Raw genomic sequence first — 247,979 nt, forward strand, 5'->3', positions numbered from 1 at the left:
GAAATTACACACTGTCTTCCAAGAGAGCTCACCCTGAGGGATTTATCCACCTCTGGTTTTCTGAGCAATTTAGACCAGGATAAAGTAACAGCTTTCCCTACTGCCTAAAAGTTGCTTTATTCTCATCCGCAACGTGCATAGATGGCCTTGCTCGCCCCCCTGCACGTATACACACACCTTCATCACAATGTCTTGTCCCTTCCCCTGTCCCCTCCACACACGGGGATGTTAAGAGCGGGCTCCATTTGGTTGTAGCTCCTGGGAAGGATGCAAAATGTAGCCAAATTTGCATAGCATGCCAGACAAAGCCCTCCGGCCCCTGAAACTTCACACCTGTCTCCTGCCAGTATCCGAAATGCCATCTGCTTCTCTGGGAAAGCCAGACACAAGGCCCCCTCTTTATGCCTTTGGTAGATGATGAGAAAATCTGGCATGGGGAGCCTTAATTGCTCAAAAATAACTCCATGGTACGTAACATACAGTTACATGAAGATCCGAAGAAAAAAGCCTTGGCAGCCGTTTTACAAACATTCAGGATAATGGTTGGGGCATGCAAAAGGGAAACTATTTAAGGACCCAACCTAGGCCCAAATTCTTTCCACTGCCAAGAACTCTACAAGTGAGGAGTTTCGCGTGTGGCAGGAAAGTCCCACAACAAAAGGAGTATGAGGCACGGAGGCAGGATCATGTGTTTCCATCTAGGCCACTCTGGGTTTGAGATGCTCTCCGCAAGACACAGAAACGTAAAGTGAATGTCACTCACGAATGCCACTTTCAAAGTACAGTCCTACCCCCAGTTAGGAGAGCAGGCCAGAGGGAAATTGCAGCCGCACGAAACAGGAGGATTTGAAAGAAGCAGGAGGGTTTTCGGCCTGGTTCAAGCACGGGACTGGCGCGAGGCAGGACAATACCAGTTTGCCATCCGTGGCACTACGGACGTTCGGGGCTGGAAAATTCTTTGTTGTGGGGGCTCTCCTGTGGATTGTGGGATGCTGCGCGGCATCCCCTGGCCTCTGGCCACGGCGTGCCAGTAACACCCCCTCCCCCCGGGGGAGACAACCAGCAATGTCAAAGGACCCCTGGGGAGCAAACTCACCTCTTTCAAGAACTATTCAACCAGAGGATCTCTTGGTTGGGGTATGTGGGTACCAGAGAGGGTTCGGATAGCATAGCACTTATCACAGGGAATGATGCTTGCTTCATGACCAGTCTGTCTCCCAGCTGATTGTAGTTTTCTGAGGACAGGGACCTTTTCCATCGGAGCTCTGTTGTTTCTCCAGCCCATAGTCTGGAGTGTTGAAGTGTTATGTTAAAAGAAAGAATCAGGGGCGGAATGAATGGCAGGCTGGATCCCAGGCTCCTTTCCCAATCCCGTGTTCCCTATGCTGAGTGCTGAGTCCTTGCGTTGGGGTTGGGGGGGGGGGGTATGGCGGGGTGGGGGCATATCTTCAGAAAACTAATAAAATAAATGACTAAATAAATGGAACCTCTTGTCTAAAGAACACAGAGATAAGATAAATCATTTTGAGTCCTGGGAAAATTATCTCCACCATCCTGCCCTGGTTTCTCCGTTCAGCCAGAAAACACTTTAATTTATCTTGTGAAATTTTTCATTCGCTAGACGAACATTAAGTATTTCTTTCCTCTTTTTTTTTTTTTTAAATATTCTTTTCTCTACAAAGGTGGGTTGGCTCTCAACTCATTGGAATAAAAGCTCCATTAGCCTCAGTGCACGTAAGTCTTGTGAAGTTGGCCTGGATTCAGGGCCGGCAGAAGGATAAAGAAACCTGACACTCATTCTTCACGTAATTAGAGTTGGTAAAATAAACTGTGTGCATTTCATTAAAGGAATGGATCCATCAGGCCCAAGACAGGGCGGGAATCTCATGCTCACAGCATCAGTCTTTTGTTTCAAATTAACCCCTAGCTGATAAAAAAAATTTCCCGTGGAGTCATTGGGGAACATGCCTGTCCCCTTCCCCGTGTGTAATTTAGTCTCCGAGCCCACATAATTTCTCAGCTGGCTGAAACCCAGCAAACACTGCAGTTATCCTCTTACCCATGACACATGTTCTCTGACTCCCCCCGAGGTCACTGACGGGATGCTTCCCTCCCTCGGTAGCATGATGGCATCTGCAAACCCACCCTTTGCTAAGAAGGCATTGCTTCTCCATGCTTGCCAGTAACCAGGATGAGGTTGCCCCGAGAAACCCACGTTTTTGACCAGACTTGCGACAAGTAGCAACACGAAGAAGAAGACTGATTAGAAAGCAATAGAATAATCGGTGCTTATGAAATCAATTCTCTTTGAAAAGCAAGCAGCCCCTTCCTGAATTCCGACTGTGGTTCTTAGTTATGCTAGCACCCTCTTCTATAAACCTGATCTAACCAAACGCAGCCCAGCTTTCAGAAAGCCAAGAAGATCTTCGAAACTCCAACCAGATGCCGCAGTCATAGTGAGGGATGGTCTTCCTCTCTGTCATAGCTCTCTCTCTCTCTCCTGCCCTCACTGTGGCTAACCTAGAATCACGGTCCATCTTCTCTGATGGTCCTCTGCCCCCTCCTCACCTAGTAAATGCTCCTTTTTTTTCATCTTTGATCTATAAAACAGAGAGGAAGGTAGGTGGGGAAATAAGGCAGGTGTCGGTGACAGACAAGTGAGCTCTCTACTAACCATGGAAGAACATCCCAAGCAAGAGGCAAGAAGAGGAGCCATAAGAAGAGAACAGGGCTGTCAGGAAGGGAAGACAGTCCTTGAAGTAGACAGGCTGAGGAAGAGGTGATGGAAAGAGGTGTTGTCTTGTCTGGAGATACTAGCGGGCAGCCTGGCAGTTTTCCTTACCAAGTATGGGCAGAGCTCTGAGGGACCGGCACTGTGCAGTGACGCCCGATCATGGCAGAGACGAGGAAAACGGCCAAGGCTACAGCATCAGCCAATGAGAGGGCTTCCCTGATCGCACAGGCTGTGAAACCTGGCCTTCCCCATTTCTGGACGTCTTTACGCTGAGGAGAGACAGCCCTCTATCCAGGAGAAGCAATACTGAGCTAGCCTGGATGAATTCTAGGAGTATCCGTAACTCTGAAAAACTATGGAACTCTAGGAAGTATATACGCAGGGCAGAACGTAGCTCCAGAGCGGGTTTGGGGCTGGGGACCACGGCACTAGCAGGAACCTGGCTCTGTCCAGGGGCTCAGCTGTTCAACCCAGCCTGGGTGTCGTCTGGTTTAGACACGTTCTGAGTGGCTGATGTATTCCCCCATGATCCTGGTAGGTATATTTTGTGTGTTTCCACTTTCCGTTATCTCACTAATAGAGGAGTGTGTGTGTACGTGCGCGTATCCGTTCGCCTGGCCATTTGTGTCACGAGGAGGCTTCCAGAGACGTTTCTCTGGGCATGGAAGCTTCAGCAGACTCAGGGAGCGGACAGAGACGGGTTTAGGGGCTGGGAGGGGGTCTGTTCGTGCCTGTGCCTTCCCTTCTCCGTGAACTCAGCTATTTGGCATCCATGACGTGTCTCCCATTAAGCTCCCTGGAGGGGTTGAGGGCAGCCCCTCTTCCCTGCTGTTCTTTGTACGCTGTCCTCCCTCTCTCCCTCCTCACCCCCTTCTATTTTCTACTCCCCTTCTCCCCTCTGGTTTCTTCAATTTCAATGAGTTTATTGGCATGACGAATGTTGCCAAAGCCAATAGCACTGAGTCTCAGTGTCTAGGGATGGATTTCACAGTGGGAAGGGGGTGAGCGGGGCCTCGGACCGCATTCCCACTGTGGGTTTCTGCTTCAGTCTGAGATGGTGGCAGGCTGCCAGGGACCTTGTTCACTTGGGTTTCCAGTCTCAGCTGAACTCACCAGCCTTGTCTCCAGACACAGAGAAAGTTCTTATTATGGCAGAGGTCATGTCTGGAGCCTCAGTCCTGGGAGGTATGGGGGTTTCAAGCTTATGTTTTCAAGACACAGTTTCATAAACAAGTCCCACACTGTCCTGTACAAACAGCGCTGTTAAAACTCCAGCCTCCCAGTGACACTGCTGGGGCCAAGGTGACAAAGACCAGCAGGGCTCAGGCCGGGCGTTTATAGGAGATTGAAAATGGTCCTTGACCGTCTTCTGAATAAGCGAGAGTCTTACCTTTTTTCGTAACCACCCCCACGCCCCAAACACACACACACACACACACACACACAAGTAGAACAATTTGGAGAACTGGAGATAGGCAGGAGAAAATAGATATTGTTACAACTAGAGCCTCAAACATCCATTTCAAGTGAGTTCCAGCTAAGGAAGTCTCCTTCCTAATGAACGAGTCTTATGAGGCCTTATCAAGCTCCTATTTTGCCTCTCTCTCTCTCTGTCTGTCTCTCTCTTGTCCGTCAGCCGACGGAAATTTCTATTTGCAATGAAAATCAACTTTGGAAAACGTCACAGCAAGGGACTTTTTTTCCTGGCTGCCCCAAGATTGATCTGGTCCATAGGATGCCCCAGATCATTGCATTCGGTAATTTCATTCTGCTTATGATCTATTTCTTATACGATCAATATGATAAATGCGATGGAGAGCAAAGTGGGTTACGCCAACGCTGGTGAAGGGGAGAGGGGAGCGCTGGGCTGGCACGCTGTGTGTCTCGTGAAGCAGAAAAGCAATTCAGTCAGACTAAAGGCTACAGACAAGGCGGTATATTCTCCGTGATAAATGCAAATGATGTGACTACATTTCCCCCCAGCACAAATGGGGAGGAGGGCGGGGGAGGGGAGAAAAGCCCCGCTGTCTGGGAGCCCAGCATCCCCCTAGGAACCCACGCGCAGTCTGCACGCGGCAAGCGTATCGGGTGGGGGAGAGGAGGGGCACTGGGAAAGGAGAATTCAAGTTTGCTTAAATAATCAGGGCTAATGGCCAGCCATTCCTGACCCAGCCAGGCCTCCGGGCACTGCCGGTTTTAAAGCACCAAACAACAGAATCAGGCATCCGGCGAGCGGAGAGCCACGGGGAAATGTCGCACAGGGCACTGAACCATGAGAACACCATCATCTTCTCTGAGCATCAGAGTTCCCTTGGCTACAGGTCTTGTTAGGTAACGATCAGTTTCATTGCCTGCGTGGTGATTTTGCGCCGACGTCTTCTGTTTTCCCACGTGAGCCGCCGTGTCTGGATGTCCTCAGACAAGCCGTTGAATTCCCTGCGCCGAAGTTTCGTCACGTGACACAGGGGAGCAATTAACGCGCTGTTGCTGTTGGGGAGTGTCTTCGCGAAGGCGGAATGAAATTATGTCGTATGTCATGTGCCCACAGTGTGCGGTATTGGCTGTGGGGTCACCGCGAAGCCTCTCGAGTGAGAAAGAGAGGTGATTGCCCTCAGCAAGTTTAGAGACCAATGGGGAAGTGGCCAAATGCATGAAGAAAAAACAAAAAAAGAAGAAGAAGAAGCAAGACAGGTTCATACAGAATACGGAGTCCTCGACCAGGAGGTGTGCACTCTGAATTGTAACCAGGGCTCTATCAGTGTCTCGTTTCATGATTGCACAAGTTCCTTCCCCACTCTGGGCCTCAGTTTCCCCAAAGGAACATGAGACAGCTGGGACAGTCTTAGAGATTTCTAAGGCCACCCGGCTCTGACATTTTATGATGCGGTGACAAATGGAGCCTTGCAGACGTGCAAGAGTGATGCAAGCTCCGGAAGGCAGTGAAACAGGGCTAGATTTTTGAACAGAGAAGGGCAGGTTTTCCAGAATGGAATGGCAGGGCCATTCCAAATGTGGAAATCAACTTCGCTAAGTCCTCAGTGTGGAGGAGAGCAAGTCCCAGTCAAGCGGACGGTTGGAGAAGCCGGAACCTAGAGAAGAAGAGTAAAGAGAAAGGTAGAGGTATGGACGATGCCCTTGGCCTCTGAGCTTGTGTCTGAGGGGAGGGAGACGGGGACGAAGGAGTGGACAGTGCTGCGGGGATGGGTGGGCTCCTCACACTGGAGTTGAGAAGAACCTGCCCCGTTGCCCTCTCAGCCTCCCATCTGTATCAGAAGGACCGCAGCCTTACGGATCTGTCCTAGGAAGAGTGCTTTGTCACAACAAGGCTCTTTTTTGTGTCCTTTTTTCAGGAAATGAAATTGGAAGTTGCCCAACCCTGCCAGTGTTTGATCCCTAACAGACACATTCTCTCCGTGCTGCAGAAAGCCCGAGGCAGGCTGGGGAAGGTAAGTGAGGGAGGGAGGGCTGTGGATGCAGCTGCCATGATAATATGGAGTCCAGCAACTCGGCATTGGTGATTCTCTGCCCTCCCACACCTCCCTCCACGTGAAAGGCTGGTCTCGGGCGAGGGGCCAGCAGAAGGCCCCTTCCATTTTCTCATCTAGGTGGCAGAGGCTGTGAGGGGACCTTCACTTGGAGATGTTGATTAAGCGGCCACTGCCCCAAGGGAAGAGTGGAGAACTGTGATCCAACTGGTAACCAAGCCATTCATGGCCCGTGTCAAAGTGGTCAGGACAACTCACCCAAATGTCTCCATTTGCAAAGGGACCGGGAGAATTGTATTCTAATAGGTATGCATCTATCAAAGGTGTATCTAGGATTTTACTCAAGATGACCATTCATTTGTTCATGTGGCATATTTTCACCTACTGGGAAAAGCAGGGAGGAGCTGCACCCCTTCTCTGTAACTGAGATGGTTGAGGCCCGGCCAGGGTCAAATAGATGCTAATGCGAAGACCCACAGGGCTAGACCAGTGTGGGAGTTCGGTGACATTTTGGAGGAGACGGGGGCCTGGGTGGGGAAAAGGCCACCCAAGGGCACATGTTGAGCCACACGCAGCCGTTTGCAAATTAAGAAAAGAAAATAAAACTCTAAAAGGTGGGAATGACTGATTTTAGTCAACGCTTCCTCGTTTCATCCCTATCCAAATACCTCAGCAAATGTCACATCCAGAAAGGAGCGCAGAGTGGTGTCAAGGATCAAAAGGCAAGGTGGGCCCTCTTTGACCTGTATGAAGTGAGTTGTCTAGACCAACGGCATCAGCTTCCTTATCAGGGACTGGGGATCATCAGCCAAGCCCCGCAAAGACGTCACGGGCTTGCCATCCAAAAAGAGCCATCTATCGTTCTTCCCCACCCTTCCCCCCTTCTGAGTTCATTTTCTGTTGACTTGACTTAAGCTTCTTCGGGCTCTTGGCCTTAGAGAGATTTTTGACCTGCTCTGCCAGCAACCCTGGCTGGGCCTCTTTTGTTGGTAATGAGTTCAATTCACACGAGGATCCGGAGCTTGGTTCTGAGGCATTCGGGCAAGTCCCGGGCGACACATCTGCGAGTGCCACTCGTCCCAGAATTCCTCTCTCGTCCTCGAACAACTTAGATTTCGCTGTCTCCAGAACTCTCCGGACGCTCGATGCTCCAGAATAAGCCAAACACCAAAAATCAACAGGACTTTTCCAATGGGAAGACTTCCAAAATCACCAAAGACTTGAATTACCTTCCCATAATTGGGAAAGTCCACCAAACAGCAGAGAAATGGTCTCTCTCTCTCTCTTTTTCCTCCGGCTTGCTAATCAAAATACTGTCTGCTCCCAATCCAAGGAATGTCATGAGGCCTATTCCCAACGAGCTCAACCCCAGTAATTGGAAGCAGCCCTGCCTTGCCTTTGGTCTTGGGTATTTTCATCATTGGACTGTTTGAGCCAAGACATACGTTTTGCCAAGGAAAACTTTCCTTTGAAACCTCCATCTTATCCAAACAGAGAGTTGGAATTGACTCTTGGCAGTTCCAAAGATAGTTCTGACTTATGAAAAAATAGTACATGTGTGTCAGCCAATCCATGAGATTGTCCCCGATCTGAGGGGGGAAAAAAAAAACAGCTTTGCCTATGAACCCATCTTTCCTTCCTGTAAACTGATAAAGCCAATGCACCTGTAACAGTTCCTTTGAACATGACCCCCAAATCCTTCTACTCAAAGAGGTTTGCGAGGCAACAGAGCAGGGGGCGCTCCTATGAAAGGGAAGAGCTGGGGTATGGAAGAAATTTGGTTACATTCTTCAAGGGGAGACGTTGGAATTCCAGCTCTTGGCAAGAGTACAATTTGGGGAAGGTCTGGTGGAATCTGGGGAAGGACTTGGAGGGCTTGCAATGTTGGAAATCACAGTGCTGGCAGGCATTATTTCCTTGGGGAGTGGAGCAGGTATTCGCAAAGGGAACCGTGTTTGTACCCAGAAGCTGATGAAAACATTTTGCAAATATTTGAACCAATTGTCTTACCTGGAAAACAGAGGGCACGTGATCGGCAAGCTGCCTTCTGTAGGGGAGGGGCCAGGCGAGGGAGAGATGGGCCCTGATGGAGGAATTTCAGCCTCTGTGAGTTCCCGGCCCTGCTGCTGTCTTATCCTGGGTTCTTGGTTTCTCTTCTAGCTGCTTTCATAGCTCCTGGAGGTGAAGTATATCACACTCAGGACAGTCACTTCAGCAGGGACGAAAACTACCTGGAGTCATAGAAGGTCATAATGAGACATGACCTTAAAGCCCATGCAGTCAGATGGCACATCTCATGTGCCTAGAATGTGGCTAGAAGGCCCACACAGCACAGCGCACACCAATGACGGGAAAGTCACTGCCAAGAGCACAGCTCGGCGTGCAGGACTGCACAGGGCCTCATCCTCCCAAGTAGTAACCACACACCAAGGCACCCGAACCACTCTGCCTGTGTAGGGGCTGCGTAGTGCATCAGATCATGGGCTCAGAATGCTTGGGGCTCAACTCCCTGAGTTCAATCCCTGGTTCCGCCGCTTACTCCTAGGGGACCTTGGGCAACCTCCCCGACCTGCCTTGCCCCGGTTCCTCATCTGTACAACAGGGATAAAGATAATACCCGCTCCGGGTGGTATTTGTGAAATGAAAATGAATTCCTATAGGGACACACCTAGACTCCTGCTGTCCCACTGAATCAACCAACAGAGATGTGTTTCTTTTATAAAAAAAAAAGCACATTTTATGATAAATAACTCTGTGTATATGCAAAAACATAAATATCAGTATAATAAACACTCATGTATCAAACTAGTCCAATGAATGCCTCACCTAGATTCAATAACTACCAATACAGTCATTCTTGCACTATCTACCCTCCACCCACCTCACCCCCATCCCAATTATTTTGAAGCGAATCATATTTAATCTTAAATTATTTCAGCGTGTATCTCTAAAAAGGGGCACTTTCTGAAAAATTAATAACCATAAGGGCATTATCATGCTCCCCCCAAAATATAAAAATAATTCTATAATGCTAAAAGTCAATCTTTATCTATGTCTCTGTCTCTCTGTCTCTGTCTTTGTCTTTCTCTGTGGCAGATGGTATGAAAAAAGGTCCACGCATTACAATCGGTTGATATGTCCGTTAAGTCTCTTCTAATTTATAGGTTCCCCTTCAATTTTCCTTTCTACTGTTTTCCCCTTGTAACTTTTTAGTCTTGAGATTAGATCATTTGCTGTATAATGTTTCTGACAGTCTGGATTTTGCTGATTGCATATCATTTAACATGTTCCTCTGTCCCTCTGTATTTCCTGTAAATTGATAGTTAGATCTGCAGGCTTGATTGATTCAGGTTCAATAATTTGACAAAATTACTTCACGGGCCGCGGTATGTATTTCTATGAGGAGGTTCGCAGCGTCTGGCTGGTTCTTTTGTTGTGATGTTAGGAGTATCAACGATCATCGTCTAGATTTGTTAACTCAATGTCAGCTTGGCAAATAAAATGTAGGATTCCCAGGTACATTTCAATTTCAGATAAACAGCAAACTAGTGTTTAGTGGAAGTATATCCCAAATATACCTGTACTAAGCAATTATTTGTTGTTCATCTGAAATGTGTAGTTAACTGGGAGCCCTATCTGTTTATTTGCTAAACCTGGAAACCCCAATTAGGGGCTGAAAATGTGTCCTTGTTTGTTGTCTGTAATACTTTTATAAAGAGACGCTTCCCCTCATCATAGACCTGAAATGCAGACTACATATGAGAAGCAGGGTAAATGCTTGCTTTGTTTCCCTTTTATTTATTAATTCAAAAATAATGAGGTGGTTCCTCCAATCACCAACAGAGGTATCCTTATAAACTCACGAATGTGAATATATCTGTTGTGAATTTCAGTCTTTTGGAGTTATTATCCATTCGGTGCTTGAACTCTCCCATCTCCAGTCAGAGAGAATCTAATTTAGTAGGATCCTGAGTCCTTCTGGCATGACACTAGTAGGGTTTAATATTTAGCTTGCTTTCCGGTACAACAAGATATTTCAAGCTCATCTTGTATATTTCCCGAGCTGGATCTGGACTAGGCCTTTCTGTGAGAAATCTTGTTCCCTTTTAAGAGAAAATGGTATTTAGAAAATATAATCTGGGAGCCAGGGCTGTTCCAGGCTACTGAACTGTTCATTATTTTTAGGTCTTTTCCATACAGAGAGCCAGTAAACATGCATTTTTCAAAGGATAATATAGATCGTGATCTCATAATAACATTTCCGATACAAATGCAGAGCCACAGGTGTTTCTTCGCCTCAATCATCTCACATCTGTATGTCCTTTCTCCCTTAATAAAAATCCCTGTTCTCAATAACATTCATGTAATTGTGTTTATACCAACAGAGACACACAAAACTATGTGTGTATACAACGTACAGGTTTACGGACCCTGCAAATTCAAAACAACAACAATATGGTTGCTAAAAACAGCTCGAGGGTTTCTTTCCTTTTGGAGTTCTTTTCGTTCTTAGGGCATATCCCACTAGGGATACAAAAAAATATATCGTGTGTGTGTGTGTGTGTGTGTGTGTGTGTGTGTGTGTGTGTGTTAAGTTACTTGAAATACTTCCTTGGTGTGGTTATGCTCCAACTGGATATACATTTAAATTCTTTTTTTTTTTCCTTTCATTTTACTTTCTAAATTTTCAGGGGTTGCTTTTCTCATATTCTGTGTTTTAAAATTATGCAGAAATATTTACACAATTCCGAAGACAAGTCTATAAAACATGGTTTATTCGAAGAATCCTCGTGCCTGCCTTGGCCTCCTCTCTTCTGTTCTGTCCTTCCCTCTAAAGGTTAACGTGGTATTTTTACGATCTGTCATTTATCGGTTTATCCTTCTATAATTACTTTCATCTAAACAAATACAAAGATACATTTGTATCCTCATTTTTCTAGATTCCACTCCAGTATTATTCCCCAGAGGCCGTACCACCAGAATAGAGCACTCATCAAATTGATTGCAGCCAGAAATATATCCTGCCTGACAATACACCGGTGTGGTCACATTAATTGTTTACAGCTAGCCTCCTTTCTGATTCTTCATTGCTCTATTCTGATTCTGAGTTTTACCTGATTACAGTTTATAGCATTTATGTCTGCCTCCCTTTGTAGTAAAAGTTGCTAGGATTTCCTAGAAAGCCAAGGCCAGAGCAGCCCTTATGCATTTTCTTTTTTTTTTTTAATATTCCATGCAGCCACAGCCTTAAAGAAAATTTGTTGGATTGGATGCATACATCAGTGCTTATTAGCCCTGGATAAGCACCCAAATTACCCATTCCGCTTTTTCAGTTTTTTTTAAAAGTATAGATTGTCAAGTTGTGCCCAAGACCCACTAGATCAGAAACTCCAATGGGGCGCCTGGGTGGCTCAGTTGGTTGAGTGTCTGACTTCTGTTCAGGTTATGATGTCATGGTTCGTGAGTTCGAGCCCCACTGTCAGCGCAGAGCTTGCTTCGGATCCTCTGTCCCTCTCTCTGCCACTCCCCTGCTTGCATTATCTCTCTCTCTCAAAAATAAATATTTTTTGAAATTTTTTTCATGTTTTTTGAGAGAAAGATACAGAGCATGAGGGGGAGAGGGACAGAGAGAGAGGGAGACACAGAATCGGAAGCGGGCTCCAGGCTCCGAGCCGTCAGCCCAGAGCCCGACGCGGGGCTCGAACTCACAAACTGGGAGATCATGACCTGAGCTGAAGTCGGACGCTCAACCCACTGAGCCGCCCAGGCGCCCCTCAAAAATGTTTTTAAAAATTAAAAAAAAAAAAAAAAAAAAAAAAAGGGTCTCCAAAAGTGATCACCAAGAATCTGGAATCTGGATTAAATAATACACCATGATTCTGTTATCCAGCCTGTTGGAGAGCCATTGACCAAACGCCACTCTACATACATATCCCAGTAGAGCCCATACGAGTGCTTACAAGGGATGTTTCTTCACAGATCCTTTCCTCCGCCGTTTGAGACGGTGCAATTCTGCGTTGGTAAGGCCGAAAAGAAAACTTAGCAAGTCAGTTCATTTACCTTGATTTTATTCAGAGAAAACCTGAAGGAGACTGGAGGGTGGGTTCACGCCTTCAAAAGAGAATTGGTTGCATCTAAAGGTTAATTACTTTTGAAGGTCACTCAGTTTGTCAACACTTAGGATGAGACTGGCTTTGTGATCTTCTGGCCCAGAGCTCTTGTCACTATTAGCAAAACAGCTGCTTCCCGCCCTCCTCCCCGCCCCCCCCCCACCCGCCAATCCTAGGATTACCCGAGGGCAGAGATGCCACAAATCTTCTCATCCCTCCACTAGGGACTTCCATCCCCAGGCGGGACTTGAGAGCCAGAGGGGATCTGAGGGATCTAGTCCAATCCTTAAGGTAAGAAAACCGTGGCCTGCGTCAGAAAGGCAGCTAAAGGCAGCACTAGGCCTAGAATCCTAGTTTCCTGCCTTCCTGGCAGATCAGGCTTTTTCGTTCCCAGGCGGCATCTCCGCTCTCATCTGCTCTCGGGCCATCACTGCTAACAGTCCAAGCTCGGGTGCCCGGTGGTATGAACGAAGCTATGTCAGAGTCGCTGACATCTCGTTCAGCCACATGGCCTAGTATCACATTTCTGCAACTATGAAGAAGGCAAGAATCAGACCCTGGCCCACTTGTCTAAGCTCCAGTGACGAAAGCCATTGCCAGGCCCGTGTCTAGAGAGTGACAACCAACGTGGGCTGAGAGGAGGAAGCAGGTAGGCTGAGAAAATCCCGTCCTCTTTCAATAAGTTTAAATGAGCTCTCCCATTTGATTTTCCTTGATCATCTAGCGGTGGGTGCGTGGGATGGCCAGGGGCAGGGGGCCACTTTCTCCAGGTCTGCTTTGTCACTTTTATCCCCAGGGCTCTCTAGGCCAGAGATAGCCTAATTGGTGTCCTGCGTGGAAGGAGCTGGCAGCTGAGCTCTATAGAAGCAAGGCTTAAGGGTTTCTTCCATTGTGCCAGCCTACGTAACCCTCACTATTCCCTGTCCCCAGCCCGCAGTTTGAACCAAAGGCAAAAACTGGAGGGGGTCCGCTTGGTACATCTGGCTGTTTGGGAAAGTTCCAGGGAGGCAGTCATCATGGTAATCGAATACATCCGTTAAACCCAACAAATTCTTTTCAATCATGGGAAATACGTGCACACACACACGCACGTGTGCGCACATACACGTGCAAACACGCACGCACACACGCACACACATGCACACAGCACGGATACCATCGCCCGTCTCCATGTACTATCCAGGGCTCGCTCTGGCCCCTCTGGCTTCTACAGTGTGAGGCAAGGCAAAAAATTTATTCAGTCCACAAGAATGAGGTTATGGGGGATGAAGGAAACCAGAGGGGGTGGACAAGCATGCTGGTGAACTTGAATGTGTGCCAGAGAAGGGGGCAGAAGGGCTTTGAAGGCAAGAGTCCTATAGGGATGCTAATCGGGAGTATTTTTTTGTGATTATTCTGGGTCTCTTTCTCTCACTGGGACGCACACAAAACTGTGACGTGGGATGGGAGCCTCCCGGCTGTTCACATATTGCCTTTGGAAAAGAGGTCAGTGGTAGAGAAAAGCTTTCTGCCCAAGCCTTTCAGAGAAATCATCGCTTGCACTGGATTAAGGTTCAAAGGGAAAATTTAGGCTAGAATTTAAGAATCTTTCAGGCTAAAAGTACTATAAAATTATAACAGGTGCTAAGAGTATTAGTAATATATTCTAGGCCTCTTAAAATTTATAAGATGGTAAATGCCTTATCATTAGATGGACTCAAAGAGATAAAGAATGACCACCTGCGTGGTCAAGACTTTGTTTGGAAATAAGATCTTTGCAGCTGTAATCAAGTTCAAACGAGGTCATACTGGACTAGGGCGGCCCCAAATCCAATGAGTGGCATCCTTCTAAGGAGGCCATGTGAACACACACATGCACACACACGCACGTGCACGGAGAAAAGATGGTTATGTGAAGACAGAGACAGAAATTGGCATGATGCAGCTACAAACTAAGGGGGCACAACCAGGAGCTGGCAGAAGCAAGGGAATCTTCTTCCCTGGAGACTTCAGACAGAGCAGGGCTCTGCCGATCCCAGATTTCCAACTTTTAGCCTCCAGCGCTGTGAGAGAAGAAATTATTGTTTTCAGTCACCCAGCTCCTGGTTGTTCTGAAAATCTTAGGAAATTAACACAGGGTAAGACCAAATGGCCCTGGAGGGTCTCTTTCCCCTGCAATAGCTATGGTCCGAAATTTGTGAGGGTTTTTCTTTGTTGGGAGGTGATAAGGCAACATCACTCTGGACTGATTGCCATGTGGTCTGATCATAGGAGAGAAGGAAGCATGGCTGCAGATGACAGGTGGGGAAGTGTGAAAGCCACCGTGGTCCCGTACGGAAAGCGCCAACTGGACTCGCCTCTCCCCAGGAAAGGGTACGGTTTTGTCATGCTATGAAATTCTCTTGCACAGCCGCTTCCTTCCTCCTCCTCCTCGTCCATGAAAGTGGGAAACAACGGCGTACTTTTTGCTTGCTCTAGGGGAAGGGAACCAGACCCCAGTCCCCAAGGCTGTCAACTGGGATTCCTGACTCAGGAGCGCCATTCATTCCCAAACAATTAAGATAATCCAATCAACATCGCAGACGACACACACTAATGCCATTAGAGGCAAAATCTCTCTGGGCGATGTAGGGAGGGGGAGATAGGGTCATAAAGCATAGTGGCTCAGCCTCAAGGTCACTGTGTTCTCCTAGACAGAGTTACCCAAGACAGGTAGTTCTAAGGTAATGCCAGTGCCCTTAAGAGGCAGACACCAGTGGGAGACCGTGGCCAAAGGTAAGGATGGAATATGTTCAAAGGAAATAGAACCATCCAGAGACTTGAAGGACAACCCAGGCAACGCCATGAACAGTGCATGGGGCTAGACTCAGGAGACCTGGTTTTGATCCTGGCTTCTCCATTGCTCAGCTGCATCCCCTTGGGCAAGGCACTTAATCTCCTAAACCTCAGTGTTTCATTTGAAAACAGGGACAATTACCCAACCTCCTCTCTCGTTATGTTCTTCTGAAGACCAAAACGTATCAGGATGCAATGCTGCCCACTTTGCAGAGGAGGAAAAAGAGGCCACCTGACTTCCCCAAGGCCACGCCACCAGTGAGTGAGTGACAGACAGGGGCTGTCAGAGTAACTGCCCTGTAAATAGCACTTTCGCTTGTGCCAAACACCGTGGTTTACGAGACTCTCGTTTCACGCTCATGACGACACCATGATGTTCACATTCTTTTCCTGCTTTACCACTGGGGGAGACTGAAGTTAGCAAGAAGTTAAGTAATTTTGCTGAGACCACAGAGGAATCAGTACCAGAGCAGCCAGGAATCAAACTCACTCTGAAATCAATACTCTCAGCAACTGCAATTGAACCCGGAAATCTTTTTGGTATATATCTACCTGCTTCTAACGTACATGAAAACTTTGCCCAGGGTAACTGGCGATACATATTATTATATTAATTATTGATATTAACTGTTAAATATTATTGCGGTAAGACAAGTGAACCTTAGTCTGAGTTTGAAACTCATCAAAAGCACAGAGGTGATTCTCAAGTCCTGGGATGAGGTGGATACAGAAATTGCAAAGTAATTTAGCATGGTCTTCTATCAGGTTTTTTCCTGAGTACATCAGTCAACAAGGAAGAGAGGATAGTACTTTGTTTAAATAAGGCTAGAGGTAAAGGCGCCTGGGTGGCTCAGTCAGTTAAGTGTCTGACTTCAGCTCAGGTCATGATCTCGTGGTCCGTGAGTTCGAGCCCAACATCAGGCTCTGTGCCGACAGCTCGGAGCTCAGAGCCTGGAGCCTGCTTCAGATTCTGTGTCTTCCTTTCTCTCTGCCCCTTCCTCACTCATGCTCTCTCTCTCTCTCAAAAATAAATAAGCATTGCAAAAAATAAGGCTATGGTAGAACAGGTAACAGTGAAACTAAAGGCGTCTCTAATGCCTCAAAGGAGGAGACCTTGGGCCTCCTGCCATTTCCTGTGTCATCATGCTCTGTGAAAGTCCCAGGTCAGTGGGGCAGTGCTGGATGGCTCTTGGGGTAAGCCTTATAGAGGAACATCCATGAGGATGTTTGTCAATCCATGTACACAGGAAACCCCAGCATCGGAACCAAGATCTTCCAACGTTTGGCTTTGGGCAGACTGAAGAAAATTTGGGGTGAAGTGGTTATCGATGGTAAAGAACTTTCACCTCCAGGGTAAGACACAAGAGAAACATATACTTCGTTCCTTGCCCGGAAGGAATTTGCAATCCGATGAGAAAAACCAAATGCTGAAGTTAAGCACGCAGATTCATACCAGGAGAGATCAGAGAGGATTGCAACAGAAATGCAGCACAGCAGAACAGGAAAGGACCCAGGACCCGGAATTAAAACATCTGAGTTCTAGTATCTCCTCTGCCACTCCCCAGACGTGTGATTGACGCATTACTTAACCTCTCTGAGATAAGGTTACCTTTAACATCTCTAAAGTGGGTTAAAAAAAAAAAAAATGGCAGATCCATTAGGGAAGGAATTGAGCAAACATTGATTAAGTGGCTTTTCTATACCAAGCTTTCAGAACGTAGGAACAAGATTGCAAATTCTTATGCTCTGTGTGAGCATAAAGTGCCCTTAGCAAAGGTTGGCAAAGAGATTGTAAAAGAGATGGGTCTTGAGAAGGTCCTGGAGATTGCTGAGGCATTGGATGGCTGGGGGAACATGAAGGGGAATGACACATTCCAGACTGCAGCGACAACAACACAGGCAGAAGTTCGGGGCATAAAATGAGCTTAGCGATTTCAAGGAACTGACGGAGAACCCGAATGCCTGCAGCAGGTGGGTAGGAGAAGTTGGAAATAGGTTGTGCACAGAGGGTAGGGCAAGACTCTGAAAAACCTTGAAAGATGGCCTCCATATCCTCTGATATTATGGTTATGGGTGTTATTTTTATTCAAGGGAAGGAGAAAAGGAAAGAAATGCATGCTGTTCACCCAAACATCAGGACATTCTGTTCCTCTGTGATTGTGCTTCGTGAAAATGCTCTCCAGCAAAAAAGAAAAAGAATGATTAAGGGAAAAAATATAACTAGAGCCACATTCATTTCAACTCCACTGAAAGCACAGCAGGAGGAAGTCGCTGTGTTTGCCAAACTCCAGAAAGAGACACAATTGATGGGGGGTGGGGGTGGGGGGACGGGGGAGAGGGAGGGGGGGGGGAGGGGATGGGCGATGAGGAGGTCCAGCTTTGTTTTATGTTTTATCCTCCCAAGATGTTGTAAATAATGGCAAGGTATAGTGCACCGAAGGGGAAATTACTCTGACAGGGCCCTTTTAGGGAGGAAAATGGAACTAAATGTACATTCTGTTATTCCTGATCTTTCATGCAACCCCCCATTTACGTGGGGGCTCCCCGGAGCCGATGTTTCCCCTTTGCTGTCACACGTAGTCACTGACTGGAGCCCATCATTTCAAAATAACGGCCTGCAAGTCTTCCCCTGTCGTGATTAATACGGGGTAATAATCATTAGCCACACTGAAAACTGCAGCGAGGTACCTCCGCCAGGCTGCCCAGCTTTATGGAAGCCAGGAAAGTTCCCCGTCACTCCACCAGGGGGGGGTGATGTTCCCCGTGAAACCTAAGAAGGCTTTCTGCTCTCAGCTTCTCCAGGAGGCCAGGACCTGGGGCTCCTCACCCCAGGCGACAGCCTGGGCTGGGACTCGCCCTGAAGCCAGGACTTTGTGCAGAACCGTGCAAAATAGGAATCCCGTGGGTAAGACAGGAGGCTGGAGCTCCAGGGGGGTGGGGGAAGAAGAGAGAAGGTGAATATATGATACCTGATCCTCCCCTACTCTCCACCTTTGAAACATCAGGAAATATTGTCAGCTGAATGGATCGAAGGGGCTGGAGCCACCCGTGACTCAGGAAGATTCATAACACCAGAGCCTCGAACAGAAGAGTTTATCAAAGGCAGGCGGAGAGAGAAATCATCGCACTCGAGACAATTCAAAGGCAAAACCCTGTTTCTCAGCTCTGTCCCTGTATTGCACTCCCTCGTCAATGTTTTGGGCACTGGGCTTTCTTAGCCATTACAAGGGGGCTTTCTGTGTGTCCCCATCCTTCCTCTCTTCTCCAGGGAGAGAGGTGGAGTGACAGTACAGCTGTGCTAGGAGAGGGGAGAGCATGAGGTCTAATTCTTGCTTCTTCCGGAGGGGGGCACCGGGGCCAGAGAGGGAGGGGACTCACGCAAGGTCAGGGGAATGGCAGAGGCAGGATCGGAACCCAGATCGCCTGACTCCCGAGGGAGGGGGCTCCAACCTCTGGCTTTTGCTGGAAATAACAGTCTTTTCATTTAGATCTCGTAAATAGAAGCCATTTCAGAAAGCCTAAACAAATAAAAACCAAAAACCGTGCTGTGACCCCAGAGGGAAGGAGGAGGAAAGTCAGAAGAGAAAGATAGACACAGAGCATTGCTCTTGCCTTCTTTCCTTCCCATGTCACACTCTACCTGGGACATCCGGCGAGAGGCTGTTTCACAAAAGGGGTAATAACAAGCGTGGGTCTTTCCTGCTAGGAATTCAAAACTCGGAAGACAGGAAGCAATGTGAAAGGGTCTCATTCCAGTGCCTGTTCCCTGTCTGGTGAAGTCGGTGAGGATGCTGGCCAAGAGCTTGCGCCACTTCTGGATTTTTCTTTTCAGACCTCGATGGTTCACACCCTGTCCTAAATCTATGGCGTTGAAGCAGGCACTGGGATCTGCGCCTGGCTGGCAGGGTATTGGAGTCACTTAAGCAGTGGGTTTCTTTATTTTTGCATCAGGGCAACGCATCTGACCCTCCGACAGCCTCCTCTCCGGGTGAGGTCCCACCTACCCACCCCTGCAGGGCCCTGGAGCAGCCCCCCGCGTGTCTGGCTTGAGTCCTCCCAGACTGCCCCCACCAGCTGCTGCTCTGCCCTGCCTGACAGCAACCCAGAGACAGGCCCCCAGGGCCAGCGTTAGCACACCCGGGCTCCGGACCCGTGGCGGGGCTGGCCGCTATGTTAGGGACCCCACATACCAGTCGGGAAAGAGAAGCCGGAGGCTGGGGGCAGACGGAGGGAGAGTAAAATGTTCTGTCCCTGAAGAGCCTGCCGTTAGAGGCGAGAAGAAATTCTTCTGCTATCATTCTTGTCTTTCTTTCTCCCCTAATTAGGAAGAGATGTAAGTTCAACTCTGTTGGGGTTTGTAGGGCACAGGTGCAATCAAGAGAAGGCAGACACCGGTGTTTTTCTCACCCTGCTGCCTGTGGGTTCCCACAAAGACGGTCTGGCAGGCCCTCTCTAAGGGGCGGGGGCGACACCCGTGGCACCCGATTATCCCACTACTTTGAAAGGCAGGCGTGGCCACCTACGTGGTGTTGTGCAGGGCAGAGGTGACAGAAGCTAGCGGGGATTTGCACGTGCCGGCAACTTGGTTCCCCCGGGCCGGCTCTCATTGTGAAACACACACACCCTGGAACATGGGGGAAGAATTGAGCTCATTAGTATGATTGTTTATACTAATCACGAGAACAGCCACAACATGCTCTCCTGTGCAAGAGACAATGACACTCCCGACCCTCAGTCGGGCTGACGCTTTCTGTGACTCAGCGTGAAACTGCAGGAGCCCCCCCTGCTGCAGGGACTCCCAGCCCCTGGTGGGCAGGGCGTTGGGCGCAAAGAAGCCCGGCGGCTCCCACTTCCCGGCCTTGGAGGTACGGACTGTCACGTCTTCGTCACCTTCGCCTCCTCGCCAGACAACAAAACTGGAGAAGATGGGTGTCCGGCCAACCGAGGTTCAGGCTCTGATCACACCATGTGCTACCCGGGTGGCCTCGGGACCCGCGGCTTGACTTGCAGGTCGCCAGGTTCTGCGTCTGTAAAATGGGCCAATAGTACTCACCTGGAAAGATTTCTGAGGATGATGCCGCACGTGGGTGTTCTGCCAAGCACCGTGGTGGGAACAGGGCGGGCACCCGCCCAAGCCGGCCCTTCCCATTCTACTTGGGTGACCGTAAGCAACGAGGGAAGGTATCATTTAATCTAAATAAAGAAACCTGAGTGAAATGATCACTTGCTATCGGTTCTGGGAGTTTCGGATCTCAAAGGAACCAACCGCGCTGGCCTCATCCAGCCTCACTCCCACGGCCCCGGGCGTGCCCGCCGCCATCAGACTGAATCCCTCAGAGAGCCTGGCCAGCTCAGTTCCAGCCGAAGCTCTGAGAGCGACTGTCGCCTGAACCATCCTGGGCCACCGAAGCCAGGGAGGGCAGTGCGGGGCTTCCTGGCTAGCAAGCAGGGAAGGACCCCCCCAAAACGTAACTTTGTAATACATCTCCGGCCACCAGGGTCCATGCCTTTCTAATTCCTACACAGTAGAGGAGTGTTCACGGGGGCACCCTGGCCACTCCCGCTCTTCTCTGCCCGCCTGGAAGGTGCGGGTGTGTGTGCACTGCCCTGCAGTGAGTGCCAACTCCAATGTGGGTGTGTCTTGTGACTCCCTGGGGGAAGGTAAGTGGGAGGGCCTCTTTTGATCTGTAGCATTTCCCAGCAGAGACATGGGAGGGAAAGAGCCCCAAAGTGATAGGGAGACCATGCAGCCACCCCGTAAGCAAAAGGGTACTTCTAAGGAGCCCAGTTCTTTTCCCTGGAAAACCAAACAAGAGAATGAACTACAGTTAACAGCAGTGGAGAAGTAAGTTTGGCTCTGGAAGAAACTTCTAGATTTTAAGACAACGTCCCCATATGCTTGCATGACTCTCCCGGATTCACAGCCAGTATCTTATTTGATTCTTGTAAAGCAGAGGATACAAGGCACGGGATATTGTTTCCACTTTCTGGATGAGGAAAGGGAGGCACCGAGAGGCTTCGCCAGGGATTATGTGACCCAATCGATGGTATCTCCTCTTTTTTGGAATCTCTTAGAAAGAATAGAGGAGGAAGGCCGTTTGTCAGACTCTCAGTGCCAGGCACAGAGCAGCAGCCAAAGTCACGAGCAGAGGACCTCACCCAGCCCTCACCCTCCGCGCTCGATGCCCAGCAACGGTCCACACTCCTGCCCTGACCCCTTACCTTGCCCATTCGCAGGATTCTTGCAGACTGTTCCAGGGAATCATTAGGTAGGTGTAGGCTGCGATTGGTTGGGCCTCACAGAGAATATTCTCCTCTCAGAGCAGCATACTCGATGCGTGGGGGCGGGGAGGGGGCTTAGGGAAAGAGGGCGAGGTATACAGGACATAAGCTCAGCTTGTGCGAGGTTTAGCGAGAAAAAGAGTGAAATCCTGCCTTGTTTGATCTGGAGCCTTAACAGGCTCGCTACTGTTTAAAGTACACAGGAAAGCAGGATTTGTGAAGAGATGAGAGGGGAGGCGAGAGGGGGGTGACATCTTTATGAATGGTACTGAGGATCCCGGAGCAGGTGCCCTGCTGCTGCGTCCTGGGCCCATGTCCCCACCGCCCAGCCCGGGGCTCAGCACTCTGGCACCCCGGCGGCCTCTCCTCCATTCACCGGACTTGGCCCACACACTCCGGTTTGGCCCGTCAGACCAATCCCTTTGTTCCCAACAATGTGGGGGGCAGAGGAGGCTGCTGCTTCTGCACTGTGGCCGCCCCACAGCGTCTGCCGAGCGAAGGTGAAGCACAGCGTGGGAGACAGAGCAGCCCCCCCCCAACAAGGGAAGTGTGTCCCTGCCTTGAAATGGGAAGTCTCAAGGGTCAGGGCAGGTGAAAGATGATGCTGGAGTAGAGACAGCTCGAGTTGGTGGCGGCATCGGGGACCTCAACTTTGGGAGCTACGTGCAACCCTGGCTACAGACCATGCACCGCCCAAGCGTCACCCGTTGGCAAGCATGAGCCCCTGACCTCTGACCACCGGTGTCCTCCGGTCACGCAGCGTCCCAGACCCAGCCCCCATCACACTCAAGGCACCCTAAATATATGCGCACACACACTGGCGGGCAGCGTTCCCATGCAAAACGCTGATGGCTTGCCACCCCCCTCCCACCTCTGAAAGGGAGCCGACTTCATGCTGAAAGCCTGCCAAAGTGTGGCTGGCTTCCAGCACCAAAAATACCTCCCGTGATTCGAGGGGCTACCGCCCTGGCATCTATTTGTGGGGCTGGAGCTGGTGCTGCGGCAGAGACAGGACTCCCTCTGGGGGTCGGCTGGTGGCCCATTTGGGTTCATTCTCCCCAAAGTCGGCGGCCCGCCTTCAAGGGCCTGAGGAGGCCTGCTCAGCCAGACTTGCCCTCTGCAGGAGAAAGACTGACTCACTTCTCCCAGAGAAAACTCAGCTCCATTTCTAGAATGCTGTTGCCCGGTCCTTTACCACTTATCTGATCTTCCTCCCCAAGTCACCCATCTAGTGACAAGAGAAGAAGAGTCCTAGGGCCTGGAATGATAATGCAGCAGCCACAGATGACTTTGTAGGGGTGAGTTTCCAGGAGCACTGTGGCCATGGCAGGGGTGGGTGGGTCTTGGTGGAGGAGAACCCTGTTGAACTTAAAAGGATTTTCTAAAGATGACGATTTGGCATAAGACAAACAGGTGCCCATCCATCCATCCATCGATTCATCCATTCATTTGGTAAATATTTATTAAGCACCCACGACTTGCCCGGAACTGTGCTAGGCTGTGACTATCTGTCCTTGTGGAAGTAAGGATGGGCCACAAGGCATTGGCAAAGGCTCTGTGAGTCCCCAAGGGCTATGGGTTTGACATCGGCTGGACAGGATGGGAAGAAGACATTAAGGGCCAGATAGATATCAGGAAACTTGAGTTCCTGAAAGACACAGATCTGAGGGTATGGAACGTATTGGCACGATTATTAGCACGATTTCTTAAAAAAAAAAAAAATACGTGTGGAAGAGATCATCATGCACGGTATACAATTCCATTAAAGGAAGAAATCTCATAAACTTATTGTTGATAAATAGTATTTGTAGAATGTATGAATGAATACCCAGTGATCAAAGGGATGTGCTTACTGGAGCACCTTTAAAGACCAAAGGCTCATGTATATTGTCATTGCCGCATGGGGTGTTATATTTAAATACAAACTTGAACTCGAGTTGTCCTTTTTTTAATTCCCGAGATATATTGTCATAATTACGTGCTTCACTAATAAGACCCATGTTTGTTCTAGCCTATTGGGACTAAAAATATGGACAAATCTTTCCATTTTAATGATACGATGAATTCTTCTGGCACTTTTACATGGATCTATTTTAAGTCCACCAAATATCTGAAGATTGAAGGTAGAAATTCCCATCTTACAGGTGGACGTACTGAGGCCCAGAAGTGTTAAGTATGCTTCATCCAGGGCACCGCCCAGTGGACCGGGTTAGCGTTCTTCTGTTATGCTGACCACAAGTACTCCCATCACCTCACAGGACTCAGATCTTAGACCAAGTCCAGTGACAATGAGGAACCTTGGTGACACTGTGTCACGCTGCCCTACCTGTCTTCTCTCTCTCTTCTTTCTGTCTTCCTCTGTCTTCATTCAGGAAGCATAGGGGAGACTAAGGATGAAGGATAGAGTGAGTGGAGGGGTCTGTTTCATTTTATTCTTTCTTACTCTTCATTCTAGGATTTATTTCTGGACTGTGGATGGGGGACATAGTATTAAACAATTATTTAAATTGTATATTAATCTTCCCAAGATGTGATTAAATTGAAGCATGGGGAAGAGATGTGACCCACCCCCCCACCCCCCCCCCCCGCCTTCCAGGGTCACACAGCATTTGATTTAAAACCAGAAGGTCCTCATTTTCAGCCTCAAGCTTTATCAGCTGGATATTTTCAACCCTACCTCTGGCTCTCTTGGGTGTAGTGGCCAGACTGATGTTCCATGTATGCAACAAATGGGAGAAATGTTGCTCCAAAATCTTCCACCATCTTCTTCAAATCATATTCTTTACTAAATTGTGGTTTACATACAGCCTGCTCAGAGATAAGAGGGTAGACCAGACGGTCTGGATGGGGAGACAAGATCTACTTATAAAGAGAAATAAATAATAATACAGGGTAACTTATGATAATTGCCTGGAGGGGTGCCAACAATAAATGCTAAAGAAGTTCAAAGAAAAAAGCAGGTATGGATCAGGGAAAACAGCTTAGACAGATTCTGGGTGGCTCCCCAGGACACAACCAGGAGACACTGGTGAAAGTCACAGGGACACAAATTTCAGCTAATTACAACGGTGAAAGAACTTTTGAAGCATTAGCTAATTTCTGTAGATGAAGTAACGTCTAAATATTCCTGCACACACACCCTATACTGTGTTGAATGGACGATTTGCACGACCACCTGTGAGTCTAAATTTCTAACCACCACCAACCCCTTTTTCTAAGCTCCTGCTCTAAGAATTTCAAGCGGTTTCCCTCCAGGGTTTCCGGGAGTGATTTTTTCTTTTTTTTTTTTTTTTTCCTATTTATACCACTGAGGACTGTGGCCACGAGAGGGCAGTAGATGGAGCTTATCAGAATACTTGAACATGTTGAGTAAACTTGAGTGTGCTCTAATGACGAGCAGGGACTACGCAGATCCTGCGAACTCACTGGGGTCCAGCTTGCAGGCCTCTTTTGGAAAGCAGAGTCCAGGCCCTGCAGACTTACTGAGACTATATGGCACGGAATCAATAGTCGTAAAAGCACCGAGGCATTGCCATCCGGAATCCAGAAACCTCTCACCTTAGGTTATTAAAATAAGTTATCTTACCTCCACCTCTCTGATTCCCCTACCAGGCAAGCTCCCAGAGCCTGAATCTGGAAAGCGCCTCTCTGGTCCGTCCCACCGCCCCCCCCCCCCACCACTCACCCACGCATGCCAGATGCCCAGGATCCCTAACAGAGCTGGAAGCTCGAGCTTCAGAGCAAGGCTCATCTTTGCATTATGAAAATAATAATTAATAACAACAACTTCAAACCTCATTTGACAGCTCGTTGGCTTTTTGAAATTCACCAGCAGAGGAAATTTGCTCCCACCAATTCCGAGACCTTCTTCTCAACCTCATTAGCCAAGGCCCTTTCCTCCCCACTCACCCCTCACTTATATTAAAGATGAAGAAGCGGGGTGTGTGTGTGTGCAGGAATGGGGGGGGGGTGACAGGTGATGCTGGGGGGGGGAAGCACATCCTCACTGCCCTCACCTATTCTGCTTGAGTCCTGAGCTCCTCACACCCGGGGCTAAACCACCTGAGCTCTCAAGGCCTCCACCCGAATCCCCAGGCCCTGGCAGATTTTCCTTGCCCCCTTGGCCACTTAAGGTGGCCGGCGGGTCCGGGCTGAGCTGGGCGCAGGGCGGGCAGCCTGGCGGCCTCCCCGCGCCAAACCTGATTCTCCTTTGTTGACAGCTGGAGGAGGAGGAGGCAGTCCCGGCGGGCGGGGGCAGGGGCGAGGGGGGTTGGGGCGGGGGGCTGGCGGGCGCGGCGGTGCCAGCGGCGGGCGCGGCCCCGGCCCGGCGGGCGCGGCCGGCAGGGAGAGGGTTAACGCGCGCGGCCTCTATGATAATGAGCTGCATGGTAATATAGGGAGGCCGGCGCTGAGGGCTCAGCCGCCGCCGCCGCCGCCGCCGCCGCCGCCGCCGCCGCCGCCGCCACCGCGGGAGCCGGAGCTGCCGGGCGCAGCGGCGTCCGCGCCAGACTGGAGCGGGAGGGTGGCCGAGCGCAGTTGCTGGGAATTTGTCAGCCGGGAGGGCGAGCGGTCGGGAGAGAGACCCCGCGAGCTGGGGAGCGGTGGGGAGCGCGAGCGCCGGAGCGAGCCGAGCCAGCCCCGAAATAGCTCTAGAAAGCCAGGTTCCCGGAGGAAATGGGACTGTGACCGAACCGGGGAGCAAGAAGGGAAGGAAGCGCCGGGCTTGCTGATGTCAGAGGAGCCCGTAAAGTCGCGCTGGAAAAATCTGAAGGCAGCCGGGGCTCTGCTGCTTCCCCAGGAGAGACACCGCCAGCCACCCCCACACGCCCCCTCGGCGCCTCCGGGTTCCCCCCGCGAGCCGGCGACAGCGCGCCGCGGGGCTGCTGCGGGGCGACGGGGGACTGAGGGGCGCGCGGACCGGAGACCGAGGGGCCACTTCAGGAATACAGATAAGTGGCTGGCGGCTGGACGTGGATTTTAATGAATTTGGACTCCATGTGGATTTGGTCGTCCCCGTGATTGGGAGCTGCGGGCAGCGAAAGGGGCAGCGCGCCACCCTCGGCAGCCGGCGGCCGAGGCGGACGGGCCGAGAGCGGAAGGACAGACCGACGTCGCCGAGCTGGGTAAGCGGCGCCTGGGGCCGGGCGCTCCGAGTCGCCGGCGTCCTCCGCCCCTCTCCCCCGAGCGCGCGCCGCTGCCGCGGCCGTCTGCCTGGTCGGGGTCCCGGGCCCGAGCCCCGGGGCTCGGCTGCGGCGCGCGAGTCCCCGCGCGGGCTCGGCCACTTTCGCGGGCCGGAACGCGGCGTGCGCGCGGGTGCGGGCGGACTCGGAGCCGCCGCCTCCAGCCCCCGGCTTCCCCGCCGGCCACCGGCTCCTGGCGGCGAGGGCGCTCCGCGGCGCGGCTCAGGCACGCACCTGCTGGCACTCTGCGGCTTTCGGGAGCACGGAGGCGGCGGGGCTGTCCCGAGAGCTGGCGCCCAAAGCGGGCCTCGGTGGCAGGAGCAAAGGGAGCCCGAGGCCACTGTGGCCAACGCTCCATTTGGGGGCGTTCACTCTGGTGCCGGAGTCCCTGGCGGCCGCTGGCTGTTCCTTCCGATCGGGGGACTCGGGAATGGAAGGGGAATGCATCCTCTGCGTGGGGTCCCCGAGGTTCAGGGAGCGATTTCAAGGCACTGAGTGGGGAGAAGTGCTCCACGACCCTCTCCGTGCTCCCTCGTGGTCAAGCACCCATCCGCACCATCCTCTGGTTTGAGCAGCCCGAGAGGATTGGGGGCTGAGGTAGGAGCTTGCCCAGGGTGGGAGAAGCTCCTTACAAACCATTTGAAAAGATTTCCCTCCAAGTGTTCCTTCTTGCCCCACCCCACAAGTGATGTAGGGATCTTAGAACATTCTAGCTCTCTTTCTCCATCCCACAGGTAGTCTCTATAAATGGTACTCATGGTCTGGATGGGCCAAGAAGAGAGTCGCCAGAAACTGCCATTCCAGGACCGTGGCAAATGTCCACCTGTTTGGCATGACCCTTGCTTTAGCAGGAGCTGCCTGCTCAAACTCAGCTCTGAGTGATAGATCATGGGGGATGGGGTGGGTAAAAGACTTGGAAGCAGTTAAGTCAGTTAAGAGGCTAGGAATGAGAGCCCCATGAAATGGGCAGTGGAATCTGATCAGGTCTCCTGTAGGAATGTAAGATCCTAGGGTAACAGTGGCATGCCAGAAGCGCCTATGGAAGGGAGATAGCAGGGACAAGACCAGTTTGAAGTCGGGGGGGGGGGGCTGCCAGCTGGAGCTCGCGGCAGTGGCGTGGGGGCCTGGCAGATCACAGGAACCCACAAAAATTGTGAGATCCATTCATTCCCTTCCTGCTATTCCTAAGCTCGGTGGACAGGGTCTAAGACCCGCTGAGTAAGATAGGTATCTGGGCTGGGCTGGGCTTTTAGGACTAGGAGTCAGGTTTAGCCCTCCCCTCCCCACACAGTAGCAGGCTCCTGTCTTGCTGGGCTTCTTTCCCAGACCTTGAAACTTCATTCTTCCCTCTGGGCAGGCCTTGGATTCTGGGGCCTTCAACAGAGCAACAGAGCCCCGGAAGAGATAGCTGTGGCTGGAGGAATTCAGCCATTCCTAATTGAAATGCACAACTTTTGTGCAATCACCCCGGAAAGCTCTTGGAGTTGCTCGCAGCAGCCCTCTCTCCTCTGACCTCCTGGCAAGAGAGGAGAATTCATTAACTTCCCCTTCACCTCGCACAACACCGTTTGAACTAATTACCTGTGATCTCTCCTCCTTGGCCCGGGGGGGGGGGGGGGGGGGGGGTCTGGACGGGGGGTGGGGGGGGAGTGGAATGAGGAGAGGGGGTAGGGAACCAAGAGCAATCTGTCAAGATGCCTTAGCAAGGTATTACCTGAAAGAGCCTTTCCCCTCTGTCCGCCCAGCGACCCTCTTCAGGGACCCGCTGATAAAGGGAGGGCACTGCAGGCTGCCCTCTCCGCTCCCTCACTGTCCTCAGCAAATTGCATTAGGACAGGGCAAATTGGCTTGCAAAGCAGTTAAATGGAAATGATATGTGGAGCAATGTGCATTGGGGGTGAGGATTAGCAGGATCCGAAGGGGTAAAGTACCGGAAGGTCTCCTCTGCTGGGGAGTCCCCCCGAAACCCTTCTCTTTAACAGGACGGGAGGATTGGGGTATCCCACTGTCCCGAGCAGGGCAGAGGGGCTGGTTGGCCTTTGAACCCAAGTCCCCATGAAGAGCAAAGGGTGTTGCCCCATATCCGTCCCCTAAAAGAAACCATGTCAGTGCAAGGCTGGCGACTCCCCTTTCAGAGTTGGGCCGAGCACCTATCCCCATCCCCAAAGAGGCGGGAACCATCCACCCCCCAACACACTTGACCATCAAAAGCCGTAGGTGTGCTGAATGTAAAAGTTCACCGTCTGTTAGGCTGGAGTCTGCTTAAAACGAGGTTAAAAAGAAAACCCTCAAAGGGTTTTCTCCAGTAGGCCCCTTTCCCATTTGCAAATACTTGCGATGAGTCCGTTCATCTTTATTTCATGGGCATGTTACAAGAAAACCCACGAGCAGGAGGGGAAACCGGTGACACAGTTAAACAGACTAGGCGCCGGCTGGCGGCAGGCTAAACTCCCCAGCTCAGGTACTATGGAATATTTACACCATTTGGGGGTGTATAGTCTCTGGCCTGCCTCCTTTGCTACAGCTGCCTCCCCAAAATGTGAGCTTTGTTGTGGGGGCAGACGATTCCTGTCCCCAGCAACCACAGCCCCCCCCCCCCACTCCCCAGCTGTCTCTCTGCATTGCCACACAGCTGTCTCCACGCACACAGACTGGGGCCCGATATACTTCCGTCTATCATGGCAAGTGGAGAGGTAGGGAGCAAGCCAACCAAACCAAGCCAACCCCCCCCCCACCCCATTCTGATCATAAAGAGACGAGAGCATTGTGTTACAGTCTGTTAACTACAAATAATTCAGGGCTGTCCCCAGGAAACTGCTGGAAACAGGCTCTGAGGTGCTGTCGTTTTGCAGCTTATCTGCACACCCACCCCCATCGCTGCCACCCTCACCCAGGGGCAGTCTATTATCAATTCATTAGACGTGAATATTCTGTTTCTCCCCCTTCACATATGCTCTGTTCCAACAATGATGAATGGAACCGATTCCCTTATGGGAAACAGTTTTTTCACTTAGTTACAAAGATTTCATGCCTGATTAGAGTAAATGAAGGCTGGGTGTGCGTCCACTTCTTTTTTGGTCATTTCTAAAGGTGAGCCCTGTGGAGAAAAAGAAAGACAGTTCTTCCCGGGGTCAAACGGCCGGTTCCAAGGCACCCTGGGAGGGGTGGATGGTAAGAACGAGACACCCCTTTTCTCCTCGGCTTAGCCCTCGGGCTCTCTGGGGCCCCATTCCCTGGCACTGGGGCATATGGAACTTCTTTATCTAGCTCCGCACTGTTCCATCTGGAATTCGAGGGCAGAAATAGAGGCGAGAAAGTTCTTTGTTGGGGGGCAGGGTCCCTACCGGGTAAGAGTGTCAAGGAAGAGGAGGAAGGGAGGGTGAGAGCTGAATGAAAAGGCTCAGGCCTGAGCAGTGCAGAAGTTCCCTGCTCCTATGGTTGGTTAACCATTAACCCCCTGCCCTGCCCTGGCCAGATCTCCAGCTTGGGGGAAAGGATATGTCTCAGAAGCCCAGGAGCCCGGCAGGTGTTCTGTGACCCCCTCTGGCTCAGCAGAACATTTGTTCTGTCTCCTCTTCCTGCTCCAGCCGGAGGCACAGTCCTGGCCTCCGCCCACCCTCTCCCCTCCTCTTCCCTGGCAAGGGCACCCTCTGCCCACCCCCTGCCAGCTGTCCCTTCACCAGGCATCCCCTGTTGTTCGCGTGGCAGCACGCGTGTGTGACCGGGAAGCAGGGGGGATGGTGGGGCGAACTGATGGAGGGGAGCCAACTGGTTCCGCTCAAGACCCCAAAGCCAGAGCTCTAAACTCGGGTTATACAAGGTTTCGAGCATATGTATCAACCCGGGCCGCCCAAGTTCGCTTGGGGCATGGGGTCAGGGGGGAGTTTCTGTCCAAGTTCTCCAGGAACACTGGACTGTCCTAGTGCCTCTGGGATCTGGCTGGCGGGTCCCTATGTGGGCTCTTGGAGTAGGCCATTTGATCCCAGGCCACGTCAGAGCTTTTCCAGTTCATCAGACCTGGCGTCTTGAACTTCAGGAAAACAAACAAACAAACAAAACAAACAGCAGATGAACCAAGCACGCAGACCAGGAGTCAGGTGCACAGGGACAGACCCAAGTCCTGGTGTAGAAACAGTCACAGATACACAGAGAAGCAGGGTGACAGCACAGGAAGATAAGGACAGAGACACTGACAGTGTGAACGGAGCACCAAGAGCTGAGAGCAAACACACAAAACAAGTGGGAAAGACCCGTCCAGTTGAGGCAGAAGGGATTTCTTCTGTCTTCCCAGGCAAGGGGAGGCTCTGTCTGGGCAGCCATGGGAAGCTGAAGTAGCAGGTTATGTCCACTAGAGGGGGCGCTTGAAAACCAGGCTTGGCCCTAAACAGTGGTTTTTGTGCCTTTCTTTCTTTTCTTTTCTTTCCTTTTTTTTTTTTTTTTTTGAGAAGAAAAAATTAGATATATTAGAGACTCCCAGCTGTCACTACCCAGAGACTACAGCTGGTAGGGTCCTATTGCCAGTGGGACCTCTGGGCCACCATCATTACGTGGAGGTGGCCCATCACTGTGTACAGCAAGGGAGAGATCTGGCCCACAGGGTGTGGGGGGGGAGGGGCAGGGGAAGGGGATGCCCTCTCAAGTTAGCAGGCAGTCCGGTCTGCTGGCTTGCCCGACAAGAGGCTCTTGCCTTTCTTTATCAGCAGTAGAAGTTCTTGGCCCAAGCCTTCACCTGCCTTTCCCACCCCCCTCCCAAAGTCCCCCCGCCCCCATCCTTCTTCCAGCTCCCTAAATGTGGATTTGCGAGATCCTTACAGATGATGGCAAAGCTGCTCCTTGAGGAGACTTTTTTTAAAAAGACTTTTCAGGAAATGAACGCATGTCAATGCCGTATCGCTGATTTAAACTTAGTCTTCATGTTCTCGGTGGGAACCTTTCTCTGAACCATAATTGCCCCCCCCCTTTTATTTCAGCAGAGGACAATATGGAGAGGGAGCAGAGTGCAGAGGCTTTGAGATAATAACTGTCTAACAGGAGTATGGAAAAATATTGAAGTTGGAGGATGGGCAGAGGGCCAGGAAGTAGCATCTCTTCAGATCTGATACCAGCCTCTGATATTCCTTCTGGGCTTCCCATTGGCTTCTGTTTACCTGGGGTCAAAGCAGAGGGAGGGAAGGGAGGAGAGAGAAAAGAAAAAAGAAAAACCAGATAAATGTATCAGGTTATGAAAGTTTAATCCTGCTTTTCCTTGGCTAAAATTACCTTCAGTATGGGAGATAAAAGGCAACGGAGTTGCCCTCGGAAAGTTCAACTTGTCTTTGAGAAGGGAGGGGTTGGAGGGATCCTGGGGCTCAGCATTACTAGCCCTTGAATGAACCTCTTTCCTCTGTGCCCCCCACAACAACATTCTCTCTGAAGCTGAGCAAGAGTGAGAGAGAGAGAGAGAGAAGGAGAGAGGAAGGAGGCTTCGGACAGAGGTACCTCCAGCACTCTTCTGCGTGGTCAGGGAGCTCACCTCCCAGGTTCTCTCTTCCTATGTTTAAGCACCCTCCCTTCCCTCTGGCTTGTTTAGGGATGGGGATGGGAGGGGGGTGAGAGAGAACCCCGGGAGAACCCCTCCAACTTTAGCCTTGGTTTTTGAATTGTTATGCCACCAGTCTCGCCCTTGCACTGAACCAAATAGGACACCGAAAGCAGGAATTGGAATCCATTTACGTTTAGACAAATAGAAATCTGTCGCTTGTGCAGTGGTAGGAATGTAGTACCAACAAGTTTGAAAAAGTAATAGATCCTCCCTTCTAGAAACAGTATCCTGCGGGGAGGGGGAATTAACATCAGCCAAGTATCCTCCAAGGAAACTTCAGTATAAGTCAGGATGGAGTTAACAGCGGGGCAGGGGCGGGGGTGGAGGGCGCATCAGGGGAAGTGAAGGCACAGACGCCCGTGGTGGAAGCTTTGGCTCCAGTCCGTGGAAGGTGCAGATTTCCAGGAGAGACTCACGTCCCTGAGAACTGTGGTTTCCTGTCAAGCATGACTGTCTGACATTCTGTCATTCCTCAGCTGCTCAGAACTACCCCTCATTCTCCTCCACGGATTTTAAAACTGACAACGCCATAGTTTTCTGTTAGTCAACATCCGAGAGCATGATCTCGGAGGCCCCACACTCCCGAGGGGTTTTCACCTTGCATTCTATGCAAATTGCAGCCCTTTCCTGCCTCTAGAGCTGGCAGCATGATGCCGCTGTGGTTCATCAGGAAATGTTATTACTCATCGGTATTCACATGTAAGTGTCCAGAATCCTGCTGTTCCCTCGCCCACTCTTGCCTGAATGAACTCATTAAGTGGATCAGACCCCAGAGGAAAAAACTCGGATTTTATCCCTCCACCTCGGCTGGGCAAGAGAGCCATCTCTGGCCTGTTGGCTACCTGGAGGAAGAGCCCATCTCTTTTAAGGTTTCTGTCCAGAAAGAAATCAGGGAGGATAAATGAAAGGTGGTTAAAGGGAGATTTCGGCTCTAAGTAAAAACTTTATCCAGTCCTGTGTTGGAGGGTTGTGGTCTCCTTGCACCTTAAAATTGTTCGCGTAAGATCTGGGGTGGGCAGACCCTGAACTGGGATGGAGGGAACAAGGGGGCGTCCTTGGGTTCTAAGAGGCCTTTGATCTAGGTATGCATATGTAAACATATATATATATATTTGTATGTGTATATGATGTGTGTGTGTATGAAGAGAGGAGTTTATGCCCCCAGCCCCCCCAAATGTGAAGAACCACTAGACCCTAGTGCCTGTGGTCTTTGTCTGTCATCAGTTTCTACTTTCAGCTCTGGTTGTGGAAGGGGGTTTTCAGAACTAACCCCGGTACCTGCCCCATGTCCCAAAGTCGTAGGCCACTCACTCTCAGAGTGAACAAGTAATCCAGGGACAAGGCAGGCTGAGAATGTCAGGGGAACCCGAGTGTCACTGCTCTGGAACTCTGGACACGCCGTTGAACTTCTCTGAGCCGGAGGCAAAGCAGATGTTCCTCCCATTAAGGGAGAGAGGGAAGGTTCAGGAGGAGAGGAAAAGGAGGTAAACAAAACAACAACAACAACAACACACAAAACAAAACAAAAAAACCCACAAAAACCAAAAAAGCCTGCCTGCCCTGTAAAGGCAGGGGGACCAGAGAGCAGACAGAAGTGACAAGAGGGGATGTTGCTGCTTTGAAGTGGTTTCCTGCTTCATAAAAGCGAAAGCCCTCGGCTGGGCTGGGTAAATATTACGTTGGCCTCTGACCTCCCACCTCCCTTGACTGCTCCCCAGGCTTCCCATTTTTTTTTTTTCTCCTGAGCAACAGAGATACCTGAGGGAGAAGAGCCTGCTTCCTCAACTTCAGGGTCCCCAGCAGGAACCTTGGTCAAAGCCCGATGGGAAGACCAGGCTCCTTCCCTGTCCCCAGACACGAGAACCCTCTCTTGGGTCAGCGAGCCCTACCTGGTCTCCACTCCGTGTTGGCGGGTAGCAGTGTGTTCCAAGAGAGAGGCGGTCAGGATTTCACAGTCACCTGACAAGACTGACCCCCACCCTCACCCCAGCCACCTAGACTTTCCCGACAAGTCCTTTGACATCCTGTGGAATTAAACCCCATACCACCGGGGTTTCTGTTGGGCAAACACTCCTCTGAGTTTTCTCTAGAAGTAAACAAAATTCAATCCCGCCACCCCACTAAGAGTGACCCCCCAGGGTGTGGAGCCCTTCACTTCTCCGGGCCGGAGAACCCCTCTGGGAGACACTGAGGAAAATGTTGTGAGCTGCACGTGACATGGGGAAGCCACACCTGGCACCCTTGCATAGGAGGTTTGGACCCTACCGAGAGGGGTGTCGGAACAGATGGCCAGGAAGGATCTGGTGTCGGAAGAAGGTCCTGATGCACAGGAACAAAGGGCCTTCCTTCACACTTGTCACTTTTCCCTCCTCCTATAAGATTTCTCACCTGCCCACTGGGGCCCACCCACCATTTGCTCTCTGATTACAGGAGGGAGGCAAGGAGAGCCACAGGAAACTCTCTGAGAATTGGCTCCTGCCCCTTACCCTGCACCTCAGTTTCTCCATTTGTATGGCGGAAATGAGCGCTTTTCATGACTATCCAAGCACCCCCATTTGCCTTTGTTTCTGGAGCCAGGCATAGGAAGATGGTGAGGGGACTTGGAAAAATGACAGTTGTTGCAAATGTGCAAAACTATTCTAAAATTTAGAGCAGGAATAAAGCCAAGCTGGGGACATTTTTCTTCCCTCCCTCTCTCTCTCTCTGAATTTGTTTGGAACTTTCTGAGAAAATAAGATTTTATTTAAAGAAAATGTATATGCTAAAGGTTCTTCTATATAAAAGTAGTTAAAAGACTCAATGGAGACTGGAAACTGACAGGCAAGCCACGTGTATGGCTCATGGTTAACATTTAACCAGTGGGGCTGGAATTTGAATTCTGAATTTGCTACTGCTGGGGTTTTGGTGCCTGCAGCTTTAAGAGTAGAACCGAGAGATAGTATCATAGAACTGGTAAGTTGGCATTTTTCTGGGCGTCAGCCTCCCATGGCAGGACAAGGGGAGATCTCACGGGCCCCTGGCCACCTGCCTGCAATGAGGCTTACATCTCTCCTGCGTGCAAGGGACAGTCTGTCCTGTCGTGGGACAGACTCAGTATGAAGGACCCTGGCGGGAGCGGGGACCCAGAGCCCAAGCTGGACCATGAGCCTCAGGGATTAGGTCCTTGGCTGGTGCTGATCACTGGACAAAGCAGCAGGGTGTCTACTGAGATACATCGGCTGTCTTTTCTTAGCCCATGAAGCTCCCCTACATCCAGCCGAGGCACAAGGAGCCGTGGCCCTCGTTGGAAGCACAGAGCACGGGAAGACGGCTCTGAGAGGACAGGGTCCTGTGCGTTGCCAGCCCTGTCCAGGAGCCTGCTGTGGAAAGTGAGTCCGACAAAGCACCTAGATTTTCTTCTGTAAATCACTTTGGAGAACACAGCTTGAATGACAATAGAAATGGGTGTTCTGTGTAGAATACCTGAGAAACGCTTCTGAGCGTTTGATAGCTTTCACCCAGGCTCACGTCATAGGTGTGATGCCCGAGTCCACACTGGGTGAGTAGATTGCCCTGAGGCACACAGCGAGTGGCCTTGCACTGGCCTGCACGTTCGTGGGGGCTCCTCTGTCCCAGCCCACCCCAGCACTCTTGAACTGCCCGCTTAGCCACGTTCTCTTCCCATCTCTCAGTCCCCAGCTGTGCCCAGCGACCTCCCCACTCTGTCTTGGGTTGGAGCAGGCAGGTGCCTCACGGTGCAGCTCTAGTCCCTGAGAACCCACGTCTGCCCTCCTCTGCTGGTCCCGGGACACCCGGACCACCTCTCCGGGGTGCTGCGCCATGTGGTGTATGTAGAAAGGCCCCCCCCTCTTCGGTGGCTCCGACCGGCTTTCTTCCATCCACCGCAAGCCTTGCTATTTGCACAGTCAATGGCTCTGGCAAGGCCGAGCCGCCCCTCCCTCCCCGAGAGGCACTGTGGGCACTGTTTGTGTCTCAGTCTCTATAGACTCAGCATTGACAACTTGAAGAGGGTGAGACAATGACCAAAGCAGCTGCCCGCAGACTGTGCTGGCTGGGACGCGGCCGGGGAGCGTCAGGCCGGCCAGAGTTTGTGTACCCTGCACCTGTGAGCTTTCTCAGGCAGCCACGGCCAACGCACAGGGGGAACTGGGATCCAGAGGCCCTGGTCCAGGCCACCTGATTGGCTCCCACCGCATGCCCACAGCTTTCTTGGCCAAGCTTTCCCCCAGCTGTGTAGTCCCTCAGGGCCTGGAGGAAAAAGCAGGGTCCTGGCCCCGGGAAGCAGCCGTTTAGAACCTCCGGACAGGGAGAGGCAGAATGCCCGTCCAGGTTAGAGAAAGACAGGAAGCTTCGCCAGAAGCCTGCCCAGGTAGAAGAAAGGTACATCACTTGCAGAGATTGAAGTTATTGTAATATGATTTAATTTGATTTGAACATGCATTTATTGAATATCTACCACGTGCCAAGAGTAATGGGAGGAATGTCACCGTCCGGGCTCTTGACAGGCTTGCAATATGGCAAGAGAGGCAGAGGGATGCAAATAAATGATGCTCAGACAGGTTGAGTGTAAGTATTGCAGGAGGGTGGCAGAGAGGGAGATTAACCAGAGCCATCTGACCCGGAAGGGGCCGCCGAGGGAGGGGATGAGCCCTACTTCATTTAGGGAATTTAAACACAGAGGTTGGAAGGTGACAGCCAGGTCTCCAGAAGGGATTCCTCTGTGGAGCAGAAAGGTATAATGGGTGACGGCTGAGATCCCCACCCACTGGAGTCCCTGTTTGCTGCTCAGTAAATACGATGGAGGAAGAGGCTCCATTGGAAGTGAAGTTGACTGTTGGCCCTGGCTCGGGCTCGTGAGAACGACCCAGAGCTGCTGGCCTTCCTTCCATAGTAAATCAATCTGGTTCTCACTCCTTCGCCCCCACGACTCCCCTCAGAGCAGCGTGCCAGGAAGGCTAGGCTGGGCTAAGCCCTGGTCTCCCCTGGAGCCAGAATTCTCCGTAATCACGTTCAAATGAGTACTCCATCTCCAAGCAGGGGCAGACCGGTAGGAAGCGAATCTTGGTCAGCTCTCTGCCTGCACAGCTCCGACTTCTAATCGTTGTCATAAGCGGGACGGAAACAGCTGCTCACTCCAGTCTATTATCAGCTTGGTTGGAGACAGAGAAATTTAAATGACAGTACGATGCTTAGCGAAGAAACGAAAGTCTGTGTTAAAAATAAAGAAAACAAGACAGCTTGTTTCATCGAAATGGAAGGGTTATTAAACAGCCCTGAATTAATCAGTGATCTGCCAGGGCTGGGAATTGCAGAGCAGCAGAGGGCCAGGGGAGAGACCTAGGAGAGGGTGGGTGGGTGGGAGAGCAGTCCCAGAGGGGGCAGGAGATGCCTTTGTCTTTGGGCTGGCTGCGGGGACGCGGGAAACATGCTGGTCTTCAGAGGGGGAGGCGGCAGCTAATTCTCTGCCCCACAGATACGAACAGATAGGGGGCCCCCAGCTACTCCCCTTACAAAGCCCTGCTTCTGGAATCTTGCCATCAGCCACCACCTGCACCAGCCCTGGGGGTTCTCTACCCTGTGCCTTCCCACCAGCCAGGACCGAGGGGGAGCCAAATGGCTTTGTGTGGATGGCCAGATGCCCCCCACCAGGCCTTTTCCTCTTTCATGGGGGTGGGTCCCCAAGAACTCAAGCGTGAGTTAGGCTCCTGATGCCCCACGCCCCATTCCGCAGCACATCCCTGAGGATGACCAGAGTCTTGCCCACCTGGAGGCAGAGAGCGATCCCTGGAGCAGGTGATCTCTCCTTGGAGATCTCAGCTGGTGGCTCTTCCCTCCAACCCCAGGCAGCAGGGTGACATGTTTGACCCCGGGAGCCCGAAGTCCCCCCCTCAACACATCTAGTTCCTTTGCCAAAATATTCCACCCCAGATATACCTGTCTTCTCACCTGTGAGGGGGTCCTGCTGTGGCCGCTGTCCCTCACAGGCTGCGGGAGGGGTAGGTCAATGACATAGCATATGGGAAATGCTCAATGAACCCTCAAATCACTGCACACATGGCTGTTTGCATTATGGGGGAGGGGGGAACCGGGTCCTGAGAACTAAATGGCAGAAGAAAGGATTTCCAGAGGGCACAAGATGGGTCTGGTAGAGAAACAGACTTGCTCACCCCTTGGCAGGGGCACGCGAGGAGAGGCGGTGGCCAAGCACACCCGCAAGCACACCCGTGTGCACGTGTGCACCCATCCGGGTGTGCAACATGTTGGATCTTGAATCAATCACTCCAAGAGCATTTTCTCTGCTCTTTGACCTCAACATTCTTTCTCCTCACCCCTCCCTCCCCCCTGCTTCCCTCCTGGCTGTTTACCCTTTTCCAGGCTCCTCTCTCACACCCCATTCATCATCCGGGCCAGATTCTCACTCAGGGAGTTCTTTTCATCTCCTGCCCCAGGTCCCCCAGCGCTGCACCAGCCTGCATTCCCCCTGCTTTCCCTCCAGCACATTCTTCTCCCCACGTCAGCCTCTCTGATAATTGTGCACTTCACTTTCCCTCAAAGTTAGAGCGGGGGTCCTCGATGTCCCGAGGGTCTCAGGAAGTCTCTCTTCTCCCCTGTCTACTCATCAAGGGGCTTAATGCCACTCCAGGTGTTAAGGGTCCTGCAGACCGCGTGCTTGTGCATCTCAGCTCAGACAAGCCCCGTAAGCAGACAGATCTCTTTCGGGAATGCCAACCACCTCCCAGCCCTACATGGCTCCCTTTTATCCGGCTCCAGAGCACTTCCCCTGCTCGGTGTGCATGAGTGTGAATGTGCCTGTTACTTAAGAGAGGCTGCCTGGCAGCTCAGGATCTTTTCTGCAGGAGCTCAGCGTCTCAGACAAAGAGAGGAAAATAATAGAAACAGAAGGTGGGAAGGTACAGGGTGGGGACCCAGCCTGCTTAAGAAGCTTCCCCTTAAAAAGGAGTTACAACTTTGTATTCGAAGGCGGGCTGTCAGTTCAGAAAAGCACTGGAGAGGAGGAGATGCGGGGGAGGATCGGGGAGGGGAGTTTCACCCTACATGCTGGCCAGAGCCGGTCTGGGAAGAGCCCGGAGAACACTGAGCTCCAGCTCAGGGACTGTCTTCAGCATCGTCTCCTCCTCCTCCTATGGGCCAGCTTTCCTCTCTCCTCCTTCCCTCCCTCTTTCCTGCCAAGGGCACCTGGATGAATCACCAAGAGCAGCAGAAGTGGCCCTTAAATCACCCTCAAGGTGAGAGGAAGTGGGGGTTGAGGTGGAAAGCCTGGGGCTCAGGGGACTGGGGAGAAGGGCTACAGGGACCCGCGACACCCAGTTCCTCCCGAGAGGCCAGGACCCTCAGGAGGTTCCGCGGCATAAGAATCACCTGGCTGAAACGGAGCCTCCAGCCTTCATCCCCAGCACACACAGGGCAGCCCTTGCTGCCGAGGAGGTGGTGTCCTTGCACAGTGTTTCTCCAAAAACAGAAACCAGAGTAATTGATGTTTATTCAAAGCTTGTGGGGTTAGCAGAACGCTTTCACATTCACTATCTCGTTGAGCCTCACCAACAGCCCTGTGAGGTGTCCTTCAGCAGATGGAGGCTCCAAAAGGTTAAATAACATGTTCAAGGTCACCGAACTAGGAAGTGGTTGAGCGAGACCCGAGCCCAGGTCTCCTCTCTGCACCTGCTGCCTGGCTACAGGCACTGCAGTGAGCTTGACCCCCTGACGGAAGAACCCTGTTCTGAAGCCTCCCTAGGGGAATCGCAGCCCACCCCACTCTACTCTTGATCCCTCTCGCTGTCAGTTGGCCGCTTACTATTATAGACATGTCGTGTGATCTGTGAACTTGTGCAGGTTGTGGCTTTGGAGCCCTCTTGCCAAGACTTTTCCTGCATGAAAAGTTGTGCATCCTGTGCTGTGCATTCTTCACCGGCAGAGCTGGCGCCCCGCCCCCCCGCCCCCACACACACCCCAGCTGATCCTTCTTCATCCTTCTCCCCACCTCATTCACCTCCCAGTGACACTTGCTCTTTCCCTAGCGGGTTCAAGATGAACGCCAGCCAGGGTCCTTCACTACCTCCACCCGTTATGACAAATGGTTGAGCCCCGTGTGTTAGTCCACACCATGTCTAAGGGCAGACTAGTCGCTGAGAAATGCAAAGGGGCATCCCCGTCTCCCCTCTCCCCTGCGCTCCGTGATTCAGACTGAGCACAGAACGGAGCGAAAGGCATCCTGCTACCCCTGCACGAGATGCTGAAGAGCACGAGGGATTATTCCTGCACTCCAAGAGCCTCTGATTCAATGGATAGGACACAGTCGCATAGCGAGAGAGCCACCTTGGCAATGCAGTGTGTGCTAAAAACAACAGTTGCTGAATGACTTTGGAGGAGAGACAGGCGATTGGGGCAGGGAGGTCCTAGAGGTTTCCTGAAGCTTTGAAGGATGGATGGGGTTTGGATAGGCAAAGAAGAAAGTGGAGACAGGTGTTCCAGGCAGAGGCAGCTGCAGAGGTGAAATTCTGCAAGGTGTCCTGGGGACTCCACACGTGAACCAGTTTGTTGGGAGTGGAGTGCCTTTAGGAGAGGTGGAAAGGGAAGCTGGACAAAGAAGAGCCAGCTTGAGGAGAACTTGAACTTGGGTGCTTGGCCGTCCAGCCTCAAGCCCCTCTGGGCAACCGAGGGGGTTTCCATGGGTGGATGTCACACTCTGGCCATGTGCCTGGCAAAGTGAGACAAGGAATTTGAGGCACGAGGCACACTGGGCAGGGTGTCTGTGGCTGAATTAGCTGCCAGTGGCTTTCAGGGTCCGTGTCTGCAAATAGTCTCCGGGACAGACTGACATGTGCCTTTTTCGGGGAGACGCTACCAGGCTTGCTGGTCAGGAGGCCCACTCTCGAACTTTGGGGAAGCCTGAGTTTTGGGAAAGGACAGTATTAAAAAATGCATCTCGATCTGGCACGAATGGCTCCTTTTCCTGCAGGGAGGGTAAAGCAGCAATGATGGGGAGAGCTCCTTGTTTCTAGAGCACTTCCGTGACCGGCCTTGGGAGCCACCAGGGAGGAGAGAGGCAGGGGCTTCTGCAGGAGAAGCAGGAAGTGCCGGGGACTCAGGCAGGGTGGGGGTGGGCCATTACAGTTTTCCTTCAAGAGGAGAACGACTGGGCAATTTATGGAGAAAGTAAGTGGGATTGAGGGCCAATCCATTGCCTGAGAGCTGAGATGAATGCCTGGGGTTTTGTTTGGATTTTTTCTTCCCTCTCCTTTTCTTTCCCTTTCCCTCCCACTGCTGTGAATCGGAGCTGTGTCATTATTCTTTGAAAACATTACGGTTAATGGCAGCATAATATGCCATTATATGGAGTAACTGTAATTTATTTAACAATTTAGTCAGGCACTTTCTACCCTGTGTCCTGCTCTCCTGCCCCATTTCAACCTCAGAGTTCGTGGCTCTCCTGCCTACAGTAAGGATGGGGTGAGAAGGTAGGAGACACATCTCCAGGCTTCTTGGAAAGGTCATTTGAAATGCCCCTGAAAAGAGAGGTCGCCAGCTAGCAAACCTCTTGCCACAAAACAGCCCCAGAATCCACCTTGTAACTGATATCTCGACCCATGCCGCCCTACCCCAGCCTGCTCCATTACTGAAATAAAATGGGAGCCTCAGGTTTTGACCTTTAAAATAAAGTACTTGCCTGATCTTACTGATCATTCTACTCATTTTTTTTTTTTCCCAGACCAGCGATAAGAGGGTTTGGTCAAAAAAGTAACATCTAAATAGGTAGGCAGGGTGTAAGGGTGAGGACAACATGGGCATCAAAAAGTCCTGCTTCCTAGCAAAATGACACTGGCCTAGTTAGTCATCCTTCCTGAGATTCAGGTTTTTCATCTGTGAAATGGGTAGGATAATACCCATCTTGCAAGATAATCACAGAATTCTCCATCGCATATGGAAAGGATATAGCACAGGGTGCCACGTAGCAAGTGGGTAATAAACGCTAATAATAACGTTAGCCCCCTTTTATTATTATTGTTCTAGGAAACAAATGGCACTTGCTGTTTTATGAAACTCATGGCCCTCAGGTTATGAAGTCTCCTAGTATGAATCTGACTCGACTTAGCAAAGCCGTAGCCCCCCTTTTATGCCTAGTCTGCCTTTGGAAGGAGCCTGAGAAGTCCTTTTTCTATCCTTTAAGCCCATAATGTTGACCAGAACAGTAACCCCACTTCTACGATGGTTGAAGCAGGGTCCGGCTTAGAGTCACGGGAAAAGCGGGGTGACCTTTCTAGGCCCCACGCAGTGCAGAGGGCAGTCTTGCTCCGGGGCCTGATGCTCAGAGTCCTGCTAATTCGCAGAAATTCTTTCTGCCCCAGGGGTGAGGTGGCCATGGCAAGGCGTGTTCCTCCCTGGCCATCCCCCAGAGGGGGTTGAAGAGGGCAGAGCCCACGGAAGGGGGAGGAGGAGGGGGGAAGGGGTGGCGGGGAAGGCAGCTGCTTGAAATTGATTGCTCCTGTAGTTTAGTTTAGACCATGGGCTCTCTCAGCGCTGCCCGGGTGGCGACCTTTAGATAATAAAGGGAATTCTGGGAGCTTTCTGACAGGCCCATGACATATGGGGCAGGTCTGCGGGGTCAGGCGGTGTATCTCCCTGCTCCCGGCCCCAGGGTAATGAATCTTGTTTTGACTTTGCAAAGCCAGCCAGGCAGTGCCCCGGAAAGGAGCCGGGCCCCCTCCCCTCCACCACCCCTCAAGTGAGTGTGCGTCTTTGGAACCCTTCATAATTCAGGGAGACAACGCCAAGCTTTTACAGCCTGTGAGGGGACAGGACAAACACTGCATGTTTTGCTAAGGCCCTGGGAGAGCTGGTGTGGTTTCCAGGGCCCCGTCAGATCCCACTGGGAGAGCTGGGGAAAAAAAAAAAAAAAGCAACAGAAAACCCTCGCCTGGCAGTGGTTCCCTGGGGCAGGGCCAAAGGAAGAGCCGGAGTGGGGTGGAGGGAGTCGCAGCTTCTCCCATAGGGCTCTGGGGGCCTGCAGGTGACATACCAACTGTCCCGGGCGGGAGCAAGCAGACGGGATAGGAAACACGCTGCAGGAAGAGCCAGACTGGTGAGACATGGCAGATGCCGATTCTGACCCCGCTGGTGCTAAAGCAGTGGAAGGCAGCGCAGCGGAGTTCTCCGGGTGAAAGGGTGTGCACCCTTGCTGCCCTCAGTTCCCACACAGATGTGAAGAACCCGATGTCTCTGATGCCTCGGCCCTGCGATGGCTTCTGCAAATGCGCGCGTGCATGGGCACGCGCGCACACCCATTTTCTTTAAAAGAACGACCCCCCCCCCCAGCCAAGATGGTAGAGTATCTTATCCACCCCCTGCTGTGTTAGCTGGCTAGGGCTGCTGTGACCAAGTGCCCCGAACTGGGCGGCTACAGCAGCAGAAATGTGTTGGCTCACAGTTCCGGAGGCTACAAGGCAAGATGTCTGCAAGGCTGGCTCCTTCCAAGGGCCATGAGGGAAGGGTCTGTTCCAGGACGTTCTCCCTGCCCCATCGCTGGCCGTCTTCTCTCCGTGTCTCTCCACTCGATCCTTCCTCTGTGCCTGTCGGCCTCTGTGTCCGAGTCTCTCCTTTCTGTAAGGACACCAGGCATTTGGATTAGGGCCCAACCTAATGACCTCATTTTAATTAATTACGTCTATAAAGTCACCGTCTCCAAATACAGTCACATAACTGGAGGTCGGGACTTGGATAGACAAATTTGGGGGGTTCGTGATTGAATCCCTGATGCCTGCCTGCCCGCCTTTCTTGCCAGCACCCCCAGCGTCTGCACTCTGCCCCATCACTCTGCCTCTGCCCACTGTGACATCTGAGACATAGGGTCCATGGCCGTCACGTCGTCATGTGGGATCCAGAGCGGAGAACCACCCACAGCTCTGGTCACCAAGCCTCACTGCCTCACTGCCCGGAATATGGGTTCCTCTTGCACCGCTGATGAGGATTGGTAGAGCCTCCTCAGATTTCCTTCTCTTACTCCTTGGTTCTCGGACGTTGGCCCTGGCTTCCCCACCTGTGACAGGAGTCCCCCACACTGACTGGTAGGGCATCTCCCCTCTCACAGTGCGAGAAGGTGGCTGGATAGAAACCGTCACCAAAAGTCGTCTTCACGCCCAGGGGCAGGCCACAGTATCATCGATTTCACCTTCTCAGGGAAGGATGCCAGGAGGGCATGTAGGCAGAGGCCCGTTTTCTCCCTCACTTTCTTCCTCTGGCTCTGGGGCGAGATGTAGCCACTTTGCCTCACATAACAGCACAGAGTCTGGGGAAAAAATGACATTCGATTAATGAAGCAAATGCAGCTGGTATAGCAGTGACATCTAAATTGTTCCTTTGGTCCCTTTATTTTCTGTAGGAAATTCTCCCTCTCCCCACAACCCCCCCCCCACCTTTTCCCTTTAAATCGCGTGCATAAAATACGCTAATAACAATCTTCGGTGTCTGTGCATGAGTGACAGCTGAAATAAGAAAAAGACTAATCGTACCTCCTGCAGCCCTGTCACATGGAGATTAAATGAGCCTCCCTCCCGCCCCTCCATGTTCCCCGCCCCCTCCCCCACTCTCTCCTCTCTCTCTGGGTCTCTCCTCAATGAGAATCATGGGCATTTGAATAATAATATTATAGACGCCATCAGGGTGACAGTGGGGAAAAAATCAGCCCAAACCCATGATTATTCCTTCAATCTAATAATTATTTAAATACCAGATAGCTCCTTTTACTCTAATTGAGGCCTTTCAGCTGTCGGCATTACCCGGGGCCTTTGCGCTCGCCCTCTCGCTCACCTTGTGCTACCCAACGTGCCTGGACTACCTCCGAGGTCCGTGTTAGACAGAGTGACGCTCAGGATGTTTGCATGTATGACTGTGCGGATGACATTATGACGGGTCCTTCAAGATCGTGCCGCCACAGGGAACGAGCCAGGGCCCCAGAATCTCACACGTAGGCCTTTTATCTTCGTAGACCTGAATTCATAGAAGTCTTAAACCCAAAGGAGCCTTCTGAGGTCACTGGGACCAGTCCCCTGCCTCTGGGTAAACGTATTCCTGGACAGCGGTGGGGAAAATTCACTGTTAGAAAAGTCCAGGCTCCTTGGCAGGAAGCCCAGGAGTCCTCTCCAGATGGGATGTCCCCCTGAATATCTAACTTCAGTCTCTCCTGTTCCAGTTCTAACTCTTTGGGAAGAAGGGGCTTCCTGGGCTGAGACTACATCTGACCCGTCTGTGAGGTCACCTACCCCCCAGAGGGATGTGGCATGGGATACCACAGCCCCCAAGTCACAATGTGGGTGCCCTTCCTGCATGTGATGACTGCTGAGGCTTAGAATAGGTCAGAAGAGGTCATTCTCCCGACACAGAAAGGAGCCATGGGCGGTGGCTTTCTCACCCCCCACGGCCCTCAATCCCTGGCCTCCTTGAGCCTGCCCCCTGTACCCGCTCCTCGCCCAGGCCCGGCTCAGGCCAGCCCCTCACGGGACTGCCACCAGCAGAGTCACCTTCTCTCCCCCAAACTGGGCGGTCTCCAGGCAGAACACAACTGACCCCCAGGACCCTTTCACCTGCAGCAGAGGAAGCACTAGACTTTTTGTCACCAGGTCCAGCCTGTCCCTGACTCATCTGGGGTCACAGTGGACAATTTGTCTTCTTTCCGTGGGCTTTTGTTTCTTTGTTAAAAAAGAAGAAGAAGGAGAAGAAAGAAAAGTAGTGGATTGAAGCAATCTTACAATCCCCTTTAGCACAGGCCCCGCTCCCTGCGTGTCGGGCCCTCCTCCTCAGAAGGGAGAGCTGGCAGAGAGGACGGACTTTGCTCTGCCGCGGGCGAGGAACGAGCTGGAAGGGCAGCCCGGGAACAGCGGCTGACTCCTTCTCTGACTGCACGGCCTCCATTGCCACGTGTGCCTTCTCTCTGTCCCCATCCTGGCTGTGTGAGCCACCTGCTCGGTGCAGTTGTAATTACGGGCACCTTTTGCCATTATTGTTAGGAACGATGTCACGGGCAGGATGATGCCGGTGATGCCGATGTGGTGGTCCCAAAGTGGTGGCCGTGCCAGTAAAATGGAGATAGTGGCGGTGGTGTTGCTGCAGAGGGGTCCCAGGGGTGAGATTTTCTACCAGGAAGGTTGACGCAGTTCGGCAAAAAAAAAGGTATCCCGACTGTAAGCCCTCTTCCCACTGGCTCCTTCAGCAATAAGGGAGGCGGAATGAGCCCACAGAGGCGTGAGCACCCAGGTGTCCCAAAAAAGGCAACGGGGCAGGGAGGCAGGGAGGAGGGAGTCTGCCCTGAGCTGAGCAGCGAGTGTCTGATTGTCATCTCCTCCCTGCTTTGCCCTTGGCACCGACAGCAACGGGTCTGGGAGGTATTAGATGCCTCGACTGCCTGTCACCAACACCTGCCTCCTGAATCCTGATCGGGACGGGGGGGGGGCGTCATCAAGCCCTCCAAATAAAATATTTAGTGGCACTTGCTTCCCAAAGAGGCAAGTGTGCCTCTCCTTGGCGTCAGGAGTGCTCTGAGTAAGGTGTCTCCGCGGGCTTGGCTGATAGAACGCGCATCCTGGTTGGGACTAGGGTTGGGGAGAAGACAGAATAAGCAAGTTTCGCCTCTTGAGAATGCATGTGGCAAAGTGACTTCACAAACAGTCACAGAGAGAGAGAGAGAAACAGACAGAGAGGAAGAGAGAGAGAGAGAGAGAGGTGACAGGAAGAAGGAGGCATCATGGAGAGAAAACTCCCGAGGTTGACATCAGACAATTGGGGTTAGGAAGAAATGCTAGGGTCCCCAAGTCATAGGCACATGCTCACTGGTTTCTACCAAACCGAGGATGGAAACTTCATTCTAAGACCGATCATGGAATGATGGCGTTCAAGAAGAGCTGGAAATATTGACAAATAAATTATTAATAGCATGGGCTGATGTATCTCGAACTTTTCCAACGGGCTGGACGTCATTCCAAGCGCTTTATCTGTGTTAACGGACTTCATCGTAATAATCCGATGAGGTAGATGCCGCTACTAATCCCATGTTATGTAGATAGTGACATAGCATCACAGAATGGCTGAGGACCTTGACCAGGTTTACACAGCTGTCAGCTCTGTTTGAATCCAAGCATCTTGAGTTCAGAGCTCACGCATTTAACCATTAGAGCACACTGCCCGTCACCAGAGGCACAACCGTCTGCTTTCCGCTGAACTCAGGAGACTCAATCCTTGCAAGCGGGGCCCCGCTTTGGGATGGCTACCTGGTAATAACCAGCCTTGGCATGGAGAGACGGAAGCTCTCAACTTGGCTGTTAAGTCTGTTGTCCTTGTGAAAGCCACACTCCCAACGTGGACTGTGAGCGTCCCCTGGCCACCCCTGCACGGCAGATCGTGCCTCCTCTTAACCCCAGCCTACCAGGGCCCACGGCTGCCAGATCACAGGCCCTAGGGGCCGTCTGTCCCAGAGCAGATGCTGACTGAGGGACGGGAGGGAAAAGCCCACTGTGGCGGTCTGGTGAGAACTCCTGGCCTAAGCAGCCTTACCAGGGAGCCTGGAAGGACCTCAGTCTCAATTACACATTCTAGGAGCAAAAGGAAAGAAGCTCAAGGTATCACTTCACCTGAAAGAAGAGATCTTACAAACTGGTTAATTCAAGCCCCCTTAATTTTAAGATGAAGAAACAGGCTCAGGGAGATGTCAAACAAGATTAATGCCATAGTACTCCTGGGTGACACAGGCAGGATTTGAATCCCTGGCTCTTCCTCCTGCCCCATGACTTCATACCTTCTAGGCATCGGGCCAGTTTTCCCATTCATAGTTCATAGCTCCCAGGATTCTGCACCTCCACCAGCCTCCCTGCAGGCTGCAGAGAGCTATGTTGGGACTTGTGCAATAGTATGATAGAGAAGATCACCGTGGATCCATTCCCTTCCCGCGATTCAGGCTTCACTGGGTCAGAGAGAGCCAGGGTTCAGAGGTCTACCCGCAATGTTTGTTGTCATGGAAAGGAAGAATATGAACAAATAACGGAGCTCAAGAGCTCTGGCAGGATTCCTGAAACACAGTCTCCTCGAGAGGCTTCCGTGATAATAATCACGGCTGACACCGGTTGAGCACTCACCGTGCGCCGGGCGCCGTGCTCAGAGGTCCCCGTGCCATCTCATTCACTCTCATGACAACCTTAGAGGTAGATTCTATAATCGCCCCCAGTCTGCCAGAAAGAGACGGGAGACTTGACTTGCCCCGGGGCCCAGATGTGTCCCCCAAGTCTGCCTAACAACAAAAGCCACCCCCTATTCACACTGCCTCACGTGGATAGTGGGCAGGGGGCTGAGGTGGTTGATCTTAACCTCACACCGTGTCCTTTGAAGTTATCTCTGCTCCCAGAACCTTCTTCCTCCTGCCACGGGCTGACCGTGTATGTGCGGGCGTGTTGTGGAGAAGGCAAGAGCATCACGCCCACCAGCTCGGTGCCCGGGTGTCTCAGAGCACGCTTTCTAAAAGACCAAACCCCATGTGCAGGGCGGTGACACTTAACCACCCTCCTCACAGCTCCTGGTGGGAGACCGCACTCCGCCTGAAACCAAAGGAGCTTTTCTACCCAGAGACGGGGACATGCTCGGAATGGTCTCGCGTAGTTTCCGGGGGCCGGCTGGAGAACGTGAGCATTCTGTTATTTCCTTTCCACAGCTCCTCTTGAGGAATTCACGTCCTGCTACCGGCCCCAGGACGCAGCTAAAAATAACCTCTGGTTTTCAAACCGAAAGCTCTGTCTGTCAGGAGGCTTTGCCGGTGCGCGCGTGGGGCCGGAAGGGCTGTGTCAGAGTCGCTGAGGTCAGCCTGGGCCTCATGCCGCTGTTGCCTTCCTCTTTCCAAGGAAGCCTGGGGCCTCATGAGTCACCCCAGAGCACCCCAGTGGAGCCTGGTTGGAAGAGGGCCGTCAGGTGGGGCCTCCCTCTGGCACCATGGTGGCTGTCGGGCCTTGAGGAGGGGCCTTTCTAAAGATACAGAGCGAACGCTGTGCGGATTTCCAAGGTGGCGCCTGTTCTGATTCTAACCCGTTCCGGCCAGAGTAAGGGGGCCGAAGGGGACGTGACGCTCCTAAGCTGCCGTGGAGCAAAGTCTCCATCCTTGGTACGGGTGTTTCCATTCCTGCCGCCCCCTGAGCCCAGAGTTCCGTCTGGACTTGCCTGAGAAGGTTGCTGGACAGTCTGTCCAGCTGGAGAACAGATTTGTCTGCCAGACAGCTCGCTGCCTCCTCCTGCTGCTGCCACCTGCTGCTTCAGCCACTGTCCCTGTCCCTAGAAGTCAGAGACGGTGCTTAGAGATGGGACAGGCTCTACTCTCTCATCCTCTGCCCGGGAGTCTAGAAGCTCTCCACAGGAGCCCCACCGTGCCCTTCTGGGCAGCTTCCGTAGAATACAGAAAAAGCTTTAGAGCTTGGGGATCAGAGAAAAAGGAGCAAAGGAGTCAGGACAGGAGGGCGACTGGGCTTCAGACAGGACAGGCTGAGGCCTGGCGTTGACTTCGCGAATCCTTAAACAGTCACGGGGCCCCAGCAGTGGCTGAATGAGGCTGATCCTCAACTCGCCTCCCTTTGCGCCCACATTTTCCAAACCCAGAGCTCTTGCCCAGGCAGGTAACGCGGGACTCAGGTAGCCAGTCCCCCTCCGCAAGGAGGCCTGGCTCCTCCCGTGCTGCTCCTGCAGAGAAGCAGAAGTTGAAGTAAGTTCCACCCGACCCGGCCACCTGCTCACCGGAGAGGCAGAGCGACCCCCCCCCCATCCCCCCCCCCACCATCCCAAAGCAGGGTGGAAGGGATCCACCCTGCTCCCTGGGGCTCCTCAGGCTCCCGAATGGTCCATGTGGAAACCCCAGTCCTGACAGTGTCTGTGTGGTTCATTTTTCTAACAAGTTCTAACAGCTAACCATCAGGGCTTCTTTCTGGAGAGGACGAGGCTGAGGGGCAGTGGCAAGCAGTTTTTCAGGATGAGCATCTCTTCTATTTCCCTGTAGAGCACAGAGCACGAGAAGGTAATGAAATGCAGCGTGTGAGGGGCTGGAAGTCTGAAATAAGAAGGAATTTTATTTGCGGTATCAGACTCTGGGAGTAGTTGACCTGGAGAGCCTGGAAGAGGGCCTTCTAAACAAGCTTTTAAAAAACAGGCGAGATTTCCACTCGACAGGGAGAGGACAGCCGTGACATCTGGGTAGGGAAGACTGGCCTTAGTGCCCATGCCGGGATCGACCGGCTGGGTGAACTTAAGCAGTCTTTTAACCTCTCTGAGATAAAAAACGATGTCTTAAGAAGACAGAAATAGAGATGCTTTGTAAAGTAAAAAAAAAAAAAAAAAAAAAAAATGTATTTTACAGCGTAAAAGCTGGAGACCAAAATAGATAACAGGATTCCCTGAACATCCCAAAGAGGGGGGAAAGTATATTAAAAATAGAAAAACCAAAATACAGAAGGAAGAGACTCAGAGCTAGTCGGGATTGGGACCCTGGGTCAAGCCATCCTATTCCCTCTTCCCAGGATTTATTTTCGGTCTGACCACCCTGCCTTGTGTTTTCCAGAATCATGTGAGGGCCGGCCGGGAAGGTGGAGTAGATGAGAACCCAGAGGATCTGTGTCCTCGTCCCCGCCCCACTCAGAATGGAACAGAGGAGGCCCTGGCCACGGGCTGCAGAGGTTGACGGCTGGTCTGTGGTCCTGCTCTCTGTGGTCTGGGTGCTGCTGGCCCCCGGGGCGGCCGGCATGCCTCAGTTCAGCACCTTCCACTCGGAGAACCGGGACTGGACCTTCAACCACCTGACCGTCCACCGAGGCACGGGCGCGGTGTACGTGGGGGCCATCAACCGGGTGTACAAGCTGACGGGCAACCTGACCATCCAGGTGGCTCACAAGACGGGGCCGGAAGAGGACAACAAGTCCTGTTACCCACCCCTCATCGTGCAGCCCTGCAGCGAGGTGCTGACCCTCACCAACAACGTCAACAAGCTGCTGATCATCGACTACTCGGAGAACCGCCTGCTGGCCTGCGGGAGCCTCTACCAGGGCGTGTGCAAGCTGCTGCGGCTGGACGACCTCTTCATCCTGGTGGAGCCCTCGCACAAGAAGGAGCACTACCTGTCCAGCGTCAACAAGACCGGCACGATGTACGGCGTGATCGTGCGCTCCGACGGCGAGGACGGCAAGCTGTTCATCGGCACGGCCGTGGACGGCAAGCAGGATTACTTCCCGACCCTGTCCAGCAGGAAGCTGCCCCGAGACCCCGAGTCCTCCGCCATGCTCGACTACGAGCTGCACAGCGACTTCGTCTCCTCCCTCATCAAGATCCCCTCCGACACCCTGGCCCTGGTCTCCCACTTTGACATCTTCTACATCTACGGCTTCGCCAGCGGGGGCTTCGTCTACTTCCTCACGGTGCAGCCGGAGACCCCCGAGGGCGTGGCCATCAACTCGGCGGGGGACCTGTTCTACACGTCCCGCATCGTGCGCCTCTGCAAGGACGACCCCAAGTTCCACTCCTACGTGTCCCTGCCCTTCGGCTGCACGCGGGCCGGGGTGGAGTACCGCCTCCTGCAGGCCGCTTACCTCGCCAAGCCCGGGGACTCCCTGGCCCAGGCCTTCAACATCAGCGGCCAGGATGACGTGCTCTTTGCCATCTTCTCCAAAGGCCAGAAGCAGTATCACCACCCGCCCGACGACTCTGCCCTCTGTGCCTTCCCCATCCGGGCCATCAACCGGCAGATCAAGGAGCGCTTGCAGTCCTGCTACCAGGGCGAGGGCAACCTGGAGCTCAACTGGCTGCTGGGGAAGGATGTCCAGTGCACCAAGGCGGTAAGGAGGCGCTCGCCTCACTCTCGTCCCCATCCGTGGTCCCGGCAGCCTCTTTCCTGCCGGCGCGCCGTTGCACACCCTGTTGTACCCAGCAGGAGTCTGAAATGAGAGAGGTTTTCAAGTTCCTGTTATCTGGTTGTGACCAGTAACACGGAGTCTGACCTATACCAGACACTTGGGGCATGTTTGTTGATCCATTGAGTCATTAGATTGATATGTATATATGTGTGTGTATATGTGTGTGTGTGTATATATATATATATATATGTATGTGTGTATATGTATATGTCCATATATATGTGTGTGTATATATATGCGTGTGTATATCTATATATGTGTGTGTGTATATGTATGTGTACATATATGTGTGTGTACATATATATATGTATGTGTGTATATGTATATGTACATATATATGTGTGTGTATATATATGTGTGTGTATATGTGTGTGTGTATCTATATATGTATGTGTGTATATGTATATATACATATATGTGTGTGTGTATATATATATGTGTGTGTGTGTGTGTGTGTGTGTGTATATATATATATATATATATATACATACACATATGTACGTGTGTATGTGTGTATGTGTGTATGTGTGTATATGTATAGTGCCTGCATCATACCTGGCACACCGTTGTAGGCACTGCAGGCTTCAGTGGTGAACCAGACAGCAAAGTTCCCTGCCTTCGTGGATCTTTCATGAGCGCAGTGAGATAAATAAATACATAAGGTGTGTTGTCTGTCAGAGGTCAGTAATTACTGTCGAGAAAAATAAAGTAGGGAAGAAGGAGAGGCAATACCCAAGAAGGTTGATTCATTGGAAAAGTGGCATTTGAGCAAAGACTGAGGAAGGTAAGGAAGTGAGTCATGTTGATATCTAGGGAAAACATTCCAGAGAAGGAGCAGCAAGAACAAAGAATTCAAGGCATGCTGGGAGTGTGTGAGGAGCAGTAGAGAGCATTCGGGAGAAAGAGTGGTAGGGGATGAGGCCAGCCAGTGGTGACGGGGACCAGATCGTCCACATGCAGGGCTCTGTGAGCCACTGGGAAGACAAGTGAGGGAGCCGAGGAGGCAAATGGATATGTAAGTTAGAGGAGCAGGAAAGGAGTCAAGCTTGACTGGTAGATTGAAGACTGGGGAAGAAGAATCAGGAGTCTGGACAAAGGGAAAAGAAGAGAGTAAGGGAGGCTCAGGATCCAGACCTGAGGACAACATATGTAAAAACATCAGTGGCAAACACTGTCCTGACAGAGGGTCAAGATGCCATCTAAGCGGTCACCACCGTGATCCATCCATCCATCCATCATCCATCTGCCTACCCATTCCTCCCTCCATCCATTCAGCACCCACCCATCCACCCATCTATCCATCCATCCATTCATCCCTCTCTCCATCCTTCCATTCATCCTCTCTACCCATCCATCACCCATCCATCCATCCATCCATCCATTCATCCAACCATTTAATAAGAGGGTATTAAAGATGTTCCGAGTACCTAGCACTGTCCTGGGCACTGGGGATGCAAACGTAAAACAATGTGATAACTACTCTTACAATATCTCATGATCTAGTGGGAGAGAGAGAGAGAAAGGGAGCGATAAAGAGAGGGAGATAGTGGCTACGAGCTTGGACTTCAGAGACAAAGATCACAGTTCAGATTCTATCTGTGCCACTTCCTCGCTTCAGAAGTAATGTAACATCTCTACATTATCATCCGCGAAATGGGGCTCATACCGCCTGCCTCATGGGCTGATCCGATGAGATAATACATCACAAAGATTAGGGCCAGGTTAGGTTTACCATTATTAGTTAACTATTGTGATGTGTGACAAGTGCTAAGATAGATTTCTGTGCAAAGTGCTGCAAACTCTGGATCTGCAGCCTGGGGAAAAAAATCTGAGACCAAGGGGCCCATATGGCCTTCTGAGTATCCTAAATCGAGGGAGCCTACTGTTAGGACCAAAAGTCACTTCTTAAAGCAAGAAGACAGGTCATGCCTAGTCTATGCTTCTGTTCACAGCATCATTTGCTTGGTATGATAGGATAGTGGTTAGGACAATAGACTTTGAAGTCCAACGGATTTGTACTTAAAAATCAGTTCTGCCACTCAAAACTGTATCACTTTGGGCAAGCTATGTACCTGGTCTGAGCTGTATTTTTTTCATCTTTAATATAGAGCTAATAATACCCTCATGTATGATTATTATGGAGATCAAATAGAAAATGTTCATAAAATCCTTAGTGCAATCCTTGACACTTAATAAGCATTCAGTAAATGGAAGTTATAATTATTAATATTAGCCATAATAACAAAGAAACAGTTATTTGCTGTTATTTCACTTTTATTAAATGGGGACGTTGAATTGGATAATCTCCAGAGTTCTTTACGGCCCTGAAATTCTGTAACCTAGGGTCCCCAGCCAGTGAGAAAAAAGCGGAAAGGGAATGCAAGGGTTAACCCCCTTTGCAGAGTCCTGCCTGGTTCCCATTGCCCAGAGGGGGCCTTGTCAGGAGGAAACCGCTGATTCCTGCCTGCTTCTGAGCCAGAGGGAAGAGGAAGCCACCACCCTTCTCTGGCTCCAGTGGCTTGCAGAGAGACAAGCCCGGGCTAGTGACCAAAGAGCAGCAAAGGCACTGGGAGAGAGGTGACAGTAGGCGGGACCAGGGCCTCAAAGAACAGCCCCTCATCAGCCCCCCTGCCCCACCCCTGAAAATCACACTCATCTGGTGCAAACTTTACAGCATGGTGGGCAGGGAAGCTGAAAGAAGAGCCACTTAAAATCCTTATCATCTAAGGAGTCCCAGACCTGGGCATCCAGAAATCTTTGGTGGCCTTGGAGAGGGTTAAGGATTGGTGACAGAAGCTGTGGTCCCAGGGCTTAATTTTAACATAGTCTCTGGACTAGCATGGAGCTCTCAGATGAAGGACTTGAGCTTTGCCCCTACAAAAGGGAGAAGGAAGAGGGCTGTCACTCTTTGAGTGGAAGCGATGTACTGAAGACTGAGCTGGGCAATTTAAGTGTCATCTCATTTGATCTCATTTGATCCTCACTATAACCCTATGAAGCAAAGAGGATCATCCCCCTTTGGCAGATGGAAAAACAAAGGCTCACAAAGATGAAGTCAATTGCTTAAATCGACACAACTATAAATGACCAAGCAGGGGTTTGAGTTCAGTTCAGCCCATATGACTTCTGAGTCCAAGCTCGTTCTGTTTAGCCATGCTGCCGCTAAGGAAAGCCATAGTTCAAGCTGTCACCGTTTGGGCAAAGATAAAGGGGCTTCCGATGTCTGGAAACACCTGACAATTTAGAGAAGAGAGAAAGAAATACCAGCCAACTCCAGGGGCTCAGGAAAAAAAAAAAAACCCAAAAAACAAAAACAAAAACTCAAAAAACCATTTCCCTTACAGTTCTGGAGATTCTAGAATCAGGAACGATAAAGAGAAATCCACAATCACTGGCAAGGTTTTTTGCTTCTGTCGTCATTACTCAGACACTGGCTTGGGCTATGCCTGTGCCCAGACTCTGCAGCCTTACCAGCCCTTTTGTGGAAAGGAAGCTAAAGCCTTGAATCAAGAACTTTCAGGACTAAAGAAAGCTTGACCATCACCTGGTCTAATACTTTCACTTTATAGATGAGAAAACTGAGGCTCAGAGAGGGCCCATGACATACCAAAGTCACATGGCTAATTAGTGGTAGAAACAGGACCACAATGTAGATTTCTTGTGTCTTACCAGGGTACCTGCTGCCTATGGTGTAGGGATGAGAAAGGAAAGTGGAAAACCTAAAAAGTGGCAACTGATTCCTGCAACCTGACTTTCTAGGGAACTAGACATTTCCATCATTCGGTCTAGTGATGTGCTCATAAATATTAAATGGCTGGTTCTCTGCAGGCAGTCCGGGTGGGTGGGGGACACTTAATTAGAAGCATTAGCCAATTTTCCTGGTGCAAATACTCCCACCACAGCTGATTTTAAGCCACCAGCGTGATGCCACTGTAGTTAGACACGCACACAGTCATCCCTTGTGAGCTGTCCAGCAGGCCACTGCTTTGCTCCCTTCTCGAGGAACTTATCCCTTCTGCTGTGTGGGTCTCCCCATTATTTAGAGTTGTTCAAGGTCATCCTTAACCAGAATATCAGTCCCTTTCCTAAAGAATGCATACACACACACACACACACACACACACACACACACACACACATAAGGGCAGCTCCTCCTACCAGTATCAGCCCTCTACAGAACACCAAGGAAACACAAGGCGCGAGTCTCTATTCCCGTTGGATCCGAGAAGGGAATGGAAGGGAAGTCCCTATTTTAGCCATCACATGCCCCAGCTCATAAACCAATTATTCCAAGGAAATAGACTGTCAGTGAGTGATGCACCAGCCTGCTGTTCCCTGGGAAGGGTGAGAGGAGGAAGCCGGAGACAGTTTGCAGGTTTCTCCCTCATGCTTTCTATGTTTCCCACAGTAGTCATTTCCTTCCCCGCTCCGGAATACCTGTTCAGACCCAGAAGGAACAGCTGCTGCAAGACTCTGGGCTCTTTCTGGCCCGAAGTCTGCAGCCTCTGCCCGTGGGATTCTTGGTTGTGCGTCAACCGGGGTGCCTCGGAGGCCCCTCCTGGCCCAGCCCCAGGCTAGGCGCTGTGCAGGCAGGACAAACCCTTTGGCAGCCCCCCTCTTCCAGGAGCATGGTCTTTTTTGTTAACTGAATGCGATCTTAGAAATAATCCGCTTAATATCCCGTGTTCCCAACCCCCGAAGAGGATATGACTGTTCCAAGTTTACACAGCCACTTAGCAGCAGGGCAGAGGCTAGAATTCAGGTCTTCCCCCTTTGGGTTAAGCTATTCTTTCATTTGTTCAGGGTGATCGTCTTTCATAGATGCTCTAGTGTCCACCGAAATACACTCTTTTTTTAAAAACAAATATTTATTTATTTATTTATTTTTAATTTTTTAAACGTTTTATTTTAGTTTTTTGAGAGACAGAGAGAGACAGAGCACGATTGGGGAAGGGGCAGAGAAAGAGGGAGACACATAATCCAAAGCAGGCTCCAGGCTCCGAACTGTCAGCACAGAGCCTGACGTGGGGCTCGAACCCACGGACCGTGAGATCATGACCTGAGCCGAAGTTGGACGCTCAACCGACTGAGCCACCCAGACACCCCTAATGTTTATTTATTTTGAGAGAGAGAGAGAGAGAGAGAGAGTATGTGTGTGCACACAAACAGGGGAGGGGCAGAGAGAAAGGAAAGAAAGAATCCCAAGCAGGCTCTGCACTACAGAGCCTAATGTGGGGCTCGAACTCATGAACTGAGAGATCATGACCTGAGCCAAAATCAAGCGTTGGATGCTTACCCAACTGACCGGTGCAGACACTCCTGAAAGACACTCTATACAGGCACACCACCAGACCCTTCAAAAACCTGGTAATGGGAAGAATATCGCCTGTAGAATTATCTTTTATTTATATCTACATGAACATTATTGAAAACCTATCATGTACAACAGTAGAAACTGTATAATTTAACAAAATCTCTGCTGCACAGGTTATTTCGTCTGCTCCTCAGAAAAATGGTCAAGTAGTATCACAAATGAGGAAACTGAGGTCTATGTGACTTAAGTAACTTTGCCAAAGTATAAGGGCCTGTCCCATGTTTGATGACCCTTTTCGTTCTATCCCCAGTATAGCATGGGGTGAATAATTGAATGGCTTAAAATTCCTTATGCCTAAAGGGAGACCTTGCAGCCCAAGACACAAACAAGAACCCCTCTCCAGTTGGTAGAAATCCTACGATGCTGCCTCCAGACTGAATCTCCTCTGTCTAAAGAGCAGGATCCCTATACAATGGTATGGTCCGCAGGGACATTAAAGTGATCAGAAAATGAGTGCCTGAAATCAGCTTTCCCAGTTGCCCCTGGATCTCTCAGCAGAAGGGTAGATGGGTGGCTACAATATAGTGTGATAAAGGCTCTGGATCCTTCTCTCTGGTTTCGCAGGAGCCAATGTGGGATTTGCGAGTCAGTTGGTGAGATGCTTTTGTTTGAGGCGTATGTTAGGTTCCTGAACCTCGTGTCTGTACCTCTCTGAGGCCTTGTGCCCTAGGGCTGGTGGTTGGGTGCGGGCTCTTATAGGGACTCTGCCATACTTCTGCTGTCACTTACCCCAATTCCCTCCCTTCCCTCCAGCCCGTCCCCATTGATGACAACTTCTGTGGACTGGACATCAACCAGCCTCTCGGAGGCTCGACTCCAGTGGAGGGACTGACCCTGTATACTACCAGCCGGGACCGCATGACCTCAGTGGCCTCCTACGTTTACAATGGCTACAGCGTGGTTTTTGTGGGGACAAAGAGTGGCAAGCTGAAAAAGGTAAGAGTCTGTGAACCCAGACACGCCAATGCCTTCCAGCCTCTTCTGGAAGGTTGCTGTTGGTGGACATTTAACACAGGCAACTCTTCCCTTTCTTGGGCAGGGGGGTTAGCATGGGGGTGGGTAGGTAGGGGTTAATTTTGTGGTGTATCTTCTAGCTGCTGCTTCCAGTCATTAGTGAGTGAGTGTCTAGGGAACGTGAGCATATTTCGGTACTGCCCAGACTTCACGGGATTAGGAAGGTACATCACCCGAAGGGAGGGAAATAGAATCATCCTTTATCTCCAAATCAAGTAGAACCGATGCTTTGACCATCTGTATTTTGAATCGCCCACCTCACACATCCCTTCCCACGGTTTATAGAGTTGATTGTACTGGTCAGAAGTCTTTGCTGCGTCCTGGTTGAAGCAGGTCATGGGTCCCACATCCAAGGACCCAGGCAAAGGATCGTGCTGCTTTGATGATGGCCTGGGGTGGCTGGGTGACTTACCGCTCTCCTGCCTTTCCTCTTCCCACGATCACAGACTCTTCCCCGCCCTTCCACTCCCCGCGCCAGGCTTGAGCTGCCAGGAGGAAGTCGACATCTTATCTCATGCCTGCCCTGGGCCCCTCTGCCAGCTGGAGGGCACTGGCTGGCTGGGGCCGGCAGCACGGAAGGCTGAAACCAGCAGCTTGTGCCTGCTTGTCTAGCGCTTAGGGTGCAGAGACGAAGCACCGTCTGGTTCATTATGTGGGATTACAGCAGCCACATTCTTTCCGGTCCCAGCTAATCCCCTTTTCCCAAGCTTACCCTTCTGCCACCTTTCCCCAGTCCCGCCACCTGTGGGTGCAAGACCTCACCGCATCTCATGCTTTGATGTTGACGTCACCCCTGCGGCCCTTTCCCCCTAATCCATTTAGAGCCTAGGGAGAGAGATGTCTTTGGGGAATGTGGAAGGAGGGTGGCAGGGAGGGAACCTGAGGAAGAATTTCCGCCTTCTGCTTGTGCTGAGCTCAGAGGAGGTGAGAAAAACAGGTCTAGGTTTGTGTGGAGGTGCTGAACTTTCCAGACCTCTTCTGGTTCGCCTGATACCAAGGCCCTTTAACCCTTTTCTCGCTCTGTGGAGAGGCTGTCACTTGTTTCTGTCCTGTGTCCCTACTCTGCCTGGGACTGTGGACCTTGGCTTGCCCTCTAGGCACAGGGAAGAGAGTATGGGTGTGGTTCCCCCACTTGACGTCCCAGAATGGGGGGAGCGGGGAGTTGCCTGAGAAGACTCTACCGAGATTTAAAAGTGGCATATTCCACTGGGCAGCGTTGAGGATGAACCTCTAAGGCTGGCGACTTCCCTGCAGGGTCATCTACCTATTCAGCCAGGTGGAGAGTACCTTGCTTGGGAGCGTGGGGCCGAGGAGCCTACAGGGAGTTGAAATGCAGCCTGAAGTCTCTCTGTCAAGCCATGCACCCTCAGGTCTAAAGATCCATCCAGAGGAGCTGCTCTTACAAAGTCATCTGCCCACAGAGACCGCCTTTTTCTAAATCGCACAAAGGTTTCCTGGGGGCCAGCGGCACCCACACGCAGGCTGGTGTTCCGTTTCCTCCCCTGTTCTTCCGGTGCCTTCCCTCCCTGTTCTGGATCGTTTGTGTGACTGTTGGTCTCCTTTATTCTCTTGAAAGCTCTGTGCAAGCCAGGGGTCGTGCTCTATTCGTATTTATTTACCTCCTTCTGCCCGGTTCTTGCACCAAGTGTTTACACAGGGGAGAGGCCCTGAAAGTGCTTTTGAAAAATAGAACCATTCTAAGACATCTGGGATATCGTCCGGCCCAGTACGCACATAGCTCGGCAGAAACACTGAGGCCCAGAGAAAACCAGTGAGTTGCCCAAGCATAGAGACCAGGACAAGTTGCTTCTTGCCCCGACAGTCCATTTGACACCCCCTTTTACTTAAAGAAGCAGCCACAGAGCACAGGGAGGGAGGATGAGAACAACCTTCAGGCCCAGGCTTGTTGAGGAGGTCAGCCAGGGACCAGTGCTCCCATTCTCGACGGTCCTGGGTCAGACTTAAGGAATGGACATTTGCCGAACGGGCGGACGAGGGCCGAATGAAGCAAGAACGATCCAGCCAGACGCAAAGCGATCCTTGTGCCAACGTTCCCCTATCTCTGTACGTCTTGTACACACAGGGGGCTGCTTGGGGCAGCTTTCCAAGCCACACACCCAAGTTAGCCAAGTTCTCTTGGCCTTGTTGGAATCTCGGCAGACGAGTCGCCACGGAGGCAAGTCAGCGGGTTCAAGGGCAAGGCTAGGGGCGTGGCTGCCCACGGCTTGTCCCAACCTGCAAGTTGGCTGCTCCTCTCAGCCTTCACTTGGCCTTTCTTTGGCTGTTTCTTTGAGCTCATAACACCCCTCCTTCTCCTGTGCAGCCCGCCCTTCCTTTCCACCCACGCTCCTTTGAGGCACCTGATACTTACACCCTGGCTCCCACTGGCCTCCCATTTACCCACCCACTTGCCCTCACTCCCTCCAGAGCAACAGCCCATGAGGAATTTGTGGAATGTCCCCAGGAAACTCTACTGTGGCCCAAACCCCATAGCTCTTTCAACACAGGAAGGAAAATAAAGGAAAAAAGAAACGAGCTAAGAGCATGGAGAGGGGAGGGAAGCAGGGTGCGTCAGAACCGCTCACTTCTTCCCTGCCTGACCAGGCATCTGTCAGACCACCGGACTGCCCTCATCCAGTGCAGCCATAGGAACAGGATGTCCCTGTGTGGGGACGTGTGGAGGAAGTGGAGACTCACCAGAAGTAGCATGACCATGAGGTGCTCTTATGTGCTGTCACATGCTTGCTCATGTACCGTCCTCCGCTAGACGCAGAGCATCCCAGACTAGGCCCCTGCCTCCTGAGTCACAAACACGTGGACAGAACAGGCAGAATAAGGAGGAGACCTCAAAACCAAGGTGTGCAATACCGGCCTAGGCTAAGGGTCAGTGCATCACAGGTGATAAGACAGGCCGTGACTCACCCCAGGGATGGAACAATGGCAGAGAAACCAGCCACGGAAGTGTGACCAACCTTGAAGCCTTTACTGAAGAGGAGGAATAGCAGAATTTGCTTAAAGACCGAACGGGACAGAAAACGAATGAATTGACCAATGGGTGAGAGAGAAGGGCGTGCTAGACCTGAGGTGCCGCCCCGAGAAGGTGCAAACCGGTGCATGCAAGGTCTAGAGGGCACAGAGGGGTTTGGGAGATTGGTGAGGGGAAAGTCAAGGCGGAGCGCTGTGAGCGTCTGGCCCTGAGAAGACCAAGTGAAAAGGATCTTGGGGGTTTTGCTGACTCCAAGGTCAAGGGAGCCAACCGTGTGATGCAGCTTTCTTGATGTTAATTAGTCTTCACCGCGCTAACGGGAGAAGACTTTCCAGGTCATGAGACATGCTGGACTTAGGCTATGTGAAGAATATTCTTAAGAGGATAATAACTCAAGGAAAGAAGAGTGAAGGAGGAAGCAAACCAGCTTTCTTCAGATAATATAATTTACTGAGCACTTATGTGTCAGGTGTTATTCTGAGAGTTTTATATCTATTAACTCACTTAATGTTGACATGACTCTATGAGGTAGGTGCTGTTATCACCTCCATTTTACAGATGAAGAAATAGAGTCCAAGCAAGGTAAAGGCATTCATCTGAGGCCCCAGAGCTAGTAAATGGCAGAGCCGGGATTTGAACCTTCATCTGGTTTCCCAGTTTGCGTGCTTAGCCATTAAGCTGTGGAAAGTCAATTAGACTGACTTGGTGTGGCTCCAGAGGGCAGAATAGAACCAACGGGCAGGAGTTATAATAAAGCACATTTGTACTTATTATAAAGAGGAAGTTTCTGGTAGCCAAAACTGTCCCAGCATGGAGAGAATTGACTCAAGAGGGAATGAGCTCCTAGTCAGTGGAGATAATATTTTTTTAAATGTTTTATTTATTTTCAAGAGAGAGAGAGGCAGAGCACAAGCCGGGGAGGGGCAGAGAGAGAGGGAGACACAGAATCCGAAGCAGGCTCCAGGCTCCGAGCTGCCAGCACAGAGCCCGACGCGGGGTTCACACGCACGCACCGTGAGATCGTGACCCGAGCCGAAGTCGGTTGCTTAACCAACCAACCAACCAACCAGGCCCCCCAGGCTGTGGAAATATTTAAGCAGAGACTGGACAGTCACCGACCAGGCATGCTGTAGAGGGGCTCCTGCACCCACCACGTGACCTTTATGCCACGACTATTCCACGGACTCCCTCAGTAGAAGGGCAGGCTGTGGCAGAGAGGAAGCAAAAAGAGAGGGAAGCCAAGGCACCCTGGGTGTGGGCTTTGAAGTCACAGGTTGGGTTCAGCTTGCTCCCAGAATGTAGCAGAAAGCCCTCAGCATCCAGGAAGAGGTGCTGGGCACAGACAGGGCAGGGCAGGCCTGGGGCGAGATGTAGGGGAGGGGAAAGCAGGATATTCTGCGGGGCGGCGGGCGGGGAGGGGGCACAGCGGACTGTGATGACACCCCGCCCTAGGCTAAGGGCAGGCTGAGAGTCTAGACTGAGAAGGGAGGCAGGGAGCTAATGTCGAAGCAGATGGAAAAGGCATAGCGGCCACAGGAAGTGCAAACTCATTGGTTAGGACTTCCCAGCTGGAAGGGAGGAGCCCAGGAGGCGGTTCGAGCCTAAGTCCTGGGGCATAGGAGGGCAGGAGGTAGGCTGAGGAGACCGAAGCTACCAGGACGTGGGAGGGAGGACTCTCTCCAGGTTCAGAGCAGAGTCCTGGTTCCTTGTCTCCCTGCCTCAGTCCCAGCTTTCTATCCCCGCGCGTCTCCCTTAGCCCCTCAGCCCCGGGGCCTTACACAGCAGCGGGCCTCGTTGGCTGTCTGTTCTCTGTCCCCACTGGAAAGCTCCCCTGCTCCTCAGGGGCTGGTGAAGTGTCCTTTACCCTGCCCCTTCAAGCACTGTGGATAGCACCCTCCTCAGACCCCTCACAGCATGTAATTTTGCTCTGACGGCATCCGACATGGGAGCAGCTACTAATGTGTCCACTTATCTTGAGATTCACAGACCCTGAAGGACAGGGACCCTCTTTTTCACATTTACGTCACCCTTTCCCGTGGTCAGATCCAACATCTCTCACACATTAGGTGCTCATTAAATTTAGCTCCCGTGTATTGGGAACCGCCTTCATGCCAGACCCCCATTTGCACCGACTGGGATAGAACCAGATGCCAAGAGTGACTGCTGTTGATGTGGCCGGTTTGCAAGGGAAGGAAGCTATGCTCTGGTGGATGTGTCAGGGGGTGGGGTGGCGGCGGGATGAGGAGTCAAGAAAACGGGAGAGCTGCTGGCGGGTAACAGGGAAAAGAGTCTGAAAAGGACATGTGGGCGAGGGTGGGCGGTACTCTCAGAGACGATGACCGGGGTGGAAGAAGGGGACCGTGTTTATACTGTTGCCTGGAGATGCCCAGAATAGCATGGCCAGCCATCTGCCTCCTTTGGATCAGATGTGGGTTTGCTGACAGCAGGGAGCAGGTGCAAAGGCCCAGGTAACCACTGCCCTGCCCCCATCCTGCCAGCCCTCTGTTTATAGGATTCTCGGACGGCTTTAGAAATCCACAGAGACTTAGCCCTCTTCAAGTTCTGGGGAGAGCCCTGGCCTCTTCTGGCACCACCTCCTTTCCCATTAGCTAACCAGCATGGCCGCGGAAATGCCTGAGAAATTCTTGAGGAAAATTCTGTCTTTCCCTGAGGGACATACCAACCAACCCAAGGTCTCCAGTCCGCAGCCCACAGGAAGCCCCGGCGTCCCGATCCCATTCTTCTTTTTCCAATTTCACAAACGGTTTGCTCAGCAAAGCCAGGAAAACTGAAGCTCCTTTGCAGGAGCGGCTTAGGCGCTGGAGAGAATCCATCGAGAGCACCAAAGTAATAAGGTTCCTAAGCTCCAGGGTGACTGCTCAGTTTTTTGATAACACTTAGTGTTTTTGATAACACTTAGTTACAAGATACTCTTCTGCTTTTCGTCTGGAAATACTTCAATTGCGTGTGGCCACGGGCCCCTACATCTCTGCCCCATTTTGCAGATGTGGAAAACTGAGCCACGGAGATACTAAGTATCCCACCCAAGGTTCTACGGCCCCTCCGTTGGCAATCTTGACATTGGCACTCATACATCCTCCCCAAACACACAGAAGTTCCGAACCTGTTACTTGGCTTCCCCATGGGGTGGAGTCGTCTTGGTGGACAGAGGGCCAAATTGGATGAAAAGCTGAGAAACATGCCTTTCTGTCTGTGCCAGCCCCACCAAACAATAGCCACTCGTTCCTCTGAGTGGAAATGATTCACTCCTTTCTCAGTGTGAACCCCGGATCAAGTAAACAACCAAGGCTGCGGGTCCAGTTCTGGTAGACCTCGGCTCTCCTGGCCCTCGTGACGGCCAACCCGACGCCCTACCCCTCCTCGGGCATCTCAGCAGTGCTGGGGGCTGGGGTAGTGTGGGGCAGACACCCTCGCCCACTTCCCCAGAGCCTGCATGGAAGAGCCGGGGTAGCGGCTCTGAGCTCACCACCCCATCCCTGGTAATGAGTTTGGCTCCCTGCCCAGGCTCCCACCGCCAAGCGCGCTGTTTGTTTTGTTGTTTTATAGGCCTCTTGGGTCCCAAGAACTGGTCTCCTGAAAGCTGGGAACGGCAGCACTTGGTCGGCACCCGGAAGGAGGCATATTTTTACAGAATCCCCCCACACCCCCACCCCGGGCCACCGCATCCCTCCGCTTGACCATGACAGGTGGAGAGAGAGGGGGCGTGGGTTTCTATCCAGAGCCCCAGCTGACCCCGGGGAAGGAAGTCCTGATCTCCCGGAGCCATTCTGAAAGGGGAGAAGCTACAGATTCATTTACGTTGTGCTCCTTTTGTGCAGCTCCAATGTATGCTTGAGTCCTGGCCCGTCCCTGGAGCAGGCATCAGGCTGTGTATTCAGCAGGCTGCTTGGCAATCCAAGAGTGGGCCCCTGGAGCTCAAGGCTTTATCTCAGGACAGGTGAAACACAGGAAACTGTGTTTCAGGGCCGAGGTGGGGGAAGGGGAAATGATTCAAGCTCACAGAATCCGGGTGACCCACGTAGTTTCCACCGAAAATTTAAGGGGCCAATGTGCTAAGGGGCAGAGCTCTCATCTTTAGGAAAATACAAAGCGCATCCTTTGAGGCCAGTGAGCCTTGCCTGCCCTTCGATACAGGACATGGGACGTGTGTCTCAGGGTTGGAAGGGACCTCCAGGGACCATCTGGTCTGTTCTGCCTGCAGGTTAGAAACCGATTTGCATAGGAAGAGTGTATGAGCTTGTGGGCTGTAGTCCTGACCTTAGCTTCAGTGTCCTCATGTAAAGTGTGAGCAGTGACAGTACTTGCCTTGTGAGAGTCTGACGGGGACGAAGTGAAATGATTCATTCCTGAACTATAAATGAGCGAGTGCCTACTATGTGCCATTTTCCGGGTCTGCAGTTGTGGACAGAAGTGTCAGAAATGTCTGTCCTGGTTGAAGTCTATATCTTACTGTCGGAAGACAGACCAAAAATAATGAATTAAAAAGTAAGCACAATATATACTATGTTAGGAAGAGGAAAAGCGCTAGTAGAACAAAATAGAGCATAACGGATTAATCCGTGTATAGCCCCGTGCCAGGTTTGAGCATATTTGCTCTTTTTTGGGGGTTTATTTTTTATTTTTTAATTTTTTTTAACGTTTATTTATTTTTGGGACAGGGAGAGACAGAGCATGCACGGGGGAGGGGCAGAGAGAGAGGGAGACACAGAATCGGGAGCAGGCTCCAGGCTCCGAGCCGTCGGCCCAGAGCCCGACGCGGGGCTCGAACTCACGGACCGTGAGATCGTGACCTGAGCCGAGGTCGGTCGCTCAACCGACTGAGCCACCCAGGCGCCCCTTTGTTGTTTATTTTTGAGAGAGAGAGAGAGAGAGAGAAAGAGGCAGAGAGAGCCCAAGCAGGGGAGGGGCAGAGAGAGAGAGAGACAGAGAGGGAGACACAGAATTCTAAGCAGGCTCCTGGCTCTGGCTGTCAGCACAGAGCTGGACAGGGTGTTTGAACCCATGAACTACGAGATCATGACCCGAGCCGAAGCTGGACACTTGACCGACTGAGCCACCCAGGCTCTCCGAGAATATTTGCTCTTAAATATCACTACTGGTGTTACTTAACTTGCGAGCCTCAATTTATTTCTTCTGTGGAGTGGGGGTAGTAAGAAACACTTTGCGTAGTCGTCCGAAGGACTGAGCGAAGTCGTGTATGAAAAAGCGTTTAAACTATAGCGCTTGGCATAACCGTGCTTTGCGTTATTGTTACGAACATCTTTGAGGCTTCCCCCAAATCCCACTTCTTGTCTGACTCCCTTGGGGGGAGTGGAGCTGTCACATCAGCCTCCTTTTTTAGTGACATGTTTGCAAGGTCAGATAGAGGAAGAGAATCCTGCCCCCTTCCTCCCAGCCCTGAGTCATGGGAAAAAATATTTAGAAGACTAGACCAGCTGAGCCAAACTAATCTAATCCTGTTGGACATTGGCACCCAGCTGCATTAGTCACCAGTGAGAGCTTTCCGAGAGTTTCACCAAACAATATGAACTGACCCCGCCCCAGGGCGGGGCCGGGGGGAAGCGGCTGGTTGCTCTTGCCGCTTTGCAGAGTTAACTAGAACAGAGCCATTCTCTGTCCTTTGCATGCTCCCAAGCAGACCACAATATCCTAGTGCTGTACGCCCTGCCTCAGATTAACTATGGAGTTGGGGGGGCGGGGGAGGGACGGGGGGCGCCTAGTTTCCTCAACTGGTCCACTGATGCTGTCTTGCAAGATGTCTCTGCATATCAGAGATGACAGACGTAAAGTACCGATTACAGAGCCCGATGCATAGTAGGTGCTTAATCAAATGGCAGCCATTGCTGCTGCTATTGCTATGAATGTGACTCACACGGGTGTTCCTGCTACTACTTCTGTGCTATCACCATGCTTTTCTTCCAGGGCCCGGTGCCCCTTGGATTCTATTAGCTCATTAATCCCGTAACATTTTCTGATGAACGGGAAGGGTCGGGATATTTCTCTGCGCTGTCGCAGATGATGATATTGAAATTCAGAGAGGTTAAGGGCTTGCTCGGGGCTCTGGGGTCAATCAAGGGAAGATGTGGGAACCGGAATCGGGGCTACAAATACTTCACATGGAGGTGGGCCCAGCATATACCTAGGTCACTTCTACAGTCCAAGATGAGGAAGTTGAACTCTTGCAGCTGCTTAAACTTTGGTTGCCTTCTTACCCTGGGTCCTTCTATCGTGTGCTGAGAAAAGCAGGAAATACATGGAGACACAAGGTGGTGAAGGTCGATCTCAGTTTCTGTCCTTTGAGGCCCTTCCTAAGATTCCATGCCCCTCCTAGCATGGCCTCTAGAAAGGTCTGTAGGCTCCAAGGTAGGACAGAACCTCAGGAGTGCGTGTCTCTGTGCTTGTCCTGCTCAGCCTCCACTCCTGTACCATGTTGTGGCTTTCTAAATTGAAGGTTACTGCCACCAGCTAGGTGTCCCCATTTCACCCGGAAGGACAGGCCTTAGTAACAAATTGGGGATTCTCACCTTTACAGTTCAGGGGTGGGTGAGAACAGCAGCCCCTGGGAGGGGGAGGGGGGGAGGAGTTGGGCCCCAGCAGGGGGCAGGGCCCCCAGGGAGAAGGTGGACTCCCTCATGCAAGGTAAGAATCTTGTCCTGATTTTATAGCTGGAAAGGACCTCAGAGACTGGTCCAGCCTCCAGACTTCGCGTGGGTGAGATAGCTATTGTTATGTTTTATAGATGAGACAGCTGATGCCCAGAAAAGTGACATGATCCGCTCAAAATCACTCAGGTTCTTAGCATCAGAGGCAAGACTCAAATCCAGGGACTTCAGTTCCAATTTGTGGTCTTTTCTCTTTCTGTCATGTGGAAGAATATTCCCTCTGCACGAAACCTCAGATTAACCTCCGCCTTTCCCTGCCAGGCAAGCATTCCCTGAGCAGAACCTATGGGGTCATTCTCTTGGGGACAAGAGTCTAGCTGCGCTTTCTGTCCCAGGCCTGACTTGGGAGAGGGGAGGGGCGGTGACCAGCATCCAGGAGCCCTCATTCCACTGCCTTGGGGACCTTAGCTGAGCCTGGCCAGCAAGGAGGTGTACTTAACCACAAAATGCTTGCCTTGGGGCTGAGATGTTCTGGCATATCAGAACAACACTGAATTGGGAGTCTCAAATCTTACATGTTAGTCCTCTCTAGACATGCCACGTTTTGGGTGGGATTTTATTGGGGGGTGGGGGGGGGCAGGTTCTGTTATAACTTTAGCACTTACTATGTGCTAAGCGCTGAGCTAAGTGTTGTTTGTTTTTTGTTTTTTTTTCAGTTAAGCCTCTTAGTACCCTAGTAAGAGAAGGTTGAATATTCTGTCTGTTTTCCGTACGAATACACTGAGGCCCAACAGAGTTACATTGCTACTTAGTCACATTGCTACTTAGCGGACAGCTGGAATGTGAGTCCAGATCTGGCTCCAGACCTGTGCCTTGTTAACCCCTAGCTTTAGCACCCTGTCGGTCTTCTCTTCGAGCCCGTTGGTCCTTCTGTAACCTACCACCTGCCCTTCAGAGCGATGCGAGAAGATGCACGAGAGAAGAGCGGAAGGGCCAATGCTTTTACACTCCTTCGAGCAAAAGTGCCCTGGAAACCCGGGACACGGCAGCTGTCACCTCGGCACACGCTGCCTTGTATCACCCCCTCAGGCCTCCTCCTCCCCCTCCCCACCCATCTCAGCCTGGGCCACAATGGATGGGGTGGCAGGCTTTTGTGCCACACGCAGTCCCCAGCTGACTCCCCTTTCTCCAGGCATCATTGTTTGCCGGGAGCCTTCTGAAGGGAAGACAAAGGAGTGTGGCTGACAAGGCCAAGAGCTGCCGTGTAAAGCGTGGGGCCTCAGCCCATCACCCGTGCGTCCCTGGGAGCCCTGGGGCTCTTCTTCAAAGATGCTGTCTGGGATCTTTTGTGTGCCAGTCATACCCATTCAGAGCTGGCAGGGCAAAGGTTCCTGGGGGGGTGGTAGGAGAACACCGAAAAATGGAGTCATTTTGATCTGGCAAAATTGGAAGAGACATTAATGCAATAGTTAACAGCTAGGGGGATGGGCCCGAATGCTTGTTCTCTGTTTATGGGGCTTATGCAATTCCATCAATATTGATGCCTGATGCCTTTGATTCTGACACTAATCATTGCTATGAATTAAATTTGCAGCCATATAATTAGGATTGCTATTAATAGGGCCCTGAGCTAAGCACTACGATGCCGCATGTCTTTTTCTTGATAGAAAATGGCATCCTTGGAACTCTGCTAATGGGGCGCACCTGGGATTTGCCAAGAATGATGTGAAAATTATACATTCTATATTTGTATTGGGCCTTTACTGAAATACCAGCAAGCAAAGGTGAGGCTGGAGGAAAGGTTGTCTCCTGCCCAATGCTGTGGGCAGCAATTAGGTGGGTCTTCAGTTCTATAAAGTCTTTAGGAATGGATATTCCAGAGCCAATGTGGTTGCTCATGGTCAAGTCCTCGGATAGTTCACTCAGGAAGGTCTTCCCAAAGTCTAATTGAGAATCCCCAATTTGTTACAAGGCAGCTTAGGCTAAGAGACTGGATACTGTGGTGCTTATTTTTCAAACTTTAACATGGCTATGAGTCACCTGAGGGAAGAGGAATGTTTCATTATGCTCTAAGCTTGGTTGAAAGGGGCCGAGCCCCTACGGATAGGCCCAGTTGGGCCTCATTTCTAGGCAGCTGATTGGGCAAGATCCCCACTCACAACTGATTCCGAGGCCCCTTACCCAGAGAGTTCTCTGGACCACAGAGCCCTGGTTAACCTCACAGGTGAAAGAACCCACTGCTACACACGGTAGGAAAGAAAGAGCTCTTTCTCATGATGAGATGCTTTTCTAGGTAAATTTGTAGCACGTTTGTCTACTGGGGTGTCCTGTCTGTGATTCGCAGCAGTCCCCCGGTTCAGCAGTACCCCATTCACCCTCAGTCTGGGTGATTCATCATGCACACGAGGCTTCGCTAACCCTTTGCTAACAAGAGCACATGTGGTGACCCCCACCCCCCGCCTTATCACTTGGAATAATAATATGCACCAGTTGACATAAGGGATGCATTAGTCCCTGCTCTTTTGACCTTCAGACTGAAAATAATTTGTCCTCCAAATCATCATTTATTGATTTTTGTCCTCTCGTATTTTTAAGTCCTCATGAGAAGACATTGGTTTGAGTTCAAGTCTTAACCCTACTATTTATAAAGCATATGACCCTGGCTACGTTCCTGAACCTCTTGGAAACTGGGAGTTGAAGGTGATGATCATACTGTCTGCTTCATAAAGATGATAATAAGGTTCGAAAAGTATCTGAATTGCTTATCACAGGTCTTTTGCACCTAAGAACATTCCCCACTCCCCTCTTCTCTGTCTCCTGTCACAGAGACCCAGGTACGGAGGACGATGGCTTTGGAAGAATGCCACTTTATCTTCCTCCCCTGCTCAGGGACAGCACATGGGAAATCAATTCCTCCAAAACAGATGGTGTGCTGGAACATGAGTTCCACATGTCCTCGGTCCTTTCACCGCACACTGAAAGGCTCAACAGGGAATTGAGGTCCTTGAGGACCTTGACCATCCTTGAGGTCAGGGCCGACGGCTCCCACACTACTCACAGAGTACTTGGAGGCTGTGGGGAAAGGGGTGAGACCATCTGAACGTCACCTAGAATAGAGGCTCTTTTTACACAGGATTTGTATGCCTTTCTGCCTTCTGCAGCACACATCCACTGTACGTCTGACCACTCCGTGCAGGTGCGTGCTTACAGGCAAACGTGTGGATAGCCAGCCATTGGCCAACGGCCAACCTTAACCAGAGATGCAGGTACTTTTTCACATGAACCCCTAGAACACAGTGCGTGTGGCTGAACCCTCGAGTACCTGAACTTTTCATTAATTAACCAACAAGTGTTCTACTCTTCATACCCGAAGTTGAGAGGGGATGGAGATTCTTCCTGGGCTATTGTTGGAGTTGCAGTTGCTTTTGTTTCCACTAGGTAGAGAACACTAATCACAGAATTTCAGTCCCTTAATATTGGAAATTAGCCTGAGGTTGCACAAGTACACGGTTACTCATATATGCCTTCAAGCACGCATTCAACATAATTATACTCACCGCGTTCGGTTGTCTTGTCACTTGCAAGGTCTTGGCTCATGCGAACAAGACCCAAAATTGGCTCACCCGAGGAGGCAGTATCATGCACCCACAGATCCTCCTGCACCTCCAGTCCTTCCAGGAGGTACTCTGGAAGCCATAAAACAGAGTAGCTTCAGTCTCGGACAGACTGATGGTATTCCCAGAGGAATGGCCACAGTCAGAGAAACAGAGGAAAAAATATGCCCAACCTCCCCCTACCATCAAATCAAAGAAATAAAAAATCTGTCTCCTTGGTGCCTCCCCAATATTTATGTCTGAGCTCAGCAGACACCCCTGGGCTGCAGCCAGTCTGTGTATTAGCATTAGTCCATTACGCTTTTTATGATGCATGTTACCCACCCTCCACCCCCCCGTGCAACATTTTATGACTGTCCTTTTCATTTCTGGAAAGAGCTTCACAGAATGGCAGATGCCTGCATTTCCCCACTCTTTGGGGAGCTATTTGTAGGCAGCCTGTCCCAGGCCATAAACAACGGGAGATAAACCACAGCCAGTGGCAGTAAATGCATCCAAGGCCAAGGAGGTGCAAAAGTAGGGGGGGCTGGGGTGAGCTTGGTGCTGTGTGTACAAGGCCAGTGGCCAGGGGTTCTGGGGTAGATGCTACCCACAGAAGGAGAGCCGAGGGGCTGGTGTGGAAATGGGATGTCTCCCAGATTTCCACGAAAGTTAGAGGGCCATCCTACCACTCTCCCTCATGCCTGTCCCCCCCACTGAGGGCACTGGTCCCCTAACTGTGATCAGAACCAGTGAACTTTCCAGTGAGAAGAGGATCCTTCCCTTCGGCGTCATTCTCTCCTGCCTGCTCCTGTTGCTACATAGATTACTTTGTGCCACTCATCTCCCGTAGATGCTTCTGGATCTTGGAGCAACTCCCTGCAAGTTTCTCTTGCCTTCTCCCACCCTCTCTCCCCATGACACTCATCCCAACCTCTTCCTCCTCTAATACTCTTTCCCTTTTTCATGCCCAAGACCAACTCTTACCAATCAATCACCACTACTTCTAGCTCATTAAAACTTCAGCCAGGACTCTGGTGGCCATGGCAGTGATATTTATCTATTTCAGCTTTGAGCTGCACCCACCAGCAAGTCACTTGTGACGCTGCTGCAGGAGACAGCACCTGGAGCCAGCTTTGCTCCATAAAAGGCACCCCTGGGAGAAGAAAACCAAATTCTGAATGAATAATTGGTCGAGTAGAGATTGCGGATTCTTCCTACACACACAAACAGCAACTGAAAGCAAAGAATAAAGCAAAGATAAGAGGGGGGTAGGATGTGGAGAAGAAAAGCTGGCAAGGCCCTGAATTATTAGCGCCTTGAATGGTTTTCTTTCTTATCAACCCCGTCTTAGGAGCAGGACGTAGACAGAGGGTGGAGGTGATGTTCTTGTTCTCCTCCTTATTTGGTTTTGGACTCCACATCAAGTGGAAACATGTAGATGAAAGTGATGTGCGTTTAAAATGTATGTACACATCAGACTGCTGGAGATAGTAGCTATTATACTGCGTGTATGTTTTTTTGCAGTAAGCTGCTAAATTATTTATTGGGCACTGGGCTTTAATCTCGTAAACCTGCCTGCGGGCCCCAGGCACCGGCAGCCTGAGCACTGCATAAAACACATACGTCGGGCGGGCGGCACAGAGCACTCTGGTGACTCTGGGTAGTGATTGTTCATTTTCACTTGTTCCCCCCGCCGCCCCCGATCAGCTCATTAACAGCAGGCAGACCCAATCAAGAGCCTTCTCGTTTCCCCATCACTGAGAATTTGGAAGTTGATTTGCACCTCCAACCTGAGCACAACCTTAGCAAGAGGCTATTCCCAGAGGCTGTCCTTAGCTGAAGGATAGGAGCCATAGACGAGGGAGCGGATGGACCCAGAGCCACTGGATGTTGCTAGGATTGTCCAGAGCTAAGCGCCCTTAAGCTATGAGTTCCCCCCGCAACTTCAAAAACTCATCGATGGGTGACTGGGCGAATCATTGCATATCTCGGGCCTGAATTTGTCCCTTTTAAGTAAAAGTGGTCTCCATTATCGTCTCTGGTTCCCAGTCCAGAAGGTACCTCTCTTGGTATGAATCTCCTATCGTCTCTGCATGCCACGATAATAACAACACCCTTAAACGTGTTTAGTGGTTTCAGGAATATAAAGAGCTTTCGTATATATTTTACCCATGCTGACTGAGCTCATCCAGTAATCCTAAGAAGCCACTGGTTGTTGATTTTAGGGATGAAGAAACTGGCCCAGAGGGGTCAAGTGATTTACCCAGCATCACCCAGCAGTGGCACTCACATTGGAACCTAGATGCCCATCCTTGGTCTGTTCTAATCATTGCCTAGATATGGAAGCTCACTAGCATGAGGCTAGTGTGGAAACTGAGGCACAGATCATTTTTGACAGCCAGTTCCCCTCGGGCTGTGTGGGGGCAGCGTTAACACCCTTGTCATAGAAGGTTGTGCTTGAACCCGGGGCCTCTGCTCTTTCTGAGCAAACGAAGCAATATTCCAAGACTGTCTGGGTTTCACTATTCACTGTACTGTGACCCCCCCCCATCTTAGATCTCCCCTTTGCAAGACACAGAGGGAGGGAGACCCGATAGGAAGATACGGCAGAAGTTGAATGCACGGCATTTTAAACCTGTGTTCCAGGACTCAGGGGGCCATGATATACCAAAAAAAAAAAAAAAAAAAAAGAAAGAAAGAAAGAAAGAAAGAAAGAAAGAAAGAAAGAAAGAAAGAAAAAAATGTGATGTAAACATTTACATATCTCTAATTTTTATGTGGACACCCCATTGCTTGCATCAGATTCTCAAAGCTAAAAATACGAAACTAAAATGTTAAGACTCCTTATCTAATGGCTTTTAAGCAGTGTGCCTCTGAGCCCTAGAGTGACCCAATCTCCCATCTCCACCCTTTTTTAATCAAAGCATCTTGCTCTCCTCTGTTTTTACATATGTCAGGGTTATGAGCCTGACTTTTTTGTTGCTGCTTAAGAAAAACAGGTTCAAATGACAGACGACGAAATGCTGGGCTAAGTAGTAGTTAAGAAGAGTCCAGACCCAAGAGCCAAAATATCCTGGAGTCCACTCCTGGCCGTGCCCATTCGTGTATGGTGACGTAGTAAGTAAGAGTCACTTCACTTCTCTGTGCCTGACTCCCCATCTGCACACTGCACACTAGTTTCTGCCTCCCAGGCTTGTTGTGAGGGACATGGAAATGAGTGAATACATGTAAAGCACACAGATCAGTGTCCTCAGTAGAATCAGTGCTCAGTAGGTCTATCCTATTATTGTTATATGTATTGTCATCGCCCTTTTTCCTTTCCCTGTCCCTCAGCAGTTTTAGGACCGAGGCTGTATTTATCATCTCTGTGCCTATAGTACCAACCAATGTAGCAGACATTCGGTAAATGTTTAAAAAGGAAGAAAGGAAAAGGAAGAAATGGGGAGGGGGAGGGAAGGAAGAAATCCTAAGACCCAGGTCATCTCTCTGTTCCAGTGTGAAGGCATCTTCTCGAAGTGAGTCAAAGGGGCTTCTAGGTGTGAGCCATGCCACCAAGGAAGGTAGGACCTAGGGGCTCCTACCGACGTCTGTGGCTGGCCGCGGCAAAGGATGAGGTTCTCTGGGAAGTGCGTGTGATTCCAGCCGTCACAACTCATACACAGAAATTCAAGCCATGGTTGCTGCAGGAGAACCCCTTTGGGACTGGCCTTTCCCAGAGGGGGAAATTCCTTCAGCCTCACCTAGCTCAAAAGCCTCCCTCCTGTCGGTGCTCCACCGGCCGATCCTGGCAGGTTCCAGGTCTGCACCAAAAGACAGCTGGCGACAGAGACACCCATAAGGGGGGCAGTGGGTGCCCATCAGACCTCTCTGTGATCCCATCAACCTTCAACGGGACAGAACTAAGGAGACTGTATTCCTGCCAAGGCTTTGAAGATGGAGTGTGTTCATTCATACGTTCACCCCCCCCCCCCCCGTTCAAAACGGTGACCATTACTGTCAGTGCCTACCATAGGCTTTCAAATACCTTACGTGGTGGTAATATTCCTTGAAGCCAGTATTTCTCAACTGGGGTGATTCTGTGGGCATTTGGCAAAGTCTGGAGACATTTTTGAGTCTCAGGTCTGGGGCAGGAGATGTTACTGGCATCTAGTGGAGAGAGGGCAGGGATGCTGCTGAACATCTCACACGTGCGCAAAACAGCCCGCGCAACAAAGCATCGTCCTGTCCTCAAATGTCAGGCGTACTGAGGTTGAGAAACGCCGATCGGGGCCACAAATACCTCTCGTGCCGACCACTGTGCTAAGCACTTCTCCCCGTTTACTCCTCTTCACTGTCCTGCATCACAGGTGCCATGACTATGGATCTTGCCAGGTGAGAAAACTAAATCGCAGGGAGGTTAACTCATTTCCCCATTCGTTCATGTAATACTTACTGGACAGCTCAGCAAGCCAAACCCAGGGGGGCCGGCCCCAAAGTCGCCCCAAAGTCTGTGCTCATTCCAAACCATGCTATAGCTGTCTGCACAAGGTCAGGAAGGAGAAAACATGAAATAAGTGAGTGAGGGAGAAGCCTATGTTTGGGGAGGAGAGTATGGTTGATAAATGCCATTGCTTCTGAAAAAAAGATATTACTTTCCCCTTTCCCGCCTCCTTCTTTCCCTCTCCCCCACACGCATGCGCATACGCACACATCAACAATGGAACAACATCCTGGAGGTCCCCGTTTGCCTTCAGGTTTATTTTGGTGTGGGTGGTGATTTTAGCTGGAGATTGCACCCTCCTGCCCCTCCCCACAAAGTGTTTCTCGTCTCACAAACACAGCCAACCCTTTGGCTGGGAAGACGGTGGAAATATTTCTCCTACTCCTGAAGTGTCTTGATAAAGATCTGCTCGCTGCCAGCCTCCGGCTTCTCCTCGAGCTGATTTAGTGCGTCCCGTAGGAGGTGTGGGATTTGTTGGTAGCTCCTGACTCGTGAGCTGTTTGGACAGGGGCAGCGTGTGTGATGGCAAGAATTCGGACTCTCGAGTCAGACCATCTTGTTTCAGATTGCATCTACCTGCTAGGTAGACGCCTTTGGAGGAATTCGCCTTCTTGAGCTTTGGTTTCTTCCCCTGCAAAACGAGATTGATGATCCCTACATCGAAGGGCGCTTTGAAACTTAAATGAGGTCAGGTATGGTCATCATTTAGTGTGGTGCTGGGCAAAGAGCGGGTACTGGGAAACGCTAGGCAATGTGCACATCAGCCCCGGCTTGGCTCTTTCCAGGGGCTCCGACAGATGAGAAGGGATAGTCCGTGCACCCTCCTGGTGGGCTTCCCTGTCTGCGCGGGTTTCCTCAGGAGTCCTGTGTGTAGGTCGTCCCAGGCACCTGAATCAACCGCAAGACCGACGTCTTGCCCTCTCTCTGTGGTGAGTCAGCTGACGGAGACCACAGTCACCACCCGCCCCGCCCCCCGCCCCGACGTGCTCATGTGAATACGAGTCAGACATGTTTCCCATCGAATCAGCAGAAACCCAAAGAATGGCATGGAAGCGTGAAGCAGTGGTGGCAGTTGAGCCTTTCAGAGCCTTTCATTTGAGACATGAAATCATTGAAGGCTCCGAGGCTGGGAGGGATCCTCAAAATGTCCTCCTTGTTGCCCTCCCCTCACCACTGTCCTTTTGCTCTGCTCCTGGTGCTTCTCACGACAGAGGAGTTTTTAGAATGGATACTCATTCATTGAAAGCCTACTATGCAACAGACCCTTCACCCCCGCCCCCCCCAACATAGCCCACCCTCCCATCCTGGGCACACTGCATGCAACCCATCTGGGGCAGGAGGCCATGTGCATTGCTCTAAGGAGCCTCGGAGGAGGGACTTCCTTATTTCTCTGCTGTCTTGCCCGTGTGACCTCCCGAGCCTCAAGGTCAGGAAGATCCAACTTAATGCCCCACCGTTTGCAGTCTACTCTTGCATTTCTCGTCTCAGTCAGTTCTGACAGCAGTTCTAGAGGCGGGCATTCTTATCTCCATTTTGAAGATGGGGCAGACGACATTCCCAATAGATTATCTCAGTTGGTAAATCTTGAAGCCTAGACGTAAACCCTAGTTTTGTGACAAAGTTCTCACCACCACCGCCCCACCCCCTATGATGTCTTGGGTCCCTTGTTGTGCCTTTCCTTACATCCTAACCTAAAGTGGCCATTCAAACAATATATTTGGAAGACTGTGGGTTATGGGCCATGGGAGACATAAAGGACCATAGGACAAGGGCCCTTTCCTCAGGTACCTACTACAATCTATTGGAAGGCATGGGACGTGTTTGCCCCCCTTCCTGCTTCCCCTAAAGACAGGACATTGCACATTCTTCTCTCAAAGATTCTGGCTATGCAGCAGCAGCCATGAAGCAATGTGGAGCTGGGGAAAAGGAGTCCAGAAATCAAGTGGCCTGGGCTCTAGCCCTGGCTGTACAGCCATTGACCTTGGAGAAGTCACCCTGGTCCCTTACCTATAAAAGAGACATGGATAATTCTGGTTTCTGCCTCACAGGGTTAAGGGGCAGATTTAGTGAGACATAGTAGGGGTGAAAGCGTCTGGAAAACTGTAGCCCGCTGTCCAGATATAAGGGGTCGGTGCTCTCCACCCTTCCCTCCCCATGTGATTAGTTGCCCCAGACCCTCAAGACACATTTCTGTTGCTGATCACCACTGTACCCTGACCATATGTCCTGGAAGCAGGGCAATTATAGCGACATGCTTGAACTGCTGTCCCAAAGCCTACCCCCTTCTCCCCATCGATTTCATAGGTTACCCATGTGACGGCAGGTTAAAAAGCCACCCCCCATTAAAAACAAAAACGTAGAATGAGCAAGTCCCTAGAGAGAGAACCTGACAGCCGCAGGTTATATACCAAAAGTATGTGACCTGGTAATGCCCTGCGGGCGGGCGGGGGAGGGGGTGGGGGGACACAAGGAACTTTTACAAAATGTTGGTCATTGTCCCAACAGGAAGGGTAGCAACAGTCCGGGGAGGAGAGGGTACCCCGAAGACCTCCTCCCACGATTCCAGCTGTGGTGGTCTCTTCCAGGGAAGGTGTTTGATTGGCGAGGTTTTCAGGTTTGCCTGCATGAAGTCAGCTAGAGGGAACTCAGCCGTAAGTACAGAGCAGAAAAGGATGTCCGACCTCGGGTGTTTCTGAGGAATGCGATCGTTGTTAAGGCTCTGTGGCTGCTGCCCGACTGCCTTCCAAATCCAGCCTCTTACACACCACGGAGCAGAGATCAGCTAGGTAACGGAAAACATCTTCCTGTGGCTGGCCTCCGACACGCCCCTGCCAGTCTGGGAGCTATTACCTTTTCCAGATGTGGAATAATTGCAGGGCTAATCACGCCTGGGGTCTGCTGGGATCCGTCTCCGAGGGACTCCGGGCCCTTTTATTTAATCCTCATGACGGTCACTAACAATAAAGAAGAAAGTGGCAGATGCTGAGTAGAGGAGCTAAGATAGCTGCCCAAAGACACAGCGAGCTGCCATGACTTCCAGCCGAAAATTCTTAGGTCCGCAAAACACAGAAAAATATGTCTCTTGTCCCTCCCCCTTACTTCCTACAGGAAGAATTTTGCACGAAATCACGTTGCAATTCTCAGAGCAGCTACCTCTCTGCAGATGTGGGGCCACCTACTCCCACCCTATTTTCTCCATCACCGCCCCCTGCCTCCAAAGCCTACCTTCCCGAAAGACGTTCTTGACATTGTCATTAAACAGCTGCCAGCAACACCTGCCGGCATTCTCCCTTGCAAAGATAACAACCCAACTTAAAAAAAAAAAAAAAAATACCAAACAAGAAAGGCTACAGGAGGTATAACCGTGGGTTCAAAGGTTTTTTGGTTTTTTTTTTCGGTTTTTGCCAAATTGCCTTTATCCTGCATTTCTCTGCCGATTCTCCTTTGCACTTTCCACATTCTACTTATGAATCCCCTCTTCCAAACCCTACTTTGAAAATCAAGAAAAGAAAACCCATTTCAGGACTAAATACTGTGTCAACGTGTGGCTGGCATCTCCCTACCTCAAAGAGAAGCCGCAGGCAGGGGCTGTCTCCGCCCACCGAAGGTATTATAGTGGAGGGGGAAAAGAAATGGAAGAACCAGTCTTCCTCTCCTCCCTTCCTGGGCCTCCTTCCAGCAAATGCTGATGCAGGCTGATTTAGAGAAGGTTCTCAGAACCTGTGCCTAATGATAACCGCCTTAGAAAGTCATTACTTGAGTGGCTTTGCCAGCTCTGTTCTCATACCCTGGAGTTTCTCCTGTTCATTCAAGAAGCCATCACAGGGAGACCCATCACGTCTCTGCTCACTGCCCCAGGGCTTGCTAAGCCTTGATAGAGGCCTTCAGTGGGCCCCGCCATCCTGCCCACGGGGGACTAGCCCACTTGGAAACCGCCAGCACCCCATCCTTACCCACAGCATCCCTCCGTGCCATGGGATCCTGCCGCCCGACTAATTCCCTCCTTCTGCCAGCTGGAGCTCAGATACTAAGCCTATTATTTTTTTTTGTTGTTAAGATGATAGGTCAAAAGCAATAGATTTTTTTTTTTTTCTTTTAGACAGAGGGCCAATGAGGAATAAAGTGGCAGCTTCAGGAAACTGAGCTGTGTTTTGTGGTTGCCAGGGGCTTGGAGCCTGGTGAGGGCTGGAGGGGTTCGGTTTCTGGAAGCAGAGTTCAAAGGAGCTTTGCAAAGGTCAACCCGAAGCTGTATTTGTGGGAACCATCAAACCGATGATTCGGCTGGTTTTCTATTGTGTCATGGAAAAGGCTTCTAGGGAATTCTTGCCAAGTCTTTAGAAGAAAAGATATATATAGCTAAAGATGTGTATATTTATAGAGGGATGTATGGATATATTTATGCCAGTCATGCCCATTAGCTCTGCACGGAGGAGGAAGGGGCCTCTGGAAGGGAGAGTACAGCATCAGGATCTCCCTGCAGCTTTTCCAAGCCCTTGGGAGAAGGAAACGGGAGCATATCCTGGAAGTTCAGGGATCTTTGGCTTTTGTCCCCAGGAGCCCTCTCCAGGACAGAGAGAAGCTTCCTAGTAGGAGCCAAGCCTGTGAGCCCCGAGTTTTCCTTTGAACGATTCAGGCAGGTCCCTGCGGTCCAGAGGACATCTTGGAAGGAAATCTTTCTAGGGGTCTGTGATCCCTGAGTAACCTAATCTTCAGAGCGGAGTGTGGGAGGCAAGGAGTCCATATGGGAAATTGCAGGGATGCCGAGGGGGAGGGGGTGAGGCCTGAAGGTTTGATGCCCGAAAGAAGGGAAGGAATGGCTCCGAAGTCATTTGCTTTCCACCTGTGGGAGCAAAGCTTAATTGGACTGTTGGCCTTGGAGGGGCCCCCACCCTGATTTTAGAGGCATTCGGAGACTTGCCTGCTTAGCTGGAACCATCTGCTGTCCCCCCCACCTCCCCCCGGAGCTTGGAGGAACAGCTGAGGCTTACTGAGAATGGGCCAAAGATCCTTTCCAGAATCTCCCTGGAGCTATGTGGGGTGTGTGTGTGTGTGTGTGTGTGTGAGTGAGAGAGAGAGAGAGAGAGACACGTGTGTGCCCACGCATGCATATGCGGCTCAGGGACCTGTGTGTGGTGTGTACGTGTGTGTGCGTGCAGGTGCTCTCCCTGACTTCTCTGCCCGCCGGGGGACCTCTCGAAGTAGGGAGAGAAGCTGGACCCATGAGTGAGCTGGTGGCAGGTCTAGCTGGGCGTGCCCGGGATCTGGCTCTGCATCTCTCATTCCATCTCTCGCATGTCAACAGCTTTCAAAATTGACTGAAGCGTAACCACTTGCCTCATCCCCAGTCTGTGCCCCTCCGTCCCCGTCCCTACCCACACCCACCCCAGTGGAGGCCCGGGGTGCGATGAGTAAGTCAGGCAGGCTAATGACGCTACACCCACCTTATCGAGGAGTGCCCTGGGTGTACCGCGCTTGTGTCTGCAGCAGGAGGTGGGGATGGGAGGCAGGATATGATTGCAAAACCCATTTGGCTGTAGCTCCCCAGGCAAATTGACAGGCATCCTACTAGCAAAGAGACTCAAGGTCTGAAGAAAGCATACAGGTTGGCAAACGAACAGAAGAGTTGTGACATGGTTACACCTCCGCCCACCCCACCTGGCCCGGCTGCCCCCACCGGCGGCCTGGGACCAGGGGGCTGCGCATGATGCAGCCGCGGACATCTGCCCTCCCTCCGTCTCTGCCATTTCATTTCTCATCTGTCAGCAGCAGCTCATGGCCGCTGATGGTCAGCAGAGTCAAAGAGGCCCTGCAGACCTCTTATTCCGGCTCCCTCTGCTCCCTGTCCCCTGCCGCGGAAGGTTAAGGGAGACAGAGGAAGAAAGAGACAGGAAGGCAGAAGGAGGGTGAAAGGAAGTGTTAGTGACATTCAAGAAAGTGACTTCATAGGGCTTCACTGCCCTGCCTCCGGATTCGGGATGAACCTTGTTTGCTTTATAAGCCATCAGTGGCTTCTCCCCTGTCTGAGTCGTCAGACCCTGGTGCCCACCCCCCTTCTCCCCCTGCACACAGGAACACATGTGCCTCTCTCGTCCAATGGCAGGTCCATCTGTGACCTTTATTCTTCTGACCTCACGCCTGGAGGGGAAGGGAGCCCCAGAAGAGCTTTCACTCCCTGTGCTAGACTGAGGAAATTCTTCCCTCCTCCCCGACCTCAGCCTTCCCGTTTCCTCCAGGTACAGAGGAGGAAGCTAGGAAAGGCTCTCTTTCTGGGCCGGGATGTTGGCAGCCCCGGCTGGATTCCACATGTGGTGAAAGCCTGGTAGGAGGGAAGTGACACTTCTGATCCCAGCCCCTCGGCCTCCGTGGGCTCCCCTGGCCAGGGAGGTGACCACCCTGTGAAGTTCTATGAATTCACAAGGTGGCCCAGCAGCAGGTCCCCCCCCCCCCAACCCCGAGAGACAGCTGAGCTGCCCCTCCCGGGGTGGGCAAGAACCCCGCCCTACTGGATGCAAGCCCCCTGCGCAGCTGTGCTTAGCCTGAGCCAGGGCTTCGAGCCCCTTTCTTGTCTCACAACTGCAGGCGACAGCAGAAAAGCTCTCATTTCTGCTACCAACCAGCCGAGGACGGCGGGTCTCCCTCCCCCTCTGCAAAATGAGAAGACCCTTCTAGAGCTAACCTTCCCCGAATGGAATTTCCCAAACTGCCCACCCCTGTGGGCTGAGCAAAGCACTTTTAGTAGCCATGGAAATGCAGTAGAACCCTCTCGTGGTTTTCTGCTGGTCCCGATCACTCAAGGAAGAGACCTGAGCGAGCATCTCCTCTCCCTGAAGGGGTCAGGCCGTTCACGGCGTTTGGAGCTGAGTTAAGTGCTGAGCTGGACTGAACAGGCCCTGGAAAGAAGGAGGACAGAGACCAGGTAAACGGGCTTCTGTTTGCGTAGCAGTAAGAGCACAAGGCGCTCAAGTGAGATCACGGAAGGAACTTCCTACATCAGCTGGCTTCTCAGGGGCATCTAGCCTCTCCTTTCCCAGCAAAGTTTCCGAAGAAGAAAATGGGAGGTGTACGTTTGCATCTTGAGTTATTTTTCAGGGCGTGATTAAAAAACACATGTTCTCCTCGTATCTACACCAGCGCTGCCCGGCCCCAGCACCAGCCCTGGTCCCTACCTTCCCAGCCCTGCGGGGGCCTGGTCTGCAGATGGTGGCAAAAGATGGGCTCTGGGCGGGAGGAGGTCTCGCCAGAGAGTGGGGGTGACTCCCCCCCCCCAGCCCCTCACTGACTTCTGACCTCTGCACCTCTCTTGCTAGTGATTCCTAAATTACTGAGCTGTCTAACCCTCTCTGGGGACGAGAGGAGCAAGCAGGGCTGACGAGAGGTGGAGCAGAGAAAGTATGAGGTGGAGGTCAGGGGTCGTTTCACAGTATGTTTTGGCAAAGGAGGCCTGTGGAGCAGCCAGTGGGATCAGGCTTTCATCCTTCCAGAACTTCCCCAACAAGGAAAGCAAAAGCTGTCACTTGAGCGGTCATTTGGAGCATGTGCTCTGGGCAACAGGGCCTCCCTGCCTCAGGGTCCAGCGACCTGGGTGGGTGCGGTGACAGCCACAGCCTTACCTGGTGCCCCTCCCGCTACGCCTCTTCTCAGCTGGGGAGGTGACCAAAGTGCCTGGGAAGGCCACAGCCTCTCTTTGAAGGGGCTGCTCTGCCCTCAGAACAGAAGGGCTCCCCAGCGCCCCAGGCAGGAGGGAGCTTCTGTGATGCCGCCTCATTGCCCTCCGTGGTGCCATCTTGTTCCAGAGCACCACGCACGCGCATTTCCACCTCCTGCACAGGTCCATTAAGGTCTAAAAGGAAAGAGGAGGTCGTAGGCTCGGGTCTGGAGGATAGAGTCTCCCTGCTGAGTGAGTGCTGAGCTTGGGGATGGGGGTGGAAGGCTGGGAGTTTGGCGTTCGAGAGGAGCAAGCCCCCCGTTGTCCCTTCTCAAACCTGGGCAGGAGGGAGACACCAAGAGCGTCACCCGACCAGGGCCATAGCAGCTGCTTTCTTTCCCCTGCTGCCTCCGCTCTCCTGTCCACATCCCAGCTGAAGTGTCTTCTGCCCCAGCCGTCGGTGGCCACTTTGGGGTGAGGGGCAGTGGCCGCAAATAGGGGCGGGAGCAACCCCAGACAATGTGCAGGTCTTCCCTGGAGCAAGTCTCCAAAGATTTGGGCCACGGTGTTGCGCGGCGTGTTTCTGTGTTCTGTCCACCACTTGCTAACCGTGTAACTTCGGGCAGGGCACTTAGCCACCGGGACTCTCCATGGCCTCCTCTGCAAAATGGGGATTCACTGGAAGGTAGAGGCATGTGCAGGGCCCGACACATGGGAAATGCACGATCCGTGTTAGCTCTTTTTTTTGTTCTGTGCTGTCTCCCAGCTCTCTTCCGTGTTGGTGGCTCTCTGACACGTGCACGGTGACGGTCCACTCCCAGGCCGCTATGGCCAAGGCACGGACTGAGCAATGAGCCCTTTCCTCTCACCCTGCTTCCAGCCGTCCAGGCACAGAGGTGCCTGCTCAGGCCCCCCAACCCCAGCCCCTGGTGCGGAGGCGTTTCCTCTGTTGACAGCTTGAAGACAGGTCATTTTTCTTCTCTTCCCATATAATGGCCTTTACTCCCCTCCCCTCCACCCCCTTTTCAAACCTTAATGACTTTAACATACACCCGGTTCTTTAAAAAAAAAAAAAAAAAAAAAAAAAACAAGCCCCCAGTGAGCTGCCCCAAACCTCTTGTAGTGCAGGAGAAACAACCCAAGCACATGTTCACAAGTCACTGCTTGCGATGACAGGGGGCCTTGTGCTAATTTCCTCCTGTGTTTGAAGCCCAGCGTGGGGGTGGGGCGGCAGGCAGCAAGAGGGAAGAGACGGAGGGCTTGGGTATTTGGTTGTTCCCTTTGATCCTCCTAGAAACGCTGTAGCATTTGGGGAAATATTTCATCCTGGGAAATCTTGAAGAATAAGAAAGATGGGTTGTGCGGGTGGCGGGGGCTGATGTGGAAGGAGAATGCTACCAGATGACCTTTTCTCTCCTTGAGATTCTGAATCTCCACTCTGCCTTGTTTCTCTGAGCAAGGGAGGGAGGAGATGATCTCGAAGGGGAGACTCCAGCTCAAAAGCACTCACGGACTTGCTGAAGCCTCCTACCCCAGCACACGTGGTTTCTGCATCTGGTTTCTCTGTGTGGCTTCCCCGAGAGGCATGGAGGCCAGCCGGGCCCCAGCGCCCTCACCTTCTCAATGTGGGCAGCATCCAGGGTGAGCCTCGTGGTAGATAGCCTACCTCTGGCTATCTCCTGGCCTCCTGGGCTGGCACCTGGTCTGCAAACTGAATAGCCCCGGGATGATCTTTCAGGCGTAGAAGGCGGGCACTGCCTACCCCTTGGCTGCCTGCCCAGCCCTGCACCTGCCCCGACTCAGGGCTGACCCCCATTCCAGGAGGGGCAAGTTGACTGACCACAGGGAGGGGCCGGCGGAAGGGAGGGAGGGCTCCGGGCTAGGAGCCCCTGGCTGCACCCCCACCCATGGAGACAGAGCTGGCTGGGATCCAGGTTTTCCTCTAAAGCAGCAGCAAATGCACCAAAGCCACAACTCTACCCCTTGACCGAAGCCGGGAAAGTGCCTGTCTGACCTCACGTTATTGGTGCTATTATCATCATTATTGGTAATATCGCCATCATCATCCTGTAATTTACCAGTTTCAATGGCGGGGAGGCTTAGGCCCCCTCTGAGTGTTCATGTTAAGAGAAAATGAGCTGTGGCAGCCTCCCCGCCTCTCTCCTTCTCCCCCTTACCACCCACAGGGCCTCGCCTCCTGTCCTGTCACCATGGACGCTCTCTGGCCCCTGCCCAACACGTCTTCACCCTTGAGGGGGCACGGTGTGGCAGGGTTAGATGCCAGGGCATGGGGGTGGCACCTGTCCCTCTTCTTAGAGACAAGGACAAGACTTCAACCCTTGCCCTAAAACCGGTGGTTCTCAAGCTTGGGACTGCATCCAAATCCCCTGGAGACCTTGTGATGGTCCAGATTGCTGGGCCCTGCCCCCAGAGTTTCAGATTTAATGGACATGGGACCAGCCTAAAAATGTGTTCTTCTCAGATGTTGATTTTGCAAGTTCCCAGATGACGCTGATGCTCTCGTTCTAGGGACCACACCTTGAAAACCACTGCCCTAAATCATCCTAAATTGGGTATGTTGAAGGGGTGAGCCACCTGAACGCCCCCTCTCCTCCCATCCTCATGGGTGCAGGTGTCTGCCTTGTGCCTCATTCACTACCCTCCAAGCTGAGTTCCCAGCCAGGGGGCGGAGGGCCCAGGTGCAGCGTGAGGTAAGACAGCGCTGCTCGCTCTCGAGCATAAGGACCCCTTGGAGAGAAGGCAGAAGGAGGCAACACCCCCGTGCCCACCCCCTGAAGATTTGTTCCTTCACTTGGTATTTTAGGCCTTCCTCAGGGGGAGGCTGAGGCCAGCCTGACTCACTGAGTAAACCTTTGTCAGGAACACTGGGTCCCCGCCAAGCTCTCCTCCCTTTCTTCCCCACCTGTTCCTCTAGCTGAGCCTCAGGCTCATTAGAGAGTGACAGTGTCCCCGTGTGCACTGTCCCCACGCCCGTGAGAGGACAGGTACCCAGAGGGCTCAACGCATGCGCTGATTCTCAAAGCAAGCCTCCCACGATTCCGTGCTGTCGCCTCTGCCCTCCCCCCTCTACTACAAAGAGCTCAGGGCTTCTCCTCCAGAAGCGGTGCCCTGGGAGCAGAGATCTTCTCTCTCATCCCTCTGGTAGGAAGAGGAGGAAAGAAGATATGGGGTGACACTTGGTGAGCTCCTACTACACGGCGGAGACCGTGCTAGATTCAGTGCACACAGTCAGCACGACTGTTTTCCCCCCCCGATACCGGCTCCGGTCCTCCCTGATACTTGCTAAAACCCCAAGCTTGTTTTAAATAGCAGGTTCAAAAGCTCAGGACACACACTACGCCCAGGTAACAAATAAGGGATGGACAATGTGGCCCAGTGGGTCTCGAACTGGAGTGAGAGCTCATCAGAATTACTGCGAGCTCCTTAGGATACACACTGCATAGCCCGGGGCTGGGGTGGGGCCCGAGGATGTGCATTTCTACTAAGTTCCAGGTGGGGCTGATGCGGCTGGTCTGGAGACCACACTTAGGAGAACCGATGGCCTAGCTCTGTGGCCCACTGAGTAGGCTCTGGCTGGCTGTCATGCTCTGTTTCACTTCATCAGAATGTTACTTTCACCCCCACATCAACTCATACTCTTTCTGAGTTCTTCTGAGTTCACTAAGGAAAAATGTGACCAGCTTGCTAATTCCATGTTGTTGCTTCATTCATTCAAAAGATAATCATTATTATCGTAAACACTTCTGTAGCGCTTACTAAATGCCAGTGTCCTGGAGCTTTGCATATATTAGCTCTTTTAATCCTCATAATGACGCTATGAGGTATCCGTAATTATTAGCCCCGTCTTACCGATGAAGCAACGAAGGCTGGGAGAAGCAAAGGTTACGCAGTTAATCAGGGGCTGAGCAGGGATTCACATCAGGCAGGTTGGTTCTGGAATCTGTCCTCCTAAGCCGTCCTCGACTCCCTGCACGTCAGTTATGAGTTAGGCACTGTGCTGGACCCTGAGTGGGTTAGGTGGGAAAAATACAAAAATGCCAGTGGCGTTTTGCCACGGTGTAACAAATGGAATGTCCTGGGAGAGCACGTGCTGAGGGCCGAAAGCAGAAAGAACAACTGACTTGGCCTGGAAAAGTTGGAGAAGGCATCAAAAAAAGAGCAGGCATTCAGGCTCAGGTTATAAATACAAGAAGGAGTTTTCCTAAAGGCTGCTCTCCAGCAGCAGCCAAAACAGTCTCGCAGACACCGTGTGCACGACTACAGCAAGCGCGGGGCCTGTGAGTGGGGTGACGCCCCAGGAACCCAGGGCTCCAGGAGGAAGGGAGGAGGTGGAGAGGACCAGCCGCTGCCGTGGCACGCAAGGGCCAGGTGGTAAGCGATCTGGAATGGCAGGCATGAGGGTTGGACTTCGCTAACCGACGGGGAGCTCTTTAAGGTCTTTGAGCAAGTCAGGGACATAACCGGATGTGTAACTGTGAAAGATAACTCCAACTCCGAAGTTTAGCCTTTGATCCAGCATGGGCCAGACACACCAATAGCTAATCCCCACCCCACCCCACCCCACCCCACCCCCGCTTCTTCAGCCACTTACTTCCCCTGAAAAAGATCACTCTTTCCTTGGCTCCTTTTGTCTAGACAGCACCCCTTGACTCTGTTTCTCCCTTTGGGGTTTTTTTCTAGTTCTATTTCCCATTTTTCTCAAGGCTTTTACGACTGGTAACAACCTAATTCTGTCCTTCTCGCCCATTATCTCTGGTTCTTATTCTCTGTGACCCCAAGTCATGTTGTTATATAGCCTCAAAGCCCATGTTCGGGTTGACCAAGCCTCTTGTTCTGGCAAGTAAGGGAATGCTTGGATACATGGGGACTACAAGAACTACAGTGGTCATAGCCCTACCCACACCCATGGAACCGGATGGGTCCCAGAGTTAATTACAGGCCATTTGGACCCCCTCGGCAGTGCTCACCTCCACTGAATTTCTTTTTTTTTTTTTTATTGTTTATTTTATTTTGAGAGACAGAGAGAGAGAGAGAGAGACAGCAAGGGAGGGGCAGAGAGAGGATCCCAAACAGGCTTTGCACTGTCAGTGTAGAGCCCAACGTGGGGCTCCGTTCCATCTCTCGTCACGTGAGATCGTGACCTGAGCTGAGGTCAAGGGTTGGATGCTTAACCAACTGAACCACCCATGTGCCCCGCCTTCACTGCATTTGAAAGGCTTTTCCAGGTCCAGCTAACCTGACTCATCATCGGATTGTAAACGCGAATGGCAACTAATGCCAGGAGCAACACCCTTCCACCTTCATTCCCTCACCTGTTAAATGGCAATGAGTCTTTCCCCGTTTATTCAGCAGATATTTTGTGCTTTAGGTTAACCTGACTTTGAAAGCATTTTGTAAGCTGTGAAGCACCAGAGGTGGAAGGAAGGTACATCAGGCTGGTTGCTTGAGACAGAAATGGAATTGAGCCATCCATCAATTCACTTCAGACAAAACCCCAAGATACCACTTAATGGGAGGCCGACCCACGTCCAACCCTATACCCATCCTGATGAGTCCCTACGTATCTTTTAACTACCTTTTGAACTCTAGGGTCTTCTGTCTTGGGCTGTCAGGTCTTTTCTGGCGCTTTCTTAAGAAGCCTGCCTTTCTTATATCCTTTCTCCAGCCTGACCCTTGCCCCTGGGGCCTCGGGTTGTAGCTCGCACCCCTCCACTCGGACTGTGGCCAACCTTTCCAGATTTCCAGTCCTTTCCCCAGGAGAACAGTTGACTACGGGTGTGGAGGCAGCTGGTCCGGGACCTTCCAGCAGAGGCAGGATATAGAGCTTGCGAGGTTGCCTAGAATTTGAGGGGGTACGAATAAAGTTAGGCCTCGTCCACCCTAGTAGGACCTTTCAGAGGTCATTTTACCTCTGTGTCTTCCCGCAGGCCGGGAAGCTTCTATCCTTTCCTACTTGCATGCTGGAGCTTTTGTCTCCCCTTCAGAGAACGGCAGCCCTAGAGGAATCGAGTGGGGCAGGAAGGACGGACCTCCTCCCAAAATGAATGGCTCCACTTGCCCAGCAGCTGGTTATAGTCCATATGTGAGCCCACATTTCACTGTCAGGTGCTGAGCTGGGATGAGTGGACCTGAGTGGAACACCACCCCCACTGTTCCTGACCTAGCGTATCCCTCCCCGTCCATCCCCCACCCGTGCTCCCCCGCTTAGCCTTCCTTTGCATTCTCCCTCAGTCTAGCTTCTGAGGCCTCTTCAGGTGAAGGGTCTCCAGATGTTCCGCATCACTCGTCATATGCCTCCGCCCGACGATTTCTGCTGGATCAGCCAGTTTGCTCACCGCTGCAGGGCTAGTCGATGTGCTATTGAGTTCTGTTTTCTGCAGGGTCTGGGAGCTCCCACAGACCTGCCAGCGTGCAAGGTTCCAAGCACAGCTGGCTCCCAGCTGACCCAGCTCCCCCCCCCCAGTGACAGTGATTGGCCGGGCCTGGCCAGAGAGCTCCCGGCACCAGGGAGGTGTCAGATCAGCAGGGGCCAGATCCAATTGTCCTTACATCCCAGAGACATCGAAGGAGACCAGGAGATACCCGCTGATTTCCTTGGGGAGATTTCTCCCGAGTCCGCCGTTGCAGTCTTGGGAATGTTGTCACTTGGCAGCGGCAAACTTGAGGGTCTATAGGAGGAGAGGAGGCAGGAGGGCTGGTGCAGAGTGGGGGTCGTACCGTGGGGCGCGAGTCACGGGGGAAACTTCCAGCACCGGAAGTGGGCAGAGCGTTCAGCAGAGCACCAGGCCCGGCCTTGTGGTCCTGGCGTGCTAACCGCTTCTCACTCTGATGGTGTCTCGGGGCCAGTTCAGGTGAGCTCTTTCTCGACGTGCCTCTGATGCCCTTCTTAGCCCTCCCTCTCCTATTTTGTCCTCTTCTCCCCCACGCCCACCGCCGGCCCTTCTCCTCCATATGGCCTCCACATCTGGCTGATGACCCTCCAGAGATTTTGACAGTGTCCTCTCCCTTCCCTCAGCAGCTGTGATGTCCTCCCACCCTCACCCGCTGTGTCTCCTTATGACTCTGCCTTCCGTGCTTCTCCCTGCCTCCCCCAGGTGCCCTGTAAGAATAGAACAAGACCACGGGCTCTCCGAAGAGTTGTCCCTTCTTGCCCCATTCCCACAGCCCCCCCTCCCACAACCATAGGCTGTGAGGCCCTCCTTCCTGCCTTTGGAAGCCCCTCTCACTGACAGAAGCCAAGACCAGACTGTGGGCTGGGCCCCTCCATTTCCATGCAAGCCCCAGACAGATTTGCAGAGACCAGTCTCAGCAGGACTGCAGACTCTGGCCTCTGACCCCAGTACCCTCCTTGGAGGGGGCTCAGCATGAGGAAGAAGATCCACATATTTCGCTAACTTCTCTTCTTTCCAACCATCTGCGTCCTTGGGCCCCTAATTCTGTCCCTGGTGGGGCTATGTGCCTGCGTCTAGGTGTCCCTACACACATCACATTTGGCACCCCACGGCCCGTGTAGCATTCCCAGGCAGGACGGAAGAAACGTTAAGTCCAGCAGACTGGGGCAGCAGATGTGGCTGAGAGCAATTCTGGCTGGCTCAGAGCTGCCCATCCCTCCGCGGGTCAGGCCTGTAATGACAGGGTTAATTTGACTTCCCCTCCACCTCAGCCCAAATATGGCTGGCTCATGCTAGTTCAGCTGGTAACATTTTCATTGGCAAATCCCCTGCCCGCCCTTGAGACGGGTTCCGCATACACACAGGGTCCAGAGCTGGGTCTTCCCGGAGCCAGAGCCTTGGCCCGAAATCTTGGCCAGACTTGGCGGCTTAGTACCAAAGCACTGGTCCTTTTTTCCCATGGCAGACGGACCGACTAGAGTGGCAAGAGGGCCGGGCAGGGCTGTGCGTGGATCCTGGCTTTGCCACGTACTAGCTGTGTGACCTTGAGAACTTCGCTTACACACTCTGAGCTTTGCTCTTCTCATTTTCTAACGAGCGTCATAACATCGGACTCGTCGGACTTGTTGGAAGATTAAATACGATAAGATAGTCACTTGTAGTAAGCGTTCAGCAAATGCTAGTTAAGTCTGAATCTGAAAGGTGCCCACAGTGCGGGGAAATAGCAGCACAGGCTTGGCAAAACCCTTAGAAGGGCTCGCTGGCCCGACACGCTTGTTTGGTGATAGTGGGACGGCAGTGCTGGGAAACACACTGAACGCTTCCTGTGGCAGGTCAGGCTCTAAGAGTTGGGCACGGATTCGTAATCCTGCACCAGCCCATTTTACGAACGAGGAAATTCAGCTCGTGGAGGTTAACTGCTTGGCCCCAAGGGGCACAGCAACATCACGCTACAGCCAGGAGTCAAACTGAGTGAGCAGGACTCCGGGCTTCGCTCTCGGCCACTGCCCTCCTCTGCCTTCAGATGTGCTGTGGAGGCAGCTCCGGCCCACAGAGGGCAGGGACCTACTCAGGGTCACCCGGCTCCTGATCTCCTCTCTCCCAGGCCTGGGTTTCTTTCCATGGCATCGGGCTGATTGGCCACATTCTTCAGGAGGTGTTAGAGGGACCCATCTTCTCTCAGCCAGCCAGCCCCAGAGCAACTCAGTTACCCCTTTCTCCTCCCCTGCTTGAGAAAGTGTCCCCTGAACACAAAGAACAGCTTTGTTCAGGTTCAAGGTGATTGCCAGGTGAGGCCAGAGTCCAGCCAGCCCTCCCTTCTGTACAGATAAGCAGTGGACCTGGTACTTTCTGGGGGGTACTCTGCGATCAGCCCTCTCTGCCTCCAGAATCTTTTAGAAAGAGAAGACGGCTTCTTTGGGACAGTTACCACCCCAAACCTCAGAGGCCTAGCTCTCCAGCAGTGAGATCAGGGTCAGGGCACGTGCTCTGCTCAGCCTGCCCTTGCTGAGATCAGGCTCCTGTGAGCCCTGCGCGTCACCTGCAGACGTGGGCAGTGCTGTAGGCATATCTAGCAGGTGGAAGCATCAGAAATGAAAGAAGATGGGACAGCAGTAAATCGCAGATACTTAGGAGTTGTTTTTAAGGCAGTGGCAAAATAAAGAGCTAGAAGTAGAACAGAGCAGTCCCTTTCCCAAGGCAAAATGCGAGCATCCCAGGCGTTTACTAATGGGATCCCACCTACCTTTCCCATTATACTTCCCCCAGCTCAGAAATGTTACTCTGTGAGTTAAGAGACCCGAAACAGGGGCTTTCACATAGGTCTGGAAGCCTAATGTGAATCTCTTTCTCAGAGCCATGCTTCCTGATGCTAATGTTAACTGAGCACCTACTATGTGCCAGGCACTATGCTAAATGCTTCCCATGCCGTTTCTTAATTATGTATTTGTTTTTAAATGTGTATTTATTTACGTTTGAGAGAGAAAGAGAGAGAGAGAGCACAAACTGAGGAGGAGCACACACACACACACACACACACAGAATCCGAAGCAGGCTCCAGGCTCGGAGCTGTTAGTGCAGAGCCAGACGTGGGGCTCGAACCCACTGACTGAGCCACCCAGGCACCCTGCAGTTTCTTATTTGATCCCCACACACAATCCTCTAGGTAGAAGTGATTATCCTCCTTTAATAAAGAAATTAATGTTTAGAGAGTCGATTAGGTAATTTAAGCAAATTTCTTAAACTCTCAGTGCTTCAGTTCCCTTACCTCTAAAGCAGGGACTAGCCTTCATAATTTTATTTTGAAGACTAAATGAGATGGTGCATATAGAATATTTACAATAGCATTTGGCCATAATAAGCGTTCAGTTGGAGTTAACTATGATTATGAGTACGATTGCCATTATGTCTGAAAGCCCCCCACCCCATTCCCCAGATACTGAAATCTTACTAGTCCTTTAGGCTGCAGCAGCGGCAATGCTGTTCTCTGATAGGGACAGTTTGCCTCTGCCTCTTTCCGAGTGCGAAGCAAACCGACCCACTTACCTTTAATCTGTGTCCCCTTGTCCCATCTTGCAGTCACATTGCAACCCTTGATGAGATGGTACCACTCAGCTCAGCAGCACTGAGAGTGACACTCCCTCCAGGAAGTCCTCCCTCCCCAGCCCCACCTGAGCCCTGAATTCCTGGCATGACCACCATCTGTATCAGGCCCTTGCTCACCAGCATTGCTCCCTGTTATTTTTCTTTCCCTGTCTTGTCCTCTTTATTAGATCCTGGGATTCCCTAGAACAAGGACTGCATTTTATTTATCTTCATCCTGAGAGGATGTGTATCGTAGCTTAAAGGACTTGTTGGTTGGTGGATCGCCCAATCACGGTTAATGGTTCATCAAAAACAGTACGGGTTAGAGGGTAGAAGGCAATTTTCGCCAGCGTGAGGTCTCTTCCAAAGGCCCAAACAATTGTGGGATCACGGAATCCTGTTGCGAAGGCTATTTGAATTCGTCCACCAGATTCATCCCGTCTTCTTGTGCTTGGCTGAACTGGCCCCTTTATGAGCACCCCCACAGATAACTCTGGCCTGCTAGCCAGCCTCTTACCCCCCATCTGGCAGGCATCCAGCCCCACAGGGCCTCCTGTTCCCCTGCCTCTGTGGGTGGCTGGGCCTCTCCCCCTGGCTGTGGTTCAGATCCCACCCGCCCCCGCTTCCCCTCAGCCTGTCAATCACCAGTCTCTGGAGATGGTCCCCAAGGCCCATCCCATTCTCCCCAGCCTCCAGTCACAAATGACTGCTCCAAGGCAGGCTGGTCTTTGTTTAACGTTCCTTTCATTTGACTTTGGGCTAAAGAGGAAGATAAATGACACTCTGTCTCTTTAAGGTAAAAAAGAGGCATTTTTAAAAAAAGACCTCTATTTTTTTTTTTTTTTTTTTTTTTTTTTGCCTTTTAAGAGGAAAAAAAAATCCTCCAAGTTATTAGGGGAAAGAAAATCATTTGACTTAAGCAGCCTCTGGCAGTCTGGTGATGCTGAAACAATATACCTGTCAGCATCTATCAGGTTTGGAAAACAAAGCCATCTGCATATGGGGAAGTGAAGGGGGGCTGGGGAGTGAGAGGAGATGGTGAATATCTAATGAGGGATGCACAGGGCACCCCATACCTCACTGCCAAAGTCCTTGGAGATCCTGGTTTCCGTGGTTGGCGGGGACCAGAAAAGCCCAGACATTTGGGGAGGGAGTAATAAGCCTGGAATTTAATATTTTTTTTTTTGCAACTAGTAAAGGTTTTTAAAGTGTATCCAACCTAAGCCCTTTATTTGGTGGGTGGGGGACAGGTAAAGAAAGTCAAGACCATAAAACAGAAGTGACTTGCTCAAAGCCACAACTGATTTGTGCCCGAGACCGGGACTAGAGTCCGCTATTCTTAGACCTGTGGGGTTTGTTCTCCTCTGCTGACTGAAGTCCCCTTTCTCACCTGTTGAGCATGCTGTCTGTTCTTCCCCCACCCCCATCCCCCCAAACACTGCCCCGAATCTGTCTTCCGCCCCCCACCCCGGTGGGGGGGGTTCTCCAGATTCCGCACCTGTGATCCCCAGTGTCACCTCCAAGTTCAGGTCTGAGTCTCTCTGACTCCTTGGTACTCCCAGCTCCCCAAGGCTGGGGTCACTCTGGAGCTTACAGGAGAGAGGCACCCCTCTAGGAGAGGCGGCATGGCTTATTTCCAGATAGGGCCACGTGCACCCAAAATAGACTTTTGAATGGGGCACAGTCTGCCCTGGGGCTGGGCCCCTGCAACGTCTAGTCCACTGTGGGAGACAGAGAAATATTCACGACGAGTCCAAGTTCCAGCAGCCTCAAGGCTGATGGTCCACGGCTCGGCCAATCATGTGTAACCCATCTGAACTTTCCCTGGGTCTTGTCGTCACTCCATTAATCTGCACTCGTTTATCAGCTTTTTAGTATGTGTCATGTCTGGGTCTGGAGCGTGTGGCCTGTCACTCCGTCTGCTGTGACTCTCAAAGGTCAGCGTCTTCTTTCCTCTGGCTCTCTGCAGCAATGGGGCACGCAGTACAGGACGGGGCGGGTCTTCACCCCAGCACTGGTGTTCCAAGTCCAATAACTTGGTCTGGAAGCATCGACAGACCTGAGTGAGGACAATCACCACTCTCTTTCTCTCTCTCTGTCTCTCTCTCGGGAATTCACTCTGAAGAGTGCAAAAGTGGGCTCACAGTCAGCTCTGCCCAGTAGAAAACTGCCCAAGGACCCCGGGGTCTTTTGAAGTGAATATGAGGGTACAGTCTAGGGTCCTGGAACCCGAGGAGCCCAGCCTTCTGCCTCACCGAGGTCCCACTTCCCGCACCTGCTGCAAAGTCCTCTTTCCGTGGCCTCATGTCCTGGTTGAAACTGGGATTTGCCGGGATGATATAACCTGGCCCACAGACGGCCAATTGAGACTGTGTTGGGCCCGTTAGCCCTCAGGAGCAGTGTCTGTCATTCTTAGAAAACTCACACGCACTTCATCTTCTTTCGGCCTTTAGTTTCCTTTTATCATAAGATGAGAAGTGCCCCAAGCACGTAGAGCCTGCTGAAGGCACCGGAAAGAGCCCTTGAATCAGACACCTGAGTGTTTAATCCCAGGCTAGCTGTTGGGCTTTGAGGAAGACATTCAACCTCTCTGAGCCTGTTTATTCTTCTGCAAGATGTGGCATTTACGCCCATTGCACGGGATTGGCATGAAGATTAAATAAGAGAGATTATATCTTTCAAGTATTTCCTGAACATCTGCTACATGTCGGTCACTCTTCTAAGGGTTGGGGATACATCAGTGAGCAAAGCAGAGAAGATCCTGTTGCCTTCTAGGGACCTGTTTAAAATTCCAGTGAGTATGCCCCGAACTGAAATCTGAGCGGAAGGCATCGTCCCATCCCTGTAGCTCATCCCCCTCCTCCGACCAGGTGCCCCCACTCCCCATCCAGATGTAGGTGTCACTGTGCCCGCTTTCCTTATAACAAAACCAAAGGCCCAGAGGTTTAGGTCACTTGCCCAGTGTTGCACAGCCAGGAAGTAGCCCCAGCAGGATTTGAACCCAAGCCTTCGGACTCTAACGCCCTGCCCTTCCGGGTCCACGGGGCTGTGTCCTATCGCAGGTCCGCTTTGTCACCCATCTCAGTGGTAACAACGCCGGGTCCCCAAAGCCAGAGGGTGATCGTCTGGATGGAGTCAGGGGGGCAGAGTGGAGGCAGGGGCAGCACGCAGGCGCTGGCGTTTGTGTCTGTGTATGTGTGTGGGGGGGGGTTTGACGACGGGGAGCTCAGTAGGGAATTGGTATTTGGGCTGCTAAATAACCACAATTTGTATTAAGCAGAAACATAGTCATTATGCACCCTGGGCAGGCTGCTGTGGCCGACTCCGTTACAAGGCGGGAGGCTGACGGTGCTTTGGCCAAGAGCTTCCACCAGGGCTCCTGAGATGCCCTTCCAGGGGCAGGACGTGAGAAGCAGGTGGTGGGGAAGCAGGAAGAGAGGGGGACTGGACTTAAGCACCTCATCTTCAGCTGACGTGTGCCTCACCCCTCCTACCTCGATGGGCCTCTCGTCCGTCAGGCCGTTCACGTTCTCATTAACACAAGCAAATACGCATCCCAGCACTGGGCGGGGGACACATGTGTTGATATTTAATTATGTAGCGTGTGCTGGGTATATTACGGCCCCTCCAGGGAATGGCGGCTGCAGACAATGAGTTGCAATGGAGTCCATTCAAAACTACTTAGTTAATTAATGCGTTAGCTGCTCCCGTTGCCATGAGAAGGCTGCGGGAGACAGGACACCAGGTATTTTCCTGGGGTCTCCTCTCCCTTCCCGTTCCTCTCTCCCTCAGAGCCCTTTTCTTCCAGATGCTGTATGAAATTCTCAGCAGTCAGGGCAGCCTCCGTTAGGAGCTGTGGTCCAAGATTTACTGGGCGAAGGGGGTAGTAACTTGACACCGACATAGGCAGGTGGAGCTTGGAAGTTACAAGTGGATTCCCTTTGTCTGTTGGTGCCGGTCTCCAGGACCTAGAGACTCTGCAAGTCAACTTGCTGACATGCCAGCATAGCCCCGAGCCCCGCGCTCTATTTCGGGAACACTCTCTCCCGCTGTAGCCGCAGGTGCAGAATCAGGTGCTGAGTTGCACAGAATCCTCTCGCCTGGGATTGAGAGTGGCTTGGGGCCTGGGAGGAAGGGGTGCTGTGAGGGTGCCTGGTGAGGTGTGAGGGACGGAAGCCAGAGGTTAGGAGCCCATCCATGAGAACTGCCAGGAGAGAGACCCTTTCCCCCTCAGTTCCTGCCCACATGTGTGTCCCCCACCCTCCTCCCCGTTCCCGGTCTCCTTCCTGCCTGTGGTTAATTATCATGTCAATGCATGACGCCCTCATTTTGTGTTCTTTGCAAATCTCATTACTGCACCGCTTTGCACATTTGTTGATTTTCCTTTCCTCGCCCCCTGCCCCATGGACTTTATCTCTCATTCTTTTGAACTCTCCGGAACAATTTCCAAATCAGTCTACAGGCACTTGTCATTAAGCCTCGAAATTTTCTGTATGGCTTCCTCAGGGCCGAGGCCCTGATCACAGCCCACTCCCCGTGCCTAGCACCAGGCTCAGCACCGTGGGCATTCGACAGCATCTGAACTGATGCATTCCGTCCTCCTCAGCTCTTCAGGACCTCCCTGAGGTGGGTGATCATGTCCTTTTTTCTTCTGGAATCCCTGCTCCCACATCAGTGGGCAGAGCCTGTTGAGGGTTCAGGCCACTCTGAATGCCTGTCTGTGTTACTTCCAATCAGCCTGGTATCAACTCCTCTGGCAGCTACCTGAGGCTGAGAACTCACCTTAGGAGGTGGGGCTGGGGGTGGAACCAGGTGACTCCCGTGTCTCTGGGGGAGTTCCCAGTCAGTTGCGATTTCTTTTTCCTCTTCTCCAAAATCTTGCTATTTTTGGTTGATTTCTTGCCCTACTGTTGTCACACCATGATTTTTTGCCGTACTACGAGAAAGGTAATGTGCTCTTACCTGGGGTGGAGGGATGGGGGTCCCTTCTCAGCGTCCTCTCTCCTTGGGCCATTGGAGACTGGTCCTGCCTCGTGTGGAAAGTAACCCTCTGTTTATCTGCACAGAATAAATAGTCCTCAGCTGTAGCAGGAAATTAAGCCTTAGGGGAGGCTTTCTGAACAGGAAGGAAGAATATAGTAAGCACTGAATCAGCTTGCTGATGAATGTTGTAGGAAATTTGTTCTCTTTAGTCCAAAAATGAGACCCAGATCCCCTGGCCCACATAGAAGATGAAGTTTCACCCGGAAGCTCGGGGCTCCTGTCGATTTTGGGGTGCTGCAGCCACAAGCTTCCGTCTGGGTCCTGAGGGAGTGAGGTCATGTGGCCCCAAGGCCAGCCTAGTGCTAGACCAGCCTGGACCCCGTAGAGGCAGCTGGGCCTGTGGGCTTTAAAGACAAGTATAATTGAGTGAGGATTTGCCCTAGGTTGTTGGGGATAGCCCCAGGGGGTTCTCCCTTGTAGGAAGATGAGGGGGAGCGAAACGTTGAGAGAATAAAGAATGCAAGACGAGCCCTGGACAGGGGATCAGGAAACCCTCACTGGAGTACACACTCTCCCACTTCCTAAATACGTGACCTTGGGCAAGTCTCATAAACACTCAGAGCCTTGTTTCCCCATATATCGAATTAGGATAATAATTCTCACCTCGCAGGCATGTTACATGGCGGCAGTGAGGTACTGCATGTAGAAACACTTCAGAAGCAATAAAAACCTTCTATAAATGTAGAGTATTATTATTCCCATCCATCCAGAACTTGGTTCCTTTTCTTGGGTAAGAGAACGTACGCTATAAAATGATTCAGAACCTGGGTATCCACCTCCCCGGGCAGAGAGGCCCAGGCAAATTGTGCCACCTGATACGCGGCTACCCAGGCCCTTATAAAACAGGCAAAAGGAATCCCTCCCTCTCCACACTCCTTTGCAAGTTCAAATGCAAAGTGATGGCAGATTCAAGTTGGAGGCAAGAGAGAAGCCAAGGGTCTAGCACCTTTGGTTCCATTCCCGACTTCCTGTCCCAGAGGCGTCCCATCACTGTAATCGTCATGGCAGGGCCCCCACCTAAGCCTCTTTGCTAACAGAGTATTTTTAACCTGCCACCTCCTTCCGCTTTGCCCATCTGCAGACAAGGGTCCTGGCGAGATAACAGAATCCATTAGTGCCGCTAGCGTTAGGCAGTGCCTGCTAAATACGTCCGGAGGAGCTCCCCCCCACCCGGACACTCGATCGGAGGGTGAGGCCGCCTGGCTCTGGGGCCAGGGTGAAGGAGGCTCCAGCTGGACCCTGAAAGGCGTTCGCGGTGCCCCTGCCCAGGAGTCTGCACAGGATGGTTCCCGCCCTGGCTTGGTGGGGACACTAGTGGATTATCTCGCCCCGGAGCGCAGAGATCAGATGCTCTCCTCTTCCCTTTTTTCTCAGAACCCCACAAGGATTTGGAAAGAAAGCATTTCTTAGAAAGTGTGTGCAAGTGGACCTCAAAGAAAGACACCACCAGGAGGAAACTGGTGGCAAACTTGTGGGAGGGAGGGAAAGAAAGACCTACTCGCCCTCTTACCTTCCGAGCCGGAGGCAGAGGGAACGGGGACTCAGGGAGCGATGAGGCCGAAGAGTTTGGCGGAGCACAGAAGAGGCACGTGTGGACTGGCTGGAGGGGCTGACCGGGGCACGAAAGCCCTAAAGATCTCTTCAACTAGAGCTCTGCGGGTCTGAAGGTGTCCCCTAGCCAAATGCTCTGTCGCACACGCGCACGCCAGCCCCCTCCTGCTAAGGCCAATTTCCATGCTAAACTGTTCATTATTGCCACCCAGCAGCACTGCACAGAGGTGTCAGAACCCATCAGCGTGGGGAGAGTGGACAGGTGAACACATGAATACATCCCCGCCCTGCGCTCCACAGGGAGGCACAGACCCTGGGGAAATGACGATGAGAAGCCTCGGTGCTGATGTCCAAGGGTGGGAGAAGGGCATCCGGCCCAGAGGCAGAGCTCCGTTCACGGAGCAGGTGCTTACTGAGCGTAAGTACCGGCACGGGGGCGCAGGACTGCCCACAGCGTGGGCTGATGCAGAACGGGACGCCAGCAGTAACTGCTTGTTACAGTGGTGACCAGTTTAAAGAGATGTACAAGGTCCCGTAAGCAGGTGAGACCCTGTCACCAGGGAACCAGGGCCATTGGGGGTGGGGAAGGGTGCCTGCTTCTGCTCCCTCCCCGCTCCCCGAGTTAGTGATCACATTCTTTCCCCTCCTGAAAGGCTCCCCCCAGCTTTTAGGATATAGCCCAGGCTGCTGAGCAAGGTCCTGTCACCCCGCCACCAGGGACGCTTCCGCTCTTCCCACGTCCCTTCCCCATTCCACCTCGGCTACCCTTGGTTCTAGCTTTGCCTGTTCCCTTCTCTTCCCTAGGTGCCCCTCTCAGTCCATGCCTGTGCCTTGGCTCAAGCTGTTCATGAGGCCCCACTCAGATCCCACCTCCTCAGTGAACCTTCGTGGATTTGCCCAGTCGGCTGAATCCTTATCATTGGTGACATCACTTAGCAGAACCAGCTTTATATGTAAACCACTTAAGGGCCTTTCCCCGAGGCAGTGTGCAGAGGGGTGAGTGTCACAGACTTTGGATTGGAACTAGCTGGGTTCAAAATCGGGTCTGTGCTTTTGCTGGCAGTGTGACCTCAGAGAAGTAACTGAACCTCTCCGTGCCTTACTTTTCTCATCAGCAATACAGGGCTCAGAGTATAGAACCTAGACCCTGCGTCACAGGGCCGTTGTGGGCATTTAATTGTTCTTATGTGTAAAACGTATTCCCCCCCCAGAGATTCTGCTTCTCCCCGTAATCTCTCATAACGTCTCCCCAGAGAGAAAATCTAGAAAGGACCCCGGAGGTCATCTTGAGCAAACGCTAGTTTTACAGGCCAGCAAACTGAGGCCCAGATGAGCTGGAGGAGGTGGGCGAATCAGGTAGCCGGTCAACAAGAGTGCTAGAAACCCAGGGGTCAGGAATGCCACCGCCTGGGTCTAACTCCGCTCTTTCTTGCTCCAGTACAAATGCTATTTCTGTCTTCTCTTGAGAGAAGAACAGATGGTCAATGTCGTCTCCAGCCTTGGCTGGGCAGATCACTGAGCCACACGTTCAAATGGCCCCCGCCAGCCCTCCGTCCACCCTGCAAATGGATCTCAGTTGTCCTCAGCCCTGGCCCCTCCTAACGAAGCCGGTTTTCCCAACGTCCTCTCAGGGTGCTGTGTGCTCTTCAGATAGAGAGCTCTGAGTCGGACTGGTCCTAACAGAGACTCCAAGGGCAAAGAGGAGGGGCGACCAAGTCCAGCAGACCCAGGCTGGCCAGCCCCTGGTCCCCGCCCCCTCCCGGAGCCCACCCTGCCAGGCACCCAGGCCTCTTGCAGATTCCTCCCTTCACTGTGGATCTGATACAATCTGGAAAACGCATTAAACATTACACAGAGTAGTTGACGCGTAATTAATAAAGTACAGATTTTGGCTGGGAGCCTCAACTTAAAATAGCACCAGGACTGGGGAGAGGAAGGGCAGGCGAGGGAGGCTGGGAAGATGGCATGGCGTGCGATGAGAACCAAGACTGTTATCTCTGAGAATAACAGGGCCGCTCCCCCCACCCCCGAAATTGGGGAGGGGGGGGAGAAAGAGAACGGTTCTATTTATTTATTTATTTATTTATGGTCAGAAAGGGCGAGCCCGGAACTCAGACAGGCTGTCTTGCCCAAGGACGCTTCATGTCCCAGGACAGAACCAGGGACCCGAGCGGAGGCCAGCGCCTCTGACACCTGTCCACACTGTGTGGACATTCGTGTTTCACTGAGCCACTCTCTCGTGAAGTTTTCACATTCCGGGCCTGTTTTTAATGTGAGAGATGTTTTAATGGCATTTTGAGGCAGCCTGTTCCCTCCCCGATTCTCCAGAGAGGCTGGAGGGAGCTTCGCAGCGTCTTTGAAGCAGCAAAAAAAAAAAAGGCCTTTCTTCTGCAAGGATGTTCAGAGAGCCCTTTGCCGCAGTTAACCAGCCTTCTGGTGTGAGGGGAGAGGTGAGGAAGGGGCTTGAGGAAGTGGAGGGAGAGGGGAGAAAAGGCTTCTGTGGTTAATTCAAATGCCTGGCCTCAGGGGCATTCTCTATTGAAGCCGGAGCCCCTGCTGCTTTCTGCCAGCCTGATCCCAAACTGGTTTTCGGAAGCAAAATGCAAATTTCAGCCCAACTAATCAACCCTGACAGGGCAGATCACCTCCAGCCTGCCAGTCATTAACAAACGACCCAAGGCAGACCTGAGAGAAGAGGAGTGCCAGCCCCGGGTGGAGGAGGCTAACGTGGAAGGTTCTAGAAACTTCAAAGTCAAATCACCGTGGAGCGGACCCTTGACCCCAAAAGGGAAACTGAGGTGCATTTCATCAGACAGGAAATCCTGATGTAATCCCCTCATTCGATTTGCAGTATTTCCTTCTTCTCTCTGCAAGGCAGACATGAACCTGATCTTCTTGTCTAAACCACAGTGAATGGGTGAGGACGTGTGAAAGTCTATTATATCATGAGACCCTGAGGGCCCTCTATGAGAATAATTAATCTATTAATTATGTGACATAAGGAAAACAGCACTGGCTTCTAAGGCAGGATCTCTATGTTATATTTGTTCCTGAATCCCCAAAGCATAAGCACCCTCGTCAAAAATACTTCTTTGTGGCCAGATTCAAGAGACCAAAAATACATTTTTGCTCCAAACCTCCCAGAGCTTCGGTATATTCATCTGTAGGACGGGGATAAAGACAGCTTCCCTGTCCTCCAGCCCGTTGGGTTGAAGGAGATGCTATTCTGGAAGCCAGGCCATGGTGTGCTGCCGTGGTGATATCCGGTATCTGGCTGTCTTATTCTGAGTTTTCCTTTCTCCCCTCCCATGGCTGGATCAGAGCCAACTAGACCGATCTGACAATCAGAGGGACCCAAGGGGTTCCCGCCCTCTACCTCCCGGGCTCCCCGTGTAGGCACCTTGTTCTCAAATAGCCAGAACTTGAACCCAGAGCCTTACAGGCCTCCTCCTTCTCGGGGGAGAATCGGTCAAAGATCTCAAACTGGGGGCCCAGCCGTCAGCCACATCCCCTCTCTACTTCTGGGCGCGGGGGAGTGTACTAAGGAAAGGGAGAAGGGACCCGGAAGAAACCGGTGGCGCTATCTCTGGGGCAGAGGGAGTGAGGGCGCAGCCAGGGGGAGAGGCCGTTTGGGTTTCACTGACATTCCACAGCAGGCTTTTGCCATGCGGCCGAATCAGAGCTGAAGGGGCTGCTGAGACCAGAGGAGCCTCAGTGTCGACTCCGGGCAAACCTGATATAGCCCATCTGGAATCCATCCATGGCTTGCCTCCCTCCCCCACACCCGGAGCTCCTCGGAGGGGCCACAGTGGGGAAGCAGGGCCAGGCGCCTCCACCGGCAGGCTGGGCAGATCCCCCAGGTGCCAGCCCACAGGCCCCTGCTGCTCCCTTCGGGCTCTGAAAGCACGGGTCCCCCACACTCCAGACCCGGCTTCCACTCCTGCCCTTTGCTCTTGGAACCAGAGTGAGCTAGTCTTATGGCTCCGAGTGGTGCAGAAGGAAAGGGAAGGAGACTCAGAGTTCCGGCCACACGAGGGTTATGCAGGGGGCCTGAGAACGCCAGCCCCCTTCGACGGCAGGACAAAGTCTGAATGAACATTAAGGTAGTGCCCGCCTTTCAGAATCTTGCTGGAGGAGTCCACCCGCCCTCGGCTGTCAGAGCCCTGAATCTCCCTGGATATTGGCGTCCCAAATCTTCCATCATCCCAGTAGCCTAAATGCCCAAACTCATAACAGAAGGATCTCGGAGCCAGAGGACGTGGGGTCGTGCAAAGGCCAGGGAGACGACCGGCCGCGTCCTTGGACCTTACCCTCGGCAGTGCCACGGTGGTTTGCTTGGTGATCTTGAGGGAGTCATTTGCTTTCTCAGGGACTCAGGTTTTTCTTCTGTCATAGGATACCCACCCCTGCCGGCTGGTCATGAGGGTCGCAGAAGGAAAATGTAGGTGACAGACACAAACATGAAATGTCTTTACCAGGGCACATTCTCCGCAGAGCGATGCTAATGCAGTGCTGGCTGCCTGCATCAGGTGCCAGCCTCAGCTGGGAGAATCGGACCCCAGGGCCCCATCCCCTGCCTCAGGAGTCCTCCCCAAAGCCTGGAAGAGAGGGAAGGGACTTATTCTCCATTTGCCTGGCATCTCTCCTACTCCCTGGGTCAGGGAGTCCCGACGGTCTCGTCACCCATCCAGCGTATGAGGGTGGACACCTTTGGGGCTGCCCCTCCCTCCCTCACACAGAGACATGCACTCCCCTCCAGGAGCAGGAGGGATACCTTCCCTGGGAATCCCCTCGATCTGATGACCTGCTGTAGGGAGGAGCCTGCAGGCTGAGGAAAGGTGCCCGTCTGTCGGAGGACCTGATAGGGTCAGAGGCAGCTCCGATGGCCAGGCGGGAGACAGGCCTCATCCCCACCACAGATCTCTTTCGACAACAAACTTTGCGAACAGCCTGTCTCCCGCTGCAGCTTCCTGCACGGTGTTTGCCTAATCTGTCTGTCCAAACTCCCTCTCCAAACACGAGGTTTCCTGCCCCGCACTGGCAATCAGACAGCTAATTATCTGGGATTAGAGATGGAGTTGGGGGGGGGGGGTTCCCTTCTAATTACAGGAAAAATTAGCCCAACTGATGTTGGCAAGGCACTGGGATTAGAACTGGAATCTCAGTTTGGACGCAGGTCAGCTAGGGAGGTGGGAGCGTCCTGTGCTCCGGGCTGGCGTCTTCTGTTCCTGACTGTCTCCGGAGTCTGTGAGATGAGGGCTGGAAGGAGGACTGCAAGGGCTTCTTTCCTGGGGATCCGGGAGAGGGATGTGTATGTGTTCACGTGCGCACACATATGCCAAAGAGAACTGGAAAGGCAGGGAGACCGCACAGAGAAAGACAGAGATAACAGACGAGCAGAAACTGGAGAGACCCAAGGAAGAGCAGGAGAACGAGACTAGAGACTAGGAGACTAGGAGACTAGAAGGAGATCAGGGGTGCAAGGAGATTGCCAGGGCAGACAGACAGACAGACAGATGCGTTTCTCTCTCCACCGTTGCTGTGGGCCGCTTTCCCGTTCACGGCAGAAAAACAGAAAACCGCAGAAAGAGGTTTCCCGCCTACCTCCCTCCTTGCCTTCTTCCTACTCGCCTTCTCCTTGTGTCCAGCACTGACCCAGCTTTGCCACACGCAGTGCGGGTGACGAATGCTCTTGGCCTGGCCAGGGGCAAGAATGGGATGGGGAGCCCGGACTCCACTGGGCTCCTAGTGGTCTTGAGTTTCTTCTGTGGCCCGAAGATGGGGCCTTCTGCCGCACAGTCCTTGCCTTCTTTCCTACGCGAGAGAATCTCCTGGCTCAGAAACATTCACTCGCTCATTTATTTCCTCATTCTTCCATTTTGCAAATAGAGGACGTTGCTGTGGGCAAGACCCATTGGAAGTAGCATGGCATCATGCAACTTCAAATCAGTCTCTGGGTTTTTAGTGGTATCTCCCTACTTCTTCCCTCTCCTCCCATGTGACGTCACCTGTCCTTAAACCATCGTAGGAGTGGTCCAGGCCCTCGCTCAGAGGGCACAACTCCTACCCGCAGAGAAAGGAGATGAGCACACAGTGCAGAGACCGCGAACGTATCGCGGCAACGAACAACAGAGTGCAAACGTATATGGTGTAAACAGAGCGTGTGAGTGTGTGAGTACAACTATTTGTATGTATTCCCATCCCCCTTCTTTCCAAATGAGGAATTAGGTAACTTACAATAAAAAACTTGGCAAACATATGTAATGAAAACTAGCATGGAACCAGAAAAATCCACATCATGTGAGGGGAGTGGAAATAAGTGGGCTAAGCATAAAGCAAATAGAAGCAGCAGGGCCCAGCACTAGATTTGGCCTGAGGATCCTGGTAGCCAAATCAAAAAGGGAAACGGGATGAACTAGAAATCCTTCCCCTCAGATAGAAAGAAGTAAACCTATTTTTCGGGAGAGACGATTCCCAGGCATTACCTTCTATAAATGATTTATCATGTGAGACCAGGTACATACACCAGGACAGAAGTTTGACATCAAAATCAGAAGTGTCTTTTATATGACAATTTCAGGTATTAACTCCTGCTAATGTGCGAAGGCTGCAACATGCATGTAACAATCAATATCCCATGAATTCCTCTCATGAAGGAACCAACAAGAAAAAGCAAGTGGATAAGGCCATTTAGGAAAGTGAAGCTTGCTGGTTAAGCTTTTGTAGTCCAAGGTTGTGGCTCTCTAATGCTGCAACTTGATTCAAGGATAGAATGCAATTTCTTAAGCACCCCACTGTGCTTGGCACTCTGCTAAAAGTTGAATAAAATGAACTGTAGAGGTTCAGCTTCTACATCTGGGAATTTATAATTTTTGTTGGCACTTGTACAAGGGCTCAGACAGCAGAATAAGAGCATTAAAATGATAGACAGGAAGATGGTAACATCACACACAAGACAAAGGTGAGCGCATTTTCAGGAAGCATGTGGCTTAGTAAAAGATTGTATAATCAAAGTGACCCAGGCTCAGATCTCTCTCTACCACTTATTGTGATCTAAGGCAAGCTACCTAACCTCTCTGAGCCCCAGTTTCCTCATCGGTGAGATGGGCTGTGGAGATGAAAGTAGATATTTTCTGTAAGGCACCTGGTGCCCTGCTCAACACGGAGTATGTGCTCAGTACGTGGTAACTATACTCCATTCTAGAATTGCTAAATAAGGCTAACTTCCTGGTGTGGGGAGAGGAGCCCTGGGCAAGACCAGGAGAAGACAAGGAGTTCTCTGATCCCTGCCAGGGTGCCTGGGGACCCACGGGCCCTTCTGAGAAACGCCCGCGGAACCATCGGCTTCCTAATGGGTGGGACTGTCCGAAGCCAATTCTGCCTATGCTCCAACCCGGGTTCCTTCTCAGGAGGCCCCAGAATTCTCCCTCTCTTTGCCCTGCTTCGGCTACAGCTTGACTGGGAAATCCGTGACCCTCTTTTCTCTCTTCCTTTATCCTCTTTGGAAATGCCCAGGGTTGGGTGTTGGGGCCTTGTAGGGTCACTGTTTAGGTGCGCCCTTCCTTCCTTGCCCGGCCCTCCAGTCAACTCAAACCTCAGCCCTCAGGTGCCCCTCCTCTGCTTGTCATGGGAAACCTCAGGGCTCAAGCAGAATGAGGAGCACTAACTCCTTCCGCTCCTTAAGTCCTCCCTGGTCCCGACTGGATGTCAGCTCACCCCCAGCAGCCTCTAGGTGACGGCAAAAGGGGGTGAGGCTAGGAAGCCGTGGGAAGCTCCCCACTCGCCCCACCACACCTCCCTGGCAGCTGGGGACCCAGAACTCCCCTGAGCCACGGAGCAGGGGCGGGGAAGAGAGAGGCAGGTAAAGGGCATCCAGGTATCAATCCAGGGTCCAGGACCACACCAGGCCGGGCCTTCGGACACACCCCTCTCGCCCACCCTCTCTCCTGCCTGCTGCTTTGCAGTTTCTCTGTGCTTTCCAGCTCACTGCCAAATTGTCAAAAGCTATGAGAGGCGAAGTGCTGTTCAGTTAATGATTCCAGTCCCTGGAGAGGTGGAGCGCTCTTTTAAGAGAAAAAAATAGAGAGGAGTGGGGGTGTGGGAGGGGCAGAAGAGGGGGATGCTTTAGTACTCCGTACAAAAGCTAAGCTGTAGCTCCTTCCAGCTCTTTGTAAGGAGCAGATTAGAAGTGGGTAGCTCTGCCCCAGCGGCCTTCTCTCTGTGGGGAAAAGCCTGGAGCCTCCCCCTCACTTTTCTCCTTCGCACCAAGTAAAAAGGGTTTGCCTCAGAAAGCTACCAACCTTTTGGCCCCAGTGGCCTCAGCCCTCTGTCCCCAGCACAGGTCCTGTGGAGACCCTAGCAAAACCATCCTTCCTCGCTCAGACGCTGCCTTCAAAGCCGGCCACAGGCTCCCGTGATGCACAGGGCTCCTGCTCCGTGCTCCTGCTGCTCCCTCCTCTCCTCCTCCCTCTCCTTCTCCTACCCCTCCTCTCTCCTCCCCCACCGCCTCCTCCTCATCCTCCTTCTCCTCCCTTCCTCCCCTCCCCCTCCTCCCCCTTGTCTTCCTCTTCCTCCTCCTCCCCCCTTCTCCTCTCCTTTTCCCCTCCTCCCTCCCCCTCCTCCCTCTCCTCCCCCTCCTCCTTCCCCTCTCCCTCCTCCTTCCCTTCCCCCTCTTTTTCCCTGTCCTCCTCCTTCCTCTCCTCTTCCCTCTCCTCCTCCTCCCCTCTTCCCTTCCTCCCCTCCCCCTCTTCCCCCTCTTTCCCTTCCTCCTCCCCCACTTCCTTCTTCTCCTCCTCCCCCTCGTCCCTCTCCTCCTCGCTTTCTTCCTCCCCCCTTCCTCCTTCCTCCTCTCCTCTTCTTCTCCCCCTCCCCCTCTTCCTTCCCCTCCCCCTCCTCTTCCCTGTCCTCCTCCTTTCTCTTCTCCTCCTTCTTCTTCTCCTACCCCTCTTCCCTCCCCCCCACCCCCTCCTCATCCTTCTTCTCCTCCCTTCTTCCCCTCCCCCTCTTCCTCCTCCTCCTCCCTTCCTTCCTGCCCCCTTCCTCCCTTCCTCCTTCCTCCTTTCCTCTTCTCCTCCTCCTTCCCCTCCCCCTCCTCTTCCCTGCCCTCCTCCTTTCTCTTCTCCTCCCTCTCCTCCTCTTGCCCCACCTCCGTCCTCCCCACCCCCTCCTCCTCCTCCCCCCTAGCCTGCTCCCTTGGAAAGGACAGAAGGGGGGTGGTGAGCCCTTACCCCAGTGGGCGCTTGAAGAATTTCCTCCCTGCCCAATTTTCCTCCTCAGCCTGGTCCCACCCAAGTCTACGGATCAAAAGAAAATCCATCAAAAAGTCCTCACCTCCCTGCAGCCCTTTTCAGTGTCCCAGATGCTCTCACATCCCTTATCTAATCTGTCCCCACGGCAGCCTCCAGCCTCGTCATGTAGGCAGTACTGTTCCTACCAGTTTTGCAGATGAGGAAAGTGCGAATTAACTCCCTGGGCTGAGTGCCCCCCCCCCCCGTGACCTCCCCCCCCCCAGCAAGTTAGGACGCCAGCCTTGACTGGACAGTCAACACCTATCAGCAGGGAAGGTCCAAGTGTGGGGCTTGAAAGACCGAGAAGGGAAACCGCGAAACCTAAGAGGCTGCTGGAGACCAGACCCATGTGCTCTCTCATTTCCATCATCTCCACGTGTGATCTGGCTTTATGGTGGGGGCGGGGAGTAAGGTTGTTTTGTTCCCAAATGTCTCCAGAGTAGTTGCCGTCAGTCTCGGTTGTAGTCGTCCGCCCACAGCCTCCTGCAAAGAATTCCATCGGCTGCTGAAATGCGGCCGCTCCCTGGAGGAGGTGATGTCGGCTGTCCCCAGTCCGGCAGCACACAGGGCACTCTGGGCCACGGAGGAGGCGGGGAGGGCGGAGAAGGACAGAAGGCGGAGAAGGACTCTGCTGACCCCGGGCCCACTGGGTACTCTGCCGATGCTCAGAGCAAGGCAGTACAAAGTTCGCTCCTCCCAAGACCGGGCGCCTCTTCCCTCCTTCCCCCTCCCCAGTGAGACCCTGGCACCAGCTGTGCCCTCTTAGCCGGCCCCCAGCGGGGTCTGCGCGCTGGCACGGTGCCCGGCAGCTGCGGGGAATCCGCGCAAGGAGGGGCCGGGCATCGAGGAGAAGCAGGTGTCCCGTTAAAGGCAACAAGGTGACCGGGAAGGACCTCGGAGCAGCGATGTCAGGGAGCGGAACTGGAGTCAGAGGCAGCCCCCACCCCTCCCCACCTTGATTAGAATGATCTGGCCCCAGAAGAATAGCAATGAATTAATTAGGGGTCTGTTGTCATGAAGCAGCTTATTATTAAAGTCCCTCTCCTGGGAGGGAGGGGGATGGAGAAAGGTGTGAAGAAGACAGCTAGTCAAACAGAATCTTTTAAAAGAGCCAGACCTTCCCCCAGCTGTCTGTCCTGCCCTTGGGCTCTGCGGGGAACTCAGACATGCCTAGCACAGGGGTACCAGCTCTGCTGTCTCAGGATTCCGGGGGGGTGGAGGCCTTCTGGCCTCACTTCCCTCCTCCTCTTCCGCTATTTCTCGGCCCCCAACTCTGAGCCCCCCTCTGCAACTTTAACCCTTGCTTTCTACCTGCCATTGAGCCAGCGTTGAGCCAGCTGAGCTCCAGAGTAGCCACCCTGGCGTCCTTTCCTCCTTTCCGCAGCAGCACCTCGAACGGTTGTAGCGCTTTCCTCCCAAGAGCTCTTAGCAGCCCAATGGGGAGCCAAAAAGATCGTGTCAACACAAGCAGGTGTGTCCAACGTGTTTATGCGTCAGGTTCCAGAAGATTGGGCGGAGGGCGGAGGGAGGATGTGTAAAGCAAGAGTCTCTCTTTCTCTCCTCGTTATTTTCCAGAGATGGGAAAACAGGGGCCTAGAAACGTGAAGGCCTCTCAGAGGTGAGATCGTGGCTCTTCTGCCCACCAGCTATGTGACACTGAGATTACCTCCCGCCTCTGTGCCTCTGTTTCTTCCTCGATACCGGAGGAATAATAGGATTGTGGTGAAGAATTAAGGAGAGAGTGTGGAGAGAGCCAGCCCCCTGAGCACAACGTCTAACAATAACGGGGGTTACATCTACGTGAGCTGTGCCTATGCCTAGTGTTCTGTTCCTACCCAGTTTCAGTAACAGGGATTCATTCATCCCATCGCGGGGTGTGATTGAAGCCCTACTATGTGTCAGTCGTACTGAATGCAGGAAGGCATAGGAAGCTGTACCAGTGCCTGTTTTCTAGAAACTTACAACCTTAGGAACCATAACCGCGTGTGTTCACAAGTAACTGCCAGGCGACACGCCAGGGACCATGGGAGTTCAAAGGGGAGCTCAGGATGGGCTTCTTAGAGGAGGTGGCATTTGGATTGGGCCCTGAAGGATGGTCAGGATCTGGGAAGGACAATAAATTGCCAAGCAAAGGCACGAAGACCAAAAACCCGGAGACATAATTGGAAAATGGGGATAAGGCCATGTGAGCTAGACCCCTGAATGACAGTTAAGGGGCGTGAACTTTTCTAAACTCTCAGTGGGGGGCAATCAAAGGTGCCTTGTGCGTACGTGCATGGGTGCAGGCGATGCTTTGCGCTCTTTTCATATTCCAAAAGTAGTCTGTGTTCATCGTAAAAAAAAAAAAAATTAGGAGTGAGATAAGCAAGAGAAAGAAAATTACAAACACCTGAAACTTAAGGATTTTGCATACAGAAAAGGCAGGATCAAATAAGTGTTTTAAGAAGATTAATCTGGCGGTATTGGTAGAACAGATTAGAGCGGGAATATGCTGGAGGCAGGGAGATTTCTCAGGTTATTGCAGTAGCACAGATAAGAGGCAATAAAGACTCAGACCTTGCCCGTTGGCAAAGGGAAGAGAAATACAGTGACACGCGTGGGCTCCTCATTCCTCCCCGTCATCGCACACTTTCTGCACCAGCGTGTACGCGGGCCACATGCATTTTCTAAATGACTCTTCCTTTTAAAAGCTCAGGAAGCCTTCTGCGTGTAGGCGCAAGCCCAGTGTCAGATAGCCGCACTCACAAGTCTAGACCTCCCTTCCCATCCTTGCGGCTTGAAATGTCACCCTCGGTGTTAATGAAAGCAAGAGATTACTGTTCCAGATTATAAAATGCAGGGCAATTTTAGGCCATTGAAAAGAATGAGTTAATTAAAGAGGGTAATAACCCTCTTAAGCGCCCCACCCTTTGCTCTTTTTCCAGACTGCAGGTGGCCTTCTTTGTCACCCTGGAGGAGACAGCTATATGATCTATTTTGTTCCCCAGGACTTATCTCCAGGGGCAGCGAGCACTTTTGGGATGTAATTTTTAGTACCAGGGCAGGCATTGTCCTCTTGTTTGACTTAGGGAAGAGCGAGGCCCCAGAGGGAACTGAATGAAAGAGACAGAGTACAGGCTTTGGAGTCAGGCAGACTCAGCTTTGAGCTCGGCTCTGCCACTAACTTGTTCTAGACTCGTAACGTTTCTGATTCTGTGAAATGGGGAGGCCAGCCTCATAGTTTTCAAGATCGTTCGTGTTTACGTCTCCAACCTTTTGCACGCAGGCTGGCACGTTCCATGGACGCTGGATAAATACATTGAACTACATTGGTAGAGGGAGATGTGGGATTCCGGAGCCCGGTGTGTCCAGTCCCAGTGGGGTGGGGCTGAGCATTTCCCAAGTACTTAACCTGGGTGTCCCTGTGCCTGATTGTCACTGAACCCGGTTCCAGAGCTTGGTGAGGAAGCCCGGACCACCCTCCACGTGGGCCCTCAGGGGTGCTTCTAAGTCATTCCAGTCCAGACAGCCTAAGAGGTTAGTTGCTATCCTGAAACAGGCTGGGGTCCCCAGGCAAGGAACCTGTGTGCGGTGACTTGAGTGGAGATCCTGAGAGCCCCAAGTCGCTAGAGCTTTGGGTAAATAGAGATTTCTCTTTGACAGAGGTTGCTCATTATTCCTTATTCATTCTTTCCCCCACCCCTCAATGCTACCCCCCCCCAACTCTGTGTGCTCCCTGTGAATTACTGCTTTGCTGCTGTGTGATGTCATTTCATCTGAGGCCACTTAATGCTGCTGTTGGCCCTCGCCAATGTTTATCTTATTGTTTCCCAGAACAATCCAATGCTTCCGCTGCCCCCGACAACTTCATCTGGTTCCTGGGTCCTCTTGCCTGGCCCAAGTTTCAGAGCTGAAGCAGGATTGAAAGGTGGGGCTGGTCCAAGGCCAGAGCCCCGCACCCTGAACTGCCCAGTGTATTCACCTCGATGAGCTCTTGCCCCATCCTGGGCTTGGCAGCTCAGAACTCCCCCTGACAAAGTTAGAACCAAGAGACTGGATTCTTTGGCTTCTAGATCTCCATGTCACTCTCTGCTGAGTCATAAAGGGAGAGGCCCCTGGAATAGGGAAGCCGGTGCCCTTGTGAAATGCAGTTGGTTATGAACCACGGGAAGGTCTGGAACAGAGGCAGCTCCTCTCAGTTCTGCGGGCCGCATGGATCACTGGTCACCTGGCCGTCTACCACTGGCTGATGAGGCACAAGGAAGCCACAATTTGGGGGAAGAAAGGCCCTCACTCCAGCCAACCTCCTCAACCTCATCTTTGAACACTTTACTTATAGGAAGTGCTCAAGAAATATTCACTCCATCATTTATCATAAGCCAGGCTCTTAATTCTCACTGTTCAAAGATGCAGAAGTCCAGAGAACCAATGGTTTCTCCTGGGACCCCCTCCTCACATTCCAGGAGAAAGCCCTCCATGGCTTAGCCTTCCATGAGGAAGAAATGCAGAAGCCTCAACCCCTGTGCTAGCTCATCCACCCCCCAGTTTAATATCTAGGGCAGATTCCTAACATGCACAGAAATAGAAATAATTGTACATGGAAATGTCAATCTCCAGTGTCAAAGCCCCAGTGATTGACCGACAACTCACTGGGGACCAATGCTGGAAACATCTGCATATGTGTGGGAGGCTGTGTGAGTGTGTGTGTGTGTGTGTGTGTGTGTGCGCACGCGCGTGTGGGCATGTGTCTATGCACATGCACTGACAGGGGCAAAATTCTCAAAGGTTAGCATATCTCAGTGACCTCCTTCCTTTTCAGGGACAGGAGGGATCCTTGGCCTTGTCTCCCCTCTTCCTCTGCTCTCCTGCTTTATTGCAGCCCACAGCCTGAGTTTTCCCAGGTCCTGTGTCCCTCTCCAATTGTCCAAGCATTTAGGGCCAGGCTCCCATCTGTCCTCCGGGGATCCTCGGCCTGCTGGGCTGTGACTCTGGATGGTTAGTTAACACTCGCACAGCTCTGGCAGAGAGGGAGACAGAAGCGCCCTGGAAGGCGTGTGTGCGCGTGCGTGTGTGTGCACGCGCGTGTGCATGTGCGTGTGTATAAGCAGGAAAGAGGGAAGAAGAATCTCAGAGACTGAATTTACCAAAGACTTCAATCTGTAAATAATTTGGGTCATAAAGCTCTACAAAAATAAACTCCAGCTTGAATCCTCTCCCGCGCAGCACTAAATGCACACTGTGGATACGCTCGTTCCCTAACTCACCCCAAGATCAGTCTGAGCAGCACCAGCCCCGCCTCACCATTCCCCCCTGTAAAAGTCTACGCGTGCACGCGCGCGCACGGGCACACGCACGTGCAAACACACACGCACACACGTTTATATAGCACGGGAGCCCAGAGTCCCGAGGCACAGATAAAATCAGGCCTCTTCCACAGTGAATTTTAGGACATAAAGTGACCAGACCTGCTGAAATTGTTGTCGAGCCCTCAATAAAGGCACATCAGAAGTCTTATCCTCTCCAAGCGCTCAGGTCTGAGAGACCAAGAAATCCGGGCTCAGACATAACAATCACACTCGTCTACTGACGTCACACTCTGAGTTAGCCAGAGAACTCACATTTCCACGCCTGTCTGTCCATTTAGGCGTCACCTTCCCCGGGAAGCCTCCCTCTCTGGGCCTCCCTCGGGCCCCACCTCTGTGTTGGCCTCCCTGGGATCTCCATGCAAGCTCTGCCACAAGGGGCAGCCCGCGTGTTTGTGGAGACCGGACGGCTTGTCAATTCCCAGCTCCTCCTCGGGCTTCCTCGGGGGACCCTTTCCCTCGGTGTCCCCGACGCGAAGCGTGGGCCTGGCTCATGGCAGGCATGTAATAAACGGATATTGGACGGGACTGAAATTCATAGAGCTAATAACTCATTGTATTCTCCATCCCTTCTGTGCTCATAAGGACAGGAGTTCCCACCTTATTTGGCAGCTACAGAGACCACTGCACAAACAAGGGAAGTGACTCGCCTGCAGTCACAGAGCCAATTAATGAGAACGTTGGGATTAGGTCCCAACCCTCCAGACATGAACTCCCCCTGCATGGCGATGGCTCTCAAAACCAATCTGTCTCCCACTGCGAGGCTCCAGAAAAAGAAGATTCCCGATTCCAGTGGCTGTTGCCAGAATACATACATGTATACAATCTATTACCACATATATTACTAGGACTATGAATAAAGTGCTCTTAAGAGTGACAGATCCCAAGCTAGGGCTCCATAATTTAGGACTAACGATAGAAATTGATGCACGAGAAAAAGGGTTCGGAGGGGCCTACAGGTAAAAGCTAGTTAATTGGAACTGGATATGCTGATTTGAGTTGGATGTTCAAGTAAAGAGGCGGTCATTAATTTCTGCACAGGCCTCGCTGTGGTTTAAAGGAAGGTGCTAATAGGATTACTATTTCCCTCTCCTCGCACAGAGGCCCCTCCCACCTAGAGGACCAGGCAGTCACTCTCCCCTGATTCCATCTCACATCTTCCTGTCCCAGAGCCCACCCTGATAAACGGACTGTCCCCACCCCCCCACAACCAAGGTCCCTCAAAATTAAGTTCTGTTGATTGTTGACTCCCCGAAGTGGGTGACTGCCCCACTTGGGCCTTGGGGTCCAGAAGAGGAAGAGCGGGTGAGGACAGAACTTGGACTGTCCATCTTCCCACCTGTTCGGGTCTTGGCGGCCGTGAACAGCTCTGTGTGCCCGTCATTAGCCTCTCTTCAGGGGGTCACGGAGCGTCCGAGAAATCGGGCTCTGTGTGGGAATCCCAGCTCTGCCACCCTTCAGCTGTGTGATCTCGGGCGAGCCGCCCAGCTCTCCCAGGCCTCAAATTTCCTATCTGTAAAATGGAATAACAATAACATTTACCTCAGGGGGTTCCTGTAAGGATAAGAGAGTTGATTTTTAAGTACTTTCAACAGCACTGAGCACATGGGGCAAGGGATGGCAGGGTAGATACTAACTATTCAGTTCTCGAGGCCAACGGGGCCTTCTGAAAATTCACCACGTCTATGCTACCGCCTTCAAGCAGGGCCATACTGAACCATGAAGCAAAATCGTCCTGAGAAGGAGGTTGGAGTGTCCTGTGGCCACTCTTTCTACAGTCGGGGCTCTACGTGGCAGGAGTTCTTACTAGAACTACCTAAATCCCCTTCTGCGACAGTATGGGCACATTTTGTCTTTTGTCGGTCTCAGTAAAGACAGTCACCCTCCTCTCAAGCAGACTGGCTTTCTTTTTTTTTTTTTTAGTGTTTATTTTTTGAGAGAGAGAGAGAGAGAGTGAATGCGTGCAAGCGGGGGAGGGGCAGAGAGAGAGGGAGACCCAGAATCCGAAGCAGGCTCCAGGCTCTGAGCTGTCAGCATGGAGCCCGACACGGGGTTCGAACTCACGGACTATGGTGAGATCATGACCTGAGCCGAAGTCGGATGCTTAACTGACAGAGCCACCCCAGTGCCCCTGGTCCACTGAGGCCTAGCCCTCTCAGGAGAGGGGGAGCCCAACTAGAAGGACAGAGTCGAGTGACTCGCTTGTCCCCGCATGAGACACCTCCCTCCTCTGCCCCACCCCCTCACCCACCTGAATGGGTGTCCCGGGCCCTGTGCAGCTTGGGCTGGCAACGCCCTTCCCTTGGGCTAGTTTGTGATCTGCTTCGGTCTTGTTGTCCTTGTGGTCACTGAAACCTGGCCCTGGGGATACAAGCGTCAAAGTTGAAAACGGTGTCACAGCAGTGGAGTTAGTCTGGGACACCACCGGTTAGACTCGCGTAGCCAGATTTGAAAGTCCCACCTTTGTTCCGGACTCCCTGATGGTCGCCTCACCACTACCATCCTGTGTCTGGCGAGACAGAGACAACCTTGAACTCAGAACTTCCGGTCCAAAGCAGAGCAGTCCGGGAAATCGTGTGCCTGAACTGCAGCAGGGACCTCGTCCCCCCATCAGTAGTCGTGGGGCGTTGTCTGCATCAGCCTTGTGCTCTCCTCTGGCTCACCCCAGCTGCAGCCAGTTGGAGCCCCGGTTCTGCCGCTGGCTAGCTGTGTGCCTGGAACCCAAGAGCTTAGGGGAGGGGGGCTCCGACGTCCTTACAGCTCCAGCGCTTTCTATCGTGATTGTCCTGTGGCAGGCACTGAGCAGACCGCCTCTGTTACCCAGAAAGGAAACCCGAGGCTCAGGTGAGGTAACTAGACTCAAATTGTACCATTAGGCAGAAGTCAAGCCCAGGCCTGAGCAGAGTCAGGAGAGAAACCCAGGAACCCTGCACCCCAGGCCTACACTCTGTCCGCTTCGGTGCGTTGCCCAGAAGGGAGCACGGGGCGTTAGGGAGGGGAAAGTTCTCTCTTCTGCCACCTGCCTGCCGGCCCCTATCCTCACCCCGAGCCCTGTGACCCCCTGGCCTCCTGGCCCCATTCTCCACCTTCTCTGCCCTCCTGTAGGTATCTCGGCGGGTAGCAAGCCAGAGGCAGATAGCATGGGGTGAGGGAGTAAGTGGGGAGGCACCGACTTCTTGGGCAATAGTGCTCTTCCCTCCAGGGATCTCGACGGAATGAAATAGGATAGCTTAGTTCAGGTTCAGCACCAAGAACATTTTCTGTTCTGGTTTGCTTTCGGCTTTGACGTTTCAGAGTTATGTAGGTTTGATTCTGGCTTCAACTGCTTTATGAAAAGATTGGGGTTGCAGATGGAAAAAAGAAAAAAAAAAAAAAACCTGCTTAGATCTCTGATTCAGGAGACAGTTAACGGCTGGGATTGGTCCTAACTGGGATGCAGCGGAGTGTGTGATGATAAGTTGTCTTTGGCTCAGTTCCAGCTCCCACCCAGCCATGGGTACCATCTAGTCCCAGGGACCACAGGGGGGAAGGCCAGACGTGTGGCGTTCCTCCTTCTGACTTTGTGTGCAGGCCCTGCCGGGATGGCAGGCAGGTGCCCAGGCTCACGGGAAGGAGGCCGCCCCAGCTGGCGGAAGGTTAACTAGCCTCCCCAGGCAGGGAGAGATCCGGGACCAGGCCTGAGGGAGGAGGGTACTGGTTCCACAGCTCCCGGGAATGAGCCGGCACCTTGAGGAGACTTAAATCTCCCTGGAGAGGAGCAGCTATCATAGGGAGGGTGGTGACAACCCCTGGGCCATTGGCCCTTCAAACAAACAGGGCCTGAGCTCCCTGTATGATGGAGACAGAAAACTGAGGTCAAGCCAGCCAGAAGTCACAACTATCCCATCTTCTCTTTACTTTCTGAAATAGCCTGAGTACCGTTGTGACTAAAAGCTACTACATTCCTGGAAGGATCTCGAGGAAATCTCGGATCTGTCCATTTAACAGAGAATGCTGCTTCAGATACCAAGGGGAACCTTTTTCACTGTGGGCCGTTTGCCCAGAAAGAGACCCTTCCCTCTGACTGAATCCACTATCAGATTTGCACTGGGGTAGAGGGTGGTGACCTCAGCCTCGTGACCTCATTGCTGACCCCAGAGTCCTCCTCCAGTCTATGAGAGTGAATTCAGTGACCCCCAAGCCCCTCTCGTGGAAGGAGGGGCTTTAGTGACAGTTGCACATGCCCCAGCTCTGGACGCAGGAAGCCACGAGCAAGGCAGAAAAAGGGCAAAGGAGAGTTTATTGTGGCGTGAGGCACCAAACTTGGCCCTCGGGATGAAAAAGTCGTGGTCCTTGTCCTCAGGAGCTCCTGGTGCGGTGGGAGAGATGGGCAGAAGGAAGGGCATGGTTACGAGTACAAGAGAAAAACCAGACGGAATGCGGAGGGGAAGCCTGAATCTTAAAACCTTACAGAGAAAATGCCTTTTGACCTCACTTTGATTTGGTGCTAGAGGCCACAGTCCTTTATCACCTGCTTCACGTCCTTTCAAAAGTATTTCTCAAGCATCCCCTTTTATCCATCACCAGCTATGTTCCCAGCCCCTATCTAGTGCTCACAGGGTTCTTAGAGAAAGAGAGGACACATCCCTGTCTTCAAAATGTTGACAGGCTTAGGCACATGTGAAGCAATGAGAGAACAATTTGAGTAGGTAGTCAATACATGTTAGCCAGTCCATATGCAGTGAACAAATCAATTGATTATAATCCTAAGACAAAATGTCTAGTGGCAAAAAAAAAAAAAAAAAAAAAGAAGGCATCAGGGTGATGAGTAATTAGTGTGGAGGGGAGATCAAGGAAGGCTTCACGAAGGAGGCAGGGCTCGAGCTAGTCAGGGTTTCGATGGGCAGAGAGACAGAGAAAACAAGCCAGGGTAGGGATTATCGGTCAACAGTCAGCTGCCGGGGCGCCTGGGTGGCTCAGTCGGTTAAGCATCCGCCTCTTGATTTCGGCTCAGTTCATGATCTCATGGTTCGTGAGCAGCTCAGAGCCCGCTTGGGGATTCTCACTCTTCCCCTCTCTCTGCCCCTCCCCCACTCATGCGCTCACACAAGTGCTCTCTCTCTCTCTCTCTCTCAAAATAAATAAACATTTTTTTAAAAATAGGCAGCTGCTGTGTTGAGAACAAGAAATCTGAAATGCAGGAACATATTCACACTGAGGACTCCTGGACACGAGCCTTTTTATATGACCTCAGAGACCATCTTCTACCGAGTCTCAGAATTCTGCACAGAACTTAGACTATCCCTCGCGAACCCCCAGGCCAGCTGCACCCACATCACCTGGGAATTTGTGAGAAGTGAAAAAAATCTCAGGCCTCATTTCCACTGAATCCGAAACTCTGGGCGCGGTTCAGCCATGCAGCCCCCCAGGTGATTCTCAAAGCATGCCGGCTTGAAAACCAGTAGACGACATCAGGGCTTCTAGACCCTGGCTGTTCGTCAGATTCGCCTGGGGGAGCTTTGAATCCCGACGAAGATGCCCAGGCCCCGCTCGCAGAGGTTCTGATGAATGGATCCTGCCCTGGCATTCGTATCTTTTAAAACTCCCCAGACGATTCTGGTGTGGAAGCAGGGCTGAGAAGCCGTGGACTAGACGGTATCCGAGTCCTTTCTGACTTATTATCTAGAGCTGGGCTCTGACGGTCTGAGCCCGGATTCCTGGCTCCCCCAAATCACGGGGTGAATTTGCGCACAAGCGGGGGATATGTTTGGGGGAAGGAAGACCTTCCCGAGATCCTAAACTCTTGCATCTCTTGAGGACCAGCTTTTTGATAGTTTACATGATTGTTTTACCGTTCTTCCTTACGTGCCTGAGGCAGAAACACTGTGAACGGGTGTTGACTCTCTTACCCCAAACACCAATAAGGGTGTGCCAGCACACGCACACCCATCAGTGCTATAAATATCTGTAGACACACGCAGAAATAACCACATTGGGATATTCAGAATCGCTCCTACTGGCGCATATGCACATGCAAATGAACCCACCATCAGAAATCCCAGACGTGGTCCACTCAAACCACTTGGGAAAGTATTTCTCTCGGGGAAAGCCGGGCTGTTTGAACAGAGAAGCACCTCTACCTTCTCTGAAGCCTGGTCTGGTTCAGAGTCACGACCGGGGGCGGGGAGGGGGCCGGGAAATATCTTCTGTAAAGCGACCTGCTCTAGTCCCGTAAGGGGACCGCTGAGTCCAGGTGCTGACGATGCATTATTTCTCTCATAGATTCGAGCCGATGGTCCCCCCCATGGAGGGGTCCAGTATGAGATGGTCTCTGTGCTCAAAGACGGGAGCCCCATCCTCCGGGATATGGCCTTCTCCGTTGATCAGCGTTACCTGTACATCATGTCTGAGAGACAGGTAAGTGCTGACACCCAGCCCTTCTTTCCAAAGCCCAGGAGCGACTGATAACCTGTGGCCTGACCTTTGTTCAAAAGCTGTTTCATCTAACCAGAGAGCCCTCTGTCTGGGCTCGCTGCTCGGGGGTCCTGGGAGAGGCAGAGTCCTTGGAGGCTTTTGCGGGGAGCCAGAGAGAAGCAGCTGGGGCCAGCCACTTCCCGGAGGCTTCTCTCTAGGCCACAGCCCCTGTCTCGGTGCGTGATGAACAGCCCCGCAAGAACGGGCCAGACTGCTTGGAGCAGCTTGGTGTGATTAAGCGGTAGATTTACAGCTCCCGGGCCCACAGAGTCTGCTGCTCAAGGGAGCCAAAGAAGTGTAAATAATCCAGGCCTCCTGGCTGGGCCTGATCCTGGGAGAGACAGACCCAAGATAGGGCCCCAGAAGGAGATAAAAATCTTGGCCTGAGTCACAGACTGATGCCAGTAGAAGCCGGCCAGCTCTGGGAAGGCGAAGTCTGCCTGAGAAATAGACTTCCACCCTCTGCGGGCTAACGATCGAGTAGGTTCCCCACCTTCTCCGATGGAGCGTTATTCCCCCCGGATTGTATTTGCTCTGAGTACGTGTGGGCAGAGAGAAGGTAAATTCAGGAGAGCCGTGGTGATGGGCAAGAGACACAGGGTAGAAGGCGGATTTGGGATTCCCAAATCAATGCAGACACAGGAAGCAAAGCAAAACTCTTGGGAAAGGCTGGTTACTTCCATTCGTTCAGGCGGTGGGTGTGCAGGTGTTCAGCAGGAGCAGTGGTCTTGGCATTGACCTGAACACGACAAGTAAGATAAAGGCCGAAGAGCAGAAAAAGTGTTGTGCACCTGCCTTGGCTGACACCCCTGATTTAGGCAAGACAAAGATGCCGGGCTGGAGGACCAGTGAGCTTTCACAAGGTGCCTTCCAGCTCTTGAGGGGTTGTCATTCCCAAAATACTCGGCCGAGCTTCCAGGGGTCCTTGAGGAGCACCCCCTCTCCCAACGTTGTCTTTTCCTCCCTTCTGTTCGAATGTAGGAATTCTGAATCCGGGGGTGAGGGAGGAACGGAGGGAGGAAGGAAGAGACAAAATGGGCACATGACAGCATAAGGGAAGCAGTGATGCAGCTCTAACTCAAAAATTGCCTCTTGGGAATAAATGCCACAAATCATATGCAGATTGCATGCATTGCATCCAGGTCCTCCTGAACCCACCTGTCTTCTCACCTCCTTTCATGTGGCCCCTGCAGCTGAGGCACAAACAGGTGCAGATGGGAACTTGGTGGAGCTAGAGGAGGCTTTGCCTAACCTAGAGTGGTAGAGTGGCCTTGGAAATAAACGCTGATGTCTCCTTCTACTAAAACAGTCCGCAAGCCCTAACAAAACCCGTTACTGGGGACATATCGGTTGGGAACAGTGTGCTGGGAAAACCTCAAAATGAATGGGCCTCGGCCGCTGCCCTCACATTGCTTACAGTCTAACAAGGGACGGGGGGAAAAAAAGGGAAGGAGACACGTAGCCAGTTATCTAGAACATCCCATTGGAGTCTACGAATGTTCTGCCTTTTCTTCCTGTTCTTTACTTGTAGATACAAGGTTGTTTCTTAAGCAAAAACAGTAGCTGCCCCCCGTGCAAATTCAAACAATATATACGGAAAAGAAAATAGCAACGAGTTCCCAAATGGGACTGCCCAGTTTGTAACACCATGTTAATATCTGATGAACACCATTCTGGACACTTTGGCAGGAAAATAATCAGAGGGACAGATGGATCGATCAGTGGCAGTATAGATAGGTGGATAAAGTGATGGTCGGAGGGATCAAATAGACCCATGATAAATGTGGTATTTTCAGAAGGCATTGTGTATGGCTAAGGACCAGGCGGGTAGCTCTGGGTAGAAGCTCCTTCCTGGGTCCCTAAGGCAGTGCAGTGGAAAAGCATAGAGAGCGCGTAGAAGGAACCAATGCAACCTTACTGGAACGAAGAAGATGCCAAGGCTCGTAATCTGGCATATCTGTTTCTCAGATGGGATGCTTTCTGAAATTGCATTCAAAATGTGGTCAGAGGAGAGGGCATGAGCCAGAGCCGGAGGCTGGTGAGTGGCCTTCAGGGGCTATGGTGTCCTCCTGAGATCTTATCCTGTGTCACCTCCAAAAGCATCAGCACTGGCTCAGCTAAGTGTCCACATGGCTTATTTATAAATATCCTCTCCTTCGTCCTCATCTTCGGCCACAGCCGCCCAGTTCTTGCTACAACCTCACCAAACAGAGGGGTTCCGTGGCAGCCGTCACACCGAGCGGATACAGGAAGAGTTTGGGTTCGAAGCCACGGGGCTGTCTCCAGTCCGGTGAGATATTAGGCCGGAGAGCTCCCTATGCCAGGTGGAGCTGTGATCAGTGGGCAGAGTCTAAGGGGGATTTGTGGTAGCACTCTGACACCTGTCACCCTGAGAGCTGTAAACCGTGTAGAAGTAGGTAGCTAGGTGATTTCACCTGGGGCTGGGTCCAGGAATGAGGTCCGAGAACAGCTCAGGGGGCCCATCTGTCTGAGGCTGAGCAACTATGAGTACAGAATATTCATAGACAGCTCGGACGTCTTTTTTTTTTTTTTTGTAAGGTTATTTATTTATTTTGAGAGAGCACGGGGGAAGGGCAGAGAGAACAAGAGACAGAAGCCCAAGCGGGCTCTATGCAGGGTTTGAACTCAAGAACCGCGAGATCATGACCTGAGCGGCGATCAGGAGTCGGACACTTAACCGACTAAGCCACCCAGGTGCCCCTCAGACATCATTTAAGAAACAGTTTAATGGGAGCGCCCGGGTGGCTCAGTGAGTTAAGCGTCCAACTCTTGGTTTTGGCTCGGGTCACGATCTCACAACTTTGTGGGTTCGAGCCCCGCACCGGGCTCTGAGCTGACAGTGCGGAAGCTGCTTGGAATTCTCTCCCTTTCCCTCTCTTTCTGCCCCTCCCCCCACTTGTGCTATCTCTGTCTCTCTCAAAATAAATAAATAAATTTAAAAAAATAATAATTTAACGTGAGGCAAGAGAACAGTCAATACAGATGAAGTCGGACGGCGCGGGTTCTAGCCCAGCGGTTGCTGTATCTGGAGGCATGACCCCCTCGCACGTTTGCTTTCCCCCCCTCACGAAAGGGAGGAGTCGAACGAGATCCCAGGGTTGTCTCTGCAGTCCGAAACTCTGATTTGGATCCCGTCTCAACGTTTCATAGCCACGTGGCCTTACACCGGTCACTTCACCTCAGTGTGCCCCACGAGAGTCGACGTGAGGCTCAGTAGACACTCCGCTCAGCAGAGGGGAGTTTCCTTCCCACTGCCTCGCGTGCAATGACCCCTTGTCGTTGACTTTCTATATGGCCCCTTCCAGCTCTCAGGCCCTTATGATTCCGGCTCTGGAGGGCGGCGACTGTGAGTGATGATTAAGAGGAAGTGAGGTGGCCGTGTGGCACCACCGGTGGTCCCCAGGCGGAGCCAACAAGCCTGTGTTCCAGTCCTGACCCACCTCTAACGAGCTGGGTGGACTAGACTCTTAAGTTCCTAGGGATTCCGTTTGCTCCCCTTCAAAGACGCAATTAATAAATCTAATCCAGAGCCCCTTTCATGTTAAAGAGGCTTGTCTAAGGTCTTGGGGTGGAGACTCTTCAACACCTCTAGAAGGCGACACCAAAATGACAGTAGAGAGACAGGCCTGAGGTTAGACCAAATGAAAAAGCTCTTGGAACCAGAGTTTTATGAGGCTGTGGGTGCCCATGTGAACGCCTTCCCCAAAAGATGAACGCTGCGGAGAGGCTAGAAATGCTGGCTGGCTGTGGAGAAGTGTATTCCTGTTTCGAGGCCGTGATTTAAGACTTCGGCATTCCCTAAAAGACCTAAGACCTTTATAAGACATCGTGGGACGGGGGCTTCCCGTCACCTTATAATAAACCTCTGAGCAACCTGCTGTCATCCGCGCCTTCCCCTCCTCCCCACCTCTTGTCTCTCTGTCCCCCTCCTGTGCCCCCAAAACACACACCGGTTGTATCTTCGGCACCACGTCAGTGGAGAACCAAGTCTCTGGTCTCAAGTTCTGCTAAGGGAGGTTTACATCTCCCTACAGAGCGAGAACAGTCCAGTCCAGCTCATTCTTTCTCCCTCCCCCCCCCCTCGGTTAATTACACCTAATTAAGAACTAGGACTAGTAAGAAGTGTTGGGTCCTAGTGCCACCGCCTAACAAGCCGATGTTAATGTACTGTTAATAGATCTAGGGCCAGCCAGTCCCAGGGGAGCATTTGGGAACTGATTCCCCAATCCTGCTAATTGCCCGGGGGCTCCGCGGACTGGATGCCTGGCTCTTCCCTAGAAAGTCCGCCCCTGCTTCCTCAACAGCAAATCGACAGATGCTATGGGTGTGAATACAAGTTCTCCCGTATCCTCAGTGTCTAATGGAAGTCAGACAGCAGGTCCAGGGAAAATCAGGCTGCGAGCCAAGCGCAAAACTGAGCGAGAAGATGAAAAGAAACTTGATAGCCCCCGTTTCCACCCAACTTGTCAGGTTGGCCACTCCCCGATAAAGAATATAACTTCTGTACTCAACGTGGATGGGAAGGAGTATGGGGATGGAAGCAATTATTCTATTTTATACTTTAATTAGTTTGAATTAGCAGAGGGAATAGAGGCATAAAATGATCCAGCGAAGGGTGAAATAGAAAAAGGGAGTCACAGTGGAGAATGGCTCCGTGCAGGCTGGAAAGGGCCTTGGGAACAGCAGAAAGGCTGGTGACGGGGGCGTGCACGTGTGTTTGGGGGGCGGGTGGGGGCATGGGATGCTGCTCTCTATTTCGAGGCCTGGAAAGGCAAGATAGCATAATGGTTAAGAGCTGGAGCATGAGAGTCAGACAGAGCTCCATTTAACCCATAGCCGTGTGCTAGACGTCCGGCTTTGAGAAAGTTATCGCACGTCACTAAACCTCAGTTTCTTCGTCTGTATAACGGGCCTAATAATGGTAACTGTTGCGTCTGACACACAATGCTTTCAGCGTGAAGTGTGATTGTTATCATCATTGCTGCCATCGGTCGTGTCAGAAGTTCTTTTGCACCCCAGAGAAGGCTAGAAGCCTCTCCACTTAAATTACGGCTGGGACAGAGTTCCCGAGTGTTTGACCCCAACCTGTCATTCCTGCTGCTCCTTCCCAAGGGACGCTTCCAAAGCCTCTGGCCTGGCCGAATGACAGCATCAGGCTAAGTTGCTCATAATCTGCTATTTATTTTAAAAATCCAGGAATGTGCCCAGCAGACTAAACAGTCCCGCTGCCCTTGATACAGGCTGAGGCAGCCCTGGGCCCATATGTGAGGCCCAGGAGGCCAGTATTGCAGGCATCTGTGGAGAGAAGGGGGGTCAGGCCCCAAGCCCTCAGGGTCTTGTCTGGCTGCAAGTGTGGACACGTAGCCAGAAAGGGACTACCCATGGGGCTTTTCATTTCTGGCCTTTCCAGGTAAGGAAACCAGGTCCCAAAAGATAGGGCTGCTGTTCTCCAAGTAGCGGGCACTCGGATCCCAGTTTTGAAGGCAAAAATGCCCTTACGTTTGTCTACAGTTGGCATACCGTTCTGGTCACTTACTGCTACATAATAAACTGTGTCAAAATTCTGGGGCATAAAACAACCATTTTATTATGTTCACAAACTATGTAAGTCAGGGTTCCAGCCATGGTGCACCGAAGAGGGCTTTTCTTTTCTTTACAACACAAATGACTTGGGACGCTTAGAATTCTAAGGACTAGAATCATCTAGAAGCTTCTGTCTGTCTGGGAACTAGAAGACCGGGCTCAGCTGGGGCTAGTGCCCCAGAGTGCCTAGTGATCTGAGTGCCTAGGAGAAGGCCTCCCCATGTGAAATGGGCTCGCCCACAGCACGGTGGCCGCAGGAGAGCCGGACTTCTGGAACATGGCAGATCCTGGCAAACATGGCAGCTGAGGGCTCGAAGAGTGAGGATTCCCACAAATGAGGTAGAACTATTGCCTTTTAATGACATCGCCTCAGAAGTCACAAGGCTGTCTCTTCTGCCTGCCTCTTTACCTCTCCACTGCCAGTCATCTCGGGTGATCCTGATTCGGGATGCCCACGACCACACCTGGAGAGACAAGGCTCAGGGAAGATAAATACGTGGTTTCCTGACCCTTCAGGATCATGGAAGCACAGAACCTCCGAGCTGGGAAGGACCTCGGGGCTCACCCATCATGACCCCACATGAGAACTCGGAGGCCCAGAAGGCATCTGAGCAGGGTACCTGCCCCTTCAGTGTCAGAGTCATCGAAACTGGCTTGATTTCCCAAAACTCACGGGGAAGTTCTGGTAGCTTTTAAGCCTACAACTGATTTGGTTAAAAGTTGCATAAGTCCTAAATGAAGCCCACATCCAATGTGGGCTCTGAAAGTGCTTCCGGGAAGACTTTGAGGGAATCCATGAGGAACAGGATCGCATTGCCAGGAAATTGCCCAGACAGTGGCACACAATTTTATTTATTTATTTTCTTTTTTATTTAAAAAAATGTTTTAACGTTTATATATTTTTGAAAGAGAGAGAGAGACAGAGTGCACGCAGGGGGAGGAGTGAAGAGAGAGGGAGACACAGAACTCGAAGTAGGCTCCAGGCTCTGAGCTGTCAGCACAGAGCCCGATGTGGGGCTTGAACTCACGGACCGTGAGACAGTGACCTGAGCCAAAGTCAGACGCTTAACTGACTGAGCTACATAGGTGCCCTACGTCTTTCTTTCTTTCTTTCTTTTTTTTTTTTTTAATTTAAATCCAAGTTAGTTACCATACAGTGCAATAACGATTTCAGGAATAGAATCTAGTGATTCATCACCCACACACAACACCCAGTGTTCATCCCAACAGGTGTCCCCTCCCACAATGCCTAGCTCCCATTCAGCCCATCCCCCACCCAGCACCCCACCAGCAATCACCAGTCTGTTCTCTGTATTCAGGAGTCTTTGATGGTTTGTCTCCCCCTGTGTCTTCCTCTTCCGTTTGCTTCCCTTCCCCTCTGTTCATCCATCCTGTTTCCCAACCTCCGCAAAGTGAGTGAAGTCGTATGATGATCTGTCTTTCTCTGACTTACTTCGCTTAGCCTAACACACTCCAGTTCCATCCACGTAGTTGCAAATGGCAAGATTTCATTCCTTTTGAGCACTGAATAATATTCCATTGAATATATATACCACATCTTCTTTATCCATTCATCAGTCGACGGACATTTGGGCTCTCTCCATTCTTTGGCTATTGTCGATAGCGCTGCTATAAACACTGGGGTGCATATGCCCCTTCAAATCAGTATTTTTGTATCCTTTGGATACATACCTAGTAGGTGGCACACAATTTTAAAGGGTTCCCCCCGGCAATGTCTCTGTGGCAATATCGCCATCAGCCCACTGAGAAGGCGGGCCTCCAAGGTACCCCACTTTTGCTATGCAGGGCAGTGGTGATTAACCCCGGGGGATACATGCAGGAAACTGACTTTCTAACTATTGCCCACCGTAAGTAAATTAAGAGAGTTGGAACGAGAAAAATTTTTGCCTGGAGTTAATAGAAACAAAATTCATGGGGTGCCTGGGTGGCTCCGTGGGTTGGGGGCCAGCTCTTGGTTTCAGCTCAGGTCATGATCTGAGTTCGGATCAGTTCATGGGTTTGAACCCTGTGTCAGGTTCTGTGCTGACCGTGCTGAACCTGCTTGGGATTCTCTCTCTCTCTCCCTCTCTCTCTCTCTCTGCCCCTCCCTTGCCTGTGCACCCTCTCTCAAAATAAAGAAGTAAACTTAAAAAAAGAAAAAGAAAGAAAAGTCATCTGGAAGGATTGTGAGGCCATCCTTCTCTGAGTGTCTCACGGGCAGGAGGGACCCCTTCCCAGGCCCTCAGTCCCCTGCCTTGGTTGAAGATGTGCTGGGTGGGGAAGACAGTTGGGAAGACAGACCAGACCCTCTAGCGCGCCATCCGGGAGTATATAGCCAGCTTCGCCCGAGAACTCATTTTGGTTTCCTTGGTTTGGGGGAGGGCCTATCTACTGCAAACCTGGGCCTAGCCCCCAAAATGAGCATTTTCAAAGGGCCTATTGTGACTCAGAAGCAATAGTAAGTCTCCTACCTGTGGCTAAAGCCACTGAGCTGCCAAACCCCTAAGGCAGCTAGAGACTTAAGGAAGGCAAAGGAAGAAAAAAAAATGTGGGGAACCACACTTCCAGATGTTCCCTGCTCATTTATTTTGACATCTCAGACTATTATTTTGATTGTGCACATTTGTTTAGTCCAGGCGATAAGGCTTCCCAGGGCGCGGGCAGAGCGTGCCAAGGTGTATTTGTACAAGGCGCTCTGGGTCTCAGTGACGGGAGCCCTCCCTCTGCCTGGGCGGGAGGCCTGGGCCCAGCTGTGGGGGAGGAGAGGATGTGAGGAGGCCCTGGGCTGCAGCAAGGCCTGAGGGGCTTCGGGGAGAATTACAGAGTTTGCGGATTAGGAAAGTGAGGATAAGCGAATTTCGGCTGCACTTTTGTTTTCAAATGTGTCACTTTCAATCCAAGCCTTTGATGCACATGTGTTTCTGGTTAAGGGCCTGGGACCCCAGTGTGGCCCAGGAGCTAAGCTGCTCATATCAGTGCCTTTCCCCAAGCGGGAGGGGGTGCGGGGAAAGGTGACCACCCCAAGCCTGGGTTTTGATTTTCTTTCTTTCTTCCCCCCTCCCCACATCCCCCATTTCAAAAGTCAGGGAACAAAGAGGCTGACACAGACCTGATTCCCTGGCTATTAATATTCTCACTGGAGCATTTTTCTAATAAATATTTTCACATGAGAGAAAAGAAATGCAAACCCACCCTATTAATCAGACGCTTGGCTTGTTGTATTTAAGAGAGAAAACTCCAGCCTCTTATTTTAAAATCCTTTGGTTTGGAAAGAAATGATTGAACACAATGCCCAGGCTGGAAGGACTGGTGCCAAAAAAACTCATTTCTCTAAATGGGCAGGGGGGCTGGAGACTTTCTCTAATCCTTGGCGAGGGACTCGATTTCTCTTTCTAGGCAGGTCGTGTGAACACTGACGCTCTGACTGCCCAGAATGATGTTTCTGTGACTGAGGGATGGGAAATCATAGTGTCTCCACACCAGCAGGAAACCCACTCCCTTTTTTCTAGAGGTGAAGAAACTGATGCCCCGAGAGGGGAGTCACTTGCCGACGTCTTCCCCTGACTTACCAGGAGAAGCAGAAATTAACCTGGTCCAGCCCACCATTCTTTCCCCAACTTGAGAACAGCCTCGCTCCGCACAGGCAAGAAAGGAAACTGGTTGTCTTTAAACACTTGCAGTTAAAAAAAAAAATTAAAAACAACCTGGGCCCAAGAGAGTCACTGAAGATGTTCCCAAGGGTCAAATTAAAATAGGGAAAGATTTGCATATCATTTGCATACACGGACTCATTCACTCACCAGACCGTTAAGTGCCTACCATGTATAATGCATAGAGCTGTCCACTGACAAGTCATTTGCATATGCAGATCTAGGCAGGGCAGTCTCTCTAAGTAATATTCCAGCAAAATGTTATAAACCCGGCTGTCTGCACATAGGTACCTTCTTGACTTCTTTCTGCTCTTTCCAATGTTTAGCAGCAGCACCGTTGAGTGTGCTTTTGTGTAGCAATAAATAAAATCGAATCCCTGCCCTCAGGGAGGTCTCATTCTGGTGGGGAAGAGTGATGTATAGATAAATTAAAATATAAAGTGGACAGTGCCGGAACAGAGACCTACTGTGTGCTCCGTGACCCAAGTAAGTCACACCGACCAGGGAGAGACCTGTCCTTGTCCTTCCATTCTTGGGGTCACTCAGACGGAGGACTCCTTCTCTCGCTGACACAGCAATTCAGAGCTTATCTAGTGAGGGGCTCAGAGATTATCTAGTGAGGAGCAGCCTTTTATTTTACGGATGAGGACAGGAGACCTGAGGGGGAAGCAGCTCTGGAGAGGGGAAGGTCTGCCAAACCAGGATGTGAGGAAGCAGATAGTGACTATGATGGGCAGTTTCCTGACCCCGTGAAGAGTGTGGGCTCTAAACTCTGCCTGCCTGCCTATGTTCAAATCCTGGCTCTGCTACTTACTGCTGTGTGACCTCGGACAAGTTGCTTTACCTCTCGGTGCTTCAGTTTCCTCATCTGGAAAATGGGCACAATTACAGCATCTGCCTGAGGATTAAATCAAATGAATGAATACATAAAAAGCATCTGAAAAGTATCTGGCGCATGGTACGTGCTTAATAAATGTTGGTAGTCGTAATTGTAGTTTTCTGGTTGTGCCCCATGCATAATCACCAGGCCAAGCCCTGCAGATCACGCTCCGCACGTAGCCGCACCTAAAAAAGAGACTTAACCACCTCGCCCTGCCTCTCAGCTCTACTTTATTTAAGATGTGTTGAAATCTAGCTAACATTTAGGTTCGGTTTTTCTTATGTTAGTTTACAAACACGTCCTCGGCTAATCCAACAATGCCATGGGAGAAGTAGTATTGTCCTTGCCTCTTTTGGAGACAGGAAGACTGAAATTCAGTCTGGCTAAGGAATTTGCCCACAGCCACCAAGCTGGGAAACAGCAGAGTTTGCACTCCACCCAGCCTTCGGAAGCCAAATCCACACTTCCGGCTTCTCGAGACAGCGCCCCCTGGCTGCCGCGTGTTCGCAGAGGGCACCTCCCTTCCTGCCCGCTCTCCACCTGGCTCCGAATTTAGGAAAGGGCTCAGCAGCGGCTTTCAGGGCTCCAGGAGACCAGCACAGACTCACAAGTCCTAGTTTGACACCCCCAAGGAGACTGGAGCAGTGCTCTGTTTTATTTAAACATTTTTTTAAATGTTTATTTATTATTGAGAGACAGAGAAAGACAGAGCATGAGCAGGGGAGGAGCAGAGAGAGAGAGAGAGAGAGAGGGAGACACAGAATCTGAAGCAGGCTCCAGGCTCTGAGCTGTCAGCACAGAGCCCGACGCGGGGCTCAAACCCACAAACTGGGAGATCATGACCTGAGCCGAAGTCGGACACCCAACCGACTAAGCCACCCAGGTGCCCCCCCCCCCACCACCACTGTTTTGTTAAAACAAAAAACAATAAAGGAAAGCGAGCGCTCCCCTGGGCCTTAGGTGCACAGTCACAGGAGGGGCTCCGGTGGTCAGAGGGGATGGAGGAAAGGAAACTACCACCGCTGCTGTTTAGCCTGTGCAGTGGGCCAGGTGCTTCCCAAGCAGCCTCTCGACTCCTTACAAGCTTGAGAGGTATTATCTCCCCTACTTGACGCGCAAGCAAGGCTCAGCAAGGTGAAGTGACCTGAGCGAGGGCCTCATAACACTCTCAGGAGGCAGGGCTGGGGTGGAGACGCAGGTCTGTGTGCCCTCACCCCACCATCCTGGAGGCCGAGCAGGTGACGTCATGACTCCCCTGCACCCTCTCTACCCCCCATCCACAGCTGGCCCGTCTCTGCAAGGAGGGCAGGAACGGGACACAGGAGGCCCCGATTCAGCCTCTCTGTGCAACTCCTGTGTGAACCAGGCAAACAGGAACGGCTGCAGTCACTGCCCTAAACGGGGGTTGGAGGGCTCTAGAAAGCCTTCTGCGCTTGCCGCCTCCAGATCTCTCCGGCCCCGCTGTGACTGACGCCCCAGAACTCTGCAGCCTGCTCCTTAGCTCCTCCACGGAGCTCTCCCTCATGCTCCCCGTGTTGAGTTTCTGTAATTGAATGTGTTTTATTTCGACCATAACATTTAGTGCCACTTTGGATTTCCAATTAGGCTTCAATCAAACGCCGAGGGTCTGATTCGTTTTGTTGTTTTGATCAACACAAAAGATGGCAACATCAGAGGAGCCGTCGTGAAAAGTTATTTCCATCCGCCGATGACTAGGACAGTTGCTTGTGATGTGAAGATACAGCTTCGGAGATGCCAAGAGTTGTACCAGGCGTGGGGGAGGGGGCGGGGGGAGGGAGGACAGGGGAAGGCGGCGAACCCTACAAGGAGCGCGGTTTGAAGGTCTGGGGTGCACCCCCCATTCTCCACGCCACCCCCCCCCGCCACCCCCCGGCAAGAGAGGGTAGGAGGTGGGTGCTGGGCATTGAGGCCACTTGATGAAGCTCCTTCCTCTGCAGGCCAGGGTCCTGGGTGCCCAGGCGGGAAGGGGAAGGAGCTGGTTCCTCGTACAGAGGGCTTGGGCCTCTTACCCAGGAGAGGTTCCATGAACACAGGGCTCCCATGAGACCGGAAGCTGACCACGAGTTGGTTTCTCCAGACAATGGCCCCTGCATTCCTCAGCCGGAAGTGAGCAGCTGTGCAGGCTTATGGAAACCCGGGGGGGGCGGGGGGCCTTCCTCAACGCCCAGGGGTTCTGGCCAACCAGTCACACACGCTGCCTGTCAGACAGCTGTTCTCTCAGGGGCTGGTCCTAGGGACAAAGTTGAGAATCCAGTGGTGAGCTGCTAAGGAGGTGGTGGGGGAAGGGTGACAGGGGTGACAGGAGAACGACAGGGGAGTGGTAAGCTAGGATTCTGCCTTCCGTCACTCCCTGGAGCCTCACCGCTCGCTGGAGTCTGAGTGAAGGCCACGTGGAGCCTCAGTTTCCCCATCGATAAAATTTATTTGAACGTCCCCCGCAACCAGGACATTTCGCACATCCTTTTGACCGCACGCCTGTGTGGGACAGAGGCTGGCCCGGGTCTGGGAGTGCGCGTGCGTGTGAGAACAGCGTTCGTGGAGGATGAGGCCCACAAGAGCAAGCATTCCTGTGTGTTCTTTGAGTGTGCAAGGACATCCGCCCCAGCACGGCGCTTTCAGACGCCAGGCCAGGGCTGTGCTCACTGAGGGGAAAGCCAGTCTGTGTTCCAGCGCCTCGGGCTTGCCCTCTGAGCCTTCTGGACCCCGTCCGGCTCAGGGACCCAACGTCAGTCACAGTCCCCGCCTCGTGGCTTGCGTGCCCCACAGTTAAATGCCCCGGGGCCTTTGCCGCTCTGCACGGAGCGACCTGTCTCACTCCCCCTCCTGGTTATTCCCACCCACCCCCCCACTTCTGCAGACAGCCTGGGGTTTGAAATTTGCACCAGGTGGAGGGAGAACTGCCTGTGTCATCAGCTGTTGGTGGCTCAGCAAACAGTCTGGGTTCAGCCTCTGTCCCTCAAGTAATGTTTAATGAGTAGAGGGAGATGGGCAGAGATGAGAGTCGGGCGGAAGGAAGATTGGAAAGAGAAAAATGAACCGAGCTGAGAACAATGTCTTCGTTAACCACTCAGCTTCCAGGTGATCTATCAAACAACCCTTGAGGGCCTATTGTGAGCACAGAGCCCTTCCCGACAAAATCACACATGCACCAGGAAAAGAGTATTGTGAGACAGTTTGCAGGGCGCTGGGAATGCATGAGGGGATGCTACCCAACAGAGTCTGTCAGTCAGGGAAGGCTTCCCGGAGGAGGTGTTGCTCTAGGTGAATCATGAAAAGCAGGGGAGCTTTTCCCCAGATTTGGTACTGTTGGAGCAGAAGGCAAGGGTGGAGAGGTACCTGGCCTCGGAGAATATCCACAGCCCACAGGCGGTGAGCAGACTGCAGGTGGACTCAACCCACCTGCCCTTACCAAGATGAAAGGAGCCTCGGCCCAAACAGAAGGTGCTTCAGGCTCCTTCAGCCCCTACCATTGAACCAGAGAACCTGGGAGAAGACGATCATGCAGCAAGCTTCCGGTGTTTTGCCTTCCCTGGCAGCGCCCCCCTCCCCCCCACCCCCCCAGCAGGTCATGGATCTAAGAGGCACAGTCAAGAAAAAGGACGCCAGCACGGGTCACGGTCTACCACCAAAAGCCCTCTGTAATCACACCAACCCCCCTCGCCCCCCCGTCCCTGGGGACAGCTACTTCCCTGTATGGTGAGGACACCCCCTGCTCATCTCAGGTTCAGGGAAGAGGAAAAGGGAGCTCGTGTGCCCGGTCCCATTCGTTCACTCGGCCATTCCAACCACATCTTTTGGTAGCAGAGACCTTGCCCTCCGGGTTGCTTCTGTGTCCCCAGGAGATATTGCAGTGGTTGGCCCTGGTGGGTGCTCAACAAACACTTGTCATGGGATGGGAAGAGACAGGCAGGGAGGAAGGGAGACAGGAAAAGAGACAACATGTGCAAAGGAGACATTGTAGGATAGTGTGCAGAGCTCACGTTTGGGGGCAGTTAGGCCCGTGTTCAAATCTGGGCTCTCCCACTCTTTGGTAGGGCCTGGCTTCCTCTCCTTAAGCCTCAGTCTTCTCCTCTGTGAAGTGGGGATAATAATAATACCGGCCTTATAGGGTTGCTGAGCATAAATGATCCCTGCAAAGTGCCTGGGACAGAGCAAGAGCCCAACCCTGGAATCAGCCCCAGCTAAGCCCTCGTCCTTCTCTCTGGTTCACTCGTGAGCTCCCTGGTTCACTGCCACGGAGACCCCCCTAACTAACATGTTGCTCATTTTTCATCCTTAAGTCATCTGCCAGTTGCATCTATTTCTAGCCTCTGTCTTGTGAGACGAGAATAAGGAAGGGAAACAGATAGCTGCAGAGGCTCATTTGCCAATTGTCAGCGCCCGCCGTCAGCAGAGCTCTCTGTCTGCTTCTCCCTGGGTGCCTGGAAAAATCACTGTGACCTTTTATTTACTGGTTGATCCAGTCAGCGCAGGTCTCTCTGCCTCCCCTCTCCAGCCCACCCTCCACATCCCCACCCTCCGCCAGCCCAATGCTGGCTTCCTGCCTCCCGCGCCCCATCCCGCTGCAGGGTGGGCACGCTCGGCTGGTCCCTCTGAGCCTCCCTGTCTTCATGATCAGATTCTTAAAAACCTGTGGGCACAGACAAGAGGAAAACCGGAAGTATTGATCTTTTCCGCCCGGTGCTTCCGCTGGGGAGGATTTTTTTTTTTCCGTTGAACGTCTTCTGCGGGCTTCCTCTTCATTCCCATTTCACCGAAGAGCCAAACTGAGGTCAGTTTAGGCCAGCAAGTGACCTGCCCGAGGGTGACTCGGTACGTCGCAGCACTGCCTAGAAGAGCGTATGCTTCTCCCAGGCCCTCGCCCAGATTTTTGCCCTTTGACCTCTACCACGCATCTCCTCCGTCATCCATTTCCCCGAAACCCCTCCTTCCTTTTCCTTGCACCTCTTCTGACCCTCTGGCCTGTGCTGGCCGGCAGCTATTTCTACTCTTGTTTCTTCTCCCTCCCTTGGCCCAGCCATGCATTCACCTATGCTCCCCCACCCCCACCCCCGAGCCAATCGGGCTGCGGTGTGCAGCCCTGGGGACATGGTGGTGGCAGTTGAGGGTGGTGACAGGGAGACCGAGATGGCTAACAAGTGGGTACTTACAAGAAGACAATCCCCAGAGGTTCCCGGAGGCCAAGAGTGAGCTGGGCAGACCCACACTACCCAACCCATGCCTTGATTAGCTGCAGGAGTTAACTGTGTGAACAGTGTGTGTGTGTGTGTGTGTGTGTGTGTGTGTGCGCGCGCGCGCGCGCGCGGTGCACAATCACACATATGTGTGTCACGCATACTGGCTTCCAGAAAAAAATTACCCAAGGTAGAGTATGGCTTTCTTACCCCATCACCTTCAGACTGCCTGCCTTGGATGACCCAGAGCCTTCCCTGCCCCTCTCAGACTTGGGCGGCCATACATCTCTCTCGAATTTGGGGAAAGGAATTTTAAAAGCCTCTTGTGCAAGTCAGCTCCCTGCTTTCCAAGCTCTCTTCTTGGCCCTCGCTGTCAGCATCAATTTTCTGCAGGGAGTGATTTAACCTTCATTTATTCATTAATTCTTTTTTCCCCTTTAACTTCATTAGGTAAGATTTATAAAGGTGCTGAATTGGAAAGGTCACCTGTCCCTGGGCCCAGGACACAGTGTGCCTGCATCCCTTCTCATGAGCTTCCTTCCAGGAGCGCTCTGGAGGTGGGGAGGGGAGGGGAGTAGCAGAGGAGAAAGTCAAAGCCGAGCCTAGGGCTCCCCAGGAAGGCAGGGCAGGCACCCGCTGGCTGGTGGGAGGCCCAGGGATATGGGGGAAGGGCGGGCTCTGTTAAGCACATCTGGAATCCCGGCCCCACCTCTCACTGAATTGACCTTTGCCGAATTATCTAATCTAAGCCCTTGGTTTCCTCTTAGATAAATTGTCAATAATGATAGACTCTACGTTATCAGGCGGTGGCAGGGATTAAATTGGCGATATACAGAGAACCCTGAGCACGGTACCTGACGCACAGCAAACATTCAATAAACAGTAGCTTTTTAAAAAGATCTTCAATTGTCCTGGTCGAACCCTGACAGTACTGCGCAGTCGTTAGCTCACTAACCACTAGCGACTGGTGCGCAGGGAGTCTGTCTGATTGCTCCACGACGAGCAGGCCCACGTATCCCGTGATTGATGCCATCTCCAGAACCACAGGCAAAGCCTAAGCTCATAGAGGAGCCAGAAAAAAAGCCAAGCCACCGCCTGGATCGAGATTGCTTCCTGAGGCCCAGCAGATTACTGCACGAAGCCAGGCTAAACTGGCATCCTGCTCTCTGCCGTGGCCCGGCCGCGCTCACTGTCTGGCCCATCCCGCAATGATCCATAGTCGTGGGCCTTTCCCAAGCCTCTGAGGCCTGCCGGGCTCAGCCTTCAGCCATCTCGTCTCGAGGAGCTGTGTCTCTCATTAACAACCTCCCCAGATGAAGGAGAAACAGACTAGAGGCTAAAGAACCGTGCAGGTGTTTTGAACTCATAGAAAGGTAAGAGTGTCCCCTTGCTGCCACTCCGTGTGTCCTTGTTCCTTATGCCCCCCCAAAGAACTCAAATCCATCCCAGTTCGCTGCAGTCAGAATGAATTCAGCCCTCTCTGAGCTTCTTTAACTTTGTGGTAAAAATGATGTGTCTGTTAAACGTCCGCCGTCTCCCCCATTAGGCTCTAGGCTTCTAGGAGACCGGATGCAGGTCACAGGCACCCTGTCCCCTCCCGGCATCGACTACAGCCCACACTCAAACGGCGTTTGAGAAGATAATTTTAATAGGAAAGCACAGAGGAAAGCGGGCAGGCAAACCTATTCCGTGGCCCAGGCTGAGAATATTGGGTTTGACTATGATCACAGAGGATTACAAGAATTAATTTTATTTTATCTAATATTCTTAGACTTAGGGCCTCTGGAATTCAGCATGCAAATGTATGCTCCTAGTGCAAATTGGAGCATGCCCAGATTAATGGAGAAAATTCTAGCCGCCTCACTTTTTGCAGAATCCCATTTCCCTCACCTGGGATCACCCGTTTGTTTGCAATGCACTGAGAAGTAGATTGCAATAGAGGAAGGAACGCTGGGTGGACGCATCTTCCCCGGGGTCTCTTTGGTGCTAGACGGGACGAAGACCGATGCTAAGCTCGGGACGGCACCCCTCCAAGGAACATGGGGTCCTCTGAACGGGACCCACGGGAGAGCTAAACTGCTGATCTGGTCCCAGGGCGGTCCTCCTTGGTATGCAGATCACTTCACATGTATGACATTAGTTTGTTCTGTCCTCACGCTCCCAGATTTAATGAGATTCTTTGGGCATTGTTAATAAACAATGCCTGACCTTTCTAGAGTGGCAACATTGTGTCGTTTTATTTCATGAACTAAGGCCCCACACAACAGGCCATTTGGTATAGTCATTGTTCCATTTTCAAATGAATTTAGTTCTAAAAATGAGTTCTGCGACTCTCACAGTACCCATTGAGATCACCAGACATCTCGATCACTTTTTGAACAGCCCCGATAGGAAGTGACCAGCAATCATACCTGAACTTCGAGGGCATTCCTCATTATGTGAGTCCTTCCCTGATTCTCCAGCTGTGGCTGCCACCACGGCCTCCATGCCTGGCATCTAAAGACACTGTATGGGGCACCTGGGTGGCTCAGTCGGTTAAGCATCCGACTCCTGATTTCCGCTCAGGTCATGATCTCACAGCTCCAGAGTCTGAGCCCCGCGTCGGGCTCTGCGCTAACAGTACGAAGTCTGCTTGGGATTCTCCGTCTTCCTCTCTCTCTGCTTCTCCCCCCACTTGCTCGGGTCCGCTCTCTCTCAACATAAATGCATAAACTAAAAAAAAAATAAAAATACAACGAAGACACGGTAGCTTGTAGCACTGTCTGGGCCTGCCTGTGGACGATTTCCTGTCCCTGCGATTCAAGCTAGATCAGTACTGGAATTTGTAGGAAGGAAAGCCTCTGTCGTTGGGTGTGCCTAAAGCCTAAGTATCAGTCAGTGGTGCGTCAGCTTCCATCTTGCGTGAAGTTCAGTTTCTTTACCTGTGGCCCTAGACTAACATCTAGTGGCCGTGGGGTAATGGTGATACGCACCAGCACGGAGAGTGAAGCCAGCCACACACGCAGTTTAGTCTTTAAATACTCTCTGTCTCTAGGGGCAGCCAGATGGAATAGAGAGGGCCCTGTCATTCCTGAAACTCTCAGAATGGCTGCCCTCAGGGACACAGCTCCCTTCAGTGACAGAACAAAGGTGATTGACATCTCCTGAGTCCAGTGACTAGCCTCGTCCTTTTCACTCCAGCTTATAAGCCCCTCCTACCTCAGGGACTGCCGTTGGCCCACGGGTGTCGCTTTCCTGCATCCTAAGGCTACAGTCTTAACATATAAAATTACTTTAAACACAAACAATGACAGATAACCATTAGAGGAGAGTCATCCTTTTACATTGTAAAAATCGAGTTGGGAATTGTCACTTTTAAGAGATAAGAGAGAGACATATGGGCAGAATACCAAGAGACTCTCATTTGCCTCTTAACATTAAATCTAAATCATAAAACCATAGACAAGAGACTCTTACAATTGGAGCTTATTTTGTTTTCCTTTGTTCGTGAGAAGCATATGGAGGGTACAAAAGGCACACATTCGAAAAACGCTATCATTTCCCTACGCTTTGGTTTCCCCAATGGTAAAAACGAAGGTTCCAACCGACTGACCTCTAAGTCTATAACTAACTTAGTGACTAACCTTGATTCAGTGAGATTTCTCAGGGTGAACAGTTGGCCAGTTTCCATTATAACACTTGCTTATGTGTGGGTATATTAAGCTGTCTTCCTTCACCTTTTTGGCTTTGAATGAAGAAATTTAAGGGGCTCCTGGGGCGCCTGGGTGGCTCAGTTGGTTAAGCTTCCGACTTTGGCTCTGGTCATGATCTCACGGTTCGTGGGTTCGAGCCCCGCGTAGGGCTCTGGGCTGACAGCTCAGAGCCTGGAGCCTGCTTCGGATTCCGTGTCTCCCTCTCTCTCTGCCCGTCCCCTGCTTGCATTCTCTCTCTCTCTCTCTCTCTCTCTCTCTCTCTCTCTCTCTCTCAAAAATAAATAAGCATTAAAAAAAAATTAAGAAGTTACTAATATATGCTACAACACGGATGAACCTCGAAAACATTATACTAAGTGAAAGAAGCCAGCCACAAAAGGCCTCATATTGTATGTTTCTATTTATATGAAATACCCAGAACAGGCAAAGCCACACAGACAGAAAGTCCACTAGCGGTCGCCTAGGGCTGGAGCCATCCTCAGGGGGTGGGAAAGAGGGGCAGGGGGAGGGACTGCTAACGGGTGTGGGCTTTCTTTTTGGAGGGGATGAAAATGTTCTGAAATTGACTGTGGTAATGGTTGTGCCATTCCGTGACTATGCTGAAAACTGTTGAACGGTACGCCTCGCATGGGTGAATTTTATGAGAAGTGAATTCTATCTCGATAAAGCGGTTAATTCAAAAAATATTAGGAAGGCAGGACCAGTGTGGCCACTCCGTAACCTCACCTTCCCCCTAGAGGGCAGGGTCAGCCCACCCGGGATCGTGCCAGGCTGTAGCATCCGGAAGATGTGCCCTCCTCCCTTCATTTTCTTGTCCTCTTCCTGTCTTCTCCCTGCTCTGTTCCTGCCTCAGTTTCCTGCTCTTCCTATTCCTTCTCCCTCCCTTCTCCCTTTTCCTTTTCTCCCTCCCGCACCAGCCAATTGGCTCTCCTTGACCCCAGCAGGCTGAGGAGGGGAGGGAACAAGAGATAACAGCGAAAATTAATCCTAACTGTAATAATAAATTATTAATATTATTCAAAGTTATTATTAGAGCTGCGCGGGACTTGATTTAATCTCTACAACGTCCCTGTTAGGGGGATAATTATCCACATTTTATAGATGAAGAAACTGAGGCTCACGTAAGCAGAGTAGCATATGCCCACGCCTGTCGGGAGCGAAGCCAGAATTCACGCCTGGGTCTGTCCGGCCTCAGAGTCTATTCTTTGAAGCACGATAAGACCTCACATATGAGGCTGGGCTTGGTTATTTATTGATGAATTACAATAGAAGTAATTTGATGGGGTTCAGGACTCCAGTATCTGAAATCTCATCTGTTGGTCTGATATTTACGGCCATTAATGGATGGTATCTGTGTGGCGCTTCTATTCATTATGGTTTTCATTAAGACTCTAATCCTGTTTAGAAGTCCGTTTGTCATTTTTAACTCCTCTGTTTAATCTTGGGCGGCCCTAATCCCTCTTCACTATACACCCGAAGGAGACGGCTCCTGAAGGCTCTCCCGACCCACAGCTGTGTGCAGGGGTGGGGCGGCGGGGGGGGGGGGGGCGGGCAGTGAGCGTGGTAGGAACATCAGTGCGTTGTGAGTGTGTGTGACACGAACGTGTTTATGGAACGTCAGCATGAGCATGTGGAGGGAGTATGTGTGAAGAGTGGGGAGGGGGCGCCAGTGTGTTGGTGTGGAACGCACGTGTGTTTGTGTTCACGAGTGTGTTTGCGTGAGAACACGAGTCCGTGGGGCGATGGGGCACGTGAGCGTGTCATAGCACTCTTTTTTCAGAAGTACGGGAATTCTTGAGCACCGAGCTCCGACGGGGCTTGTAAGAGGCACTGGGTTCACCACTTGAAAATATTCTGTCTCTGGCACCTGGTAGCTCGGTCAGTTAAGCGTCCAACTCTTGGTTTTAGATCAGGTTGTGATCTCACAGTTCATGGAATCAAGCCCCTCATCGGGCTCTGCACTAACAGCGAGGAGCCTGCTTGGGATTCTCTCTCTCTCCTTCTCCCTGCACCCCTCCCCTGCACATGTGCTCTCTCTCCCTCTGCCTCCCTCTCTCTCTCTCTCTCTCTCCAAATAAAAAACCAAGCATTAAAAAAATATTCTATCTCTAGCTCAGCTAGGCTGAAACACCGGTAGACACACTATCCATTTCAACTCTCTATTCCCCTAGAGACTTTGGGGATCATGGCCGCCAGATATGATGGTTCAGGTTGTGTACTCCACAAAGGCATCTGACTGAGCGGCAAGTGGAGGCTGAAAAGGAGTTCTCACTCATCTCAGCAATCATGCGCCTAGAGGGGGCGCCTTTTTCCAGTTGCACAAACTGTGCTGACCTGGCTAGAGATGGCCCAGAGAGGGAGCTTCAGAGAGTTCAAGCCTGGGGTCTCAAGGCCTCCAGTAGCAGCCAGAAGAATGCTAATGAGGGCACGGAGAAGGCTGCCTCCCCTTCCTGGCCCCACGTCCTCCTCCGGAAGGCCTTTACCCCCTTTCTGATGAATCCCGTCGTGTTCTGATCACCACTTAACTCTGAGTGCCCTTGCCCCACTCCAGCTTAATTTTCCCTTCTCAGTATCTGCCTTTTAAGTGTCCTAAATCTTGTTTTCACATCTTTGTTATGTCCTTCCAACTAGCTAGCAAGCTCTAGGAGGGCAGAGAGCGTGTTTCCATTTCCTTTGCTCTCAGCCACCCCTGTGACATCTATCCAAGGACTCTGCCCCCAGTGGGGGCCAAATCAATGTTGACACAACTGAGCCGCCCGCTAAGGAGAAACCAAAGCTCTGTACTCAGAGCCGGGGCAGTGATCCCGCTCCCCAAACACCAGCTCAGCCAAACGGCTCAGGGGACACAAACACATCCCCCTAGCCTCCCTCCAAGCTTTGGACCTAGTTAACCACGAAATGTCCGTAAGGACTGGAAAGTTCTGGAAAAGCTCAGCCCATCTCACCGTCTCTCTCTAGGGTGACCCAGAGTTCTGGGTTTGGGGAAAACTTAAGAAGCGGTCCCAACCCTTCACCAGATTAACTTTTAGTTAAAGATCGATCGGATTTCCGATAACCACGGCTTGGCCTGGGACTAGAGCTGTACCCGTCTGGACCCGCGTTCGGTTTGCATGACAGGCAGAGAGAGCATCCCCGGAAACGGGAAAGGGAAATGGCCCTTAGCTGGGTCTGTGACATTATGGCTTGCTTGCTCCCCCTGCGAAACGATGTATAAGGCATATCCTGCGGCGGGACAAGTATCTCCTGCCTTTCCTTCCTGAAGACCTCCAACCCCGAGCCCTTGGCTGACCCCCTTCACTTCCATCTCCAGCTTTTCAGCATCGGTGCCCCTGAGCCTCCTCAACATACTCTCACACTCCAAAATAAAGCATTCAGGCAGTCGCTAAATGGCAGTATTGATGCTCTGTCCCCACATGCCCTGAAATGATAATGCATCACCCGTGGTGCGCATCCAGACGGAGCCAGATTACGCTCAGGTGGTTAAAAGTCCAGGTCTAATTAGAGTTCCAGGGAATCAAGCCATTGTATTATTAATGATTCTCCAGCAATGTTCTGATTAAAACAGTAATTTTAATAAGCACAGCTCGATGCTAAGTGTTCACTGAGCACCTAATTACATCAGTTATAACTCCAAAATTATTTAAAATTCCCCCCCCCTTTTTTTTTTTTCCAGCAGACCCGGCATGCACCCAATAAAATAGAGACTCAGACAACTTGGTGATTATTTGCTCTAATTAATTTCCTAAGCACCTGTTAAAAAAAAAGGGGGGGGGGGCGAAGAATCTTTTGTTTCTCATCCGTTTCCTCAGGTTCCCCTCCACCCCTCTCTATCCCCAGCGGCTCCGTGACATTGGTTACATCTGAGGCAGCCACTGAAGGAGGCCAGGAATGGAAAGCAGGGCGGAAAGTACGGATTCAAACATTCCCCGCCACCACCCTCCAGGCAGGGTGGTGGGGGGAGGTTTAGAGCGGTAATCCCCATTGATTGAGCTGTGGCCTGGGGGAGCGGGGACGCAGGGGCACCCAGAGGGCTTCTCACCGGGGAGCCAGCTCCTGGCAACACCCTTATCTTCATTAGACCAGCTTGGGATGTCACATTCAGTGACTTTACTTGAGTCTCCTGAGGCATCCCAGTGGGGCAGTTTTCAAATTCTGTTGACCCACAAGCCACTTGACTTGAAAAAGAGAAGGCACGCCTTCTGTATACTTCCTGGAAGGACACCAGGGTTTCAGACAGAACGTTCTGGTCAGCGGACACCTGAGAGTTGACGCCCCGAGCCTTCTCTTTATTTCAGATCACGTTATCTGGAAGGTATCAGTTTGTCCCCAGAAGTAACACACGGAAGGGGCGCCTGGGTGGCTAAGCATCCGGCTTCAGCTCAGGTCACGAGTCTCATGGTTTGTGGGTTCGAGCCCTGCGTCAAGTTTTGTGCTGACAGCTCAAAGCCTGGAGCCTGCTTCAGATTCTGTGTCTCCCCCTCTCTCTGCTCCTCCCATGCATCATGCTCTATCTCTGAATAATAGATTTTTTTAAAAAGTTAAAAAAATTTAAAAAAAAAAAAAAAAAGTAGTAACACAAGGAATTCCCCCCGGATGTGTATAATAAGCCTGGTCCTGAACCAGGCTGTGCTGTGGCTCTCACTTCATGTGACTGTCACCAAGACAGGTGAGATGGGGATGCGGTCCTTCGCATTCTCGTGTCCCCCAGTGCGTTGGGGGATGGTACCAAATCCCACTGCTTTATTCTGTCTCCTGCGGTCCCTTCGCCTCTGTCCGATACCTGCACAGCTCATCAGCTCACTCTTGGATATTAATACCAAGGCCTTCGTGTCTCAAACACAGTCTTAATTCAGAGTTATAATGTCCAGTTCCAGACCAGAAGAAAATTCTGACCTTGACCAAAGCTCAGATCTCCCTCATCCCGTGGCCTGGGCCTCCTGCTCTCTCCCCATGGGGAGCCACAAGGGGTGGGAGGGGGGTTTCTGCTCCTTTTCTCACTTATCTTCCCCCTAGCAGAGCTGTTGTTACTGAACCCTTCTAGGAAGCAGAGAGGAAGGGTCAGAGAGACCCTTTCGCACTTGAACTAGAATTGTCACAAGATAGCCTCCTGCTCTCAGGGCTGGCCAATGCTTCTGACTCTTTTGAGGCTGGGTCCTTCATGGGCCCTTGGACACCCCCCTGCTGAGCTCCTCTGGCTGAAGTTCGGGCAGTTGGGCAGTGTTTCCTGCCCTCTCCTCTCAGCCCTGATTTCCCAGCACTTCTCTCCACATAGAGCTCAGCTCCAGGGGTTTCACTTGGACAGGTCACAAAATGCTTCCGGGCCAGCTCTCCTTCCCGAGGTGACCGCATCTGGATTTGGTGCAAGGTAGCATTTGCCCATCCTTGGCCTACCACTGTCACCAGGGTGAGGGTGCTCAAGGACTCCCCAAGGTCCTGCCTTCACTCTGCCTCCCAAGAGCTCACCAGCTGACTCTCTGGATTCCCTGTCCACTCTGTCCCCTACAGTCTGGGGCATGCATCTCAAGCTTTCCTCGTAAGGGTTCTATTAAAGGATGCCAAGGGCTTCCTCCAAAATCTCACAATGTCTCCTCCTTTTCATCCCTTGACTCTTGTATTTCTTTGATCTGGGACCAGGACCCAGGATGAAGGCCAGAAGAATCTTGAGACTTAACTCTGAAAAATTGTGTGGTAGTCAGCCACCTTAGTGAGCCTACAGCGTTCATGGGACCTTGGTGCTTTGATATCTGATAATACTTACAAATGTGGAAACTGAGGCTCAGAGAGTTTAAGAGGTTCACCCAGCACAGCTGAGTACGTGGTGAGGCCGAACCAAGTTCTTCTAACTTTAACAGTCATGTCCTTTCCAGGACACCATGCACTTCCGCTGGGTTATAAACATTAAGTCTATTTAAAAAGAAAATGAAAAAAAAAAAAAACCAAAAAAACAAAAAAACCCTTCACATCACCTAATGGATCCCAGCAGAATGCCAGGGGCGTCAGCCACACCTAGAGAACCTTCGCATAATTCTTAGCACATTTACTTAAGAAGCTTAAAATAAAACCTGGATCACTGGGCAAGTGTGATTAGCTTCTCAGCAGGTATTTATAGACCTATTCTGTGTAAGAAACTGAAGTCTGAGCGTAGAGGGATATCTCATACGAGGAAGTAAAAAGCAGAACCGTTTGAGTAACCTAAAAAGATAGAGTCCTAAGAAGAGTTTACAAAGTGTATTAGAGTCCTGCCAACTGGGCAGGTAGTCAGATTCTAAATTCGGAAAGAGACATCATAGAGGTTGATCTGGGAAGGCTGAACGAGGAGGGGAAGCCCGGGGATGTGCACGTGATCAGAAGAGGGGAGGACATTCTGATTAGCAGGAATGTGTAAGCAAAGTTAAGGAGGAGGGGGGACCAGAGCATGAGAGGCCGCCCTAGCGGGAGTGGGCATTGATACTGACAGAGGGAGCCTGGAGTGGAAATGTCAACCTGGTGAGGGCAGAGGTTAAAAGACACAAACACGGGGGGGGGGGGGGGGGGGGGGGGGGGGGCATTTGGACTATAAACTTCATCCAAGAGGCAATTTTTCTTGTTGTTTTCTATTTATTTATTTATTTATTTATTTATTTTTAAATTTTTTGGTATTCTTTAGGTTTTTTTCACTGAGGCCATCGTTCTAAAACACTGCCTCCTGGAAGCCCTCTGTGATTTTCCCTTCCTCTTTGCTCTTGTAGCGCTACCACATGTCAACCATAGAGCTAATATTTCATTCTTAGGATCCCCTTCAGGAGCAGCGATGTCCTAAAGGCTCCACCTTCCCTCTTATAGAAGGATTCTCTGAGGGGCGCCTGGGTGGCTCAGTCGGTTAAGCATCCGACTTCGGCTCAGGTCATGATCCCACGCTCCGTGAGTTCGAGGCCCGCGTCGGGCTCTGTGCTGACCGCTCAGAGCCTGGAGCCTGCTTCGGATTCTGTGTCTCCCTCTCTCTGACCCTCCCCCGTTCATGCCCTGTCTCTCTCTGTCTCAAAAATAAATATTTTTTTTTTAAAAAAAGATTCGCTGAGTCCTCATCCCCCAAAAACACTAAAGGTAGGACCCACCCTCTACCCAGATGGCTGCAAAGGTATTCTTACTCCCATTCCTGACCAGCCTCTTCTTGGGCCCTGATGATTCCCACCCCAAATCTCACTTTCCCAAGCTTATGCACCATAGAGGCTTCAAAGAGAATTTGGAATTAACTGGTGCTCCAGACCCTCTGGTCTTGCTCTGCGGGTAACTGGAAGGCAGGGGGAGCAGAACTGGAGGGGCTGGAACCTAGAGGCCAAGGCCTGCAAGGCAGATGCCCAGCTCTTAGTTAAAATCAGGTTCCGTGTGGTAAGCTTATTCTTGGGCTCTGTGCATCCAGGGGCCTCAGTGGAACCACCTGGGCAGGTGGAAATGTGAAATGGATGGACAGGAATGGGTGAATGCCGTGGCATCCCTGCCTCGTTACCCCATTCCCTTGCCCTCATCACCTTTCCCCTCTTGGAGTAGAGCAGTTGATGTTGACTCCATGGGGAACTCTGTGGGACCTGGGTCATACCAGGCATCTGGATCCCAGGGGGATATCTGTTAAAGTTATTTCTTAGGCCCCATTTCTCCAACCCACTCGTCCCGTATTTCCTATCCCACCTGCTTTCCCTAACGGAATAAACCCACGGTTGTCATGGAGACAACATAGTCTCTACATCTCTGCCTCTTTGTAGATCCTTCCGAAAATAAGAACTAGAAAGGCCCTACGTCCACTCCCCTCGTATTTCTGGCCCAGAGCTCCTACCTAAGAAAATATGGTATGGCGTCTGGAATATCTACTTTGCCCATTGAGTTTCCTGCCCTCCTTGTACTTTTTTTTTTTTTTTTTGCCAATGTTTTACCTTGATCCTTAGGAGACTAAGCTTGATTTGACTTCTTTCAGCAGAGGAGCGTGAGTCAGTGCACTTTGGCCTCAGGTAGGGATTCTGTCATTCCTAAGGACAATAGTTTGAGTGGCTGCACTGCTCTTCCTGCAAAGGGCACACATAATTCTCCCCGTATGACAGTCCAGCGGTCTCAGCCCGAAGAGGCGAGGCGGCTTGCTCAAGGTCACTCAGCACAGGAGTGCGGAGCCTGGGTGCCCGCCCTTTGCAGCTTTCCCGTGCGAACACTGCCACCTTCAGTGGGGTCTGCAAATAAAGACAGAGCATGATAACTACCACTATTTAGCACCGACTGTGTGCAAGGCTCTTTGTATACAGGTGTTGCAGAAACCCCCAAACAACCTTGTGAAGTTGATATCATTATTGTCACCATCTTACAGAGGAGAATACGGAGGCATAAGGAGAGCTGACAACTTAATGTCATATCGCCGATAAGCATAGGCACTGGCTTTGAAACTGAGGACTGTCTTCTTCAGAGAACGCCTTCTTAGCCGGTACAAAATATGGCCTCTACCTGGAAAAAGAAAAAAAAAAGGATCCAGGAGAAGGCAAGAGGCCGTTGCTTTAGTGTTCTTCAAAAGGATAAATGTCGTCACTGTTAGGGGCCAGAAGTTTCTTTTCCCACCACCCTTTCCCCTTTGTCTCCCGCATAAGTCTCTGCTGAGTTTTATGAATGAGGAGAGAAAAACTGTCATTGAAAAGTTCAACCAACTTTGGATTCCACTCTCTGAGTGATAGATAGCTTTAATTACTCCGAATTACTCAGCCACTCCACTCTTCTCCCCCAAGTCATTAAAAATAGATTTTCTCTTTGAACTCCACTCCGCCCGAGGTCTCCAGAGTGTCAGGAGCTCTTAGGAGATAGCCCCAGGGTCAGCTCGTGGCCAGAAGGTTCCGTGTGGCTTTAGTTGCAATCACAGGCTCCGGAACCTCTAGCTGGTTTTCTGGGGGTGGTGCCTCCTTTTTCTTAATGATATTGATCACATGACTGTTCACAGCTCAGAGCACAGGCAGGAGGCTGGGCTGGTGTTTACTTTATAAGGATTCAAGGAGGTCTCATAGGTGGCTATTGATTTTTAAAGAACGGGATCTAACACTCGGAACAAACCATAGTGAGTGCTTCACATTAACTACCGGCGAGTTGATAGGAATGATCAAAGCTGAAAACGTGAGCTCAGAGGTGCTATGCTCCCTGAAGAGCAGGCATTGTTGTCTCCGTTTTAAAAGTAAGAGAATGGAGGCTTGAAGAGCCCCTGACACCTCCGTGCGGAGGGCTGTGCTGAGGGGCTCCGGGACATTCCTAGGAGGCTGGGGATGGAAAATGCGCAAGCCCCTCAGAACCCCGTCCATTACTGTGCTGGTCCTGTCCAGCCTGAAGAAAAATCTAGCAGGGGATCCTCAACCTTCACCAGCCTCTCTTCCTTTTGACTCTCTGACGATCTTTTCTCTGTTCGATCTCTGACGAACTTTTGTTGCATCTGGTAGTTCCGGATTCACCATCTGAACTGTTGCTAGCAAACAGGAGAGTAAAATGAGCTACGAGGCATGCAGTGGTCGTGTGGGTGAATGCACACATCTTCCTGGTCTTAGGAGGGGGTTACGTCCTGGTAAACCCATCTAACTTGAAATGCATTTAATACACCTAACCTAGCCAACGTCGTAGCTCAGCCTAGCCTACGTTAAACATGCTCAGAACACTTATGTTAGCCTACAGTTGGGCAAAAGCATCGAACACAAAGCCTATTTCCCAATAAAGTGTCGCATAGCTCATGCAATTGATCGAATATTGTACTGAAAGTCAAAAACAGCACGGTTGTGGGGCGCCTGGGTGGCTCAGTCGGTTGAGCGTCCGACTTCGGCTCAGGTCATGATCTCATGCTTTGTGAGCTCCAGCCCGCATCAGGCTTTGTGCTCATAGCTCGGAGCCTGGAACCTGCTTCAGATTCTGTGTCTCCCTTTCTCTCTATTCCTCCCCCACTCGCGCTCTGTCTCTCTTTCTCAAAAATAAATAAAGATTAAAAAAAAATTTTTTAAATAAAAAAAAAAACCAGCACGGTTGTGTGCGTACAGAATGGTTCTAAATATGTCGGGTGTTTACCCTCAGGATCACGTAGCTGGCTGGGCGCTGTGCTCGCTGCCACCGCGGGGCATCAGGAGAGAGCATCGTACCACATATTGCTAGCCTGGGAAAAGATCCAAATTCCAAATTCCAAATACGGGTTCTGCTGAATGCGTATCGCTTTCACACCATCTTAAAGTCAAAAAATCTCAAGTCGAACCATTGTAAGTCGGGGGCTGTCTCCAATTGCAGTGTCCAAGGGTATGGCTAAGCACCGCGGCTGGCACCTGATTTCTAGGACAACGAAAGGGGCCCCTGACTGCCAGCTCTTGGGGCAACTTCAGGAGGTGGGGGGAGGGGGGTGCTTCGTCTTCCGTGCTGCCGGTCTCCAGACCTTACTACCTCAACCTGGGACTCAGACGAACCTGGACTCCAGTTCTGTTCTGCCACCTGCAGGGCATGTGACCTTGGGCAGGTTATTTAACCTGAGACTGTTTTCTAATAAGTAAAGTGAGCCTAAGAACACCTTGCTTGCAAAGCTGGCATAGGATTAAATGAGATAATCTACCCAAAGTGCCTGGCGTGCACTAGGCACTGGATAAATGAAAGCCATCGTTATTATTATTCCTGCTGCTTCATTCTGTTCCACAAACTCAGCCAACTTCCCGGCTCAGAGCAGGGTGATGCCAGCCAGGAGCCTGCCAGCCATCAGCAGGAGACCTCAGTCCTTATCACTTCCTCACCCTCCATCCTTGGGGAGAAGATCCAAGGAGGGGATCCCGTGCCTCTACCCCCACCCACTCGCAGTAGGGAGTTTTCGATGAAGATGAGGTTTCAGGCATCCAGTCGACAATTAGCTCTTTACCTGTAAAGGACAGGAGACACAACTTGTGTTTTTCCATGGAAACTTACAGAACTGTGGGTGATAGGAGGTTGTTAGGAGCCGGTGCAGCCCATCTTGTCCCTGGAGGGTCCGCTGTGGCTTGGGCTGGCCACTGGGTTAGGCCTCTCTGACCGGCTGCCCGTGTCCCTCTCCCTGTGAAGTCTCTGAACCCTGGCCCCATCTGGAGTGAAGGGAAGGACAGAGCCCCAAGCACTCAGGCCTCCCAAGACTGATTGTACCCGTGGCCCCAGGGCTGCTGGGATTTGGGGAAAGCCTGTGAAGAGAGACTCCCCCCCGCCCACCCATACATCCGCCAGTGAACAACTAGGGGTGCCAGCAAGCTACGAAGAACTGTGGGGACAGAGAAGCAAAGGCCCACCTGCCCCCGGCTTTGCTTCCTGCCTCCTGAACCCTGCTCTGACCTCACCTCAAACGTCATCTCTTGGAACGCCCCCAGAACCTGCCGTCCCTCCTCATCCTCAAAAGGATCCCTTACAGGGGCGCCTAGGTGGTTCAGTCGGTTAGGCGTCCAACTTAGGCTCAGGTCATGATCTCCCCGTTCGTGAGTTTGAGCCCCACGTCAGGCTGGCTGCTGAGAGTGCGGTGCCTGCTTCAGATCCTCTGTCTCCCTCTTTCTCTCTCTGCCCCTCACCCACTCATTCTCTCTCTCTCTCTCTCCCCCTCCCTCTCAAAAATAAATAAATAAATATCTAAAAAAAAAAAAAAGCTTAGGAAAAGGTCCCATACGGTACGTCCCCCAACTCTGGCAATGGCGGACTCTCCAGCTGGCCACTTTGCCAGTCACTGCAAGACCGAGCCCAGGGCTAAGCCAGCCCTCCGGGGGCCTCTATTTCCTGGTGGATCAAATGGAAATCATAATACATAACAATGCCTAACCTGGCTTCCTCCCTGGGGAGTTGTGCAGATCAAGTGAGATCAAGTGCGTGAAAGCACTCTGAAAAGCTGGAACCCTCCCCCGGGCACTGTGGGGACAGCACCAGGGATCTGGGTCCACACCCCAGGCCTGGCCGGGGCTCTCCTCAGCCTGCCTGCAGCTGTGGATGTAAAAGAGCGTCAGCTCTTTGCTGGAAAACAGCTTTGATTGGCGGGAAAGGAGAAGGTGGGTCTGAGACCCTACTAACTGGAAGGGGAGAGAGGGTCGGCTGGTGGGACCACCGAGAGAAGGCGCAAAGGAAAGAATGAGGCTCAGGGAGGCAGCTGTGCTTCAGCTGCTGCGCTGTGCGCTTGGCCAGGCCCTGGGGACCAGGAGGCTGTGGATGAGGCCAACTGCATGCTCCAGCCAGGCCGCGTCACCTCCCACCCCCGCCACCTGGCTCCCGGCCACTGAGAAGGCCTCTGTTTCTTTCCTTGTGTCAGAAGGCTGGGGACACGTGTGGGGACAGGTGTACCATCTGGCAGGGGGCAGCAGATTCCAGGAGGGCAGGGGATTAAATGCTCATTCTCTGAGGGGCTCCCCCAGCCTGGAGAACAGCTTCTTACTTCCTCCTGCTGTCTTGTGTCTCTTGTGCACGATTGCTTAGGAATCCTGGAAGCCTCTTGGACGCCATGGCCCCTGAGGCGGACCTCTGCTCTCTGGCCTTTGAGCAATGACCGCGTCTTGATTATACCTTTATTGTGACATCTATCCCATTGTATTGAGATTATCTGTTTCCTTGGTTTGTCCTCAAACAAACCCAGCAAGGCAAAGATTATAGAGCCCCAGTGCCCAACAGAGTTCACTTTTTTTTTTTTTTTAATTTTTAAGGTTATTTGTTTATTTTTGAGAGAGAGAGAGAGAGTGAGAGAACACAAGTCGGGGAGGGGCAGAGAGAGAGGGAGACACAGAATCCAAAGCAGGCACCAGGCTCTGACCTGTCAGCACAGTGCTCAGTAAATGTTTAAGGACCACAGGGACCCAGGCACAATCCGTTGTCAAAATCCTATGTCTTGTGCTCCTTCGACTCGGGTGCTTCTCCAGCAGACGCATCTGGGTTCTCAGAACCATGTGGCTCCTTCCAGGTGTCCACACAGGATGGCAGAAACACGGTTTCTCTGTCCCCAAGCTCGCTTGGCAAAGGGCTCTGGTTCCTCTGTCCGCCATTGGAGAACACTTGTCACTGAAGAGTGATGATGTGTTTGCACCTGAGGAAGTCACTGTCCAGGGCCTCAGAGGCCTTCCTGGCCTCACCTTGGGTGGTCCAGGCCCCGCAGGTCTGCCATGTTCTTCAAGATCTTCAAGCATGAGGCTGGTTCCCACCATTTTCTCAGTGACTTGTCCCCACAGCCAGTAATAATCTGATATCATGTCCCTCACAGGGCCTCACAACTTGTGGACTACACACTGTGCTGGAAAGAGGGAGAGTGAGGGGAGCCACCCCAAACTCTGCACATCCCCGGTGACCCCTTCCCACAGAGTCCTCCAACCCCACTGAATCAGGCCATGGAAGGCACTAGAGATGCGGGGCCCCAGGGCCAGAGGAGCCAAGAACGCAGTATGAGTCACCTTTAATTAAGAGTGTTTCTTAAGTAAATGACTTAATAGGACAGTTATATTCATTAGAGGTATAATTACAAGACATAAGATCAAGCAGAAAAGAACGCGGAGTGTGAGGGCAGAATGGGTCCGAAGCAGCTCTGGGTTCGCTGGGAGAAGGCGGCGGAGGGGTCAGGGGAAGGGCGTTCTCCCGACTGTAGGCTTCTTCTTGCCACCCTCACCTCCCAGCCCAGCTACCCCGGGATCCCAGCACTCAGCGAAGGGGGCGGGGGAGCCTCAGGCGTAATTAAAATGCAATCATAATAAACAAACACTAATTAAAGCATCACAGAGTGTCCCATTAAACTCTGAGTCAGTCCTGATAAACTGCCTCCTGACTCAGTGGACGCTCTCCAGGAGAAAGCTCTCCCTCCTTCTTAAAGCTTCCAGAAACAACTCCCAGCCCCACCCCATCCTGCCCCACCCACCCCAGCCACCAGGTCCCAGAGCAGGGCGCCTGTCACCTGGGAGGCAGGGTGACGCACCCAGACATCAGGGATTCGACCTTGGTCCTTTAGGGCTTCTATAGACTCAGAGTAAATTCTTAGGGGCAATTTCTCCCTGGACGCTAAGCAGTGCCCTCTCCCCCGCTCCCTCTCCCCCTCCCCCTCAATCGGGCCTCTTCCCTTCCACAGCCCCAAGGCAGAGTTCTAACCCATTTCTTCCTGGCCCTGGGACCTGACGTTTCAAAAGCCTCCCCCAAGGAGCAAGGTTATCTGTTATCAGTAGTTCGCAGTCTCTAGGACAGAAGAATCAGTGGGAGAGCTTGTCAGAACCATTTCTCAGGCCCCATCCCAGAGTTTCTGACTCAGCGGGTTCTGGATCTTCTTGTCTCCTAAGCTCACAGGTCGTGCCAGCACTGCTGGGTCCAGGACCCCGCATCGAGAGTCATTGCTCCTTGAGAGAGGTCCAGGGCCACCTCTTTCTGGAGGACGTTCTCCTGGCTGAGAGGTGGCAGGCTGGAGAGCTCAGAGACTTCATATGTCCCCAGTTCTGTGGTCTTCTCCCTCCTTTCCAGCTGAACCCACACCTGCCCTTCCAGATTTCTACCCAGTGCTCCCTTGCTCTCACACAAGGTTTTCTGAAGAAACTCTGCTTCCCCTTTGCACAGGGGTCTTCCCGCCTGGAACGTTCTTCATCTGCGTCAATGTTAGTCACCCTTCAGGACCCGGGCACGTGCCTTGTTTCTCACAAAGCCTGCTTGGGACCCCCTTCTAGAGCAGCACCGTCCCATGGAAATAAAACACAAGCCACAAGGGCAAGCTCTGTGTACAATTGTAACTTTTCTAGCAGCTATATATTTTTTTTAATTTTTTAATGTTTATTTATGTTTTTAGAGAGATAGAGAAACAGAGCAGGAGTGGGGGAGGGCCAAAGAGAGAAGGAGACCCAGAATCCAAAGCAGTCTCCAGGCTCTGAGCTGTCAGCACAGAGGCCAATGCGGGGGTCCAACCCATGAACCACGAGATCATGACCTGAGCCGAAGTCGGACGCCTAACCGACTGACCCACCCAGGCGCCCCTAGTAGCTGTATTTTTAAAAGTAAGAGGGAAAGAAGTGACATTCATCATCGATTTAATTTAACCCAATATTTGAAATTTTTCATTTTTTTAACGTCTCAATAAAAAATTATTGTGATATTTTCCTTTTTTTTTTTCCATACAAAAATCCTCAAAACGCAGGGTTTATTGTGTCCTGATAGCACATCTCGGTTTGAACTAGCCACATTTCAGATGCTTATAACCGCAAGAGAGAGTGGCTATCGCATTGGACCCAGAAGACGTAAAAGTATTTTCTCTTTGCTCTGAATTCCCTCAGCTCTCTTGCAATGCCTCTCTTAGAACACACATCACTTTCTTGGGGTTGGTTTGTTTGTTTGCTTGTTTTATTGCTAGTCTGTTTGCAACTTGAAGGTGATGGCTGTGTTTTACTGCGGCTGTTGTTTTCATTACCCCGAAGTGCCTAGTGCTGGCCTGTATGTAGGATGTGGTCCGTGAGTATCGGTTGATGAATGAATATAGAAGCACATGAACGTAGCAAAGACAGAGAACCCACAGAAACATGTCACGTTGAGGGTCTCCTCCCGGTCCCTGTGACATTTCTGGCTTCTGGTTTGTGCACGGCTATTACATCTTTGAGGAGGGCATCATTCGAGTCTTAAACCGCACTCCCCCCCCCATAAGTTTCCTGTTTCACTTCTCTCTTCCACTCAGTGCATTACAAAAAAAGAGAGAAATTCCCACCAGGAGGGCCCAGGAAACAGGAAAAATAGTTGTGCTCTTGGTTTCATGTTTGGAGAAGAACAGGGTTCTCACTATCTCCGTGGCACTTGGCGTGAAAGTGGGCTTTGTTGCTGGGGACACTGCTCCCATTCAGGGCCCCCTTTCCCAGCTGCTGAGAGCCGGGCTGTGTTTTGACAGACGGGCCGAATGCAATGCAGACAGTTGTTTTAATTTCCAGCCAGATGCAGACATCACTCACGCGGATCCCGAAACCCAAGAAAGGGAGGCTGGGCGCTGGGTTGCTGCGCTCAGGCCTCAGAGGGCGGGCTGGAGGGGGCGGGCGGAAGCCATCCCAGGCAGTGGGGTCACAGCTATCCTGAAGGGCTGAGAGCCTCAGGCCCAGGAGAGGCACACTAGGAGAGTGCCTGGCAGGTACCTTCCAGAAGGGTGCTCCTTGTAGGAATCACAGGCCATGAGTCACGGGGGAAGGGTTGCTTCTTAAGGCAATGTGATGCCAGTGGCTGGTGGGTGGCTGGTGGCAATGGCTGGATATTCGCTTTTAACTGTACCAAGTCGTTCAGGGCAGAAATCCTAACAGTCTCGGGGAGGAGTTAGGTAAACCGTGGGAAATCAAATCCCAAACATCGGAATCGAAGGACAAATGCGGCCTCCCTCGGAGGGAGGGCGGCAATGGCTTTCACAGCCTTCCAGACACCTGTCACCTCGACTCTGCTTAAGCATTCCAGTGACGGGAGTCCCTTCCGGAAGTGAGGGCTTTGCGTTATTGGACAGCCTTGACTTTCCTAGGTTGGGCTTTCCTGAAACTTCTTACCCATGAGTCGCCCTGCGGCCACATCGCCGCCCTCCGAACATTGGGAAACCGCCTCCACGGCCACCTCTAAATAAACATCCCATGTCCATAAGCTGTACCTTGGATGCTGCATCTAGATCAGACCCATCAGACCCATCAGCCACTCTTCCGGGAAGGATCTACCCGGTTGAACAACGCCGCTCTTGGAGCAGAGGCCTGAGCTGGGAAGTCCCCAGAGTGGGGTGGCCTGTCTCCATCCTGACATTATTTCTGCAGCCCATGAACAAATTAGCCCCTTGAGCTCTTATATCACCCCGTCAGGGCACACTGGGCATCGAGTCGATGCAAACCCTCAGGTCGGGTACACAGGAGCTATTTCAGACCAGCCTCCACTTACACTACCAGTGTTTTCAACTGACTTGCAAGGCTTTACGATTATCCTTCCTGCATTTCTTTTTTTTTTTTTTAAGTTTATTTATTTATCTTGAGGGAGAGCGCACAAGCATGATGGGGGAGGGGCAGAGAAAGAGGGACCGAGAATCCCAAGCAGCCGCGGGGCTCGAACCCACGAACCACAAGATCATGATCTGAGCCAAAACCAAACGTCGGACACCTAATAGCCTGAGCCTCTCAGGCGCCCCTCTATATTTTTGTTACTAAAAGGAGGTTAGGAATGTTTAGAGCTGATTATGCCACTCACTTCTAGGAAAGCCTTGTCATGTGACTCTTAGGTGTTATGAGGTAGTAGGAAGGAGGGACACCCGACATAGAAAGGACGCTTCCTGGGAGCTGGTGCACGAGACCCTTCATCGTCTGGCCCCCGAGTGCACCCCCCTTGCGTCTCACCCCGGCCCATCCGGGGTACACCCTTGAGTTATGCTGAACTTAACCACGATTACTTTTGCTCGTGATGATCACTTCTCGCGCTGCCCTTCTGGGTCTGTGCGTGGGCCCACTACTACCCTGACTCCCGCTTACCCAAGTGGCCCCTTCTCCAAACAGGTTGTACCCTGCACCCCGCCTATAAGTTCACCCCTGTCCCATGTGAGGAGCTCCATCTTTGCAGTGACAAGCTCCCCCCGGACTTGAGCTCTGCAGGGCAGGATCTATGCCCTGATGGTTGGCACTTCTCTCTCACCTGGCACCCGAGCCTCCCTCTAATGACTTCTGATAAACATTTGCTAGATAAGCACGTTAGATGTATCCCAAGCCTCTCAAGATGATGCTGTGAAAGTGCCTTCGCGGATCCTCTGTCCCTCTGCCAGAGGCAGAGCACCGTGCGATAGGACACTGGCTCGCATTTGTACTTGAGGTCACGCATCCGGTGGGGGGGGGACCTCTGTACCCCGACAGAGGACAACCCATCCCCAGCCCGGCCAGTGGTTTTCGCAGCCCAGCAGCCCTGCTGCCCCAGCCAGGGGTGGTACTTAGCGTGACAAATGGAGGACTTCTGTCCTCTGGCCCCCTTACCTGGCCTGAGTGTCACACACGCTGGACAGGTGGAGGTGCCCGGTCCAAACAGGCCTGGCTCAAGTCCCTGTTGGGGAAGCTGGCAGGAGTTCACTGGGGCTACATCCTTGGAGTGGGGGGACAGGGGCTTGGTCGGTAAATTGTCACTTTCCCCAGCAAGGCAGAATCAGGCAGGCAGCTCATCTCCGCGGATGTTCCCATGTAGCCAGCCTTTTCAAAGGATGCGAGATTTACTAGAAAAACTGAATGCAGACATCAGAGAATGGGATAATTGGATCCAGGTGGTATGTTTGGTTGGCTGTAAAGAGACTGCCATGCAATGAATATTATTTGATAGGAAAAGTTTCTCCTTCTCTCCCTTTATAAATTTTTCTGTGCGGGCAGGATGTCTCAGCCCAAGCCCAGCTGAAAGCCCTTCAGAGACAAGTTGGTGGCACTCAATAGACTTTCAGCAGAGTTAACCATTTTCAGCACTTACCGCAAGCCCATTTCCCACACGGACTTGGGTGGCAGGCAGAAGGACTTTGGTGGCAGGCAGAAGGACGCAGGACGATTTGCTGCTGCCTCTGGCGATGGCAAGAAGCAGCCTTGCGTCTTCCGCCCCAGAAACACACGCCCCGCCCCCCCACCCGCCCCGCACCAGGCGCACAGATGAGAACACAGAACGGCCATCGATTTATCCCCTAGCGTCACCTCTTTCAGGGCAGTGACCTTGCAGGTGTGGGTAGGTGTCATCCCTACCTGATCTAACCGTGCTCTCTTTCGTCTCTCTGCCAGATCACCAGGGTCCCCGTGGAGTCCTGTGAACAGTACACGACCTGTGGGGAGTGTCTGAGCTCGGGGGACCCTCACTGTGGCTGGTGTGCTTTGCACAACATGTAAGTTGGGGAGCGTTCCGAAAAAGGGCCCGGGGTGTAGACCACCAGGTGCTTTCCTGGGAGGGTTGATGAGGCTGTGACAGTGGCTTGCGCGGGGAGAGGGGAATTTCCAGTAATTCTCATCAAGGTTGGAGAGCAGGAAGAGAGGCCAAGGGCGGGGGGGGGGGGGGGGGTCCTTCCTTCCCAGTGTTAGTGCCTTTGCCTTGCTTTCATGTCCGAGTTCTGCCCTCCTGGCTTCTCTGAAGCTGCACCTTGTCAACACGGGGAAGGGTAGTGGTACGGGCAGAACTCACGAGGGCAGGTGGAGAACCCCCGAGGACCTCCTCGGTGCACCCTGAACGAGGTGCCTCCTGCCGTCAGCGTGCAGATGGCAGTGCGCTAGGGTGGGGGAACCCGGATTCCAGCGCGCCGCTGTGTGTCTGTGCATGCTGCACTGACCGCCCTGGGCCTCCACTTTCCCGGCGCTGAATAGGAATAATGCCTACCTGGAAGGTAAACCGTGAGGATTCAATGAAATAATAAATGTTTTGGAAATACGGAAGCCCAGAATAGGCTCTCCGAATCAAAATAGTTATCATGAGCTCTGAACCTCTGGGAGGACCCTTCTGGCCTCATTAATTCAAGATTTGGAGAAGTCTGCACCTCACTCTAACTTGCCTCACACCCCTATTCAGACGCATCCCTGCCGGTAGAATCCCAGCTCCATAGAAATGCAAAATCACACTTGAACTTCCTAATTCCAAGAGCCCCCAGGGAGGGAATAGGGTGACAACCCAAAGGGGGGAGCTGGCCAGGAATTCTGTTCCCCAATGGAGCTGGAAGCTCTGTGGCTTCGTGCCAGCCAGCAAAGCATCTCCATGAAATGTGCCGGGTTTGGGGTGGAGGCGGAGGCGGGGGGCCAGAGTTCAGGGTCCTGCACAATAGCTCTTGGCTTCCAGCCTCTGCAGCAGGTGTTGCGAGGGCTACGAAGGGAGGGAGGGAAGCGGGCGCCTCACAGATGCAAAATCCGGACTGGATTTGAGCCCACAAATACTGGGTTCCCTGCTTGGGTTTGGAGGTAAGAGACTCCTCCAGAAGTTTCGCACGCGCACACGCACACGCACACACACACACACACACACACACACTCACACGATGCTCTCACCAGAACCCAGGCAGTGAGGGAGTCACCATTAAAGTCAGACAAGTGGTACAGATTCCAACGCCCCAAGAGTGGCAAAGGCGGCTAAAACTGTTTCCCCTCCGTGAGGCCGAGCGGCCAGCCAGCTGAATCTCCCACCAGCAGGGTTGATTCCTCCGGAGAACCTGCCAGCTGCCCCCGCTCTGTGGAAGTGTCCTAGACTACCTGTCCTCTCCCTGTGCTGTGGGCGTGCAGCCACACCATCCGCACCTTGCCCCCTGCCTGGCCCTCCCCGCTTCTGTGCCAGTGCACTTGTCACACAGAACACACCCCTTTACAGATGGGGGATCATCATTTATTCAACAGCACAGACAACCGTGCTCCCCAGCCTGTGCCGGAGGCCACTGATCTACCACAGTGCCTGAGTCTCCCGGTGGCCGCACACCACCCCTGTCGTGCTCCTGTCTGGGTAGGCTGTGGCTTCTAGAAGGGCCGAGCCACATCAGGATTCCCTGTGATTTCCTCTGTCCTCTACCTGTGGCAGACAATCAGTCCCTCCCACCTATGGGCACATCTCTTCTTCTGGCACCTCTGCTTACCAGGAGCACTCCGGAACAAGCTTCTTCCTGTTTCTTTCCAGAGCTTTCTCCCCTTAGATCTTTCTCACTGTCACCCACGCCCCCGCAGTGCCCTCCCACCTGCCACTGGCGGCCGGCCTAGGTAACGGGAAGCAGACGATGGGCCCATTCTAGTTCCCAGGCCCACCCGCTGGACTTGAACGGAGGCAGAGGCCGAGGGAGATTGCTGAAGAGGCTCTGGGTCTGGGGGGATTTGAAACCTTCCTGTCTCTTCTGTATGCCTTGCTCTTGCAAGTCTGTTATTGTCTCCAAGGCTATTTATCTCTGTTAGGACTGTTGCCATAAATAGTATGATAAAAAAGAGCCATTTCAGTGAGTCAATGAGATAAAGGCTCCAGTCAAGAGCTCACTTTAGAGCTATCTTAAGGATTCACTTAAACCTCAATAATTCTTTTCTTTGACAGCATTCATATTTAGATCCATTATGTGCCTGGAAAGGAAGAGGGGAGGGGCTTGGGCGGGGGCGGGGAGTTTGGTGGGAATCAGTGCCAGATTGTGGGATTGTGGCATCTTGTATCTCGGTGGCTACTTGGTTGGAGAAGCACCGGGCCCTACAGCGTGTTCCCATGTGACACCGGTGACAGCCCGACGCTCCTGCGTGCAGGCGTCACCATGCCCACCTGCCACACTGGGCAGAGAGCCTCCAGCCAGGGATGAAGCTGTCGGGAGAAATGGCCACACGGCTTTCTGACAGAGGCAGCCCTGGCTGACACTCCTGGCCTGTCTCTCTGTCTCCAGGCATTATTGCACACCGCAAATATTTATTTAAAATATACCATGTGACAGGTAGAATACCTCAATGAATAAAACATGGTCCCTGCCTTCAGAGAGCCATTAATCCAGCCCCAAGATCACATGTGCACCGCCCGATACAGCTAAGACTTGTCCAGATTTTTCCATTTTTTTGGAGTAGAATAATAACACGAAGAGTCATCATCATTATTATTATTATCATAAGGGCCTAAAACCCATTTTCTAAGTACTAACTGATTTAATCCTTATAATAGCCCTATGAGGTAGGGTAATGTCACTATCCTCACCATTTTATAGTTGAGGAAACTGAGGCTCGGAGAGACTAAGTAACTTGCCCAAAGGGACACAGCTAGTATGCAGTTGATCTGGGGGGGAGGGGGTAGAATCCAGGCAAACTGGCTCCAAAGCCCATATCCTTAGCCTTAGCCTCTTGTGTGCTAATTCTCACATTCCCCAAATGTCCCACCGTTGCTCACCGAACATCCTATAAAGATACTATCTGTCAGGAGCTATTCTTTATGCCAAAATTGTACCTCCTGTATTGAGAGTTAATCCCACTTCCTCTTAGTCTGTGTTTAACTGCCATCAGGACCATCTGGGAGTCACCCAAGCCCTCTGGGGTAAGTGAAAAGCATAATGAGAAGACAAGCCACAAGCCTCAGAGCAGCAAACCCCTCTTACAACCCCCCAGGGGACAGTGGAACCAAACAGATGAGTCTCCGTGGCCTGACCTCTTGTGAATCTGTGTGTACGGCAGGTGCTCCCGCAGGGACAAGTGCCAGCGGGCCTGGGAACCGAATCGATTTGCCGCCAGCATCAGCCAGTGCATGAGCCTCGAGGTGCATCCCAGCAGCATCTCAGTGTCTGAACACAGCCGCCTGGTAAGTAACTCGTCCTACCTAGGGAGCTCGTGGAGGGGACAGGCACAGAGCGCCTTTCCGTGTGTGCGTGTGTTCCTTTAACACTTGCACGTGTGTCGGTGACTGGAGCACACTTTAAAGGCTCCAAGGAAACGTTGTGTTTGGAGAAACCCTATGATAACTCTTAATGTAAAGGGCACAGCCCCTCTCCACACTCCCTGCAAACTCATCACCCGTTGATCTGTTTTGTAAATCTAGATGTTGCATTTAGTAACAAACAGCTACGATATGGTGCAACCCGATACGAAATAACGCATTTTTCTTCACTGTAGGCTGTATTTACCTTCCTCCACCTACCATTTTTCACAGAGACCTTAGAGTTGTGTGTGTGTGTGTGTGTGTGTGTGTGAGAGAGAGAGAGGGGGGGGGGGAGAGGAGAGACAGAGACAAAGAGACTGAGACTTAATTCACAGCCCAGTATGCACTTAAAGAGAATATTAAAGAGAATAAAATAGCCCTTAACCACCTGTCGAGGTACAACCCAAAATATTTCATGTCCTCAGGCCCTGCACGATCATTTCCTTCTGAAGGTTTTATGAGCGTTTACGGATGTTAATTAGTTAATGAACCTTCCAAGGTTTCTGTTCATTCATCCCCACCAGGAGGTTTTGGCTCCCATGGAGCTGAGGGAACAAATAGGGGAGTTTGTACCTAAGTCTCTGGCCCCATGGAAACGAAACTGGGGCAGCGATTCAGCAGCAAACAAATGCCTGGAGAGGCTAGGTGACACTCATTGTGCTAAGAAACCACTGCAAATAAATGCAGCCAGGTGTTGGTAGGAAGACAAAGGGAGACCTACCTAGTGGCTCCCAACTTGGAGGCCACCGCGGGGGTGGCGGGGGTATTGTCCCCATGAACCCTTGTGGCCACTCCCTGTTGCTAGAGGAAGCCGGTCTTCAGATCCTTTACCTGTTGTTTCAAATACCGCTTAGATGTTCTATTGTGGTCATTGAGAACAAACTCATTTCTGGCAGTCTGAGGAATTGTTACGCTTCCGAGGAGGGCACTCAAACTTGCAAAGGCTGGGAGGTGCTGGCCTAGATCATTGGAACCCGTAGACAGCAGCAGACATCCTCCGAGAGGCTGGTGTCCGAGTCCCTTGCTTTCTCTGACCCCCACAGCTCCCTGTGGAGCCACTGCCCTACTCGAGGGGTGCTGTCCGTGAGCAGAGCACCCAGGGTAGGGGGGTACAGAGAAGCAGAAGCTCCTAGGACCCCCACCGACCTGATAAGCAGCCCCTGAATAACAGCTAGGCTGTCCTCCCCCAACGTGGTAAACCTCCAGATTGGTAAACCAGTGTTAAGACTTGTTTGTAAAGGGCTCAGCTCATGACCTGCTTTCCAGTTTCACAGTTTCATGTCAGAATGATGAGGGTCCGAGATGGACTGTGGTAACTTTCCCTCCAGTGCCCCTCACTCAGTCCTTTCTGATGCGGGGCAAGATTGAAAAATAAACTAATAATGATGTTAATAAAGACCATTGACTGCTGTCAGGGCTGCTGTAACTGTTCCGTGTCAAAGCCGGAAGATCACCTGGACCAGTGTCTTGCCTTAACAGATGAGGTCTGGGGAGATTAGTGAGCACCCGGCCACGGCAGGGCCAGGTCTCCTGAGCCCCTGGGTCTCTTCCTGCGGCATCATCTCTTTGATCCTCGGCCTCTTTGCTCCTCCCACAGCTCAGCCTGGTTGTGAGTGATGCTCCAGACCTGTCTGCGGGCATCTCCTGTGCCTTTGGGAACCTGACAGAGGTGGACGGACAGGTGTCTGGGAGCCAGGTCATCTGCATCTCACCGGGGCCCAAGGATGTCCCTGTCATCCCTCTGGATCAAGGTAAGAAGCGTGTGCCATGAGAGTCACCTGCCAGGGACTGCCCTTACCAGAACGGCCAAGAGTACAGGGCACAGGGGATGGGGGGTGGTGAGTACCAGCACAAAAGTTGCCTGACCACGTCTTCATATTGCAGACCTTAATACAGGCTTATGATATAACTCGTTTGAGTTTGAAAGCTGCTTGTCATGCCCCGAAGTGAAATTCCGGAAGAAGAAAATCCCCTGCTCCTATTTGGGCTAAGTCTGCACAGTGTGCCGAGAGTGTTTCCAGACTTCCCTCCGAGGGCTGCAGCCAGTGATTTTCAGTGGGGTTCTCCCCATGGCACTGGGGGCTTGAGGGGCTCTGGCCTAATATTTCTGAAAGGCTTTCAGTAACTGAACATGCCTCAGCAAAAGCAAGGGGTTCTGTGGGATCGGATTCATTCTGTTTTCCCTAAGAGGGGGTGTGGGGCAGTCTGGGCCTCCGTGATGGGTGTCTCAGCAGGACCAAAGGGACTCTCTTGGGACCAAAGACAACTCAGGCAGCGTCGTGCCCCAAGAGAGCCCTGCAGTGGCTTAATGGATTATACCCAGATTCTCCACTGGGCCCCCAGATTGCTACCTTCTCCTTTCTCCCCGCCCCCCCCCCCCACCAGACTGGTTTGGGCTAGAGCTGCAGCTGAGATCCAAGGAGACAGGGAAGATGTTTGTCAGCACTGAGTTCAAGTTCTACAACTGCAGCGCCCACCAACTGTAAGTACTTACCGGGAGTCTCACTCTGGGCCTGGCTGTGGGTGTGGCGTTTCTCCAAGCTGGAACCGGGTTGTATTCACCTCCCAGTCTCCCCCCAGGCCCTCAGTTCTGTCTGCCTCATTCAGTGAGAGTCAATGGAATGGCATTCACTCTCCACGGCCTCTGATCTCATGCAGACCCCCATGCCTGGCTCCCCAACCACCCTTCCCCCAGTTCTCAAGCCAGGACAGTAAGAACAAAGTGTGAAGAGAAAGGCAGTGGTCATGGCCCAAGGATCGTAAGAAAATTTCTCTATTTCAGACCAGCGGGTGGTAGCTTTGAGCGCGGAGATGGACAGTGGATGGAGTTTAGACACATCCTCCACGACCAAGTCGAGAGGGACTCATTAAGAGGCAGCTACGCACACAGCTACCCCTAGAGAAGGATGTGATGTAATGACCCCAGGCTGGGAGGGGAGAGGAGACTTTAACTCCACTGTGGTCCAAATCCAGCCTTCAAATTTTTAAATTGTTTTAATGTTTACTTATTTTTTGAGAGAGATATCGAGTGCGAGGGTGGGGAGGTGCAGAGAGAAAGAGGGGGACACAGAATCTGAAGCAGGCTCCAGGCCCTGAGCTGTCGGCACAGAAGCCTGACGCGGGGCTCGAACTCATGGACTGTGAGATCATGACCTGAGCCAAAGTCAGACGCTTAACCAACTGAGCCACCCAGGCACCCCTAGCCTTCAACTTTTTAAAGAGGAGAGGGTAACCAGACCAAACCGGCAGCCTCCAGAAGGGCTTGATAGAGCCCAGCTGACCTCACCAGCTATCTCCAGCGGTGGATGCCCACAAGGTATGAGATTCTGCAGCTGTGCAGGAAGAAAGACCCATATTTAGCTTCTAACAATCTTCTCTGGAAGAAAAACTGAGGCTCCTTCCATACAAACTGGGAACTTGTATGCTACTTAATTTAAAAAGAGGGAAACAGGTCTCTATAATAGGGCCACGTAAAGGCCACTGGACCAGTGACCATGGCCATTCCACAAAGAGAGAGATCAAGCAACAATTCCATACCAAGCAGAGCAATAATTGGGAATATTCCATGGACCCTCTTTTCCATTCCCCAGAACAGGAACAACCTGAGGTCTATGTAACTCCAAGGTGTCAAGTCTGTGGGGTCCCGGCAGTGGACATGAGGAGTTCAGCAGTCCACGTGGGAAGAGGGCCTGTTTGCGGCTAAGCCCAAAAGGGATCATTAGCCATTAACATAGACAAATGAGCCAGTCCTCCTTAGTCTCTCCCCTCCTCTGATCTTGATTTTGATGATGAGAATCATCTACTTGGAGTTTTAGGGTCCCTGCAGTAGTTAAGGAAGGAGACACAGCTGAGCCCCATCGGGACAAGTCAATAGCTGTGCCGAGATCAACAGGACAAGTGGTAAAAATGGCCTGGGGGGGTGGGGGGTGCAGGGCAGTAAGTATTGAAGCTGAAGAACAGTCGCCCACTGACCACTGCGTCCCAATCCCAGCTAACCCAGTTTGGAGGGGAAATGCAAGCATCTTGGAGAAAGAAACTCCCAACCGCCTTCTCAAACTCCAACACAGCGGTGATGGAATTCATTGTTTGTGAGAAGCACCCTCATTTCCATGGCTGTTTGCTGTGATGTCACCACTTTGTATTGCTATGGCAACAGAAATGCAGTCATAGGCGGCAAGTTTTAGCCAAAAAAAAAAAAAAAAAAAAGAAAAGAAAAGAAAGAAAAAGAAAAAAGCAGATCTCCTGGACAGCAAAGATTCCATTTTACCCCAAACACTATGTGTCTTACCCTTCTCTGCTCCTGGCATTCGTAGCAAAAAGTCACAGAATCAAGTTCAACCCTCTGCTTTTAATATGGTAAACTAAGGCCCCCAGGGGATAAGTGCTACAGCAAGGATCACAAAATCACAAGTAGAAGAGCCTGCAACCCCTCTCATCATTCTCTGTCCATTTTCATTATTTACTTGCTGAAGCGTAGCACGTTAGCAAGAACCGGCCAATCTGGCCTAAGCTCAGAAACAAAATAACTTTGGGCATTTCCAGAAGGGGATGAAACTGATCGGCATGGAGAAGATGAGGTGTCATTGGGCTAATGCACCCACAATAGGGTGGCATATTAGCCAGTCACCCCCTGGATAGACACCCATCGGCCCAAATCTAAAGAGAGCACCCACCAGGTGGCGCCAGATTGCAGACCCAGCGGTGTCCTTTCCAGGTTGGTCTAGTTGTGGAAGGCTAGACCAGGGGAGCTGACAAGGAGCAGGAAGACCCCTACAAAACCCAACTCCCTTGTAATGGGCGGGTCCCACACAGCCAGCATAATACACACAGCCTCAGGAGAAACCAGACGAAAGAAGCGCTCACCCTGGCAAGAAATTGATGAACCACACACATATGGCCACACACCTATGCCTGGCTACTTGGAGAGTGGTACAAAATTACCACTTAATATCGTCAACTCCCCCAAAGCCCAGAAACACAGGTGACTGAACTAGTTGTTAACACTCGAAAGTGACTTAAGAGCTTAAAAATCACAGGTAATTTACGCATTTGAATATAACGCTCACATTTAACATTGTACCTTTCAAAACCATTTCCTACACATTATCTTGTTTGATGCTAAACAGCCCTGTGGAGCAGACAGGAAAGTTTTGACAGATGGATGAAGAAATTCCAGTGCATAAAGTAAAGTGACTTACTCAAGGTGACCCCAGTGGCAGTGGCAACACTGGAATCCTATCTGCCCAGTTTCTATCCCGGTGCTTTTCTGTATTATAAGCTGTTCTCTTGTAAGTGGTGGTAGGCTGATAAATGTTCCACTGCTAGCAATCGGGGGGTGGGGGGGGACCCAGTATGCAGCATTTTCCAATGTCTACGGTGTAAATACTCTGCCCATGGCTGGTTTCAAGCTGCTAACATGATGCCAACCCACTTGCAAAATTCCTGAAAATGTAAATAACCAGCTGTCATGAGCTAATGCAGGCCAGTTCTAGCACATCATTGCTTCATAAGTTACGTTATTTCCACTTTGGATTCCTTTTTTCCTTCCAATTTTCTGCTCCTATGAATGTCTTCAAGGGAGAATGCACAGTTCTCAGTGCTGGAGGATGCCCCCACAAATCAACCCCCCTGAGAGAGAGACTAGGAGAACAGCTTTCCATCATGACCCATGGGCTACCTGGCACCCTTACCTTCCCTGTCTGATCCCTTCTCTTTGCCCCTTACTTTCTCCATCCTTGCAGGTGCCTGTCTTGTGTCAACAGCGCCTTCCGCTGTCATTGGTGCAAGTACCGGAACCTCTGCACTCATGACCCCACCACCTGCTCCTTCCAGGAGGGCCGGATCAACATTTCAGAGGTAAGCAAGGCTCACTTTGGCATGTGATGTTCCCAGTAAAGCTGAGTGGCCCTCCCTTTTCAGATGGGCAGTCCCATGGCTTGGCCATCTCCTTGCCCTGACCCATCTTGGTCTTCTTCCTGGAGGTTCTACATGTTAGAAAACCACGTTATTATAAAACTCAAAAAAAAAAAAAAAAGTGGCAGAAAATACCCCAGAGGCAGAGAAAGAGGCTGTATCTTCTAGACTCTTAAGATTCTTTACATTCAAAGGCTTGAGGGAAACTGAGGGTTGAGACTGAAAGCTAAAGGGACATATCCGACCAACCAGACTCCATTGTCCAGAAGAGTGCAGTGAATGGCATTTATTCTTTGAGTCTAAGCCCTTTGCTTGGCTGCAGACATAGTCCAGTTCAATAGAACATTCACTCTCAACCATTCTTTCATGCCAACCTCTCTTCCAAGTCTAAATTTCAATGATTCTTTGACTCTGATGTATGACTGGGTGGGTGGCCTTATAGAAAGAGAAGGAGATTCAGCTGGTGGAAAGAACCAGGCCTTGCTAAAAGTCCCAGTTTATCATACAGGCAGTGTTCCATCCCTAGAGCCCGACCTACCTTTGTTATTCACACAGTGAAATATCAAATTGCCTGTCTTTCCATGAATATCACATCCAGTTATTCGCTGACGTTGACTTGGACGTTGACAGCTGGTTGGGTTTGAATGACTACAAAGACCTAGTATTCGTGCAAATCTCACGGGTGTGTATACATGTGCAATTCCCCTCTTCTTCCACCGTTTAGAAAACCTGCAAATGTCAATAAGGGACAGTGTAGCACTTTCATACTCCACTATACTCTTTGTATACACCTGGCCCTCTTGCACTAGACTAGAAGCTCCTTGAAGGCAAGGACTGTACCTAATCTTTAAATCCTCACTGTCTTCTTCAGGGAATGTTTGCAGAATGCATGGGTGAAAGAAGGAAGGAAGGAATGACCGCTTTGCCCAAATGCCATTGATAGGAAGGGTTCCTTGGATCTACGTGTCCAAGATGTCAAGAAATAGAGTCCTACGTGTCTCCGAGTCTTGACCGCAGTGCTAGTTCCTTCTCTGAATAAACATAAGAAAGTCAGCCTTAATGTACACATATCAGATCGTCATGACATATACGTTTACATATCTTACCATGTTGTTTATCAATTATACCTCAAAAAGCTAAACAAATTAAATAATAGTAGGCCTTGACCCGTTTCTCAAACACACACACCCATGGCCGTGAATTCCTCTCAGTGTCTGAAATAATATGTGTTCTATTCAGCCGGAAAAATGGAATTTGCCGGTCTTGAAAGAGAGAAACATAAAGGGTGTCCACAGGTGGTATTGAAGACAGGCCATCCTCTGGTGCCCCTAGCGTGCTGGAACCAGTTATCTAGTGCCCTGAAAACCTTTCAGAAAAAGATCTCCCCGCAGCCAGTTGGTGTGCTTTGATGTATCTGACCCGAAAGCACTAATCTGGTCTTAGTGGACACTGGAAATTAATCCCAGCCCTGGGATTCTGCAAGAGTATGGAACTGCTTTCGGGCCAATCTTCTCATTCAGAGGAAACGGCCCAAGGGCCGAGGGTACGGAGTGGAGGGTGGTCCCCCAGCTTGGGAGTCAGCCGAAGAATGGCGAAGGGAGGCGGGGCAGACGAGGAACGGCAGAAACCACAGCCGGGGCTGCTCAGAGGCAAAGGCCTGGCAGTGCGGAGATGGCGATAAAGGGTCTCGGAAACTGAGCTTCATGTGGGCCGCTTCTACGCTTCTGAGTTCCTTATAAAAAAAAGGCGAGGCAGACCACAAAACACAGAGAGAGAAAGAGAGAGAGAGAGAGAAAGAGTGAAGTGCAGGTCTAGACAAGAGAGAGCAGCTGCTTCATTGTCTCCCAGGGGCTCCCCCTCAGGCTGAGAGAAACCCAAAGCCAAGCCTGAAAGCGGCCTGCAGCTGGAATAAGGGCAGGGGGAATGGCTTAAGGAGCAGGACAAATAAACTCTGCCGGGGTGTGGAAGCCAGAAGGCTAATTGGAAACATGCCGGCCTCCCTCATGCCCTTTAGAAGTCACTGGAACACGGTTCCCTCTCAGCCACGGGGGAGAGACTCCGACGTTCCAGAAGGCTGGACCTGAGAGAAGCGGTTGCCACCAGGCAACTCAGGAGTGAGTTAATATTCAAAGAACCCTGGGGGCGAACCCAAAGACTTCCCACCGCCTTTCAGTTTCACTTTCCCGAATGTCTGTGGCTTCCCGGGGAAGAGGTGCCCTTTGTCCCTTCCTCACCTCCCACCTCTGCTTAGTGGGATGGGACTGGGCTGCCATTCTCTTACTGCTGATGTGCGCCAGCCCCTGACGCGGGCCCTGGGATCGACCGTCTGGAGGCCCGGTGATGGAAGCCTGGTCTGCAGCCGGCTCCTAACTTCACTCAGGAAAGACGAGCAGTGTGCATTCCCAGCAAGCTTGTGAGGGCCACTTCCTCAGCTGCCTCGAATACTGCTGAGGCTCTTGGCCACAGCCATTCACACATCCCTTCCCAACAACTAGCTCCCAGGCCCTACTCTTTTCTGTCCAAAGCTCTGCTTCTGGAGAATTCCACTCCTGAAAATGCAGAGGACGGCTAAGGTGCACGTATCCAGCTTGGGGGGGGGGGGTGCGGGGCGGTGTTTCTTGCTGTATTAAGAGTCCAATCGGACGTCGTTAGATTGTTCTGGGGACTGGAAATCCATGAACTGCCTCTTTGAGAGCCCTAGAATATCTCTTTTATACTTCCAGTAAGAGCCCCCTAACGGTGAATCCAAAAATCAAAATTTTGTCTGTGTACTTCCTAGAAACAATATCTAACCAATTAGCTCCATTGATCTAGAGAGCAACATTAATGTACACGCGTTTGTAACTCTCTCACGTGTGACAAGAGGTCTCAAAGCGTCTATGTCAGCGCAGGGGGCCAGCAGCAGCATCCTGCACCTGAGTGCTTGTTAGAAATTCAATTTCTTGGGCCCCCTCCCCAATGAGTCTAAAGATTGAGAGTCACTGACATACAGCATCTCAATTGATTCTTGAAACAGACCTGTGGTGTCCCATAATTCATATTTGACATATGTAGTAACCAAGATGCTAAAAATTTAGGGTTTTTTTGCCCAAGGCTACAGAGAACTCAGGCATCCAAAAGAGCTGAGTACAGCACGCTTTCTGCAGAAAACCAGAGCCGGTTAGCTTCCTTGTCTCTCTCCATGGCCACACTTGCCGGCAGGATCCCGATTTGGCTTTGCGCTATTTGGTCATGAGGGTTCAGGGTGTGCAGCTGGTGCAAATCCACCTTCACAGATGGAGAAACTATCCATGGAAGATGGGTCAGTTGTCCCACTTCTAGACACACAGCCAGCCAGCACGTTGAGGTCAATCTGCCTGCTGTTTCCAGAGGTCTGAGGGACCAAGTCCACACTTAGGCTTGACAATAAAGTACCTAATTAAAAAAAAAAATGTACACACACACACACACACACACACACACACATTCTCATTTAACCTACTCTATGAAATGGATTCTATTACAGATTAATAAACTGAGGTTTAGATAAATTAAACAATTGTCTTAAGGTCATCAGATAAATGCAGACGCCATGACTCAGAATGTATGTCCCCAAGTTGACCCTGGATAAGTTGAAGTCCTCTGATACTGCATTTACATATACAACACACACACACACACACACACACACACACACACACACAAGAAATAAGCAGTAGTATTAATGCTGTTAACCCAGTTGATTGCTGTTTACAGCATACTTTCTTTTTTTTTAATTTTTAAAAATTTTTTAATGTTTATTTTTGAGAGAGAGAGAAAGCATGAGCGGGGGAGGGCAGAGAGAGAGGGAGACACAGAATCTGAAGCAGGCTCCAGGCTCTGAGCTGTCAGCACAGAGCCCGACGCGGGGCTCGAACTCACGAATGGTGAGATCATGACCTGAGCCGAAGTGGGACATTTAACCAACTGAGCCACCCAGGCGCCCCTACAACGTACGGTCATATGCCTCTTTCATGCAGTCGAGGGTTGTTGGGTATGACTGGCCCCATTTTATCGATGAGGAAGCTGAATTTCAGTCGCACTGAAATTCAGTCTCTTGAGCTCTTTTAAGGTTATGAGCCAGACCTTCCCACTGCTCAGAGCACAGTCGATCTCTGATGGGGCCCCCCAAATCTCTGCCTCCCTGGGCTGGATCAAGCTGTGACATGCTGTTAGCAAGCGGGTGTGCACAGGAGTATGTATGGCTTTCAGCTTTAAAAGCTCATCTCTCTCCATGGCTAAACCAGGCCTAGTGAGATGTAGATACATAAATATCTTCTTTACGCCCTGTCCCCGGGGAAAGATAGAACCAAATAAATCCGATTAGCTTCCCGGGATACTGGCTGCTCTCTCTCTTTGAAGTCCAGTGGGTGAAGATAATGCCATTTCCACATGGGAGAAGTCGTTTCCGAGGGCCGAAGGGTCCCCCGCGCCCCAAGCCGGAGAAGCACAGCTAAACAGAGGGGACGATGCGGTGGCAAGACTCACGGGGCTCCCACGCCAGGGTCCTACGTAGCCATGGCTCCTCCTCCCCCGCCTACCCCCACCCCTGGGATGTTCCCAAAGAGGACATCTATTCATCCTGACAGAAACTCAAATTGCTGCCAAGGAGGTGATCCTGTTGCCAGTTGGCTGAGAGACAGAGGAGTAAGATGACCTAACGACAGTGAGGACCAGCAGTAGCAATGGGCATTTTAACAACACTGACAACAGTAGTAACACCCTGCAGAAAAGGAATAATGTGATGATGTGCTCTCTTCTTAGGACAGGAAGTGTGTGTGTGTGTGTGTGTGTGTGCACGCGTGTGTGCGTGCACGCGCATGCTCACAGAAGCAATCAGTATAGAAGTGGCCTCATTGTATCTGATGAAACCCATCGCCTTCCCCAAGGCCCCGAGCCGCTGAAGTTCCCACAACTTGGCGGTTTTCTGGGCTGCTGGCTTTCCCACACCTGCCATCAGCCTTCCCTTCTGCCATTGCTACCCAGGACTCACTGCTTCCTCGTTAATACATTCACCAGAACCATTCATAACCCAAGGGTTCTGCATCTACCCTTGTTTTCCAAGAAGAAAAGAGTATAACTTGGTCCCAACCCCTTTTTTTTCCTTTGCCCTAGAGAAGAAGAGAAAGAATCCCACTCTGTCTGGCCTCAGGGAAATAGCCAAAAACAAACAAAAGATAAGACATCTGTTTTCTACTGAGGCAGTTTTGGAACCTGTATAGGCATTTGGGAAGCCCCTAATCATTGTCTTTCAATTTACTCCCAGAAGGTCTGAAACAGCAGACCACGGGTATCTTCTGTAAAATTTTAGAATCCCTTTAAAAAAGAAACAAGCAAACAAAAAACTCCCAAGAGTACTCATAAAGTGTCTTCTTAAGATTCTCCAACTCCAGGGGCACCTGGGTGGCTCAGTCAGTTAAGCGCCTGACTTTGGCTCAGGTCGTGATCTCACAGCTGGTGAGTTCCAGCCCCGAGTCGGGCTCTGTGCTGATGGCTCAGAGCCTGGAGCTGAGTTGGATTCTGTGTCCCCTTCTCTCTCTGCCCCTCCCCCACCTGCACACGCATGCACACTTTCTCTCTTTCTCTCTCTCTCTCTCTCTCTCTCAAAAATGAACATTAAAAAAATTTTAACACAAAAATAAAAAAGATTCTCCAACCTCCAGGTTGGACCAGACTTAGCCCAGACAAAAAAGATGAGGAAGTGCCCACCCATGTGTGTGTATATTATATGTAAATATGTATACAATACAATAAACGTGTCTATAAATACATATATTATATATGTGCATATTTGTCAAAGTTAAAAGAATTCTACAATCTTGTTTACTAACCCAAGACATTCTACTTCCAAAAACACATCTTTAAGACCTTGCTGGTGAAATTTGAATTTGTTCTCTGAGCTCAGTCTCTGTCACAGATACACACACACACACACACACACACACACACACCTCATTATGCCTCAGCCTTTTTTCTAGTCTAAATTAAAATTCTAATTTATTAGACGTGACAGGGATTTGTTAGCCACCAATAAGAAGTATCTCCTTTTCCAGGGGATGCCTGGATTTCCCTAGAGTGGTGTTCATTTTTTTTCTTGGCTATAAATATATGAAAGACTCTGTCAAGAATGCCCTCAGGGCATGAAAGTGAAAGTGCAGTAAAGAGCAAGTTTATGAGTTGGCAGCTTGACTGACTGGCTTCTCGACAGGGACCCATCTGCTCTGGGCTTGCCTTATGATCCTGTCTCTTGTAGCAACCTCGCCCGCTTGGCATCCTCACATGCAGTTAGCCTACAGGTGAGGGAGGGCACCAGTGACCCCAGAAGTTCATCCAGGTCCTCCCAGAGAAGTGTCTGTGGAAAATTGCCCCAGCTTTTCATAAATTCTGAGGACTCCTTACTAGATTTGGACGTGTCCACTTAGTAATCATGTGACTCCAGAAACGGCGGCCATGTCTAACCCAAGCTTTGGGAGTCAAACTCCTTCTCAGGTCTCTTGGTGTTCAGAAGGCAAGGCTTTCCCCTCATCTCTGAAGAATCTAGGAAGCTGGAGGTAGAAAGAAAACTTTGAGATCTTATCATCTGAGGCGAGTAAAATGTAGTCTGATCCCCTCGGGGCTCACACACCAGGGAGGAATACAAGTTAACAAGATGTTGCAATTCTGAGGGCAAAACTCGATCATGGGAGACTACTCGTAACCCACCCAGAAGGCCAGGGCGGGGAAAGGGTCAGGGACAGCTTTCCAGAAAAGGAGCCGCGGAGCTGAACTTGAAGGCTAATTAAGAGGCATTCAGCTACAGAGAGGCTGAGGCGAGGTCCGGGAGGACAAAGAGGGCCAGGAGGTGGTAGTGAGTGGTTCTAATGGAGAGAAAAGCATCTTCAAAGGACCAGAGGCCCATGATTCAGGGACACTGTCTCTCAAAACTCATCTGAAGTCCCATGTGACTGGAGCAAGCTGCACGAGGACCTTCTTACAGGGTAAGAAGGAGGCAGAGGCCAGGTGGAGAGGGCTTGTACCTGAGGCCCTGAGAAGAGAAGCAACTGCCTCAGCCCCATCTGTGGTCCAGCAGGCCTTCCAATCCCATAGCTGAACTGTCCATTGCTCAACACTGCCTGTGTAAAGAAAGGCTTCCTACTAGGAATAGCCTCTAGCAACGGGACAGGGACACTTTTTCTGTCCCACACCTTGCAGGCAGTTCTGAGCAGGGCACTAAATGCCAATGGCACCCTTGGCAGGAGAGCTCCATCAACCCCCACGTGTTTCCAAATGCTCCCTCTGAGAAGCACCGTAGAGGGGAAGGGGGTGGGGAACCAGGTGCTTCTTCAAGAATTTCCCTGGTTGGTCCCTGGAGACAGGAAGTGATTGCATGTGGAGGTGACTGGGCCCTCACCGTCCTCCCTGCCAGAGACTGCTGGGCTCTGTCTTCCTCAAGAAGGAGAGAGTGGGCAAGGGGTCCGAACTGTGGGAAGGTGACAGTGTGACCTTCAGGCGAGAAGCAACACGTAGCCGTAAAGCTCAGGAAAATCGATCCCGCTTTCCCAATTCGTGGTCTCTCATGGTCCTTCCCACAGCCCCTCCCCACCAAGACTTTCTTTTTTCGGTTTTGTTTTCCGAAGCAACATGGCTTTCACGCAGGGCCTGGTAATGAAATGAGATAAAAAGCCAGAGCAAGTGTTTAGAGCATTGCCGGGAGGGCTGGTCCCCCTCCTGGAAAGGCCGACTCAGTCGGAGCCGAGAAGCTGAGGCTGCCGATAACAGAATGCCTCGGGCCGGACAATGCATGAGGGACAGGAGCCCGGGAAAGGATGAAACCGGGAGGCGGGGGTTCCAGGTTGGGGACAGGGACACACAGGGGCCTCTTTTATCCTCTGTGGCGGGAGATAAAATCCACAGCCTGCCACACCGGCGCTTGGAAATTAATTCCTAAATTGTAACACGCACACCAGATCCGGGACAACTTGTGGGCTGGGGAATGACAATATCGAAGCCCCGGGAGCTAAGAGATAGATTTTATTTTCCCTGCTGACTCCCCATGCCCTTGAGATGAGGTACAGCCATCTCGCGGGCAGCCCACCCGGCCCCGAGAGGGTCTGGTTGGGCATCCGGGTCCCGTCCCCTGCCCCGGCTCAGGTGAGTAGAAAGGTGTCAGCCAGGACAGACGGGACCTCTCTGCTTGCTCCCCAGGACTGTCCCCAGCTGGTGCCCACGGAGGAAATCCTGATACCAGTCGGGGAGGTAAAGCCAATCACGCTTAAGGCTCGAAACCTGCCCCAGCCGCAGTCGGGCCAGCGAGGCTATGAATGTGTCCTCAACATCCAGGGGGCGGTCCACCGGGTCCCCGCCCTGCGCTTCAACAGTTCCAGCGTCCAGTGCCAGAACAGTTCGGTAAGAGGACTCGTGCTCGGGCCCCGCCTGGAGCAGGCCTTTCTCTCACACCCATGCCGAGGCCTGACCCTCCCCCTTTCCCAGCAACCTTCCGGGTCCACAGGCTGGCCCCAGGAACAGAGGAGTGTGCAAGCATCTAGCGCCCCTCAACCAGAGCGGGGCAGGGTCATGGTGACAGAGGAGGCGGGGTTCTGTGCGGGCCCTAATGGCGGAAGTTGAGAGCTTTGTGTCCTTTCTGAGTTTAAGGAGACCTCTGGGCCTTCAGTGAACTTTCAGCCAAAGCCGGTGGACTCCACCGCAAGCCCCCTTCCCCACTTAGGAATAACCCAGAGGAAACTGGGCCAGGAGCTCAGCAGAAATAGAATGGCGCGAGGGGAGGGGGGAGAGGGGAGAAGGAGAGAGCGGTGAACTTCCAGAGCAGCAAGGGTTAAACCAATCCTGCATGCCAGACAGAGAGCACGAGGTGTTTAATTATAATACTAGCCCAGAGAAGATCTTTTTTATCTGCCAACTCCTGTCTCTGACTATGGGGGGTCAGCTGGAGATGGGGGGGGGGGTGATGTGACAAAGGTGTTGAGGGAAGCTAATTCGCCTGGGAGAGATAAAGAGAATCTGGGCTTCTTATCAGGCGGCTGTCAGATTCCCAGGTCACAGGCGCTTGATAGAATTTGTAATCGGTGGAAGGCCGCCAAGTGCAAGGGGAAGGTGGGATGAGGAAAAAAAAAAAAATGCAACAGGACAAAGGGAGGAAGGCGGCAGGAAGGGCCGGGGTCAAGAGGGCGGACAGTAACATGACATGCCCCGGGTGGCCAGGGCTGGGCGGGTCTCTGAAGGGGATTCCCAGAGGTCTTCCTCACTGAGAGGCAGGGGCTGGGCCACCAGAGGGCCGATTTCTGAAGCGTGTGAAGGGCTTACAAGTCCCCTGTGGGACCAGCATGGGAGACAGAGCGGACTCCTGGCTACAGCCTGAGCCTTTAATGGTCGGGCTGATCAGATCTGTGACCAGAAGCTCTGAGCACTTTCCCTGGTGGGCTGTTGGCCGAAATAAAGCTCAAGTGCAGCCAGGAGACCCCTGCGGTGCCCAGCCCCCCTCCACCGCTGCACCCCTGGCTGTTGTGCACATGCTGTCCTCAGGACTCTGGTGGGGTTCGCAGAGCAGTACGTGAACTTGCTGCAGAGACCGGACTTGTATGTGAAGAGGCAGACAAGCTCTTGGGAAGACAGAGACAGGGACTGGCAATGCCAGGGGACAGAGAGGGTGGGGAAGGGCCGGCAGGGATGTCAGAGCAAGCACCTGGGGAAGGCGAGTGTGGGCTGGACCGGAAGAATACAGGCAAGTTGAAGGGTGGAGGCTGTAGGGAGAGAGAGGCATTCTTCACAAGATGTGAACTGAAAAGAGCCAGAGAGGTGCCGGGGCAGGTGTGTTTGGAGACAGGCATCAAAGATTTCTGCAGGAGGGCGGTGGAAGAGAAGTAAGCTTGGATTTGGATTATGAGGGGCACCGAACACCAAACTAAGGGGTTTGGCTGGATCCTGTTGGCATTAGTGACTGGGAGTCGGGGAGGGCGCCATAGGGATAATTCAAGCAGCAGAAGGGGTTCCCCTGATTCTCCCTTTGCTCCTTCCTCAGCCCAGAGGGAGCCAGAATCCCTGGTTTCTTTCCTGCCGTAGTCCTGGTCCCCCGAGATGCCAGCAACCCCGTGTGATAGGGAACCTCACAAGCCATGTGCCCTCTGCCCCTCTCCCCGCAGTACCAGTACGACGGGATGGACATCAGCAACCTGGCTGTGGACTTCGCCGTCGTGTGGAATGGCAATTTCATCATCGACAACCCGCAGGACCTGAAAGGTGAGCGGCTACTTCCGGGCAGAGTTTTTTGATCTTTTCGTGACCCCGGGAAAGACCGGGGCTGGAGGGATCAGAGCCAGCCAGCCTCGGTGGCATGAATAATACGCTCCCTCTGTCAGCGGAACTCTTCAGAGGATCCTAAAGCAACATTTGGAGCCATCAAAGGAGTCCTGTTGGGAACCCTGTTTTATTACAACCAGAGCATCCGCCAGGCAGCTGCCGGCTCATCGCATTTTTCTCTTCGGCTCCCAGAGACTTTGAAGTGTCTGTAGAACCTGACCTAGGAGAGCAGCAAGCAGGAATGTCCTGCCAGTTTCCAGAGAAATAGAGATTCTGTTTCCAATTCGGGTCTGGTTCCCCTGTCCTTGGTCCTTCGCTGCACAAAGCTTTCTAAGGCTGCTCCCTTGGTCCTGAGGTGGGTAGGGGGGGGACAGTGCCAGGAAGCTCAGGGTGGAGCTGGGCTGACCTGAGAAGGACGCTCCATGAGGACCACCCTTATTTATGGCCCTATAAACTCATGGGCAGCTCCTCCCGTGTGCCAGGTAGCCAGCCGTACCCGCCACACGGCAAATATCAACATGCCACCCTGCTCTCAAGAGTGACAAAGGCGACTCTGATATTGTGAGCGCTTGCAGTGGGGAGGCATCCACTACGTGATTTGGGGGGATTATTTCCCTTAATCGTAACAGCCCTGAGATGTTTGTACTAGTATGAATCTCATTTTACAGATAAGGAAACTTGAGACCCAAAGAGGCTAAGAAATGGACCAAAGTGCTCGCCTCGGCAGCACATATCCTGAAATCGGACAGGTGCGCAGAGTAGCACGGCCCCTGAGCAGGATGACGGGAAAATTCACGAAGCATTCCAGACTGTTAAGACTTAAATAAGTGAAATCTTAAAAAAAAAAAAAAAAAAAAAAAAAAAAAAAAAAAGTCGAATTCACGCAGAGGGTAGGAAAGGGGTTGCCGGGGGCGGGGAGGAAATAAAGAGGTTGGTAAAAGGGTGCAGACTTTCAGCTCTAAGGTGATCAAAGTCTGAGGAACCTAGTGGAAACCACGGTGTCTGTAGTTGAGAGCAATGCTTTGTATAATTGCAATTTGCTAAGAGAGTAAAACCTAAATACATATTTGTAATTGCTCGCTCTCTATGTATGTGTAGGGTGATGGGTATGCTAATTAGCTAGGTGGGAGGATCCCTTTCACTATGGATATGTGTTTCCAATCATTACGGTATGGTATAATAACTTTAAATATCTTACGATTTCTCTTTGTCGGTTATACCTCGGTAAAACGGAAAAAGGAAAGAAAAAAAAAATAGGCTGAATCAGAAAGTTAGAGCCAGGATGCAAAACAAGGGTGTCCAATCTCAGAGTGCACGTGCTTGACCAGACAGACCACTGTCCTTCCAGTGGTTCAGACCACCGTAGGGCATGAAGCCTTCTCCCCCCGAGACCCCTCTCCCTTACCATGAGCCACGTCTCACTACACTTCAAGTAGCTGGGGCTGCCCCAGCTTCTCCGTCAGCCTGATGGTTGCCCGTGGGTGCAGAGAGGGGCCAGGGCCACCAGAGGCCCCCACCCACAGGCTGTCATGGAAATCGATACCACTTTGGCTGGGAGAAAGAAATGGAACCAGGGAGATTTCTGTTCTACTTCTCAATACCCAGGCCAAATTTCCTCACTGCTGAGAGATAGACATTCTCCCTGCTGAGGATCCGGGCTTAGTTCCCAGAGGTAGGCTTTGCACCTGGAGCTTAGAAGAAAACAGCCACATCCAAGCTCTCTCATCAGAACCCCCCCTGGTGGCACTCAACAACTTGGGAGTGTGCAGGCACTGCCATCTCCACCTTCATCCCTCCTAGAGCCCAGTGTTTCTGGAAGCTGTGCACCGTGTTGGGTGGAGAAGGCCATGGTGTATACAGACTTGGGTTCTAGAATCCAAGAAAGCGGGATTCAAACTCCTGGCGTTTTCGCTTAGTGAGGGATGAACTCAGACTATTTACTGTCCCTGCCTTGATCCCAATTTCCTCATCTGGGAAAGGCAGGAAGGGACGCCCTCCTTCTGGGGTCATCATGAAGACCAAATGAGGTGTTAGATGTGGACCATTTGTGCACGTTAATGAATGCTCACCACGTCGTGGTTCACTTGAAGAGTCCCGTTCCCCGCACTTTACTGTAAGAAGCCGCGGGCATGAGGATGTTTGAATGTATTCCCCACAGCTGGGATCACAGAGGGAGATGAGGACTAGAGGAGTAAAAAATGCCCCTCCCCTGGGGCCAGAACCTGACCTCCAGCACAGGCACTCAGGCCCCAGTCCTGAAAGCTTATGTCTGCTTGACCAGGAGCATTGAAAATGAGTCTCTGAGCATTCTACTCAAGATTCTGAATTCAAAACATCAGCAGGCAACAGCTGAGCCCCAGGCTCCCAAAACACACTTCTGCTGACTGGCCGGTCCAGGGCTTCTAAATCAGTAAGAGACAAAAGCAAAGGCAGAAGTTCTGCAGATTCCCAAAGTGACCTGTTATGCAGCCGGGTTGTCCTCTCTGGGGACCAGGAACAGGACTGGGTGGACTTTCTCTCCTCGTCAGTTCTGCCTGTACTTTGCAGGCCCCCCGGTCTTCCCTGAAGCCGGGCTGACCTCTCTCCCAGACCAGCCAGGTCCCAGTGTATGGGCGGGATGCCTCTCTCTTCTCAGGCTCTACAGTCCAGCTGCCCACAGAGTTGGAATATCAGAACCCCAGCTTGGGGCACTAATCTTAGGAAGCTTCGAGAGTCGTGATATACCTCTTGGAGTTTCGTTTGTATCTGAAATGGGGAAATGAGTCCTTACCTGTTGTGATGAGGGCCACACGTGAGGAAGAAAGACTGTGCCTAAGAATGTAGTGTGACTTTCACAGAAGAGAGAATAAGTGTGTGTGCCACATCAGGGGTATTAAGGCACTGTGCCAAGCACTTAATACACAGCACCCCAGTCAAACCTCACAAAAAAGCAACGGTCACCCCCAACCCCCCATCACACATTAAGTGGACGAGGTTCAAGGAGTTTACGTTGTGTCACGGAATGTGGTGACGCCACGATCAAAGCCCTGACACAATTCGGTCCGGAGCCAGAACTCTTAAATAACATTTTCTATAGTCCCTTTCAGCCACTATGAGGCTCAGTTTAGTATTAATCCGCCATCAGTGATTCTTGCGATGATAATGGTGATCGTTGGTGTTATCTGTGCTGGGGGGCGGTTTCTGTCTTGCCTCCAAGAAGAGGCCCGGCTGTGAGAGCACTCCCGAATCCCGTCGTGTCACCCCCTGTCTCGACAGTCCACCTCTACAAGTGCGCGGCCCAGCGGGAGAGCTGCGGCCTCTGCCTGAAGGCCGACCGGAAGTTCGAGTGCGGCTGGTGCAGCGGCGAGCGCAGGTGCACCCTCCAGCCCCACTGCGCCAGCCTCTCCAGCCCCTGGCTCGACTGGTCCAGCCACAACGTCAAGTGCTCCAACCCCCAAATCACCGAGGTGAGTCCAGCAAGTTCCCAGAGCCGGGATTGGATGGCCAGGCGCCGGCCCGGGGTGGGGGTGGGGGCGGGGGGTAGCGGGAGAGGAGTTCAAATGGAAGAATTGTTAAGTGTAGAGCACTTAATGTGGGGTGTGGGAAGCCTCTCTTGAGCGCCACGATGGCCCGTGTCCAGGCCCAAATGACAAGCCTCTGGATGTGTGTCCTCGGGCCAGTGCCTGAATGTGCGTGCACGTCGTGTGCACGTGCACACAAGGGAGGCAGAGCCAGCCCAGCCCCCACTGCCAGGCGGGCAGAGCCAGGTGGGGACGGGAAATTGGCTGCCTGATGGGTGCACGTTTTAGAGAGCAGGCTCAGCTCTTCTCAGCAGAAATGCGATTTGGGGAGCTGCAATTAGCTCAGAGTTGCAAAGTTGAACACGGAAGAAGAAAGTCAAGGCAGGCGCTACATTGGCCATGGTGCTGTTTCCCAGGATTTACTCCCTGTCCCAATTTGTTTGTGCATTTTAATGGAAGGAAATAGGTAATTAATTATCCTGGGGGGAAAAAAATGATGCTTCCTGAATAGCAAATTGCGAAGGAAGATGAATAGATGATGCAGATGAAAATGCAGCTGCTCGGGGTTTGAATGGCCGGGGAGAGGAACAGTTGTATTTAACTTTGGGTGCATTACGCGTTCATCACTCTCGGCGGCTCCCTAGTCACCGACTGTCACTCGTGGTTTGAAACTTATTGCACATTCCTTATGGTGATGAGGAGTGAAGAAGGCCTAGGCAGGTAGCACTGTGGTCTGCTCATTTAAGACAGCAGCGACGGGCTGCTCCTTTCCTGCCTCTTCCCTGAGTGGGATTCGCTGCCCTTTTTCCCGGCTCGTTTTCCTTATTAGCCGCAGAAAGCACCTTGGGTCCTCGCTTATGTCACGGGGTATTGAGCAGTTCCTGGCGCATCCCTGCGACCATGTTGAAACTCCAGATCAGTAGAAGGACACCCCTCAAGATCAAATGAGTGTTGCTAACCTACAGATGGTTGAAGATGGAGTGAGTGTTTCTTTAGGGTGCTAGGCGCTGTCTCGTTTAATCCCGTGACTACCATGGGAGGCATATAGTCTCACCTCCATTTTACAGATGAAGAGAATGAGGCTCAGAGGAGTACAGTGGTTGCCCCAGATAAGTGGCAGAGCCAGTATCTAAGTCCAGATTTATTTCCTTATAGAGCCATTTGTAAAGTCTCTGATTTGCCCAAGTGATGTGGAACAGGAAGCAAGGTGTCCTCTTCCTTGAGAGCCAACCTTTCTTCCTAGCTGACGTAGGCCAGGCAGATGGCATCCACCCACGTGGCGGCATACCCGAGGGAAAGCACAACACTGTGTCTGGCACCGCCTAGGTTCTCATTCATCCTGGTGGGAAGATGCTATGATGGTGTAGACGCTGTCCGTCGAGCATCAGGCTTCCTCAATTTTGTTTCTGTCTTGGGCACGACCGTGATAGTGCCCACTGACTCCAACCTGTGCCCTTACCTCGCTGGGCAAGGGCTTACAGGAACTTCTGGTTGGTGGTGCCCCAGCCTCTGCCCTCAGACAGCCGGCTCCTTGAGCTGCTCAGGGCTCCTTGCCTTCTCCCTGATTCTAGTGATTTCCAGCAACCGCTGGCCTGAGAACATGTTCTGCCCTGTAAATCTTGCAGCTACCGTTGTCCGTCTCTGCGTCTCTGCGTCTCTGCGTCTCTTTGCCTGAGGTACAGGGGAGCTTAAATTAGGCAGGGACTTGCTTCCATCAGCACCTCTCACCTCCCCCAACCCTGGCTGCTGCCGTCCCGTCTACTCCCCGACTGGCAGGGGCGCCTTCCCAGCCCTGAGGCAGGCTTCTCCCTGGGAAATCTCTGCCTCGGTGCTGCCCCTGCTCACTGACCGGGGACTGACGGGCTGCTCCCTTCACAGAGGACACCCAAGCTACATGATGCTAATTAACCCCCTGAGGTAATTAGGCTGTAATTGATTTTCCCAGTGAACGTTAACAGCAGGAGTTGGAGGCCCCAAGCAGTGGGGTCTCCTGTTGGCGTTTTTTTTCAAACAGAGGCTATAGAGAAATGAAAGATACTCTTTGGGGAAAAGGAGAGACAAATCCATGCTGTGTCTCAAGCCACGCAGGGGGACATCATTCTGGACGGGACATGTAGGAGGGAGGATCCAGGCCTGGAATATCGTATTCACTATTATCAGGAATGTTTTCTTTCATTTTGTGTCTCCTTCCCTCAGCCTACCCTCCTTCCCCTGTAAAAGTCATCTTCAAGTTTTTCTTAACTTTTCAGTTTTGAAATAATTTTAGACTTATAAAAAGGTACAAAAATAGTCCCAAGAACTTTCATATACCCTTCACCCAGATTCTCCAAAATTAACATCTTACATAACCGCAGTGCAATTATCCAAATCAGGAAATTAACATTCATACAATAATGCCATGTAATATACATGCCTGATTTACATTTTGCCAGTTGCCCCACTGATTGTCCGGGATCCAATCCAGGGTCACATGTGACATTCTGTTATCATGTTTCCTCAGTGCTCTGATTCTCAGTCTTTCTTTGTCTTTCATGACCTTGATACTGTTGAAGAGTACGGGACAGTTGTTTCGTAGAATATCCCTCAATTTGGGTATGGTTAATATCTCCTTATGATTTAATTTAGGGTATATATTGTTGGCAAGGAGTACTAAAAAAAAAAATGTGCAACACATGTCAAAAGGGCACAGGAACCAACTTGATTTGGCCCCAGGGGCCAAATCTGGGCCCGTCTGTGCAAGAAAATACATAATGATACTAGTTGACTTTAGCAATAGAATAAGATCAGAATCTATGGTCCTTATAGATATAAAGAAACAATTAACGGGGGAGAAAGGAAACCCTTCTTCATATTAGAAGTCTAACTGAAACATGTAAAAGGACTTAGGGAAATAGAAAATCATCAGTTGGCAAAATTCACAGTAATAATTATTTTAGGAAAAAAGGCCAATGAATTGGTGAATGAAAGTAGGGTGAAAAATAGGATGTCGGCCGTCATGAGCCATCGCCTCCCAAGGTATGTACTAATTACAACAAGAAAAAATAGTAACTTTACAGAGAAGAAAGCTGGTAGACACTACCTATACGAGGTGATCAAAGATAATGTCACCAGTAATGGGAAAAAAGCAGCCTCATGTGTCTGTGGCATCTCTTAACCAAAAAGGTATCCTTTGCTAAAAGTAACTTTGAAGAAGAATCAGCTCCTTTTCTTTACCGTAGCTTCCCAGGCTACTTCCTTGACACTGGCACAGATCTTTTAATCTTTTAATCTCTTAATAATCCGTATTCTGTGAGACCCAGGCCCTTCTATATGTTCCTCCCCCCTTGTCTCTGGCCGTTGCCTTGCAAATGTGCGGCCTCACGCATGTGTGCCTGCAAAACTGCAGGCCCACGTGCAAGAGCCATTTACGACGAAGATCCTTCTGGAGGGGTGAAAAGGGGAAGGATTCTAGGACGGCCTCGTGGTGTCTGTTGGAGACAGCAGAATTCCCAATGCTGGAAACCAGTGGGGACCCGAACGGGCACTGCCCTGTTCAGGGGCCTGGAAATCAACGAGATGACCTCAAGTGAGTCCTGCTTTAGGAAAAGGAGTGGGCTCCAGCTGAGTTGAGCGGACCGGACAGGTAAGGAACCTGTGTTCCTCCTTAACCCTTTCTTACCCAACTGTGTCCATGGCAACCAAGCCCACGCCGAGAGACCCGTCTCCTGTGACAGCTTCATGTAGGACAAGTCTTACAGCCTCCCGAATTTCCCAGTTTACATAAACTTCAGGTTAGAGACCCCCTCAGGACCCAGCGTCTGCTCCTTCCCAGTCAGCCCGTGGTATGATAATGATGCTGTCCCCCGTGGGAGGCATCCCAAGCTGCTCTCGTCCTCACCGTCATCCTGGCGTCTGTGCACATGTCACCTGTTAAACCCCAGGAACAGGAGACGCGCAGAGGTTCGGGAAAGCCCGCGACATGCCTGGCCCACCACGTTGCTGCGCCTCCAGACCTGCCAGGACCCCAAAGGGGAGGACATCGCAAGCCACCCCCTAGAAAGGAAGGCTCAGAAGAAGCATTTTCGGAGAAGCTGCGAAAGGCAGAATTGGGCAGAAAGGGGAAAGAGACTGAGTATGTAATTGGGAAGAAAAATTTAGGAAGGTTCAAGGGGATCTAGAGCTCAGGTGACAGAGGTCTCCACTCCAAGTGGGTACGTTGGTCGGTGAGGGCCGCGGGGACAGAGCACCCCCAGCCGGGTGGCTTCAACAACAGAAACGAATTGTGTCACGGTTCTGGAGGCTGGAGTCCCGGGTCCAGGTGCTGGAGGTGGGCTCCCTCTCAGGGCCGTGAGGAAAATCTGCTCCGTGCCCCCTCCCCTAGCTTCTGGGGGCTTGTGGTGTCCTTGGCCTGTAGACACATCGTCTACATCTCCGCTTGCATCTTCTCATGACATTCCTTCTTGTGTCTGTCTCTATTTTATTTTTTTTTTATTTGTTTAAATAAGGATTTCAGCCATATTGGATTAGGGCCCACACTAGCGACCTCATTTGAACCCGATTGCCTCTGGAAAGTACCTGTCTCCAAATACGTCACTTCTGAGGTAACAGGAGCTACGGTTTTAACTTGAATTTGAGGAGGATAAAATTCAACACATAACAGAGCATTGCAGTAAATAAACCCTCATTGGATGAGCGACTACTGGATATGTGCTGTGCTAGCCTTGGAAGTTATCGCGTGGATAGGCGAGGTCTGGGAGGGGAGGCAGGGGCTGCAGCCTCTCACTGCAAAGCCCCAGCCTATCCCTCAACATGAGCCACCTGGAAGAGGCTGGAATCTGCTTGTCCTGCAGGCCACTCTGCTTCCTCCAAAGGGCCTAAGACAGAAAGTTCTAATCTACACCCTTTGCTTTTGTCTCCTGTTTCGAAAGAGGGTAGCGCCAGGGACCTAGGTCTTGACACCTAATGAGGACACTTACCTCAGGCCAGGGACCAGAACAGATGATCCATATCCTAGTTCTGGGAGTATTAATAATAACAGTCAGGCTCGACTGTGCCCCAGGACCTTTGCGTATCAACTCATCCTAACAATCCTTCAAGATACCTACAGTTATCTTCATTTAAGAGTTGAGGAAACAGTGCTTTGGGAAGTAAATAATTTGCCCAAAGTCACCCATTTGGTTAGTGGCAGAGCAAACTCAAAACCAGGACCTTCCGACTCCAGAATGCAGACTTTCCCCACCACACATACCGCCTGTTTTGGTCAGAGGGATAAAGGGATCTTCCCTGGCTATACACTTTTCCACCTCACTCCACCCCAAGTGTACCAAAAATATCTTGGCATTCTCTTGGAAGGCCTCAAGAGATGCCAGAAAAACTGGGAGCACTGGCTACCCTTTGTGTTGAGCCTTAAAATAACCTGTCTTCCTACACATAATTAGGTCTACACTTGATCCTATGAATGGTGAGGGGGCAGGAAGTGCATTTTGGGGTTGTGTTTAAACTTAGGGTGACTCCTTCTTACCTGTACGGGATGGATGTGACTTTCATTATGTATGTTTATGAGAGTTATCAGACTTGATTTCATTGGTTTCTGATGGTGCCTGTCAGCGGGATGGTGGCTGAGATGAAAGTAGGAAATTACCGAGCCTGGTAGTTCTTTCTTTCCAAGCATCTCAGCTAGGTGAGAGCCCAGAGGATGGAGGCCAGGTGGCTCGCACCTGTGGGTGACAGTAGAGATCACGGTGAAGAATAAACAAAGCTGGCTTGAAATGCCAGGGACCCATCTCCAGTGTTGGGGTCCTCAGGGATTGACCAGGAACCCGTCACCGTCTGGGTACCAGAGAATATCCCTGTGTGTGTCTGAAGTCACCTGCCGTGTTGCCCCGTAAGGGCACACTGGTGCCAGGCTGTAGGGATGCTGGTTTTGCAGTCATCTCTCCACTGACCACATTGTAGATTTTACTTTGTGAATATTTCAGTGTCACTGGCGTACCCAGTCCCCTCACTGGCTCACGCTCAGGGAGGACAAATTCTCTTTAACACTGTCTTAGGTGTGTGTACCTGGGAAAGAAAAGCGAATGTAGAAAACCATGTATATCCTCTCTAAAACCAAGCCTAAGTAATAGTTGAGACAATATTTGTCTGAGATGATCCATTGTTCTTGCATTCCTTCTGTTCTCCATTTGCCCAAATAATTTAAAGTAGGTTTCCCCCCGCACCCCCCCCCACCCTGGACTCTTCTGTTGTGAATGCATTTGTGAAGTTGTTCAGGGAGTTGGACATTTACAAGCATTTATCTGTAAGGCTGCACCAAATCTCTGCAGGAAAGGCCAAAAGCCACCTGCCCAGGGCCAGGAAGACTCGCTGCAAAGTTCCTAACAAATAAATAAATACGTCAGCCAGCTTTCCTGAGAAACGAGTCAGCGCTCTGATCTCCCCGTTCATTTATTTGCAGGCCTCATTAATATAACATCACTGCAACAAACAGCTAACGGGGGACGGTGTCAGGATGAATAATGGAGTTACTCTGCTGAGATAACAATTAGGCTTTGAATGTACTATCAGCTAAGACAGAGCCAGCAAGGATTCGCGCCGGGTAGGAGAGCTGGTGCCACCGAGGCCAGAGACTCAGAGCTATCAGCTGGGCTCTGGCCTACCGTGAAGAGTGTGCACACTCACATGCACACGCGTGCTTACGCACACACACACACACACCGAAGTTGGAAAAGGATGTGACGACTTGCCGTCTTGCATCCAGCTTCCAGGTGTCTCTGGCCAAGAGCCCAGAGGCCATCAAAATCTTTAGGCACAAAGTTGGCCCCACTGCCCTCGAAAGTCAGGAAAACTCTAAGTAACAGGAAAGGAGTAAGTGGATTAGCCAGGAGAGGATTAGCTGTCTATATACCCCCGATGTGTCCTCACTGGCTTGTCCTGATTAGGGGGCCACTTGGGGCAGAACCCTCTTGATCCCCGTCTCAGACACAGGAATTTTTAATACAAAGCAGGTCCGTCAGTTGGGGGTGGTCCCTCCTGGAGCAACTTCTCTGGGACCCCCCCCCCCAGCCACCCGCCCCCCGGGCTGCTCTGGGAGATTCTGATGTCACTCTCTCCCATGTCCTCTTAAGGACCCAGTCTAGGGTGCTGACAGCCTGCTGGAGACCTGCAAAGCGCTGGACTGGCCCAGGGGAGAGGCAGCCGACACCATGCTGGGCCATCTCTACAGCAACCAGCCACTTCTCTGGACTCCAGCTAGCCTGGCTTCTGCCCAGATTTCTTCATCATAAAATAGCAATAAGAAAAATAATAGCTAACTTTCACTGAACGCTTATCTGCCGCTCAGAACTGCACTTAGCACCTTACGTTATCTCGTGTAGACCTTACGACAACCTACGAGGTAGGAGCTTTAGCCCCATTTTACAGATGAGGAAACCAAGGCACTGTGAGGGGTGACAACTTTAGCAAAGTCACACTGCTACAAAGTTCTAGAACCAGCAGTTAACCTTCAGCTACTTGGCTCTAGAGGCCCCACGTGTGACCCGTATACTCTTTTTCCTGGGCTCACTTAGGAAAACAGAACTCTCAGTCCACGGGGCAGGAGGGGGGAAAGGGGCTGGCACCCAGCTCTTTATCCAGCCTGCTGCAGAGATGGAAAGAAAGCCAGTGGTCCCCATGCCTGGCATCACGTGGAGAGGCTGAACGTGAATGGGCCCGGGGCAAGGTGACGAAGGGGCAGGGCCCAAGGGGGCGTGTGCACATTCGCAGGGGCAGGGACAGAGAAGAGGGAGGGGGAAGCTCCCAGAAGCTCAGAGACAAGGCAGTGACCAGCAGAGCCAGGGGCAGAGCTTCTTGGAAAGCAGCAAGCTCTGGCCTGAGCCAAGGGGGAGGGGCTGGGGGACCTCAGCAGAGGGAAACCCACAAGCAGGCTAGGGCGTGAGTGCCCACGGCTGATGACCCAGGGGTCTCTTCCCGGACAAGAGGATGGTCAACTCAGGCCGTGTCGTGTAGAAGCCGAAGGCACACGTTAGCTGGACCTGGTGGGCTCTACCACTCACTGTGTAACCTTGAGCAAGTTACTTAACCTCTCTGGATACTAGTCCCCATCTGTAAAAAGGAAATTGTAACAGGACCTCCCTCTCAGCTTGTTTGGAGCCCTAAGCGGGATAAAATATGTAAAGCCCTGGGCACCCGTCCTGGCTCATGATAAGCACTTAAAAAACGAAGCGATGTAAGAATATGTGATGACAAAGGAAATGAAATAAAGGACGGCGGCCATCATTATCAGAATCTCCAATAACCAGGAGCCCACGTTCAGCTTCTGCCTTCGCTCCGCATGTCTATCAGGCAGGAGATCCGAGCCGAGGAAGACGGGTTCTCTCGGGTGGAAGCCGGGCCTTGTGAGGCTCCCGCCAAGAAGGGGTCATCCTGTCACCCCTCGAACCCCTAGCCCGCAGGAGCCCCCAGCTCCGCCCTCCGGAGTGGCCCCGGCGGCACTCCCTGGGCTGCCAAGCCCTGAGGCCTGGGGCACCTCGCTCTCCGCTCCCCGGCGCAGCCCCTCGGAGCTCCCCAGCTGTAATTAATCGGCTGCATCTGCCGTCGCCCTTGGGCGGCTTTGTGGCACAGTTCCCTCCGAACCTTCAATTAGTGGCTGTGAGAATCAGGGCAAGGGGAGCGTCGCGGCGGCTGCTTTCCAGGTCACGGCACCCACGGTGGAAAACAAACATGTCGCAGTCTGGCAGGAGCCCAGATTCGGCTGGGGTGCTCTGGAGCTCGGTGGGGCTCAGTCGGGCTGTGCGGCTGGCAGGTGGGGTCTGGGTGGGTGCGGAGGTGGCTCCCCAACAAGAGGCGCCGGGAGGCTTTGAGAGGGCCCAGCGGGAGACTGGGAACCCCCTTACGATGAGCACACGCCAGCCACATCCCACATCCCACTGCCTGCTCATCCTGGCTTGCGATCAGCGGATAGAGTACTTGGCTTAGATGTGGACCAGTCACCTGTATACCCGGGCACGGTCGGGGACTGCTTCCGGGGCACCGTGTAAGGCTGCTGGACTGAGCCCTCTGCCCAAACACCTTTCCCACATTCTCCTTCTGAATGCTGCGCAGAGACAAACTTCTCATCCTACAATGGGCTAAAAGGCCAGTACTCTTAAGGCAAGGTAATAACACAACTTAAGTTCCCATTAAGATGCAAATAAAGGTTTCTTTAGGGAGAAGAGACTAGCAGGGTGAGAGGTACCTAAAATAGGGGAAGGGACCCCAGGGAGGGGGAACAGAAAAGACACCTGGGAAAGAGACCAAGGTTTCCCCTCCCTCTGGGATTTGCCCAGGGCTGGCCTGGTTAATGGTGTATGTGACAAGCGGAGGGAAGTCACCTGCGCAGGCCCTCCTTACTACACACCCGGCAGGCCTTTGCTCAAGCCACAAGCCTACTTTGGGTCATTACACTCTCAGAGGATGCCTGGACGTCCAAGGGTCCAAAGGAAAGCAGCTGAAATGATCAAAGGGTTTAGAAAACAAGATCTTCCAACAAAGGGCTAACAGAATTACAGAAGCACAGGCCAGGGGTGACTTAATTGCTGTCTTCAGTATCTGAAAGATGTCTGATGAGGAGGCAGCTGTTCAGTCCTCCATTCAATGAGGAATCACACCAGAAATTGGCTTAAATTGAAGGAAGAGAGATTGCAGGAAGGACTTCTTGAGATTCCGTTACAATACTACATCACTCCCAAGCCGCACAGACACCTCCATTCTTCCAGCTGTCATTATAGAACACAGTTTGTCCTACAATCTGGCGGGACCAGCGTTTCCCAGTAACAGAGAACGGGGGATATTTACCGAAGGCTGCCATGTTGCAGGCCGTGTGCTAAGTGTCAGGTTGCTAAGCAAAAGTGAGACTGTCTCTGTCCCAAGATAGTTACTGTCTCATTGAGAAAAGAAGCAGCTTACAGCCTGGCGGGGCCATTACCTTCTTGGGCGTGTTCACGAAGGGCCGAGGGAGTGTAGGAGAAGGTGCTACCGAATCTGCCCGAGGGGGTCCGAGGAAGCATCACAGGGGCGCAGCTTTCAGCAGAGCCTTGCAGGAGAGGTAGGCATTTGTCAGTGGACTTGCTGTACCGGCAGGGGGGATGGAACATCGCCTTTAGACCCTATGGGCCTGGGGATCCTTAGCTGTCCCCGGGAGCATGCGAGATACGTAAGAGAACTAGAGTTCTGGGGAGTAGGCGGGGAGGAGTGCACAGTGGGAGTCGGCACAGAACATAGGGGTGAGAGAACCCCCTTCACCCCCACCCAGCAAGAGCAACTTGCTTCTGGGCACATCGTTACCTCATCACCTACTTCTGAGGTCCACAGGCAAGAAGTCAGATTTCCTGTCCACGGTATAATATGGGTTGGAAAGCATGGGATTGAAGTGGTCCATATCTCAAGATCCCAGCTGATTTTACAGGTTCCCAGCTCCTCTCCCCATCGCTCCGCACCCTCACTACCCACACTCACACACACTCGTACACATCCCAGACTGTCAAACCATTTGTTTGTGTGGGTGTCTCATTCAGAATTACTTTCCTGGAAGAATTCACTGAGTTCATTGTGAAATGCTGTGCCTACCCCAGAATGGCTGATTGCCAGGGGAAAAAGAAATGGCAAAGAGGGAGGGAAGAAAGAATGAAGACCATTCCAGACAGGGCCTGTGTCCTCCCCCAATTTATTCTGGGTGAAAGGGTGATGTCTGGCTCAGAGTCTGCTTCTGTGCAGGGCCCAGAGTCCACCAAAGCCAAGGTCCTGTCCTCAGCAGCATGGACAAGCTCAGGCTCTCTCCTGTCAGTCCCCGGGCAGCTCTCTCTACCCTCATCACTCCAGCATCTAAGCTCCCGGGTCCCTTTGGCCTCCTTCCAGAGGAACAGAAAAGATTCCCATCATCTCTAAGCTCCCTACCAACACCACCAATCCCATGTTTTTGTGATCTGGGAAGGCACAGGTGCAGGGGGAACACCAGGGAGGAAATTGCAATTGTCAAGACCCGCCCTCTAAAACCACCGTCATATTAGGGATTTTCCAGATGTTGTCTTCCTTAACCTTCAGAACATCCCTGTGAGGTGGAGCATTGTTATCTGTTTTCTGATAAGGACATGGAGATTGAGGGTCACATAGCTCATGCCTGTCAGAGGGAAAATTCATATTCTAGTCTGTCTTACTCTCTCCCTGCACCGACGCTACCCAAGTCTCAGATGGGCTCTCTTCCCTGCCCCGCAGTAGCCAGCAGCCCAAGAGCCATCTGAAACCAGAAGCCAAGACCTGTGGATCTGGTCACCATCCCAGCCCTGTCTTGATTCCCCTCTGTCAGTGGGGGGGATCTATCTAACTCCCGCCCTGCCTTTTCAGAACCTCACCTCTGCTGGATCCCCACTACTGCCTGATCTGGGAGGCCTTCCTTGTAGTTCTGCCAGCAGAGGACTCCACCAACCTGCCTCATTATAGACCCGCGTCATTCTCCCAAGAGAATCGAGCTCTGCAGATGCTACACTGACCATTCTGCAATCTAACACTGCTTGGGAGAGAGAGCCTTTGTGGGCAATCTCCAGGGTAGACTTGGGACCCCGCTGCCTGGTCCGAAGTGGTACATATTTTTTTCATATAATTTATTGTCAAATTGGCTTCCATACCACACCAGTGCTCGTCCCCACAAGTGCCCTCCTCAAAGCCCATCCCCCATTTTCCCCCTCTCCCCCACGCCCCCGAAGTGGTATCTTAAAAGATCCTGTTCACGTTCTCTCTGGAGAATATGTCATTTTCCACCAAGCCTCCCCTCTGTAGCTTCTCCCCAATACTTGGTCCTGGGAAAAACGAGGAAAATAGGATGCCTGGGTTTTTACCACCCCAGACCACCACACGGACATCAAGGCCCTTGTACTCATTCTCAGAGTCTCCTCGAAGCCCTCAGGTCGTTAGGGCACGTTTCCTGCAGGATACCTTTCTCTGCACCTTTATGCCCTGAGCCCAGACCTCCACCTTGACTCACTCTGATTTTAAGCTGGCGGAGAGCAAGTGAGGTGCAAAGGCACGGAGATTTCTGAAGTGCATTGCGTGGACAGGAACCGCTGGTATCTGGGTAGAACATGGACATAGTATAAGAGAGCAGATGTGACTGAAAAATTAATGAAGATCAGAACCTGAAGGACAGGAGCACCTGGGTGGCTCAGTCAGTTAAGCATGTGACTCTGGCTAGGTCACGATCTTGTGGTTCATGAGCTCAGACTCTGTGCTCAGACAGCTCAGAACCTGGAGCCTGCTTCGGATCCTCTCTCTCTCTCTGTCAAAAGTAAACATTAAAAAATGTATATTAAAAAAAAAAAAACCTTTAAGGACAAGTGCCAAGCCAGGAATTAGGGACTTTGCCTTAACAGTGGTCAGAGCCATTACGGGTTTTCAGAGCAAGCAACTAGTAACCTGCCCAAGTATGTGTTCGTGAAGGTCACCTGGTGGTAGGAGGAAGTTCGATCTAATGGGAGAACATGGAAACCCTCGCCGTTAGCGTGAGTGAGAGGTAGGGGACCTGTGCTCAACACCGACTCAGGAAGACAGAGCGGGGCACAGATTCCAAAGATGCCAGGGAGTAAGATCTCATAGTGCCTGGTGACTGTTATTTATTGTACGTGGTAGGGGAGGGAGAGGAATCCGTTGAAACCACTTGGAAGGTTCCTGGCTGGGTGCACAGTGATTCCATTAACCTTGAAAGAGAATCTGTGAGGATAATCAGGTTGGGGGTGGAAGGAGGAAAAATTAAGAGTTCATTTTTAGACATGGTGAAATTTGAGGTGCCTGAGGGACACACATGGGGAAGTAGAGATGTCCAGTAGCAATTGGATATATGGATATGGAGCTCAGGAGAGAGGTCTGTGCCAACGATATAGATTTTGAAAGTCATCCCTAATGGAGACCTTGGGAATCCTTTTGCAAATCAAATGCTCACCACCTCATCTATGTTTGGAAAATCCTGACTTTAACACATCAGTTTTGTTCAAAGCAAGGAAGATATAAGCTATGTCCCTTGTAAGTCCTAGAACGGGGTGCTTACTTAGAGCCTTGACCCCTAACTCCTTTGCCACCTGCCCCAGGTGCTGGCAGCATGGTGCATAGCATATGCTATGTGGGAAAGAAGACCCCGGGGACCCAGTATTCCCCAGGTATTTGCCAATGACCTAGGAGGACTCTGATTCTCCACGTTCGGATTCCAGCTGCTGGTAAGCTAGCTTAGAAGTGATCAGGCTGGTGTCTCCACACCCCAGACTAGCTATCTCTTTGGCATGCGTCTTCATGCCAAGATTATAACACTTGCTAATGACAAAAAAAAAAATAACAATAATAATAATCTTTCGTCTCTAAACAATATAAGCTGGCGTATGCCTCTGAGCAGCTCTGTGTTGGCAAATGGATCCTGCAAACCCCTCCAAGTGACCCTGGTCATGTCTCGGACCCCAGCCCTTGAATGTCGGAAGGGGACACTGCAGCGACTTACCAGCTGAAGAAAGCGGCCTCGCAGAAGCTGCCAATGCCGCCAACTATCCACAATCCAATCCCCATGCACTACCTGCAAGATGGAAATATTTTTAGCTTTCCCAGAAAGATTTCGTTTCACAGTTTTTCTGAAAGGTTGTAATTAACTGCAGCGAGCAAAAGAATGTATTTTTAAAAATAAAAGTGGGGGAAGGAGCGCAAACCAATCCCCACAGTTTTGCCAGTTACTTTTGGTAGGTGGGTTCTTGTCCTCCAGGTGGCTGGGGGAGGGGTGAGAGGAGCCAGTGGGGCTCATTCAAGTGGATCAAAGGAGAACCCGGGCAGTCAGATTTGCTCAAAGCAAATTCTTTCCTACTGATGTCTCCTGCAGGGGCATGGAAACATCCCCTTCCCTGGTCCTCATTAACAAGGGTCCATCTCACAGAGCCCGGGAGGCCCAGGTTGCAGAGGAAACGGCACCGGGGGAGGGTGCAACAGACAAGATCCGGTTCTGGTTAATTTCAGAATCCCCAGGGACAGGAAGGCTGTGGGGCTACCTGTTCCTCCTGCCAGCTTCTCTCTCTCCAAATTGTTCTGCTTCCCCCCACTCACGCCCAACACACAGAGATGCCTCTGAGCTGCCTCCACTATCCCACCCTTGATTCGTTTCATGAATCCTGTTTATTTTTATTCCTGAGGTGGGATATTTTATTCCCAGAAAAAGGAGTGAGAGCCTCAGACAAGGTGACTTGGGTGAAATGGGCCCTCCAATGAGAGAGTTCCTCCCCCCAGGGAGGGAAGGAGGCTCCACCATGTGAGAACTGAAGAAGAGGGTGGGGGTCAGGAAGTCTGAGTTCGAATCCTGACTGTGCAGCCAACTTCCCGAGAGCCCAGGAGTGGGCCTGGCAGAGAGGGAGGCCTGTTCCAGTCCTCCTACCGACGATCATGTCTTCTCTGCCCACTGTCACCTGGGGATTCACGGCCAAGATGGTTGTACAACTCATGGTGCCCACATCATAGGAAGAGCGCAGTGCCCCTTTGGGGAACAGAGAGGAGGGAAAAGTCTCCAGAACCTTTTATAGCATTTCATTGTATTGACTTGTCATCTCTGCCCCAGGGCACACTGGCTCCACTGGGTGTCCCACCAGGATGAACAGGGTTTAATGGGAGGCTCCCAGTGGGGCTCAAGCACAGAAAGTCCCTGGCTGCAACTCTGCCCAGACGCTCCCTCCATCTGGGAGATTCTGGTAGACTCTTGGCCTTGACCAACCCACCCTTCCCTCTCTCCTTCCCTCCCTGTCTTGCCTTTCTTACAGTGTAGTGAAAAGAGCCTTGGACTTTTTTTTATAACTGTATGTATAAGTTGTACGAGAATCTGCGTATAAGATACTCTGAGCCTGCTTCCAGTGATTGAGTTCACTTCTAATTTCCTCCTCCTTCAGATAACTGTGGACCACAAAGGATAAACTTACTCGCTGGGATCTATCTGTTCTGTCCCAAAGAGCGGCATTTTTCCAAGAGCTTGATCTAATCCCAGAGAGAAATTTACACCTTGGGAGAGCCTGATTCTGCCGTTGGGCCCGAGCAAAATGAGACAGCATTTGGTGACTGAATTAGGAAATGAATAACTAGATACATGATCCTCGTTAATGAGAAGCCAGGAAAATTTGGGAGATCCTAAAGTTATCTTTTTCATGGTTCTGCCATGCATCCTGGGCTGTGTTTTTGCAGCCCATGTCCGACACACTTTCCATCTTGAATCTTACCCCTGAAGCAGCACCTAATCTTGGACTCCTCTGGACTCCCACAGCTTCCCTCCGAATCTACCTTATCACTGTGTGCGTGCCCTGCATCAGGGAGCGTTATGTATGGCTCCCTTTTTATCTCTTCCTCCTGGACCAGAAGTTCCTGGAGGGCAAGTTTCCTGATGTCCTGTGTATTCACCATTACCCCTATGGTGTCTAGACTGTAGGGGTGGCAGTAATAGCACGTGACAATTACAAAGCCCTCCCTGGTTTACAAAAAGGGCCTCCTCTGTGGCCCAGCAGGTTTGTGACCCATTTCCCTCCCGCAGATTTTGACGGTGTCTGGACCACCTGAAGGAGGGACTCGAGTGACCATCCATGGCGTGAACCTGGGCCTGGACTTCTCTGAGATCGCCCACCACGTGCAGGTGGCTGGGGTGCCCTGCACCCCCCTGCCGGGGGATTACATCATCGCTGAGCAGTGAGTCCAGCCCGCTCTGGCCCGCCCTTTTCCCATGGAGCTTCAGGGTAGGGGCCGCCCCTTTCCCTTTTTCTGGGACTTCTCCAGGATTCCCTCACACCCCTCTGCTCCCGTGGACCCTGCCCCCAAAAGCCTTCCCTGGGCCCTCTTCTACCCCACCTCCACTTTCAAAGGCTCCTATGTGTGTGATTCCCTGTCCCCTGGCTCCTGTGGCATCAGAACTCCTAGCACAACACTGTCTCTCATTCAGTCTTCACCTGCCCTGGCCACCGAGCCACGTTCCCAGCCAGCCCAGGTTCCTCCTCGGTCTCCCTGCCCCTCCGCTGCCAGCCCCCATTGGAATGCATCCCGCACAGTGGGCTGCGGGCAACAATTTGTTTGGCTCATGGGGCTCTGACAGCAGCTTAATCCGAGCAGGGCCTCCGCCGGAGCAAATTCATTTATTTCACTAAGGGAAATGTCAGCTGGAAATTAGAAAATAGGCATGTAGCCGCGGACAGGCGAACGGGGCTCCAGGAGTGACATATGTTCCAATTTGGGGTGTTCATTTGGCAGTGGTGACCACTGTGGAGTTGGTGGGCGGGAGATGGGCACAAAACTGGGGGCAGGAGCCTGGAAGGAGGGATGCTCCCCCCACCCCAATCCCAAAGAGAGACGGAAGGGAGATCATTCTGGATGATTTGTCATGTAAAGTGGGGTCAAGTCTCCCTAGTCCTGCTGAGAACACAGCTGTGCTGTGCGAGGGGGAGGGGTGTGAGGAGGGAGGCCCAGAGCAGGGCTTGTGGGAGGGGCTTCTCTGCCCTAGCTCCACCCCCCTGCAGCCCCAGGCCCTCCCCCTGACCTGCCCAGACCCAGCCTTTAGTAACCACCAGAAAAATGAGATCACTTTCTCTTCTGTCAGCCCTTGCCCCTTCTCATCCATTTTCTCATTTTTAATTGGAAAGGACTCAGAGGTGGATACTGTTATCTCCCTTTACAAAGCAGGAGAAGGCAAAAGGCTTGGGGAAGTGAAATGACTTCCCCAGTTCACTCAGTGTACAAGTGGCCAAGGCAGAGCTGGAACCCGAGTCTCCTGACTTCCACTCCAGGTCTCCCTGTCTCATAAGAGTGGATAGGGCAAGACTCCCGGACAAGAATGGCCTGAAAATGTCATGATCCTCCGGGGTCAGGGGCCACAATTCCGGTGTGGGCCCAGAGCAGGGTCAGAGTCAGAGGAGTGACTTCCCAGGCTTTGAGGACCCCATTGATGTCCGCTCCCCACCTCGGGGGAGAAGGAGCCGTTCTAATCCTTCAGACCGGCTCCTCCCCTGACAACTTTCTCCCTGCAAGGGCTGAATCTTGGAGGGAGGACTGGCTGGGGCTACAGGAAAGAGATGAGGGAGAGAAGAGGGAAACTACAGAGGCTGTGGAGCCAGAGAGGAGGTGGACGCATCTGGGGCAGGAGGCGGGACAGTCTGTGGAGTCCTTCCGGGTCAGAGCCCTGCCAGGCTGGGCGAGACCCTCGGTGCCACCTACCCCGAATCCACCTTGGCTTTAAGGACCTGCCCTGGGCCTCCAGACAGAAGTCAAGTCTCCAACTTGGTGAGATGCCACAGGACTCCAAAGGAAAGGGTTTGGGGGACCACTGGGTATGGCTTTGAGCTGAGAAGTGCAAACTCTTGGGCAGCTGGACACGGAGAGCTCATGAGATTTGGAATTCAAACGTGTTCTAGTCCTGCCTGCTCTACTGACCAGCCCTGAGGCCTTAGCAGACTGTCAGTCTCTCTGACCTTCATCAACCTCATGGAAATCGTGATTCCTACGGTACGGGTTTTGGGGGGAAATTCAGTAAGATGAGAAAATGGAGACTGCGATGTACCATAGGAATGTGAGGAAGTATTCTATCTTTGGAATCAAATGCACCACCCTCACCCAGGGCCAGGGGGGAAAGCGCCCATAGAATCCACAAGTGAGGCTATGCAGGGAGCCCAGGGAGGTGACCGGTCGAGGTTGGTGGCCCGGCACTCCAGAAAACCAACGCTGCCTTCGTGTGGGGCGCGGTGTGGGCAGGAGGGAGCAGGCCCTCCACACCTCAGTTGGTACAGCCCTGGTTTCCAGCCTCCCCAGGCTCCTTACCACTCTCGAGGCTTCAGAGTTTGTTAGCATCATTAAAGCCTCCCGCCCGGGCAGGCAGCAGCAGGCATGATCGTTACAGATGTCCGGGAGAGATGAATTTGGCTACACGGGCCAGTGCAGTGTCCCGGGTGCGGGCAGGGTTAGCGGGCACAGTAATGGCCCGCCATATGCTTGTGCCACACCATCTATCACTCAGCAATTAGGTTAATGTTGGTTAAAAGGCCCCGCTTAGTCCTGCAATCAGCACCGCACCGGTCTGTGGAGGGCCGGATGATCCCATCACAGGACGTTTCCTGGGTGATAAGACTCAGGTGGGGGCCGAAGCTCCCCACCCCCAGGGGTGCACACTTGTGCGGAGAAAGGCACCATCCCTGCCGGTCTGTGGGAGGTGGTACAGTGTGCGGGATGAGGACACCACTGGGCTGGGTGCCAGGAGCTCAGCTATTGGGGAACCGGGTGACTTGGGGCAAATCACTTTGCTCCCAGATTCTCAAAAGTCTCATCCGGGGAATGGAGAAATGGAGAAATAGACATCCTTAGGATGTCAGAGGAGGAAACTGTATGCCCCAGGGAACCGCACTTCCCACCGTTAGAAAGCCTGTCGGTGTCACTAATGTGTCCCCAGAAGCTCCCTGTCAACCAGGGAGGAGTAGAACCTCCAAATGTTGAACGTGGATAGTTGTTTAGTCAGGCCCCTCATTTTGCAAGAGAAAAATTTCGGCATCCCCAGCTGTCGTCTCCTTATAATATACTGGGGATCCTAGAGCCACCAGAGACACCAGGAAGAGGCCAGGAAGGCAGGAGGCCCCCAGAAATCAAACCACAGGAACTTTGCCAACGCGTAAGGCTTGAAGGAGGAAGTGGTGCACACACTGCTGTCCGTGGTCATCGACACCCGGGAAGGTAGGGGGCACCTCCCAACACCCCAGCAACCTCAACTGCACCCCGACATTGCTGCCACGTCCACCCTGTCCCCTCCCCAAAATACATAGAAAGCATTCCATTAATTCTGCAAGCAGTAGAGCAGAATGGTCAAAGGCTCAAGCTTTGGAGTCAAGCTTTTGACCTGGATTTGAACTGTGGCTCTGCCGCTGTGGCCGTGGGCAAGTCACGTGGCATCTCTGAGCCTTGGTTTCATTGCCCATAAAATGGAGCTAATAGGACCGCCCTGCAGGGGAGCTCGAGATGACACGAGAGCCTATCTTGTACAGTGCCTGCTGTGATCACAGCTCAGTAACTTGTAGCTCTTATTATTATTAAGGTCCCCAATCTGCCATGGCCCGACCATCATTCCTCGGTATAACCCTTTTTACTCCCTGCAGCCTCCCCTGCTTCTTCCTTACCTTCCTCTCTCCTGAGCTCAGACAACAAATGATACAATTGTATTCTGTATCTTCCAACCTTCAGTGCGAGCACCGGGCGGGGGAGGGGGGTGGACCGGGAATAAAAGGAGGGAGAGTGAGAGGTCATTGGGGTTCTTCCGCGTGCTTTCTCAATTCCTTAGGATTCTCTCCCAGTTCTTCCCTACCACCCCAAACCCTTTGCTACAGCCCACAGCTTCCCCCTGCCCGCTTCCCACTCACAGGTGAAGGTGAACCTCATTCCATGGGTGGGGAGAGGCATCAGTCACAGTGCCAAGGAAGGGAACCCAGGGTAGTGCTCTGGCACCTTGCTGCAGCCTACCCCTGCCCCCCTTGCATCATGCCCTTCGCGGTGGGGCATTCAGGGCCAACTGCGGGCGCTCAGCCTTGGACACTTGGGCAGTACTCCTCTCGCATCTGTCCCCCTTCTCCCAGGTCCCTGATATGTAAAGCTTATGTTTTGGGACATAAGGAAATGTTCTAGAAAAGACGGTGCACCAAAGGGTTCTAGGCCATTGTTCACACCCTACAGAGACAGCTGAATGGGCCATTCTAGGCCTTCTCCTCTCCTGCACAGACCCCTGGGTCCCAGGAGGAAAAAGTAGGCCCATGGCTTTCACAGGTTGTCATATCTCCTCCCTCCGTGATATCAAGCCTACCATGATCTCTTCTTCCTCCTTTCTTCTGGAGGATGACTGTAGCACAGAGTGTCCAGGGGGTGGTGAGGGAGGGACGAGAGGAGGAAAGAGATTTATCTGGTCCCCCTTCTTCTTTGTCCTCCTCTTCTCCTGCAATGGATGACAGATTCTCCTCTGAAGCATCTCAGGAGTACAGGGCATATGGTTTGCAGGACGGCAGGGACCCCAAACAGGTGCAGGCACTAGGGCCCAGGAAACGGGATGAGAGATTTGTTACTCCGAGCAGGTAGCAGCCTGAAAATAACCACACACAGTACCTTAAATTAAGCTTCTCAAATGCTCTGCTAATGAGGTTTAAGAAGACAGTTCTGTGTAAAATACTAATTGATCGTCCCTATCAGCTTTACTCTGGGTTCGTAATTAATTTATTTATTCATGGAGGAAGGGAAGGGAGACTACCCTTCCATGCGCATTCAGTACTTTCTTGTTGAATCTAATATGCTAAACGTGATAAGACAGTTATTGCATGTTAAGTAAATATTCACCAGGAGTCAAAGTACTTATTTGGGATTAACTGTTATGAAGGAGGTGGAGATCTGCGGCATGGCGTGTGTGCGAGCGTGCGGTGTGTTTGTTTAATGCAAGTTTTATTACATCGAAATGAAATCTCTGTTTAGTTACCTTCCTTCCTGGAGAAGCCGTGGCGATAAGCGCCTCCCAGCTAGACGCGGATCTACCCCCATGGTGCCGGCGTAATGCTGGGAATGAGTGCACCGGGGTCTGTTTTCCTGCCTCCCCGCTAAGCAAACCTACCGGGGGCACCAGACTGCTCCGAACTCTTATGCGGTGTTGGGAGGAATCGAAAGTCCTTTCTTCCGTCCTTGGGTTCTCTTGCGGAGCCTCATGGGACCCCGTGCCTTCTAATTCTAAGCGAGAGAGCCCCCCGCGAACCTGATTTCTTCAGTCTCTCCCGTATCCTCCAGCTGCCCGCCCTTTCGAGAAGGCTGCTGTGGCCAAGGCAACCAGTGTCTAAATGTGCTTGTTGTAACTGATCTCAGGCACCAGGGAGGTCATCACTGGGGGTATTGATCTGCACTTCATGAGAGAAAACACTGTATCCCCCTCTTGCCTCCAGCTACCCAGACTCTTAATGTGAGACGTGACTTCCAACCCCAGGCTGGTTCGCTGCCTCGCCCACCAGCTTAGGGCGCTCAGACTTTGATTAAGTGGGAGTCCACTGTCAACTGCCGTCCTAATGAACTCATCCGCCATCCACCCCTTCTGCTGCCGAGGGACTCGGCTCCTCCCTTTGGCCGGGAGCTCCTGGTTTGGGCGTTCACTATCTCATCAGATTATCTATTCCCTTTTTAAACCTCACTGTAGCAAACAAACCACTTTGGCAAACAGGCCCTCACTCACTCCTTTAGGGCGAGTTGCCATTTTGGCTTGTCACACAGGAAGGAACACGAAATTACTGCCCCTGGGTGTCCCTGTTGGACATTGGGTTTTATCCCACAAATACTAGGTAACTACCCCGTGCTAGGGACCTCAGAGGCACTGGGAATACAGGTCGATTCCGAGAATTAAGCAGCATAGCATTTGGAGGCACTCTGGACTTTAGAGGTGATCTCATTCGGCTTCTCACTCTACAGATGAGAGGCTGAAGCCCAGAAAGGGAAAGCACTTTCCCCGAGGTCACACAGCTAGATGGGTGAGCAAGCTGAGTCTTGGTACAGCACCAGTGCAAGTGTGTGATGAGTCATTCGTTGGGACGGGGGTGGGGGTGTGGGGGGCACGGGGGAGGTAAGATGAGAAGGATAGGCAGGAATGTGGGCTGTGGCCAGGCCTCTCACGGGGAGATTTGCTCTCTCCTCAGGATCGTCTGTGAGATGGGCCATGCCCTCGTGGGAACCACCTCCGGGCCTGTACGCCTATGCATTGGCGAGTGTAAGCCAGAGTTCATGACCAAGTCCCATCAACAGTACACCTTTGTGGTGAGTATTGGGCTACGGGGCTCCCAGCCTGTTCTAGGCTTCTCCCACAAAGGCCCCACACCCCCCTCAAGCCGGGGGTAGGATGGATGTGTGACTGACGATGCTAGGAGAGTCTCAGAGAGTCACAGGCCAGAATTCTAAATAAGGCAAGATCAGGTCTTTCTTAGAAAGTGGATCCTACCCGTAAGGGAGGGAGGGGGCCACCGCTTGTCCTGCCAGTGTGATATCTTAGTCTCATTCCAGCCTAATGAGGACAGATCCCCTGAGGGACCTAATTAAAAAGGTCTATATTTATCCACATGCTTTGTTTTCTGCCAAGGCTATCGCGAGTGGGAGTTTAGAGAAGTCACTTCAAATCCTGCAGAGACATGTGTCTGTGGCAGGACCATGGGAGCAGGGGGTACTGAGTGAGTTGCTCTGTGTGATGGTGTGGTTAGGCACACCGATGCACACTCACAGCTGAAGACATCTCTTCGCGCTCGGGCGGCGGGTAGTAGAATCATGACAACTTTCTCGAAGGCCGGCACTGTATTCCTGCTGAATCGATAGCGTGCTTCTGGGGCCTTGGAATCTGCTGGGGCTACCTTCCTGCTGAATCAATAACTTGCTTCTGGGGCTCTGGAGTCCCTTTGCTGACACTTTTCTATATTGCCACATTGAGTTCTTCATTAAAAAGTGTTAACACCAGCAGATGGGGTCAAACCAGCCTTGCTAAGAGTTTTGAAAAAATCATTAGACCACAACATTTTATTCTCTCTAAAGCATTTTACTGCTTGTTTTAGGTTTTCCAGGCTCTGCCTTCTTATCTTGGCATCTCTGTCCGTTTCTCGTAGTCGTCTTTTCCTCAGATTGGAGAGTACCATTGTCTGCCTGCCACCGGCTTCCCCTATCTTCAACGCAGGACAGACAGGGTCTCTTGTGAGCAGCAAACACAGAAAGACGTGGGGGGGGGGGGGGGAGGAGAAAACCGTAGAATGTCCCAGATGGGAGAGGCTTTAGAGATCATTTAGCCCGCCCTCCTCTCTTGACATTGGAGCAAACAAAAGCCCAGAGTGATCTAGAAAGCTTGCTTCAGGGCCAATGGACAGTGACCAGCTAATGCAGTCTAGAATTCATGCAAGTATAGTTGTTCAGTTAAAAGCACTTCCCACTCCCCCAACCTGGCCCTCCAGACAGGAGCAATTCCTTTCTGATTTAGGTCAGCCGCCGGATGCACCGTAGGCCACATGACATTTCTTTCAAGCTTCGGATTTTATTTTACAGCTTAGGGAGTTGACTAAAATGTGCTGGCCATCGATAGGACATCCTCCTGATGAAGGTGGGGGGGAAGCTGTATCTAACACTGACTGACAGCCGTCTGTACAGGCCCGCGGCCGTACCCCTCACATGCTTAGGAAGGGACAGGACATGTGCAGGGGCCATTAATGGAGGACTTTGGCCCCTTAGTGGCCCAATGCAGACAAGGATGCTTTATTCAGCCTAATCGATTTTGTGCCAAAAAAAATCAGTGCAGGCTCTAGATAGAGAAGCATTTTCAAATTGCTCTCAATTTGTAAACTAATTGATAGATTAGTCGGTGTTACCTCTGCCTTCCCATTGGTGTTATGAGCATGAGACTCCCCAGGGAGTTAATTAATTCTAAAGCGCGGTCCTTCTGCCTTCCCTGGACATGCCAAGAGCCTCTTAGAAAGGGCCTCAGCTCCAGGAGAAGCGATGAGAAAGGGCAGGAAAAGTACCTGCACTCTGAGCAGGGACACAGCTCCTCCTTTGGTCGTTACGTCCAGCATGGGTCTGTCCCTTTGGCCCAAACCTGAGTGTGACCGTTTCTCTGTTTTTTTCCAAAGAACCCTTCCGTGCTGTCGCTCAACCCCATCCGAGGACCAGAATCGGGAGGCACCATGGTAACCATCACAGGCCATTACCTCGGGGCAGGCAGCAGCGTGGCTGTATATCTGGGCAACCAGACCTGCGAGTTCTATGGGTGAGATGGGCTCAAAGGAGCACTGGAAGGCTGTACGTGTGAGGCGTGTGCGCGCCTGTTCCGGGCGTGTTCACACAGGTGCCCGCCCCTTTACTCCCACGGTGTGGGCCACGTCCTGGGCCCAAACACCATTCCAGTCCCTGTGAGCAATCCATCCCACTACTCAGTTTATAGCAATATAGACCACTTAGTCAATGTATCTAGGGGCTAGATACTTCTAAAAATAATGAGAACGAGGGCCGTGAGAGCTGCTGATGGGGAAGTTCCCAGAAACTCTCCAGTCACCATCAGGACCCAGCATTCATTAGGTCCCCACTATGGGGACTCGAGAAACATGGAGACTACATGACCTCAGTCCTCAGCAAGCACACAGCCTTATCCTCAGGGCATCTCTTGTGCATGAAAACCTGAACAGCTGCTATTTACCGGATACTCCGATGAGGCCTTGGGGATATAGAGAATCCTGAGAGAATCCATGGGTGAGAACCCAACGTGCTCAGTATTAGCCAATCATCTCCTCCTCCGGTTATAAACTCCCTAAGGGCAAGGACTGTGTTCACTTCTCTGCATAGTAGGTGCTCAGTGAATACTTACTGAATGACTGACCAGACTCTAAGCACTGGCTAACTAGCCTATTCTAGAAAAATCCAGAAAAGAAAAGATCACCCAAAGCCCACGAAGCCCTGACCCCTGCCCCACATTCTCCAATCCCCTTCTTCAGCGTGTTCCCTCCCTCGTCCAACCAGAGTCGGATCTCCAGTAAAAAGAGGCACTGATATACACCGATAAGGGATATGTTCCGTTGTGTAGAGTATGAAGGAACAGAGCATTTTGTGGGCCATACATACCCTCAGACTGAGGAGAATCGCCTCTGAAGCCAGAGAGCTCTCCTCATTGCCAATGCCTTTCTTTGCAACCCTCTTGCTGTCTTCCTGTCAGGCGGTCAATGAACGAGATCGTGTGTGTCTCACCCCCGTCATCCAACGGACTGGGCCCAGTCCCCGTTTCCGTGAGTGTCGACCGAGCCCGCGTGGATAACAACCTGCAGTTCGAGTACATAGATGACCCCCGGGTGCAGCGCATTGAGCCGGAGTGGAGCATTGCCAGGTGAGGCAGAGGTGGGACGGATAACGCCCAGCCGCCACCTGACAGAACCCTTGTCTTGTGAGGGGGCCGGGGTCGAGGTGGTAGCCGTTTGAGAGGGCTTTTAACCTAACCCAGCCTCTGCTTGTTCCCAGTGGCCACACACCCCTGACCATCACAGGCTTCAACCTGGATGTCATTCAGGAGCCAAGGGTCCGAGTCAAGTTTAATGGCAAGGAGTCTGTCAACGTGAGTAACCGCTGGTCCGCCTGGCCCTCCCTATAACCACAGCTCTGCGTCTGGGTTTGCAATGTGATGAGGTCCGTGTTAGCTCCCTCTTCCAACCAGATGCACTGGAGCAGCCGTCTATGGGGGAAGAAAGTTAGTTCAAGACCCTGAGCTTGGAATCATGGCCCCAAACACCTGAACCTTCCAAGGACTCTTGCAATGACAGCATAATCATTTCTCGTCAGAGGGCTAGTATATAAATGTACTGGCTTCTGAGCTTAAGAGAGAGCACAGAAGGGCTCCTGGTTTCATGCTATGTTTGCTTTGAGGTCCCGTAAGAAGCAGTGTGGAAGGGTGAAGAAATGCTGGCTCCAGAGGCAGACACATCTGAATTGGAAGCAGGACGCTGCCCTCCATTAGTCGTACGACCACGATCAAGTCGTTTAACCTCTGTTATCCCCTATTCTCCGCCTGTGTAAACGCTGACGATAAGACTCTCCTCGCCGATCTGTAACGCGAAGCCCTTGGCGGGCACTAGGTTAGCGCTTGATAAACGGCAGTCACCGCGAGCAGCTAGTCCTACCCCGGCTGCGAAGGTGATCAGTCGACCATTTTACTTTACTCCTCGGTGTGGAGCCATGTAACTTAATTTTTTTTCTCTACGGACGTTTGTGGTTTTTAACAAAGTTCCCTATCATAAAAGTAGAATGTCTGAGATGTCGTTACACATTTTTTAGTTAGTTCTGGTGGCTTCCCCCTCAGTCTTGTTAGCCGGTATTCTCTGAAACACTGTTGTATTCGTAATTATAGCCCAGGAGATGCTATTATGGCCATTATTTTTCATATAATTGCTATTATTGCTGCTTTGACCTCAGGGGATTGAGTAGCTGTGATAGAGACAGGAAAGATGGTTCTGTGCCTGCCCTTTTATCCCTGACAGACCCCCCCACATGCTGGAAGCTTCCTTAGGAAACACAGAAAGGCACAAAATGACACAGCATTTGAAGGCAAGTTCTGGAAAAGTTACAGGGATCATCTGGTCCACCCCCCTCGTTGTATAGCTGAGGAAACTAATGCCAGAAAGGAGTAACGGCTTGCCCCCAGCCATGAGGGTAGCTGGAGGCAGAAGCAACCAGATCCCCCCAAAACCTGGACTCTTCATTACCAGACCCCGTGAGATGCTGGTGATCTGGTTATGATGTTCCATCATGGCAGACATCCAGGGATACCCGTATCACACCTTTAGTTTCCACCCTGGTCACAGCTCTTTGGGCCAGGAGAGCACGTGCCTCCTTATCCCAACTGGAGAGCCTGATCCGGGGATAAAAAGACCTATGCTCCCACTCCACTTCCAGACTGAAGCCAGTGTTCCCAGTAGCTCACAGACCACCTTGTCAAACTCCAAGGACTAAGTGGGAGGAAGGAAAACGAGGGGTGGAAATGGGAACAGTGGACTGACACTCAGGAAGGATAAAACCCCTAAATAAATTAGGTACGTGTTTTGAAATAAAGGTTTTACTATTACTCAGGTATGTCAAGGCCAACAGCACAGGAGGCAACTGCCATTGGAAAGATAGTTTGTTATACTCACAGACCCCAAGGGAAGGGGGCTTCCACGCCAAGGGGGACGCACCCGGGGGTGGTCTGGAAGCAGAGGGAGGAAAGGGCACTGTGGCGAGAGCCTTTATTATGGCTTCTGCAGGAAGGAAGCATGAAGGCAAGGTAAACAGGCTTAGGGTTGCCCAGTCCGAATCGTTTTAGCGGCCTCTGGGGCACGGGGGCTGTTCCTGACTGTCCCGTGCCCGGCCTGGTATGATTAGGGATGGGGGATGGGTGCTCGGAGTATGGAAAAGGAGGCGGTCGGGGGTCTGGGCTCCGGACTGATTGGTTTGCATTAGAACACGTGCTCTAGCAGGCAGGTTGTTTGTGGTCTCTAGGCACTGGCTGGTCCTGGGAGGGGGACCCCTCCAGGTCGTAAGGCCCCAGATGTCACAGCAGTAGAAGTATAGGAAGTAAAAGACATGGTCAAGGCAGCACAGAGTACGTATGTGACTGACGAGGTTAACCTCCAAAGCCTGTGGCCTTAGTCCCCACGAAGCCATTTGAAGAGAAGACTGGTCTGGAAAGGCCTTCCCTATACCTGACATCCATCTGCAAAGGCTAAGGTCCTAAGTGTCCTCTGCCCTCACCAGGGTGCCCCTGCAACCCTGGGCAGGAATCTCCCCTGCAGTTTCCCCAGCCCACCCACTGTGCCCTCCGTGTTTCAAGGAGTTAAGTGATAGTTCCTCCCTGTTGAGAGCTGGGGGTCCTCAGGCTCAGTAGTGACCTGCCTGGAGCCTCCAGGCGGACAGGCCTGGAGGAACCACCTGGATGTGGTCTCTTCATCAAGCCTGGCTCCACAACGGGAAGGTGGTGACCTCTGCCCCCTGCCTTTGCTGTCGGGAGCTCTCTGTCAGGAGCGGTGGGGACAGAACTCTGCCCCCCGCCCCCACAGGCACCTCTTCAGCCCACTGGGTCTACCTCTTGCCTCTGGATTTTGAAGCATCCCCAGTGAGAAGTGAGAAGGGCCAAGGCAAAGGCCACAAAACCCCCAGGAATTTTGGCAAATAAAGTGCCGATGCAGCACCGGGCAGTTAACGAACAGAGCCTGCTTGTTTGGGAGTGATTTGCTTATTCAGAGAGGAGTCTGGTCTAGGGAGCGCCCCCCCCCCCCCCCCCCGCCCGGGCATGCAGCCCTCAGCAGGCTGTTCTAGTGAAACTCTTAAACTCCCTCTGGAAAGTGGGGGTTAACACTTGGACTTGGGGGTCTGACATAATCTCTGTGCCAGGGTCAGCTTCTCTGCGATTTCACACGGGGTCTTGTTTTCGGAATATGAAGCTCGTGTGTGTGTGTGTGTGTGTGTGTGTGTGTGTATGTTGGCCAGACTCACGACACATGTGAACCTGCCAGGACAGCGTGTACTTGAGCAGGCCAAGCTCTCCCAGATGCCCTTGGCTGTTGCTGGGACACCCAGAGCCCCAACCAGGACCGTGCTGAGCGCAAGCCAGGAGGAGAGCGCGTGGGAATCGGGTTTTGTCCACATGCCACGCGGGGTCCTGTGGCGGTTTCTTCGGTCCGGCCACCGCCCTGGACAGCCCTGGAACTAAACCACCAGAGAAGGGAATGGCGCCGCTCACGCTAAGTAGAGGCCAGCTCAGCTAGGATTTTAGTACAGACACCAGGGTCTACCCAAAAAGGAAGGACATTATGACCTCAGTATCTGTACCCGGGCTACTCCCTTGTGCAGAGTGAGGGGGCGCCTGGCTGTAGAAGAGAGAGATCCTGAACAGAATGCTTCAAGACTTGAAGGATTCTTTTTACTCATCAGTGTATTCAGTAAACATTAACTGAACACCTACTATGTGCTGGCAGAGTGCTCATCTCATGCTACTCCCTGCGCCCAACACATACACACCCTGTCGACACTGCTGTCCTGCTTTGTCCTCAAACTCCCTCCTCCCCAGGCCTTTGCTGCCCTTCCTTCTGCCTGGGACTCGTTGCCCCACCCCTCCCCCTCCTTGTCTAAGAGAGTCCTACTCGTTCTTCAGGTTACATTTCACTCCTTCTGTGCAAGGAAGAGTGTCCCTGAGTCATCCTCAGGCCACGGCCATGCACTCTCTCTCACACACACACCCTCCTACCCTGCCTGGTCCTTGCCCACTGGGCCTTTCACACAGGCACTCATGTATTTAGCGGTGCTCGAACCCCTACTGCAGTCCGGTCCCCGTCTGGGACTATGTTATAATGCGTGTTTGGTCATTTGTCTCCTCCTCTGGACGATGACAGTGTCACTAGATGGCCCCAGCTGCTAGCATAGCGGCTGACACAGAACAGGCCGTCAAACGACGTTGGTGAATGAATGAATGAGGTTAACATGTGTGCCCCAGTCTCCGAAATTTCACAGTCCTTTTTCTCAAGGGGCTCACCGTCTAATGAAGACAACCAAGTAATCAGGGGGTGACAAGCCAAAGCAAAGAGAGGGCGGGAGGTGGTATTGTGACCCCCCCCCCCCACCTCTCACTCGATCTGCATTTAAATGCTGCACTCTGGGCCTCCCAGGTTTGTAAAGTTGTGAACACCACCACCCTAACCTGCCTGGCACCCTCTCTGACCACGGACTACCGGCCCGGCCTGGACACTGTGGAACGGCCAGATGAGTTTGGATTCGTCTTCAATAACGTCCAGTCCTTGCTCATTTACAACGACACCAAGTTCATCTACTACCCCAACCCAACCTTCGAACTGCTCAGCCCTACCGGAGTGTTGGATCAAAAGCCAGGATCCCCCATCATTCTGAAGGTAGGATGGGCAGAGAGCAGTGCCTGGCCCGTGCAGTGATGGTGACAGCCCCCCTCACTCCCGGCCTTTCCTGTTCGCCTCTCTGTGCTCACGGCCTCGCAAAGCTGCCATCTCCCCGAAAAGGGAGCTTGTTTATAGATATTGACCCATCCAGCCATATATCTGGCCCTTGGGATTGTCAAGGAGCACTTTACAATGTTGCTGTTTGCTCTTGTGAGCTTTGGGACGCGAAAGTTCGGCAGCGCCTTGGAAGCAAACACTTGCTTTCATTGACCGCTCCCGTGGCCACCGTAGCCCACGCGCCTATTCCGAGGGGTCACGGTGCCCCGGAACGGTTCGTCCACCTGTTTTGTTACTTTCCTTTATATCCCACGTGCTCTCCTCCAAATGCTCCCTGGTTTGGAGTCTGTCTCTCCTTCCAGTCTTCTTCCCATCCCTTCCTCCCTTGCTTTCTCTCCTCCCCGCATTTTCTCTCTCTTTCTCTGGAAATTGGGGCTGTTTGAAGTTTTCCCCAGAAACTCTGCATGGCTGGCCTTCCCCCTCGGCTGTCATCTCTTTTTTAGGCAGTTAACTCCTGCGTCCCGGTGTCAATTGTTCCTTTTAAGATTACTGTTCTCCCCAGGGCAAAAACCTCTGCCCTCCTGCCTCTGGAGGTGCCAAACTCAACTACACCGTGCTGATTGGAGAGACCCCGTGTGCTGTCACTGTGTCGGAGACACAGCTCCTCTGCGAGCCTCCCAACCTCACGGGGCAGCACAAAGTCATGGTGAGTGAACCCTCTTCCTTTTATGACTCCCCCCCACCTCCTCGCCGTGCATGCATGATCTGTCACAAAGTGAGGCTGTCCCGTCTACTTCCTCCATAGCCCCTCCTCATCATGTTCCACATTGAGATGGGTAGAAGTTGAGAACCCAAGAAAGGAAAGGGAGATGATAAGCAGGAAGTTGTTTCATGTCCAAGTCTGTACTGTGTGGCCGTGGTCACTCATTGCCCTTTCTGAAACATAAGGATCGATGGCATGCCAGGGCTCTACAGCGTCTGTGTGTGTGCAATGCACAGGTTCACGTGGGCGGGATGGTGTTCTCTCCTGGCTCGGTGAGTGTCATCTCAGACAGCTTGCTGACCCTGCCAGCCATTGTCAGCATCGCGGCGGGCGGCAGCCTCCTGCTCATCATCGTCATCATCGTCCTCATTGCCTACAAGCGGAAGTCTCGAGAAAACGACCTCACTCTCAAGAGGCTCCAGATGCAGATGGACAACCTGGAGTCCCGCGTGGCCCTGGAGTGTAAGGAAGGTAGGTGGAGGCACTGTCTCGCTTCCTGGCCCCATCTTTCATCACCAGTCCTTTACCGCCTCCCGGGGAACAGCTCTTATCGCTATTTCCATCCCTCCCACCCTCAGCCTGTTTTCCCAGAAACTTACTTTGCTTTTAGCATTAGAGAAGTCCCATTAAGAATGCCCAGGGTGAGGCCCCAGGTCTGATCATCTTGTTCCCGGCCTTCCTGAGCCCTGACTCATCTCCCAGTCTGGGAGCCTTTCTCTCCCTTTCGGAGCCTCGGTCTCCCCACAGTCAGAGCCTCCCAGGCTCGGCGGTCGGTTGCTATAGGTCCCCCAGATGGGAATCCGGCTCCTGTTTCTTGCATAGCTGCTCTCAGAGCGTGTGGAGGCAGCAACAGCAGGAGAGGCAAGGGAGCTCTTCACCTGCCTCCGGCCTTATCCCCTCCCCTCCCCCAGGGCTTGTTTTCCACCCGTGCCACAGGCTGAACGCTCTGAAGGCCGCCACTCGCTGGTGGCCTCGGCCGTGGACACACGTGGGAGTAGCGATTGCTTCCTTCCATCTCCCACGCAACCACAGCCTCGAGGTGACACATATACCTGGTGTCCCCTCGGGCTGAGGACCCACCGGGCTCTCTGGGTAAACATTTCAATTAAGAATCAAAACGTTTCTCCCTTTGCTGCAAACATCAGGATCAGGAACAAGCCCTCTGCTGGGTTAAAGGGAAGGGCTGGGCTGGGGCGAGGTGGGGAATGGCTTCTCCGGTGCCAGGGCAGGAGAAGGGCGGGGAGAAGGGCATTAGGCAGACAGACCTGCCACCAAAGGAACGCTCCCCTGTCAGCTGAGGGCCTGATGGCTGGGGCGCCGCAAGGCTGGCTTTGGTGTTCTTAGTTACCTGTGTGTGTGTGTGTGTGTGTGTGTGTGTGTGTGTTAAAGTACACATAACATCACATAAAATCTGCCATTTTAACCCTCACTGTCTCCACACCCTAGGGCTCTTCCTTCCAGCTAGGTAGCATTAAGTACATTCACATCCTTATGGAACCACGACCGCCATCCAGAACTTTCTCTTCCTCCCCAGCTGAAACGCTGCATTCATTAAACAGTAACCACGGCCCCCTCCCCACCGGCTGCTGTCAGCCACCATTCTACTTTGTTTCTATGAATTTGACTTCTCTAGGACTCTCATATAAATGGAATCACACGGTATTTGTTCTTTGCGTCTGGTTTACTTCATTAAGCATAATCCATGCTGTGGCACCCATGTGGTTGCAAGTGTCAGAATCTCTTTCCTTTTTTTTTTTTTAACATTTATTCATTTTTGAGTTACAGAGCGTGAGCAGGGGAGGGGCAGAGAGAGGGGGAGACACCGCATCTGAAGTAGGTTCCAGGCTCTGAGCTGTCAGCACAGGGTTCCGGTTTTTCCACATCCTCGTCAACACTCATTGTTGTCCATTTTTCTATTATAGCCATCCTAATGGGCGAGGTCTCATGGTGGTTTTCATGTTCATTTTTGTCCAAGGTCTTTGCATCTTGATTCATTATTCTCTTGCTTGGAAGAAAAGGGGAGGGAGGCTGCCTGTTCTGCGCTTGGCTTCATCCCCTTGGCCGCTGCCTCTCCGCTGTTTCGAGAACCTGCAGCCCCGTGCATGATACAAGTCATGGTGTTCTTCCCTTTTCTTTGTTTTAACGACACTTGTAATACGCAGAGAGAAAAGGCAAAATTAGGCATTGGCAGACAGGAGGAAATGATACAGAAATCTCCCACGTGCCTACCACCTAAGAAGGGAGGCCCGGAGATACCTCACACCTTCTGGAGATGCAACCCAACAACCCTCCTTGTCTCCACACCCCAGGCCTTCACAGACGTCTTCTCCCGCCTTTCCCCTCCCCTGCCCCGGTCGCCCTCCTTAGCCTCCCTGTCTCCCTGCATTTTCATAGCCTTTGCTGAGCTCCAGACAGACATCAATGAGCTGACCAGCGACCTGGACCGCTCTGGAATCCCCTACCTGGATTATCGTACCTATGCTATGCGAGTCCTGTTCCCCGGCATCGAGGACCATCCCGTGCTGCGGGAGCTGGAGGTAACGCCTGCCTCTCTCCCCAAGCCACCCGGCAGGAACGCTGGACCTGGGAAATGCAGATGGGGCCCAATAGCTCAGAGAAAGGTCAGGAGTAAGGAGGAGAAATGGCTTACAACAGCATCCCCCCCCCCCCCACAGGGATGTTTCTCATCAGGCGGATCATGGCCAAGGTGGGGTTGGGGGGGGCACCCAGGCTCTTTAGGATGATTCCAGGGGAAGGCTGATTGTCATTTTTTAATTAATGACTAAATTAATTAACTACGATTCTGCCACATTCTCAAATGGATTTAAGGGGGCTTAAGGAAAGACCTCCGATTCTGTGAAGTTTGTTTGCTCATTTGTTGGCTTGTTTTGCCAAAGATAATAAATCAGTGCAGAGAGGATTAAAGGGAGACTAGCAAACCAAGCAAGTCTGATGGAGTATCTCCTGTGATACCCCTGGGACAGGCGGACGGACGGCATCCCCTGCGAGGGCTCTGCCTGGAGCCGACCCCCACAACCGAGGGGGCGGCCAGAGTAGATGGTGGACCTCAGAGCCCAGCCATTCCTACCCCATCGCGGGTGCGGGAGATGGGGCGGGGTGGCTGTAGGCGTCACGGACAGAGTCCTACAGCTCTCGCCACGCAAGACCCTCGGGGAGAGGCCGGGCTAGGAGGCCGGAAGCCTGTCCTCTGAGGGGGCGCCCGTCCCGTCCACCCCAGGTGCAGGGAAATGGGCAGCAGCACGTGGAGAAGGCCCTGAAGCTCTTCGCCCAGCTCATCAACAACAAGGTGTTCCTGCTGACCTTCATCCGCACCCTGGAGCTCCAGCGCAGCTTCTCCATGCGCGACCGCGGCAACGTGGCCTCCCTCATCATGACCGGCCTGCAGGGCCGCCTGGAGTACGCCACCGACGTCCTCAAGCAGCTGCTGTCCGACCTCATCGAGAAGAATCTGGAGAACAAGAACCACCCCAAGCTGCTCCTCCGCAGGTGCGCCCCGCGGCAGGGGGCGGGGAGTGGGGGCCGGGGTCGCAGCGGGCTCGCGGGCCCTGCTAGAGCGGCATGACAGGCTCCCCATCGCAGACATGACACCCACGCGCAGTGGCCTGTGTCCGCGCCTCTCGCGGCGCAGAGTCTGATCTCCCCGTGGCCCCGGGAGGCTGTGTCTGCACCTGCTAAGTGTGAAGGAGGAGCCCAGACCTCGGCTCAGAGCTCGGCTCGAACCCCGGCTCGAACCCCGGCCCTGCCACCTGCTAGCGGTGTGGTCCCGGGCCCATGACGCGGCCTCTCTGCTGTTTATCTTCCTCACTGACAAGATGGCATCGGTAACACTGTCTCCCAGTCTCTGTCCCTCCTTGTGCCTCTAGAGCTGCACTGTCCGGTGTGGTAGCCACACGTGACTGTGAATTAAAATGAACTACAACGTGAAATTCCGTTCCTCCGTCGCGCTAGCCACATGCCAAGGGCTCAGTCACCGCGTACCAGCCACCATATTGGACAGCGCACTTAGGGAACATTTCCATCCTCGCCGAAGGTTCTGTGGGACAGAGGCTGGCTGGAGATTTGCTGCAGCCTTTCCCTTCCGCGCCCAGTTCCCAGGACCCGAATCACCAGCAGCCACCACAGGCTCCCTCCGCCTTTGCCATTTTTACTGGCAGGAGAGAGGCCTGGAGACCTTGGCGTCCATCCCCCAAGGCCACCCTCCCTGGAAGCCCCAGGGAGCAGAGCAGAGCTCCTGAGCCCCTCTGGCAGCAGAGGTTGGAATGCACCATCCCCATTTCTCCACCCTCCTCTTTAGCCTGCTCCCAGCCAGGTCGCAGGCTTCCAGACCCCACGTGGGGTGAGGAGGGAGGAGGAATGGCTTTGTTTTATGAGTTCTGAGCCCCCATCCTGCCAATCTGAGCATTAGAAACTCTCATTAAGAACTGTTGTATTTAAATTAGAGCTAATCTCAGGCACAATGCAGGGAGAGGGTGCTGGGAGGGGCCAGGGGACAAAGCTACAATTTCTTCTGCCATTGTCACTCTCTCCCAGGCCCAGATTGCAGAGCAGCCCTGGCAAATGCCTGGGATTTACGGCAGCCAGAGGGTATAATTTGCACTACATGTAGGGTGTTAAAATACCCCTCGGCATCCCCATCCCCATCACGGAGGGTCTGTTACAGCCGCTTTGTTCCTTCCCCGAGTCCCCAGATCTGCAGCCCAGGTTGGGGGATGGGGAGGGGCGGTGCTTGCAGAAGCAGATCCCCTGTGCGCTGAACACTCATGCACACCGCTCTCCACTTGAGTGGCTGGGATCCACAAGCCCACGCGATAGCAGTAACGACAGCTAATACTTACGGAAGAGTGCTCACGGGTGCCAGGTGCTATTCTTAGCGCTTTACATACTTAACTCATTCAATCCTGATAACAGCCCTGTGGGATAGATATTATCATGGTCCCCATTCAAAGATGGGGAAAACGAACCCAGAGACTTTGGAAATGACTTGCCCGGGGAAATGACTTGCCCAAGGTCACGCAGGCAGTCCGTGGCAGAGTCAGACTTGGAATACTGGCAATCTGATTCTGAGTGGCTGGAGGGGCAGGTACCAGGGTCCTTTGGGGTATGAAAATGGAGTATTTAAGCATGCAAGGAATCCCAGAGGGACAGAGAAACTCAGTTGATCATCCTCAGGCCGGCAGGAAGTAAGGAGAACTGGTCATTGATCGCCCTGTGGAAGGGGGTACCTGGCACCTTCCTATGCAGACCGTAGTGCCAGTTCCACAGGGAATTGTGGCCCAGAAAGAAGAAGCCTCTGGCCTGAGGTCACACTTCTCGCTCTGGTGTCCTGGCTCCCAGCTCTGCATGCTTTGATGCCCTGTTGCTCTCTTGGGCCACGGTGCGTACAAGCCAGACGACCCCCCTCTCGAGACCCCCCTCCACAAAGGACCGCCCCTCACCCCTTCTCCCTCCCCAGGACAGAGTCTGTGGCTGAGAAGATGCTGACCAATTGGTTTGCCTTCCTCCTGCACAAGTTCCTGAAGGTGAGATTGGGAGCGAGCCGGGACCTAGAGCTGAGAGTAAGATGGGAGGGGGGCTGCTCCAAGCCTGGCCATCGGGGCTTGCAGGGGGACCCCTCAGGAGTAGGAACCTGCCTGGCGGGGGTGCTCCAAAGCAAAGCAGGCGTGGGAACATGGCCGGGAGAGGGAGAGGAGGAGACTGGTGCCCCCGCACAGCCCACGCCCTTGCCTGTGCCCACAGGAGTGTGCGGGAGAGCCACTGTTCATGCTCTACTGCGCCATCAAGCAGCAGATGGAGAAGGGTCCCATCGACGCCATCACGGGTGAGGCCCGCTACTCCTTGAGCGAGGACAAGCTCATCCGGCAGCAGATCGAGTACAAGACCCTGGTGAGGAGGCTGGAAACTTAGGGGACACAGCAAACCTCCTGTCTCAGATCCATTCTCTGCCCTCTAAGCACAAAGCCAATCAATAAAGAGGCTAGGATATGGCCTGGGGGCAAGTCTAAGGGGCGTGCCAAGTGTTCCAAGAGTGTGGCAGACATGCCTTTGTTTCCCTTCCCCATCTCAGCTGGTGGGCCTAAAGAGCCCTGTCTGTCTCAGTTTACCCTGGATGATATGGTGGGGGTGGGGGTGAGACCCCCTCCATTAGGTATGGGGAAATTAGCATTATGGGGAAGAATATGAAATTGCTAATTCCTAACATAGAGGCTTTGAGAGGTGGGTAACCATCCCTGGATACATCTGGAGCCATCTCTGAACCCCTAGGATGCCTCGTTCCGGGATTACAGTGGCTCCTAAGCCAACCAGGAACTAGAAAGTGGAGTCCCAATTCTTTGAGAAAGGCAGGGTACCCATGGCTCAGGTTATCATTTGGCAGATGGCAGGAAGGAGAGAGAACCCGAGGCATGGACATTTCTCTTGTAGGGAGGGTAAGTCTTAAAAGGGGAGTAGTCCAAGGGCTTCCTCCCACTCCTTCAAGCTGTCCCTTGAACTCCTATCCTGCTCCCCCTCCGTCGTCACTTGTAGATCCTGAACTGCGTCAACCCCGACAACGAGAACAGTCCCGAGATCCCAGTGAAGGTGCTAAACTGTGACACCATCACGCAGGTCAAGGAGAAGATCCTCGATGCCGTCTATAAGAACGTGCCCTACTCCCAACGGCCAAGGGCTGTTGACATGGACTTGGGTAGGAGGCCTGGGCTTAGAGTGTGTGGGCAAGGGGTAGAAAGTGGCTTCCAGGAGGGCCTTTGGGCCATGGCATGGAATGAGGTGAGAAAATGAGAAGCCCCGTCCTGCATAGGCCCCTCCTGGGGACAGTCCTGCCCCAGGCAAGGGGCCGTAGGAAATACTTCTCCCAGGGCACTGCTTGCTCAGATGTGGCCACCTCTGGTGAAGTCCACACTTCTCCCCAGCTGCCTTGACCCCATGGGGCCCTTGAAGTCTCGAAGCACTATGAGTGGCAACAGCTGGGGTTGCCAGGCCCCTAGAGGAGGCAGGACTGGGTGACTTTGGTTCACAGCCCCCCCTCCGCCCCCTCACCTACACCACCCCCTCCCCCCAGAGTGGCGTCAAGGCCGGATCGCCCGGGTCGTGCTGCAAGACGAAGACATCACCACCAAGATCGAGGGCGATTGGAAGCGGCTGAACACGCTGATGCATTATCAGGTGAGGGCAGGGGCTTTGAGCCGCGACCTTTGGCTCCCCAAAACGTTCCTTTCACTCCAGGGTTTGCTCTCAGGCCCTCAGAAGCCTGGAAGAGATTTTCTCATCTACCCCTTCCTCCTCCCCTCTAAGTATAAAACAGAGATTTTCAGCCATGGCTACCTATGAGAATCACTAGGGAAACTTCTCAAAAAGACGAGTGCCCCGACCCCGCCCCAAGAAACCGACTTAAGTGGTCTGGGTGAGGCTAGGCATTTCTATTCTGTGTGTCTCTACCTCCACCGAAAAATGGCATATTGTGAAGTCCTCTGAAAGGACACTGACCGTGGGTACCTGCTGCTTTCTGTCCTCAGCATCTCATCAACGCAGCTTACACTTCTCACTTGCCACGGAGCAAGAAATTGGGTAGACTTGTCTTCCGGGTCTTGCATTCTGCCACTTACTAGCTGGTGTCCTTGGGGAAATTACTTAAGTCCTCTTCTTTCTCATCTGTAAAATGGAGTTCAAAGTGATCCCCGCCCCATAAAGTTGTGTGAAGTCGATTCAGTGCAGTAAAGTGTTCAGCACAGAGGCAGATGCACTGAATGAATGAACAGTCAAAAAAAAAAAAAAAATTCCGGCAAAAGAACAAAAGATCCAGGAGTATCTATTCCTGCCTCCCCTTCCCTCCCATGGTAACGACTGCTCTCGTGGCTGGGGGTCTCTGTAAGATTAAGCACAGGTAGGCTGGTTGGGACTCAGGAAAAATACTGAAATAGAAGCTGGAAATGAGAGACACCGAGGGAAATTAAACCAACCAGAGGAAGCGCCGCAGGCTGTGAGACCCTAAGGGATTGCCTGATTAATAACATCCTCCCAGGTCCACGCCGCGCACAGGGAGGGTGCGGAGGGACTGGCAGGCACCGGGTTGCCATCAGCCAGGCCACTGGGGGTCCTGAAGGCCAATAGGAGCTGGCTGGGAGGCTCCGAAGCACAAAGGAAGCTAGTGGGGGACACTGGGGGCAGCCCCAGAAACGCTCCTCTGCAGGCTCCATCCGCCTTACTGGCCTGCGTAAACTGTGCCGGGTCCCTGACCACACCCAGCCCCAGACAGAGGAAGTGTGGTGTCTGAGAAGAGTAAAGGCTTTTCAAGCTGTATTAAAACCCCCGCTTCTGCACTCACTGGTGGTGTGTGACTCTCACCTCTCAGAACCTGGGCTCCCCATCTGTAAAATGAAGATGACAGCCAGGGCTTGTGAGGGTGGTTGGAAGACTTAGAAATAACGGGTGAGGGACGCGGGAGGCAGACTTATAGCCATTCCCTGTTGATTCCGCCCCCATCCCGCTCACACGGTGCCGATGCGTCCTGTAGAGCACTTGTAATGAGCTGGTTATAACGGCAGAAGAAAGCGCAAAAGAGAATAGCATTGTGCCTTCAAATCATCAGTTTCTCAAGGGCAGGAGTGAGCCCTTTCTTTTCTGTCTGTGATGCCCTGACGGTTGTTCCTGAGCCGTCCGTCCTAAGGCTTCCAATCAGAATGGAATGTTCTGTTCTTACAGTGCTCATCATACAAAGCACTTCCAATTCCCCGATGTCATTTATCATTCATGTATTCATTCGTTCCTCAAATATTTACTGAGCTTTGCCGAGTGCAAGGTACTTCCCACATGCTGGCCCAGAGTGATGAGAAACACCAGCCATCATTCTTCCCTTTGGGAGACTGTGATGATGATGGTGATGCCCATAATAACCACACTAATGCCGATACTTACCGAGTGCCCACTGGGCGCCAGGCACTGCTGTCGGCCTTTTTGTGTCCTGACCCCTTTAAGCCTCATGATACACCTACATGCCATGAGTATCCCCATCGACAAATGAGACGACAGAGACACGGAGAGGTTAACCGACTTTCCTGATGTCACGTAGCTAGTAAATGGCAGAGCCGAGGTCGGACCCAGCCAAGCATCTTGACCGTGGATTTGCACCGCCTGTCAGTCAAGAGAAAGAAGGACCGAGCACTGAAGACGAGAGAGATTTAGTGACGAGACCTGGAACTGAATTGAACTGTGGTCATTCACATCACCTTGTGAATCTTCCTTTAGGTGACAACAAACCACACGTGGAGAGCATCATCTGTTCTTCTTGGGAGTATAAACCCCTGCCCCTGCCAGGCTTTCAGAGTATCATTTCTAGACTGCCAGTTGCAAGGAGAGTTCCTGAAGGACAGAGGTGGAGAGGTTCCCTTCAGTTCCAGACCCGGTACCGATGGTGCGGACCACTGGCAGTCCAGGGAGCCACCCCGGCTGGGGAGTAACGGGGCACTGGAACTTTCCAGATGCCATAAAGAGCAAAGGGCCCTTCAGCTTTATGCCATCAAGTCAAAGCATCGCCCCCTTGTTACTCTCCCTGGAGTCAAAGGTCCTGGAAGTCCCTCCAGGAGAAAATCTGCATAATCTTAATTAACAAAGAGATGTTAAAAAACTTCCTGGGTTCCCGCAGATTTATAGGGAGGGTAAAATTAAACACCACTACTAAAACCGGCTATCAGGGAATCTCGTTAGCACTAATGTTCATTTATAGTTTGACTTCCCAACATTTAATTCTTTTTTGGTGGGAGAGAGGGACTGACAATTTAAGACCCAGAAAGATGGTTTTACGACTGGTGCAGCTATAAATCAAACTTATAAAGTTCATAAAAATTGTTAAAATAAAAAATGGTTTAATAGGAATGTTTTATGGCCCATAACATTATTATAGCTGTTTTATTCCCTCTGCGTTAGGGGTTTAATTGGATCGCCACAATTCTGGGGATTCTCCGTTTTTATTGGATGGAGGGTAATCTTAAATCAAAATGGCCCCAAATGTCTTCAATATGGCTTGTCATTTATCAGCCCTTTCCCTCCAAGCCAGGTGCTGAGCCTGGGTACCCTCACAGAGGACAGAGCGACAAGCCGCCTTTCTCTCTGCCTCTTCGAGAGCAGTTGCCCTGTTGGTGGAACCCCTCAAGGTGGTTTTATAGGACCCTGGCCAGAGAAGAAATCAGAGCCAAAAGGGAAAATGGGCTGCAGACCAGTGTGACTTGAAATGAAATCCCAAATTAGGATATAACGAGGAGAACATGTGCTCTGGAGCCTGACAGACCTGGCTACAAAGATGGGCTGTACCATGTATTCATTGTGTGGCTTTGAAGATATTGCTTAGCCCCTCTATGCTTCAATTTCCTCATCTGTAAAATGGTAATAATTGTGCGAACTCACAGCGTTGAAGGGAGGCTTCAGTCTAGTCCAGGCTGTCCAATGGAAATATAATGCCAGCCACATGTGTAAATTAAAAGTTTTTACTAGCCACGTTTAAAAAGTAGAAATGAGCCGATGAAATTGATGTTAACAATATATCTTCTCTAACCTAATTGATTCTAAGATAAATATGATTTCAACATGGAATCAATATGAAAATTATTAATGAGATAGTTTGTGTTCTTTCATTCATGCTAAGCTATTGAAACCCAGCGTATATTATGCGTTTATAGCATAATAATTCGTGTTATAGTTTAGACACTTACAATGTATCTCCGTTCGGACTAACTGAAGTTCAAGTGCGCGATTAGCACAGGTGGCGAACAACTACCGTGTTGGACGTATTGGCGAGTAGCAACCATAGTATCTTCAATATCCCTGAACTCCTTGTGCTCTACCCCACGCCTCCTTCGTTACCTTCTAGAAGTACTTGATAATTCACTTTACCGGTTCAACCACACTCTACCTTTCCTACCCTTCTCAGGTGTCAGACAGATCGGTGGTGGCTCTGGTCCCCAAACAGACCTCCTCCTACAACATCCCTGCGTCTGCCAGCATCTCGCGCACATCCATCAGCAGATACGGTGAGGACCTGGAAAGGCAGCCTGGGCAGCCTGGAGGCGGCTTCTGTGATCCACCACGGACCTCTCACCAGCCCTTTGGACGAGCAGGCAGCCCTCGCAGCTGCCCTTGTCCAGTCAAGGACGTTCCCTCATTTCCTTCCCTCCCCCCTAGTGCAGTCATTCCCGGCACGGCTGCGTCCTCAGAGCTGTGGGAGTTGGCGCACCACATGCCCTTCCTTTGACAGCCTGCACCTGCTGAAGGAGGTTGAGGGGCCCAGAATCAGGGAGGCTCCTGGGTGGTGTTTCCCACATGCCAGTCCTTGGTCCAGTCCCAATTTGTACTGTTGTCCTGGCTGAGTTATTACTAGCCCCCCTTTACTCCCAAAAGGGTCCCAATTTGGCAAGCATTGACCATCCTGGCCTATCCACCCCCGAGGGCACAAGGGCCCCCAGTGCCTGCTGGGCCATGAGGTTACCTCGCTTCACCCTCTCTTGCTCCATTTCTTCTGGCTTTGTATATGCAGGAAGGCTTTGGGTTTTCCAGCTCAAGGACCGAGTCCAGTGGCTCCAAAAATGGCTTAGGCAGTGCCATATTCTAGGCTCCAAGCAAGAAGGACCCATTGACTCCCAAGAGGGAGCATTATAAGTTACAGCTTCTTAGCACCCAGAGTTTCAATCAAAGCCCCTATGAAAATATTCGGCTGACATATTACCTATTGATTATTCTTTGCCGTGCAAGTATCAGGGGAGGAGAGCTCCCATATTTGCAAGGCTGTCTCCAACTCACAGAATTTCCAAACTCCTTTTTATTTTTAATTCGTTTTAATTTTTTTATTTAATTTTTTAAATCTTTTTAAAAGTTTATTTTGAGAGAGAGAGAGAGCGTGCACGCACATGTGCACACGTGCACACACACACAAGCGTGCACGAGTCGGGGAGGAGCAGAGAGAGAGGGAGAGAATGAATCCCAAGCTGTCAACGAGGAGCCTGATGCAGGGCTTGAACTCATGAAACTATGAAATGATGACTTGAGCCGAAATCAAGAGTCGGATGCTTAACCTACTGAGCCACCCAGGTGCCCCTGAATTTTATTTTAAAAGAAAGGGTTTCAGTCTCCTCTGTCATCATGCCAACCAAGGATCCCTACAATAACCCACCAAATATGAAGTCCCAAGGGTCCCCGTCCAATCGCAAGTAGTTTATTCTGAGTGAGTGCAGTAGGCGGGCAGAGATTCTAGAAGGATTCTACAAGCAAGCATGGCGAAATCAGTGTCTCATGGGCCTCCACTGCCCCCTTCTCCTCAGACTCCTCCTTTAGGTACACCGGCAGTCCCGACAGCCTGCGGTCCCGAGCCCCTATGATCACCCCAGACCTGGAGAGTGGGGTTAAGGTGTGGCATCTGGTGAAGAACCATGACCATGGGGACCAGAAGGAGGGTGACCGGGGCAGCAAGATGGTGTCTGAGATCTACTTGACCCGGCTACTGGCCACCAAGGTAACTCCTGCTCTCCCCAACCCGGGAGGGCTCCTTAGAGGGGTATGTCCTGCCCACCCCACCCGCCCACCAGCGTAAGAAGGCTTTCGTGGAGTCTGTGCTTTAAGGGGACCCATTCAGACGATCAGACCCAGGTCCCAGGGCAGGCTTTCCAGAGGATCGGGCCACTGCTGTTTTTCCCCTACCCTTTGGCAACGGTTGCAACAATATCATTGCCCCTGGCCCATCAAGACCACCATTACTCTGCAAAGGAACTGCTCTCTCGGCTCTGGGTGCCTGTACCTTTTAGGAAAAAGTTAGGGTTTTCGTATCGATGTCAGCTGGATATGCCAGCCTCCACCACCACTGCCATTTCTACCCGCTTTCCGGCCACATCGGGAGGGAAAGCATAAAGGCCTGGACCTGCCAATAATTGGAGAGAAGCCTCCCCCTTCCCCATCCCGTCCCACCTGCCCCCGAGTGCTGATGGAAGTGAGGGGGCCACGGTGCTGGAAGCTGTGATCTAAAAGCCGTCTTGCAGCTTCCCTCGCGGAGAACAAATACGCCTGTAAGGATGGCAATTATGTGGCTCATATTTGCCAGCACAGGTCAGATTTCAAATGCTCTCCACCACAGACCCCACAGAAATGCCGCTGAAATTCTAACGCAGTGGCATCCAGATTGCAGCTCTCAGACTCGCTCCCAAAGATGACATAGAAATACACCCTCGGACCACGTGTCTCCAATTTTGCTTTTGCTAATATGCTGATAAAGAGACGAACACAGGACACCAGAAAAAAGGTTGGACGTTTACCTAACCGTCAGAAGTGTTCCTTGAACCTGTCAACTGTGGGATGCAGGCCCGGCCTTGTCCCTGCCCAGAGATCCTCCAGGGCCCCGTGGGTCAAGGCTGGGCCTGGCTGTCCTTGGATCTGGACCCTTTACCCGCAGCACCCACTCCCAGGCGCCACTGATCCCAGGCCACTGATACCACAAACCTCCTCACTCCTTTCAGTCAGACCCGTTGCCGTCCTGCCAGGAGGCTCATCGTCCTCCAGGCTGTTCCGCAGACACCCTCTCGTCCCAGCGTGCGCCCACCATCCCCTGTGGGCAGCCTGGGCTCCGAGGACTCACGGTCTTCCCGTCCCAACACCCTGTGCCTACGCCCGCCCGGCACGGACACAAGCGTACATGTGCCATGTGGCTGCCAGTTGGAGGAGAGGTTCTTCCCAGGAATCTGTAGCCTCTCCAGCCCCTCCCCCCTCCCCGACACCCCCGCAGCCCCCTCCCTCCCCACCCCCCCACCACACGGTCTGCGCAGCCTGGTGCCGCAGACAAATTTCCAAGGCGGGATCGGTCCAAGGCACCATCTGGTCTGCCCGTCTGCTGCCTGCACCCCCACCCTCCCCCACCCTCCCCTTCATACTCTCCCACCGTCCCTCCCCCAGGGCACCCTGCAGAAGTTCGTGGACGACTTGTTTGAGACCTTGTTCAGCACTGTGCACCGGGGCAGCGCCCTCCCCCTGGCCATCAAGTACATGTTCGACTTCCTGGATGAGCAGGCGGACAGACACGGCATCCATGACACAGATGTGCGGCACACCTGGAAAAGCAACTGGTAAGCCCTCGGGGGGCCCAGGGGGAGCTGCGGCCTGGAGAGGCCGCGAGGTGTGGGAGGTGGGACCGGCCCGGACCCGGGAGATGCGGGGAGCCCGTTCCTCGCGGGGCCGGGTACTCTGAGGTTCCTAGAACAAATAGCGCACATATGCTCTGCATCCCCAACACGGTCCCCGGGCTGCCAGCGCCCAGTGGGGCCCGCCTGGCTTCGGGCCCGGCACCAGGACGCGTGCTTGAGCTCTGCCCTTTCCGGTGGAGATCCTTTCCCAGGGAGCACTTCCTCCCTGACCCTGAGACCTCTGGTTCTCAAGAAAGGATGCTGGAGGAACCTACATAAGGAGCCACCTTTGGACCGAGCTGCACAGCTACAGAGCCAGTCAGCGTCAGGCATTCTGAGGGGGGCAGAACCCACGGCCCTTCCTGAGACGGGGAAGCCCTGAACTGAACATAGACCCCGGGGAGAGAGCTTGCACCTGCTATAGATTTGAGCCCACCAACCGGGAGGATGTCGTTGCAAACTTGATCCCTTAAGGCCAAGTTATTACCCCGGCGCCATGGCTTTCAGGAAGCAGCGGGCAGGGTGTCCTGCAGGCGTGACTCTTCCCTAAGGTAACCTCGGCAGCCAGACCGCGGTGGGACAAGCGGCTCCCGCAGGCCCCTGGCAAAGGACTTTTCTCTCCTCGGTTTTAGACCCGCATCGCCAGCCAAGCTAAGGACTGGCTCTCAGGTCAGACGGGGCCTGGCCAAGAGCCGGAGTCAAAAACCTTCCTCCAGGAAAGAGCACCGAGAGGGGAGAGCGGAGGTCCAGGCATGTGGGTTGGGCAGGCAGCCCGCACAGCTGTCTGGAGTCAGCGATCTCCTCAGAAAACAGAGCCGACACAGATGGGCCCCGGCTGTTATTTGGGAATCAAAAATCCTAGCAACCGGCAAAACACTTTGGAAAAAACCAACCCCCATCCCATATAATCCTTTCTTCTCCGAGATGCGGTGGTTGCTGGCCCTCTGGAGCCCGCAGCTTTGATCACAGGATAGTGAAATGGGGAGATTCCGGTGGCCGGTGGTCGCGGGGGAGAAGCCCACGGCGCGCCTCAGCAGGGCAGGCCTTTCGTCTGGATTCCCGGGGGCAGAGCCCTGCCTGTCTCCTCTGCTTTGGAAGACTCCCCAGCCCAGTGCTGCGGTTTCAGGGAAATGGAGAGAAAGTTCTGGATTATCCCCGTCTCTCTGCCTTCTGTTGCCAAACAGGCCCCCGTCATAGAAATGCCCTGCCCTGGGGTTGTGGCAGGAAGAGTCCCCTTCTCCAGACCTCAAACAGCTAATGTCCGAGGAAGGAATATTAGATGCTCCCCAGAGCTGCCAGAGGAAGGGAGAGTGGAACAGATGAGTCACCTCTCGGCCGAGGCAGCTTCTCCTGGCTACAGGACAGTGTCTGATCCTGTCGTCCTTTGAAAGATAAGCAGAAATCGTAATGGAAGTGTTTGGAGTGGGCAAAGTTGCCCTTCCCAAGACTTGGCATGACTGAGGCGTTTGGGAAAGTCTGGGGCGCTTGAGGGTCAAGAGAAGATGAAGGAGAGAAGAAAGGTAGGCTGGATTTCTGGACCGCCGTCTCAGGCCAGAAGGACAAGCCCGGGAACAAAGCTCACTCACACAGGAGCCCGGGAGTTAAGGCCCTGCGGGCAGCTGGAAGAGAAGACGAAGCTGGAAAAGGCACAGAAACAGCAGCTGTTCTGATTTTGAAGGGGAATAAATGGGCTTTTCCTCCTTGTGGCCTCAGGAGCAGAGAAAACTCATTCTCCTCTGACTGTAACTTCCCAAGCCGCAGAAGGAACACTCCTAACGACTGATCAGTTCCTCTTGGGGTGGGAAAACGCTGAGCTACACTGAGTCGTTCCCAGCATGCCCACAATGGCCTCCTCTCCTCCCTCTGCCCCTGCCCAGATAGAGGAGAGCCCCGGGGAGAGCCCTGAAAGAGGCGCCCCCTGGGGGGCCCACTCCTCAGCCCCACCCACCGGGCCTGGCCTGCCCTGGGAAGTGGCGCAGGGGGCCAGGCTGGGCGGGAGTGCAGGTGGCGCCCTTTGTGGGGCTCCGAGGCAGCGCCTGGGGCTGCTGGCTGCGTCCTTCCGGATGACGGCCATGGCACTGTGTAAAGGGACTCCAGGAGTCTGGGGGCTTTGTTCGAAGCTCTGAGAAAACCGTGCAGTTCTCTGTACTTAGGCTTCCCTGGGGGCCTGGGAGACTTTGGCAAAGGCTGCCGGGAGGGAACAGAACCCACCTCCGTCTAGCTACCTCTCGGTAGGGATCAGGGTCGGCCCCCCCCCGTTAGGGTACAATGACGCCTCTCCGCTTCTCCCAGGGTCAAGAATCAGGCTAAATTAGCAGCCCTGGCTGGCCCAGTCCTCTGTGATTACATTCCCTTGCCCTTGGGAGAGAGAGGTTTCACTTGTAGAAGGAGGAGAGGAGTGTTAGTGGACGACACCAGGGGCACGGCGGAGGCTCGGCCCTCAGGGTCCCTTCTGCCTTTACCCACAGCCTCCCTCTGCGCTTCTGGGTGAACGTGATCAAGAACCCCCAGTTTGTATTCGACATCCACAAGGGCAGCATCACGGACGCCTGCCTGTCCGTGGTGGCCCAGACTTTCATGGACTCCTGCTCCACGTCAGAGCACCGGCTGGGCAAGGACTCCCCCTCCAACAAGCTGCTCTATGCCAAGGACATCCCCAGCTACAAGAGCTGGGTGGAGAGGTCAGTAGCTTCCCTGGGACAGGCCCACACCCCTGCCTGTCTGCTCCATTCCCCACGCTGTGGGCTTCACTGAGGACTCACAACCGTGTTTGAGGTACCTTCGGATCTCAGGTTCCCCTCCTTCCCCCTTGTCCAAGCTTTCTGGTAGAGGAAGGAGGGGAAGCCCTGTGCCCTTGGAGCTCAGATCATTATCATTCTGATTACCTGTTATTGAGCACATGTTAAGCAACCAGTCCCGTGATAAAGATTTTTTATGCATCATCTCATGATAATATCCAACAGAGTGGCCAAGTAAGTATTATTGTCATCGCCATTTGACTAATGAGGGAATTGAGGTACAGAGAGGCTTAGTAACTTGCCCAAGGTCACCCAGCTAGCAGGGAGTAGAGCTGGGATTGGAATACAAGGAGTCTGGTTGGAGTCTGGTCAGAGTCTGGGCTTTTATGCATTCTGGGGGCGGGGGGGGGCACTATAGTGGGAGCTCGGAGCTGGATGGAGTCTGGCCTCCTGAGCAACAGTCTCCAGGCCTCGCCCTTAGCTTGAGGCAAGAGGCCAGAGGAAACACATCAAAAGAGACATTGGAGGCAGGAGTAACTGGGGACATCCAGTGCTCTCGAGGGGCCCGAGGTCGGAGTAGTGTAGGCAAATGTGTGCCAGGTCCCCGTTACGGAGTCTGTCCTCTCTATGGCAGATACTACGCAGACATTGCCAAGCTCCCCGCCATCAGTGACCAGGACATGAACGCCTACCTCGCTGAGCAGTCCCGTCTGCATGCTGTGGAGTTCAACATGTTGAGTGCCCTCAATGAGATCTACTCCTACGTCAGCAAATATAGCGAAGAGGTAAGGCAGGGCCCTGGAGGGGACAGAGACTGACACGCAGCCAGAAAGGCAGTTAAACAGAACGCCTGGTCCAGCCGCTAAGTAACAGCGACAGAGGGTAGTTTAGAGAAAACACTCATGGAATCAAAAACCCATGAGCTCAAAAACCATTACCATTCCCTTAGAAGGTAGCCTTATCGTCTCCAACTCATCCAATGCTTTCTTACACATTCCATTGTCTTTCACTCTTTGGTAACATAATAAACAAGACTTTGATGATGTAATTATTTTTCCTTTCAAAGTGTTGGACAATTAATTTCATTCCTTCTTAAACAGTGAATCAGGCTATTCTTTGCACTTGGGCACATCCGTCAGTTACATTTTAGGTACGCAGGTGGACCTTAACATGAGGAGAGGTTGAATAAGACAGCTTCAGAGGATTTACAAGACCTGCATTGACACTGTACCTGAAATTAGCATTAGTAATAATAATAATAATGATAACGATAATAGCTAACACTTAGCGCTTCGTCGTATATGCCAAATATTGTTTTATTTCTTTGAAAAAAATTTTTTTACATTTATTCATTGTTGAGAGACAGAGAGAGACAGAGCACAAGCGGGGGAGGGGCAGGGAGAGAGGGAGACACAGAACCCGAAGCAGGCTCCAGGCTCTGAGCTGTCGGCACAGAGCCCGACACGGGGCTCGAACGCACGAACCGCGAGATCATGACCTGAGCTGAAGTCGGACGCTTAACCGACTGAGCCACCCAGGCGCCCTTGCCAGATATTGTTTTAAATATGTTGTTTTAAGATACACCCAGGCACAGATGTGCCTAGGCGGCTCAGTCGGTTAAGCGTCCGACTTCAGCTCAGGTCATGATCTCGCGGTTCGTGCGTTCGAGCCCCGTGTCGGGCTCTGTGCCGACAGTTCAGAGCCTGGAGCCTGCTTCGGGTTCTGCGTCTCCCTCTCTCCCTGCCCCTCCCCCGCTTGTGTTCTGTCTGTCTCTCTCTCAAAAATGAGTAAACATTAAAAAAAATTTTAAAGATATCTCCATATACATATATACACTCAGTTAATCATTTACATGATTTCAGGTCATGCTCCTTAGGGCGGGATGGAAAGGCAGAAAGAAGGACGAAAGACTCAGCACATGGCTTCTTCTAAACTGAGTTCTGAAGTCTCCCCCACCTCTGTTTTTGTTCCTCAGCTCCTCGGGGCCCTAGAGCAGGACGAGCAGGCCCGGCGACAGCGGCTGGCGTACAAGGTAGAACAGCTCATAAATGCCATGTCCCTGTCCATTGAGAGCTGAGAGACGGAGCCTCACGTTCCCGGGAAGAGGGACCCATGCAAGCCGTCACCCTGCGAGTCTCAGAAGAAGGACAAGTGAAGGGGATCAGACCCCAGAGCTTGGTGTCCCCTGAGACCCCATCACGGGGAGAGGGGAGGGCCCCTCTCCCCACGCCAGCCACGTTTCGTCACAGCCGGTTCCCGCAGGGAGAGACCATGGGTGCCGTCCCTCCACAGTGAGAACCAGAGAGAAGCAGGGGCCCAGAGAAGGCGGTTCTTCAAGCCGAGAGGCACGAACTGGGGACAGTTCTGCCTCTGTGACTGCTGCTTTGCATGAAAACTCATTTGATGTATATTGGGGAAATAATGAGAACTTTATTTAATTTTTTTTAAGAAAAGGAAAAAAAAAAAACAGAAATAAAACAAAAAGCCTCCCTGTTAATCCCGTCCAACTTCTGTTTCATTCTGATTTCTGCCCCCCTTCCTTCTTCCCTCCCCCCTTCCTCGAGTGACTCCTCTTTCCACATGCCAGAAAAAGCCTACAAAGAGAACCTGAGAGAAATTGGAGGGAAAACGATCATTTCCTTTCCCTTGAAATTACGAGAAAATGAGGAGGAGGAGAAGAACGAGCACAAGTTCACCCCAAACGCTTCGCCGAAACAGAGGCCAGGAAAACCTGGAATTATCCCGGCAGCCACAGGAGCATGGGAGCTACAGAGCGCGGTGCAGACGGCAGCGCCGTGGAGGGGGCTCAACCCGGCTGGCTGGGCGCAGAGCTTCACCTGCCACACCCCCGTGGGCTCTCATCCCTGCAGAGGAGCTCTGTGTCCATAGAGTGCCCAGTGCTTTTTGCTACGGCTTTTGGGTGCGTTTTCCTCTTGTCTCATCTCAAACCTCAAGAAGCGAGGAGCTGATCTTTGGTACTTTTCCCTTTGGTGTCTGTAAAGTTACTAGGAGACGCGGCGGAGAGCTGGGCCTCTCCCAGACCCGACGCCTGGCCTCCCTGCGGACACCGGGCAGCTTCGCCTTACATCAGTCACGGTCCTGAACCGGGCACCCTGGGGAAAGGGCCTGGAGGTGTGTGGCCCCCCCGGGAGATTCCATCTGGGAGCTGACTGGGGGACATGGGTGTCTGGCTTTAGATTGCGCTCCAGTCTGCCCGTGGTTTCTTGGCAATTCGAGAGAAAGCAAAAAGCAAACACTGTTTACAGCAAGCAATACTTGAAGAGCGTAGGGTAAAGATGCTGCCGTGTCGATTGCGACGCTTTCTTTCTATCGTTCTCTTGTGCCTGCAGAGGGGGAGACGGCCCTCCGCTCCTGTGTGGAAGCTTCTGGTCGGCTGAGCCCTGGCCTCAGTAGAAGTGACTGTAGCATCCCCACGTTACTGTCTCCTGCCTCTCTCTCCGCCTCTCCTGTCCTCATGAGTTTCAAGGACGAGTGGGTGGCTTCTCACTGGGCTCCTTTCTTTCTCACTCTCTTCTGCTGACACCTAAAACCATGGATGACCCACTCTCCTGAGTGTAGTTTCTAAACCAAGAGACCAAAGCTCCACACCCGGGTCCAAAGGCGCCGCGAAAGCCAGCGGGAGTCATGGGTCTGTTGGTGGCAAGACCTAGGTGACCGGGACAGCCACCAGAGTTTCCAGGCCTCCCACGCTGGCAAGGATCCAAGCAGGCAGCTCCAGCTTCTCTGTCAGAGCATCAGAGGGAAGGAGAAGGAGGGCGAGAGAAAGGCCAAGGGGTGGGAAGGAGGCAGGCAGGAGAGGACCACCGCTCCCTTCCTACTTTCTACTTTCCAAGGGTCTGCGGTGCTGAGAAACTGGACCAGGCAGCCCCACAGAGACCAGACCAGGGTCATTTCCTCTGTAATTAACTGTGGGCCCCAGCTTCTCTGTGCCATGGTTTACCTCCAAACAATTCCAATTTCCAAAGGCTCTGCTGACCACACTGGATTGCCAGGAAAGGACTGGGGGAGGGGGAGCTCTGCGGGCTGGCTTCCGTCCCCGGCGTGTGGCTGTGGAGTGCCGTGCTAACCACACAGCAGACATCGCCCGGGGTTCCTCAGCTCCAGTTTCTTGCTTGAATGCAGCTGACAGAGGGAAAGAGAAAAGCCTTCAGCAAAATACTCAGGAAACTCGCTCTTTTCATTATAATTCACAACCAGCCATGCCAAGGCCACTTTCTTCCGATAATCCACTTCTGCTAAAGTTTCTCTGGACCCTATTAATAGCCTGAAAGAAATACTAATGACTGGCCTTCCGCACTAAGCCAAAGTGTTTGCTCTTCATAGCACCCAAAGCTTCTCAGCTTGGAGCCTGTGATTTAGGGCGATGAAAGGAGAGAGGATGTGAGCAAGAGGCATGTGAGCCGGGGACTTGATCCCACCCACAGAAAAATCCCAGCCCGCCCTCCTGTTACATGTGAGCTGCGAGCGAAGGTTTTCTGATCACGCCCCTGCACGGACCAGCATCCGGGGTTTTGTTCCACCAAGAAGGAAAAGGAAGTTTGACGTTTCAACAGCTTCTCAACCAACACTTACCTCTATGCATCTCGGGTGGACACCCGAGTGTCAACCAGGAGCTACTTTGGGTGACTATTTGCTGCCCTGGGGCTGTTCCTTGAAGGTGTTTGGAGAGTTGGGGAGAAGGATGGGGGATAAGCCAACTGGAGAGTGGGGAGGAGAGGAACCAGAGCTGGCGTGAATGGTCTGGCCACATTCCTCAGGATTCCGTAAGAGTGTGGGGCATTGGGACGGCAAAGGAAGTGGCACAGGGGCGTCTCTGAGGAAGGAATTCAAGAAAGGACGACTCAGTGCGACTCAAGTCAGGCCGTGAGGGTGCACACTTGTCAAGCCTTGCCCCTTCGCCAGCTTCCCCTCTGTCCCTCCTCCACCAGCTCTTGGCTTTGGGTCATCAAGAGCCAATGGAGTCCGTGCCTGTAGGATGGGGAGAACGGGGAGTCGATTGGCCTCTCTCCCCCCTATTATCCAATTTGGAGATATTTGGAGCTCATGTAAGGAAAAAGTCACAGCCCCCACCCCACACGAAGCCAGCCATCTTGGAGGGAGGCAGGAAGGGCAACGTCTCTCAAAAATCAACCCAGCTTCGTTGCGTTTCGTTAATCTGCACCAGCGACGGTTCTCTGGAAAAGGCCCCCAGCAATGTGCTTGGCAAGGCAGGAGGTGCTAACGGACAAGACGAAGATGGGCGAGATGTCCATTTTGGTGGAGCAGGTCACTTTACCTGGTCTGCTGCCTCTGCCCTCCGCACGGGGGTGGAGGGCAGGTATTTCTGTGTATGCCCTCCTACCTCTCCCCACAGCACATCTCTCAAATCACTTCTGACCCACCACTGCAGAGAGCTCCCCTTCCTTGCAGAGCTCAGTCATTCACAGTGTGAATCAGCTGTTAACCTCGCTGGAGGGTGGGCGCTGGTTCCTACATTCATCCATTCAGGGAACCTTCATACACTGCAGCTATCTGCTAGGCACTGTTCTGGGTGCTGAAACGCAGCCATGAATAAGACCAAGAAGGACCTTCCAGCAGATTTGCTCTCCAGGCTACTGGTCCCTGCCACCAACTTAGTAGGTAAATTCTCCCCCACCACCTGCAGAGGGCATGAGTTTCGCAGAAAAGGGACCGGAAGAAGGAAGAAAGTGGACCAACCCAGCTGCCTTACCTTATTCTGGGGACATTCCTTGCGCAGTGAGAGGCTCTATCCTTTCTCCTGCCGCTGTCCCTTCTGGTGGCGCGTCCCCTGCTGCTTGAGCTCCTGACCTTTCTTCATTTCCACCAAATGGGGACAAGAAATAGCGTTCAAGGCCTCTGGCCCTGCTGAGCATGAAGCAGAAGCGATGGATGGGTGTGCTGGACTAAAAATGATCCGGGCAGAACAAAAAGAGAATGTTTGAAAGCCTCTGGCTGAGAAATCTCCAGGTGCATCCCAGTTGCCACACAGGCCCCCATTAACCTGCAGCAGGTAAACACTGGGCCAGCAGTCGCCCTGGGGGAGGCCATTTTTTCCCCAGGCACACTGTGCTGCATCTGAGGCGCCTGGAGCCTGGCTACTGATGGGAAAGAGCTGAGGCTCTTGGGGCAGGGGGAAGGGGAGCGGTGAGAAAATGCAAAACAGCCTCATACTTACAGGGCTTTGGCAGCAGATCTCGCGGGAAGATGGGGAGATGAAGTTCAGGGCCTTGTCTCCGGAACAAGCTTTGAAAAAATGCCAGGATCCCCTTCATAACTCCAGGGTCTCTCTTCTCGGTCTCTTGACTTTCTCCTGGTTTCCCCAGAGGAGGAAGTTTTAGCACCCGGGCCTCAGTGTTACCATGAATGAAAGTTTCACTCTTGGTGTCAGGGATGCCCTAGGAGCTGACCGATCGAGATCACTGCTTGTCAAACAGGGCCCCAGCCCAACAAGCAGACTGGAGATTCTGGGCTTCTCGTGGATATGTCTGTCTCGTTCTCCTCGCTGTAACAGGGCTCCACCTTCAGACGGGGCTCTGTTCTTTCTGCTGTGAAGCTTACTCCTCCCGTCTAGCCTCCAGGAAGATGGGAGGCACCTTTGGACATCAGTCAAGGCCCTGCCTTTGGCTTTATTTGCCCTCTATGTTGACATTTCAAGTGGAGAACATAGTGGAACGTGGTCCCCCTCCATACAGGGCAGACATTAGCAAGTCTGTTGGGGAACAAGGGACAAGCCCACGAAACTAGGGACCTGAGCCCACCTGCCTCTCCCCCCGACTTCTCCTACCCAAACTCACTCTTCTTGACACACTGGAATCTGTATTATATATATTTTTAAGAAAATACAATGATAGTTGTCTGGTTTTGTTGTTTTTACAGGTGTTGTGGAAAAAAAAACTGTAAGAAAATTAAGTATTTAAAATGTTCCAATAAAATGGGGTTTTTTTTTTGGTTATTCTAATATATTATTGTGTACCTATTGTAAATACGAAACACTCCTATTTTGCAAGCCAAGGACACCATTTGTACTGTTGTTATATATAAATAAAGTTTACTGGATAAAAAAAAAAACACCTTCTATCTTCAAATAAACCTGGTTGTTCAGCCACATAGACGCCAAATAACATTTCACAGGCATATACAAGAAGCAAGTTACTCATGGGAAGATGAGCTAAGTTGTTTTAAGGGACTTCTAGAATTCTCTCTGGAACCAGAGCTTATTAATGTCCAGTCATCATCATCAACACACACACACACACACACACACACACACACACACACTCTGCTCCAGCCTGTACCAATAGGTGAACACTGCCCCCTAGCCCCAAGACCCCAGAATACAGGGGTTTTTTTCCAACAAAAGACGGATGGTGCAGACACTTTGGGTTGAGACCATTTGCCAGGGAAGAATGAGGTCTCGGGAGAATGAGGAGATCCATCCCTAGTCCTTCCTGAAATTTACATTCATTCATATGTACAAAACATTTATTGAGCGTGATGTATGGCATCATGGCACGGTGGGGTGGGGGTGGGGTGGGAATCATAAATGAAGAACACATGACCCTTTTCCCCTCATCAACCTTTTAGGGGGGTGAAAAGCGCAAGGATTCTGAAAAAGGAATGTCTTGGCCACACCACGAGAAGGGTGTTTTTGCGGTTTTCCTTTCATTTTCAGTTAAGAGACTAAGGATAAATCAGGGAATGATGCCAGAAAGTGTGTGCCTTTAGATCCAGCACGGGCAGGGTGTGGGAGGGGAGGGAGAGGGTGGGCCCTGGCCCCCAGGATCAGTTGGGCTGATGGGGAGTCCAGTCAAATAGCCTGAGAGGTAGGGAGTTGATGGGTTGACCTGAGGATGCCACACCCCTTCCTCTCTTCTGTGCTTCCATTTTTCTCTTTCTCTCTCTGGTACCCCGAAATGTCCACTCTCGGCAGGTAAAAGGAGGAGGTGAAGGTAGCCCAAGAGACTGTCAATCTGACATCTCAGAAAACTGTGTGCCAGGAAACCACTGAGGGCTCTCTTTACGATGTTGAGGTCAGAACTCTTTTCCGGGCACACAGGCTTGAACTCACGTCAAGAGTGGAGCCTTCTGAAGGATGAGGTGCAGCCCTGCCCTTAGCGGGCCTCCAATCTGCTGGGGGAGACAGCCCCTGCCTTCAAGGTGCCTCCAGCCTGACGGCGGAGACACGGACCCTGCTCTCAAAGACAGCCCCGTCTCACACGGATGCCAACACGTAGGTGAATGGGGCCTGGGACTCGAAGCACCAAATCATCTAAAGAGGTGCATGTACCTAAATACAGTGCATGCTGGGGCTATAGACTTGTCATGGATTCAAAGGGAGAATCTCTGCTACGACTTTTCAGTCCTTTCTCCACAGCGTCTGAGTTTATGAGGTTTGTGCGCATGCACGTGGGGACACACACACACACACACACACACACACACACACTGTTCCCTGAGAGACAGGAGAGATGCAAATGGTCGTCCCGAGGGTGAGGAAATGCAAACACAACACCCTGAAGAGCCTGGAGAAGAGCACAGTGCTGGGGCCTGTGTATAATTAGGACACTGTTTGCCACTGCACAGAGGGTTTTGTTGGTGAGTGCAGAAACCAACATAAAGCATCCTCCGCTTCTGTTTTAAACGCAGACCGAGAGCACTGGAGGCCCTCTGTTGCACCACAGGGAGAAAGGTGCAATCATTTCATGCGGCCCTGGTGAGCCCCATGGCCTGTGCCCATGTGGGGCGGGGGCAGTCGGATGGGGTCGGCCGCACTGGGACACTGGGCCTCGTGGACTCGATGGAGGGGGCCGTTTCTCTGTTTCCCCAATCTTCTTGCGCCTCCCCGTCTCTTCCCTCAGCAACTTGGACTTCAGGCACCTCCATTATTAAATATCTGCTGCAGGAACTACCTTCCTCAGGGAAGGAAGAGATGGGGGAGGAGGGAATCTACAGGTGCCTGTCAGGGAAGGAAGCGACGGGGAATCTACGGGTGTCCGTCTGTCCCGCTCTCTGTCATAGGCCCAGGACAGAGCACAGTGAGGGTCCGGCCCGCAGCAGATGCCAGTAAGAATGTTCGGAAAGAATGAATGATTGAACACATACGGTTTGGGGACCACCTACCGTATTCCAGGTACTAGAACATCTCCTCCTATGGTAGGCGTGTTCCATTTTTGTAGTCTGAGGCTCAGACAGGTTAAGGGATTTGCTGAAGGTCACACAGCGACTGCAGAGTTCGAACTGCATGTTCTTTCCACAGCACTACGCTGCCTTTCGTTAGCTCTAGACCATTTAATACTCGGAAGTCTTCCCCAGAAACGAGTCCTCCCTCTTGTCACAAGCAGGTGCTGTGGGAGCACTCGTCAGCCTTCGCTAACATTCATATTTGTTCAATACAGCCTCTGTCTATTCATCACTCGCAGGGAGCACGACACTGGATTAGGCACTGTCAGACGTGTAGACGGGAAAAGAAAGCTAAGCTTTTAAGTTGCAACTTTCCCAGAATGTACAGTCTAATGTCAATACCGAATCATTATTCTAAGAGAGAAGGACCCATCCCTTTTCTTAGTGGGAATGACATACCATTTTCACTATAAGTGCAAAAGAATTTCACCGAACTGCAGCCGTAGGATGATCAGAGAGCTGGGCCCCTCAACTGAGGAAACCCCTGCGCGATCCATAAGCCACTCGAGAGAACCCGGGGAAGTAGGGGCTGCTGGAAATCTGTGCCTGATCAACAATGACACCATGAGTTGATCACACCTCTCGGCTCAGCGAGCGAGCGGAAACACAGAGGAGGCTCCCGCCTTATTTGGCTGCTAGAAGCTTGGAGCCAAATTCGTGGCCCACCCGTGGCACACATTCAGGACCTTCTGATGCATATGCGATGGTGATACTCATCCTACTCCTGATTCTGCTTTATATCTGTCTTATCTATCTTTATTCCTCATTCTTCTCTCCTTTCTTTTCCCTTTTCTCCTTTCGAGATAGTGTTCGCGAATCTTTCCCTGGCTAAGAGCATAGGACTTGGATTCAGATTGCCTGGGGTTGAATTCCACTCCCATGCGGTGTGATCTGGGACAAGTTGCAGAACCTCTCTGTGTATCAATTCTCCAATCTATAAAATGGGGATACTATATATTAAATAGGGCTTTTGAATGGCTCAAGTAAGATAATGTATATAATGGACTCTGTAGATACTATTATAGATAAATGAGGGAAAGTATTAACCATCCATCCTTCTTTTATAGGCCGTCCAGTAGGACCTACAGGCAGGAGGAAATGAGAGTCTCTATCTGGCTGTGGGAAGAAACTGAATTAATGCTCATACGTTTCACAAAGGCATCTGGTGCCTGAGAGTTAAGCCCTAAGGAGCCTAGGCATGGATGTTGACCAAGGAAAATGGGAGATGAATCAAGGCTTTACCCAAAGGCAAAAACAGCCATGAAGCAGCCAGGAAATCTGCTAAAAGCAGATAGAAAGTAGCAGAGAGAAGTGACTCCAGCCAACCCCCATGTACTCAAGCTACAGACAGAGTCCAGCAGGTTCCAAAGTCAGTAGGTGGCTTCCTGAGAGCTTGAGAAGGGCCCGGGTCCAAAAAGTGGGGTCTAGTAGGAAAGATGAGCCTTCACCCAGAGAGCCAAGGGGCAGGTCAGGCCCACAGGCCCAGAGAAGGGGCCCTGGAGAAGGGCACATAGGCTAGAGGCAGAGGACATAGATCCCAGGAGGGCCGATTCCCAGCGAGAAGCCAGGGCAGCAGAGGAGGAGAAGAAATGAAGTGCTCACCAGACCTGGGAGGGGTGCTTTTCCTATCTCCCATCAGGGACAAGTCTGGACACCTCCCTCCCCAGTTGGATCCAGGTAAGTGTATGAGTCACGGTTTCCCAGAGAATGAGAACCCACAGAACAATACGGTGCGGGTCCAGGCGTTGGCGTGTATGCATAGGGATGTATGTGGGGAGGAGGGTAGATCGACAGAGACTTTCTGGAACTGGTTCAAGTCTGCAGGGCAGGCCGGCTGGCAATTCGGGCCAGAGCTGATGTTGCAGTCTCGAGCCCAGACGCTGTCCGGAGGCAGAATTTATTCTTCTTTGGGAACCTCACTGTGACTCTTAAGGCGTTCAGCTGTTAGATGAGTCCTCCCCATACTGTGAAGGGCAATCTGCTTTATTCAAAGTCTACTGTTTATAAATCCTACTCACATCTAAAAACTACCCCCCTTTGTTTTGAGAGACAAGGAGAGAACACGTACGCACAAGCAAACAAGTAGGGAAGGCACAGAGAGAGAGAGAGAAAGAGAGGGAGACAGGGTCTTAAGCAGGCTTCACGCCCGGCACAGAGCCCGCCGCAGGGCTCGATCTCACGACCATGAGGTCAAGACCTGAGTGGAAATCAAGAGTTGGACACTTAACCAACTGAGCCGCCCAGGCGCCCCTGGAAAGAACCTTTGCAGCAACATTGGGACTCGTGTTTGACCGCACACGTGGGCACCATAGTGTAGCTGAGCTGCTCCGTTAAATTAACCATCACAGTGAGCAAAAGACCACTTCCTGTCAAACACTGAGGCGAAACTCCATGTAAGGGAATCTCTAAATCCATCTACTTGGATGCTTTTTTTTTTTTCTTTTAAATTGTGGTGAAATATACATAACGGAAAATGTACCATGTTAACCATTGTTAAGCGTACGGTTCAGGCACATTAAGTACATTTACATTGTTGTGCTTCTATCACCTCCATCCATCTCTAGAACTCATTTCATCTTGCAACACTCTGTATCCATTAAACCATAACTCCCTGTGCTCCTCTCCCCAAGCCCCTGACATCCACTATTTTACAACGTGATGCTTTTTTTTTTTTTTTTAATCTGATTTCTTTCACTCTTAATTTCCTGGTATAAACTGCTTTTGAAAAATCCCAACCGTTGCTGGCAAAGCACAGAAGAAAAGGGACGAACGTCAACGAGGTGGGCAGTGACCTCAAGGCCAAGCCTGGCAAAGGGACGGTGAGGGTTCCAACTCCAGACTGGGGAAGAGGGGCTGACTCTCTGAGTCATCACGGGGAACAATAGAAAGTGGGAAAAACCAGAAACCATTCCCTTTTCTGGCTTTTCTCCTGAATGCTCATAAATGTCCGTCATCCTAGTCCATTTATAAGAGCCCCACCAAGAAGCATACACCAGGAACTAGTACCAAAAAAGGTAGTTGTTTAATCCCCAAGAGTCGCGCAGAATTCCGTGATTCCAGGTCCGTCTTCCGAGTCTCATCTTTCCTTTGGCTCCCCATCTTCATTTGGCTCAACTTCTCAGTTGCTGGCTGTCACCTCAAGTGCCCCTGACTCTGAGGATGCATTTTAGAAAAGCTGAACCTGGCGCTCTGGTGGGTCCGAAACACCCCCAGCTCCCCGGGAGGGGAACCCGAGGGGGCGGGCCCGGGAGGGTAGGAAGGGAGCCCTCCATCCATGCGCTGCCACAGTCTGCCTCCACCCCCACCCAGGACGACCCACAGTGATTCTGAAGGGCCCCAAACCACAATGGGAGCTAAATCCCAGCTGACAACAGCAAACCTCGAGCTTCGGGAACTACAGGAACTCTCCTCCTCTTCTTTTACGTTAGAGGCAGCTCTTAGCCTCTATCTCAACTCGGTGTCCCTGTAAGGAGGGTAAGGACACAGACAGAGAACAGAAGCAGACGTAATCACTCCTCTCGGCCAGTTCCCCCAGTGTTGGGGTCCCGAGTTCTTCGTCAACCTTGTTGAATGGGGTAAGGTAAGGTACAAGGGGAGGAGACGTGCACACACGGGCGAGCTAAATGGAGGCTCAGAGAGAATACATAACAAATCCAGAATCGCGCTGAGGTTAGTGGCATCCTTGGGACTTGACCCCAGGTCTTCACAAGCTGTGACATCAGTGGTCTTCAGGGCTTATTAAAGGGGCCTCATCTGTTCCAGCACAGAGCGCTCCCAGACCCAGCCTGTGACAACAGCACTCAAGTTTTCCGGGTCCTCAGTCCTGTGCCAGCCTAGCGAGGGCAACCCACAGCAACCCACAAGACTTCTGGAGGGGTGGGTCAGGCCACCGAGTCAGTGTGCTCAGGGGTCCGCCCCAGCCACTGGGCCTGTCCCCTCCTAAAGCCCTAATCCACCGCTAACTCACTTGGGTGACCTTGACAAATCCTTTGCCTTTGTTCCATCTCAGCTTTCTCCTTTATAAATTGAAGGGGCTTAGAAAAGATCAGTCGTTTTCAACTTTTTACCAAAGAAAGGCTCATACAGAATCCAGATCCAAGTGGAGTGGCCCTGGTGGAGATAGAGACAGGGGGCCAAGCCCCACCCCCCTGCACCTCCCCTTCCTGCCCCAGGTCTCCCCCCACCTCCGCCTCCCACGTCGCACCCTGAATTGCCCCCTGAGCAAACTGGAAGGACTCCAAGGAAGAAGGTGGCCACCAAGGGGCCACCCTCCTCCCTACCAGACAGAGGTGCCTCTGACCCACAACCGAGGTGTAGACCAGGTGTAGACCAGGTGTAGACCAGGTCTGAGACACAAAGCAGAATCCAGATTCAAACCTCAACCTCAGATCCAAGGAACTGTGAGGAGAGCAAGGGCCAAATACGGAGCCAACATGGAGATAGTGATTTCAGATAGGGTAAAGCTGGAATAGCCAAGAGACAACAGTCCAAGGGGCTTGGAACAACTCCAGAGTTGAGAGTGAAGGATGAAGTTGCTTTCGATAGACTTCCAGCCCCCCAGGAGGGGAATTCTGCGTTCCTGCAAGGAGCTTCCACGGGCAAGCATCCACGTCCCCGAATCCAGCCTCGGCTCTTTTCTCCAAATCCTCAGTAGTGTCCCCGTGTCAGGAAGTGGTCCATAGAGCACAGGGGCAGAGTCCCTTAAGCCTTCTGAGCAAAGAAACAAAAGTCACTGAGTCCTGGGGCACTTGTTTCCTATCTCCAGAGAACCAACAAGATTCCTGCTAAACGAGGAGACAGAGAACAAGGGAGAGGCCTGGGGGGGAGGGTGGTTCTGGGTGTGGGGGGAGGTTGAGAGAGACCCTGAGGCACCACCCGAGGAGGAAGAAGGAGAGACACGAACTCCGAACTCTGAGGTTGGTGCACCCAATCTGTTTACACTTGAATGAAGACCCATGAGGAAGGGTTTTGAGATTTATTTAACCGTTACTGGCCCCCGGTCTGTTCTCTTGTAAACCCTGCCTGTTTTCATCTGGTGAAGAGCTGAGAGGGTCTTAAGAATGCATGGGGACTGTGCTGGCGAGAGCCAGGCTCCCAACCAGGGCTGACCTGCAAACAGGACAGCTGGTAATGAGACAGAGGAGCCGGCCAAGTTCCTCCTCTAAAACCAAGAGAGAAAGGACCAGAAAGACACACAGGAGCATGTGTGATGGCGGGTGGCCACGGGGGGCACTAAACGAGGCACTTCCTTTTTCTTTTTATCCCCCTTCCGCCTCTCTGTCCACCCAGGCAATGAGAAACCTCCAGGGACAATGCCTCCATGTCGCCATCTTAAGGAACCCTGGGCAGGAGGGAGTCAGAACATAGCCCTGCACTCAGTGTTGGGGAGGCTGGACTCCAGTCCCCTCCCACCAGCCCAGCCTGCCCATCACCACTGCCCGCCCCCTATTCTTATGCTCCCGTTACCCTTTCTCCCCCTCCTCTGTGTGTCTTTGCCCTGAACTAAAACCACATTTTATCTGAGACACAAAAAAGAGCCAGGAGGACAGTGGACAGAGTGCCCAGCTCATAGAGCTCTCGTCCAAAACATCCCCTTTGAGGAAACCTCCTCTGATGTTCTCTGATCTCAGTCTTTAGAAAATTCTGAACTTGGAAAGCTGTGATGTGCTTCTCTATTCTCTCGGTGCCCCACCTTCACTCCCCCCAGGATGCCCACGTCTCCTTTCAGGGGCTCCTTCCTTTGGTCCCTGTAGGCGATGGAAAGGGACACGGACCCACCTACCACCGACGGCCATGCTTCCCTCCTCCTCAGCCTTGACCTGGTCTCACTCCTTTCTGGAGCCGCCCTATCCCTGGTTCAGCAGCATCACTGACTTGGTCTTGTTCTATGAACGCGTTACATGGACGAGACCTGCTCCTAGGGCCTCGTTCCAGTCCCTTCCACACAGCAGAACAGTCTCCCTAGGGGAGGCTCCACCAGAACCCGAGACTTCCTAGCTGTCGATTTTCTGATCCAACCCCACCCTGTCCCCGTCCCCCTCGCCCGCTGTGCCTGTGTCTTTGTTCACTTTGAGCTTTCTGTGAACCGAGATAGAAACATAGCAAGATGGTGAGATAATTATGACAAGCCAAATAGTTCACAGGCTCTGCCAGTGCAGAATAGCAATGCTGCGGCTGCTTTGGGCTGTTCCAAAAGCAGCTTGGAGGACGGCTCATACACATGGAAAAGACAAGAGCCGTGAGACGGGGGGGTCCTGTAAGGAAACAAGGGAGCCCCAGGGCTCAGGTGGAAACCTCATGGCCCTTGTCTCCTTTTCCATCAAGTCTGGTCAAGTCAGCCCCACGGGGTGTCCAGAACAAGAGACAGAAGTCCAGGAGGTACATGCCAACAGCTCAGATGGAAAAACACTCCAAAGGTTCCCCAGGGGGCGGGTGTGGAGAGCTGGCGTGAGTAATGATGAAGGGTCTTTCTTCAAGGCGGTGCCAAGCCTTCCGTCTCTGATGCGGTTCCCAGAGCCTCGAGGCTGGCGGGGGTGCGTCTGCAAGGCCCATGGCTGACTCTGTGATCTTGAGCAAGTCACTTGACCTTCTGGGCTCATTTTGTCTCATCTGTAAAACAAGAGGATTCGACGGAGTCAACTGTAATGTGCTTCCGTCTCTGTGGCTTCTTGATTGCTGTGACTGTCACAAGGGAACAAGTGAAATCTGAGAACCGGGGGAAGAAAGTATCAAAGATGCACAAAGTAAATACCAGAAAAGGCCAGGCTCAGAACCTAGGTACCTAGACTCCTAGCCCAGAGCTCTGCCCGCTTCAGAGGAAGGTCTTCAGAATAATAATCTGCGTTATGACATTCCCCATGCCCCCCGAAATGTGGAATCCCCCACGAAGCAAATGTGTCTTATCTCCTTGTGACCAGACCCTTCACTATCATGAACACTACGTCTGTTCGTGCATTGCCTATTCCAGATAGTATTTGAAATATGTTTTGCTAAAATATGGATCGTTGGCATGCTGGAATGCGACAGGCCATACTAAACTAAATGTGGGAAATATATCGATACTTGGATCGGTGCATGGAAGTGGAAAAGGGGAGGTTCCGCGGGGACAAGCGAGTACTGACCACGCGAGTGGTAAAGTGACCGTGTTGACCAAGGTTAGAGGCAAGTTTAGATTACAGTATTTTATTTATACAGATTAAATGAATGAATGCTTGCTATTCTTAAATTTTAGCCACCTCAGCCACTGGTTCGGACAGAATGTGATCAGGGCCCCAGAACCCTCTGGTAAGCAACAGGTTCTCTGCTCCCCCACCCCACCCCCTTCTCCCAGCTTTGTCCCCATGCCCCAGACCTCTGCTTCCCACCCTCAGTGGGCACACAGGCTCTGCCCTGCACACACTGAGTCTTAGAAATCAGCAGCTGAAAAGGCAAACTTGCCTGCCTGGCTGGGAAGAGGGAGGGAGGGGAGGCAGGACCGGAAGTACAGCTTCTGCCATGGCAGTGAATGGCATGGACCCTAAGGGGACCCCACTAGCCTGGATGGAGAGCTGACCATTGAGTCTGCACTCAGGTGACCAACTTCAAACGCCTGGACCTCGCATGACCAGATTCTATCACCATGACCCCCTGTGTTAGAGACCCCTCAAAGCTCAAGGTAGCCTCAACCATTTTCTCCAGGTGATACGTTCCCCAGTCAAAAGAGTCTAGCTCTGCTGAGTCAACCACAGCACAGAAGGTAGGCACGATGGGGGCGAAACATAGGCTTTGCCACTTAGTAGCTGGGTGACGTGAGGAGTTTCTTACTCCCCCAGAGCCCAACTTCTAATGTGGAAAATGCGGTATTAGCTAAGGTGGTTCTGGAGAAAAATTAGACAAGCGTATGTAATGTCCTTAGCCCAGGCCGGGCACATAGCAGGCCCTTGAGGAATGAGGAGGGCTCTCCTGTGGCAGTCTTAACTCGCACCACCTCCCTGCAACGTTCTGGCCCTTCTTTCTCCCTCGTCCGCCCTGGAGACTGGAACTCCCCCACAGCCGACATCTGGCCGAGCTGAACTGTGGGAAGGACAGGAGCAGGGATCAGGCCTCGGTCACCACCGTCCTCAGTGTTTTCTCAACTAAAAACCAAAAACCTGGCCTCACACTGCCCCATCCCAGTCCCCTGGGCACTGAAAAGCTTCTGACCAGAGGCCCAGATCAAGGGGCTGACTCTGTATTCAGGAAATGAATCCTGGTTTGGGAGAAGCGGGAGGAGACTCCAAGAGCCATCTGGAAGGTGGTAGCGTTTCCAACTCGTCCTGGGAAAGACCAGACAAGAATCGAAATGGCGTGGCATTAGCCCAAGAACAGACAGATCAACGGGATTAGGCAGCTTCGAAACAGACCCTAATATATATTTAAGGACTTAATAAATGAGAACAGAGCTTTGCAATTCACCGGAGAAAGTGTGAGTGAAGCAAATACTGGGCTTGTGGGAAATTGGCTATTTGAAAAGGAATCAGTTTTGATCTTCATCTCACAGTGTACACTAAAATCTCACTCAGATCAAAGAGTTAAACCTGCAAAAACAAAGAAAAGCGGGGGGTGGGGGGGGGAGGCGGGGAGGGGGAAACAGAACATGTCATTTTCCCAAATGGCAAGACTGAATAGTACGAAGATGCAAACAGTTCATGAATTGAGATATATGTTGAATCTAATCCCTTTCCAAGTCCCAAATGGGATTTTTTTTTTTTTTTCTGGAGCTAGACAGCATGATTCTAAAATTCATCTGGAAAATGAGCAGGAAAAGCCAATTTTTTTTTTTCAACAGAGTAATTGTGGGAGATTTGTTCCACCAGATAATAAAATGCTACATTTCATATACAAATATGTCATATTTTAAAATATGTGAATGTATAAAGATACAATAATTAAAACAGTGTGATTATAATGGAAGAACTAACTGAACAGAATAAGACAGCTCAGAACAGTGAACTGTATATTAAAAAAAAAAAATTCAGCATGGGATAAAGGTGGCATCCAAGCCAATGGGGAAAGAAAACATTCTTTAATA

General features: G+C 52.0%; 1 protein-coding gene across 1 annotated transcript; it reads left to right on the forward strand.

Moving 5' to 3' along the window:
• The first annotated feature begins 26,365 nt into the window (after nt 1-26,365).
• Nucleotides 26,366-233,752, forward strand: PLXNA2 (plexin A2). The gene is made up of 32 exons (XM_042975512.1): nt 26,366-26,548; nt 50,776-52,042; nt 58,248-58,430; nt 121,318-121,452; nt 159,235-159,335; nt 162,604-162,727; nt 164,442-164,595; nt 165,230-165,326; nt 168,586-168,700; nt 176,960-177,160; nt 178,912-179,008; nt 182,324-182,514; nt 198,110-198,261; nt 204,252-204,369; nt 206,214-206,350; nt 207,290-207,457; nt 207,589-207,682; nt 211,761-212,000; nt 212,623-212,766; nt 213,060-213,294; nt 215,218-215,360; nt 216,062-216,330; nt 218,297-218,363; nt 218,581-218,727; nt 219,367-219,526; nt 219,902-220,005; nt 223,763-223,862; nt 225,147-225,337; nt 226,765-226,934; nt 229,460-229,672; nt 230,364-230,514; nt 231,705-233,752. Exons 2-32 carry the CDS (start codon nt 50,810-50,812, stop codon nt 231,804-231,806), a joined length of 5,736 nt encoding a protein of 1,911 aa, XP_042831446.1. The 5' UTR covers nt 26,366-26,548; nt 50,776-50,809; the 3' UTR covers nt 231,807-233,752.
• Nucleotides 233,753-247,979: the final 14,227 nt, after the last annotated feature.

Source organism: Panthera tigris, chromosome F3 (assembly GCF_018350195.1).
Source record: "Panthera tigris isolate Pti1 chromosome F3, P.tigris_Pti1_mat1.1, whole genome shotgun sequence".
Classification (NCBI taxonomy): Eukaryota; Metazoa; Chordata; class Mammalia; order Carnivora; family Felidae; genus Panthera; species Panthera tigris.

Bases quoted from the DNA above. Each gene is read 5' to 3' on its own strand.
- PLXNA2 (XM_042975512.1), top strand. From the start codon at position 50,810: ATGAGAACCCAGAGGATCTGTGTCCTCGTCCCCGCCCCACTCAGAATG. The intron at 159,336-162,603 runs GTAAGTTGGGGA...TGTGTACGGCAG, and splicing joins TGGTGTGCTTTGCACAACAT to GTGCTCCCGCAGGGACAAGT. The intron at 212,001-212,622 runs GTAGGATGGGCA...TGTTCTCCCCAG, and splicing joins GATCCCCCATCATTCTGAAG to GGCAAAAACCTCTGCCCTCC.